Source organism: Dendropsophus ebraccatus, chromosome 3 (genome assembly GCF_027789765.1).
Source record: "Dendropsophus ebraccatus isolate aDenEbr1 chromosome 3, aDenEbr1.pat, whole genome shotgun sequence".
NCBI classification, from domain to species: domain Eukaryota; kingdom Metazoa; phylum Chordata; class Amphibia; order Anura; family Hylidae; genus Dendropsophus; species Dendropsophus ebraccatus.
The window spans coordinates 84,132,853-84,421,210 of record NC_091456.1 but is presented as its reverse complement, the minus strand read 5'-3'; the positions used below and the strand labels follow the sequence as shown (position 1 = coordinate 84,421,210).

Genomic DNA, 288,358 nt, shown 5'->3' with positions numbered 1-288,358 from the left:
GGCACTGTCAGGCTGTTACATGCCCTATATACTGTATGTCTGGGAGCCAATACCTGCAGTAACGCTGACCCACAGAAGTGACAATCAGTCTGCAGTTATATTGATCAGCTCTGTTGGTCAGCATTGTATATGTATGAAAATAGTCTAGCAGCAAGACTGTATCCAGCCGGGGCTCGGGAAAAATAAAAGCTGAAATCTGATTGATTAATATAGGCAACAAAAACTTACTGCTAGACTGTTTTCATACATAAAAATTGGAATAAAAAGTGATCAAAAAGACACATGTATTCCAATATGTACCATGAAAAAAAGAACACTTCAGAAGTAAAACACAGTGGCTCGTATTTTACTTCTTATTGAGCAAATATAACACACAGGGCCCATGTACAGAATGTTTTAGGACCCTAGCAAAGCCCCTGAAAGACCCATAGTATTAAACCCTTTCCTCCTCAGCCACTTTTTGTTTTTGCACTTTTTAGCTTATGCTTGCATTTTTTTCACCTACAGACCCATGGGAACTCTTATTTTTTGCGACACCAATTGTACTTTGCAATCACACATTTAATTTTTCTATAAAATATGCTGTGAAACAAAAAAAAAAAAGAAAAAAAGATTTGCACAGTGAAATTAAAACAACACATTTGACAACTTTTTATTCACATTTTTCTGAATAAGATGTGACCAAAAATCAGCAATTTTGCACTATAGTATTTATTTTTTTTCCCGCGAGATCAGGAATGTGATAATTTAGTAGTCCGCATGGACTACATAGGAGATTCCTATGTCAACAGTAAATATGTCTTTATTTTTAAAATGGGGGTGATCTAAACTTTTATTATGCGATGGGATGTTTTTTTTTTATTATTTATTAATTTTTTTTTCACACACTAATTTGTAGTCCCCCCAGGAGACTACTATGATTAATGCAGTATATACAGTTGGGTCCATATATATATGGACACTGACCCAAATTATTTTTTTACCTGTTTACTAGAACATATTCAAATTATAGTTATATAATGGACATGGACATAAAAACAGAAGGTGCAACAGCAACCCACAGATGCAAGGGCTTACCGTATATACTCCTCCCAGTGTACACACAATAAACACCTGCTCTGTACATATTAAAAAGTGTGGATCTTAGCAAACTTTTTGATCAACGTTTTGGTATCCTCAGAGACAGGGCCGCTTTAACCAGAGGGCACATGGTGCACGTGCACCGGGCCCACTGGTTAAAGGGGCCCCCCCGAGCAGGCCGGCCGTTGCTATGTGCGACCAGTGCGGTCACACAGGGCTCCGGCCACCAGCCTGTCAGGGGGGAGCGCCATGGATGGGTAATCTACTTACCCCTCCATGGCGCCCCCTGCAGGGCCCCCCGTCCGCCGCTGCCCCCGCCCGCCTGCTGCCGCTGCGGCGCTTCAGCGGCAGCGATACTGACAGAGAGAGAGACATTGGCTCCCTCCCTGTCAGTCCCTCTTGTGGCCGCACTTCCTGCGGTCACAAGAGGCCGCACTCTCCCGCGCGAGGGTAAGTGGAGTGCAGCCTCTTGTGACTGCAGGAAGGGCAGCCACAAAAGGGGAAGAGAAGAGTAACGCGTGGACCTAGGTGAGTAAAAGTGTTTGTTTTTTTCAATGTTATATGGGAGGGGGAGCACATATACTATTGGGGAGCACAGGGGGCTATATACTATGGGGGGGCGGCTATATACTATGGGGGAGCACAGGGGAGCTACATACTATTGGGGAGCACAGGGGAGCTATATACTATTGGGGAGCACAGGGGAGCTATATACTATGGGGGAGCACAGGGGGCTATATACTATTTGGGAGCACAGGGGGCTATATACTATGGGGGAGCACAGGGGAGCTATATACTATGGGGGAGCACAGGGGAGCTATATACTATGGGGGAGCACAGGGGAGCTATATACTATGGGGGAGCACAGGGGAGCTATATACTATTGGGGAGCACAGGGGAGCTATATACTATTGGGGAGCACAGGGGAGCTATATACTATGGGGGAGCACAGGGGGCTGTATACTATTTGGGAGCACAGGGGGCTATATACTATGGGGGAGCACAGGGGAGCTATATACTATGGGGGAGCACAGGGGAGCTATATACTATGGGGGAGCACAGGGGAGCTACATACTATGGGGGAGCACAGGGGGCTATATACTATGGGGGAGCACAGGGGGCTATATACTATGGGGGAGCACAGGGGAGCTATACACTATGGGGGAGCACAGGGGGGTATATACTATGGGGGAGCACAGGGGGCTATATACTATGGGGGAGCACAGGGGAGCTATATACTATGGGGGAGCACAGGGGGCTATATACTATGGGGGAGCACAGGGGAGCTATATACTATGGGGGAGCACAGGGGGCTATATACTATGGGGGAGCACAGGGGAGCTATATACTATGGGGGAGCTATATACTATGGGGGAGCACAGGGGGCTATATACTATTGGGGAGCACAGGGGAGCTATATACTATGGGAAAGCTATATACTATGGGGGAGCACAGGGGGCTATATACTATGGGGGAGCACAGGGGGCTATATACTATTGGGGAGCACAGGGGAGCTATATACTATTGGGGAGCACAGGGGAACTATATACTATGGGGGAGCACAGGGGGCTATATACTATGGGGGAGCACAGGGGAGCTATATACTATTTGGGAGCACAGGGGGCTATATACTATGGGGGAGCAAAGGGGGCTATATACTATGGGGGAGCACAGGGGAGCTATATACTATGGGGGAGCACAGGGGGCTATATACTATTAGGAGCACAGGGGGCTATATACTATTGGGGAGCACAGGGGAGCTATATACTATTGGGGAGCATAGGGGAGCTATATACTATTGGGGAGCACAGGGGAGCTATATACTATTGGGGAGCATAGGGGAGCTATATACTATTGGGGAGCACAGGGGAGCTATATGCTATTGGGGAGCACAGGGGAGCTATATACTATGGGGGAGCACAGGGGAGCTATATACTATGGGGGAGCACAGGAGAGCTATATACTATTGGGGAGCACAGGGGTCTATATACTATTGGGGAGCACATAAGAACTATATATTATTGGGGAGCACAGGGGTCTATATACTATTGGGGAGCACAGGGGGCTATATACTATGGGGGAGAGCACAGGGGGTCTATATATTGGGGAGAGCACAGGGGGGCTATATACTATTGGGGAAAGCACAGGGGGGCTATATACTATTGGGGGGAGAGCACAGGGGGGCTATATAATATTGGGGGGAGAGCACAAGGGGGCTATATACTATTGGGGGGAGAGCACAGGGGGGCTATATACTATTGTGGGAGAGCACAGGGGGCTATATACTATTGGAGAGCACAGGAGGGCTATATACTAATGGGAGAGCGCACAGGGGGGCTATATACTATTGGGGAGCACAGGGGTCTATATACTATGGGGGAGAGCACAGGGGGGCTATATATTGGGGAGAGCACAGGGGGGCTATATACTATTGGGGAGAGCACAGGGGGGCTATATACTATTGGGGGAGAGCACAGGGGGGCTATAAACTATTGTGGGAGAGCACAGGGGGGCTATATACTATTGGGGGAGAGCACAGGGGGGCTATATACTATTGTGGGAGAGCACAGGGGGTCTATATACTAATGGGGTAGCGCACAGGAGGTCTGTATATAACTGGAGGAGCACATGAGGGTCTATATACTACAGGGACACCTTAAAACTATGGAGGCACAGAGGGGTGTAACTATGTAGGGGTACAGAGGGGTGTAACTACTGTATAGGGGTACAAGGGACCTAACTACTGTATGTGTTGGAGCCTAAAATATTTGTCTGGCAGATTCTGGAGAGAAGATTCACAGCCAGGAGAAGACTTCAAGGTGGCCCAGGCTGGATGGAGAGAAAAAGAAAAGGTGACAGACTCTGATCGGAGAAGACGCCCCTGGTGAGTCACTGGATGTAACTGCACTCTGTTATAGGGTTGTAGTGTTAGGGCGGTATTATGTAATGGTATCATTGATGATAGCTTTCTGTTTTGTTTAGTGCAGTTTTTATGTAATATGTAATCACTGTATGGTGGAAATAGTGTTATAAGGTAACTACTGTATGTATTGGGGCTCTTGATACAGTGTGGGGGCAAATTCAGTACATTATACAATGTGCCAAAAGGGAAGGGGGGGGCCACTCTTGAGGGCTGTGCACTGGGCCCACCAATGTATTAAAACGGCCCTGCTCAGAGACATGGCATTTTCACACTAGCAATGGCCTCTCCTGGGCTGAATAAGCTTACAACTGGGCAGATAGGAGCCAAATGATCACCCTTGGGACATGGATGGAGTGCAAGCCAACAGGAGGTAGTCACACCCCGACATTCAACAGAAAAAAAAGGAAAAATTGGCAGCACATTTATGACTCTGTTCACACTGCAGGTTGCACGCTGCTTGTGGCTTAGGTATAGCCAAAAAAACAGAAGCAACAGCAACACATAGGTGCAAGGGCTTACCCTATATACTCCTCCCAGTGTACACACGATAAACACCTGCTTTGTAGATTTAAAAAAGTGAGGATCTTAGCAAACTATTTGATCAGAGTGTACCATGTCACAAACGTTAAGGTATCCTCAGAGACATGGTCCCTACTCTAGCATTTACTCTAGCAAATGCTAGAGTAGGGACCATGTCTCTGAGGACACCTTACCATTGGTGACATTAAGGTGCACTGCTGCATTTGGAAGATTTTGCTTTGAATAAAACATATGGTCAAAGGAGCCCTCCATGCAGGAGAAACAAGCCATCCATAAGCTGCGGAAACACAGAAAACTCATCCAAGAAATTGCTACAATATTAGGAGTGACAAAAACGAAAATTTTGTACATTTTGAAAAAGATAGAAATGACTGGGGAACTCTTCAATGCAAAAAGACCTGGATGCCCATGGAAGACAGCAGTGATGGATGATCACAGTATAATTCCATGGTGAAGAGAAACCCCTTCACAATATCCAACCAAGTGACCAGCACTCCTCAGGATGTAGGTGTATCAATATCCAAATCTAGAGAAAAAGGGGGTAACGGGTCCTCAAGAAAGACTGATATGCAAAGTTTGTGGTAAAGGAGTACAGATATTTAATAAAAAATAAGAATAAAGTATAGATAAAATCAAGCACAAGAAATATAGATGTTTAAATTTTCATATACTGAATAATAGACCTCAATTACGATACATGATTAAATAGAGGATAACAAACATAAATGAAACACATTAATAAAACACGTGCATGATTGTAGATGGTGCAGATAATGTAAATAAATAATAATGAAAAAATCTATAAAGAGATAAAGAAAAAAATAATACTAATAAAAAATAATAAAAAGAGAAAAAATGAAAAATAAAAATATAATAGTCCAAGAAAATAGTCCAAGAAAGTTAAATGCAAATGCAAATGCAAAGGTATTCATATATATGCAGTAATTGGATGGTAATTAAACATATGTGGGGTGATCAATCCCAACGTTGATTAAGATTCATATAGATATGAAGTGAATGAAAAGTTCTGTATCCATATAAACGGCGTCTTGGCCGTGAGTCAGGGCTAGATGATACAGCTAGCATACTGGCTGATGAGGCAGACCGCTGGGTTTACTAGATGCAAAGCAATACCGTGTGTTAATCAGACTGTTGGTTAATGTTCATTTAAGTTATTACTTATTAGGTAATGTTCATAGATAGAGACATTAGTGCTGAAAGCACCGCTCACCACTCTGGCCACTTTAGACACTGCACCGATTGTCGGGCCAATGTATGAAGTGGGATGTCCCGGTCTGTTCAGTTAGTGGTCCACGGCGTTTCCCTTTCGCGGGGCCAGTCTAAGTCTGATGTGGGTTTACGTTGGCGGGCTTGCGCTTGCGTTAGGTGCTGTTTCTTTTTAAGATAACCCGGTCTTGCACATGCGTATTAGCCTCTGTTGCCCGCCGAACCTTGTGGGATATTTGGCGGCAATTTTAGTTTGTATGCAATTTATAGAAATAGATAGAAATAAGTATAAAAATATATGGATACTTAAAAAGAAAGTCTTATATCAATGCTGGACGCGTTTCAAAGCCTTCTTGGCTTTTTCCTCAGCAGCAAAAATGTAATGGAGAATATCCAAATCTGCCATAAAGAGAAGACTGCAGGAAAGTAAATACACAGGGTTCACTGCATGGTGCAAGCCACTCATGAGCCTCAAGAATAAGGAGGCTAGAAAGGACATGGCTAAAAAAAAAAAAAAAAAGCCAGCAGAAGAACATTCTGGAAAGATGAAACCAAGATCAAAATCTACCAGAATGATGGAAAGAAAAAAGTATGACGAGGGTGTGGTACAGCTCATAATCCAAAGTTTACCACATCATCTGTAATCAGGCGGAGGCAGTGTGATGGCTTGGGCAAGCATGGCTGTCAGTGGCACTGGGTCACTAGTGTTTATTGATGATGTAACACAGGACAGAAGCAGATGAATTAATTCTGAGCTATTCAGAGACATACTGTGTGCTCTAATCCCCTCAGGGGTGAGGAAGTCCGGTTGGCTGGACTGAGTGCGTGGGGCTCTCTCCCTTGTCACCCCATCATCACCCTGTTACCTTATTACTTATGGTGACATTCTGTTGTATGGTTTGATTTCCTCCTTATTGCTTCACAGTCGTAATTATTATATTTTTTGTCATTTCTCATTTTATATTATTGGTCACAGTGCTTGTACTCTACAATGTTGTGGACTATTTGTATGATTTAGGCATAATATACTTTTTGGCTGGTTGTACATTGCACTTTACTTATACAGGGTGTATGATATACCTATACTGGGGTGTCATTGTTGGAGGTAACACACTGGATACCTCCTTGTTTGTAACTTTTTAATTGTTTTTAAGCCTTGGGATCACTCATTTCTAATATTGTACCTGTTATAATAAAGTACTTTTATTTATTCTATATTTTTGGTGTGCTATGGTATTTCTCTTTGGCGTAGCTTTTCTGGTGCAATAGTAGTAAAGCTTTGTTTTTATATATTTACCAATAAAAGCTATGTTTTATCATACTTAGTGTTGTACTACAGTTTTTTGCCTTAATTATAAACATCAACTATTAGTTTAAAGTTCAGCCAGAATTTGGAGCAAATTCTGACTGAAACACGGTATTCCACTTTATATTGTTACTGATTGAGAACCAATCTCTAAGCTGGGTATCTCACACTCATCCCTCCTCTATTCCTTAGTTCCTTAGGGGTATTTAAAGTGTCACTGTCATTTTTTTTTTTTTGCAGAAATCAACAGGGCTATTTTAAGAAACTGTGTAATTGGGTTTATTAGGCAAATATGCCATTCAAAAAGACTTTTCCCAGGTCCCCCCTCCCCTCCTCTTTTCCATTCACTGCTCATTATTAGAAAATCTCCACTCTTTTACATCAGTCAGGCCCTGTCTGTTCTTTGAAGAGGGGAGGGGGGAGGAGGGAGACTAGTCGCCAGCAGAGAGCAGAGACAAAGAATTACACAGCGGGAAGCTGTGTGAAGCTGGTATTCAGAGGTCAGAGAGGTCAGTGCTGACATCAGAGGAGATAGCCCGGTGATGTAGCTGTAAATTAACTCTTAGTTGTCCTGTTTTGGTGCCTCATCTTCCTCAACCCCTCCCCTCTCTATAGACAATCATGAAGACAGGGGGGAGAGTTTCAAACTGCTTTTTAATTATAAAAATGCATTTTTTTGCTAATAAACCCAAATACAAAGTTTCTTAAAATTGCCTGTACTATTGATTTCTGCAAAAAAATAAAAAATAAATAAATATTAAACGACAGTGACACTTTAAGCTGCAGTAGTACCACTCAGGGCAGATTAGTCTATAGAGAGAGTTCCGGCTGATAATTGTCTTTCAGTGCCTGGCCTTGAGGCCAGGACTCATTTGTGGGTATTTTGTGGCAAAGACTATTTCCTATTTCCTTCGAGCACCTTCACCCTATCCATATTGGGCTAGAAAGGTATGCAGTGAGGCTGCGATAGGACGGGAAATGGGAAAACCCTATGCATGCTGGGTGTCTATTCTTCTTCTAAACCTTGATAACTGATATAGGATTAAAAGTAAGTAGCTAGGTAAGTGAAACTACAGCCAAACTGCTAGGTTTCCTCAGGGGCTTCCCTAATGGCTAGCTCTACCCACTAGGTGGGGTCTACGTTACTTGATCGCTTGTCACTCTATGCCCACCAGCAGCAATAGGTGGATGTTCATACCCATGGGTGTAGGGACTTCTTCACTAAAGCCCCCACAGCTGAGTACCTAAGGGTCTGGATAGGGCTTCACCACTGCTAACTAACCAAGTCCAGTCTCAAGTCAAGTAACTTAAAGTTTTCAGGGTCTTTACGATATATTGCCAGCAACAAGCTGTGCTATCTAAAAGTATATACAAAAGTACCTCCAGCATATTTCAAGTACCCAGCTCACAAAGGGATCTCAGTGAGCAAAACCTTATCTGGATTGCACCTTTAAACAAAAGACTTATATTCTGTACTGTGCCTGTACTGTAATTCTCTACAGTAAATGTTGCACCTGGTTAAGCTTAACTGCTGGATTCTGTGGTTCCTCAGCACAAACTACAATTCAATTTATTGTAGGTGTTTACTATTAAAATATCTGTTTTGATCCTAATATGATTTCACTGCCAACTCATTTCCATGCTTCATTAAACCAATTTTGACAATATCGGCACAAACCACACTGACTGCATTTTATGCACAGCAAGTCTTACTTTTCTGCAGCGCGGCTTATATTGCTTTTCTGTTTAAATCTCTTATTCTTAGTTTTGCATAACAAATAAGCAACAGGAAACACCATACAGCCACTTGGTAATAATTACATAGACATACATTTGAATAAGTTATTGTTGCACAGAAAATAGCACAGGGTTTTGCAATCAAAGGTCTATGTGATTCCAGACATAAAGAAACGGTGAAATAAATGAGAAAAATAAACATAAAATATCAACAATTGCAGCTCACAAAATTCTTTCACAGTGATCATATTATTCAAGTTGGGTTTTGATACTTGCTAAAGCAATTAAAAGGAATCTGTCAGCTCTATATCATGTTCAGAGATGCAGACATGAGCAGATAGCTGACAGAGAGATGAAACCAGTCTCTTAGCTGAAGGCTGTTTGCATAGTCATAAAATCATGTTTTCCTTCTAAGTTTAAGTAGAGACCATGCTGAGCTGCTGCATTCATGTATCCTCGCTCCACCATCCCTCCCCGTCCTGCATGATTGATACACAAGTTCTAGAAACCATCCCCTGTTCATCGATCATGCAGGGCAAGAAGGGGTGGGGAAAGAAGAGATACGCATGCTGCAGCTCAGCATAGCCTCTACAATTTTTGACCAGGGAAAAACGGCATGATTTTATAGGTTTTGAAACAGCCATCAGCTAAGAGACAGAGATCATTTGTTAGTGATTTTTATGAGACAGAAATTATTTGTTTGTGATTTTTATGAGACAGAGATCATTTGTTTAGGGTCAACTATCTGCCCTTATCTGCAGCCCTTAGTATGATATTGTGCTGGTAGATTTCCTATAAGGAATTCATTCTTAATAGTGTTGAGCGATTTTGCCGCTGAGCTCACTTGCCACTCATTCGTAGAGAATGAGAAGCTCACTGTTAATGATGGGCTATAGCTATTAACTGTCATTTACCCCTAAATGCTGCAATCGAGGCGTATAAGTGTCAGTGATCGGAGCTGCACTCTTGTCACTGTCCAAACATGACCCCTGCTATGTGACTGCGGGGTCCCAATAGTTTTCCCTGACTGATGGAGGTCTAATACTTACCACCATGCCAATATAATGATACTAATAAAAAAAAATACTTGTCCCCTATCCGCACTCCGTGGCCCCGGGGATTGCAAACTGGCTCCTTTGTTATGAATCAAGCCGCAGGTCAGCATGTGGGCAGCTGCTTTATTTATTGTGTGTGTTTTTTGTGTGTTTGTTGGTCTGTGTATGTGGGGTTCTTTTTAACATAGATACATTAAAAGTTATATTTTAGATGTCCTACACCCCTTTCTGTGATTTTGCTATTGATAATTGAGGTGTACTAGAAACACAGCCATAATATTGGATTTGTGTACTGTGCTTAGTTATTCTCTGTGGAGCCTTCAGAGAGAGACAAATACAGCACTTGGCTCTTTATGGCGGCTCCATAGAGAATGAATGAAACCATGGGTCATGTGCCAACTAGAGATGAGCGAACCGGGTTCGAGTCGATTTGAACCCGAACAATCGGCATTTGATTAGCGGGGGCTGCTGACCTTGGATAAAGCTCTAAGGTTGTCTGGAAAACATGGATACAGCCAATGACTATATCCATGTTTTCCACAAAGCCTTCGGGCTTTATCCAACTTCAGCAGCCACCGCTAATCAAATGCTGAAAGTTCGGGTTCGGATCGACTCGAGCATGCTCGAGGTTCGCTCATCTCTAGTGCCAACCCATGGCTTGATTCATAACGAAAGAGCCATAGGGAGGTCCCCAGGGCACGGAAGTCAGGCACCAACCCATAGTAAAGGAAATACATAGTACTTTTCATATATCCATCTGTGCTTCCAGAACATAGAAAAAATGCTTTTATTCTCCAATGAAAAGCGTCAGAGAGGCTTTCCCAAGCTCTCGGGCTGTAATACCTTCCCCTCTCCCATCTCTTACCCTGCTTTGAGCTCAGCTTGCAGCTGACTCAATCAAGCAAGGTCAGGTATGGAAGAAGTAGTTAGGAAGTATTCCAACTTGCAGCAGATCAAGAGCTTGGAAAAACCTCTCTAGCACTGGGGCAACCTATCTTTTTACTGGATAATAAAAGCATTTTTCTACATTCTGGAAGCACAGATGTGTTTATGAAAGATACCACGTGTCTCCTTGACCTAACAGCTTTCTAAGTGTCAGCAGTTTGGAACTTGAATTGTATCTGACATATTCCCTTTAACATTAAAAGGGTTACCCAGTATTAGAAAAAAACATAGCCATTTTCATCCAGAAACAGCGCCACTTTTGTAGTCAATTTGTGCATAGTATTGCTTCTGAGTTCCATTAAAGTGGAGGAAGCCAAGTTGTAATACCAGATACAACATAAGGACATGTGCGTAAATATTTTTGATAGGATGCAGCTATGTGATCCCACCCTGCAATGTGATCACAGAGAGGGGATTCCTTTCTCTTACCGGACCGGGCCTCAGCATCGGAATGACACTGATCCCAGCTTGGTAATCTATAGATCAGGGCTGCAGCAGCCCAAAATAATACAGATTATAATACAGATGGCAGTTGGTGGGGCTGCTTTTAACTATTTTAATGTCTGTGGTGGGTCTGTATCTTGCTGTGAGCTGTTGCATTTTTCTGTGTTTTTGTGTGTTTGCAATTTCAGCCATGGCAACGTGCTCCTGCCTAGTGTGAATGGTGTTCTAGGAGAGCTGACCAATTTTTTCTTTTTTTCTGTGTTCCAGTTGGGGGATTGGCTGCCTCTATTTGGTCGTGCACGCCACCTGTCTCATCCAGGTGGTGCAATTATTTTTGCAGGTATTAGATGGATCTTGCATGCCCAGAGCATAGGCGTATTACACGCCATGGAGAGGCCATTACAGACTAGGGTCTGCCTCGATATAAGTCCACCTTATTGTGGTGAGGCAGTATATGCTGTTTGCAAATAGTAACCAAGAGACTCATTATTTTTGTGGGAATTTTTTTGGGCAGTTGGGGGGGTGCTGCTTTTAACTATTTTCATGTCTGTGGTGGGTCTGTATCTTGCTGTTGCGGTGAGCTGTTGCATTTTTCTGTGTTCTTGTGTGTTTGCAATTTCAGCCATGGCAACGTGCTCCTGCCTAGTGTGAACGGTGTTCTAGGAGAGCTGACCAATTTTTTATTTTTTTCTGTGATCCAGTTGGGGGAGTGGCTGCCTCTATTTGGTCGTGCACTCCACCTGTCTCACCCAGGTGGTGCAATTATTTTTGCAGGTATTAGACAGATCTTGCATGCCCAGAGCATTGGAGTATTACACGCCATGGAGAGGCCATTACAGTGTAGGGTCTGCCTCAATATGAGTCCACCATATCGTGGTGAGGCAGTTTATGCTGTTTGCAAATAGTAACCAAGAGACTCATTATTTTTGCGGGAATTTTTTTTGGCAGTTGGCTGCTTTTATTTATTTTCATGTCTGTGGTGGGTCTGTATCTTGCTGTTGCGGTGAGCTGTTGCATTTTTCAGTGTTTTTGTGTGTTCAAAATAATACAGCACTGATCTCATAGATCAATGCTGTATAATGTATACTACACTGATCTCTATCAGAGATCAGTGTAGTTGTTTTAGTAGTCCCCCAAATTGACTTCAAATTAATGTATAAATTTAAAAACAAAAATCCCCTCACCAATAAAAGTTTTATTCACCCCCCCTTTGCCCATTTTATAAATAAAAAAACATATTTGGTATTGCCGCATGCGAGATTGCCTAAACCAGGGATGTCAAACTAAGGCCCTACAGCTGTTGCAAAACTACAAGTCCCATCATGCCTGGACAGCCAAAGCTTTAGTTTTAAAACAGCTGGAAGGCCTAAACTATTAAATTATCCCATTTCTGATCTTGCACGGTAAGTGCAAAATTATACATTTTTGGTTGCATCAAATGCAGACAAATTAATAAAAAGTGATCAAAAAGTCGCATATTCGCAATCAAGGTGCTGATAGAAAATGACACCTGATAAAGCCCCATAGACCAAAGGATAAAAGTGTTATAAGGATGGTAATAGATGGTAATTTTAAGGAACATTTAGTTTTTTAAAAGCTGTCAAATGAAATAAAAGTTATGCAAGTTGCATATCATTGTAATTGTACCGACTTGAGGAACATAAATAAGTCAGTTTTACGATAGGAGGAATGGACCCTCTTCCCCCCCTAATAAAAAAAAAATTGGAGGTCAAGGTTAGCCGTCACTGCCCTAGATGCAGTTTCAGCTTCTAGGACCCATACCTGTCTTCAGGTCAAGGGCTCCCCGACCCCTTCAGCCTGTTTGCAATAACCGGTGGTGGTCCAGAAGCCAAAAGTCTTACATCTGATGACTTAAGTATTGTGCATAACCCCCATTGACTTTAACAAGAGTTGAGTAATTTAGTGGTTTAGGCAATTTTCGGCTTCACTGTTCTACTGCAGTCACTATCTCCCCCAGCACTAGCAAATAGGTCGGTGGGAGCAAGGAAGCCCTCGATCTGAAGCTAGGTGCGATCAGTCATCTGTTTGTGCAAAAAAGCCTCACTAAAACAAGAAATTCAATCATTCAAAATATTTTTTTTAAATTGTCTGAAACTATAACTGCATTATTTGGTGGAAACTCTCTTAGTTCCTATGCATTTTTTTCAGCTAAAGATTTCACACATTTTTGTAACCTTGAAAAACAGTATATAGCAAACAAGATGTTTTAGCTTTCCAGGAAAAAAGTGGTGCCCAGAAATTTCACTTTGATCGATGAACCTTTCGCTAAGAACATCAGACTGTGCGAGATTATTTCATTCTCCTTACTTCAGTTCACAGAGAGCCTGAATATACATATTAAGCGAGCAGTTTCCTAGTTGTCTCGGTGTTGCAACAGTCTTTCATGTTTCTGTTTGCTGACTTGATATTTCTGGGCCAGTATTTATAATTCTGAGCTGTCAAAACGGGAAATAAATTACGATCTGTAAAGAAATCACCAGGAAGTTAAAGTATAACAGAAGGATAACAGATGGCCACAAAGATAAATAATCAGATTTCACAATGTGTAGAACGTAGCAGACTTATCACGTTTCAGAATCTTCTTTTTATGTACTTAACATCCAATACATCTCAGCTTCAGGAAAATCTTTTCCAATCATAGTCTATGGGAAATGTCACAATTGATTTTCAGGAGTCTTTGGTCAAGAAAAACAGATGTTTTCTTCCACATTACACTGTCTACATAGACACAAGTCTTTTTAAAGTATGGTGGAGGCATCTGTTGTGTAGGAAATATTTGGGCTGCAATGTCATATGGCACAAGTTTTTCTTAAGATCTATGTATCTACCACCGATACCAGTATGAGTTGCTATCATATAATATCCTCTATAGGGCTGATTTATTAATGTGTTCCTGGCAGCAAATATTCCTCTTTTTTTCAATTTTCACTGTCGGTTTAAGCCCCTATTCCACGGGTCGTTTAAAAGAGCAATATCGTTCGTATTCGGCCGATATCGGCCGCTACGAACGATATTCGTCCCGTGGAATAGAGTGCAACGATCAGCCAACATCGTTCATGTCGGCTGATCGTTGCAGTCGCTTGTTTTTCAACATGTTGAAAAACAAGCGACTGATATAGCAGCGATCTGCTGCCGTCGCTCCGTTGAATAGGAGCATCAGCAGCAGACGCTGCTATATCCTATGGGCTGCCCGGACGATCAGCGATCCCCCGGGCAGCCCCCCCCCGCAGCTCCCCGCCGCCCCCTCCCGCTCGCTGCAGCCGCGTTGAATAGCGGCGGCAGCGAGCGGGGAACGAGGAGCAAACGAGCGCTAATAGCGCTCGTTTGCTCCTCCAAACGACTCGTGGAATAGGGGCATTAGTGTTCCGACACTTTTACTACAGGTGTGCACCACAATTTTTCCAAAAACATGACAAACCCATCATATTTGTCCAACAACCCGCCAAGTGGGTGTGTCATGGGTGTGTCATAGATGTGTCCCTTAAAGCCCGCCACAACCGACAGACTATGCAAGCTGTTATTTTGTGACAGGTTTTCTATAGTAAAAAACAGCCACTTCTAGCGTGGTGGGATGGAGGGGTTTTCGTTCTGTCCTGTAATAAACCATGCATATTTACTAAGGGCATGTGCCATGAAAAAAAAAAAAAAAAACAGGCACAACACACAGCATAATGGCTTAAAATTGACTCGTTATAACTATAACTAATAAGATGATCATAGACGATCAGCTCTATCTAAAGGTTAACCCTTTAAAGACAGACCCAATTTTCATTTTTGCGTTTTCGTTCTTTTCTCCTCATGTTTAAAAGGCCATAGTGCTTGCATTTTCTCACCTACAGATTCACACGAGCTCTTATTTTTTGCGCCACTAATTGTACTTTGCAATGACAGACATCATTTTTGCAAGCCGAATACTTCAAAACCAGAAAAAAATTATATGCGTGGTGAAATTGAAAATAAATTTTTTTTTTATTTGGGGCGGGGGTTGTGTTTACACCGTTCACCCTATGGTAAAATTTAAATGTTATATATGTTCCCTAAGTTGATACAATTACAATGAAATGCATTTTTCACAACTTTTTTTTTATTTGACAGCTTTTTAAAAAATGTATTCTTTTGAAAAAAAATAAATGTGCCTTAAAATTGACATCCTTTGGTCTATGGTCTATGTGAGGTGTCCTTTTTTGATCTGTACTTTCTATCAGTACCTTGTTTGTGTATATGCAATTTTTTGATCGCTTTTTTGATCAGTCCTAATTAGCTTTTTTGATCAGTCCTAACTAGCAGGTACGGCGATCGGTGGCGTCCGCTAATAGCCATGGTCCCCGTCTGCAAATAGCAGCCGGGATCATGGTGGTTCAGAGTGGGGTCGCGGTGCGGCCCCTCTCAGAACCCCCCTGCGCCATCACGTAAATATAAACATGGGTTGTTACGGGGTTAAAGGCAGTCTCTAGCATTATATCTATTACCAATAGAATGTTTTATTCAGATTAAGGGTGTGTTCAAACTACAGAATTCTCGTGTATAACATCCCACAGATTCAGCCGCTTGCTCCCACTTGACTCTCCGCCCCTCCCATAGACTCTATTATGAATAGAATCTATGGGAGAGGCGGAGAGTCAAGCAAGGGCACAGGGCCGAGCGGTGGAATCTGCGGGATGTTATCCCCAAGAATTCCGTAGTGTGAAAGCACACTAAAAAAAATACTTTTGTTGGATTTCAGACTAGTGGTGGAATGAAGAGATATATATCTTGTAATCTGTTTGCTGAAAAACTAAGAACTTTACTCTTCCAGGTATATTTACAGATTTGATCAAATCATTTACAGAGGAGAAATACTATCATGTATCATCACATCTGGTACACATCTCGACAGTTACAGTACAAATATCCAAACTATAGATTTATCACACCCTGTGTAAAAAAAACAGTGATGAAGTTGTCTATAGAAACCAATCAGATTGCTTCTTTTATTCTTAAAGAAGACCTCTAAAATGAAAGCTGGGATTGGTTTCTATGGGCAACTGCATCACATCTCCTTTGTAGAAGGTTTGCTAAATCTGCCCTGTGTCATGTAACAAGTCTTAATACACACTTTTCAGCAATATACGAATAGCCTGGCACAGATGTCTTTTGCCAGGTGTAGCTGCTGTTTGGTCTTGTAATTTACCCCCCCCCCCCCCCCCCCCATAGACTCTGCAGTCAACAGCGATTGTGGCATCTAACTGGGTTTTGAGGCAAGAAGCTTCCTCTGTCACCACATTCGCTTCCCCAAGACACTGGGTGCTAATGGGTTAACATGGAAGCCTGGTGCCTAATGAAGGCTCCTGGTCTGCAATGTCTCTACCTCTAATGCTACGTTTACACGGAACGATTATCGGGCGAATTTTCGCGATAACGATCGAATTCGAACGATAATCGTACGTGTAAACGCGGCGAACGATCGATAAATCGTTCATTTTGATCTTTAAACATGCTCTTAAATCGTTCACAAAAAATTCGCCGATAGTTCCGTGTAAACAGTCGTTCACTGATTTTACCTAGGTGTGAGATCGGCTTATATGATCGCAAAACGAATTTTCTGTACGATATATCGTTCCATCTAAACGCTGATCGTTATAAAAAAAAAATTGTTGCTTCAAAATCGTTAATCATACGATTGGGCGAATTATCGCTTCGTGTAAACGTAGTATAAGGGTCCATTTACACAGAAAGATTATCTGACAGATTATCTGCCAAAGATGAAGCCAAAGCCAGGAATGAATTTGAAAAGAGAAGAAATCTCAGGCTTTCCTCTATGACCTGATCTCTGTTTATAGTCTGTTTCTGGCTTTGGCTTCAAATCTTTGGCAGATAATCTGTCAGATAATCTTTCTGTGTAAATGGACCCTATAGGGCTTCTAATTCATTTTAAGCTATGTTCACACTCTGTAAAATAAGAGTAAAATACAGCTGTAATTTTTACATTAACCGCTTAACAACGCATGATGGATATACTCGTCATGGCGCCGTTAAGGGTGATCAGAGAGGGCTCCCGGCGTGAGCCCTCTCTGCAGCCAGCGGGCCCCGGTTGCTATGTGCAGCCAGGGACCGCATGTATTAGCCGCCGCGGGCGGCTTATTAACTATTCAAATGCAGCTGTCAAAGCTGACAGCTGCATTTGAATAGTATCTGTGCCCCCTGTCCCTGGTGTCTAGTGGGGGATCTCCTGTACCTCACTTGTACTGAGCCGGCCGGCGCTCAGCATCGGAATGACGCTGATCCCAGCTCGGCAATCCATGTAGCTGGTCTGCTGCAGACCATTATAATAGAGCCGTGATCTGATGGACCATTGCTCTATTATATACACAGCATTGATCTCAATGGGAGATCAGTGCTGTGTATATAGAAGTGCCCCAGGGGGCTTCTAATTACTGTATGTGAAAAAAAAAAGAAGTGTTTTTATTAATAAATAACCCCCTCCACTAATGAAAGTTTAAATCACCCCCCTTTTCCCATTTTATAAATAAATAAAAAAAAAAATAAATAAACATATTTGGTATCTTCGCGTGTGTAATCGCCCGAACTATTAAATTATCACATTCCTGATCTCGCACGGTAAACGGCGTAAGTGCAAAAACCTGCCAAACTGCAAAATTGCGCATTTTTGTTTACATCAAATCCAGGAAAAATGTAATAAAAAGTGATCAAAAAGTCTCATATATGCAAGTAAGGTACCAATAGAAAGAACAGATCGTGGCACAAAAAATTTCACCTCACACAGCCCCATAGACCAAACAATAAAAGCGTATAATTGGTGTTGCAAAAAGTAAGGGCTCATTTGGGTCTGTAGGGGAACATATGCAGGCGCAGTGGCCTTTTAAACATGAGGAGGAAAAAAACGAAAGCGCCAAAATGAAAACTGGCTCCATCCTTAAAGGACAACTCCCGCGGGACCCCCCCCCCCAAAAAAAAAACACAGACACACACAGACACCATACTCACCATCCCTCCGGTGACGATCGCCACTCCATTCGTCCGCCATCCGCCTCACCGTCACCGCCGTCCGCCGTCCAGCGATGTCTCTGATTTCCGGGTCCTGGGGATGGAAAAGGCTGCCAGTGCGCTTGTGCACCGGCAGCCTTTTCATTGGCTGGAGCGCATCACATGGCTTCCAGCAACCTCAGCCAATCAGGGCTGACGAAGCTGGAAGCCATGTGATGCGCTCCAGCCAATGAAAAGGCTGCTGGTGCGCATGTGCACCAGCAGCCTTTTTCGTCCCATTCACTCTCTATGAAGACGCCGAGGAGGAAGAAGACCCGGACCGCCCCCCCGGCTCTGACGTCGTCGTCACCAGATGCCGCCCGGGAGAAGAGGACCGTGACGATCGTAATAGGTAATGTATATATTCTTTAACTTCCGGGCGGGGGGTCGGGGGTCCGAAAGTGGGGGAAGGGGGCCAGACCGGGTATTTAACCACATTACAAAGTTATATAACTTTGTAATGTGTGTTAACCCCTTAACGACATCGGGCGTAAATTTACGCCCTGATGCCGGTAAGGGAGTTCAGAGCGGGGCCGCGCGGCGGCCCCGCTCTGAACCGCGCCGGTCCCGGGTGCTGCGTGTAGCCCGGGACCGTAGGTATTAGCGGGCACGGTCCGATCGCCGTGCCCGCTAATACAGTAATCAGATGCAGCTGTCAAACATGACAGCTGCATCCGATTACCGGACGCAGCGTCATCCCTGGTGTCTAGTGGGGAGATCACTCCTCCGGGATGTTATCCCGGAGGAGCGATTTTCGTAAATGAAGCCGGCCGGGGACCGCTCCAAGATGGCGCCGTCCCCGGCTCGGCACTCGTTTACTTCCGGCTGCAGCAGCCGGAAGTAAATGAGTGCCTATCTCATGGATCTCTGCAGCATATCTATGCTGCAGAGATCTCAATGAGAGATCAAAGCACTTATACTAGAAGTCCCCCAGGGAGGCTTCTAGTATAAGTGTAAAAGTTAAAAAAAAAATGTCATTATTAGTAAAAATCCCCCTCCCCTAATAAAAGTCTGAATCACCCCCCTTTTCCCAGGTTATAAATAAAAGTAAATAAATAAATAAATAAACATGTTTGCTATCGCCGCGTGCGTAATCGCCCGAACTATTAATGAATCACATTCCTGATCTCGCACGGTAAATGGTGTCAGCGCCAAAAAATCACAAAGTGCAAAATTGCGCATTTTTGGTCGCATCAAATCCAGAAAAATTGTAATAAAAAGCGATCAAAAAGTCGTATATACGCAATCAAGGTACCGATAGAAAGAACATATCATGGCGCAAAAAATGACACCTGACACAGCCCCATAGACCAAAGGATAAAAGCGCTATAAGCCTGGGAATGGAGCGGTTTTAAGTGTTGTATATTTGTTGACAATGGTTTGAATTTTTTACAGGCCATCAGGTACAATATAAGTTATACATGTTACATATCGTTTTAATCGTAACGACTTGAGGAACATATATAACAAGTCAGTTTTACCCCAGGGCGAATGGCGTAAAAACACATTTGCCCCAAATAAACAAAATGCGTTTTTTTTTTTTCAATTTCACCACACTTTGAATTTTTTTCTGGTTTTGCAGTGTACTTTATGCAAAAATTCAGCCTGTCATTGCAAAGTACAATTAGTGACGCAAAAAATAAGGGCTCATGTTGGTCTCTAGGTGGAAAAATGCAAGTGCTATGGCCTTTTATGCACAAGGAGGAAAAACCGAAAACGCAAAAATCGAAATTTGCTCTGTCCTTAAAGGGTTAAATAAGCTAAAAAATTTTTCGAGGGAGTTGTCCTTTAAAGGGTTAAAATTAAACTTAATTGAAGTAAATGGGAAATTGGCCGGCAGTCCACACAGTGTATAGAATAATGGAAGAACACAATTACAGCTGTCCAAATAATGAACATGTTTTTGCAAAATAGGGCTGTTTCTTTTTCATCTGTTCACACATTGTTTAGCTTTTATTTAGCTAGACCTATGCTTGAAATGAAAGATATAAAACATTATACTATTTAAAAAAAAGAAATAAAAATTTTTATTTTACGTTAATCTGCTTTCTAATAAAACAATAGAAAGTGATCAAAAAGTAATTTGTACCCCAAAATAATAGCAATAAAAACCACGACCCATAAAAACAAAGCCCGCAAACAGAAAAAAATATCTAAAATGCTTTAATAACATTGTGTACAGAGAATTATTTCAACATTTTAACATGTAAAAAACACGGCCGTATTTCATAACAATGGCTGTTATTTCTGAAACAACACCCTTTATTTGCACAATGGCTGTTGTTATAAGAGACGGCTGTTGTTTCTACATAGTGTGAACGTAGACCTATAATTTACCAGCTTTGTTAAGCTAGGTTCAAGCTGCATTTTTGCTGTCCGTTTAAAGAGAAAAAAATGGCCATATAGCAGAATCCATTTTCCATTGACTTACATTAAGGGTGCGTTCACACGTACAGGATCTGCAGCAGATTTGATGGTGCCAATTTGAAGCTGCAGATTCAAAGCAAATCAAATCTGCAGCAAATCCTGAACATGTGAATCCACCCTCAACTAAAAAAATGGATCAAAACCTGTTTTGTTTTTTTTAACTTACACAAAACATAGTTTGACCATGTGGATGGAGACAAGTAGGTTTTAATCAGAAAATCCCTTTAAGAAACTAACAAGTTTTAATTGGTGGCAGTCCCAGTGCTGAGACCCTCACCATCCCTAAAATGAATGGACAGCAGCCTGCAGCTGACCACTGTGCCTGTTTATCTTTAGAACTGCACTAACAGTAACACACATGGTATACAGATTTGCAGGGAAGGTCAACAGAAAGTCTATTGACTTGCCAGTGAATGCATACACTGCATGTGCCACTGTAATGCTAAAGATAAATTAACAGGCTCCATGCTCAGCTGGGCGGGGGTCTCAGAATTGGGTCCCCCATCGATCAAAACTTCTGACATATCACTAAGACATAGTGTCAAGAGAGTCCAACAGCATCCAGTAGTATTAATCCAAATATTTATTGGTGTCCAAGGCTACATAGATATGACTTTTCGACACCTCCTGGGGTCTTTGTCAAGAATACAAGGGGCAAGAGGATGACGAAGGGGGTAGTAGCAGTAGCATGATGATGGACGGTCAGGAGGATGACGAAGGTGGTTGTAGTAGTATGATGATGGAGGGTCAGGAGGATGATGAAGGGGTATTAGTATGATGATTGAGGGTAAGGATCAAAAAGGGGTAGTAGTTTGATTACGGAGGGGCAGGAGGATGATGAAGGAGTAGTAGTTTGATGATGAAGGGGCGGGAAGCTGATGAAGGGGGTATTAGTATAATAATGGAGGGGCAAGGTGATGAAGGGGTTCTAGTATGATGATGGAGGGGCAGTAGGAAGATGAAGGGGGTAGTAGTATGATGATGAAGAGGCAGGAAAGGTTCAGTGTCATCCACAGCAGCCATGTTATCAGCTACAACTGTATCACTTCCTGCTGAGTTGTGTATCTAAGCTAATCAACTGTGATACCATCTGCTGAGGCACTTAATCTGATCCTATCATGTGATACTGTTTGCTCAACTGTGTATATAATCCTACCCAGTATGATATTGTCTACTGAACTGCTGTATCTGATCCTGTCATGTTATACTGGGTGCTAAGCTGTGTATCTAATGCTATCCAGTATCTTGTCTGCTTACCTGCTGTATCTATTCCTATAATGTAATGCTTTCTGCTGAGCTGTGTATCTAATCCTATCCAGTATAATATTGTCTACTGTATTGCTGTATCTAATCCTTTCATGGTATACTGTGTGCTAGTGACCTGCTAGTGAGGTGTATAATATACTTGGGACCTGATACTTTGGTGTATAATATACTAGGGACCCAATAGTGGGGTGTAAAATATACTGGGGATCTGATAGTGGGGTGCGTAATATACTGGGGACCTGATAGTGGGGTGTATAATATACTGGAGGCCTGATAGTGGGGTTTAAAATATACTGGAGACTTGATAGTGGGGTGTAAAATATACTGGGGACCTAATCATGGGGTGTGTAATGCTCCTTTTGTGTTGTTCTGACTCGAAAATTTTAACTGGAAAATTCTGGGGAAAAAAAACACAAGTGACAAGCCACACCCCTCAAACCTCACCCATGATAGGCCACACCCCATATCGACCACGCCCACAATAAGCCATACCTCTTGTCAATGCTAAAGTGTCCCTGTAAAGAAATTCAAATGTTGGCAACTATGCTCGTTGTATCTCTTATATTGTATAATACAGTATAAAGGCACCCTATTATATGTGACCCATGTTGTTGCCCCTCTGTAGCTATGTATGAACCATGTTGTTGCCCCTGGTTAAGGGGGGGGGGGCAGTTCACTGTTTGATTAATGGGGGTGCATAATGCTATTAAGTGAGCCCTTGCCTTAGCCAGTGATTGGCTGAGCAGTCTGTCACTTCAAAAATGGCTTCAGCAGTGCCAGCAGCAGCTGTGGTGAGAAGCTAGAAGGAAGTGTGAAGAGGTAATCGCTAATGATCATCGAGCTGTATAATAGGCACGGTAAGCGATGTAGCAGATTGGTGCTCGCTTATATTAAGCATTGGGCCGCCAACAGCACAGGGGATGCTGAGGAGGAAGGTATGTGTCTTACCTTCCTCCTCGGTGCGGGTCCTGCGCTGTTGGTCAGGGTAAACTCCACTCCAGAGTACCATTAGGAGAACTGCTGCGTCATCCGGCCCGCCCCTTCTAATGGTAATCAATAAAGGGGATGGGCCGGATGACACGGCAGTGCTCCTAATGGTGCTCCGGAGCAGAGTTTACCCTGACTAACAGCGCGGGATCAGCACCAAGGAGAAAGGTGAGACACATACCTTCCTCCTCAGCGCCCCCGGCGCTATAGGGGGCTATCAGCAGATAAGATTCATCTAAACTGCTGATAGTTCCTCTTTAAACCTTTTAACCTTCCACATGCTAATTAATAGAGGCCGATAATAGAACACGCTATTACATAAATGCTGCTGATAAAAGGCATATTACATTTACCCTGTATCTTGCATTTAACACAATGATGACCTTTGCAAAATGTCAGCAGATAAAATTGCTAAGAGTATATTCTTTCCCCTGTGCAACCTAACAGCCAAATCTCTATATCTCTATATAAGATTTTTTTCAGCTCTGTAGTAGATCAATATCACACAAAGTATGAGGACGTTGTTCAGTTCTGGAATCATGACCAGTTGACAGTGGAGGGAATAAAGCAGAGATTTACTGCTGCATCAGACTATGTAACAAGTATGTCTCCCAGTCATTGTTCTTGTCTGCTCTGCCAGCCTCAACCAGTTTACATGGAGTTGTGTCTACTCCCTGCGGATGTCAGCCATTGGACAAAGGCCTCGTTTGTGCAGATCAACCTAATTACATGGAGCAGAAGGAGGATTGTATTGGTAATGCATCATCAGAAGCTTATACGTGACATAGCCATGCTGTGAAAGTGATTTCTTCTAGCAGAAGTGTTAATTACATTGGTAGCTACCCCGCCAACAATCAATGCTGATTAATAAGCCCAACGCATTTTGTCCTTGCAACCGCTGCCTTAACAATAAGATTGATTTTCACAGCGGTGTGGATTATGTTTGTGCCTCTCATTAGGCACGATATAGTTGTCCAGGCTAGGCTGTAATTTATCATCATAAGAGGCTGTTGATACCAGGTACATTGTAGCACACGTGTGCATGTTTTCTCTCTACAGTGAAATACCTAGCTGTTGAATGATTCCTCCAGCAGATGCTTATACATGTCTCTTGGGTAAGGTACGGAACATCCAAAGTGTTTATTTATCACATAAAGTAGTGCATTATAAAGTGCAAGCTGTACACATGTCAGGGGGCTGACATGTATCATTATACACACGCTGCTTCTGCTATGCATCATACAATATACGCTATCATCATACATCATACAACATTTTCCTTATAGGATGTATTGTCCATGTACATGGAGTAAAAAATGATTTCAAATTTCAAAATTAAAATTTCTAATTTTTTTCCAGTGTGTCACATTGTACATTTGAGGTATATAACCGGGGATTTCTGCATGTAGACCTACAATGGATGCCACCGAGATAATGTTAAATAAAAATCCATATAGCATGTGATATATTTTGCCTAATGTATACTGCTCTGTGAAATAGCATGGCAGACTGCACTATTTCATACAGCAAACATGATATATACCGCCCAAAATGACACTCTTTTGGCATCCTTTGGGTGATGGTGTTTACACATACGTTCAACATATATGCAGATAGTCATATGCATGTAGAAAAATCAGGAGCACACTCACCCCGTAAAATATCTTCGTCTTTATTGGTTCATATCAGGTTAAAAGCCATCCATGTCGCTCACATATGCAGAGAGTCATGTAAAAATACAGAAGTTACACTTTACTAGGTTCTAAGTTGTACACAGGCACTGGAACATAATCTGAACATGGGATGGGTCTATAGAGATAGATCTATGTACATGTCCTGTCTGTGGAGTAGACTGAATAGATGAGTAAATGCATAATACTGTAGCTCTCCTTCATTTGGAAAGCTGCCTGTCTAGTCTAGGTAAATCCATAATACTGTAGCTCTCCTTCATTTGGAAAGCTGCCTGTCTAGTCTAGGTAAATCCATAATACTGTAGCTCTCCTTCAGTTGGAAAGCTGACTGTCTAGTCTAGGAAAAAGCATAATACTGTAGCTCTTCTTCAGTTGGAAAGATGCCTGTCTAGTCTATGTAAATGCATAATACTGTAGCTCTCCTTCAGTTGGAAAGCTGCCTGTCTAGTCTAGGTAAATGCATAATACTGTAGCTCTCCTTCAGTTGGAAAACTGCCTGTCTAGTCTAGGTAAATGCATAATACTGTAGCTCTCCTTCAGTTGGAAAGCTGCCTGTCTAGTCTAGGTAAATGCATAATACTGTAGCTCTTCTTCAGTTAGAAAGCTGCCTGTCTAGTCTAGGTAAATGCATAATACTGTAGCTCTTCTTCAGTTGGAAAGATGCCTGTCTAGTCTATGTAAATGCATAATACTGTAGCTCTCCTTCAGTTGGAAAGCTGCCTGTCTGGTGCCATCTATAGGTGGCTACACCCTAAATTGCTGTGCTAACAATCGTCTTACTAACAATTGCTGTATCATTAGTAGTGGCAATGCAAAGAACTGCAGCTTTGTGCTGTTGAAGTGAATGGATGTCAGCTTCATGCCAATCTAATGTTGATGGACTATCTTGAGAATAGGCGTTCAATTTTTTTAAGGACTAGATAACCCCTTTCATGTGGTAACACATAAGCCTACATGATATTGACCTACTGTATCAGGGTGCTGGAGAGATAGTTTTCCTCATTCGGTAGGACAGCTATTCTGGGTATTTTTCCAGGGAATATTTACATCTCTTCCTTTTGCTTAGATGAGTGTAGCAAATTATTCAAACTGCAGTCCGAGTTCCAAAGATCTCTATTAGAAATGTTTAATCTATGAATCTTTTGGATCTATTCACTCTGAATGTACTGTGTTCATTTGCTGTGTGCTGTGGTAAGTTTCCCTGGCACATACGAAAAATAAGAATATAGGTCGATATATACTTTCTCTTTATTGGAGCTAATGTAGTCAACTAGTAACTATGCTCAGACTATTCCAGAATGTATAGTGTTCTTTTGACTCAAAAGCACAACAGACCATGACACATGAGTCCTGCACAATAGCAGTATACATTCTTTTCCTTATGTTCGGTCCATTTCTCCAGTATACAGTATATACTGTGGGATTAAAAGTTTGGCCAAGTGAGGTTTTGATTCCCTCAAAATATCTGTAAACTTTCAGTAATTCAAGTATAGTCTGTAGTGGACAACTTTTAGTCCATAAAACTGAAGAGGCTAGCTGCCAATATTATAGTGTATCATCATTTTTTGACAGGTTTCCAACATAAGCGTTCACACAATGTGAACCGACCAAAGGTCTAAGCCTGGAGACCAGATTTGTGCAGCTAAGAGGATTGCCTAGACTGATACACTGTAATACATCTCATGTAAACATGGCTCTAGCTCTATTGATCACTTATCACTTTGCCATTATTAATATCATACCAATGCATCCTGTTGTGCACAGATGCATTTACACCAACAGGAATAATTTCATACATTCAATATACGAGAGCCAATTTCCATGGCCAAGATAACCAACAATATGTCTGACATACTTGATTTTCTCAAAACAAAAAACTGGTGTAAGCCCATGTACGCCATCTTTAATCTTACTATCATATTATATCACTTCCCTCCCTGCTCTTTACTCATGTATTAAAGAAGTTATCCAGCAAAAATTGTTTTCTTTCAAATTAACTAATTACAGAAAGTTTTACCATACTTATCAGCTGCTGTATGCAGGAAATGGTGTTTTATTTTCAGCCAGACACAGTGCTCTCTGCTGCCACCTCTGTCCCACACAGGAACTGTCCAGAACAGTACAGGTTTTCTATGAGGATTTGCGGCTGCTCTGGAAGTTCCTGTCACAGACAGAGATGTCAGCAGAGAGCAGACTGAAAAGAAAACACCACTTCCTGTAGGACATACAGATACAGCAGCTGATAAGTACTGGAAGACTTTAGATTTTTAAATAGAACTAAATAACGAATTTCGTGTCAGCCATGGGTGCGATGTGCAGCCATTTCTGTCTTTTTGGCTTGTGCATATTTTATGGATTCTGTCCCTTTTTTCATTGTGGCTAGCACTCGTGCTTTGTAAGACCCATGTGATCCAAATTAGCAGGAAGCACCTGTGTACTTAAGGGGAGGATCTAGTATTCTCCCATTCTACCTGCAGAGGAATGGAGAGAAAGGCAAGATCTTGTTTACACTTGTGTTGCTTGGCGTCCACTTTTTCCACTGGTGGCGCCTGTGGGGTCTGGGGGGGCCCTTTAGGGTCTGGTCCTGTGACAAAGGGGTGGCAGGGCCATTCCGTGGCCCCCCTTCTCTGCTTGTGCACGTTTTGCTGGGATTGTGGTCACTGACCGGCACAGTGATGTTTTTTGGTTAGGGACTCACGTGTATCAGAAGATCTGCACGTGGTACATGAGGCAATATGGTTTGGCCAAATTATATATTAACTTCTGATGTTGGTTTTAAATGGAGCTGAATATGCTTTCGTGTCAGCCATGGGTGCGATGTGCAGCCATTTCTGTCTTTTAGGCTTGTAAATAATGAATCTATATAACTTTCTAAAATCAGTTGATTTGAAAAAAAAAAAGCTTGATAACCCATTTAAGCTTCTTGTTATAAAACATTGACTCAGATTAAGATCTTAAGAAGACTAAAAGCTAATGGTCAAGCAAAAACTGAGAATGGAAGTCAGATTTATGGGGGTGCTGAAGCCATATGATACATAATGCAGGTGATATTTCCCCATGGAAACTGTAGAATGTAAATATTTAAAAATAAATAAATAAATAGAACAACATGTAATACAACCAAATCCAATTTACAGAAGTTGTAACGCTGGCTAAAATTATAATTGACTGTTCTATACCTCCACATTAGTACATATTTTCTCAATGTTTTGTAGGGCTCAGTAGTACTCTCTTTATATTTAAAGGGAATGTGCCCCATAAAAATGCAGTCTAATATACCATCATGTTACCAACCACCATCCTGCTTTAAAAACAGTGGTCTGAGGGGTGTATATATATATATATATATATATATATATATATATATATATATATATATATATATACTACCGTTCAAAAGTTTGGAGTCACCCAAACAATTTTGTGTTTTCCATGAAAAGTCACACTTATTCACCACCATATGTTGTGAAATGAATAGAAAATAGAGTCAAGACATTTGACAAGGTTAGAAATAATGATTTGTATTTGAAATAACATTGTTTTTACATCAAACTTTGCTTTCGTCAAAGAATCCACCTTTTGCAGCAATTCCAGCATTGCACACCTTTGGCATTCTAGCTATTAATCTGTTGAGGTAAGTTGGAGAAATTGCACCCCACGCTTCTAGAAGCAGCTCCCACAAGTTGAATTGGTTGGATGGGCACTTCTGGCGCCGCGTACCATATGGTCCAGCTGCTCCCACAACAGCTCAATGGGGTTCAGATGTGGTGACTGCGCTGGCCACTCCATTACTGATAGAATACCAGCTGCCTGCTTCTGCTGTAAATAGTTCTTGCACAATTTGGAGGTGTGTTTAGGGTCATTGTCCTGTTGTAGGATGAAATTGGCTCCAATCAAGCGCTGTCCACTGGGTATGGCATGGCGTTGCAAAATTGAGTGATAGCCTTCCCTATTCAGAATCCCTTTTACCCTGTACAAATCTCCCACCTTACCAGCACCAAAGCAACCCCAGACCATCACATGACCTCCACCATGCTTAACAGATGGCGTCAGGCATTCTTCCAGCATCTTTTCATTTGTTCTGCGTCTCACAAATGTTTTTCTTTTTGATCCAAACACCTCAAACTTGGATTCATCCGTCCACAACACTTTTTTCCAGTCTTCCTCTGTCCAATGTCTGTGTTCTTTTGCCCATCTTAATCTTTTTCTTTTATTGGCCAGTCTCAGATATGGCTTTTTCTTTGCCACTCTGCCCTGAAGCCCAAAATCCCACAGCCGCCTCTTCACTGTAGATGTTGACACTGGTGTTTTGCGGGTACTATTTAATGAAGATGCCAGTTGGGGACTTGTGAGGCGTCTGTTTCTCAAACTAGAGACTCTAATGTGCTTATCTTCTTGCTTAGTTTTGCAACGCGGCCTCCCACTTCTTTTTCTAATCTGGTTAGAGCCTGTTTGTGCTGTCCTCTGAAGGGAGTAGTACACACCGTTGTAGGAAATTTCTTGCATGGAATAGCCTTCATTTCTAAGATTAAGAATAGACTGTCGAGTTTCAGATGAAAGTTCTCTTTTTCTGGCCATTTTGAGCGTTTAATTGACCCTACAAATGTGATGCTCCAGAAACTCAATCTGCTCAAAGGAAGGTCAGTTTTGTAGCTTCTGTAACGAGCTAGACTTTTTTCAGATGTGTGAACATGATTGCACAAGGGTTTTCTAATCATCAATTAGCCTTCTGAGCCAATGAGCAACACATTGTACCATTAGAACACTGGAGTGATAGTTGCTGGAAATGGGCCTCTATACACCTATGTAGATATTGCACCAAAAAACAGACATTTGCAGCTAGAATAGTCATTTACCATATTAGCAATGTATAGAGTGTATTTGTTTAAAGTGAGGACTAGTTTAAAGTTATCTTCATTGAAAAGTGCAGTGCTTTTCCCTCAAAAATAAGGACATTTCAATGTGACCCCAAACTTTCGAACGGTAGTATATATATATATATATATATATATATATATATATATATGTGTGTGTGTATATATATATATATATATATATATATATTTATATATGTATATATTATAGTATATTTACACTATGTCACTATGCATCTACGTTATAGCTATAGATACATCATCAGCTAGGCCACTCTTTTTAGAGCCGAATGGTGGTCTGTAACCTAGAAAAATCATGGTGGTGTATTTAGCATTATAAACTCTATGAGAATAGTTCATAGCACTAAATACTCCGGTAGGATTTTATGGCATATTTTTTTCAGTTCTCTATATTGAGGCATGGGGCCTATGTATTTAGCAGCTTTGATATATATATCTGCTGTACAGTGCTGTGGTTTCAGACATCTATAGGAGTCTGATTACTGTGTAAGCTAGACAACAAACATTGAGATTAAAAATGTATTAGCAAAAATATTTAACTTGACAAGCTCTCAAAGTATAACTATATTAATTAATATGTGAATACCCCTTTAAAGAGACTGTCAGTAGAGTAAACTAGTGACAGAGAAGCTGAACAGAAACATGTATCACTTACATTGTTCTGTGCAGCCATTCTGTAGACATCCTCCTGAAACACAAGGAGCACTGCACACTAGTCCTCTCCATTATGTGCATATAGCATAGCACTGACCAGTATAATCTAAAGATTCCTTATAATAGTCCCCTGGGGGACTCAAAAAGTGTAAAACAAATAATTAATAAATATTTTAGTAACTGTACTTACTGTATATACTGACAGCAGCTTCCTGTGTACCTCATAGAGCTAAAATCAGCCTCCCCTTCACCAGGCTGGGCTGTCCTGCTCTATGTTGTTTCTGTCCATGAGATGGCTGACTCCCACCCCCAGTGACCACCACTGAGCCTGTATATATCTATGGGAGATACAGAGGGAGGGGCATCTTATGGCCAGACTCACCATAGAGCAGGACAGCCCAGCCTGGAGGAGGGGAGTCTGATATTAGCTCTATGAGGTACACAGGGAGCTGCTGTCAGTATATACAGTGAGTACACTTACTAATACTGAAGTGTACACTGAATTATTTTACTAAAAAGTGGCTAACCCCTTTAAAGGGGTTATCCAGTGCTACAAAAACATGGCTACTTTTCCCCCGACTGTTATCTTCACTTCAGGTGCAGTTTGCAATTAAGCTTCATTTACTTCAATGGAACTGAGTAGGGATGGTCCGAACAGAGTTCGGTTCGGGTTCGTACGAACCCGAACCCTCGGTAATGATTCCCGCTGTCTGCCAGATCCGAGCAGCGGGCGGATCCAGCGGGAGGACCGCCTGGAAAACTGGGATACAGCCATAGCCATAGGCTGTATACCAGTTTTCCAGGCATTCCTCCCGCTGTATCCGACCACTGCACGGAGCGGGCAGACAGCGGGAATCTGATGCCGAGCGTTCGGGTTCATACGAACCCGAACCTCGGCAGGTTCGGACCATCCCTAGAACTGAGTTTCAAAACCCCACCCAAACTGGAGACAACAGTAGGGGGAAATGTGGCCATGTTTTTGTAGCGCTGGATAACCCCTTTAAGGTTCAACCCACCCTCTGTTTCCACTGCCTGCAGAACTGTCTATACTATTAAAATAATTATCCTGCATGGTAAATGGTATAAATAAATAAAAATTCAAATGCTAAAATTGATGATTTTGGTCACATCGTCTATCAAGATTATACTGATAAAAACTTAATATTACAGCACAAAAAATAGTTTTTACACAGACCCAAAATACAGCAATCTTAGGCATAATCACGTGTGTGTGTGTGTGGTCATTTTACTGTTATACTGTTTACTGTACACTATATAACTACAGGGCATTCCTCCACAATATTGCAGTTTGTGTTAGTCTATTCTTTTTTTTTTTAATATTCAAAGCAAGGTTTATTTCAAAGTCATGCATACAATGAAATCAAACAACAAAAGGATGGGATAGTGGGATACTGCTATGGTTTAGATTGCAAATACATAACGTGTCTGGGCGGCCGCGGAACAAACGGGTCCACTATGTTCAGAGATAAAATCACATCGCGTACTGGGATGTGTCGACTCGGAGCTCGTGAACAGAGTAGACAGATATGCACCACGGCCTGAAAATGCAATAGAATAGTCAATCATAAACTCATAGATATCAAAACATAACGTAAAAGAAAACCATGGAAACGATCCGGGCATAGGCCCGGCGGAAGAAACAGGCAGAGCGGGTCCCCGTCCCCAGACCAAGAGTCAGGTGACCGTGGCCTACTGAACAGGGGGGGGAGGGGGAGGGTAGGGCAAGATGGGGGGGGTTTCAGGGCTTACACTGCGGACCGAAACTCAGGTGTGTCGGTGAATTCTAGCCATTGTCTCCACACCTTGTAGTGCCGGGCCGCGCATTCTTTCGTGTCTAGCACCAGCTCCTCCATACGGCATAGGTATAGGATCTCCTTGAACCATTCTGTAATGGTAGGCGCTCTGTCTGATTTCCACAAGCGCGGGATAACAGACCTCGCTGCTTGTAAAAGGAATCTCATAAGGCCAGTGGCCAGAGTCCTCAGTTTGCCAGAGTCCTCAGATCATAGATAAGAGGAGAGGGGCTGGGTCATTTTCAAGGAGGATCCCTGTGATAGAGTGGATATACTTTATTACTGCCAGCCAGAAGGGTTGCAATTTCGCGCAACCCCACCATATGTGTACCATCGTGCCTCGCGCCTCCCCACATCTCCAGCATAGATCAGGGACAGCGGGGTATAGTTTCTGCAAGAGAGTGGGAACCCGGTACCACCGTGATAAAATTTTGAAGTTCGTTTCCTGCGCCCTGCTGGAGAATTTGTGGCACAGTAGAAAGGCTCTGTTCCAGTCTGCTGTCCCGAATGTGCGACCAAGTTCCCTCTCCCAGCCTCTGGTGTAAGAAGGGGGGTCCACGGCCCCGGCGCTGAGTAGGTGAGTATATATCAATGAGACTGTGCGAGGTGGGTGCGGATGCGGCACAAAGTTCCTCAAAAGGGGTAAGAGTGCGTGTCAGTTGGAGGCGCTGGGCGTGGGATGTGAGAAAATGCTGGAGCTGCCTGTACTGGAGCATGAGGTGGGGTGTGCGTATGTGGTCAGGCACTAAGTCCTCGTAGGGAGTGAGTATCCCGCCACGGGTGACTTGACTCAATCTCAGGGCTGGAAGCCTGTTGCGGCCCAGGAAGGAGGAACAGAGTTAATCCCGGTGGGAAATCTGGGTTTCCCAGGAGGGGTGTGAGAGGGCCTCCCTGGTGTACTAGGCCCGCGGATTGGGCCTGGTGTCCGAAGACTCTTGCCAATGAGCGAGAAACAATAGGCCAGTGTCGAGTGCGGTTAGCGTGTAGTGCCGAACTGGGAAGCCAAGGTATTGTGGCGGGGTCCACCCTGAAGAGAGATCGCTCGAGCTGCACCCATTGTTTAGTTGAGCCGTGGTGAATACAGTCAAGAACCCTTGTCGCGGTCGCCGCCATATAATACAGGAAGCAATCCGGCAAGGCCAAGCCTCCGCTCTGCTTACGTCTCACCAAGATGGACCTCGCCACTCTCGGGGAGCCCCCCGACCAGACAAAGGAGCGGAAGAGTGTATGTAGTTGGAGGAAGAATTGTTTCGGGACGGGTATCGGGATAGTTTGAAAATAGTATAAGAGACGGGGTAGGGTCGTCATCTTAAGGGAATTAATCCTTCCCAGCCATGAAATATTGCTCTTATCCCATTTCTCTAAGTCTTTTTTGACGGCCTGGAGGAGCGGTGGGTAGTTGGAGGCATAGATGGAATCTAGATTCGATGGGATTTGAATACCTAAATATCTAAAGGAGTTAGGTTGCCATTTGAAAGGGTAAGCTCTTTTGAGAGACTGGACTAGGGGCTGTGGGAGGGAAACGTTTAGGGCCGTGCTTTTGGAGAAATTTATTTTGTGGTTGCTGAATTTAGAAAATTCTGCTAGTTCAGTCATAACTGCCGGGAGGGAGGAACGGGGATTGGTGATGTAAAGGAGCAGATCGTCCGCGAAGGCCGCGCACTTATGCTGGACTTTCGCGGGTGTGTGAAAGCCGGTGAATCGGGTGTTATTGCGGAGGGCTACCAGGAGGTGCTCCATGCAGAGGACATATAGCAGGGGGGAGAGAGGGCACCCCTGGCGGGTCCCATTTCTTATCGGGAATGGCTGGGACAAGACGCCGTTTATTTTAAGTTGGGCTTGGGGTTCGCTGTAGAGGGCGCCAATTTTCCCCAAAATATTTGATCCCACTCCTATCTGTGACAGGGTTCCCATCAGAAACCCCCAGTCCACCCGATCAAAGGCCTTCTCCGCATCTAACGATAGCATCATGAGTGGGGAGCGGAGACGTTGGGAGTGTGAGAGGATGGAGAATGTGCGAAGTGTATTGTCACGGGCCTCGCGTGACTGCACGAACCCTACTTGATCCGGGTGGACCAGAGAACCCAGCACAGCTGCCAACCGCTGCGCGATTAATTTAGCGAAGAGCTTCGTATCCAAATTAATTAGAGAGATGGGGCGATAGCTGGAACAGGAGAGCGGGTCTTTACCGTCTTTGGGCAGGACAATGACATGGGCAAGGAGGGATGCGGAGGGAAAGGGTGAGGTGGGAGAGATAGTATTAAAGGCCGACAGTAGGAGAGGGGATAATTCCGATTGGAGCTGTTTATAGAAGCGTGCTGTGTAGCCATCGGGGCCTGGGCTTTTGCCAGAGGGCATAGAGGACATAGTGGCCTGAAGCTCCTCCAGGGTGAAGGGGCTGTCCAGGGAGGCTACCTCGTCAGAGGAGAGTACGGGTAAGGCAGTGTCTGCGAGGTATTGTTGCAGTGTTCGGGGTGCGGGGGTTGTGGACTCGGCGGGAGGAGGCAGGTTATAAAACGTCTGGTAATAAGAGCGGAATGCCGCCAGTATGTCGCGTGTTAAGTGGCTAACAGTGGAGGGGGAGCTTTTAATGGAGGCTATGTATGTGGAGGATCGCCTGTCACGCAGGATTTTGGCTAGCATGCGGCCCGATTTGTTTCCCCACTCGTAGGCAGATCTGCTACACAATTGTTGGAATCTCTTATATTTCTGATCCAGGAGCGTTTTTATCTCGTGACGCACCTGGATGAGATCCCTGAGAGTGGCCTCCAAGAGGGAGCGCTTGTGAAGCGTCTCCAGATCCCCAAGTTTTTTAAGTAGCAGCATCAGCTTAGCCGCCGCTGCTCGCTTCAAGCGTGCTCCGTGTTTGATCAACACTCCGCGTAGTACACACTTTAGAGTTTCCCACTTAACCTGAGGCTGAGTGGTGTCAGAGGCGTGATCTGCTTGAAAATTAGTGATGGTGGCCTTCAGGTCCGCCACACATACGCTGTCATGGAGGAGAGATTCATTTAGGCGCCATGTAAAGGCCTGCCTACGAGGCGAGGAAAGGGATAAGGTACAGTTAATTGGGGCATGGTCTGAGTGAATGATGTGCCCTATGTCAGTGGATATGAGGGAAGATAGGTGATGGTGGGACAAAAAGATGTAGTCTAGTCTGCTATATACCTGATGGGGGTGGGAGTAGAAGGTGAAGTCCCGGCCCTGAGGGTGCTGGATTCGCCATACATCACACAGTTGGTGCAGGTGTAGGTGGCGACGTAGCTTGTTGAGCTTGCTGTGGGGAAGAGTGGAGTGGCCAGTAGAGGTGTCTTGGAGAGGCTGGAGAGGGAGGTTGAAGTCACCCACCAGGAGAAGCACACCTTCTGTAAAGGCGGCAAGATCATCAAGGGCCTTCAAGAGAAAAGTAAGCTGGTTAGTGTTAGGAGCATAAACATTGGCAATTGTAACCACCTGGCCTTCTATGCTACATTTAACAAAGAGATATCTCGCTAGAGTGTCCGAGAGGGTGTCTAGTACCGTGCAGGGTAGAGATTTATGGATATAGATAGACACCCCCTTGGAACGACCCTCGGGGTTAGCATTGTGAAAGCCCACCGGGATGTATCTATTTCTCAGCGTGGGAACATGATCCACCTTAAAATGGGTCTCCTGTAGGCACAAAATGTGAGTTTTCTGTTTGTGAAAAGAGTACAAAATTTGCGCTCTCTTCTCGGGTATATTAAACCCATTAACATTATAGGAGGACACCTTGAGCGTGGACATGTGTGTAAGACTTATGGTCTGGGTTCAGGGAGGAAGGGGAAGACAGGGTTGGGGGGGGATCCGCTCTGTGAAAAAGATAAAACACTAGTCAGAGACTAGGACCAGTCTCTCTGCTCTGCTAAGAGGGAAAGGGGAAGAAACAGAGAAAGAAACAAACAAAGCAACAATGTATATGAAGTTGCAAGGGTACTAAGTTGTTCAGCGCAAATAGCTGATGCAATATCGCGAGCAATGTCGCGTTGGTACCTATGTGGGGGTGCGGGGACCACGTGGGTCGGGAACTGTGATCTGAGGAATAAACTAGAGGGGGGCAGGTACCTGTTCTGCTAGCCTATAGGTTGTTATAACTGGGGGAAACAAAACAAGAAAAGGCCAAGGGGCCTACATGTATATATATGGGGAAGACATATAGTGAGGCCTGGGCGGACAGGCCCCGGCTCCCAGGACGTTCCGGCTAAAGTAGAGAGAGCGTCCCTTGCACAGCCACGACTCAGGGCTCCGACATCTGGGAAGGCTCTCTTCTGATTCTTCTTGGCTGGCGTTGTGGTAGGGGTGAGGACCTCCTGGGTCTGGGTGGACCCCCCGTCGAAGCAGAGGGCACATTTGGGCGCCACTGCGGAGCACAAGGGTCTGCGAGGAACATGGACCACCCCGACAGGTCTGGAGCGGGCAGATGTAGACCCCTGAGGAATTCTGGGAGGTCTGCGGGGTTTCTCAGAGTCAGTGTCCTGGTACCCTCTCGGACGAGAAGGGCAAATGGGAATCCCCACCTGTAGGGTATGTTTCTGGTTTGTAGCAGCGAGAGTAGAGGTTTCAGGGTGGCCCTCTGGCGCAGGGTTCGGAGCGACAAGTCCGGGTACAACTGGAGCTGTGCGCCATCAAAGTCAATTGTGCCCTGTTGTCTCGCCCTCTTCATTATGTCTTCTTTGATCGCAAAGTGGTGAACCCGACATATGACGTCTCTCGGGAATCTGGGGTCAGCGCTTGGGGCACGCAGGGCCCTGTGAGCTCTGTCAATTTGCAGTGGGGCATCTGCTGGTTTGTTCAGTAAGGTGTTGAAGATGCCAGTGAGGGTCGGCAACAGGTCTTGTGGGTGAGTGGCCTCCGGGAGGCCTCGCAATCTAATGTTATTGCGGCGATTCCTGTTTTCTAAATCATCCAGGTGTTCCGCTAGTTGGTGATGAGTGGATGTATGAGCCGCTGTAGTAGTTTGAAGATCCTGGACCGTCGACAGGACAGTGGTCTTGAAGGATTCTAAGGCGTCCACTCTGTTCTGCAGTGCTTGGATGTCTGTGCGGACTACAGTGAGATCTTTGCGCCATGCGCGTTTCAGGTTAAACGCCAGGGAGTCCATGTCAGCTTTAGTGGGTAGCAAGGCAAGTAGGGCCTTTAATTCCGGGTGTCCTTGAAGCATGGAAATGGCCTCTGCAGGCGGTGGCAGCTCTGAAGCAAGCGCCCCCGTCATTAGGGTAGCTGGTGGCACATGGAGTTGGTCATTCCCCAGGGAAAGCGAGCGCCTTGCTCCCCTGTCTGGCCGCCATGGATCAGTGTTCGCCTCTTCCCCAGGTGTGAGAGGGAGCCTGCGCGTGGGCAGGGCGGAGGGGCGCTTGGAAGGGGGGCTACTGTCCCAAGCGTGGGACCGGGCCTGCTGTTGACTGGGGCCTGAGCTGTCTTGGGAGTCCACACTGAGGCTGCTCTGGGTAGCAAAGATGGATGGTAGGCCCGGGGAAGATGGTTGCACCCCAGCAGGCCCTGTTTCTAAGTCCATAGGGAGCTGTTGTGGGGATGGAGCCTCCCTACTGTCCGTAGGTCTGCCATCCGCCCCCCGTCTCCGTACCTGTACCCCAGGCCGCAGTTCCTCCGCGGGCTGATACTCGGTGCCGGCTGGAGTCTCCCTCTGAGGCTGTGAGGAGGTGGCAACCGCTGCTTCTGGGCGCTCGGGCGCCATCTTGGATTCAGTGCGCACCGGACCGGGTGGTAGTTGCAGCTGCTGCGGTCCCTTCGTCTGTGCGCCCTGTTGTAAGGAGTCATCGGGTGTCAGGGCAGGTCGGGAGTCATCTCGCTGCCGGGCTGCGGAGAATGCTGCAGGCTGAGCCGCTCGCGCCACAGGGTCGGGCGCCATGACAGTGTCCCGCATGGCCGGCTCCTCTGCTGTGACCGGGTCCGGGCGCTGACTAAAATATGCCGAAATCGGCTGAAAGTCCGCCGGGTGGTCGACTGGTGCCTGGGTGGTCCTCCTGGACCGTGTCTTCCCCATGTGTGCAGGTCTTTATCCCCGTTTACAGCAGGTACGTGCCGGAGCTCTCCGTTCTAGCTGCTGCCCGCCAGCGCGCTTAGCCACGCCCCAGTCTATTCTTTTTTTAATAGTTTTAATGAAACATTTATAAAACATGAGATACATAAGATATAAAACAACAAAAGGTTTGATAACAAACACAAGTGATCAACGTGGTCAATAAACAGCAAGCTGCTCATTTTCAAAGCACAATATGATATATACCAATAATGCAAAAATATTTTTTTGTACAGTAAATAGCTATGAAAAATTGTCAGCAAATAATATTCTTGTAGAATTAGAGAATGCAACATACATGATCCTGCATTGAGCTGATTCCTCTCATGACTTTCTAACTAAATGAATATTGGTTTAGTTCATGTATCGATGCACTGGCTTATTTTATAATAGTTAATATAGTTAATGAATTAAGTCAAGGTTAACTCAATAGGAAAGTCAATAGAAAATACAGTGAATAATGAATTTTTCAAGGATGAAGGAGAAGAGGTTGACATTTCTAACAAGACCAAAATGACATGCGTAAGATAAACCACAATTTGTGCAATTAGTATATGTCTATACATTCTCGGCATGGCATGAATACTGTACAAAGCTATACATGCAACTTTAAATATTTAAAGTATATAAAACCATGTCTCTCCATGTACCATTTTCTCATTTTTGTCTTTCTCTTGTAGTAATACAGGTATGTACAGTTCTGCCCTGTACAGTTCCATGCTTCCCTTCTTCTTCCTGCCTCCTCCTCCATTATACCCAGCATGTCTAGAGGCTAGGCTCAGAGATCTGCCCAGCACTACCCTGGCCATAACCTCCTCCCAGTCAACCCCATCACCTACACATACAGACCTCTGCCTGGCTACTCACATATGTACTCCTACCTAGTAGTAGTAGTAGTAGTAGCACTGTTGCCTTTTACCATTGAGGTTCTGAGTTCAAATCCTACCGATGGCAACATCTGCATAGAATTTGTATGTTCCCCCTGTGTAAGGATATATGTATATTTTTATTTATATATAGATTTTTTTTTTAATTAAGTAAAAATGGGTAACGTGGGGAATCATGTGCATATAGGCAGTGCAGATGTATGGTTGGTGGAGACCCTAGGACAAAATAAATCTGGCAGTATTGTAGTATTACAACCGCCGCCATGTGCATTCTAGTTGTAATTCTGGAATACATACACATTGTGGATGGTAAGTACCGTTTTTTTTTTTTTGAAGCACAGGGCTGAAACCATTGTCCAGCCTCCAAGGATGCATTACTGACATGATCCACAGTTCCCAATAGTTCTAGAAAGGGGTGGGACCACCTCATGGATGGGCAGGTTTTTAGTGGTTCCAGGGTGAATCAGAATTCTGTCACAAGTTTATCTCTGAATTGAATTTCCCAAGAAAATGGAATCATAGCAGTAAAGCCTCTGTAGATTGATTGCTAAATAAACACATTGAACCATAATCTCCTCTGATGTCCTGCAGCCATTTCACTGCTTACTGCAGCTGCCGCTTCTGGCCCCAGCTCTTCAGTCACAGGCTGCTCCGCCAATCAGTTGCCTCGTCACTGTCCCATCTTGGTCAGTTATTGGCTGAGTGCCCTTGTAACTGAAGAGACGGGGCCAGAGGTATAATGGACGGCTGTGGTGAGCAGAGAATAGTGGGAAAAAGCTGCAGGACACCAGGGGAGAAAGTATAAACTGTATTATCTTCTATTTAAAAAGTTAGCCATGTCCATGTGGCCCTCATGCATGATTATCGAGCCGTATATAGGCTCTGACAGTGATCACCACTCTAGCATATCAGTGCAGTGTAATGTAAGGCTGTGTAATATATAGTATTGGAACGAGACAGAACTCTGTAGGGTGGAGGGGCTCGTGGTAGGAATGGCTCCCAATAGACTGTTAAGAAGTGTCTAAGCAGGGCCATATAACACGGTCTGTAAAGAAGTATCCCGGCACTCACCAAATTTTTAAATGCTCATTTATTAAGTGTCACATTAAGCAGGTACAGAAGAAGGGCGCATTTTGGCCTATGGCCATAGGCCGTAATGCATCCTTCTGTACCTGATGTGACACTTAATAAACACTCATTTAAGAATTTGGTGAGTGCCGGGATACTTCTTTACAGACCATGTAATATGGCCCTAACACAGTACCTACCACACTACATTTGATGTACATCCCTGTGCTGTTTATTAATAACTAATCCCAAGCATTACAGTTCTCTGCCCTTTTGTTGCCTTCGACTACTGTCACTTGACCCGTCTACTGAATTTATTAACTCTGCCTCCTACACATTAGAAACGTTTGTTTTGTTAGAAAGTAAAACCGATAGCCAGTGTTTATAATAGTCCTTCCTGTTTTCCATCCTATAATATGGACGCGAGTGCATTATGGGAAGTGACAGGCTGATTCTGGAATTTCAAAAGCTGGAGTCTTTTACACATGACAATGCTGTTAGACGTTTGTTCTGTTTGCCAAAGGTCATCATATCAGGAGCGTGGATGACTAGTTATGAAATCTTTATAGAAAACACTGTTGATATATTCACTTATTACAGTATCAGTGAAAGGAAAGGCACCATAAATAGCAGTTCCTCACAACTTGAAAATGTAGGATATTTTTTGCTACGTAAGTGAAGAGGACGGTGTGAATATCAGTTTCCTAACAGCTTTTATTTTAGTTAAATTTAAAAAGGTCAGCACTTACAGCACGGCCATGTAAACACCACATCCAGTAACTGGAGCAGGGGTGTCAAACACACGGCCCTACAGCTGTGCCAAATCTACAATTCCCATCATGCCAGGACAACCAAAGCTGGGCAGGCATGATGGGAATTGTAGTTTTGTAACAGCTAGAGTGCTGCACTTTGACAACTATGAACTCGAAGTAGGTGCCTTCAGCATGCTAAAATATTTAGAAAACAAGTATAAATTTAATCTGAACCACATACTGTAATGAAGCAACCAAAGCTCGGTGAATCTTTTGAAAGGGTTTGTCTACCCCCTGCTTACCTAGTGAACGTTCCTATTATTGTCAGGTCACATTCGCCCATTACTTATTAATAGTGGTGACACACTAACAATGAATATGTGTATACAGTGCTTTACAAAAGTAATCAACCTTCTGCATAGTCTACATACAGATCAAATAATCCCTTCTCGCTACAATAAAGGGTCTTCTGTTTGTTGGATTCAGTTTCTACCGACTGTGTGTGTTATTTGGCCGGATTTTCTTCTGTCTTCTTAGTATATTTGCTACAGTTTTCTCATGTTGGTTGGCAGATACTTGTTACTACAATTTTCAAAAGGAGTCTTTATTGGACTCATCACTTTTGTGCTGATAACTGATTTGTTAATTTGTGTCCATGGTTTAGAATTTTTCAGCACCGTACATGTCTGCAATTGCCTTCCGCAATCCTAAATACATTTCTTCATAGTGCATCTGCAGTTTGTATTTTTGCAGCTCCTCAAAAATGGGAAGGTGATAGTTTAAATTAAGGTGATCTGTATTATATGCGGATGTTACGGATGTAACACCCATGATTTTTCAAAAAAATTCAGATCCGATGCAATCTGTTTTTCTTTCATTAGTTTTTTTGCAAAAAAACTGATGCATTTGTGTGCATCCATTTTGATCCGTTCATCCATTGACTTCCATTATAAAAAATAAAAAAAACAGATCAAAACGGATGCACACAAATGCATCCGTTTAAAAAAAAAAAAAACGGATGAAAAATACGGATTTCAAAGACACAGTGTGAACTTAGCCTTCATGGCTAGAAATGGCTTATTTTATTTTTTTTCTGAACCAAACAACTTCTGAAAATTTGTTGGCCAGTGTTATTTTTTTTCTTCTTCTTCTATTAAGAACTATTACTAGCCGGGCTATTCCAAAGCTTGACAACACACTCGGTGACACTACAACTTGAATGTTTCTTTTAAGACAAACAGCACTCTCATGTTACGGTTACTTCACAAAGGAGAATTGTCAGAATTGTGACTTGCGCCTGCCCTCCAGCAACAATTACAAACCACCCTCTCCTTCCATCCTTTTTTTCCCCCAGATTCGGGAGGTTTAACCCCACAAGGGTCATACGTTTAACAGGCAGATAGTACAGTCAGCCTCCACTTTGTTGACAGTTCACATCAAGCTATGCAAGCAACCCCCCACTACTGCTAAGACACATAAAAGTGGCACACAACTAGTTAACTCAACATCTCCTACATGACACCTAACAGGCCTCACTTGAAAACCCTTCCAAGTATTTCTTATGACATTGGGTCTCCAATAGTAATGTGGATAACCCACAAAACATTGTTTATGCAGACCCAGAAACTTTGTTGCCCACTGATATATGCCAAGAACACTATATAAGAGACTATTTGGAGGGCTGGCTACTACAGTATATAAGACACTATTGGGGGCTGGCTACTATAGGGGACACAATCGGGGGGAGGTTGGCTACTATATTGGGCACTATTAGGTGTGCTGGCTACTATATGGGTCACTATTGGGAGGGCTGGCTACTATGTGGGTCTCTAATAGCAGGCCTGGCTAGTATTCGGGGCACTATTGGGAGGGGGGCTACTACATGAAGCACAATTATGGGATTACCTACTGCTTGAGGGATATAATGGGTAACTACCATGTGAGGACAATTGCTTTAGGATAGACAGTGCCAGAAATGCCACATGCACTTTTCATTAAATATCAAGGTTGGCCCGCAACTTTGTCCAATATTTTAATGTTGGCCCAATGTGTATTTGAGTTTGACACCCCTGCCTTAGAAGAAACAGGTACCCATCAGACCTATTACTAGTAACCTCCTCCAAGCAGATAGCAGCTGATGAACCATCCCCTCTGAAAGGTAATAGGATAGCGTCTAGCAGCAGTGCTGGGTACAGTGGCCCATCAACCCTAAAGCAAAAAGTTATATACAGGACAGTACAACAGTAGTAGTAAAGTATCTGTGCAAGGAAACATACAGCTTCTTTTACCTATGAAGAAATGTGACATGTTCCCTCCTTAAAAGGAGATTTTCTGAAGTCTAGGCCAACAGTGGGCAAATCCATTGAGTTGATCATCATCTAGTGAACTACAGAAATCCAGTGGACATTTTGATGTATTTAGGGTTATACATTGAACTCCTAAGGCTTTGCAACAAAATCAGAGAAAGTCTAGATAACAGCAACCTAGCAATTTGCCCCCTCTGTCTCTGGATCCTGATGTTAGTTGGAACGCGTAATGCAGTAATGCATACATCCTAATAATCTAAGCTGCTCACAAATACATGGTTTCAATTCATGTTAAAACCAAATGAAGCAAAACATCCAACTGTAATGACTAAATAATGCATTGGAAAAGAAAACCCTTCACCTTTAAGATTAGAAAAGGCCACTTATCAATTGCCATTTTCAGGATCAAAGACTATTGACTTCAATAAAGTGCCCTTCAGAAGTGTTATCTCACAGCAGTGAACCGATTGGTAAGTATAACCTGCAGAATATTCCAGGACTGGGAGACATAACATTCTAGGAATTCATCTTCAATATGCAAACCTTGTAAAATATCTAATAAAAATGATAATGCACGACTTTTTAATCCACATATTATATTATACAGTATGTCTAAGTAAGGATTTTTCTTTTATTCAAGAAACAGATGATTAAATTATTCTGGGGAAAATGGCAATCTCTAGAGGTCCTGGCAGATTCTAGCCACAGGCGTGGCACTGTTTACTAGAGACAATGATAGAAAAATATATACCTTAGCATTCTTTATTGTAATCGTCCCTCCATGGTTCAATGGTTCAACTGCAAAATTAACCCCTTCTGTCATCAAGCTGGTAATAGCTAGTATTTATAGGGCCCTTATTCCAAATGCTCCAAATTTGTATATACTGTACACTAGAAATCAGCAATACTACTAGCTTGAGAAGATATTCGATCCAGTAGTACACAATTCGAAATACTCACTTTCCCTGCTGTTTTTTTTTTTTTAACCAATAAAAGAACAGGGAGTGAAAAAAATCACCTACATTCATTGGCTAGCTAAACCATGTGACCTTTACAGTTATAGAATAGTGGATTTGAGATTTGTTTTCAGTTAAGACTTGGAGCAAGACAGGGAGAAAGTGTATAGCAAGGACAGCCAGGTATTAGGTGATTTTAGGCAGGAGAGACCCCCAAAAGCCGTTGTTACGGCTAAAGCTATAGAAATAAAACATTTATCTAAAGATATACAGCTATTAAAAGGCTAGAAGCACATTGGTCACATAGGTGTGTTCAGACAGGCGGCTGCAGGGGCGTAACTAGGATTCATGGGGCCCCATAGCAAAAAACTGTATGGGGCCCCCCAACATGCTCACCTGTCCCAGTGATATGGTGCTGCCCCCCCTTTGGCTGCTCTCAGAGGCCGTGTCCTGGGGTTGGAGGTGAGGAGTAGCAGGCTGCTCTGAGTTTATGGGCTGCTCTGAGTCCAGGGGTGGGGTGTTTGACACTGGGGGCTGAGTCAGGGTGACCTCCATTATACTGACTACTATACAAGTTGCTAGGAAAGCTGGGTGACCTCCATATACCAACTACTAAACAAGATGCTGGGAAAGCTGGGTGACTGACATTATACTGACTACTATACAAGATGCTGGAAAGCTGGGTGACCGCCATTATACTAACTACTATACAAGATGCTAGGAAAGCTGGGTGACCGCCATTATACTGACTACTATACAAGATGCTAGGAAAGCTGGGTGACCGCCATTATACTGACTACAAGATGCTGAGAAAGCTGGGTGACCGCCATTGAACTGCCTACTATACAAGATGCTGGGAAAGCTGGGTGACCGCCATTATACTGAATACTATACAAGATGCTAGGAAAGCTGGGTGACCGCCATTATACTGACTACAAGATGCTGAGAAGGCTGGGTGACCGCCATTGAACTGACTACTATACAAGATGCTGGGAAAGCTGGGTGACCGCCATTATACTGACTACTATACAAGATGCAAGGAAAGCTGAGTGACCCCATTATACAGGATGCCAGGGAAGCTAAGTGACCCCATTATACAGGATGCTAGGGAAGCTGAGTGACCCAATTTTACAGGATTCAAAGGAAGCTGAGTGACCCCATTATACAGGATGCAAGGAAAGCTGAGTGACCCCATTATACAGGATTCAAGGGAAGCTGAGTGACCCCATTATACAGGATGCTAGGGAAGCTGAGTGAACCCATTATACAGGATGCATGGAAAGCTGAGTGACCCCATTATACAGGATGCTAGGGAGGCGGAGTGACCCCGTTATACAGGATGCAAGGAAAGCTGAGTGACCCCATTATACAAAATGCTAGGGAAGCTGAGTGACCCCATTATACAGGATGCCAGTAAAGCTGAGTGACCCCATTATACAGGATGCTAGGGAAGCTGAGTGACCCCATTATACAGGATGCTACGGAAGCTGAGTGACCCCATTATACAGGATGCCAGGGAAGCTGAGTGACCCCATTATACAGGATGCCAGGGAAGCTGAATGACCCCATTATACAGGATGCTAGGGAAGCTGAGTGACCTCATTATACAGGATGCCAGGGAAGCTGAGTGACCCCATTATACAGGATGCTAGGAAAGCTGAGTGACCCCATTATACAGGATGCTAGGAAAGCTGAGTGACCAAATTATACAGGATGCCTGGGAAGCTGGTGACCCCATTATACAGGATGCCTGGGAAGCTGGGTGACGCCATTATACAGAATGCTAGGGAAGCTGAGTGACCCCATTATACAGGATGCCAGGGAAGCTGAGTGACCCCATTATACAGGATGCCTGGGAAGCTGGGTGACCCCACTATACAGGATGCAAGGGTAGCTGTGGGACCTCTAGCTGGCACAGATAGTTACCATCCTTTCTGTTGTCCATGGCTCTCTCCTCAGGCCCTTTGCACTCTGCCCAGTGAGTTAATAAATCACCCCCGATGCGCTCAGGGGGCGGGGCTTGTCACGATGGGGGCGGGGCTTACCGGACATACCGGCAACTAAGGAGAGGGGACATCCCTGCCAGCGGCTGTCGAACAATGTGTCTGAGGGAGGTGCGGGGTCTTGAGGGGGGATTGCCGCTGCTCCCTTTAGGCCGCTGGCAGACAGTTTGTGTGTTGGTTAGCAGCATTATGGGCCCCTGGGCAGAGGTGCGAATTGGGCCCCACCCCCCGCGGCCGCCACCATCAAAACCCCCCCATCTTTGCAACCCCGCCCCTAGCCAGTACAATTACGTACAATAAAAAATACAAATTATTGTTAACATAAACTTTAATTCACAACACAGTCTTTCAGCAGCACAAAAACAAAAAATAACTGTGCGTGCATGCCTCACCAAACCAGACCAGGTTGACTTCAAAGTATCCAAAAAACGCAATGGAGACAGCACTTCCAACAGCAATCTGCAGGGTTTATTGTCACACCAGTGCAACATGTCTCATATATACAGAGGGGCAACAACATGACTATTATATATGAGAACCATGTTGTCTCCCTGTATGTATACTGTATAATACAATATACAGGGAAACAACATGGCTTATATATAGAGAAGGGCAAAAGAACATGTCTCATATAGACAGAGGGGCAACAACTCAGTGGAAGCTCAGTGTGCGCCTGGGCCGGGACTTCCGGTACAGGAAGCCCCAGCGACGCGCACTGAGGTTCCTGATGCGTGCGCTCCCTGAGAATCCACCGGGGAGCGACGCATCAGCCGGAGCCGGATTTCCTCTTGCGACCGCAAGCAAGAAAGTGCTTGCGGTCGCAAGAGAAGGGGAAGGGGGGGGGGGGGGGCGCAGGGCCGTCTTACCCATTGGGCATGGGAGGTGGCTGCCCGGGGACCCTTGGCAGCGGGCAGGGGCCCCCTAGGACGCAAGGGCCCCCGGGCAGCCGCCTACCATGCCCAATGGGTAAGAAGGCCCTGGGGCTCGGACAGTACTGACGGTGCTGTAGCACCATGGAGACAGGCCACGCTTTGCCAGGGGGGGCCCGGGCCCCATAGCAACTGCCTTCCCTGCCTCCAATGATAGCTACGCCACTGGGCAACTGGAGTGTATTAACTGTGAGGAACAGGCTGCAGTGTATCTGTCTATATAGGGTATACGGCTGTATACTCCTTGTGTGCCAAGGCTAAAAATAATATATACATCAACATAAAAAAAGTTGAACGCCTGTTGCCTGCTGTAAGGCATTTAGCTACGTCATAGAGAAGGTATACAGCTGTATACTCCTTGTCTGCTATGAGACCCACACTCCCTTATATGTAATAAGGGCATATGAAAGTGGCAGATGACGTTGAAAATTTTATGAGGATGTGTCTGACCGCATCACACACACAATGAGAGTTAGCGGTGGATGCTGTTTGACTTCTCCCTTGTCTATGCCATCTGTGGTTGTCATAGGCAACATGATTTAAAGGAGTACATGAAAATGTTTCTTTGACTTAAAATTTGTCTTTCTGTCCATACTACTGAAAAGGAAAGAAGGTTTCCATGTTATTTTCCCACGTTACATAGAGGTTATATTGTACACGGAGTGTATAAATGAGAGGCTGTGATAGTGGTGTAATGCTGCGACTTTGACGTGTTAGATGCACCCAGATATGCTTCCCCTGCTGTCCCAGTTGCATTCCAGTGGTGTTGGCATCATTTCCTTAGATGTCATTGTGGACTTGGTGACTTCCAAGTGGTCGAATTTTGATTTCCAAGTGTCAAGCATTTTTCTGCCATAGACTTTAATGGGATTCGATACTCGATAGAATATTTGAGTATCGGGGTCTACTCGACTCAATATTCGAATATTTCACTATTCCCTCATCTCTACTGTGCACTCATCAGCCATAACAGTAAAACCACTTGCCTAATATTGTGTAAGTCCTTCTTGTACAACCTAAACAGCTCTCATGAGGCATGAACTGCATAAGACCTGTCCTGTGGTATCTGCAACCAAGATGTTTGTTAACAAAATGTCTTTAGCATGACAATTGCAAGATTTTTTTCAGCAAATTCAATAGATGTTCCATCAGGTTGAAATCAAATTTGTCATGTTCATTGAACAATTTTCCCACAAATGGTGAATACCACTTCTGCAGAAACAATCATAGGCACTTTGCTGTGTAGGAGCCTACATAGCTGCAAAACTAGTTAAAAAAACTTTTCAGCTGTTTGTGCTACAGTAGTTTTTCTGTGGGACTGAACTGAAAGGACAATGAGCTATGACTCGGCATCTTTCCTGGACCTCTTTTGCTAGATACTAAGCACTGTATACTGCAAACACCCCACAAGACCTGCTATTTTGGAGATGCTGCCATCACAACTTGTCCCTTGTTAAGGCGGCTTAGATTGTCATACTTATCCATTTTTCTTGCTTTCAACAAACGACTTAAAGAACAGTTACGTAACTTTCTGACTAACACATCCCGCCTCATGAGAAGTGCGACAAGGCAAGCAATTTTCGATAGTTTACCTGTCAGTGGCTTTAACCCCTAGATGACTAAACGCTACGTCCTTACCTATAAAGCCCCGGAGCTTGCTTCATAGGAGGTGGGGGCCGGCTGCAGCGAGCAGTCGGCATCTCACCGTTAATGACAGGCTGCATCGATCGCACTGCAGAGTATCATTAACTCCTTAAACGCTGTGATCGCGGCATGGCCACAGCATTTAAATGTGACAAAGGGAGTCCCCTGTCACCGATCGGGACCCCCGCAGTCCCGATTGTTTCAACGGACCGCCGGAGGTCTCTCACCTGCCTCCATGCGGTCCGATCGGCGCTCTGAGGATTAAGTCTGCCACAGGCAGGCTTAATAAGCAGAATGCCTATCACACTGATAAATGCTATGCTTATGCCATAGCAATGATCAGTGTGAATAATCAAAGTATTGAATGTAAAAGTCCCCCAAGGGGACTTAAAATGTGTTAAAAAAAAAAAAAGTAAAAATGTCTTTATAAATATATCAAAGCCCCTCCCCTGATAAACATTTAAATCACCCCCCTTTCCCATTATATAAATAAAACATATAAACATAAATAAATAAACATAAATAAACAATAAAGCATCATCATTAATAGCGAACCGCATAGATGAAAAGAGGGAAAAAAGTGCCAGGATCACCGATTTTTTGTTACATTATATATAATAAAAATTTAATAAAAAGTGATCAAAACATCCCATCTTCAGAAATATGGTATTAAAAACTAGAGATCATGGTGGAAAAGACCCTAACCCTTAGCCCATACAGCCCTGTAGGTGAAAAAATAAAACAGTTATAAGCATCACAATAGGCCCATTTTAATAATAATTGCAAAAAAGAAAGGATTTCATTAAAAAAAAAATATATAATATATATATATATATATATATATATATATATATATATATATATATATTATATAAATATATAACATTAGAAAGTATGTGTAAACCTACATATGGTTGTGTTCGGACTGACCTATAGAATAATAGTATCATGTCGCTGTTACCATATAGTGCATTACGTAGACACAGGAACCCCCCAAACGTTACCATATTGCATTCTTTTTTACGATTTCACCAATTTATATCTTCATAAATAATATATTTGGGGTTCCATCATACATGTTATGGTAGAATGAAAGGTGCCATTACATAGGACAACTATTCCTGTAAAAAAACAAGCACTCACATCGCCCTGTAGATAGAAAACTGAAAGTGCTAGAGCTCTTAGAAGGGGAGGAGGATAAAACGAAAACACAAAAATGAAAATTTGCACGGTCCACTGGGTCATTTTGGCCTGGTCCTTAAAGGGTTAATTATATGAAGTTAAACCTGAATTCCAGATGAAGTTCTCTTTTCCCTCTCTCAGCTTAGTAATTATTATTCTAATTTCAGATTTTGTTACTATTGTATTGTATTTTAAGCAGTTGACAAGTGTGTAAATAGACCCATCCCCGACTTCCTACAATGCAGAGGAATCGTTTTTCATATAGCAGATGGTGAGAGATTTCAGCTGTGACTTCGGCAGACTTGTGAATGCAGCACTCGGCATTAATGCAGGCTGTGAGTAAAGTAAAGTATTTACAAACTACAAAATAGTCAGTCTTCACTCCATTGTTGGTCATTGTTACTTGCACTATAACTAACAACATTAAAAGGAAACCTGCCAGGTTTGTTTAGATGTCCTTTATGACATTGGGATGACATATGACAGACATGCTGTTTTTAGCAATCTGTTGCTCATGGCAAGAGTACAGTAGTCTTAACGCCCTCACACTGAGGACGACGTTGAGAGGTGTAGCTGATATCATTAGATGTTACTTCTCCTGCCCACCCACGGATGATTGACAGGTTTCTCCCTATCACTTTGCATATGGTTGGGGGCAGGGTCATCTCATTAATATCAGTGACTCTTCTGTGCATAACAAAGCTAACAAATTCCCTTTAAGATCACATGACTGCAGGTCTCTGAAAACATATGCTCCTTTTTAGAATGTCTGGTCTTGTCTTTCAATGTTTGGAAAGCAGAAAAAAAAGTCCTTTTATAATCCATGATTTGAGCTCCTGTCTCTATGATGAATATGGTCAGCAGCTGGGAATAGCAGAGTCACACCTGCACAGTGCACACAGGGGTTGCCATTGCCAAATATCTCTAAAGATAAATACTTTTAAGGTCCCCATACACTTTATACTTCCATCAGTATACAGTATATGGGGCTCTCTTGATGGTTTACTGATAGATGATGTTGGTGAATATGAGGGGTCTCTCCCATCCTCCTTATATACAAGAGTAGTCAGCATAGTGAACATTCCTATGTCATTCCTATGAGTCTTCTAACTTGCTGTTAGTTTTTCTTTAAAGTGTACCTGTCATGAGGGCTGCGGCCAGATAGCCCATAGATAGGGCAGAAGTTTAAGTCTCCATGGCTACGAACATGCATGAGACTGTAATGCACACAACCTCCATTATGATTCATCGGAGGTCATGTGCATTACGGTCCCATGTGTGTGCGAAACCATGGAGACCCGAACCTCTGCCTGGACCATAGATTTTACTGCTGATCTGGCAGCAACCATGATGACAGCCAGGGGCAGATTAACTTTACCATGTGCCCCGGGCTGTTCACCAAGCTTGGGCCCCAGCACTAGCTTTAGTCTTTTTCCTCCATAATGCAGCCTGTAAAGGACCTGTGGTGACATCATTGTCACATGATAAGGTCCTTCAGTATGTTCTCTAATGTTACTGCATTGTCTCCTGGCTGCAGCTTTGCCCTGATTTGTGCAAAGTTGCGGTAAAAAGCAAATGCAAATCATGGCAAAACTGTAGCTTGGAGATAATACACCACTGAAAGTATAAGTCTTTTTGGTTGGCCAAGGGCCCCCCTGGAGATCAGGGCCCCCAGGCTACCGCCTGGAATGGACCTGTTCTAATCCGTTACTGATGACAGGTACACTCTAAGGCTAGAGCATACTATGAGAAGTGTGTGCTTCCATCCATGCGGCAACAGTATGAGAAAAAATATTTTCTGTCCCTGCATGACTGTGCCTGCATCAGAGACTGTTCCACAGCCCTATTTCTTAGCTCTCTGACAGCAATACAATATATACTAGAGAAAAATCTCATCTGTATGAAACAGACTGATATTGTTAATTAGTCTACACTGATCTGAAATATTTTAGATTCTGAGTAGTTTCCATTGCAATGTCCCTTTAACAAGCATCTATACATGTAGCCATTATAGCACAGGGCCTAAACAGCAGTGTCTATAAGAGCACCATCTGTAAGAGTCACCTCTGGTAGGAAATGTGCTTGATGTGAATGTCTGATACACTGGAAGACATCCAAACAAAGAGAAGCTAAAAGGCGTATGATTGCTGATATATTTCTGGGCTACTTTACTGCACTTTGATACCATCAGAGCAGGTTCAGACGCAGCCTGTCATCTCTGTGCACATGCTTGCTGAAAAAGACAATTTCACAAGCGGCAGGGGGGTATGGAAGTAATCTCTCAATACAGTGTATCGAGAGCGGCAATCATCCACATCTCTGACCTAGTCAGAAGTTTTCACTAAACACCATCACGATTCGTGACTCTAATATTGATTTCACTGGATGGGTTTCTTCCCACATCTGGAGATGTTGCTTTTGCTATACAGTGGTACCTCGGTTCTCGAACTTATTGGTTCTGGAAGGCAGTTTGAGAACCGAGCAGTGTCTTTCCATAGGAAATAATGTAAATGTGTTTAATTGGTTCCACCCCCCACCAATAATTACCTACAGTACCCATATATTAAAAAGTATATTGAAAAGTGCCCAGTTTAATCTCTACAGTACAGGACAGAGCAGCACTGTACAGGACAATATACACAAGAAACCTTTAACAAAAACAGCAATTATAGTACAGTAGTCACTAACTCCTCATTCATCCTTTACTGTATAGTGAACCCCCCATCCCAGCATTGTAACAGATGGGAGATGGTAGTGCACTGACTGTACTACTACTGTACTGTATATGCACTCCAGCAGTCTAATACAGTACAGGATTGGAGATGGTAGTGCACTGACTGTACTACTACTGTACTGAATGTGCACTCCAGCAGTCTTATACAATACAGCAGTGCTTCTCAAACTGTGAGGCGCCCCCTAGCTGTTGGTGAGGCCCAGCTGGGGAGAAAGTTTTCACAAAAGTGACTATAAGCTGCACAGGCCTTTTGCTGTTAGCAAAAATCACCATTTTAGCAACATTATTAATTTATTTTGTAATTGCTCTATTAGCATATCGAGCTTGGTATATGGGTGAAAGGTAGCTCTAGCATTATTTTCAGTTTTTAAATGGACTTTCATCACAGATGGTGAGGCCAGCAATGTATGTGAAGCCCTCACCAGTGTTAAAGCCACCACGTACAACCTACGCTCACAAAAATGTTCAGATGCCGAGAACTTCAAGACTGGGTGCCCGAAAAGTGTTTGAGAACCAAGCAAGAGTTTGAAAACCAAAGCAAACTTTCCTTGAAAATACAGTTTGAGTTCCAAGCAGTTTGAGAACCGAGGTACCACTGTATATGGATTCGACTGCTTTTATTACTGATCATCAAATGACCCATATGGTGATACTGATGACTATATAGTGTAGTAATGCCTATAAGCTGTAACACTAACAAAGTAGGAACAGGTGAGTGTTATTGATCTGGTATCCACTACTAAACATATAAAATGTAACTTCCACTGTATAGATTTATCAAAATATTGCAAAAGTACAATAAAAAATTCAGTATATCTGCTAGAATTAATATTAAAGAGAATCTATCAGCAGGTTCCTCATCTGTGGCTTCAACCCCTTATGGACCAGGCCTGAAATGGCCTTAAAGTGACACTGTCACCCCCTTTGTGCATTCTGACATCTCTACACAGGTGTAAATTTAGTGTTTTTCATACCTTATTTTATATCATACGTCATGGTGTTTGTTCAAGTAAAAAGTGTCCTTTTATCAACTGCAGATTGTATTAAGTGGGCGTGGCCTCGCAGCATTAGCGCCACTTAACCCCTTAGGGACCAAGCCTGTTTGGGCCTTAATGACCAGGCTCATTTTTCAAAATCTGACCTGTCTCACTTTATGCGCTTATAGCTCAGTGATGCTTTAACGTATGCTAGCGATTCTGAGATAGTTTTTTCGTAACATATGGTACTTTATGTTAGTGGCAAAATTTGGTCACTGTCTTGTGTTTTTTTTGTGAAAAACATCAAAATATAATGAAAAATTTGAAAATTTTGCACTTTACGAACTTTGAAATTATTTGCTTCTAAAAAAAAAAAGGCACATGACAAAAATTAGTTAGTAAGTCACATTATCAATATGTCCTCTTTATTCTCGCTTCATTTCGTAAACATATTTCACTTTTTTAGGGTGTTAAGGGGCTTAGAAATGTATCAGCAAATTATAAAATTTTCATGAAATTACCAAAACTGATTTTTTTTAGGGACCAGATCTTTTATTAAGTTTATTTAGGAGGCTTGTATACAGGAAACCCCCATAAGTGACCCCATTTTGGAAACTAGACACCTTAAAGAATTAATCTAGGGGTATAATGAGCATTTTAACCCTACAGGGGCTGGAGGAAAGTATTCACAATTAGGCCGGAAAAAAATGGAAAAGAGAAATTTTCCAATAATATATTTGTTAGGATTAAAGTATCTCATTTTCATAATAAACATGAGAGAAAAAACACCCCAAATTTTGTAACGCAGGTTCTCCTGAGTACAATGGTACCCCATAGGTGGGTGTAAACCACTGTATGGGCACACAGCGGGGCTCAGAAGGGAAGGAGCGCCAATTAGCATTTCCAGTTCAGATTTTGCTGAAGAAGTTTCTGAGCGCCAGGTGCGTTTGCAGAGCCCCTGTAGTGTCAGCAGAAAAAAAAAACCCTCCAAAAAACACCCCATTTAGGAAAGTGCACCCCTCTTGGGGTGTGGTGACCATTTTGACCCCACAGGTATTAGAGGAAAGTATTCAAAAGAAGACAGTAAAAATGGAAAAATAGAATTTTTCCAATAACATGTTTGTTTAGTTTGAAATTTCTCAATTTCACAAGGAACAGGGGAGAAAACTCACCCCAATAAATGTAACGCAGGTTCTCCTGAGTATAACAGTACCCCATACATGGGTATAAACCACTGTGTGGGCACACAGCGGGCCTCGGAAGGGAGCGCCAATTAGCATTTTTAGTGCATGATTTTTCTGAAAAAGTTTCTGAGCGCCAGGTGCGTTTGCAGAGCCCCTGTAGTGTCAGCAGTATAGAACCCCCCCCCCCCCCCCCAAAAGTCACCCAATTTTGGAAAGTGCACCACTTAAAGAATTCATCTTGGGGTGTGGTGACCATTTTGACCCCACAGGTATTAGAGGAAAGTATTCAAAAGAAGACAGTAAAAATGAAAAAATAGAATTTTTCCAATAACATGTTTGTTTAGTTTGAAATTTCTCAATTTCACGAGGAACAGGGGAGAAAACTCCCCCCAATATATGTAACGCAGGTTCTCCTGAGTAGAACGGTACCCCATATGTGGGCATAAACCCCTGTGTGGGCACACAGCGGGCCTCAGAAGTAAGGGAGCGCCAATTAGCTTTTTCAGTGCATGATTTTTCTGAAGAAGTTTCTGAGCGCCAGGTGCGTTTGCAGTGCCCCTGTAATGTTTACAGAATAGAACCCCCCCCCCCCCCCCAAAAAAAATCACCCCATTTTGGAAAGTACACCCCTCAAGGAATTCATCTTGGGGTGTGGTGAGCATTTTGACCCCACAGGTATTGGAGAAAGGTATTCAAAACTAGACCCGAAAATTTGTAACGGAGGTTCTCCTGAGTACAATGGTACCCCATATGTGGGCATAAACCACTGTATGGGCACACAGCAGGGCTCAGAAGAGAAGGAGTGTCATTTTAGTTACAGGCAATATGTGGGTGTTTACTGGTTATCTGGGGTGGTAATGGACAATCTCGGGGTGTTTACTGGCTATCTGAGGTGGCAACAGGCAATCTGGTGGGGTTGTGGGCAATCTGGGGTGGTTAGGAGCAGTCTGTGCCAATCTGGGGTGGTTACGGTCAATCTGAGGTGGTCACGGGCAATCTGGGGGTGTTTACTGGCTGTATGGGGTGGTTATGGGCAATCTTGGGGTGTTTACTGGCTATATGGGGTGGTTATGGGCAATCTTGGGGTGTTTACTGGCTATCTAGGGGTGGTGATGAGCAATCTGGGGGTGTTCACTGACTATCTGGGGTGGTGACGGGCAATCTGGTGGTGTTCACTGACAATCTGGGGTTGCAACGGGCAATTTGGGGTGGTGACGGGCAATCTGGGGTGGTTGCAGGCAATCTGGGGTGGTTGCGAGCAATCTGGGGTAGTTACAGGCAGTCTGTGGCAATCTGGGGTGGTAAAGGGCAATCTGGGGTGGTTATGGGCTGTCTGGGATGGATACGGGCAGTCTGGGGAGATTACAGGCAATCTAGGGTGGTTACAGGCAATATGGGCTAGTGACGGGCAATCTGGGGTGGTTACAGGTAATCTGGGGTGGTTACAGGTAATCTGGGGTGGTTACAAGAAATCCAGGGTGGTTACGGGTAATCCAGGGCACTTGACTTTGGTAAAAGGCGTAAAAAAGTGCCGGCACCATTTGGAACAAGCGATCAGTGGTATATAGTATATACCGCTGATCACTTGTACTGGTCCCACACCGGGTGGTCACCGATCATTGCCCCATGCTCTCCGCCACCTCCGGTGGTGGAGAGAATGAAGCTTTGATCATTTTTAGGAATCCATCACTGTGAACAGAGTCTGTTCACAGAGATGGCGGCAGCCATCTTGGATCAGATGGCCGTCCTGGGAGGGGAGGTTCAGTGACCAGGTCACTAGGGTTAATTCTGGGGACAGTGGGGGGGGGGGGGGGACATGTTCTCATCTCCTCTCACTGTGGATTCACGGTGAGAAGAGATGAAAGCGTTCAGCTGCGCTGGCAATGTCTGTTACCGGTGGCCGCCGTTATCAGTATAATGGCGGCCACCGGTAACAGACATTGCCAGCGCAGCATCGCCGGTGAGGGGACTTGCTGGGACTGACCCCACAGTCTGCCCCAACCCCTCAGCTACCTCCGGTAGCTGAGAGGAGGGGGCTGCGGGCATTACCGGCGCCGCTGCACTATTCTGCACCATCGCCATAAAGAGCTGATGGCAGCAGAATAGAGCCCATTAGTGATCGCCGTAAAAATCCGTATCGGCGGTCACTAATAACATAATTCATGTATTCTCTGGGTCACTACGGTTACGGCGATACCACATTTGTATAGTTTTTTTTTTTTTTTTTAACTATTATCACTTTGGCGCAATAGAAACTATCTTCCTAGCAAAAACCCACAAAAAGAGCTGGTTTTGGGCTTATTTTTTGCGGGAAGATCTGTAGTTTCTATTGATACCAAGTTTTATATGTATATGACTTTTTGATCTCTTTTATGACGTATTTTCTAAAGTGGATTGATAAAATACAGCTATTCTGGTACTGTTTTTTTTATTTTATTTTTTTTACAGCATGTGTCGTGCGATATAATTATTAATATAGTTTTATAGATTGGGTCGTTACGGATGTGGCAATACCGAATATGTATGTATAGGATTTGTGTTTTTGATCACTTTTATGTTATGTTTTATTGGGTATAGGGAATGTAATGCATCTTTATTATTGGGGGGGCTGTCTTGTGTTTGGTGCACATTTTTGTTTCACTTTTACTTTAAAGGGGTTGTCCGGCGAAAAAAATTATTCACAGAATAACACACATTAAAAAGTTATACAACTTTGTAATGTATGTTATGTCTGTGAATGGCCCCCTTCCCCGTGTTTCCCCCCACCCACGCTAGACCCGGAAGTGTGGTGCATTATACTCACCGCATGTCGTGTCGTCCACGGTCTCCGATCGTCAGCAGTGACGTCTTCTTCGTAAGTTCGGCGGATCTTCCCGAGTGCCGGCCGCCCTCTGCAGCGTCATCCGAAGCTCAGCCGCGATTGGCTGAGCATAACTGTGCTCAGCCAATCGCGGCTGAGCAGCTGATGACGTGGCCGCGTCATCAGCCGCTCAGCCGCGATTGGCTGAGCACAGTTATGCTCAGCCAATCGCGGCTGAGCGGCTGATGACGCGGCCACGTCATCAGCTGCTCAGCCGCGATTGGCTGAGCACAGTTATGCTCAGCCAATCGCGGCTGAGCTTCGGATGACGCTGCAGAGGGCGGCCAGCACTCGGGAAGATCCGCTGGCCTCCCGAAGAAGACGTCACTGCTGAGGATCGGAGACCGTGGTCGGCACGTGACAGGTAATGTATAGCGCACCACACTTCCGGGTACACGGGTGGGGGTGGTGGGACACGGGGAAGGGGGCCATTCACAGACATAACATACATTACAAAGTTGTATAACTTTGTAATGTGTGTTATTCTGTGAATAATTTTTTTCGCCGGACAACCCCTTTAACACTAGTGTACATTACTGTACACTAGTGTAAAATACTTAGATCACTGATGCAATACACTGCAGTACCTGATGTACTGCAGTGTATTGTATCATGCCTCATGCTGACAGGCAATAGCCACGGCCACCCCTGTCAGCATGAGGCATCTCCATGGTGACCCCGGGGACCTTCATTAGGACCCCGGGATCACCATGGAGACATCGAAGGACCGGACGCGCCGCGGGACATCGCGATCACATAAGTGACCCACGGCGCCGTCCGGGATCCACCGGGACCCGTTAGATGCCGCTGTCATGGTTTGACAGCGGCATTTAACGGGTTAAACTACCCGGAGCGGAGACTCCTCTGCTCCGGGCAGTTACAGGAGGGTGTCAGCGGTCACACTGACCGCTGATCACCCGTCCTGCAGCCGCCGCCGGGCGGTAATTTATTCTGATGCACCCGCTGTTAAAAGGCGTACGCATCGGAATAAAGCCCATTAGTGGCCGCCGTGAAAAGGCAGCATGGCGGTCACTAAGGGGTTAAAATATTGAGAGAAATATATAGAGATGAGCAAACCTCAAGCCACACCCAGGTTAGTCTGAGCCCAAACTCTCAACATTTGATTATAGGTGGCTGAAGAAACTGGATGTTGCTGTACCTATGTTTTTCAGGCAGCCTTATGGCTGCATCCAACTTCTTCAGCCCCCAGTAACCGGGCCTGGACAAACCTAAGGGCACTCAAGGTCCGCTCATTTCTAGTTATACACTAAAGAAAAAAATAGGACCAGCTTTATCAATCACCTTGGAATCAAAACTCTGGCACCAGTTAATTTAATTTTTTTTTATTTATTTTTTTGCAGAACTATCCCCATTATGATCAGGGCCCATTTTTCAAATATGACCAGTGTCATTTTATGTTCTCCAATAGCTCTATATCCAAGCAATTTTGAGACTTTTTTGTGACATATTGTACTTCAGGTTGGTGGTAAATTTTGGCGAATATCCGTACAATGTTGAATGAAATTTTTTTTTCTGTGTTCATCGTCATGTGATAATTTTATCGATTGTGTCATTACGCATGCTGCAATACCAAATATGTGTACTTTTTATATTTTACATTATTTCCATTGGGGGATATGGGGATTATCTGTTTATTTTACTTTTTTTTAGGGTTTTATTTGACATTTACATTTTATTTTACTGCCCCACTAGGGAACTTCACTATTTGAATGTCTGATGACAGAAAACGTGTGTGAACATAGCCTATTTAACCCTAAACTCTTACACTAAACACAGTCAAACCCAAACCTGACAGCTTGGCTGCTGATAACGTTAGACTGCATAAATTAGTGCTGCTTTCAAAGTGCTCCGGGTGCACACCACATAGTTATAAAGATGTACATTTTACACATTCATTTTCTTGAGGTTATAAAGAATACATATGGACAGTGAACATTTCATGGTATTTTGCAGAATCCTGGACAATTGTAAGGATCCTGCACAATCCATTGGGAACTTTGTAGCTGAGGATATATTAACTTAAGCTGTGCCCTGTACCACTGCACTTTTGTTAGACTACTCACATAGTTAATAGAACTGTAGCAATCTAAATCATTTGGCAAGCAAGTGCTTGTGCTATCTCAGAGAGCAAGAAGTCTCCAATTGTTAACTGTGCAAGGAAACCCCAGCATTTCTGACAAGAAGGAAACATCCACAATCAGAGGAAGAACAGGGTGAGGCTTAGAATAATAATTTTCGGGGAAAAAAATCGTTTTAACTGATTAAAACTTCCTTTTCTGATAAGCAATGTTATATATTACAGTGCAATTTGGTGGGGTAAGTAGAAGAGTAGTTCAATGAGAAACTACTATATAAGACTACAGATGCTAAAAGAAGTGTATAGCACTCAAAGGAGAAGTTTAGCCATGTAAATTTTATTTTTAAATGCAGGGGCAATGGAGAACATAAAAGCTATTACAACTTATCTCTTTAGCACTGGATCCCCACTACAAGGACCCAACCGGGCTCTCCACCAGAGCTGATGTCACAACCTAATTGACTGACTGGCCGCTCAGCCAGTCACTGACTAAGTTGGGACGCTGCTCCAGCCACTGTTTGGCTTAGCGGCCAGTCCATTGGACGGGACGTGCATTTCCCAAGTCGTGAAGTCATCACAATTTGGGGGAAAATACCTTCCAGCAGGGGTCCCAGAGCCAGTCACATGGCCAATTGCAGGCAAGGGGAGCGATAAGTAAGGAATAGTTATTTTGTTGGCCCCTGTCACCTGTCAGATTTTAACCAGGACTGGACTTCTCTTTTAATGATGTGGTTCCATTATTAATATGCTGGTAGACAGTGGATGTTAAAGGGATTTGTTCTTTTCTATGCACGTCATAATAATTAGCCAAGCTACCTTGATGGTGACAACATCTGCGTACAAGCAAAATTGTGCTTAATGCAAATATGCAGGCAGGTGTTTTCTGCCTACCCTAAAGTCCAATAAAAGTTGCGATTTAGGAGTTATTCATGCTAGAATTATTTTTCATCAGGATTTCATGCAACCAGCTTTATGCCAACTTCATAAAATAGGAAGAACAGATGAGCAGTCAGTCAACATAATGACGCAGGTGTCACCTGAGCACCAGGAGACTTTGGTTTCATACGCTTTTTTCCAGCATGTGGATGCATTTTACTTCTTCCCCTAATTGGATCTGCAGTCTGCTTGAAGATTAAAAGGTTTGTGTGAAAAAGAAGCCACCTCAGTTGTGGAGAATCCAAAGTGTGTAAATGCAGAGTGCCTCTATGGACAGAACATATACTCTGAAAAAAACAAATGCTAGCTGCAGCTTATAGGGACATCCTGGATGTTTCCAAAGAAGATCAGGCTGAGATCACTGCTGCTAGAGGGTTGTGGCTTGGGCTTATTTCTCTTTCCAGACTGAAAAACTGCACATAACACTGAGTGTACATATGCATAAGTGCCCGCAAGATGTGCAACCAGGTATAAAGATATATTAAAGGACAACTCCTGCGCTGATAAGAAAAAAGCTCCAGTTGGTGTCTTCATTTTTTTTTCACTTCCTGGTTTGGGCTTTCCCATGATGCACTTTGTTTCCGGTGACGTCTAACGGGCTCTGTTGAACTGTTAGAAGGCTTACAGCTTGCTCAGCCAATCTGAGTCATCTGACAAAGGGAGGATGGTCTAACACAGTGATGGCTTACCTTGACACTCCAGCTGTTGCAAAACTCAATTCCCATCATGCCTGAACAACCAAAGATATGTCTTTGGCTGCCCATGTATCATGGGAATTGTAGTTTCACAACAGCTGGAGTGTAAAGGTTAGCCATCATTGGTCTAACAGGACCAGTTTTCCTCTTGATGATGTCATTGTCACAAAATGGCTGCCACAGAAAAGCCTGGGGTCAACAGTCATTAGGTAAGAATGAGTTTACTTCACTTCCTGGTGGGGGGCTGAGGGGGAAAAAGATAGGGAAGAGGAGCAGATAGGTAATTGAAGCATATTATAAAGTTATATAACTTCGGAATGTGTTTCAATTACTGGGAAAAAGCTTTCACCAGAGTTGTCCTTTAACCCTTTAAGGACCAAGGCAAATTTTATGAATATGACCTGTGTCACTTTATTCATCAATAACTTGGGAATGCCTTTACCAATCCTTCTGATTCCAAGATTGTTTTTTGTGACATATTCTACTTTATGTCAGTGGTAAATTTATGTTGATAGCTTTAGAATTTTTTTGTGAATAACTCCAAAAGGTTGTTAAAAGTGCATTTCTCTATATTTGAAAGTCTCTGCCAATAAGGAAAATAGTAATACTACATTCATTATTTATTAATTCATATCTATAACATGTCTACTTTATTTTAAAAGCATTTGGTGAACATGCTTTTACTTATTTAGGATGTTAGAGGCCGTAAATATTTAGTAGCAATTTTCAAAATGTTTTCTTCAATGAAAACTAAAGGTGAAGACTTCCCAAAATGTAGTTCGCATATCTGTAGGTCATAATTTGTACGGATATAAAACCTAGAAGGCTTGGTTTGGAATTGTTTGTAAGCCAGTTATTTCCCACACTTCCCTTTTACAACATTTGATTACACTGCTTTCTACGTTTCAGGGACCCATTTCAGTGCTTATCAACTGGTAGGACTTCACATATGCTTTTTATAGGCTTTTCTGTATATAGCAATTGTTGTAAAAGGGCGGAGATACCGCAATAAATCAAGTGATACTTTAAACCGTAACATTCAAAAACAAACAAAAACATTTGCAGCTTTTCTTTATAAACTTAATTTGCTATTAAAGTCTGCTTCAGCAAACAGACAAGGGAATCATGTAAATTGAGTGTGGCAAGATTTTATAATGCCTAGCTGGTAATTTCTCACATCCTATGCTATCAAAAGATTTATAGGAAGGCGTAAGGTTTATGGTAAGGAAAGAAAATAGTGTGCCAACTCGTTTTTAGTATTTAGGGAGTTAAAGTAAAACCAAATTAAAATATTGTATTTAATTAAAAATATTCATTCTTACACCCTCACTAAAAAAAAAAACACACCAAAAACCTCCATAAATTAGGATTTGGAGTGTCATCGTTCTGAGATAACAAATCAAGGATTCTACATAGGCTTTATAAATAAATGTAGCTTTTGTTCAGGGTTTGAGATTGCCTTTCTTGATGGCTTAAGTCTGCAACGCTGTATGGTCCCTGTCAGTTATGTCTATAGAAATCACTGAAGTGGTATAATTTGGGTGTCTTGCTGGAGAGGCTAGTAATTAAATGTCAGATGTCAGGCAGACCCGTTTCCCTGCGAAGGGATTTCTCATTTTCTCTCATTCACATTGGGACACTTGTATATTTTTTCAGGCCTGACCTCTTAAACAAAGCTCCTTGCAAATCGGAACCCAATTTGCATTCGAATTCAGGGGTAATGAGGTGCAAATCCAGAAACATAAGTGAATAGCTTTTGCATTAAAACATGAATAAACCATTGCGCTTCAGATATCAATTAAGAGCCATCTCCCAGTGATGATCTCAGAAGCTTTACCATTCTTCACCATCACCAGTAAGAGTCAGGGACACAAGAACACAGCTTAGAAAGCAGAACTGTATTGCACAAAGAAATTCAACAAACTGGTGACAACAGTTGAGCAGACACAATAATTTTCACTTCCACATGCTGAAGATCAGTTTTATTAAAGAAAAGGTTGGAACCCTAATACTGTAGTTTTTTTTTTTTTTTTAACTATTCAGATAGGAGGAAAACAGGCTTCACAAGCTAACAGTCAAAAAGAAACAATACCCTGATTTTGTGTTTAAACCTAAAACATTCGAGTAACGCTTCCTCGCTAAAGGACAGTCACACTGTACAAACACTAAACATGGTCAATGCTGCCTTTTAAGGCCTCTGACTGTAAAAAGGTGCACAACAACGCTCTCTTTGTACCAAAAAATGGGGTCAAAAATATAATTATATATTAAACCACTATTTTCCTTATTTACATACCCTATTCATAAATAATTAACCAAATCTTAGCTCAATAATGGGTGGTAATAACGGATGTAGCAAGTGAGAAACGGATTATTGCTCCAACAGACAAAGTATTACTAAATATATTGTCAGAGCAGGCCAGGGCCTCTCATGCAGACTATCAGTACCACAGATAATGTTATGTTAATGTTCTGAAGGTATTGGATTCTTTAATGTGTCTAATACCTGGACACCTTCACAGGACTTCCTCTCACATGAAAATCTGCATTGCCTATTTGAGGAAGAGTCCTTTAACGTTTAAGAACCCTCAGATGAGGTTTTTAGGCCTGACATAGGGACGTGGGGTCCCTAAGCTCTTTGTACCATCTACTTTTCTTTTAAGAGCGATGCATTGGTGACTATATGCCTCCATTTCACAACAATTGTTAACTTTGCTGAGAAACGGCTGATATAGCTGGTAATAGAATGCGTGATTTTAGATTGTCTTTTGTAGCTTCAAATAATTATCTGACAATTGTTGACTTATGCTTGAACAACCCCTAGCATCACTGCCATGAGGTATAAAAATTAAAAGCCAAAACAAATTAAGGACAATTCTCCCAATTTTGAATCCCATCTCAGGCACAATAGCCCAGATGAACCAAATGCTTCAAAGGTGGTAAGCAACAGACTGTTCGGATCTTACTGAGCACATAGTCTAGTCTATATTGCAGCATATGCTTTTACACTTCTACTCCCAGATAAGCATTGCATCAAACATTTAGCATCAAAATATGCTCTTTTTCACCCTCGAACACCTACAAGCATCTTGCAGTTCCCCATGGCCCTTTTCAAAACAGAAGCAGTGTCCTTTATGAAAGCCGTAGTGCAACATTGTACATTTTGTGAGTGCCTGTAATTGGCGGTTCACAATGTCAGTGCTTCAATTGTCCCCCTGCAGTACCCTGCTGATTTGTAGTGCAGATGTGCTGTACTTGCAACAATGCTTCTTCACAGTCCCCTGTCCACAGGAAGGGGATGGTTCAGTCTGTCAGCACCCTAAAGGGTCCGCACTGCCACAGGGTAAAGGAGTGATAAATGTTCGGCTCCCTTTATTGGAAGTTTCCTGGTGGTGTAGAAATGGATGACTTCAGGGACGCTGTCAAAAGGAGGACTGTTCTGACCCAATATGTATTTTTCTTTGGCTTTTGACAGTTTCATGTGCATAAATCCTTGGCTGCTCCTGTAAATACAAAAGAAGGAACATTTACTGCACAACCACAACAATATTATGCATTCAGCTCTACTCTGCAATAAAAGGGGCTTTATGAAAAAATAAATTTATTGCAAGTCCACTGTGCTCAGTACCTGGTCACACAGTCTGATCCCAGCCCTTCTGAGAGATCTGCAATAACTGCCTGATATGTAGTGCAGATGTGCTAGAATCCAGCTTAGCTTGTATAGATTTTCATACCCAAAGATTTAGATGAAGAACATCTTTACAATACAATGATGGAAGAATAGTGCATTACAGGTACAGGCACAAGTGTGATGGGATGCACACATCTATAAGCCAGCGAGAATAGTGCATATCGTATCAAGAGGATATGTGATAAATCTGATGCAAGTTCTGCTGCTATCTTCCTATTAGGCATCAGTCACTCAAAGTCTAAGGCTGCATTCACACATTCCGGGAAGTTATCCGTTTTACAACCCATTGCTTTCTATTGGGCTATTCAGATGTTCCGTGATTTCACGGATCCGTTCCGTTTAAAAATAGGACATGTCATAACTCTGAATGGAAGCACAGAACTGATTCCCCATAGAAATGAATGAGATCCACGTTTTTCACAGGTGTACACGGATGTGATGTAATCAATGTAATTTAAAATGCTATAAAACACATCCGTGAAAAGAATGGACACGGATGCAAAATGAATGAAAAATGTTTTGCACGGATCACAGAGGTAGCTAGCAGACCACAATCACGGACCAGGAAAATAACTGAACGTGTGAATGCAGTCTAAAGGCCCTATTCCACCAAAAGATCTGACGACAGATTATCTGCCAAAGATTTGAAGCCAAACCCAGGAACAGACTATAGACAGAGATCAGGTCATAAAGGAAAGCCTGAGATTTCTCCTCTTTTCAAATCCACTCCTGGGTTTGGCTTCAAATCTTTGGCAGATAATCTGTCGTCAGATCTGTTGGTGGAATAGGGCCTTAAGTATGTTACTGTTACAGGTATCTATTTAATGGATACCTCGGCAATCTCTAGCGATATCAATGTCGATTATTGAACACTACTACTGGAGCTATTTGTTGCAGAATACAGGGATATCTTTCCTCTCCTTTTCCTACAGATTTTATTACATGGGACAATTATATGTCAAATCAGGCAGATACTGCCCCATGTAATAGGGCCAACGATCGGCTGACAAACTAGCGAACGCATTATCAACTGATTTTTTTTTTTTAACCATAGTCTGCTGTCGCCCGATCATTCGGCTGACAGTTACTGTACCTTTCCCGCCCTCCCCATACACAGAAATGTTTGCCACGCTCAAGCATTCCAGTGTTCCCTACAGAGAGGGGTAAACCGCAGCCAGACTGCTCTGGTGGCAGCTTATCTCTCAGAGAACAGAGACTGGCAGTGATTTTTTTCCCCCTTACACCCAACCCCTATATACAGGAGAGCCCCATACACTGTATAGTACATATGCAAATGGATTAGCGATAATTTTAAAGAAACAGCTGTTTCTTTAGATAGAGGGATCTATACTAGTAGTAACAGCAATTCCTCTGTAACCCATGCCCACACTGCGTTTATGGATAAGCGGAATTAACACTAAAGCATAACAGGCAAATAAAATAGTGGTTACTATTGCCCATAAATGTATTGGTACTGGCAGAAAAAAACAGGGCAATTTATAGGGCACTAAAGAGGATGACTGCTGAAATGGCTGCACTCCGAAATCATGACAAAGTGGACGGTAATTCATGGGATGCAGTTACAAGCAGTGTGTCACTCCTGTCTGTGAGATTTGTTGTGTGGTTATTCAAGTTCCTATTATCCTCAGAAATATGCATGGCTATTGTATGACAGCAGTATCAGAATCAGAAAACAATGACTGGAATTAGAGCTTATGATGACACAGAACCTGGAATAGAAGTCTCCTGTGCATAGAGACTGTTATCTTCAATACACAGACATGAGATGTAGAATGCATTTGACAATGATTGAAATTTTAACACCTTAATTAACCAACATTGACCAATGCTGCGGTCTATGAGCATGTATTAGAAAATGCAGTACAGAATAGAGTCTATGAAAAATAGTCACAGACCAACATATAAACAGCCAGATTTATATAATGGGGACTGGAATTTGTCCTTAAATTCTCCAGAATATTTAATAGACTTTAAATGCAGATATTAGCATTATATCTAGGTCTATTAGCAAAGAGATGTCATCTTATAGTGTTCTCAACCACAGATAATGTAAGTACAATGGAAAAAAAAAAAAATCGCTTGAGACGTGTTGTGATGCATCATATGTCATGGCTCGACAGAAATATTAGTCACTGCGTCCAATTGGCGGAATAGAACTAATTTGCAAAAAATGTTCTGCTGGCAGCTACAATTGTTTGATCAACAACTAGTTATTATGGAAATGTGTGCGCACTCACTACTGGAGTCCAAACAAGATAAAATGCCTGCAGAATAATGGAGCTTGTATTCTCACACAAACTACACTACTATATGTACTAGGATAATATACATATGGTGCCGAGTAGCCGGCAAACCCTTATCTTCCAATCCCAACTGGGTTGATCATCTATAAAAGTTATCTTATTTTGGCTAGTCCAGACGTCTTTATTCACTTAATCACTAATGGTAACAACCTGTACTCCAATGTGTATAATTATGGGACCATTTAGGGAGCCATCAAATCTCATTTTAATCATGGTGTCTCTATTTACAGGTGAAACCAGTTTATTTAATGGCACCAGTGATAGAATCTTAATGGTGCAACTTAAGTATTAAAAAGATTCACCATCTGCTGCCTCCACCCGCACAACAAATGTAACAGACCAGGGTGTTCCATTATAAGACTATACATGGACAGCAGAACATATATAACACAGAAAGTGTCGTAGTACAACCTTGAGGTTTACTCTCATCTGTGCTAGCAGAAATAAGAAAGCTAAAAACAACCCTCTTAGGGCATGTTTATATTGCTAAAAAACATGGGGGGACTCCATTACAGACATTCCATGTCCACGTTCCGTGCAGAACATGGAATGTGTGAATGCGGCCTAAGAGCCCCAACCCCTTCTGAAAGAAAGCTATTGCCCAGTTGGCTATTGGGTAAAATGTGCTGTCTTGAGAAGGCTTTTCTGGCCCCCACACAACCCCTTTATTTATACCAGTCTGAGATGGGGACTGCAATAGATAAATTGCTACTCCACAGTCTTCCTCCCTCTTTACAGTCAGCACAGGGATAATCCAGCTATGAGATAAACAAATGAGAAATTTGAGACAGTATAATCTGCCTTGCACATGATTGGGGATTTAACAGCTACCCTCCTGATTCAAGCAACTGCCTGACAACTCTTTAGGTCAGCAGGTTAAAATCCACCTCATCCTGAGAAATCTCAGAGGACCCTATTACACCGAGCTCCGTGTAATAGAGACAACGATCAGGCAATGACAACGGTTGTCGGCTGATCGTGTCTTTTGGTCCTCACCTTAAATTACCCCCGCGCATTGCATGGCTGACGATTGTGTAAATAAAATAAATAACTGTTAACATTATCTACATCCCCTGGTGTCCGTCTGCCTTCTGCTCGCTTCCCAGAACAGCCATTGTAGCTTCAAAGTGGGTCTCTGAACTAACCACTACAGCGGTGGAAACAAGCAGAAGGCAGAAAGTCGTTCCGGATTTGAGCAATAATCTTCTGGTGTAAACGCAGCAACTAGAGGTAAATGAATCGCAGACTTAAACGAAGCGAAGAGCTTTGTTTGATCTGCGCTTTGCTCATCAAGCCTCTGGGCTGTCATCGCTGCTCCGCTCCCTGCCACTCCTCCCAGGTTGCCGGGAAAAGCTGGATCCAATCCTGGGAAACTTCTCCCAGTTTCTCAGGATTGGACCCAGCTTTTTTCTAACACCTGTGGTGGAGCAGCAGGGAGTGGAGCAGTGCTGACAGCCCCTTGGATTGATGAGCAGAGCGCAGATCAAATGAAACGATTCACTTTGTTTAAATCTGCGATTCGCTCATCTCTAGCAGCATCTATCAAACTACAAACGAAAATTTGCTTGTATGTCAATTCCATCTTTTGAGCTATCCTCAAAATCATTGCTGATCATTCTTAAGTCTTTCTGTGTAAACACTCATTGTTCACAGTATATAGATATGAACACAACAAATATTCACAAAAGCAATTACGATCATATTAACGGCTTTTCATAGCGATTTATCATCTCGTCTAAATGTCTATAGTTTAAAACAAAAAATCTTTACCTGTAGTTTGCTAAGCGAGTGATTAAGCGATATATCTGTAAGTGTCTAAGGACCCTAAAGGCTCTATTACATGGGCCGATGTTAAAGAAGCAAGCAAGCGCTGACCTCTCACATAAGCGCTTGCTTGCTCCTTGTTCCTCATAGGAGATAGCAGCAGTCTACTGTCACCGGTCCTATTACATGGAGTGACGGCCAGCAGCCGTTCCATTGTACATATCTGCTGATCGTTGTCTTTTAATAATACCTATGACACCAAGCGATTATCGGCCGATAATTGGCCAAATACGTTTTTTGATATTGGATGGACAATATTTACATTCATGTTTGAGAGGTGATTTACTGTACAATGTGGGGAGCAGTTTGATATTTCAGTGGTCAGACAATGGGAAAAAAAATTCTAAATTTCTGATTTCTAGATATTCCAGCTAATATAAATCATTTGACATTTGATAAAAATGACAGATTTATCTGCCAGGATTTCTCTCTTGATTGGACTGTACAACTAGCAACCATAATTACAGATCTCCAGGATAAAGTACATTTCACTTCTTCAGAAGAATGATTCCATTCTGCCAGGCATGACTGCACAGTCAGTGCGGGTGACATCTTCACATGCATAATTATGATGAAATAAATACTGCTAGAATGACTGTTCATTAAGAAGTGCCGGCGCTCACTGACACCCGAAACTGACACCAATAGATTGTTCTTAGCGGGATATGACAAATAATTAAGACAAATATGATTTTTTTGAGCTTTAAGGCAATAAACTGCATTTACTTCTAGTTTTCAATGCACTGAACCTAGGAGTTTATGAATATCCTTTACCAGTTCGGTATGGAATTTGTAAATTAATTCATTTCTTTAAAAATTCTTATATTTTAAGTATTTTTAAAAATATATTTTAAATATATTTTTGCTGCTACAATTTTGGATTATCACTAAATCTATTGTCCCCAAAAACAGCCATTTTATTTTAAAACATATTTTAGATCAATTATGGGCAAAAATATGGTCACTAAAACTGCTTTATTCCAAGCTGTAAAACAACCCAAAAAAACTTAGTGGACCCACCTCTTAAACCTAATTTGTATTGAAATAAAAGGGCTGTTTATCTATTCAGACAAGAAAACTTAAAGAGCCAATAAAAACTATAGTGCTAGGCTAGGTTCTCACACATTAAAATAAAAGCTAAATTCGACTATCCTTTTGAACAAAAATAAAAATGCGTGTACAGATGAAAAAACAAAACTATTTTTTTGTCTAAAGCAGGTCATCAATGTCATGAGGGCGATTGTATAACCTAATAATGGAATAGCCTTTCCATGCTAGATATTGTTTCTTTTATATATACAACAAAGCATCTGCAGAGACGCAGAATCAATAGTGGCAGGATGAAGGCAATTAATACTGAGCACATGCCTTGCATTCTAAATGCACCTACAGTACGGCTTCAATGGTAAAAGATTACACTGAATATTAAATGCTTTCAAATGAAGCTCTACCAAGCCTTAACCTGCCCCCAGTGAAATGAATGAGAACCTTTTTTCCCGGCAAAATGACTCAAGTCTTTAAAGCAGGAGCACAACTCTGGCTGTCATCACCCCATGGTCTTCTGGTTACAATGAAAGTTACAATTCTAATTTATTTCTCTGCAGAGGTGATATCACACACATAAAGATGCCTGAAAGCATGGAGGACTCGCACTCATTTTCGCTCACAGAAAGGATGTTGATTGAATTACCATGGAAACAAGATCCCCCCACCACCGAGGACTGTTCCAATGATAGACCTAACAGATACAGGGATCGTTGAAGGCTACAGCACTCTATTCTTCAACAAAAACAATGTGGGCACAGAGACCATGCCTTTGTTGTATTATTAGTTATTTTGAAGGTAACCAAAGTGATTATAGGAAAATATATATCATATATATAGCTGACTAGGGCATATTCTTGCTAGTCTATATACTAGACAGCAGGGTTGGTAGCGTAAAGGGGTGATCCAGTGCTACAAAAACATGGCTACTTTCTTACAGAGACAGCACCGCTCGTCTCCAGTTTGGGTGCGGTTTTGCTACTTATGGTGGTTTTACACGAAACGATTTAACGTTCGAATTTGCACGATAACGGTCGAATTCGAACGATAATCGTACGTGTAAACGCAGCGAACGATCAAGCGACAAGCGAGAAATCATTCATTTTGATCTTTCAACAACTTTTCAAATCGTCGTTGATCGTTCGCAAAAAATTCGTAGATCGTTCCATGTAAAGATTCTTTCAACGATTTCACCTATGTATGAGATAGGCTTAAGCGATCGCAAAACGATTTTTCCGTACGATGTATCGTTCCGTGTAAACGCTGATCTTTATGAAAAAAACATCGTTCATTCAAAATCGTTAATCGTGCGATCAGGCGAATTATCGCTCCATGTAAAACCACCATTAAGCCCCTATTGCCTTCTATTACAAGGAACAATTATCGACCTTAACGGACGATAATAGGGCCTTTAGTTCCATTGAAGTGAATAGAGCTTAATTGCAAACGACACCTGAACTGGAGACAAGAGGAAGAAAGTGGCCATGTTTTGTAGCCCCGGATAACTCCTTCAAGCCTATAAACCTTTTTTTAGTGTAATGAATAAGAACAATAAGAAAAAGTCTAACTCAAAAGTACATATTTGTATGTACTGTGTGCAGCACTGCTTGCATCGCTGTATATGCTGAACAATGGCACAACTACTCGGCTATAAGAGAGAATGTCATATCATACTTTACCAGGCATTGTGCCTCTTTTTTGGTTAAATATTAAAGGTAAGCCTTCCCTTAAGCTGAACTTACAGCAATCTAGTTCTTCACACGGGGAGGGCTAAGCAGCGCCTACTGCATACAGACTAGTGCTTTCTGAAACCAGTAGTGCATCAGGAATAGCTCGTTATGTTAACAAAGAAGGTCAATTCTTATTGAGGATATCCAACTGTGTTACTGTGATAGAGACTGATGCCGAGACGTTGCACTTAGCTAATCATTGGAGTAATAATACATCACAGATTTCTGCAGATGTTTGGGCGTACAGCCTAAAGCTGCATGTATTCTGCTACCTCTGACTTTTTCCTGTAATTGCACAGTGAATAATTCATGAGCCAGACATGGGAACGTTTATGTCAAATTAGCTGCCACTATGAAACAGCAATCTAACATACCAGGCGCGGACATTGGCACCTGTAAAATATACTTACAATCAAACAGTGATTCAGTGCAGCAACACGTTACACCAGGACATGGATAAAGCGGCAGATAATAGAGAAAGCTTTCACTGTGGTTTCAACTGACATGGTAATAAATGACAGAACCAAATGAAAGCAGAAAACTGTACAATAAGCTTTGCATTGGTCAGCAGACATATTACACCTAAATAGGATAGACAGTATAAAGATCTGTACTGCAAGTCATCTGATTATTACTTAGGAAAACATTTCCCATTTAAGACGTTCTTTTTTTCCTCTGCTGGGCTGTGCAAGAAATTTCTGGATGCAACACAGCCCACCACCCCGCCATGTAAATATGAGCATATAATCCCTCGTTATTCAGGACACTACTTACAGTCATTTTGTCTGTGCACTGAATTGCCTAGCATCATCTTCATGAATCATATTTGTTGAGTTTTACCCTTGACAACACTTGGTCAAGGTTAAAATTAGTTGGCCTTAGCTTTGGACAAGCGATTTTAATTTCACAGGCCAGGGCTTTATTAATATATTGTGGCTCTCTGCACAAATCATTTAGTACATTGGCCCTCAAGTAAATTTTTTTTTTTTTAACCATAAAATAGTTTTTTTTTAGGTTGGCCATCAATAGCAGATCAGTTTTTTTTTCTTTTTTTTTTGGGGGGGGGGGGGGGGGAGGTTCTTTTTTCTTTTTTTTTTCTCTCTCTCTCTTCTCCCTTTCAGAGTATGCAGCGATCTGGAATGGTCAGTCCTTTGCCCGGAGCATTGTTAGTATTGATACATGGTTTTATGGTGCACAACACTAACTATTTTGAATCACAGCTTGTCATTCCAATATATATTCTCGAAAAAACCCCTAGAGGCATAGTTAATATCTGGTTGCATGATAGATAGGTCGGGATTATTGAAGAGAAGGGTAATATGCAATCTGTAGTAAGATGAGTTATAAGATCGTTTCATGGAATATTAGAGGAATGGCAAATGCTGTGAAGAGATATGCAGTGTTTAAAAATTTGCAAAAGTTGTCACCAGCAATAATATGCTTACAGGAAACCCACGTTACTCCAGACACAATTCACTTCCTGCGTAAAAGATGGATTCAAGAGGGTTTTCATTCCACTTGGTCAAATTACTCAAGGGGAGTTAGTGTCCTGATCTCTAGGGGTTTAAGGATTAAGATATTACAGAAATTTATAGATGTAAGTGGGAGATACGTAATATTACATATGATTTGGGATGAGGTCGAATTAGTATTAGGGCGGGTTCACACTATGGAATTCTCGCGGACAATGTCCGCGGAATTCCATCAGCTGTCCGCCCGCACGGGCACGCGCTTTTCCGCCGGCTCCATAGACACCATTCTATGGGCTGGCGTATTCCGCGATCCGCTAAAAGAAGTGACATGACACTTCTTTCAGCGTATAGCGGAATACGCCGGCCCATAGAATGGTGTCTATGGAGCCGGCGGAAAGGTGCCCAGATGTGCGGGCGGACAGCTGACGGAATTCCGCGGACATTGTCCGCGAGAATTCCGTAGTGTGAACCCGCTCTTAGTGGCAGTATACTTTCCGCCTCCCTTTGTGAGTAATCTTTTTGTAGAAATAGATAATATTTTGTCTAATATAAGGGATTGTCCAAAAATTTGGGTGGGCGATTTTAATGAGGTTTTGGATGAAGTTAGAGACAGAAAAAGGATGAGTAGTGAAATTAAGCCAAAAGCAATATCTTGGTTAGGTAAAGCTATAAAAGAGTTGGGATGGAAGGATATATGGAGTATTAGTAGAACTTGAGAAACAGGTCTATACGGATTAATCCTATGTGGTTGAAGCTTGTAGAGGTAGATCTAAAAAAGGAGATAGAAGAGTTTTTTAGCGTTAACACTAACTCCGCTAGCCCAATTATAGTATGGGAGGCATGGAAAGCGACGCTCAGGGGGACCCTTTTCAGTAAAATAGTGGCCTTTAACCCCTTAAGGACAGAGCCTGAAATGGCCTTAATGACAGAGACAAATTTTATGAATATGACCAGTGTCACTTTATTCATTAATAACTTCGGGATGCTTTTACCTATCCGGCTGATTCTGAGATTGTTTTCTCGTGACATATTGTACTTTACATTTCTGGTAAATTGGAGTCGATAATCATAACAAATCTTTATGAAAAAAACCCAAATAATGTGAAAAAATGTGAAAAACTGCATTTTTCCAACTTTGAAACTTTTTTGCGTATACAGAAAGTGGTTATACCACATAAATTATATATTAAATAGCATTAGCAACATGTCTACTTTATGCTGGCGGCATTTATTAAACGATCTTTAATTTTTTTTAGACAATAGGAAGCTTAAAACATTAGCAGCAAATTTCCAAATTTTCAGTAAAATTTCAAAATCAGATATTTTTAGGGACCTGTTCAGGTTTAAAGTGTATTTGAGGGGCCTGTATGTTAGAAAGCCCCACAAAGCACCCCATTTCAGAAACTGCACCCCCCACACTCTGCAAAAGCATATCCATAAAGTGTTTTAACCCTTTAGGGGAGTCACAGAAATAAAAGCTAAGTGTGTAAGAAATTTGAAAATTTTAATTTTCTGTGCAGAGATTTTATTGTAATCCAATATTTTTCATAATTATAAACCTATTACCAGAGAAATGCACCCAAATAATTATTGCCCCGTTTCTGCAGTTTATAGAAATACCCCATATGTGGCCCTATTGCGCTATTTGACGCAACCACAAGCCTCAGATACAAAGGAGCGCCTAGTGAATTTCAACGCCTCCGTTATATTTGGTCATTTCTGACTGTACCACTTCAGGTTGGCAGAGGCTCTGGGGTGCCAAAACCTAAAAAACACCCCTAAAGGGACACCATTTAGAAAACTACACCCCTCAAGGAATGTAACAAGGGGTGCGGTGAGCATTTGGACCCCACAGGTGCTTCACAGATTTTCCGAACAATATGGCGTGAAAAAAGAAAAATTTATTTTTTACACTAAAACGTTGTTCTAGCCTTCAATTTTTCATTTTCTTAAAAGGATAAGAGGAAAAAAAAGACACAAAATGTGTAGCGCAGTTTCTCCCGAGTACGGAAATACCCCACATGTGGCGATAAAGTGCCAAGGGGGCGCAGGACGAGCCTCCAAAGGGAAGGAGCGCCAATTGGCTTTTGGAAGCTGAATTTCACTGGAAAGGATTTCAAGGGCCATGTCGCATTTACAGAGCCCTCGTGCTGCCAAGACCCTGGAAACCCCCCACAAGTGACCCCATTCTGGAAACTACACCCCTCAAGGAATCTAACAAGGGGCACAGTGAGCATATGGACCCCACTGGTAACGGGCACAAATGTGGAACAATGTGACGTAAAAGTAAAAAATTTCATTTTTTCACTTTCATGGCACAAATGTGCCCGTCATCAAGGGGTCCATATCCTCACTGCACCCCTTGTTAGATTCCTTGAGGGGTGCAGTTTCCAGAATGGGGTCACTTGTGGGGGGTTTCCAGTGTTTTGGCAGCACGAGGGCTCTGTAAATGCGACATGGCGTTCATCATCCATTCTAGCCAAATCCAACCTCCAAAATCCAAATGGCGCTCCTTCCCTTTGGAGGCTTGCCCTGCGCCCACATGGCGCTTTATGTCCACATGTGGGGCATTTACGGACTCGGGGGAAATTGCTCTACACATATTGTGTGTTTTTTTCTCTTTTAACCCCTTGTGAAAATGATAAATTCAAGGCTAAACCAACATTATAGTGTAAAAAATGTAATATTTCATTTTCACGCCACATTGTTCCACATTTGTGCCCGTCACCAGTGGGGTCCATATGCTCACTACACCCCTTGTTACATTCCTTGAGGGGTGTAGTTTCCATAATGGGGTCACTTGTGGGGGGGTTCAACTGTCTTGGCAACACAGAGGCCTTTTGAATGCAACATGGCCCCTTAAAATCCATTCCATCCAAATCCAGCCTTCAAAAACGAAATGGCGCTCCTTCCCTTCGGAGGCTTACCCTGCACCCGAATGGCGCTTTATGTACACAAGTGGGGTATTTCCGTACTCAGGGGAAATTGCTCTACACATTTAGTGTTTTTTTTTTATCTTTTAGCCCCTTGTGAAAATGAAAAAATCATGACAAGATTAATGATTTAGAGTAAAAATTTTACAAAAATTACACTAAATGTTGGTCTAGCCTTGATTTTTTCCATTTCCACAAGGGGTTAAAAAAGAAAATTAACACAAAACGTGTAGGGTAGTTTCCCCTGATTACGAAAATACCCCATATGTGGGCATAATGTGCCATATGGGCACAGGGCAAGCCACCAAAGCGACAGAGCGCCATTTAGAGGCTGGAATGGAGGATGGAGGCCATGTCGCAATTACAAAGCTCCTGTGCTGCCAGGTCAGTAGATACCCCCGACAAGTGACCCCATTCTGGAAACTACACCCCATAAGGAATCTAACAAGGGGTGCAGTGAGCATATGGACCCCACTGGTGACAGGCACTTACGTAGAACATGTGCCGAGAAAATAAAAAATACCATTTTTTTCATTTTCACGTCCCAAATGTGGCCGTCACTTGGGGGCCATATCCCCGCTGCCCCCCTTGTTAGATTCCTTATCGGGTGTAGTTTCCAGAATGGGGTCACTTGTGGGGGGTTTCTACTGTCCTGGCCGCACAGAGGCTTTGTAATTGCATCATGGCATCCTCTAATGGGAATGGCGGCCATACCTATTTAGCTGGGAAAAAGGGACAATTCTAATTTATTTGGGGGTATTAGGCCAATTATTAGTTTATAAGGTTGGAAATGACAGGTGTCCATCAAATTCAACCTGTGTTGATCCAGAGGAAGGCAAAAAACCCTCGTGAGGCAGACGACAGTAGCCTCATCAATGGGAAAAATTCCTTCCCGACTCCATAATGGCGATCAGAATAATCCCCGGACCAACGTGACCCCTGAAATAGGAATAAGGGACAGAATATAGATAATGTAGAACCCCAGTGACGTGTGGTGCGCCTTGAAGCGATCCAATATGCAGAGGCCGGGGTGATCAGGACAGGCGTCACACTGGAAATGGTGTCCTTCCTGATCCCCCTGTTACGCCACACTCTGCACTTCTTCTGGGGTCTCCTGTTCTCCAGTGTGGGGGACGTCACCTGGAAAATGTTGTCCTGGTGCGATACGGGGTCCCTCATATCCAGAAGCGCTGGGTCCGCTCCATGGCTGCTAAATATTAGGGCGCTATTACTACTTCTGATATGTTCGGATCGTGCCGCAAGCTACAGTAGCTCGGGCAGTGAGGGACCGGAAGAGGGGGTGCTGGTATAAAAGTTATCCCCGTACAGGTGGTGGTAACCTTTATCCAGCAGTGGGAAGATCAGTTCCCGGACGATCTTCCCACTTGTTCCGAGGATGGGAGGGGAGGGGGCATCTGGGGCTGGATTCGGGTGTTCCTTCCTACATACACTCTAAGGGTAAATGCACACTGCGGAATCGTGACAGATAACCCTTCGTGCATTCCGCAGTTGGCACCCGCCGGCGGACTGATGCAGGCGCACGTCTCCGTCCGTGTCATAGACTCCATTCTATGCACGGGCGGATTCCGCTCTCCGTCCAACGTGTTCATTCTTTGGATGGACGACGGAATCCGCCCGTGCATAACATGGAGTCTATGACACGGATGGAGACGCGCGCCTCCATCAGTCCGCCGGCGGGTGCCAGCTGCGGAATGCACAAAGGGTTATCCTTCGCCATTCCGCAGTGTGCATGTACCCTAAATCTGTAAGTGTACCCAGAGGTACTCTCACAGAGTTTGTAGAATTTCACACCATACCGTCATCTCTTATTGGGACGGTACTGGCGGAAAAGACGTGTCTGGGGGGCAGCGTACGCTACGCTACCCCCAGACACGTCACTGGATGATGAGGATGAATGGAGGAAAGAAGGATCCCCCCCATTCATCCTCACTGGCTGTTTCGGTGTCGGAGGCAATAATAACGTATCCCTCTGACACTGAAAACACCCTGGGGGCCATCTTTATATGGGGACTAGTATATGGGGTATGTAGTGGTGTAGTGTCAAACTTTATTCAATGTAGTGTGGTGTAATGTAGTGTTTTTTACGTGTTTTTTTTACAGTAAGTATAAAAAAAATCTACGCCAACAAAGGAGTTGCTGATAAATGCCGCACTTATGTGCGGCACTTATAAGCAGACCGTGGCAGTAGAATATAGAAAAAAAACACCCTACGCCAAAAAGGAGGAGTTGCTGATTAGCAGCGCACTTTCGTGCGATGCTAATCAACACTCAGCGGCGATAGGGTGCGGAAAATAGAAAAAAAAAAAAATTCGGGAAAAAAAAAAAACACTTTTTCTATATTCTGAATATCCCTGTAGCTGCTGATAAGTGTATTACACATATCAGCCGCTAGGGGGCAGCAGAGCGCAAAATCCGGAAAATGACGAGGCTGGAGCCGAAAATAGCCGAAAGAAGACGACGAGGACCGCCGGAAAGACCCGAAGACCGAACGGAATGACGGAGGACGCCGCGAACCCGGAAGCCGCCGATCAGGAGCCCGGGACAGGTGAGTAATGTACAAATACCTGCTCTGGACCCCTCGGCTACCTAGCTGAGGGGTCCAGGGCAGGTATTTACTATTTTGTGGGACTCTGATCGCCGTGCCACCGGCCCGATCGCCGTGAACGGCCGGCCGGCCGTTCACGGCGATCGGGCCGGTGGCACGGCGATCAACATTACTTTTTACAGTAATGGCGGTCGGTGCCGTCCTCGGACAGCACCGACCGCCATTTTTTTTCCGGGTCATTGGGTCACCGATGACCCGGAAAGGTTCCGATCGCCGCTATTGGCTGATCTGAATTGATCAGCCTATAGCAGCGATCGTAAGCACGGGGGGTGTTAACCACCCCCCGTGCCGAGAAGCTATGATGGCCTGCTATGATTTATAGCAGGCCATCTTCCCCGACCGCTGTGTGTGAACACGCAGCGATCGGGGAAACATCGGGCGTAAATTTACGCCCTGATGCGTTAAGTACCAGGACGCCAGGGCGTAAGTTTACGCCCGATGTCGTTAAGGGGTTAAAAGGCGGCATCGGGATAAAGAAAATCAGATACATAGAGAATTAGTTAGTAAACAGTTAGAATATATAAATAATCCAAACTTGAAGAACTGGGATGAATGGATTAGAAAGAGAGACAGAGTGGAGATAATCTCTTTGAGTTAAACGGAGGCTAAGATATTCTTTGATTCTGCTAAGGGAGTAGAAGGAGATAGTTCAGGGCGATATTTGGCAAGGTTAATCCAGGCCAATCAGAGTAAGAACAATATTGAGGCCCTAAAAGACAATAAGGGAATAATAACATCTACCAAAAAGATTAAAGAAGAGTTTGTAAAATATTATAAAGACTTGTATAGATCAAAAGCCGCTTATTCAGAAGGAGAGTTGGAGGCATATTTAGAAGAGATCCCATAAGCCCAGATATCAGAAGAACCAAAAAATTTCTTGGATGATCCCTTAACAGTGGATGAATTGAGGAGAGCAGTTGAGGGGATGGCGAGTGGTAGGGCCCCGGGCTCAAATGGACTCCCCATTGAGATCTATAAGAATAGGCAAGTTAATATCTTAGAGGAATTGTTAAGAGTGTGGAACTTCTCTTGCGGAATAGGGAGTATTCCAGAGTCAATGACTGAGGCAACTTTAATAGTGATCCCGAAGCCAGGAAAGGATCCGACGAGCCCGGAGTCCTACCGCCCCATCTCTTTGATTAATAATGACATCAAAATAATAGCCAAAGTGCTGGCAAACCGGTTGTCTTTAGTAACTAATGGAATAATACATAAGGACCAGTCTGGATTTATGCAGGGACAAGGGGTGTATCATAACATTCGGAGAGCCCAGTGTAACATCTTGGAGGGTGTGAGAGACCCCGCAGGTAGGGCCATCCTGGCATTAGACGCCATTAAAGCGTTTGATAGCGTGGAATGGCCATACCTGTGGGCGGTCCTTAGAAGGATGGGGTTTGGAGAGATATTTATAGGGTGGCTGCGGTTGTTATACAAGCAGCCTAGAGCAAGAGTCCTGATTAACGGCCAATTATCTGACCCGTTTGAGCTGTTGAGAGGGACCAGACAGGGCTGCCCACTTTCTCCTCACCTATTTGCAATAGCAGTCGAACCTCTAGCAGAAATCATTAGAAGAGATATGACCATCCAGGGGTTCGAATATAAGAGTAAAACTGAAAAGATATCGTTATTTGCAGATGACATTTTGCTATTTCTATCTAATGTACACAGTTCGGTATTAAGAGTAAGAACAGTACTTGAGCTTTTTGGGAGGTTAAGCGGATTTGGAGTAAATTGGTCAAAGTCTGCAATTATGTTTTTTGATGAGGTAGATAGAAGAAGACATGCAATTAATCCTATGTTTACTGTATGTAGTGAGTTTAAGTATCTGGGAATTGTGATGTCGGCACAAGTGGATCAGTATTCTAAACTTAATTTGTTACCACTGTTGGAAAAACTCCGAGGTACACTGAAAGTATGGAGGGGTCTCCCCCTGAGTATTGCTGCTAGACTAGGGATTATAAAGATGATCATCTTACCCCAGGTGTTATATATCTTAGCCAATAGTCCAGTATGGTTAAGTAGAGATTGTTGGTCCCAGTTAAAAGAAATATGTAATAAAATAATATGGAGAGAAAAATCAATACGAATCCCATATGATATATGGTGCTTACCTAGTGATAAGGGGGGATGAATCTACCTGATTTTGAGCTCTACTTTCTGGCCTCCCAGATGGTTTATATAATCCAAGGGGATAGTTTTGATTTTACAGACTATTGGGAATCTAAAAAAACAAAATGGCTTCAAGATCTTCCTACCATCTTGGAGGCAGGAATATTAAGAGACAAAAAAAATCCTTTAAAATTTCTCGGCACATAAAACATGGAAAGCCACTAAAACCAAAATGGCAATCACGACTAGCAATGAGTATGCCCCCCTTTGGGAAAATATGCATTTCCCACAGTTTCAAAAAAATACAAGAGTTTAAGTTTTGGGTACAAAAGGGGATTATTAAAGTAGAACATTTATTTAATGTACAAGGTAATATTAAATCACTAGAGACATTGAGAATGGAATTTGGGGTTAGAGAGACAGACTATTATAGATATTTACAAATTAATCATGCAATAGGGAGGACACAAAATAAGAGGCTATTTAAAACACAGGAATATAAAAGGTATGTTGGATAAAGTAAGAAGGACGAAAAGAGGGTTGATAGGGAAATTATATAAAATAATTAGAGGGCACTCACAGAAAGAGGTGAAGAATAATTTTAGGGAAAAATGGAGGAGAGATTTAGAGGATGAAAATATAGATTGGGATAAAATATTTTCTGATATAAAGGGTGTAGTAGGCTTAATCACAAGGTGACACAGTTTTTCATTATATATAGGGTTCACTATACCCCTCGTAAGTTGTATTTAATGAAACTAAGAGAGACCGATAGGTGTGTAAAGTGTAATCACAAAGGGGGGGACTTGATTCACTTATTATGGAGATGCCCCAAACTATATAGATATTGGGGGGAGATGATATTGAGATTGGAAAATCGTTTAGATATCAAGATAGAGAAAGACCCAAAGGTATGTGTCTTGGGAGAGGGAAAGAGTTTACACATAAGAGGGGAGGAAAAAAAGATTGCTCTTAAAGGAATGTTAGTGGCTAAGAATTGTATCTTAAAGAAATGGATCTCAGTAACTCCACCGGATATTGAAGATTGTGAGAGAGAAATGAAGAGAATAATGATGATTGAGTATTTTAGGGCACAAAAAAACGATAAAATCGAAGTTTCGCAAAGCATGGGCAAAATGGCCACAAAGTCAAGATCTGATGATATAACAGAACTGAGTATAGAGAAGTGGGGGAGGGAGAGGGAGAATCTTTATATTTATTGTGTTTTTTTTTTTGTGTGTGTTTCTTTTTTTTTCTTTTTTATTTGAGGGTTGGACAGGAAAGAGAGGGGGTAAGGAGAAAGGTAGTAGAGTGGAGATTAGAGATTACCTGAGATGAGTGCAGGGCTGGGACAAGGAGTTTCGGTGCCCTAGGCAGAGAGGGCAGAGGGCAAATGGCGCCCCCCCCCCCCCCCCACACACACACAAAAATGATATATCTGTATAAAAAGACATATATACACATTTTTAAATACAATAAGTTCAGGATCACACAAACCTAAAAGCTTGCTATTTGAATGCTGATGGTTGAAGAAGATGGATGCATAGGCTGCATCCATCTTCTCCAGCCACTAGGATTGTACTGTAGTATTAATTCTGCAACTCTGTACCCCATATAGTAGTTAGGCCAACTCCTGTGCTCCCCTATATAGTCCCCACATAGTGTATAATGTCCACACCATATAGCCCCCACATACTGTATAGTGCTCACATAGTATAGTACCCACAGAGTATAGCCCACACATAGTTTATAATCCCCACAAAGTATAGCCACATAGTGTATAGTCCCAATATAGTATAGCCCCCCATATTGTATAATCTCCACAAATTATAGCCCCCACAGTGTATAGTTCCAACATAGTATAGCCCCCACGTAGTGTATAGTGACCACACAGTATAGCCCCCACATAGTGTATAGTGACCACACAATATAGCCCCCACATAGTGTATAGTGACCACAGAGTATAGCCCCCACATACTGTATAGTGACCACAGAGTATAGCCCCCACATAGTGTATAGTGACCACAGAGTATAGCCCCCACATACTGTATAGTGACCACAGAGTATAGCCCCCACATAGTGTATAGTGACCACAGAGTATAGCCCCTACATAGTGTATAGTGACTACACAGTATAGCCCCCACATAGTATATAATCCCAACATAGTATAGCCCCCACATAGTGTATAGTGACCACAGAGTATAGCTCCTACATAGTGTATAGTGACTACACAGTATAGCCCCCACATAGTATATAATACCAACATAGTATAGCCCCCACATAGTGTATAGTGACCACAGAGTATAGCCCCCTTCTGGTGTACCCGCACTCCAATTAGCCATAGCACACAATGTAAAGTATGACCGGAAGCTGCACTTTAAATTGTGTGCGCAGTCTATTTTGTGCAGCCGCTGTTCACTGAATAGCAGCCGCACAAAATACACGTCACTTTTCTGTGCGTCCGCATAGAATCCCAGCCGGAGTGTATACACTCCAGCCAGGATTAATTTGATCAGCCACTGTGATTAAGCAACGGCCGTTGTTGCAGACTTGCAATAACAGCTGTTGTTTAATCAAAAAATACATTGTGTGAATGTGGCCTATTACTGTATTATATGACTAGGCCGATATAAGATAGACAGACAGACAGACAGATAGGAGATAGATAGATAGGAGATAGATAGGAGATAGATAGATAGGAGATAGATAGATAGGAGATAGATAGATAGGAGATAGATAGATAGGAGATAGATAGATAGGAGATAGATAGATAGGAGATAGATAGATAGGAGATAGATAGATAGGAGATAGATAGATAGGAGATAGATAGGAGATAGATAGATAGATAGGAGATAGATAGATAGATAGATAGGAGATAGATAGATAGGAGATAGATAGGAGATAGATAGATAGATAGGAGATAGATAGATAGATAGATAGATAGATAGGAGATAGATAGATAGGAGATAGATAGATAGATATAGATGCACAGATATCAGCACTAGATGATGGAGCTGGGCAAGATGCTGCAGACTGGGGACTGAGGGAAAGGGGGCAGCTGCACTAAAGTACAGTATAGGACCCCCACATGCTCTTTGAGGTATCTGGGCAGTCAATCTTTCACCAAATAACTTACTGTGCCTGGAGGACTGGAGAAGGAGAGCATGCTGGGAGAAAACAGTATGGAGGAGGGGGCGGAGCCTCATACTGCCGGGATGGGGCTGGTTTCTGCCAGGGACAGAGAGACCATAGACAATGTGCAGGTTATCTGTTAGTAGCTGTGAGGGCCGCTCCTGAGCTGCAGTCTGTGGGTTTCCTGTACAGGCAGCAGCTCCAGGACCAGGCTCTTCTGTGTTCTCTGTGTCCTGGCTGCTCTGCCTCTGCGGTCTGCAGACTCACTTCCTGCTCACAGATTGAGAGGAGGGGCGGAGCCTGACACTGTCCCCTAATATCCTGCTTGCGGCCTTCTCTCTGCACACACAGCATCAGATGAGACATGAGGAGGATCATATTCCTCATCTGTCTCGTGGAGGGGCGGGTGTTGTTGGCAGGGAGAGGCTGTGGGAGGCGGGGGATGGTGCCATGCTGCAGGGACATGCCTGGGGGAAAGGAGCTTTCTCCTTGCTGTGTCTTAGCTGGATTAATGAACTGCGCCCCCTGTAATTGACCACCAGATGGCGCCCTAGGCCATCGCCTACCCTTTGTCCCGGCCCTGGATGAGTGCAAAAGATACTATGTAGCACTCAAAAAGGAGATAGAAGATTGATATAAATAATAAAATGTATGTGATTGTAAACGTGGGATGCACTCCCCGAGAACCGAGGATATTACGTAATAACAAAGAAAAGGGGATGATAGTATGGAGGGGGCGGGGGTGACTCTGGGAACTGGGGCAGGCTCCCGGTGTCTATTCTTCCTACTGTGGGGCGCTTGCCAACCAAGGGGACTGATCTCATCTGGAAGGGGTAAATTCTGGAGATGGAAGGAATTAAATATTGAGTAAAAACAATAACAAATGGAATATAACACATGACTGTACCTTGGGAGAAGTGGTTGGATGGTTACTGGGATAGGCGGTGAAGACATGGTGTACAAATACTGTTGACTCATAGCCACCCCAGGAAGATGCCCCTAGGCTACATTATAAATGTGGTCTGGAGTATCGGAGTGAATGAAGAGGAGTCGGGAATAGGGAGAGAGGCCTCTATAAGGTCTGGATCGCTCGAAGACTCCTGTATACATGGAAGTTGTAAAATATGGAGCAGTCTATTAAGATTGAATAATTTATTTTCTTTTTTTTGTACAAATATATAACAAAGTATATGTAATAAGGTTATTAAAATTAAATAGGTGTTTTCCCTCCGGGTGGGTATTGGGCTACTGGTTGTTGGAAGTGCCCCATAGGGGGATGTGGAGAGAGATCGGGGGGGCCTTCACCAGGTTCTTAGTCAGAGCCCTCCAAACCATTCCTTAGTAAGGAGAGATATGGGAATAGAACATAGATATAATTATAAAATAAATATCTAGAGGTAAATGGGTCGGAACTCGGGGAGGTGCATCCCATGGTAAAGAATTAATGTATTCTTCAGGAACAATAGATAAGCAAGAGAAACAAAGACATTTTCTTTCACAAATGATGGGAAACTCTAATCTCTATATTTTAAGAATTTTGGAGTTTTGATTTATATAAGATTATGTTAAATAAAGAGAAAAAAAAAATAGCAGATCAGTTGGTTTTGACTCCTAATACCTCTACTAACCAGCTGACAGACTGACTCATTGTAATTCAGTGCTGCAGCCTCTTTGTTGTTTACCTGCACAATGTACATTTTGTAGTGTCTGCACCTGGTACTGTAGCTCAGTCCCATTCACTTGAATTCACTGAGCTACAGGGTTCAGTTCTAAACATAGCCACTACGAACTTTAGAGAGCTGTGCCTGATAAACAGTAAAAGAGCTGGTGAGCCCCCACCAATCTGCGCTTACTTACCCACTCTTCTGACTGTAATACAAGCCTTAGACATCAATATTAAATTCCTAGAAACCCCCCTTGGACCAAGCCGATTTTAGTTTTTGCACTGTTTTTCCTCCTCGTGTTTAAAGCGACTCTGTACCCACAATCTGCCCCCCCCCCCCAAACCGCTTGCACCTTCAGATAGCTGCTTTTAATCCAAGCCCTGTCCTGGGGTTCGTTCCGCAGGTGATGCAGTTATTCTCCTAAAAACAACTTTTAATCCGGCAGCGCTGTGTCTAATGGCCAGGGCTTACATTTGTATATGCATTAGGCTGGAACCACCTCTCCGTCCTTCCTCCCTGCCCTCCTCATCATAAGGAATGATCCAGGAACATTTACTGCTGTTTGAGCTTTGCACAGGTGTATTAACAATCCAGCCCATGTTCTTTATGCACACAGGTGGGGAATAGGACGCAATCTGCCTGGATCATTCCTAATGATGAGGAGGGTGGGGAGGAAGGACAGAGGGTGTGCCAGCCTAATGCATATACAAATGTAAGCCCCGGCCGTTAGACACAGCGCTGTAGGAGTAAAAGTAAATTTTTAGCACAATAACTGCATCACCTGCCGAACGGGCCGCAGGACAGATCTTGGATTAAAAGCAGCTATCTGAGGGTACAAGTGGTTTGGGGGGGGGGGGGGGGGGGTCAGACTGTGGGTACAGAGTAGCTTTAAAAGGGCCATAGCTCTTGCATTTTTTTTCCACCTATAGACCCACATGAGCCCCTATTTTCTGTAACATGCTAAAAGACAGCAATCAGTCAATAAACAAGCATTTGTTGGTTCAATTACATAGAGAGCTCTGCCTGATTTGGCAGATAATCTCTGTCATAGGGCAATAATAATAATAATAATAATAATAATAATAATAATAAAAATAATAATAATAAGAGAACATAGCTATTTGAAGCCTTGTTTTTGTGTGAGAAGTCATATGGTTGTTAAGTATATTTTTGGGGCAAATATATGGTAGCATTAAAAAGGCTCTATACTCTGCAAATGTACAGTGGTTTTTATTTCAAATGTAAAGCAAAGGTCTATGAGACAACTGCTCTTCTGCCTGACAAAGGGTTAAGTTACTAGTGAACACGGGGGAAGTCCCCAGCTGCTAGACATTAGGGTAGACTCAAGAAATGGAAGATTCCCATGGGAAAGGAACATAGCAACTACATCAAGTATACAGTGAGGCTGGAAAATCTGAACATTCCTGAGCTCGCAACCATTCTCGATGATAATTCTCTCTTATTCTACATCTGGATAGAAAGAAGAAAAAATACTGCGGGAGCGGCTAGGTCCTTAACAATGAAAACTCCAAAAAGGAAAAAAAAAAAAAAGGAAAAAAGAAACACACTTACACTTGGTGAGTGGTGCAAACACCACTCACAAAGATACAACGGCCATATACATGGATCTGATGATTTCCGCCGGGATCGCTGCACCCTCCGGACGCTGATAAGAGCTCCGGCTCGTATAAGCAGAAGGAAGCGGCAACACGCACAAGAAAGAACAAAAATGGGGAGCGATCAACTTCAGAACCAGCTCTACTATGTAATCAAAGGAAAGGTAAAGATAAACCAATATTCACTCACTTCTCGGAGGGGAGATCAACGGAGGGGAGTAGGTCGATCTCCCCTCCGAGAAGTGAGTGAATATTGGTTTATCTTTACCTTTCCTTTTATTACATAGTAGAGCTGGTTCTGAAGTTGATCGCTCCCCATTTTTGTTCTTTCTTGTGCGTGTTGCCGCTTCCTTCTGCTTATTCTACATCTGTAAGACCCATGTGGAGCCCCCACACACATACACAGACTTATGTTGTCTCTATTTATGATTGTAAGGTGTGTATAGTAACAAAACATGCAATAAAAATTTAAAGGGGATACTTTGGGGGATTTTTATTTTCAAACCAATTGGTGTCAAAAAGTTGTACAAAGTTGCAAATTATTTTTTATTTACAAAAACTGAAACCTGCCAGTACTTAGCTGCTGTAGATCTTTCATTATCAACTGTAAGTAGTAGTATTGATAGTCAAAGCATTTGTGAATGACAGCAAAGCATCCATGAAGTGCAGACCATGAAAGGTTATGAAGCGGATTCACCAGGTGAGAAGCGGGGGGGGGGGGGGGGTGATTCCATATTAATGCCTAGGGATTTAAGGTCAAATTACATTGACGGATGTTCAAGGGGAAGCTAGTGCCGACCTGTCAAGCTCAGCGCAAAGCTTTCCCCTCGTCCACTGCTTGCTATTACATGCAAAGGGGCTGTTCACACTACAGAATAGAATAAGTGCAGAATGGCCTGAGCCATGGACTCCGCTTTAAGTTCTGTCTGTCCCATTGATTAAACAAGATGTCTCACGCGCACCCTGCCATAGAATTGACAATTTCAATTTGCCCAAAGAATTGACACAATAGCAAAACGTGTGCGGCAAGACATCCAAACGAATCAATGGGACAGACAAAACTTCAAAGGGAGTCTGAGGCATAGACTCAACTTAAAACTCTACGCTAATTCAGTAGTGTAAGGGTGCCTTTATACAGACAGATTTTTCTGACAGATTTATGAAGCCAAAGCCAGGAAGAGACTATAAACAGAGAACAGGTCATAAAAGGAAAGACTTAGATTCCTCCTCTTCTCAAATCCATTCCTGACTTTGGCTTCCAAAATCTGTCAGATAAATCAGCCAGTAGGAAGCAGCAAGAGGGGCCATTCAAATGATCGCTCTGCTGCAGCCACGCCTATTGCATACATGGTGACATGCAGACAGTCACTGCACAAATCGTGATCTTTCAACACAGCAAAAGACCACGATCAGCCATAATCATACATAATATGGTGTTGTGTAGGGAGCTCAACACGGCAAAAAAAAAAAAAGGAATCTTTTAATTTTATTTGGACTTTAGGTCACCCAGTGACAAAATGATACCTTCTATCTAATCAATAAATATTTGTTTAGTTTTAAGTGTAACATAATATTTTTAGGAATGAATTTTGCCAGCATCCTGATGTATGCCAGCCATGTAGCCCCCTCCCCCAATTAATATAGCAAGACATTAAATACAATAATATGAAACTTATATCTCTGATTTCTAACAGTTTTCAAAGCGCCCTTTATTCTAAGCTTCATGTTGGGTTTCTGGCTAAGGTGATGTTTGTAGCTTATCTGGAGATCTGCAGCCTGAGCAGTAGCGCTGTCAGTTCTCTAAAGTACTTTAACCTCTGTTTCATAATCTATGGCATCAGCAAAAAATGTTCCACTCAGGACTGGAGTCGCTAAGCTAGGCAATGAACAGCACATAAAGGCAATCTGGACGAAGGATCATAGACATCTGATTCTCTCTGATATCACAACTACTGTCAGCAGCAGCAGCAGAAAATACAGTCATTCAGGAAATTCCAATGTAAGACAAGTGCAGCAGATGTGTCATATGTACAGAGAAAAGTGCCAGTATAAGATGCAGAGGTCAGCCGCCTGTCCATGTAATTAGGTCTTCAGAGAGAAGATACATGCTGGTCAGACTGCGATCCTTGTCTTGACAGCCTATCCTCAGTTATCTGGATCATGTTATTCAAATGCAAACTTATGTCCACACTGATGCCATGGAGAGTGGACTTGGAAGGAATGGAATGATAAATGGCATTAAATATATGGCAGATTATTATAGCAGAGATTCATCTTTTTTTTCACAGAAAAAAAGTGTTATTTGCTGCCCATAGTAACCAATTACAGCTCAGCTTTTATTTTACAAGAACTCATGAATAATTGAAAGCTTACATGCCTAGAATCGGAATCACAAACTCCTGTTCACATTATTCATAATGATGCTGCAAGCTCTAAAACTGTTTAAATGTTTGCGCTACTGCACTGTGCTAACATCTAAACGGTTTCCGAGCTCCCAGCAACATAAAGGATGATGCCGGGAGCTCCATGACTCTGGTCCACAGCACATCTAATCACGGAATGTGTAAATGCTTCCTTAGGGTTATTTCACACATGGTACTTTTTACACACACACACAAAACACTGGAAAAGACGTACATGGTTTTTTTTTTTCAAAGATTTTTTGTTTATGGAGGTTTTTTTTTTTTTTTTTTTTTTAAAGTACAGCATGTTCTAGTTGTGGCTTTTTTTTACCTACTTTGTTTTTTTGTGGTAGCAGGAAAGCCACAAAGGTTTAAAAAAAAAAAAAAAAAAAAAAGCCAAAAAAATAAACCCCAAACAAACCCAAATCACCACAACACAATGTACGATTATGTTGCGGATGAACAGTGAGGATGATTGTAGCCACAGCACAGTAATAAATCCCATTTCTTATAATGAATCGGTTAAAATCAATGGTAATATAAAGTGTATGCTTACTAATGCCAGAAGCCTAGCCAGCAAGATGGGGGAGCTAGAGGCCTTGGTTCTGGAGGAGTCCATTGATGTGGTTGGTGTGACTGAGACATGGCTGGACTCCTCACATGACTGGGCTGTCAATATTCAGGGATTTACGTTGTTCAGAAGGGACCGGGTGGGCAGAAGGGGAGGAGGAGTATGTCTGTATGTCAGAAATTATATTAAAGTGAGTGTAAAAGATGCAATAGTGGGAGATGACTGTGATGATGTGGAAGCATTATGGGTAGAACTACAGAAGGAGGTAAAGAGTGAAAAAATTATTCTTGGTGTAATCTATAGACCCCCCAACATTACTGAGGAGGTAGATGGCCAGTTAAATAGACAAATAGAGCGGGCTGCCCGGGAGGGGACAGTAGTGGTAATGGGGGACCTCAACTACCCAGATATAGATTGGGGTCACGGTTCAGCTAAAACCACAAAGGGGAGGGAATTTCTTAACCTCCTGCAGGACAATTTTCTGGGCCAGTTTGTGGAGGAGCCAACTAGAAGTGATGCCTTGTTGGATCTGGTTATTTCTAACAACGCTGAGCTGGTTGGGGATGTCACTGTCCATGAACACCTGGGGAATAGTGACCACAATATAGTGACTTTTAGCTTAAAGTGTAGAAAAGAAAAACATGTTGGGAGGGCAAAAACTCTTAATTTTAAAAGGGCCAATTTTCCTGGGTTAAGGGCTGAACTTCAGGGCATAGACTGGGGGCGGCTGCTGTCACATACTGATACAGCTAATAAATGGGAAATCTTCAAATCCACATTAAATAACTGTACTGCCAAATATATTCCTATGGGTAACAAATATAAACGGTTAAAATCCAATCCCACATGGCTTACAACCGAGGTTAGAAGGGCTATAAATGAGAAAAAAGGGGCATTCAAAAAATATAAATCAGAGGGGTCAGCTGTAGCATTTAAACATTACAAAGAAGTCAACAAAACCTGTAAAAATGTAATAAAAGCAGCAAAAATTCACAATGAAAGGCAGGTAGCTATAGAAAGCAAAAGAAACCCCAAAAAATTCTTCAAATATATTAATGCAAAAAAACCAAGGTCAGAGCATGTAGGACCCCTAAATAATGGTGAAGGGGAATTAATAACTGGGGATCAGGAGAAAGCTGAGTTACTTAATAAGTTCTTCAGTTCTGTATATACAAAAGAGGATGGAGCTGTGGTGGGTGGGGCTAGTACTACGGTGGGTGGGGCCAGTACTGGGGCCAGTAATGTACTGAACTGGTTTACTATAGATATGGTCCAAGATAAATTAAACAAACTCAATGTAACCAAAGCTCCAGGGCCTGATGGATTGCACCCCAGAGTTCTTAGGGAACTCAGTTCTGTAATTTCACTACCCTTGTATGAAATATTCTGTGATTCTTTGCTTACTGGTATTGTGCCGAGGGACTGGCGTAAGGCAAATGTAGTGCCGATCTTCAAAAAGGGCTCTCGAACTTCCCCAGGTAACTATAGACCCGTAAGCTTAACGTCCATTGTGGGGAAACTATTTGAGGGGCTTATAAGGGACTACATCCAGGAATATGTAGTGGCTAATAGTATTATAAGTGATAACCAGCATGGCTTTACTAAGGACAGAAGCTGTCAAACCAACCTGATATGTTTCTATGAAGAGGTAAGTAGAAGCCTGGATGGCGGCGCGGCTGTGGATATCGTGTACCTGGATTTTGCAAAAGCGTTTGACACAGTTCCTCATGGACGTCTGATGGGTAAGTTAAATTCTATCGGTTTGGAAAATTTAATGTGTAACTGGATTGAAAACTGGCTTAATAATCGTACCCAGAGAGTGGTGGTCAATGATTCCTACTCCGAATGGTCCCCGGTAATAAGTGGTGTACCCCAAGGGTCAGTACTGGGCCCTCTTCTGTTTAACTTGTTTATTAATGATATTGAGAATGGAATTAACAGCAATGTTTCTATCTTTGCAGATGACACCAAGCTTTGTAGTACAGTACAGTCTATGGAGGATGTGCAGATGTTACAGGATGACTTAGACACACTGAGTGTTTGGGCGTCCACTTGGCAAATGAGGTTTAATGTGGATAAATGTAAAGTTATGCACCTGGGTACTAATAACCCACATGCATCATATGTCCTTGGGGGAGTTACTCTGGGAGAGTCGCTGATGGAGAAGGATCTGGGTATACTTGTAGATAATAGACTACAGAACAGCACACAATGTCAGTCAGCTGCTTCTAAGGCCAGCAGGATATTGTCATGCATTAAAACAGGCATGGACTCACGGGACAGGGATATAATATTACCGCTTTATAAAGCTTTGGTGCGGCCTCATCTGGAGTATGCCGTCCAGTTTTGGAATCCGATTCATAAAAAAGATGTTCTAGAGCTGGAGAGGGTACAAAGACGGGCAACTAAACTAATAAGGGGAATGGAGCATCTTAGTTATGAGGAGAGATTAAAAGAATTACATTTGTTTAGTCTGGAGAAGAGACGTTTAAGGGGAGATATGATTAATTTATTTAAATATATAAATGGCCCCTACAAGACATATGGGGAAAAGATCTTCCAGGTAAAACCCCCTCAAAGGACAAGGGGGCACTGCCTCCGCCTGGAGAAAAAAAGGTTCAATCTCCAGAGGCGACAAGCCTTCTTTACCATGAGAACTGTGAATCTGTGGAACAGTCTACCACAGGATCTGGTCACAGCAAAAACAGTAGAGGGCTTCAAAACAGGGCTAGACAAGTTCTTAGACCAAAATAATATAAATGCATATGTATAGAACCTATCACCCCTCCCCCTTCCCTGTATCCATCCCCTCCTTGGTTGAACTTGATGGACATGTGTCTTTTTTCAACCGTATTAACTATGTAACTATGATTAGGTTACGCTCACACTGAAAAAAAAAAAAAAAAAAAAGTGGAAATTCCAAGGGCAATCGCCGCCGCGGACTCCGCTTGGAATCCTGCTGGCCTCACTGTCTAAAGGTTATGTATAGGGCACCTCCGCGGCAGGGATTCCACTTGTAATTTCCACCTGTTTTCCTCAGTGTGAACATGCATTCACACGGTCATCGTCCGGGCAGCCCATAGAGGATAGCAGCGGTCTGCTGCCACCACTCCTATTCCACAGAGCAACGGCAGCAGATCGCTGCTATATCAGTCGCTTGTTTTTCAACAAGTTTGAAAAACAAGCGACTTAACGATCAGCCGACATGAACGATGCCCTCTATTCCACCGGAGGACAGACAACACACTTTACATACTTCTTTAAAATAAAAAATAAAAAAAACACGTTCATGGTTGAAATGTTTTGTAGGGAAGTGTAACATTTTCACACATCCCTTAATTTTTGGCGCAGCTCTGTAATGGACTTCAGAATATGATTTATTTCCTATGACATTGCCCAGACCTTCGCTTTCAAATATCAAATTTCATGCAATGACCAGGATTTCGCTTTGAATAAACTGACGCCTGGACTTACTGTTCTAGTGAGATCTTCCTGACAATGGATTTGCAGAAATAAATAAATAAAACAGAGAGAAGCATTGCTTGTACTGGCAATTGCCCAACTAAAGCTTATTGGAGATCAAAGTACTTGCATCAAAGCTCTGGCTCCATTCATTCGGTCAGGCTTATAGCCCCCCTGTGCGCTCTCCCCCAGTAGTATATAGCCCCCTGTTGCTCCCCCAGTAGTATATAGCCCCCCTGTGCGCTGTCCCCCAGTAGTATATAGCCAACCGTGAGCTCCCTACAGTAGTATATAGCCCCCCTGTGTGCTCTCCCCCAGTAGTATATAGCCCCCCTGTGTGCTCCCCCCAGTAGTATATAGCCCCCCTGTGCTCTCCCCCTGTAATATATACCACCCCTGTGCTCTCCGCCTATAGTATATAGCCCCCTGTGAGCTCCCCCCAGTAGTATATAGCCCCCCCCTGTAAGCTCCCCATGTAGTATATAGCCCCCTGTGAGCTCCCCCCAGTCGTATATAGCCCCCCTGTGATCTCCCCCCAGTAATATATAGCCCCCGTCAGGTCCCCCTGTAGTATATAGCCCCCCTGTGCGCTCTCCCCTTATAGATGGCCCCCAGACAAAAAACAAACAAACAAACAAACAAACCACAACTCACCTAGCACCTCGTTCCCCGCTACGCAGTCTTCTTCTCTTCTCCTGTCAGTCTGGCCCCCGGCTGATACGCGCTCTCTGGGGACGTCCAAGGGATTCCCCAGCAGAGCGCGCACCAGCGAACTCAGTGTGTGCCGCTGGCCTGTACTTCCGGGAAGTTCAGGCCGGCGGCGTACTCTGAGGTCTTTGGTACGGGCTCTGCTGGGGAATCCCCGGCACGTCCCCAGAGAGCGCGTATCAGCCGGGGGCCGGACCGACACTGCCCCCAGCCCCACAGGCGTACTGCAACCTAAGGACAGTACGCCTATGGGGCGGGAGGCAGTGCGGCGGGGACCTCCTAACCGCCCCGGGACGGACTGGATCCGGGGAGATTAGGAGGTCTGACTAGGGGTCCGGACAGCTGGCCTCCGCGGTCCGCCAGTTGAGGACCCCTGCTCTAAACCATCTCATATGTAAGCTCTACCTATCTAGTAAAGAAACCTGTTTATCTAAACAGAGTGTGGGAAAGGAGTACATTGGGCCTAGCCCTCAATCTATACAGACCCTAACAAGGTCCACAGTTCATGAATGTTCATAAAAGTAGCCAATAGTATATTCAGTAGCACTTGTACCCATAAAACTGTATTAGCTACAATGTGGCAGCAGGAATTCAACCTGATCGTAAATCCCAATGGTCAAACTACAGGCAAAATAGTGGGTGACAGCATCCAATGAACAGGGTGAAAAAAAACTTTTATTCCTCCATCAATAAAAACAGCTGTAACATTTTAACTCAAAGGAGTCTCTGTCAAACTGTCAGCTGTCTGTCTCACAAAGACTCCTTAAGACTTCTCGAAACACAGCGGTTTTAATTGATGGACCAATAAAAGTTTTTTTACCCCATTCATTGGACACTGTCACCCACTTCATTTTTGCCTATGTATGTATTAAAAGGGGAACTATCAGCAGTTTAGACAAATTTAACCTGCTGATAGTTCCTTATTGCACAGGAGGCGCGGAGATGAAAGGAATGTCTCTTACCTTCCTCCTCAGCGCTGTTCCGATGCAGTTAGTCATGTGCTTCATGGTCCGGTGAGACTGTTAGGAGCACTGCGGCATCTATTAGGAGCACTGCCCATCCCCATAGCCCCAACCTCTATTATCATTAGACAAGGGCGGATCAGCGCTACAGGGCTGGGCATTGCTCCTAATGGTCTCAACGGACCGTCGAGCACACGACTAAATACAGCAAAATGGCATTGAGGAGGAAGGTAAGAGACATACCTTACTCATCTGTGTCTCCGATGCAATAAGGACATAGAAGCAGGTTAGATTTGTCTAACCGGCTGATAGTTCCTCTTTAACGCTTTATTTCAAACACATGACCCAAGAAATCCACTGGAAATAGACCTAAATGGTAAATGACTGGCTTTTAAGTCAGCTCCAGTGGGGTTGTTTATTGTGGGAAGTTGGGTGCCCATTACAGTGATATATTGTGGTGGTCCACCACTGGTGTTCTTTTCTCTTATGCACCTGTCGTAAAAGCTTCTTTCTCCAGGTTAAATGGTGATGAATTTTTATACTGTCACCACTAGATGTCAGTATCTTTTTTATGTTTTGCTATGTATTGCACAGCTGAGGAGGTTTATGGGTATTTTTTTTTTATTATATGCCATGTGTTATTGCCCAAAAGGAGGTGCTTTCTGTTTTTAACCACTTTTCTTCTACCTTTTGTACACACTCCTTCCCACCACTCACAGGGTAGATTACTTAGCCCCTGTAGGAAGTTAGTTGCTTGGTGGAGGAAGTACAGTCTCAGTCTTGTCCAGATTCTTGTGGGAGAACACCACACAGAACAAACGTGCCTGCTTTAGCCAAGTCAGGGCCTGACTCTTGGCCGGGACCAAAGCCAAAACATAGAACACAGTCTAAACACAGGTACAGGTACAAGTAAACTTCTCACTCTACAAGTATTTCTCCAAAGTTCCGGCAGAGTACATTGCTACATTGTGTTGGGATTCCCTCAACAAACTCTTCTCCTCCCCTCTACTCAACTTTCCAAGCACCGCTACCACTACCTCTTATAATTCATCAAGCATCTTGTCAAGCACAACAGAGTTACGTACTAAAGTATGTGTAAAGATTTTTTCTACCAAAGTGTGTTGTACTACTGAAAGACTGTCCAGTAAAGCTGTTCTATTTTTTATACCACTGGGACTCCGTCATCCTTTATACGCACCAGCACCCATACGCACACCTTGGGTTATTTTTTCACCCTTTCTGTGGGTGGCGGTACCGATAGTCCGGGTGGCCAATTGCCACTCAGGATTACCGTGAGAAGAGCCCAAGGGACCCATCACAACCCGGCAGGTAACTGACCATTGGGGAGTACAGCTAGCCACAACACAAAGCAGGTACCAACATCACACCTGTTGGTACTAACATCTAACTAACTACTGGTACTAACTACTAAAGCACTAACATCTTTGGCTGAGCTGACAGAACCACCTGTCATATCACCTGGTAGATCACCACAATAGCCTGGGTCCATCTAAGTATCTTCATGGTAGACCTCATGTGCAGTTGAATACTGTAAATAGATATAGAACATTGTGTTTCTAAAGACAAAAAAGAAAACAACTAAAATTTGGTTTGTTTGAATTAAAACTAAACAGTTTATTCTTTTTATCATCCTGCAGACAGGACATCAAGATCACAATTTTAATATCAGACAGACATAGTAATGTAATAGAAAAGCGCAAGGTAATAAATCAAACTGGATAAAACCACAAGAGGTACATTATGTTATAAGCACAAAAACAAAACAAAAAAAATGAAAAACTTAAGTGCAAGCATTCTCTCTTTTTTTCCATGTCGAATGTAAAAGATAAAGCAGCAGAAAGCCTTCTCTCCACAAGAATGACCTCTGTGATGCCACTGGTTCTCACTGTACTTAAAAGGCAGAATTTTTACATGACTATTTCATTAAATTAATTCAATAATATACATTAGGATTACTCTACAAAACTGAGCGCAGTACTCTCTCCCGGCCTATAGATGTTGCTATAGCAACTGGACCTTCATACATCTAAACGCGTTACTAATGTTTGAATCAATCACGTGATGATGGCGGAAGACAGATTCTCATCCCCTGGAACAGGGGAAATCACTCTTTTGCTCTCCAGGGATACTAACAGAGATGTGTTTATACAGCAAATTACTAGGCATATCCAGCTATCTATCCATGTATGACACACTTGTTTCAAGCTCATTTATATTTGTAGGCAATATGTCTGGCACCGTATAGTATAGCATGTGTTTTCATTTTTAAAGAGGTGGTTAAAAGAGGGGAAAGGGGTATAGAGTGGTTTTTCTCTTTAGTAATGTAACCTTCTAAAACACCATCTGCCTGTGAAATCCAAAGGGTTACTACTAGAGAATGGAGAGAAGCTGAAATACAGGTAGACAGACAAGAGTGGAGTTGTTTCCAAATGTGTGAGCCTGAATGACTATCACTGGGTGAAATGTGTGGGGCCTGACAAAGGCTATAATCTAGGAACGTAGGGAGGATCGGGGTGTGTTATGTTTTGGCTTGTTTTTCCTTCAGGTAAAGGTGGAATGCCTGTATTTATAAGTATAATGATCCTTATCTTACTATCCGCTCACTCAGTAAAACAAATTCTGTTTTATTAGCACGTAAATCTGACAATTAGTCCTAGTCATTAAGCTGACAATTTATAAAACTGCAATAAGGCCAGATCTTGGTATTAAAGGGGTACTCCAATGTCAGATAAGAAATAAATACATAAACAAACATACGTGCTACAGAAGTATATAGCACTGCTTTCCTCTGAAATTATTTATTTTTCTGGGGGGGGGGGGCGGAGGGGTGTTCTGTATTTCCTTGGTTGAGCTGAGTACTACAATTCCCAGAATGCCTTGCTCTCTCTCAGATCACAGCCCTCCCACATCACTACACTGCCAGTTCCCTAACCAAAGCAGTTGTGGAGTGGCTGTGTAGTCAACTCTGACTCCAGCTCCTTTATAAAAGGCCAATAAGACAATGGGGGAGTTATTTATCAAACTGGTGTGAAGTAGAACTGGCTAAGCAGCACTTCTGTGTAATATCCTACATGATCCTGGGGCCACTGAATAATGCAAAGATATAAAGCAGGTTCTCCTGCGTGTGCAATGGATGCAGCTAGTCTCCAGCCTCCATGTCCTGAACAACTCAGAACTAGACTAGATGGAGCAGGAGGTCTTTTCCTGCTGACAATCTTCTATGTTTCTAACTAAATACACTGCTCATAAAAATAAAGGGAACACTTAAACAACCGGTTGCCAGAGGTAGCCTTACTGCCGTTAGGTACTGAGAAGATCCTCAGACCCCTTGTGAGACCATATGCTGGTGTGGTTGGCCCTGGGGTCCTCCTAATGCAGGTAGGGCCGTATGAACAGTTGCTGCTGCCCTAGGCACTAAACCTGAAGACGCCCCCATCTTCACTCACCAATTGGCATCATGATTTTCTAGTTTCTTAACATTATATTGATATCTGATCAGTCTTAGGTTGCATTCCCACATTTACTGTAAATGACCACATGTAGCTGAAACCAGAAGTATGGCCAATAATCCTGGTAACAGCACATGACTACTGGGGAAGAAATGCGAGCGTGGTTTCTGCAACATGCATTTCTCTACATGTAGAAACATTGTCTAAATCACGTTTTTCAACTGCTTTAGGGTAGCTTCACACGGGCGGGCTCGCAGCGAGATTCTCGCTGCGAGCCCGGCAGGTCCTGTCAGTTTCCATAAACTACATACTTGCTGCGGACCGCAGCGAGTATGTAATTGTACCGCGCTTAACCCCTTCTACTCCCGCCGGCTCCCCCGCTGTAAGCACCATACATTACCTGTCCTTGCTGCACGGGTCCGGCGTCCTGCTCTCCCGCCCGGCCAATCAGTGGCTGCGGCTGGGCAACACACTAATTGGCCGGACGGGAGAGCAGGACGCCGGACCCGAGCAGCAAGGACAGGTAATGTATGCTGCTTACAGCGGGGGAGCCGGGCGGGAGTAGAAGGGGTTAAGCGCGGTACAATTACATACTCGCTGCGGTCCGCAGCAAGTATGTAGTTTATGGGAACTGCCAGGACCTGCCGGGCTCGCAGCGAGAATCTCGCTGCGAGCCCGCCCGTGTGAAGCTACCCTAAAACACAAATTACCACATTGAATCAATGATTAGAGCAGTCTGCATATTGTCTTAAGAAATTTTTACTACAGGATTGGCAGATAAGTAGGTAATACCTCCGCCACACCAGACCTGAACATTACCGCCACACTGTGACTGGATAACGCCGCCATACCAGACCTGACCAACAACACCCCGAAAAGACACCAGATTTACTGGCATGTCTAAACAGGAGGTGGTAGACTAAAAGAATAAAAACAAAAAAAGTTATTTTCTTCCCCCTGCTCCCTGGAGCTGCCCCTCTGCAAGGTACTGTGCTAGGCACCGGACCACAGGTAAATATGGCCCTGGATGCAGGACAGTGCTAGACCTCATGTGGCTGGAGTGTCAGCAGTTCCTGCAAGATGAAGGCATTGAAGCAATGGACTGACCTGCCCGTTTTCCAGACCCGAATCCGATTGAGCACATCTGGGACATCATGTTGCACCACAGACTGTCCAGGAGTTGCTAGATGCTTTAGTCCAGGCCTGGGAGGAGATCCCTCAGGAGACCAACCGCCACCTCATCAGGAGCATGGCCAGGCATTGTAGTGAGGTCATACAGGCATGTGGAGGCCACACACAATACTGAGCCTCATTTTGACTTGTTTTGAGGACATTACATCAAAGCTGGATCAGCCTGAAGTGTGTTTTTCCACTTTAATTTTGTGTGTGACTCAAAATTCAGGCCCCCATTAATTAATAAATTTGATTTCCGTTGATGATTTTGTGTGATTGTATTGTCAGCACATTCAACTTTGTAAAGAACAAAGTATTTAATGAGAATATTTCATTCATGCAGATCTAGGATGTGTTGAGTGTTCCCTTTATTTTCTTGAGCAGTGTTTACACCATACACAAAGAAAAACTGCTAACAATGCCATATACCTGTGATATAGGAGGTCAGACATAGGCCTGGATTTAATCAGCTCTCTGTTAGTGTCTGTGCTCCTGAAAAATTGCAGCCCCAAAGACTGCAACTGTGCCCCACCTCAATCACTAATTGGCTCAGTGGGCATTTCTGAGTGGGGCTGTGACATCGTAGGATCAGGAGCCTGGCGGGGGACCATGAGCGGTCACATTTCACATGGCTATCTTGGAAAGTCAAGGAGGCTGCTACGCCTAGTTGTATAGGCCTGGGGCTAGTACTACCCAACCTGGCACTCTCTGACCTTGTTGGGCAGAAGGCGGTCATACATAGATGTATATACGCGAGTACGCGTATTCTTTCACTTGAAGTGCTACTCGTCACACTAATCCCGGCAGAATACACTACTACCTTGGACAAGGCTCCCAAGATGATCCCTGTACCTTCTCTAAGACAAATTTCACCTCTACTTCTATTCTTTATTCCTCTGGTTAATGCCTCACGCACTGCTGTCAAGTTCTGAATTTTTTTTCACTGTATTGCACTAAAGTTTTTCAGTAAAAGTCACCTTTGTTTAAGTTTTAAAGACTCTGTACTATTTTTGTTACTGCACCTGCACCCTTACAACTGTTCTACCTTTACAAGTGCCAGCGCCCGTGTATCTGAGGGTGGGTTATAACCACTCCTGGCCACCGTGACAAGTGAACCAGCTAAAAAAAAAACCATAAAAACCCCAACAAATGCCCACCTGCCGCATAACATTCTCACCAACCGGGCCACGGCACTTGCATTGCCTATGGAAAGGAGAAGGCATTGGGGAGCTGGACACAATACACATTTTGCAAAAGTCAGGGGGAAATCATACAAAAGATGCCGAAGACAATATTAGTAGTGATAACTCTTCATTAGTACCATATTGTCTGGCGTATAAGATGACTTTTTAACCCTGGAAAACCTGCTCTAAGGTCAGGGTCGTCTTATACGCCGGAGGTGCAGGCTGTGCGGCGCCGAAGACCTAATGAGAACTCCGGTGTGAGGGAGGACAAGCGGGGGCTTATTATTACAGCACATGTAAATCCCTGTAGCAGAACAGGACGGAGGAACCCTCCGCACCCTGCACCTCCACGCTGCCAGCCATGCACACTGCCACTGCTTCTCAATGCCACCAGAAGGATGGCTGCAACCAGAACTCTACACACTCCGCTCCTCTCTGCACACTCGTCTTCACTACACCTGACTACAGCCCCGCTAGCGGCCACCCTACCGGTGGCATTGAGAAGCAGTAGAGCAGTGGCTGTGTGCGTGGCTGGCAGCGCAGCAGTGAGGGGCGCCAGGAAGATTACTCTGTCCTGTACTGCTGAATGGATTAACATGTGCTGTCATATTACCCCCTGGCTCGTCCCCCCTCACCATATGAAAGCACCCATTTTTATTTGGGTTGCTTTGGAAGAGGGGTAGTTTTATAGACTAGTATATCAAAAACTCTTTACTTTAACTGAAAAAGTTGGAGGTCATCTTATACGCCGAAAAAAAACAGTAAGTTATACATCTGGGGGGTGATTCTTTTAGTTGAAATTTTCTTTCTAATACAAGAATACCCCTTTAAACCAACACAATCTGTCATTTATTGGACAGCTGCTTCGGTAAGAAATGCTAACTGCTTGCAGAAACTTCTCCATCCATTCACTGCATATGGCTACATCTCTACTTTACAAAACGCCACAAAGGCAAACTAAACAATTTGGAAGAAATTACACACCCTCATTTTAGCATCAGCTGGAAATGAAAAATCAGTGAATTCCACTGAGTTTACAGAAATGTTTTAAAACACTGAATTCCTGTGTCTCACATCAAGCCGAGGAGTTAATTCCTGTATATACAGCTTTTGTTAATCTATGGAAGCCAACCACAACAGGTTTCCAGTAGAAAACATTGCTCGCATTCACTAAAAAAATTTCTGAAGAAATATGATGCTTTCATTTTATATCAACTCTAAGTGCATGTAAGGTAAGCCTAGGTAAACACACCAGATAGAGTGGGGCACAACACTTTTAGCTCTGGTGGTGGTAGTAGTAGCATTGAAACCACCAAAACTACTTTGGGCCCCAAGACTGAGCACAGCGAAGTAACAATCTGTGGTGGCAACTAAAAGTGAACAAGGTCTCTCACAGCTACAGGTGAAGGTCCCAGCTTGGCACTGCCATCTTTTTACAGATAATACTTCATAATATGAAATGTTATTTGCAAGTAATTTGTCTGCATAGTTTTGGATGGAAATTTATACAAGAAAGGAGGAAACACACGAACTTCATGTAGCAGATTTACACGTACCGTTTAGATTCAGGACCAAAAGAATGGTCAAGTATTCTACATGGCGTAGAAGGGAAAGGACTAGTGTTGAGCTGATCTGTCAAAAGTGCTTGCTCACTGTGCTTGCTGACAAGTGGTTGAAAATAAGTGGAGTTTAAAAAAGGAGTTGTTGGTGATTCTGTGGGTTTGGAGTGACTGATATATTGTTGTTTTTGTGCAATTGTGTGGTGTGCATTGCTGCAGTGCATAGATAGCTAGTGCCATAGTTGCTTAGTTAAACAGGTCCAAACTGTTTTTTTTTTCTCTGGTCTGCTCTGCACCTGGGGGTGGGGTTAATTGATCTCAGGTGCTTAAATCAAGGCTCAGCACTCACTGTGTGTGCTTGCTCACTGTGCTTGCTGACAAGTGGTTGAAAATAAGTGGAGTTGAAAGAAGGAGTTACAAGTTCTGGTAAGTACTAAATCTCTTTCTTTTTCACTGTTTTTGTTGCACTGAGGATGATGGCTAGCGAGATGGAAGGTTTCATTCAGTGCGCAGTCTGCCGCATGTACGCACAACTGGAGCAGGTGTTCCAGGGTGAGTACCGCTGTGACAGATGTGAGCATGTTGCCCATCTAGAAGCTCGAGTTAGAGATCTGGAGAAGCATATTGCAACACTGAGGGAACTTGGCCACCTTGAGAGGGAACTTCGGCTCACTGAGCAGGAAGTTAGTGGGTTAGAGATGGAGGGTGGTGATGTAGATCAGGAGGCCCAAGTAAGTAGCTGGGTTAATGTAGTTAGAGGGACCAGTAAGGGATCCAAGAAAAGGAAGGCCACTTCTCCTACTATATGCCCAAGCAAAATTGCCAAGTTAGGTGATGATGCAAGGGCATCCGTGTCAGAAATGGCAGCTCTAGTGGAACCTGTTCTCCCTAACAGCCGGGGAACAGTCCAACTAGTAGTGGGCGGGATGGTATTGTAGGTAGGCCTAGACAGCTAGTGGTTGTAGGGGATTCTATAATCAGGAAGACGGATAGACTAATTTGTCGCCAAGACCGCCTCAACCGAATGGTTTGCCGTCTCCCTGGTGCCAGGGTTCGGCATGTGGTGGAAAGGGTGGATAAATTACTTGGGGGGGGCTGGGGATGACCCAGCTGTCGTGGTCCATGTGGGAACCAATGACAGGATACAAGGTAGGTGGAGGTCTATTAAAAATAATTTTAGAGAACTAGGTGCTAAGTTGAAGGGAAGGACCTCCAAGGTGGTATTCTCTGGAATACTGCCTGTGCCATGCGCATCGCAGGAAAGACAGCGGGAGCTTAGGGAGTTAAATGCATGGCTCAAGTCATGGTGTAGAGGAGAAGGGTTTGGGTTTTTAGAGCACTGGGCTGACTTTTCATTGGGGTACAATCTGTTTTCCGCAGATAATTTGCACCTTAATGGAAGGGGGTCCGCTGTGCTGGGGGCGAGAATCCTAGAAGGGGTGGAGGGGTTTTTAAACTAGGGATGTGGAGGGAGGACAATGTAGTATGTAATGTAGTGGCAGATAGGTTAGAGAGGGGACAGAACAATGAGGAGGGAGGAGAAGGGTCCTGTGGGGGGAGGATAAGAGCAGTGCATAGGGAGATCCATATGTTGCGGATGAACAGTGAGAATGATTGTAGCCACAGCACAGTAATAAATCCCATTTCTTATAATGAAGCGGTTAAACTCGATGGTAATATAAAGTGTATGGTTACTAATTCCAGAAGTCTAGCCAGCAAGATGGGGGAGCTAGAGGCCTTGGTTCTGGAGGAGTCCATTGATGTGGTTGGTGTGACTGAGACATGGCTGGACTCCTCACATGACTGGGCTGTCAATATTCAGGGATTTACGTTGTTCAGAAGGGACCGGGTGGGCAGAAGGGGAGGAGGAGTATGTCTGTATGTTATTAATGATATTAAAGTGAGTGTAAAAGATGCAATAGTGGGCGATGACTGTGATGATGTGGAAGCATTGTGGGTAGAACTACAGAAGGAGGTAAAGAGTGAAAAAATTATTCTTGGTGTAATCAATAGACCGCCAACATTACTGAGGAGGTAGATGGCCAGTTGAATAGACAAATAGAGCGGGCTGCCCGGGAGGGGACAGTAGTGGTAATGGGGGACCTCAACTACCCAGATATAGATTGGGGTCACGGTTCAGCTAAAACCACAAAGGGGAGGGAATTTCTTAACCTCCTGCAGGATAATTTTCTGGGCCAGTTTGTGGAGGAGCCAACTAGAAGTGATGCCTTGTTGGATCTGGTTATTTCTAACAACGCTGAGCTGGTTGGGGATGTCACTGTCCATGAACACCTGGGTAATAGTGGCCACAATATAGTGACTTTTAGCTTAAAGTGTAGAAAAGAAAAACATGTTGGGAGGGCAAAAACTCTTAATTTTAAAAGGGCCAATTTTCCTGGGTTAAGGGCAGAACTTCAGGGCATAGACTGGGAGCGGCTGCTGTCACATACGGATACAGCTAATAAATGGGAAATCTTCAAATCCACATTAAATAACTGTACTGCCAAATATACTCCTATGGGTAACAAATATAAACGGTTAAAATCCAATCCCACATGGCTTACAACCGAGGTTAGAAGGGCTATAAATGAGAAAAAAGGGGCATTCAAAAAATATAAATTAGAGGGGTCAGCTGTAGCATTTAAACATTACAAAGAAGTCAACAAAACCTGTAAAAATGTAATAAAAGCAGCAAAAATTCACAATGAAAGGCAGGTAGCTATAGAAAGCAAAAGAAACCCCAAAAAATTCTTCAAATATATTAATGCAAAAAAACCAAGGTCAGAGCATGTAGGACCCCTAAATAATGGCGACGGGAATTAATAACTGGGGATCAGGAGAAAGCTGAGTTACTTAATGGGTTCTTCAGTTCTGTATATACAAAAGAGGATGGAGCTGTGGTGGGTGGGGCCAGTACTGAGGTGGGTGGGGCCAGTGCTGCTAACACATGTAATGTACTGAACTGGTTTACTATAGATATGGTCCAAGATAAATTAAACAAACTCAATGTAACCAAAGCTCCAGGGCCTGATGGATTGCACCCCAGAGTTCTTAGGGAACTCAGTTCTGTAATTTCACTACCCTTGTATGAAATATTCCGTGATTCTTTGCTTACTGGTATTGTGCCGAGGGACTGGCGTAAGGCAAATGTAATGCCGATCTTCAAAAAGGGCTCTCGAACTTCCCCAGGTAACTATAGACCCGTAAGCTTAACGTCCATTGTGGGGAAACTATTTGAGGGGCTTATAAGGGACTACATCCAGGAATATGTAGTGGCTAATAGTATTATAAGTGATAACCAGCATGGTTTTACTAAGGACAGAAGCTGTCAAACCAACCTAATATGTTTCTATGAAGAGGTAAGTAGAAGCCTGGATGGCGGCGCGGCTGTGGATATAGTGTACCTGGATTTTGCAAAAGCGTTTGACACAGTTCCTCATGGACGTCTGATGGGTAAGTTAAAGTCTATTGGTTTGGAAAATTTAATGTGTAACTGGATTGAAAACTGGCTTAATAATCGTACCCAGAGAGTGGTGGTCAATGATTCCTACTCCGAATGGTCCCCGGTAATAAGTGGTGTACCCCAAGGGTCAGTACTGGGCCCTCTTCTGTTTAACTTGTTTATTAATGATATTGAGAATGGAATTAACAGCAATGTTTCTATCTTTGCAGATGACACCAAGCTTTGTAGTACAGTACAGTCTATGGAGGATGTGCAGATGTTACAGGATGACTTAGACACACTGAGTGTTTGGGCATCCACTTGGCAAATGAGGTTCAATGTGGATAAATGTAAAAAGTTATGCACCTTGGTACTAATAACCCACATGCATCATATGTCCTGGGGGGAGTTATTCTGGGAGAGTCACTGATGGAGAAGGATCTGGGTGTACTTGTAGATAATAGACTACAGAACAGCACACAATGTCAGTCAGCTGCTTCTAAGGCCAGCAGGATATTGTCATGCATTAAAACAGGCATGGACTCTCGGGACAGGGATATAATATTACCGCTTTATAAAGCTTTGGTGCGGCCTCATCTAGAGTATGCCGTCCAGTTTTGGAACCCGATTCATAAAAAGGATGTTCTAGAGCTGGAGAGGGTACAAAGACGGGCAACTAAACTAATAAGGGGAATGGAGCATCTTAGTTATGAGGAGAGATTAAAAGAATTACATTTGTTTAGTCTGGAGAAGAGACGTTTAAGGGGAGATATGATTAACTTATTTAAATATATAAATGGCCCCTACAAGAGATATGGGGAAAAGATGTTCCAGGTAAAACCCCCTCAAAGGACAAGAGGGCACTGCCTCCGCCTGGAGAAAAAAAGGTTCAATCTCCGGAGGCGACAAGCCTTCTTTACCATGAGAACTGTGAATCTGGGAACAGTCTACCACAGGATCTGGTCACAGCAAAAACAGTAGAGGGCTTCAAAACAGGGCTAGACAGGTTCTTAGACCAAAATAATATAAATGCATATGTATAGAACCTATCACCCCTCCCCCTTCCCTGTATCCATCCCCTCCTTGGTTGAACTTGATGGACATGTGTCTTTTTTCAACCGTATTAACTATGTAACTATGTAAAAGTGTTTGAGTTGGCAACTGAAAGACTCGCCATTTGATTACCGGTGGCTGCAGAGATTGCATGCCGCCCTAAGGCTCCCAGGAAAAAATGCATACAACCTACCAGGGCTGTGGAGTAGGAATCGTAGTCAGAGTCGAAGCTAGTTTTGTCTGGAGTCGGGAAAAATGTAACGACTCCAGCTTTAAAAAAATCTTAAAACAATTTAGAATTGAGTTTTGATATGAATTTTATAAGATTTGCTCAACAATATATATTATGAGCACATTCTAATAGGACACTGGCCCTACTACATAAGGGTGGTAGGGGAAAAGCTGTCAGTCACTATTTGGCAGTTTGTTTCTGAGCTGGAAGAGTCCATTGGGTGGGGAGAGATCTGAGCTGGTCTCTTCCTGGATGAGGAGGAGAAGACATAAGTAGTGTAGGAGTAACCTCTGTCCTCAATGTGGTGTTTTTCTTCAGTGTTCTATGGCTGCAGCAGGCTATGTGTGAATGCTATGGCTGCAGCAGGCTGTGTGTGTGTGCTATGGCTGCAGCAGGCTGTGTATGTGTGTGTATGTACTATGGCTGCAGCAGGCTGTGTGTATGTGTGCTATGGCTGCAGCAGACTACGTGTGTGTATGTACTATGGCTGCAGCAGGCTGTGTGTTTATGCTATGGCTACAGCAGGCTGTGTGTATGTGTGTGCTATGGCGTGCCCTCACACCCACAGTGACCCCTCCATATCACTATGGCTGACCCCTCTATATCACTATGTGTGACCCCCTCTATATTACAGGTATTTGGCATTGTTAGAAGTGTTTGTGTGTATGGTGAACATTTTGTTAGAAATTTAAAGACCCCCTGCTCCATCTAGTCTAGTTGTGAGGAGTTTAGGACATGGAGGCTGGAAACTGGCTGCATCCACTGCACACACAGGGGAAGCTGCTTTATATATTTCCTTATTCCCTCAGAAATTGCCCCAAGATCATGTAGGACATTAGAGAGAAGCTGCTGAGCCAGTGCGATAACTCCCCTGGTATATGACTGGCCATTTAAGAAGGAGCAGGAGTCGGAGTCTGTTCTGATAAAATTCAGGAGTCTGAGTCGGATCTGCGGCTTACCGACTCCACAGCCCTGCAACCTACGGTCATATCCATGTTTTCCTGGCAGCCCAAGGGCAGCATGCAATCTCTGCAACCACCGGTAATCAAAGGCAGAGTCTTTCAGTTGCCGACTCGAACACTTTTGACAGATCAGCTCAACACTAGTGTTGAGCGGATATGTCAAAATGCTATCTGAACCCGAATGTTCAGTGTTCAGTTCCCAGTGGCTAAAAAAGTTAGATGCAGCCATAAGGAGTGCTGAAAAACATGTTTTCCTGGCAGCCTTAGGGCAGCATCAAACTTCGGCAGCCACTGAGAATCAAATATCAGGTTTGGAGAACATTGCTGATCCACAACATTTTGACAGGTTTGTTCAACACTAGAAGGGACCTTTGTCATAAACTGTGCGGTTAGAGAGATTTACTTTTTTGTAGTGCTACTCCAGTTTTCTACTCATTGCTAAACTCCAGGTACAGATGTAGACAACAGGTAGAGGCCATATGTAATAAAAGATATGTATGAAATCTATGCAAGCACCAGCAATGGAGAGCTTATCTACCATGGTCAAGATCCCTGGCTTCCATTTCCACTAGTGTTTACAAAGGTTCCCAATGTCTACTAATCTGACTGTCATGGTGCATTTGTTTACTCGAAAATTTGCAACTTTTGGTTCCCAGTTCACCTTCGAAGTAAAAAATGTGTGTGGAAGTATGAGATCCTATATTTATGGCTTTTCTTATAGGCAAGTTTCACTTACTATATGCAATTTTTTATACAAATCTTTCTGCAAATCAACACAAGCTCTGAGAAGACTCACAGGTTTTCAGTGACAGTGTGGTCTTGCGCAAATCTATCATGTTGCATGCAACCATTTGTAAATTATGTGCATGCAACCATACGGCTTGCAGTACATACACTGCAAGTAACAAAATTTACCTCTTATGGTGCGTTTACACAGAGAGATTTATCTGACAGATCTTTGAAGTCAGGAACAGACTATAAACAGAGAACAGGTCATAAAGACTGAAATTTCTCCTCTTTTTTTAAATCAATTCCTAGCTTTGGCTTCCAAAATCTGTCAGATTAATCTGTCTGTGTAAACGCTCCATTAGACAGACATACCCCAAATGTTAAGGATATGGTTCACCTGAAGACTGTTTAAAGTGTAGAGCAACTATTTTATTTGACTTAAAATGTGCCCAAGAATTTGGACCAGAATTTAGCAAAATTTGTGACGCACCCAAAACCATACCTGCATTTTGTATGCAACATAGTAAATGTGAGGGAAGTCATAGAAGATCTGGGCTACTGTGTGCAGGGAGTGAACCAAGGTTTTGACAGTGGGTGGAAAGCAGTCTATTGCTGTTAATGATCTACAGACCCTGGTAATTGAAACCAGTTTTAAGAGGCCATGCATCTCCCTAAAATCTATAAACTTCTAGGAGTATGCCTGACATATTAATGTTACTCCCCAAATGGCTTATAAAATTAAAATGATTAAAGCAATAAACTGCTGTAGGCAATGGTTTGCTGTAAAATACCGACCTCATTTGACAGCATAAATCGTTCAATAATGTTTGGAGAAAAACAAATGACCTACAGGTCCCTTGGTATGTTTTATTTCTGTGCACTGATGTAATCTCCAATGGAAAATCATAGTATGGCAGAAGAGGTAGGCAAAACATTAAGCAATAAAAAGGTACTTAGCTGCTTTTATGAAGCTCACAAATATTAGTGAAAGTATGCAAGCGGTATACAATAAAAATAAAGAGCATTTTCTACCATAAAGTGGTTTATGGTTTATTAAGGGGTTTTCCCAATCAAAAAGCATAGAAAACCTATCACAGACCATAGAAACCCTATCAAAGAACAAAGGTATCCTATCATTTTCTGAACAGTAAGGGTATGTTCAAACTATAGAATAGGTAAGGAATTTTGAGCCGAGTCCGCACTGCACATTCCGCTTGAAATTCTGCCTGTCCCATTGATTCTAGAGAGCGAATCATCATCATCATTCTAGAGAGCGAGTTCATCTAAACAAAACAAAGCACTTCATTTGATCAGCGCTCTGCCCATCATGCCACCGGCCTTTCAGCGCTGCCCCGCCCCCCGCCGCTCCACCCCGGGTGCTGGGGAACAGCTTGATCCAATCCTGGGAAACTGGAAGAAGTTTCCCAAGATTGGATCCAGTTTTTCCAGGCAACCTAAGAGGAGCGGCAAGAAGCAAGGCAGCTCTGAAAGGCCGGCAGCTTGATGAGCGAAACACTGATCAAACAAAGCGCTTTGTTTTGTTGAGCGATTCACTCATTTCTAATTGATTCAATGGGATTTCTTAAGCGCAATCCATCCAATCAATGGGTTAGGCAGACTTTTAATCTACAGTGCAGATTCTGCTTGAACTTCCTTGTCTAATACATAATGTGAACATACTCTAAGCGTCCTCCAGCAGTGGTCATGGTCATGAACACTACTACTACTACTACTACTAGGTTATGAACAGTACTAATGCATGCCTCTTAATAAATCCAGTGAATCTGACGTGTAAATTTTCAACATGACTTACACCTGTTTGTAAATAAAGTGCAAAAAGAGACCTGTCCACTCCACACCGTGCTGCATCCCACTGCCCACCTATTAGGCAAGTATTGAATACACTGGCAATCCAGTTGTTGGACAGCTATAACTTTTTCAACTCTAGTATCCATTCTGTCTAAAATGAAACAAAACCCAAAACTTCCTCGAAATCTCAACACCACGTCTAAAAGAACTTTCTGGAACATGGAATAAAATGGTATAACTTAAAAGGTCAACAGGTAAAATAATGTTGAAAATAAAATGGATAAGCAAATACCTGGAAGCCACAGATGGTAAATAATGTGTGCCTGGGGTCTAAAAAGCTCTTTAAATCCACCAAGATCTTTGAGGTCAGGGCAATTTCCATCATGAATCTCTTGTAAGGAACATTACTTGTAATAATATAGCATTCCTTAAATAATTCAACTAAAGTAATGTGCTGACTGGAAGTTTATTCAGAGAAGGAGTCTGTTCTCTTAAAAGTCATTATACTTGCATAGGCAAGAACAAATTAGGTTTCATGGAAATGGTATACATTTCTCTATCTGATTATTTTTCCCTGCAGTATAAATCAACACATCTCTGAAAACGTACCCTTCTATATAATGTGATAATAATGGAATTATTGTTAACATAGGTAACATTTTAAGTGCAAAAACCAAACTCCAGTAAGTTAGTCCTCTAGAACTTCCAAATTATGTATATTATTCTAAAAGCCGTGCTCCGGATTTTAAAGTGCACTACTACCAGCATTAATTTCTCTTTTAAAACATAGGTGCTCTTGGTTAAATATTTCTTTGGGTGACAGCTAATGTATTTCTATAGCCAGATCTATGTGCAGTCCGTAAAAACGTACAGACATCAACTCTGGCTTCAAAATTATTGTATACAGTACTATTACATAATTAATGTATTATTCAAAGCACATCACATACTGTATGCTCCACACAAACATAGTGAAGTTTCCTCCTGGTACTCCGTGTCTCTCTTATACACCAAATACCTACTGATCATTTGGAATTTAGACTGTAAACTCCAATTTAGAAAAGGACTGATTTGAGTGAAAGCTCTATACAGCGCTGTGGAATATGTTGCCACTATACAAATAAATGCCTTTTAAAACTATTATATTTACTTTCATAGAGTTTAAGAATGTAAAATTCTTATCATATAAATACGTTCTGTACAATACTTCATCCATCATTCAGTGTAAATGGACTTTTAGGGGAGACACTGATCCATAAAGTGATACCAAAATCACACCGTATCATGCTAGAACAATGGAATACATAAAGTGGAAAAAAAAACTACAAGTGCTTTTTTTTTATTTATTTTTTTGTTTCAGTTATTTAAGTCTTTGAGGTCATGTAAAGATCTGGACTTACAAAACATGAATTCTTTTTTTTTGTAAGAAATCTGTTAGGTGCAACTAGAATAAATGGCTTTCTGCAGAAATCTACACAGCTCCTCTTGCAGCAGAGGGGTTAAACCATCTTCTCGGATAATTTCCTAGCCTATCACTATACATCGAGATGTCCCCATTACAACCTGAATTGGCTTGTTTTATTGCACTCTGCTAGTCACATTTTCAGTCCAATCCGCACTAATTATGAGCAGGATGATTTACTCTCATGACTTCTGGAAATAGCAAACTCAATATGTGGCTGGAGATACCTCCAACAACCACGCTTATTTGTACTAAGGGTAATTCAGTAAACAGAAGAAACAGTATAGGAATAATGCTTTCCTATATACCCAACAATGAATACATTTACACTTTCTTTGGGAATCTGCGGCATTACCTAAGGAATTACTTTGTCCATTATTTCAGTCTTGTATTTTATTTTTTTTAGCTAAAGGATTGTGTAATTTTTTACTTTGAACAATAGTGCAAAGCAAACATGCTAACAAACTTTTTGATTTTAGACTACGAAGATAGCCCACAATGCCTTTAGATAATGTCGACCACAAAAGTTCAAGTAAGTTCAAACACCTATTGAAACTCTATTTTAGAAGCAGAAACAGGGGTGATTTTGTGCATTACTGATCATAAGTAGTGCAATGTCAGTTTTCAGTGTAGATCAGTTTCAAAAGAAGGGGGCCGCCTTCGGCTCGTTGAGAGCCACGCAGCACATTTTGTGTCCTTAAGAACATGCCCTAAGTAAAGTTTACTCCAAGTAACCTTTATATGTCAGGTAAGCACATCTCTATACAGGCCTGGTAAAAGGACAAGACTGAAATATAAGACACTACAGTCTAGCAATAATGTTTATTCCTCTTGTGTCTGGGATTACAAACACAGTGCCCAGAGATAGATGCTGCCAACCACCTCAAACTAATTGTTAGATACAACCTGAAATAGCAAATGGCATAGCATTGAGGGAATTTGTTTTCTTTTGTGACATTGTTGCCTGGATTTCCGGTAAAGCTCTGAGGTTTAAAAAAACAAGACTCAAAGAGGGAGATTTATAAAGCCTGCATCTTGGGCGAATACCAGGGAGAAGGCGCAGATTTGTCCTTTCTCCCTGATGTACCCTCCCTGCTTTATCCCCCACTTGCCTGATGGGCGGACAGGGGGGCTTGGCTAGGCGGGGAGGAGGCGTGGCCTTCTCCTGGGCCAAATTTACTATGATTTACCCCCTGCTCGCAGGCGTAAAACATTGCCAAAATCTACACCTGCTAGTAGCAGATGTAGATTTCTATGCCCACGGTATGTCAGGCGCAGGTCAGGCATACGCCAGTCTTTATAAAATTTCACTTAATGTGCTACTGCAGATACATAAACTGTTTAAGTTAGTGTGGTAAAGATTGTTCTAAGCAAAGAAAAAGAAATAACTTTAAATTAGCACTAAGGGTGCCTTCAAACGAACACTGGAACCGCAACAGATTTCGATGCAAAGTCGCAGCGTGAAATCCGCTGTGAATCCGGTGTGTGGGAAGGCACCCTAAAGGGGTATTTCCATGATCAAGATTTATCCCCTCTTCTGTTATTTATTGGATCAGCGAGGTGCTGACCATTGGGATTCCCAACATACTTAAGAATGGAGTGCTGCTGTGCATTCACAAGGACTCCACAAATAAAACTTCAGGCATGTCACTATGACATATCACTTTTAAAACTTTAGGTATCCATTAACATTAAAACTTTATTTAAATAGGTCATCTTGTGACAACACATTCCCTTTAACACAGTGTTCACGGTGTCCAAGTTTATACAAGATTATTTGCTTGACAGATTGATGCAGATTTTTTTTTTTTACAGATTATATAAAAAGAAAAACACCTAATATATATTTTGCATATGCACACTTGTAAATGACAATATAATTTATTCTGACTACTCTCTGGCAAACCTAGGTACTTGCTAATGGGAATGACATTTGTAAACTCACTTTAAACATCCAATATAGAGGTTACATTACTCTGGAATACTTTACAAGTCTAAAAATCTGAACTTAAGGCTCTAAAGCTGTCCATAGGGATATTTTACAGAAAAGTGTTTTTTTTTTTTTGTTAAGGGCAATTCAAGGGATTTTTCCATATAAATTAAGAGGTGGCACAGCAGAGTTGAACTACAACACATAAGGGAGCAATGCAATTAACCTGGGCCTCAGCTGTACTCCAGGTCTCAGCTTTACTTCCAATGAGTTACTAGAAGTGCTGTAGGATCTTAGGACTTTCCTAATTAAAATATTTTAGAAGGTGACCTATAAAGGCTGGCACACATTATCCAGACAGCCAGTGATGTCACCACTGCTAGGAATACACCTGCAAATCACCATGGCCTGGAGAACCTATGTTCATTCTCACATAGGACACTTGCTGGGCCACAGAAAACCAAATGTCCTCCCTACTGTGCAACGGCAAAATACAAGCAGAGTTGACATTATTTCACCTACTGGTGCATGCCAGTAAGCATACACGGACGCAGCTGATAGCGTGCCAAAGCCATGCAGACACAGCAGGGTGCAACTAAACAATTCAGTGGTGCAAGTCGGCACGAGTAATAATGTGCTTCTTTGCTCTAACCTGCTGTATTGATTTTCTTAAAAGAGATTTCAAACTAGTCTAAAAAAAACGTGCAGAAATTTATCTTATTCCTCCAAGTAAACCAGAATAAATGGAGTGAAAATCCACTTACCTATTTATTTGGTCATGTAAGGTCAAAATACAGACTTGAAATTTGAGCAGAATTCATGTGTGAAATCTGTGCAGATTTTGATGTGGATTTAGGCTAGTGCGTTTTTGCAGTCTATTTAACATGTCAGTTTTATGAAAAGGAAAAAAAACAACATACAAAAATAGATGCAATTGTGTGCCATCCATTTGGATGCATTTTCCACTGACTTACAATATAAAGAAAAAAAAAAAAGGACCTAAGCAGATCCATTTTTTTTTAACAAGCACAAAAACATGGTTGACACCTGTACACACACACTCTGATGTACTTACACTCTGATGTAACCTGTGTTATTATTTCGAATTGATTGACTTGAACAAGAGTCCTAATAAAGTCCTTCTCAATTTTAGGAAATATGTAAGAGCTGCATGTTTATTTGTTTGTTTATTTGTTTATCTGTTTATGTGTTTATATGGTTACCCATATATGTTTCTATTGTGTTTGTATCTCGGTCCACTGTGACCATGCTGTTCATTTTGAGTACTTTGTGTTGTACTCTCTTCATAAAAATCTTTAATAACTATAAGTAAAAAAAAAAACCCAAAAAACATGGTTGACAACAGTTTTCTCTACGTTACAAGTAGCCATTTAAAAACAGATTTTTTAATCGCACTGCAAAAACGCAGAGTGAGCCCAGCCAAACATATACATTTAAAGCTCCTATTATTTTGATGAGACAAATGTGGATTTTTCATCATAAATGTGGAAATCAGTGCAGATTTAGCATCCATGCCACAAAAAGGGCAAAGAAAGGCGGAAGGCGTCACAATGGTTCCATATTATGGAGCAGTTTGCTGCTGTATCTGATGTGAGGTAACACACCTGAATTTGTTTTTCATCTCAAATGTGCAGTAAAAATTCATAGATATGCACCATAAAACAGAGCAGTACAACAACTGATCCATAATAAGATCATAAGCAGACGCGCTGGGGCCTCCCGCTGAGGGTAGTAGTAGGTGGAAGTACTGGGTAGGACCCGGGTAGCCAGTTGCCAGATGATGGGTCAACGTATTGGCACGAGGGGAGCTGACTTACCCATGGGAACCTGACCATGCGGGGCCCGGGCAATTCCTTGTAGTCCCTAGTCAAGACAACAATAACTAGACCAATGCCAGGGTTCAGAAACAACGGTAGTTGTGCATTTATTGTAATGGTGGTAACCAATAGCAACAGTCTCTCTGGATGCAACCAGGATTAAGGCAGACTTGGATATAACTGAGGAATGGGTGATGCTGCAATACACTGTGATGGTAGCGTTACTTTGAGCAAGGAGAAACTGAATGATGGGAGTAGTAGTGCAGGAGATATGATACTGGGCGGAATAAGCTGACTGAAATACTTGCTGTTGATGAGAATAGTGACTGAAGAACGACACACAGATCTTGCTGAATATGAGAATCTTGAGAATGAGGACACCAGGTCCCAACTGGACTGGAACACTTCTGGACAGCACTGGGACTGATACCGTGGAGTTGCGGCCTTGTACCACAGTAGCAGTAGAGAAACACACCCTTCCCCCTTGAAGGTAGAGGGAAGAACCCTGAGGAGCAGCAGAACACACGTCCTTCTCCCCTGAAGGTGGAGAGAGGACTGAGGTGGACAGGAAGTGACATAGCATCCCCAGCCAAAGCTCGACGGCTATTGGGGTTACCATGGAAGCCGGGGAAGTCACGTGACACCAAGCCTATTGCATAATCACACCATTGAACCATAGGTATATGAATATACATGAGAAGTACCATACTTGAACACTGGGGGCGACATAATACCAACAGTTTGCAGTGGCCATTATAGTTTTCAGAACAGGAATAACTAGTAAACATACAAATAAGAACAAATCCTGACACCAATATACACTTTTGAGAGAACTTAGAGAAAACCTCTGTTCTGGGCCACTGCACAGAGACCCTTAATGCAGATGCCTTCTGTAAATAACCTCTGAATAAAAGGAGTCTAAGGGCTCTGCAGCTATGCTTTAGATAAAACTCCCAACAATATTCGCTTTTCTCTCATATTTGTAAATTTTTGGAATTTGAGTGGGTGTGTTTTTATATTTGCAGGTAAGATATCATTTAAGAGATGCAATAGAAATGACTTACTTCAGTGACAGTGAATAGTCATGCTTGCTTGTCTGACTGTTCCTTACAAGGTAACTGCATTCTTTGCACAACCTCAGTAGGTTCTCAGCATCTGTCCGGCTGATGGCTCCATGGTACCAACTAAAAACACATAACCCGTGTTAAACTTCCCATAATAGAATTCACACACAAAAAAAAAAAAAAAGTGTGACTGTAGGGGTCCTGATCAATTTCCATTACTGCTGGAGGTATACTGCTAACCTCTGTGCAGTTGGATCCCCAATCTTCTCAGAGTCTTACTAGCATAGCATTGACCAGAGTGTGCAATCTAATGATTGCTGGTAATAGTCCCCGAGAGGGACTTAAGTCTCAAAAAAAAATTTTTTAAATGTTGATATTAAAAAGTGAAAAAAAAAAAAATGTCCCATCCACAGAGATTTGATACTAATAAAAACTATCATGGCGCAAAAAATGACATCCCATAAAGCCCTATAGGTGAAAATAAAGAACTTGAGTCACAAAAGAGTGATTTATGTCATATTTTGCAAAAAAAAAAAAAAAAAAAAGTTTTATGGTTTAAAAAAAAAAAAAAAAAAAGATGTAGAAGGAAAATATAGTGCTGTAGATTTTAGAAGGTGGGGAGAGAAACAAATGTATAAATGAAAACTGGTGTGACTATTCCATTTTGGGCTGGGTCCTTAAGGGGTTAAAAGTAATAATAAAATAAAAACTCACATTTGTTTTTCTAGTGCAACATTTGGGTCCACTCTCTCTCCCAGGATACCGCAGAGTTCGGGGCTGCCATGTTTTATAGGCTTGAAGCCACCACCAGGGGCTCGGAGCTGTCTGCGCCTGTCACTTGAAGGAGAAGGTGATGACTGTCTTTTTTCTCCGCCATTAAACTGGGCTGCAAAAGATTCAAAGAATTACTTTAACCATTACATCTAAAAAGGTACTGGTAAAAGGTAAAAGCTTTGGATGTCCAAGCAAGATGGGAATTGCAGTTTTACAACAGCTGGAGGGCAGTACGTTTGATACATAGTTTGCCTACAACTACACATGTATCACATGTATGGTAAAAATTATTGGGCAAACCTTGTTTCCTGCCATAGAGATTATAACTGAAATGCTTTGGTACAAGAGGGAAACAGTATTTCCCATTTACTAACAATGAACATCATATCAGTGCTTAACATCTTCACAATGTCTAAAGCCTGAAAATGGCTTCATGCCATAGCTCAAAAGTTCAGGGTAAACAAAGCTCTTGGGTAATCATGCGTCTCTGAACTTTTACTGCATGCAAGACATTTATTTTGCTACAAAGTCTAACAAACAAACAAATCACTTACAGTTTTGACAAGTATTTTAAGTGTGTACAGAGCACAAGGTCTACAATGTATCTAACTATGCAATCCTGTTTCTGTAAAATATTGGTGATTAATAAACATTGCAAACACAACAATGGGAACATCTGTAGAATGTAACACTGATGACTATACATGAAAATTACAATACATTCTAATTTTACCACTCCAAGAAATCATTTACTGTACAAACGACCAGATACAAAAATGTGCAGAAAAGTGACTTCTGCCTTTTATCTCTTATAATACCATCTGCAGTTTGGCTGGCATCACATAGTCACAGGGTTTGCCATGCTCATATGAACAAGATTTGTCACACGCAGGCTTGTTAGGCCACCCGCAGTCATACAGTGGCAGGGGGACATAATTTACATCTGTCTGCCTTACATTGTCCACATAGGAACAGCCACCCACGAAACCTCCTTTTTTCTTCATAGAATAGTGAAAAGAAACCAAAGGAGCAGAAAATACAGGATTTTAGGCTACTTAATATTGGCACCAGTACAGCTCATACTCTAAAATGTGTCTTCTTTAAATATTACATAATTTAGATGGTTAAAATAAGGCATGGGAGAAACATCTGGAGCATGAGAATTTAAACAGTTGCCATACTAAAAAAGGACAGTAAATTGTTAATTGGTTATTACTAGTACACATGTGAAAGACATGATTCCATTTGACATCTGTTCAAAGGGAAACTGTCAGCACCTGGGCCCTACCTGAGGTGCTGACAGTGTACTGTAGCTGACAGTCTCCTAGTCAGCATGGTACTTTTAGGTAATTGCACAATGTGCATAACCCACTCCACGGACAATCTCAGGTCTCCGCGTTTTTGCAAACCTCACCACTGCTGCTTCCTCCTCCCTCTTCTTTATGAATAATGCTGCCCGGCCTCCTGCTCACTCAGCTGTCAGTCAGTGTCTGACCTGGGTGTTCCATTCCTTTTTGCTACTAGATAGCTAATACCTGTGCAGGACTGCTGCTCTCTACTGAAACTGCAATAGTGGCAAACAATGGTCTAAGGGTCTTTTATTATCCTATGTCGTTTCATGGCTTATATTATAAGATAATAAAATGCAAGATGATCTCCTAAACTGGGTTTAAAATGTATTGGTTCCTTCCATTAGGTGCGCTGTATTTTATAATTCACTTCACGTATTTGTGTTTACTTTACTCCAGATTTGCTATATCTGGCAGAAAGCTTCTTTCTGTAAAAATGTGTATATAATTACATATGTAGACTAAGTAATGAGCGATGGCCTCCTGGGAGAGGTATGGGTATATTACTCACTGCTAGCTTTGTACAGTGATTATACAACTATTAAGAAAACTGGGATATTAAGAACGAATACATTTACTCGTAATGCTCTTTATGTTCAAGAGTAAGTATCTAAAACACTGAAACCTGTTGGGAGAATATATACTTTACGCAGCATTTCTTTAGGAAGCTAATCGTAGTTGTCATAAAAAGGAAGCAAAAAAAAATTTTTTTTGTAAGAAGCCCCGTTAATTATTTTATTTCTAAGAGCTACAACTGCTAGAGAGCACTCATAATCTGTCAACATTTCCACCTTCTGCTTTTATAATTAGAACATGGCCCCAAGCCCCAAAACCTGGACATACGTGAACTACGTAAGCATTCTTAGAATGTGGTACATATGGTTTAATATTTTTTCCCAAGGCAGTTTACTATAAAATTGATCATTTTTATATCTAAGTATTTTCACAGTTTTGCATCAGCATTGTTATATAGTTACTGAATTCTGTTTGTTTGTCACCCACATTTTGTAGACAAATCCACTGAAATTAGTCTACAAAAAATTTCACAATCTTGCTATTTGACCAATTTATACTTACATATTAGAATATTAACAAAAACATTTTTTCAGTAATTCAATCCAAAAAGTGACCTCATATTTTCTATAGAGTCATTACATACAGAGTGAACTTTTCCTCGAGTTTATTTCTGTTAAAGTTGATGATTATGGATTACAGCCAAGAAAACCCCAAAAGTCAATATTTCAGAAAATTTTAATAATTAACCCAAAACACCTGCAGTGGCTTCCTAAGTGTTATAAAAGGTCCCTTAGGGTGGTATTACACAGGCCGAGCAGGGCCCGATAATACCTGAAAACGAGCAGCGATCTGCTAGATCGTTGCTCGTTTACTGAGCCTATTACACGGCCCGATAATCGTTTGACAAGAGCTGCAAGGACATAGTTACCGATGTCCTTGCAGTCCTTGCTAAACTGGCATACATTACCCATCCACGTTCCAGGGCTGCTCCTGCTGTCTGCTTCTCCCGGGTTCCCGCGCGCTCTCTAGCTTCACAGCGGCCTGTCATTTGGTAGGCCGCTCAGCCAATCACAGGCCGGGACCGCCGCGGCCTGTGATTGGCTGAGCGGCCTATCAGCTGACAGGCCGCTGTGAAGCTAGAGCGCGCGGGACCCCGGGAGAAGTGGACGGCAGGAGCAGCCCTGGAACGTGGATGGGTAATGTATATCGTTAGTCGCTGGCCACGCACCGCTATTACACGCAGCGGTGCGCGGTCGGCGCCCGACAAAAATAGGGTCTAACCTATATCAACGATCAGCCGATGATCGTTGTCATCGGCTGATCGTTGCATTTATTACACGGAGCGATAATCGGCAGATTTGGCCTAATTCGGCCGATTATCGTTCCGTGTAATAGTACCCTTAGGGCCCTATTACACCAACAGATCTGACGACAGATTATCTGCCAGAGATTTGAAGCCAAACCCAGGAATAGACTATAAACCGAGAACAGGTCATAAAAGGAAAGACTGGATTTCTCCTCTTTTAAAATCCACTCCTGGGTTTGGCTTCAAATCTTTGGCAGATAATCTGTCGTCAGATCTGTTGGTGTAATAAGGCCTTTAGTCTGGTTCAGTATGCAATATAATCATGGGGAAGACTGCTGACTTGACAGATGTCCAGAAGTCATTCACACACTCCACAAGGAGGGTAAGCCACAAAAGTTCATTGCTAAAGAAGCTGGCTGTTCTCAGAGTGCTGTATCAAAGCATATTAATGGAAAGTTGAGTGGAAGGAAAAAGTGTGGTAGAAAAAAGGTGCACAAGCAACCAGGAGAACCGCAGTCTTAACACAAAGAGTGGACTGCTGCTGGAGTCAGTGCTTCAAAAGCCACCACATACAGACATCTGCAGGACATGTGTTGCATTCCATGTGTCAAGCCACTCCTGACTAATAAACAACGCCAGAAGCGTCTTATCTGGGCCAAGGAAAAGAAGAACTGGACTGTGAATCAGTGGTCCAAGGTGCTGTTTTCAGATTAAAGTAAATTTTGCATTTTATTTGGAAATCAAGGTTCCAGAGTCTGGAGGAAGAGGGGAGAGGCACACTATCCAAGCTGCTTGAGGTCTAGTGTGAAGTTTCCACAATCAGTGATGGTTTGGGGAGCCATATCATCTGCTGGTTTAGGTTCACTGTGTTTCATCAACACCAAGTCAACGCTGTCGTCTACCAGGAGATTTTAGAGCACTTCATGCTTCCCTGTGCTAAAAAGATTTTATGAGATGGATTTTTTTTTTTTATCTTACAGCAGGATCTGGCACCTGTCAACACTGCCAAAAGTGCCAATACCTGGTTTACTAACCACAACATCACTGTGCTTGATTGGCCAGCAAACTCGCCAGACCTTAACTCCATAGATTAATCACAAACAAGGTTCTCGGCACTACTCACAACCGCTAGCGGATTCCATCCTCCAGTGTGTATTGTAGCCAATGTCTCGGAGCGTGCTACAGGTGGTGCACAGACTAAAGATACACAGTCCTTGCAATAATCTTTCCAACAAAGAAGAAAAAGTCTGGCTCTCACCCAGGTAGCAAAAATATATAAAGGTATCTTTATTGACCAAACGGGTTTACATGGCGTGGATCCACGCCATATAAACCCGTTTGGTGAATAAAGATACCTTTATATATTTTTGCTACCTGGGTGAGAGCCAGACTTTTTCTTCTTTTTTGGAAAGCTTAACTCCATAGAGAATTTATGGGGTATTGTCAAGAGGAAGATAAAAAGACACCAGACCCAACAATGCAGATGAGCTAAATGCATCTATCAAAGCAACCTGGGCTTCAATAACACCTCTGCAGTGCCATCAGCTGATCGCCTCCATGCCGCATTGATGCAGTCATTCATGCAAAAGGTGCCCCGACCAAGTAGTGAGGGCATTTACTGTACAGACTTTTCATTTGGTCTACATTTCTGTGTTAAAAACATTTTTTTCAGTTGGTTTAATATAATATTCAAATTTTCTGAAATACTGACTTTTGGGTTTTTCTTGGCTGTAATCCATATTCATTAACTCTAACAGAAATAAACGCTTGCAAAAGTTTACTCTGTATTAAATGGCTCCATAGAATATAGGAGGTCACTTTTTGAATTGAATTACTGAAAAAAATTGTTTATATTCTAATTTATTGCAAACCACTGTATGTAAAGTGTATTTTTTTTATTAAGTAGATACATTGATCTAGAAATGTTGCACTGGATATCCAGTGTACTCTGTTCCTAGTTTCAGACATTCAGATGCCTTATGTGGGTGAATCCTCACAGAAATACATGCTGGTTGTAAAGTCTGTGTGTTTAGGTCATGGGTGTTCTATTTTCTCTTTACACTTGTACTAGTCTATGTGATTCTCCTCTGCAAAATGCCTAGTATCTGCTTTCCTTCCCATCTAGAGCCTGTGCAAGTTGCACTTCTAAGCCCCTCACTGCTGTAAGTGTAGGAGAAGACAAGGGGGAGAGCACCAGCGTCATACACAGCTCTCGGACTGTTTTCTCATACACTCAAAAGGTATATAGCCAGGTGAAAGACACACACACACTCTGCGGCGGTAAAAGGGTTACAATTTCTTGGTTAATTTTGCATTTAGCAAACACATCAATAAAGGTAAATTGTCAATGCAAGTGTGTTTGTACCCTTTAAGTAGTTTGCGCGGTTTACTCTGTGGTAATCATTGCAGCAGTACAAACAACTCTCACTGCAAAATAAGTGATTATTTCTGCTGTAACAGTGCACAAAGCTTTATTGTGACTTGATCATATTAAGCGTAATCTGTTCTTCTGCCTCTGCACCAGTCCCTGAGTAGCTAACCCCACATGTCAAAACAAAATGCACATATTCAGCGGAGCGGCTGGGAAATTATGTGTAATTAAACAGAACTTTTCACTTGTGTGAACTGGAGATAAAAAGAAAATACTACAATTAAAACGAGAAGTGTTTATTCTAGAGGGATGAAAAGCTCAAATTAACTTCATGACCCTAAGTAAGGAACGCAAAAGGGAAAGGGTTCTTAGTGAGACAAAGCAAAAACTGAGCATTTAGCCACAAGAACTTGATCTTAATCAGTTTGCTAACAAATAATGTTGAGTTGGTCATGTCCCTCACATATGAGCAGTTGTTTGCAAGACAGTAAACTGAATGTGTCATGATTGTCGCTTAGCAACAGCTGCTGCAGTAGGTGGGTGACACCACTGGGTCTTCATGCCCTTGTGGAGACTGGCAGTGCCACCTTATATGATATGGTTTTTTTGTAGGGTCCCTTACCCCCTCCCTTCAAACACACACACCTGAAGGGGAAAACTTTTTACCCATGCTGTTCTTATGATGCTGTACATGAGGGCATTGGCTTCTGTAATGACAGTCTTGCATTGTAGCTTTCTGATGCTTTTGTATAATACACTATATATACAGTAGAGGAAGATGCAACTTTTCCTATATGTTTATAAAGTCAGGGATTGCTTATCCTTCACGTTATCCAGTGTTTTTACAGGTGTTCTATGTAACCCATCATCACTGTATGCTGCGTAAACTACAAGTCATTGGGTATTCCCATGTAGATTGTTCATCCCTAGCCTTCACCAATAGACGAATCCCTGCACCAAACAGGGAAAGATCTATCAATCAAGGCTGGTAAGTGGGGAGAACTGCTGGGGACTGCTCCATTGACTCAGGCAGCATAAAAGTGATTACAGGTTCCCTTTAAAAGATTGTGCTGATTTGGTTCCCTGCAGCACAATACAGAGCTACTATGCAACTCGCAGAGCATACCAGCCGCAGCTGTAGTAGTTTTTATAAAGGTGAAAAAGAAGTTTTATTTATTATTTGAGGTCAGGAGAAGGGCGGCAACTAGTCATCTGGGCAGGGAGCCGCCCGTGACTATTCATGGTACTCTGCCTGTCAGTGCGGGGATGATTGACAGGCAGAGCGGCCACTAATGGGTCGGTCTGCCTGTCAATCTTCCCCGCAGAGAGCTGTGACTAGTTATGTCAATTCTTTGAGCGGACGGAAGATTGCGCTTGAGAAATCCCATTAAATCAAAAGCAGAGGCAGGCAGATAGCGGAGTCCATGGCTCAAACTACGCTTGAAATTCCTCACCAATTCCGTAGTGTGAACATACCCTTAGGGCCCTATTACACGGCACGCTAATCGACAACCGTCCCTATCTGGCTGATTCGCTTCGTGTAATAAACAACAATCATCGGCTGACAGTTAAAATAGGTTTGGACTAGGGCTGGGCGATATAGCCAAAAAAATAAAGTCTTGAATTTTTAAAAATTTATGAAGATTCACGATTTAAATCTCGATTTTTATTTTTTGCTAAAATCTACCTCTACCTACGTGTGATAGCAGTGCGCGGCCGGCGGGTGACAACTTCCAAACTCTATGCATTACCTGTCCATGCTGCAGGGCTTCTCTTGCAGTCTCCTCACTGGGTCCCGCGTGCTGCAGCTCCAGCTCACTGGCCGGGACCGCCGCAGCCAGTGATTGGCTGAGCGGCCTGTCAGCTGAGACAGGCTGCCCTGGAGCTGCAGCGAGCGAAACCCGGTGAGAAGACCGCAAGAGGAGCCCTGCAGCATGGATAGGTAATGTATAGAGTTTAAGCAAGGGCTGCAAGGACATCGGTAATGATGTCCATGCAGCCCTTGTTAAAAGATTATTCGGCCGTGTAATAGGCCCAGTAAACGAGTTTACAGTTATCGGGCCCCCATCGGCCCATGTATTAGTATCCTTAGAGTCAAGAGGGGCCAGGAAAGCACTCTCATCTGAGCATTCACCATAAAGGATCTGCTTCCTGGGCACGTGAAATACAGGACACTAAAAGTAAGTTTTCTCTGTCATGCAACCAAAACCCCATGTACCATCTCACAGTTCTACCCATCCTCTATTCAGGCCTCTCAGCGGGTTTGAGGGCTCAAAACTGCTGACATAGATTACATAGGTACAAATGTAAATTGCAAATGTTTTGGAAAGCTCAGGAAAAGCATTTTTATTTGCCTACATTCAAAGTGCATAGCTTGTGTATAGCCAAGAACATGGGAACATGGGAACACTCATTTGTACAAAACCAGGCCACAACAGATCATTGTTCTACTAGTCTTTCCTTACTCATCACTCCCTAATAGAACTGTGCTGTCCTATGACATGAGGAAAGCAGGATCCCTAGAAAAGTAGCATTCTGGCATGACAAAGATAACCACCATGTGCAGAAATGATCAATGCTTACATCAGAAAACTGGGTAACGTAAAAAAAAAATTTAGGCAACCATTAAAAAGACGCAAAACACAGGAAAAGCTGGACATTTTTGAGCATTTTTCTACATAACTGGAGAGGCTGATTTCCCCCCCCCTTGGCATTTGGAGCACATAGTATTTTTTTTAGCATAAAGCATTAACATACAAATAAGTGGAGCAAAGTGGCACATTGTGAAACAACTGCTAATGACATCTAAACACTTGGATTTAATGTGTTCATAACAGACTGAAAGCTTTCACAAGCAATAGAATGCAATGGAGATATTTAGCATAGAAACACGGGCGCTCCTCAGGAGAATGATTGTGGAGTCTGTGGACGGCTTGTACGAGAGGATTAGATTTAATTATATCTGTTTCCAACTGCAAGGAAAGGTTATTAAAAGCCAATTACCTCCATGGAATGCAGTGGAGCGAGCACAGGCCATCCCAACGTCCTCCTTGCACTACTTAATACTGAAATTAACTGCATTTTAATTCTTCATGATAACTTCCCCTCATGAGGGAAAATCAGGAGGCGGGGAAATACTGAGCAATTTTCCGAGTAACTCAGTAGGAAAAGATAATCCAGCATGCTCATCTGATTCTCTCCATTACATGTATGTGCAGCCTGTAAAAGCATGCATCATTTACTGTCAGCCTCACAATGATCTAAGACACCAAATGATTTCCTCATTTATAAAAGGTAATTTCAGTACAAATGAAGAATCAAATTGTTGATACCACTATTAATTTCCTTACACACAATAGTCTGTTCCTAAGATAGATAGCCAACAGTATCTGCCTGTGTCTATATACATTAGACAGAAACTGATACAGACTATGGGAGTTGTCCACCCACTGGTTGCCCATTTTCAGAAACAAAATGATCAGCCATTTCTTTTGTACTGTACTAGAGTATACTCCCTTCCTCCACAGACATGACCTGTCTCTGTATGTAGTGCTGTGACAAGTTCTGGCTGAATCCCTATAAGCTGACAGGTATTTAATGTGTACAGATTGTTAATGTATATGGCCTCCTGCCATTGTTTATTGGCATAAGAGTACCGATTGTGTGCTGATTTTCTTCCCTAGATACTTGTATAAGCAAGTCGTAAGCCAAGAGACATTTATCAGAGCATACAGAGTATAAGAATGGTTACCTAACAAAAACTGAAGGGGTTCTCTTACCTGCCACACAGCTCACATACAGTGTGTATGCAATCAGGGGGCATAGACCATGTACCCTGATCACAACTGCACCTGGGCACTGGTTTCTGATTTTTTTTTTAATCAATTAGTGTCAGAAAGTTATGTAGATTTGTAATCTCAAGTACTTATTAGCTGCTGTATGTCCTGCAGGAAGTGATGTATTCTTTCCAGTCTAACACATTGCTCTCTGCTGCCACCTCTGCCTATGTCAGGAACTGGCAAGAGCAGGAGAGGTTTTCTATGATTCATTACTGCTCTTGAGAGGTAGCAGCAGAGAGCACTGTGTCAGACTTGAAAGAATACACCATGTCCTGCAGGACACACAGCAGCTGATAAGTACTTGAAGACTAGAGAATTTTAATAAAAGTAAATTACAAATCTCTGGCATCAGTTTATTTGAAATTTTTAAGGGGGTCGTGTTACATTCTCAACACATTGTTAGCATATGGGTCGAAAGCTCTGTTAGGTGGCTCCAGTGAAGCCTCCAGCAAAGATCCCAAACAAAATAGCACCGCATGCAGGGAGGTTCTGCCTGGTCAAATGACAGACACCATGATTGAAATGGAAGAGATTATTGTAGTAATAGGGTTCATGTGCTTCTATCATTTATTGAATAGCACATAAAATAGATATTTCAACGGAAAAAGAATGCTGGTATCTATTATAAACAAGGTGCTACAACATGGAAATGTAAGAATGGGTAGTGAGGAAAAGCTGGAAACACCATGTTGTCTCTTGATCTCCCAGGTGGTGCTAAATAAGATTTCCTGTAGGCTGTATAGGAGCAGTAGGACATTAGTTTGGTAACTTTCATAACTATAGAGCCCTTGAAATCCGCATAAAATGTAAACCAGCGTGGTTGTATACAGCTTGCCATCATGAAGCAAAAGTTTTTACCACAAAGTGACAAAGCAGCTGTAGTAAAGCTGCGTGGATCAGCCCTTCCCTTCTCAAATCTGGAGATGGCAGGTGTTTTACATACAAATAGAGCAAGTTGAAAAATCTGCCCCAGGCTTTTTATTATATAATCATATAAAAGCTTTTGCATGTCACTTCGCTTCCTGCAGCCGCGGGCAAGGAAGTGGCCCGTAACTGCAGCTCAGCAGCAGACACCATGAAACAAATACAAACACACAGGGATTAAACTGAATGCCAACCTATGGGCCAATAAATACCTTATATTTTGTATGTTATTACTGGGCAGTAAATGAGTTCCAACAGCTAATATATTTACTAAGGAGATAATTATAAATGCTGCCTGGATAACAATACTGTCCAAATGATTGCAAGCTATCTGATATGCCAGCATTACACTAATATGACACCTGAGCCCAGCGAGCTGTCAATCATCCACTCCACTCAAGGTAGATTTTATATTAAGTTTATTTTTACACCTACTGATAATAAAAGTAATGACCAGAGCTGCAAAAATGATTAGAACTCCAGCCGTAAACTAGAATCACTTAACAGAATATATTAGCAGGACACAATGGCTGCAGGCTCTATATCACAGTTCCCTGGACACTCTACACTACATTTTGGAATAGATTTATGGAATGATACAGCATTTAGATGCATTAGGTCTCTGTCCAAAACTAATTGGATAGAATATTAAAAAAAACTAACTCTAGCATTAGAGGTTATGATCCCCTGTAGGCATCCATAATTCACTGGACCTTTAGCTCAGGAGTTGTAGTCACAGAAGCATGTACTGCATCACAACCAGTGTTGAGCGGACTTACCAAACTGTTCAGGTTCAGCAAAGTTCTCTGAACCTAAACACTCGGCATTCAACGCCCAGTAGCTAGAGAAGTTTGATGCCGCCTATGGCTGTAGCCAGATATTCCAGGACTCCCTAGAGTGCATCCCAATGTTCTTGCCGGGGAGAGTCAAATGCACAGCATTCGGGTTGGGAGAACGCTGCTAAACCTGAACAGTTTGGCAGGTCTACTCAACACTAGCTGTGACACGTGCTTCTATGGCTACAGCACCTGAGCGGCAGATAGCCATTATTGTGACTCTATAAAGCAGTTATTCAGACTCCCCTGGTATATGGTCTTAAAGCGGACCTGTCAGCATGGATTTCATACCAAAGTAAGCCCACAGCCATATAGGTCACGTGAACAGGATTCTGGGTATACCTTTAGTATAGTCACTGAGCCTTCTCCAGCTCCGCTATATATATATAAGCTGTAAGTGGCTAGGAAGGACGATTTGCTGTTTACATGATCTGTCTTTATGCAGGGTTTCCCTTGGTATGCAAATCCAGACTGAAAGGTCCACTTTATTTAAGTGGCAAGTTTTTGTAACGTATTGTAATGTTATATCTACAAAGGATATAGTATACTTGGATGTTTGCATAAACCAGATGCAGTTACTATTATCGCATGTATACATATTTCCTAACATTAGGACAAATAATATTTTGCACAAGATTATTATTACAGAGATGTTTGGACATATTGCAGTTTCAAGAAACCATAGCGGACACTAAAATCTTAGGCATTCTGAACCTTTTTATATGGTATATGAGCTGCATTTTCTTTTCTGGCAAAAAAACAAAAAACAAATAAACCTCAAACCTGCATGGGTGAACGTGAGATATTTATCTCCTGTAAAAAGGGCTCTGCCAGAGGGCTACTACTTTCTTCAAAATCAGAGTTTGCTAATCCAAAAATATGAGATTAATATACATTTCTTTATGTCAAACTTAACTTGTTCTAGTGTAAGAATCAGAGTATGAAAATATATTTCTGCTAGACTTGAGCTAATAAAGCCAGCAATTGATTCTGTATACGGTATCAGAATAGGGAGGCAGAAATTTCTTCATAGGGCACATGATGAGTACATGTTCATTGCTTTACCAGACGCAGACATGGCATGCTAGCTGAAGGATCCTGGGTGGTCTGGTAGACTTAAAAGTACCATAATATTCTCGAATGCTGAGGGAATGGCCAATGTGTGACAATCACAACCAGGCTGGGGAAAATCAGATGTTGAGAGGACTTCTGGCCTCCATCAAACAACCAGTCTATTTAAACAGTTCCTTAGAACTTCCCTCAATAACACAATATAGGATTACACATATTATAAGAAACACGCACAAGAACATATAAGACAAGTGCACTGACAATCTCCAGAGTGTGTGTCAGATACCTGCTAAAGCTGGCAATGCTTTGTTCCACTCCCATGGCTGGTCATACTCATCAGCGGGCCGGTCATCATCCTGAGGCAACTTGCTTTCTCGCATTCGTAGGCCAACAAGGCTTTCGGAATCGGACTCCACTCCATTACACTCTGGCTCATACGGCGTGTCATACAACTGAATGTTTTTCTGTGGCTGCTTTTGATTCTCCTGTTTCTGAATATCTACGGAAAAAGAAGTAAGTTTCCTGTTAGGTATACAGTGAAATAATATAACAGAATACCTTGTTCTAGGTGTCTTAAAGGTTGGTAGCAGTTGAAATGTGCCTGCTTTCAATGCAAGTAAAACCACCTAGTTGCACAAGGCGCATTTTCTTATTCTTTTTGGCGCACTGGGTATAACGAATGTGTTGAACTGTTGTGCACCACAATTCTAATGCATTTGGAGCCAAAATGATGGATGATCATCAGTATGGGCTATTGAGTCCTCTTCTGTCACATGGAGAAAGAACTTTAAATACTAATACTAAAAATGTACCTGTTAGCAGGAAACTCTGTGTAGATAAGGACGGCTAGATGGGGCTAGTCATTAAAACATTTTTATCTCCACAGTCCTTTCTAATGCTGAGATATTTGTCATTATGCCATTTAGGCTCATAAGTCCAAGGGGCATTGCTTCTGCAGCATGGCAAGAGCCCAGGCAAGTCAAACCCATGTCCTCCTTATCTAGTGGCTGCCATTTTACCTAAGCAGGACAGAGGGCAGTAATAAAGAGGACATGGCTGGACTTATCTAGGCTCTAGCTAGGGAACGCCCCCCTGGGCTTTTGGGTCTCATTGGTATAATAAAAAATGGGCTTATATCTCGAGTTAGAAAGAACTATGGAAGCAAAAAGGCATGCCTGCAATCCTGATGACCAGCACCGTATAGTGCTGGTCATAGTGCGGTTTTTACACCCCTGTTTTTGTGCTGCCAGGTCCACGTTAAATCTAAAAGTTCTTAAGTGGAAGACAATGCACATTACAGATGTATCTGTACCGATTTTTGTTGGCACAAAAACAGGGAAAAAACTAGTCATATAAAAATTCTATTAAGTTAAACAGTAACGGGGTATATATGAATTCAGCTCACAACACAGAGAGGCAGCCCCCTGACCCACAAAATGAAGAATCATTTTACTGGAGGAACTAATGGAGGCCGACCCAGCAATTTGCACTTATAGATTTCTGCAAGTTTATTAATGGCTCAGCCTCAGCAGACAGACGATGGGAAACTGCAGTGTAAACCAAGCGGACAAAATAAATCCTTTATAATTCATTTATTGTACCATATTTATCTATGCCCGTTTTAATATATATGTTTACTAGATGGAAAATTGTGCCTTATAGTAGCTCTGGCGCAAATAAGTATTCACACAGACCATTAGCATATACGTGTATAGTATAGAAACTAATAGCCGTCCTGTGCTAGAAAAGCTGGGAAGGCGGGAGACCTTTGTAGTGGAGCACTCTCCCTGCATCTTAAATTGCTCCTGTGCTTTAAAAACAGCTTTTTGGACAAGACAAGAAGGCTTTAAAGAGCTTAAATCACTTGATGCTGAAGGCTGTCTATAAGGATTAAAAGTCCCTGCTCCTTTCATGGCAAGTATATAAAAAAAAAAAAAAAAATGAAAAGATTCATCAACATTATGCCCCACAAAAGACAATTGAAGGTTTTCTTTGGGCATTTAAAGGGTCAATGAAAGATTGCTGAGCGCCTGCAGCTTACAGAGTCAAGATGGGCCTAAAAAGTATCCCTGCTGGGTTCTTTAATGGATCTCGGCAGCCATTAGCTGCAAAGTCTTAAATTAACACCTTGCCCGCTCAGAATGGATGTTAAGATCAGCTATGGAGCGCGCATAGGTTTTAATCTGCCGAGACCCTTGCATTTATCTCATGTAATAGGCAGAGCACAGCATTCAAATCAGCCAGGCCATGTGCTTTAGCTTCCCTTATTTGTAAAGGCCCCATTTTCTACACGATCTCTCTGCCCCCTGCACCGGCTTTATTTTCTTTAAGGATTGTCTTTACTGACAGACTGGGAGCTCAATAAAGCTAATACAAATTCCTGTCTCGGAGCCAAGGCTATCCAGATAAGAACAATTAAATAAGCATCCGCTCTAATTCTGGCTTTACTTTCACTGATTCCATATCACAGGCACAGTCACTAGGCCACCACATTAACACGCCTGTCTGCATATCGGAATTAAGACATAAAAGTGACATTGGCAATGCATAGCAAAATAACCTTAAAAGCAGTACTATAACTACATATAGTACAGGAACACAAACAGATTAAAAGAACTCTCACATAGATCAATGGTGGCCCAATCTGGCACCACCACTAAAGGATGCGTTCACACGTACAGGATCTGCAGCAGATTTGATGGTGCAGATTTGATGCAGTGTTCAGTTATTTAGGTGAAATCTGCTGCAGATCCGCACCATCAAATCCGCTGCGATATAGTATGTGTGAGGCTACCCTAATAGTGGGAATGGAGGGGATGTAGCATTGGGCCAGCTGTAGTTCCCTGTAGAGCTGGTTGGCTGAGAGTGCCACTGTGCAGGGAGAAACCCAAAGGGGGATTCCTAAAACAGAGTTAAACTTGCTATAGAGTAAAGGCCCTATTACATGAAGTGGTTATTGGCCGTATTTAGCGGATCGCTTCATGTAATACAAGTCAACGATCAGCCAGCATGCATGATGTTGTTTTTTAATGTCTTTCAACATGTTGAAAGACAAACGAGGAGCGCTGCAGCGATCAGCTCCCATGTAATAGGTGTGGTGGCAGCAGACCGACGCTATCCCCCTATCTACATAACTGAGTACCCAGGTACTGTAAGTTATAGACTAACAAAAACGTCATTTCTGGACATTAGTAATACCAGTCTAGATGAGTACGACTTGGACACCACTTGGAATTCTGCCTGTTTCAATGGGATGTCTCTTACGCCTCCGCTCTCTGCCCAAAAAATTAACATGCCAACTTTTTGGATGGAGAGCAGAGGTGTGCAAGAAATTCAATTGAAACAGAATTTTAAGCAGTGTCCTCTGTGCAGGCTCTACTTGAGAATCGGTCACTTTTGCTCAGTGTGAACAGGCCTGAACAAAGCAAAAAGTTTGCTTCTAGTATTAGAGAACTAGCTGATAAAGAATGGGGGGAAAACTGGTTCACAATTTAAAAAACACAAAAAAATGCAACAGCCATAGTACAGTGTAGGACTGCCCCGTTTATGAGGCCACCGTAACGTGGTGGGGTAGTTTACACCATTTTCAAATGGTAATTAAGAGCCTCATTTTTGTGGAAGTTTTTTTTAGCAGTTGGGGGGGGGGGGGGGGCTGCTTTTAACTATTTTCATGTCTGTAGTGGGTCTGTATCTTGCCATTGCGGTGAGCTGTTGTGTGTTTGCAACTTCAGCCATAGCAACGTGCTTCTGCCTAGTGTGAATGGTGTTCTAGGAGAGCTGACCAAATTTGTCTTGTTTTGGTTCACAATTTAGTTGCAGTCATTAAAAAAAATGTTTTAGGCAAAGATATGTTTCTAAAGTCAATAAGTTAAAAGAGAATGGCAGCACAGAGCTTTGACTTTCAATTTCCTGTCACTGATGCACAGTTTAACAAATGCTGTATCGAATAAACTGAAATTTGTTTCTTCAGCTCACTTATCTACTATAACTTCTTGTCAGCTCTCATCATGAATTTGCTTTGCAATTTTTAGAAGGCAAATTAATTTTGGATAAAAAAAAAAGCAACAGAAAAGGCTAATTCTGGTACAGGACACTAAATCTAGAAGTCAATGGGATCTTTCAAATGGCCATTAAAAACATACATACTTTCACATGTGAACAAATGGGAACCTGGGAATTTTTTCAGCAATTGCTCACAAAAAATGTAAATTGCTGTGTCTACACCCAACAAAGTTGTAAAATAGTTTATAATCTCTGTTAATGCCCTGCTTTTGGTCAAATCTAGATATGCCTAATCCACACTGTTTTCTATGGTTGCAAACAACATTGATCAGAGCACATATATTATCGGAAAATCCCAAATCAGCCATTTTGTTGTATGCAGGTTTTGCATCTTAGCACAGAATAGGCTCTATAAAATATACAATAAATAGTAATAAGGATTATGTTAAGATACTATGTTGGTAGACAAAAAAAAATGTGCTACAAACAGGAACACAATTGCTTCTATACAATGGTATAACTACAGTAGAGAGGGCTATAGAGTGTTCTGAATTGTACTGAAAGCCAAGACTGTTGGTTTAGAGCTCCCTGTGAGACACCTCTAGGGAGAATGTAAAAAAAAATAAAGCTCTAGTATTAAAAGGAAAGAAAAAAAAACCTTTATAAATTGGCATCACTTGCTGTTTTTGACACATAAAAGAATGAATCTAGCAGATGGCATCAAAGGGTAAACGTTGAAGTCTTTACTCTGAATCCACAAGGAGAAGGGATCCAGACTTCCTGGAGCCCTGAGCTTAGCCTGAATTGCTTTAGGTAAAATGAAGAGAGGGGGGCCAAGTGAACACTTGGGGCTCTTGATGAAGCTTTGGAGGTTTGAATCTCATTATGTGTGTTAGCATATCCCATGTTAAGTCGGGATTAGGCCATCTAGGATATTTTGACAAGTGGCTTGCGGGGCAGCAGTTTCACCCCACCATTGTCTATGGTTTTCCCCTTAATGCAAATTTGGAGATGGTACATCTCTCTGCAACATGGTGTAGCTCATGAACTACCCCTACACTATATCACTAATATGCATTTTCCCATCATTGCTATGCCAACATTAGACATAGATGCATGTGTTCCGGATTTTCACAGTAATCCTCTCCCCCTACTTGACAAAATGCACAAATGCATGGAAACATGGGCCAGACAAGCATTAGGTTACATGAGGTATGAGAATGTGGGTATTTCATTCATGATGACTGGAGAGAGAGACTAAGAACTTAAAGTGACACTGTCACCCCCTTTTTGCATTCTGACATCTCTACACAGGTGTAAAAGGTAAATTTAGCAGTTTTCATACGTTATTTTATATCATACGTCATGGTGCTTTTTCAAGTACAAAGTGATCTTTTATCAAATGCAGATTGTGCTAAGTGGGTGGGGCTTCACACCAACAGCGTCACTCAGCCCCGCCCACATTGGCACCGTTGGTCCTGCCCCTCCATGACGTCATAGGCACATAGGCCCCGCCACCTCGCCGACCATTGAAACAGGCTAGCCTAAAGGTCTAGGCCCCACCCCATCTAGGTCGGTAGGAGCCTGTGTGCCAATGACGTCACTGAGGGGCGGGGCCATAGGTGGCGCTGTGGGCGGGGCTAAGTGGCACTGTTGCCGTGAAGCCACCCCACTTAGCACAATCTGCAGATGATAAAAGATCACTTTTTACTTGAACAAGCACCATGACGTATGATGTAAAATAAGGTATAAAAACTGCTAAATTTACCCATTACACCTGTGTAGAGAAGTCAGCATGCAAAAAGGGAGTGACAGTGTCACTTTAATAAACATTAGACAAGTCAGTTTAATCCAACGAGATTTCAGCAGTATCGCTGGAACAATTATTATGTATGTGGAAGTCAGAGCAGAGGAGGATCGGGCAAGCTGCTCAGGGAGAAAAACTGCTGCTAGTCTCCTCTCTCCATTATGAATACATGAACGGAACGTTTAGAAAATCCCACTCTAAAGACTGCAACCCACTTTGTGTTGTGTTCTGACCATCCAGAAAGACCCCACAAAGAAATGCATTGATTTCAGAATAATGTGAAAGCCGCAAAATTTGTGATAACATTTTTATCTTCCACTAAATATTATATACGCTGCTATATCTAAAAAAAAATTTTTTAGATTAAATGAATCTTTCTGCACTTTGCCTACAACATAGTGTATACAATAAGAGGACCTTAATGTCATTGTTCTCATGGTCTGTAGCCTGTTGTCAGCTAGGGAGAGAACCAAGAGCAAATTTCAATTTCCTTTCTAGTTTGCAGTTAGTTCACATGGTCCCTGCATCTAAAAGGGAGTAATGCTAATAATAAAATAAGAGCTGCTGTTTCTAAAGTGAAGCGGGTGTGGAGCTCTACATGGCAGCTTCTTGCATCGCTGGTTTTTATATTGCAGATAAATAGCTTCTATACACATACAACCTGTCACTAGAGCTTTTGTCAGTGCCATAGCTGTAAATATAAGATCCGAAAACAAGATTAGTGAGAGTGGTATTAAAAGCCGGGAATATGAATGATACCATACCACATTTAGTGCATATATCAGTTGTCATCAGCTCGGTTTCTTGTTCCCTGCTGGCATTTAGGATTCTAAGCTGATACATACCTGTGGGCAGAATTCTAACTTAGTTGGACTGGCATATTCTGACATCTGGATTCAATAAAACTCGAGGTTTTGTTTTAATGCTGTAGTACTTGAACACTGATACCAGGCAGATGAGTCCCAAGCTAAAGTGTTTGCTGCAGCGCTGGCCAAAATGCTGTGTTTTGCTGTGAGCACTTACAGTCTGAAGCAGGCAGCTCATTAGACTTTTATTGGTTCCTGGTGCTTCTGCCCAAGGACAAAAACTGCAGTTCACACGGGATGCTATCCACACAGATGGAGGCAACAGTAGCCAAAAAGCAGACTGTACGTGTAAATCAGGCTGCGGGTGCATGAGGCAGGGATCCCAATTATGATGAGCCAACCATCTGCCTCCGCTTTTGTAAAATCCAATGAAGAAAAATAGCAGCTAAAGTATAACTCTGAAACGGAACAGACAGAAAGTGACTGCACCATGCCTGAAGCATATGGGTGCAGGGAGATAAGGGGAACTTATCCATCACTGCTGCCTGGCTGCAACAATGGCACAAGGATGGGATTACACTCACTGCACATGTATTGTCCTGGAAGGATCCATCGGGCATTTCTGAGAGAAAATGAAACACTGCTATTTGTGTAAGGTGAACTGAGCAGCCCTGGTACAGATATGCCATAGGTGATGTAGTTCACCAAGCTTGGCTGGTAAAAATCTGCTTTTCTAAAATGAACCAAACAATTTAGAGTATGTGCACACTACGGAATCGTGACTGAAAACCTGTTGTGGATTCTACAGCTCACACCCGCTTGCTTCTCCAGCTATGCCATAGACTCCATTCTATGCACGGGTGGATTCCGCCGTCCGTCCAAAGAAAGAACCTGTTCATCCTTTGGACAGACGGCGGAATCCGCTGGTGCATAGAATGGAGTCTATGGCACGGGTGGAGATGCGCGCGGCCGCAAGCTGCGGAATCCACAATGGGTTTTCCATTGCAATTCCGTAGTGTGCACAAACCCTTACTTGGATATGCAAGTGATGTAGATAGAAATTAATGTGTGGCTGTGTTTCCTCCAACATACATTTATACACTACTATACAGCACATAGTTATCAGAGACTTTGGTGATGTAATAACCAACTGGGCCATTGAGACTTTACACTTCACAACTGCTGACAGGGGACATGGCAAGTCCCTCATACCAAAGACAGCGGACATGACAACCACATACACATAAGACCAGTGCTGTCCATACTGTGACAGAAGGCTGCTGTCAGGGTGTGACCCCCTGCCCAATACAATCCATACGGTAGAGCCTGGTGGGGGCAGTAGCATGCTGGGGAATGCTCATCAGCAGCTAGAACAGGGGGACTTGTCAGTGTTAGGAAAAAGCTGAATGAAGAAAAGTACAGAGACATTCATGATTAAAACCTCATTCAGCCAAGACAACACAGGGTGGCGTAGGGATGCCTCTGTGAAGATCCCTGAGTGGCCCTGTCAGAAATCAGACTTTAAAGAGGACACGCACAGCTCCATTCATTTTCTATGGACGCCGGAGCTCTCTCCAGAGCGCGCGCGCCGGCTTATGACCGGGATATCTCCGTCCCAGGACCGGCTCCAGCAGCGGGACTCGGCGGGATGAGGTACGTATAAGGGGATCTAAATGGGGGTTGGGAGCTTGTCACCCCGCACGGGGGTTGACAGGTCTCCTTTAAATTAAACAGCTGTCCAAATGGCTGTCCATCAATGGTCTTCATTCAACCTGACAGAGTTTGAGAGGATCCACAGAGAAGAATGGCAGAACATCCCCAAATCCAGGTTTACAAAGCTTGTGGTATCATACCCGTAAGGATATGAAAACTTATGTCAATGCAAAAATTGAGTTTTTCCTTAGTGTGGCCACTGCTGGTCTTTACATGGGACTTATTGCAGGTGGAGGAACTTGTGAGAACTTTTTCTGCCCTTAACTGCTGACACTTTAAGAATGACCTTGTGTGATCAGCAGACGATAAATAAAAGTCTTCACAAAATGCCATAGTATAAAACTTTCAGGGTGCGTTTACATGTACAGGATCTGCAGCAGATCCACAGCAGATATGATGGCACAGATTTGAAGCTGCAGTTTTGCTTTAAATCTGCAACTTAAAATCTGTGTCATCAAATCTGCTGCAGATCCTGTACGTGTGAATGCACATTTATTCTACTCAATCATAATTCATTCTATACTTTACATCATCTGTCTCAGAAGGGAGGGGAAGGAGGGGGAGACAGGGAGAAAGGCTTATACACAGATTTGTGTGTTTTCAACAGAAAGCAGCAGCTAAGGACTGGGGGAAGGAGACTGAATAGATAACAAGTATGGAATTAATTGTTAGTCTCACCATGGGCAGCAACATATCAAAAGTTATGTTTGAGTGGAATACCACTATATGAGCCATACTACTTCTACTGGGCCCTTCTGTAATTCGGTATTACTCAATTTATACATGAAGGCATAGTTTATCTTTTGCTGTATTCCATATGAGCCCAACAGAAGAAACTGTAGCATGTTCTTCTGGATAAAGAGATATTTACCACTAGAAGCAATATGGTGCACCTTATGGCAGCATAAATACTGGGACTGAGTGTTTCTGTATGTATGCGGTTCTGTTTAGTACAAGAGGTCTAAAATGTAGATTCTCAGGAATTATACACATAAATTACTTTAAATAAAGTGTTGAATAAGCACTGTACTTTATTTAAATAGATCTAACTTTTCCTAGACCTGAGTACAGTAGACATTGCTAGGAATAGCCATATTATGTTCTAAAATCAATAGAAAGTTCTATTGCAGGTTGTATGGAAGGAAAGGGAGCTCAGATTTTTGGTGAACACATAGATGTTGAGCAATAATCATGTATGCATGAGTAGCCGACCAGAGTTGGACACAAGCAATTGGAATACCTCCAGCAGAGCGCACATCAATTTCACACAGGGCGTGAATAGCCAAGAAGGAGCCGTCATTTTCCTTCATATTTTATAAGTACAACATGGATCACAATAGTTTTATTAGAATGATTTGATGTTAGATGACAGTAGCAACAATATCTTTAGGACAACTCGCTGGTAAATGAGGGAGCAGCAGCAGCTGTCAGATCAGGGAGGACGTCAAAAAGACAAAACCATGCTGTTTGCACTTCACTCATTCTTCACTGCTAGAGGGTGGACAGCTTCATAAAAGAGAACCACAGGCTAAAACAGGCACCTTCCACCTTCTATGCTGCAGATTTTAAGCATAACAACACTTCCGCAACAGGCTTTAGGCTTGGATTCATTTAGTCAGGTAAGCTTGACTATGCAGCCCCATGGGCAGTGTTTGAAGTGTGCCCAGCAGTATTCACAGGCTCAAAGGTCCTTGTTCTAACTCCAGATTATAAATTACGTTGGGTTTGCCCAAACTTCAGCTGGTTTAAGGTATAAGCTGATTCTTTAAGCAGACAACTACAAGGATCTTGGCTCACAAAGTTTTCACAAGGTGAGGTGGAGGTCATAGGAATAAAACTAGTCTATAGAGAAAACCAGACTAGACACATTGAAGTGTAGTGTATTTTCTGCATGTATTCTTTCTACAGAAGGAGATATAACCCTTCCAGACCCTTACTGACTATAACAGAGAATTGGCAGGTGGAAGTCTTAGTTTCGCTGGGTTCAAAACATGTCTTTGCAATGGCATCCCATTAGCATTGTGTGTAATACTGTGTCAGGTAGAGAGTCTCCTATAATGTACATCTATATGCTCTTTTATTTATGGAACTGTTCCTTACATTAGCAACAGGATATGATATATTTAGCCCGCAGAGCACTGATCTGTATGCTGTGCAGTGACATCTCTTTAATCTGCCAGTCACTGCACAGTGCCAGCTAAATATTCATTAGTAAGCTTTTTGCAGACGGCAGTGGGCCGGGTATATCGGTATATGGACTTAAAGTGTCACTGTCGTGAATTTTGTTTTTTTTGCAGAAATCAATAGTCAAGGCGATTTTAAGAAACTATGTAATTGGGTTTATTAGGCAAATATGGGGGGGGGGAGCTATTTAGAGTGCAATTCTGAGGTCAGATAACTCAGTTGTGACTGTCAGAGGAGAGAGCCTGTGTTGTAGCTTTTAATGAACTCTTTGTTGTCCTGTTTTAGTTTCTTAATTTTCTCTCTCCATATGAGAACGATGAACACAAAGGGAGAGCTTCAAAGTGCTTTTTCATGATATAAATTCATTTTTCGGCTAATAAACCAAAATACAAAGTTTCTTAAAATTGCCTGTACTATTGATTTCTGCCCCAAAAAAAATTCACGACAGTGACACTTTAAGCTTGGTCAAGTACAGTTTTGTACTAATGTAGCCCTTATGTACTATGTACTGGGGAGGGTAGGATACTAGGGGAGATGACTATTTTTGGGGGACACTATGGGATATGTCCACCATGGGGGGGGGGGGGGGGGGAGGAAGAGATACCATGGGAGATGCCTAACATATGCTATCTACTGGGTAAAGGGCTAACAAACGAGGATTATTTACAGTGGGATGAGGGGGCCCCAATCAAAAAGTTTGCTATGGGGCCCAGCCCATTCTAGTTACGCCACTGTGCTACAGCCAATGGTATACGCATGCTGCCATGGGTAGAGGAGCAAGGCTTATGAGAGCTACGATTCTGTCAGTTCCAGATTATAAAATCAGGTTGGGCTGGGACCAGTGATGTGGGCAAAAATTCACAGCTAAAATATGCTCATATGAAACTGGTAATAAGGTGGTATCCACTGTTACACTATTTTTAATATACTGCTACTGTGATATAGAAGAAAAAAAAAAAAAAAAAAAAGGAAGAGACTTTGCTTATCTCTTCATGCTCCACCAGTGTCATCCTATGGGTCTCTAATATCCCCCCGCTGATGGCAGCCGCTTCTGTTACATAGATGAATTCATCTCTGAAGCGACAGCCCACTTTGCCAATCACAGAGCAGGGGACATCAGAGACCTGTAGGAGGACACTAGGGGAACGCAGAGAGGTAGGCATTTTTATTTTCTTAGCCACAGGAGCAGTATATTAAACATTGTCTAATGCCAGAAAACCACTTTAAAAAAAAGTTGTAGCTGATCGTAGAAGTCTCATGTTTCGACCTGAAAAGAAAGGGGCACATGGAGAGCAACCAGTGCTCTGTTCATTCTCTATGGGGCTGCTGAACACCGACGTATGCAAAGTTAGGTGGCCCCAAAGTGTAAGAACAGAGCACACCATATACGCTCTCAGGATTTTTTGGGGGGGTTCCAGAGGTCAGACCCCCACGATAAGCAAGTTATGTCCTATCCCCTGGATAGGTTTACCGTATTTCGATGGGAATACTCATTTAAAGAACTCCTTGATATGAAGTGTAACCAGTTGGGGTTCTCTCATAATTAAAGCGTGGCATTTTTTTGTGAGCTTGTATTCGTCATAGATAGAGCGATGAATGGGTTAACCCAGCAAGGAAAGCCTCTACTGTAAATGGAGCACGGGGTTTCACATGGGTGAATGGGTAATGAGCCTGTCACATCAATCTGCATTCACCACATCGCTTCTGATATTTAATGCAACACTTTGTGGTTTACCAAGTAATAACCAAATAGAATCTGAGCAAATATTAACCAGTGTGACATAAACGCCAGCACAATGACTCTGCTATAACTCTGCTGCATGACAGCCACAAGACGACATGTAATGAGTGCACTACGTCAATGTTAGTGGCACAGGACAGGGACCATCTTTCCCTATTCTAAATGAATGCTCTACACTCACCAAATGCTTCTGAATAAGAACCAAACTGGCTTGTGGACTTTTTCACCAGGCTCCACAGTAATGTGTCTGCCCACATCATAAGACATCTGTTTAATGCACTGACAAGGTAATTTGACAGATTAACATATTCCTTATGTGACGTTAAACAAGGCTAAATTTACGATCACATCAATATTTAAAGACAGTCGTAACATACATCATGCTCTTTCAGGCAGCTCATTGATGAGTAAGAATATAGTCTACCACGAGAGACCTTTTTAGTGGTCTATGACTATGAGACAGACATATGTACTCATCTACAGTTGTCTGCTCTGTACAGGTGGTCCATTGTAATCACACCCCAGAGCGGAGAAGAAAAGCCCCCCCTGTCAACCCCAGCAAGAGAACATCAGAATGAAGGTCACATGTAAACAGCACGGCCTATAGGAGTTCTTCATTACAGAATATAAAGTAGTGCAATAAAGAACCTACTGAATCATAAAAAGGTCATATACTGCAGTCATCATTTTCAACTTGTTGTAATTTCAAGCAACACAATCCACCATGCTTTACAGCCTAAAAATAAAGCAACGCTACAGAAAAGTATATATTAGGTGACCACAAGTTACAAAAGCATAAGCCATGCACAGCCTGACAGGCCTGTATTTTCTGCCCATCACAGTCCTGAGGACTATAGAAGCCTCTTTGGGGTTTAACTATGTGACACTGATTATTACACACATGATACATTGTTATTATTTAACAAGTGTTCCCCTACATACTATGGGAGTAAATAGGGCATACTGTGCTTTATCTGAGCCAGTAGGTACATAATGGTCTGTTTGAAGTGATTAAGAGGTCGTCTTCTGTATTTTCAATAAAGATAGTGCCTATGTTTTTATACTTGGTTGTGCAGTCCATATATAATGCTGTCTTTTCTTGTGATGTTGTAGTATAGACTAGCACCCTGAGATACATCGTGTGGTGCCTGTTGTCACTTCACAACAGTCAGTAGCAGTGAGCGGTTACAATGGGCGCCAGCAGTTGTGAGACTGTGCGAATTGCTGATGTCAAATACCGCGGCACAGCATTTTTACAACATACTATATTAGCTATATTACTATATTAGCTCTATTTTTCTACAAAGTTCTGAATTCTGATGACAAAAAAATCTGCTGAATTTCTCTGTTAATAGAGTTTTATTAGAGCACAGATGACCGTTATATGTGGCCACATGCATTAGATGGTCAGCTGAACATTTGTCGGCCACTTGCTATCCCGCCAGGTTTGTCCATAAACATGCCATCTTGGTTGAGCAAAGTGTGCATGCTTGTTTCAATGAAAGACGACAACTGTCAGGCACCACCAGCAGAGGTGTATCTCCAATAAGGACAATTGTTTGGACTGTTTGGCTCCATAAGTTATGATCCAAGGGGAACTTTAATAAAGGGATCAAGGTCACTTTAGATTTTTCCTAGCACATAAGTGTCACTTCTACACAAACACACCAGAAAACTGCAATACAGCCACATTCAATTAAAACTCTTTATTCTTAAAACACGTGGAGCAGTACATATCCCAAACAGAGCTAATGAAATGCATATAGATTCCAAGAAGGAAGTTTTCATTTTCACTTTGCATGTGAATAGCCAAGGAAACAATATATAGATAAACATCAGTACACATAAGCAGAAAGAAGAATTTACAGGCAGAATATTTTTTTATTTAGATTTTAACTAGGAAGTTAAAAGAAACTTTCCATTAAATGACATTTCAGAGCAGGTGCCTTTAGGAAGAAGGTCTAAAAATGACAACCACCGCCAAAGGCACTACAAGTAGATTCTTCTGCCCCATCCCCCACTTCTCAAGCTAATAGGTTAATAACCAACTTAGTTCATCATCATTTTTCAGACTTTTTGCTTGTTCTAATTTACCATTTTTTTTGTGTTTGCTGCGACCCTCACTAATCATGAGAATAGGGGTCCCTTGCCCCAGTGGTCTTTTTAACAAAAAACGTTGAAAATGCTGCCAGATCCTTATTTTATGCAGGAGCAAAGGACTACCAATCTCTATTTCCCCAGGTTGTCAGAGGGGAATTGGCTGATTAGTTGAGGCCTTATGCACATGTTCCCTAGATTCTTCCTGCTACCCACCTGTACAATCTGCTAAAAATTAGTGCATCCGTACTTCTGTATATCTTTTTTTTTTTCTTCAACATGTCAATTATAATTTTTTTTTTTACAGAAATATGGATTCCAAACAGGTTACAATCTGTAAAAAATAGTGGACCCCCTTGATTTCTGAGAGAGGATCCGTAAGAAAATCTAGGTCCGCACTAGGACAGGTCCTTTTTTTTTTCAGCATTGGTTTGCGTCCTTGTAATCTACTGATCATGTAAATAGCCCCATAGACAACAATGTGCACTAACTCGAATACGGATCCGTAGATTACGGGACGTGTAAATAAGGCCTAAGGGTTAAATCCAGGACATTGCTGCAAAGCACAATGGCCCTGACTTACTGTATCATAAAAATGAGAGATTTCTGAAATTACTTTTGGTGCCGCCTTAAAAAAAAGGAATGCTATTTGCACCCATGTATAAATATAGTGTGCATTATCTATTAACTAGCCTTTCTCCTGATGATTACAACATGTGGAATGGAGTTGACATATATTGTTCCTAACACACGTGGTTTGCAGTGAGTCACAATGTTGTCTTCCCACATGGTAAACTGACAAGCAAGGCCTGAAAATAGCCAGGTAAGCAGAAGGATTAATAGGCCTGTGGCCTATAATACACTTTAATGAATACACTCTTCATTCTGCTGCTCATCCTCCACACCCTGGTCACATAATACAAGTTATTCCACATACCATTTGTCTCAATCCGATCATTTCCTACTTGGATTCAATTGTTTTAATAACTTCCTGTTTTGCTATTGAATGCCATAAATGCCTTCCCTTTGGTAAATTACATTGGAGTCAACAGTAACACAATAAGTAAAATTCTCAAAGGAAGAGAATTTGCATGAATTATTAAAGGTATGCTCAGAGTACTACGGCTCTTGTGGCTCAGGCATGTTACAAATCATACAATACTCAGTCACATCATGGATACGGGAATGGGAGCATACATGAACCAAAATTGTACCTGCCCTTCAGACTTGCATGAAATAGCAAATAACCATAATTTCTAGTTCTGTATCCCAATTACATAAAGAGTTACTATCCTTTAAAACAAACTTCTCTCATGTCATGCAAACACGTCAAAAATTTTGATTGATAAAGGCAGTTTTATCTGCCGAAATGTCACAACTTTGTATAAATGTGGACCTCAATAAAAAGTATTTTGGGACTACATCAGTGACCCTCTTGCTGCACTGTGACCTGGTTGTCTTTGTGGGCTGGCTTGTACCCACTAGTGGTTGTGTACAGATCAGTGAGACCTGTGAAAACAGGTGACTGGCTGCTGGGTATGTAGATATACTGGTCATAAGACATATGTATGTGTGTTACAGGCATACAACTTATTACAATGGTATTTGCTAATCATAATAATGACTACGCTCAGAAATGTACATTTGTTAATGTCTTAGTTGGCTGTGCTGAGTCACACAGATATTTACACTGTCTCTCAGGCTTACTTGCAGATTCAGCGTGGTCATATGGCATGAGCTGCATCAGGCTGTTAGCGCTTACCTTGTGGAGTCATGCCTCATACTTGAACAGGGCGGGCCACCTGACTGTGCCAGCAGTGGTGCAATACACAGGAAATTCCTGACCTTTCTTTATAATGTTTTATTGCTACTTCACAGCAAGTTCCCATCCAGAAGATCCAAAACAAATACCGTTCATCTGAATAAGAGGAAGCTGTTTATCACAAACATCTCAGGCATGGAACAAAACCGTGCTGTGTTCCCTGAGGGAGAATTCAGTGACAAGTAGTGCTGGTCGGAGGAGTATGAGATAAGCGCTTTTCAATGTCACCACTTTTATGGGGTATTAAATACTCGCTCAAATATCATTATTAAAGCTTATTAGGTTTCAAAATGAGAACCTTTTAATGTGTGTTATGAATACTGTAGACAAATTTAATCTAAGAAATATGTAAAAGTATTCTCTTGCCATTTTTTTTCACTTCTCCTCACAAACTTTACTGCAAAGATAGCCAAACAGCCCCCTTAAGAACCAAAAGCATCCAGAAGAAATTACCACTTGTGATCATTGCAAAAAGACCTACTATCCCGTGGTGTCTACAATTACACCTGGACAGTTACAGAGTAGCACAGAGCGCACCACCTCCTAATTGCTGAAGGGGGCACTATTAAGCATGAAACATGAAGAAGTGCTTATGTTATATGTACACTCCAACAGGGAGATTTATCAAACATGGTGCAAAGTGAAACTGGCTCAGTTGCGCCTAGCAACCAATCAGATTCCACCTTTCATTTTCCAAAGAGTCTGTGAGGAATGAAGAGCATCAATAGACAGTGCTACATAGGGCACTATACAATCATGCAACCAATCAGTCACCAAGAAAAAGGTTGTGTAATGCCCTACCAAGGAAATGTCCTTTTGGTTAGATGTATGGTGTTTCCTTCAGCTATGATTGACAGCCATAGTATTCAAATCAGGAGGCTTTTAATAACTGTCAATCATAGCTGGGAAAAGGGGTTGTGAGCTGAGAGTTCAGGGCACCTAACAAGAACAAGCCATCTAGGCATTAGAAGTGGCATCAGCAGTGCAATGTTTCCTCTCAAGTGCAAGTTTTAGGACTGAAAAAGCAGATCTTGTTGCCACCGGGTACATCCACCGGGCAGATCTTGTTACCACCCGGTACATCCTCTTTAACCTGAACCCACGGATCGATCGGCGCCAGCACGGGAAAGCCGGTGCCACGGTCCGTTTTTCGGACCGCCGCCCGGTTCCCATGCACGGCGCCGTTCGATCCAGCGGTACCGGCCGGTGCTGAAGCACAGGAGGCGAGCCGGCCCGCCCCCAGTGGGAAGGAATTCCCTCCCATGTATGACGCGGCTCCATTCATTCTAAGCGAGCCGCGTCATACAGGGGAGGGAACTCCCTCCCACTGGGGGCGGCCTGGCCGACCTCCAGTGCTTCAGCCCCGGCCGGTACCACTGGATCGAACGGCGCCGTGCATGGGAACCGGGCGGCGGTCCGAAAAACTGACCGTGGCACCGGCTTTCCCGTGCTGGCGCCGATCGATCCGTGGGTTCAGGTTAAAGAGGATGTACCGGGTGGTACATCCTCTTTAACATCTGACATTCCTGCACAGACTCCCTTTAAAAGGGGTTAGCCAAGGATTAGAAAAACATGGCCTCTTTCTACCAGAAACAGCACCTCTCGCTTCCTCAGTTTAAGTGTTTTACAGGTCAGTTCCGCTGAAATGAATGGAGCTCAATTCTACACACAAGCTGAACACATGGGTGGTGCAGTTGTTGCTGTGTTTTTCTCATTCTAAATACTGCCCTTTTCCCAGCATTTTTAAAGTGGTTCATGTGCACTAACTGAGGTGCAGTCTAAAAGCCATGGCAGATAACCATGTTTTCTCACATATCCAGTGGTCCAGGACTCTAATGAATTCCACTAGAAAGCAATGCATAATGTAAACACTTCATGGTTCCTAAAGATTTCCTCCAATTTTCCATATACTCTGCTCTATGACTAATAGCAAAAAAGCACATTTACATTGCACCGCAAAGTCCAGATGTTTAACAGATTAGAATCATGTTTTCCATCGTAATATTAGTCCACTGCATTGCAATGGAATAAATCACTGGTATAGATTGTTCTTCCTGGAGGACCAATGCCCAGGCTTTTCCAACAGGTTCTTACTGAAGGCATCTATTAGGACAACACACATAAAAGAAGCTCTCTCATATCTCAATCTCGTCCTGGGCAATCCCTTTAAAATGATTGTTGTGGCTCCAAAAAACACCACCCACCTGCCCTCCCAAATGTATAGCTGACAAAAGTGTATGCTGTGTATTATGCTGCATGTGTGTTTTGTTAGATTTACTTTATGGAATTATTTCTATAACTCTCAGTTATGAATGAAGCTGGTTGTAAATGTGGCCCTCCTTGTGAGTGCTATCCATATAGGTAAAGAGAGAGGTAGAAAAGATTGTGAAACATAACCCTGAACAGGCAAAATACATGTGGCTACAAAGAGTTAATAATGCCAAGCTGTGTAGTGGTGTATTCTCAACACTCTTATATGTATACATACTTGTATTTCCAGGAAGAAACAAGCTGCCAAGTTGGTCTTTACGCAGCACATAACAGCCAAAGGATCTGTCTGTCAGTTTGTTCGGGCCAAGGACAAAACACAATCTGGAAGGTCTGAATTAGACTGGAACGGTAATTTATGGCAATCCACAGTGACAGAACCTGCTGCTTACCCTGAAATGGATGGCCTTGTCATAAGCTTAAATCCACAATACGGCCTTGGAAATTGACATCTCATTTTCTTCTACAACTGTTCCAGATTTAATTATGCAATGATTTTTTTTTTTTTTTTTTTTACCGCTTAAAGTAAAATTAGTGTAGGAAATAGAGAGGACAAGATAAACACTATGGGGGAAATTTATCATGCAAAAAAATTGTATTTTTTGGCGAAAAATGGCCTCATGCGAATATATTTATTTGCAAAGACCTGTTTTGCCAATAAATATTTGCATCGGGCCATTTTACACCCGTTGAGCCAGGGGGTGGAATGGGGGGCGCGGACTCCGGGTCTGCGCCCCCGCGCCTGAGTTCCAGCAGAAAAATGAGGAAACCTACCACACTGGTGCACACAGGACTTATGTAGAGGCAGTGTGCCTCTGCATAAACCTGCAAACATTGGTGATGCAGGCACATTTTTAAGCCCGGCACAAACAACACCGGACTTAATAAATGTCCCCCTATGAATTCGCTACTTGATTTTAGAACTGATCTGTGGTTTCCTAGAAGATTAATTTATTTTTCATGACACTTTTTTAAAGATTTTTTTTTTTGTTTTGTTTATTAAAATATTTTTATTTTATTTTTATGTTAGTTCAAAATATACATTGCAGCTGAGTTATAAGTCAATGGAGCTGAATGGCCATACCCCACACAACCTGGAGACAGGTGTGGCTCTGTTTTTGCAAAAATGTAGTACTTTTTCTAATCCTGGTAAAAGATTTCTGAAGTTGGTGATATTTTTTTCTATTTTACTGTCCAGATTATAAAATAATTCTTGTATCTTTCATCAGTTTTCATTCTGACCACTAAGCCTAAAACTAATCTGTGACCAATTTAGGTGGGACTGTCTTTATATAGGAGCCGATAAGACTAACACAAATGCCCGGTGGTCTCGTCTTTAACCCTATCTGTCTCACTTACATGCTACAGCACAGAAAGCATTCAAGACACTATGGGGGACAAGCAGATAAGTGCTGAAACCCCCCTACCCTGTGCTGCATCTAACAATAACATAAGGGCCAGTTCACACAGAGTAAAACTGACGGAATTCTGCGGCGGAGAATTCCGCCAGTTTTACTACAAGCAAACTGGCCCTTACAGTTAAATACAGTGTACTGAGAAATCACTCACAAGGCTTGGAGGATAAGGGAAGGCTGAGGAACTGTGCTGCAGCCAGGTGAGGGTGTTTTTATTTCAATTTTTTTTTTTTTTTTTTTTTTAATACCAAGGAGATGGGGTTCCCAAAAGGGGATAGCCTACATGGGTAGTTGCTTAGTACAGTGGTGATTATCTACAGAGAAAATTCAGCGACGGCGCGGAATTCAAATAGCCGGCACATAGCGATCGCTAGTGTCGGCTATTTGTACATGCCGCTGTCACAACTGACGGCGGCATTTAATCCCTCCCAAGCCGCTCCATATGCAGCAGAGGTCTGCTGCATATGGAGTGGCCCCCACTGCTAATGACTGCGGCCCACGATCCCGCGGGCGGTAGTCATTTAACCATTATCAGTCTCCCCACCCCGGGACCGGCTGGTGCAGCGGCGTCCCCCGCACCCTCCAGTTCTCTACCTTCCAGGAGCCGCCGGTGCAGCGGGGGGCCCCGCACACTCCAGGACCCACTAATACAGCGGGGTTCCCTGCACCCTTTAGCTCTCCCACCAGGACCTGCCGCTGCAGTCGGGTCCCTCCACAATCCTGTCGCCGTCCCCCCAGGGCCCGCCGGCACAGTGGAACAACTCCCAGCATATCTTTTTGTGGGGAGTTGTGCACAAGGAGGTACGCTGGGAGTTGTGTCAGGAGGTTGCTGCTGCACTACAACTCCCAGCAGCATACCTCGTTGTGCACTAGTACAACCCACAGCATACCTCTTTGTGCACAAGGAAGTATGCTGGGAGTTGTAGTGCACAAGGTGGTATGCTGCTGGGAGTTGTTGTGCCAGGAGGTTGCTGCGGCACAACTGAAACTCCCACCATATCTCCTTGTGCACAACAACTCCCCACAAGAAGGTATGCTGGGTGTCCTTGTGCACTACAAGTTCCAGCATACCTCAGTGTCCACTACAACTCCCAGCATAACTTCTTGTGGGGAGTTGCAGTACACGAGGAGGTATGTGGGGGTTTTAGTGCATACGAAGGTATGCTGGGGGTTGTTGTGTCAGGAGGTTGCTAATGCACAACTGCAACCCCCAGCATACCTTCTTGTGGGGAGTTTTAGTGCACAAGGAGGTAGGTTGGGAGTTGTAGTGCACAAAGAGGTATGCTGGGAGTTGCAGTTGTGCAGCAGCCTCCTGACACAACATGCCAGCATACCTCCTTGTGCACTACAACTCCCAGCATACCTCCCTATGCACTACAACACCCAGCATACCTCCTTGTGCACTACAACTCCCAGCTTACCTTCTTATGTACTACAACTCCCAGCATACCTCCTTGTGCACAACTCCCCACAAGAAGGTATGCTGGTACATGTAGTGCATAAGAAGGTATGTTGGGAATTGTAGTGCATAGCGAGGTATGCTGCGAGGTAGAGGGGAAATAAAAAGTGTTTTTTTTTTTAAAAAAATCATAAATCATTCCCTTTTTTATTTCAAAATAAGTAAAAAAAAAAAAAAGGAACATACATGTATTTTGCAACCATTGCATGCATAATTGTCAGAACTATAAAATGTATCAAAGTGATCAAAAAGTCAGATAAAAATGTTGTACATAGGGGCATCATATTCGCAGTCTGGGCGGGGGGAAATTACAGTATATTTGTATTTTTACATGTTTTTTTTTCCAAACTTTATTTTGTATCGAATTATTATTGAGTATCGAAATAAGAAAGCTGGTATCGGTATCGAACTTAAAATTCTGGTATCGTGACATCCCTACTGGGAATAACTGCTTATCTGGGAGCACTGGTTCTGTGTAAAGTAATACAGTTTTTGCCTAAAAAAAAAAAAAAAAAAAATAGCCTCAAAGGCTTTCTAAATCTTTCTTAAAGGCTTTCTAAATTTATTTAGAAAAAAAAAAAAATGCGAGATCTTATTTTTTGGCCATACCACCCAGCCCCATTTAAAATGTATTAAAAAAAGAGAAGCTAAAATTTTACACGGTTTTACACAACGATTTATCGTTTGAATTTGATCGTTATCGTGCAAATTCAAACGATAATCGTACGTGTAAGCGCAGCGAAAAATCAGGCGACGAGCGAGAAATCATTCATTTTTCAACATGTTCTCAAATAGTCGTTAATCGTTCGCAAAAAATTTGCAGATCGTTCTGTGTAAACATTCTTTCAACGATGTGCGAGATAGGCTTAAGCGATCGTAAAACGATTTTTCTGTACGATGTATCGCTCTCTCTAAACGCTGATCAATTGGGCGAATTATCGCTCTGTGTAAAACCACTATAAGGGCTCGTTCCCACTAAGGAAAGGTAGCGGAATTCCGTGACGGAATTGTCCGCCGCGGAATGCCGTTAGCCTCCCGCTCATAATGGGAGTCTATGGGAGGGGCGCGCTCCTGCCCTGTCCGCGCTGAAGAATGAACATGTTCACTCAGTGGGAACGAGCCCTTAGACTGTAAAAAAGAGGGATGATTGGTCTGATAAAACCAAGATTTGGCCTCATTTTAAACATCATGTCTAGAGGAAACCAGGCGCTGCTTATCACCAGTTCTATACCATCTCTTCTCTGAAGCATGGTGGTCAGAAAGTGAAATCTGACTGGGTCAGATTTTCATTAAGAATATCACATTATGAATATCTTCAGACTGCTCTGGCCCTCCCAATAGGTTCAAAAGAAATTATAACGCCTTAAAGGGAAGCAATCATCATGAAAATGCTATTGAAGTTATCGGCATTATTTTATAGAGAAGAAAGAGCTGAGCAGAGTGTTATATATCTTTATGGGAAAATATTCAGTATAAGGCTATGTTCACACTACGCAAGCACTGAAGTAATCACGGCCATTGTAACAACATAGTGCTGCACCTGAGGGAGTCCCAGCCGGAGTGTATGCACATAGTATACACTCTGTCCGGGATCCCTATTCACTGAATAGCAGACGCAGAAAACCCTGTCAGTTCAAACAATGGAGTGGGGAATTTGGATGCGGGTGCGCACCGATGCACCCGCATCCGAACTCTGCGGCAGTGAAGATCATCTGGCCAGTACTGCAGTACCGGCCGGGATGATCTTCTCTGACACCGGCTGTTCCGTGACCCAGCTGGGTCACAGAATGGCCGGTGTCTTACGCAGTGAGAACATGGCCTAACTTAGTAATTTGTTGATTGAAACTTAGAAGATTGTCAGCAGAAAAAGACCACTGGGTCCATCTAGTCTGCCATTTTCTCTCTTATTATCTTAGGATAGATATATGTCTATCCCAGGCGTGTTTAAATTCTGTTATTGTAGATTTACCAACCACCTGTGCTGGAAGTTTGTTCCAGGTATCTACTATTCTTTCAGTAAAATAATATTTTCTCACATTGCTTCTGATCTTTCCCCCAACTAACCTCTCACTGTGTCCTCTTGTTCTTAAGCTCAGTTTTCTACTAAAAACACTTCTCTCCTGAACCTTATTTAGTCCTTTAACATACTTAAAGGTTTCAATCATGTCCCCCTTTCCCTTCTTTCCTCCAGACTATACAGATTCAAATCTTTAAGTCTTTCCTGATATGCTTTATGCCTCACACCCTCCACCGCCTTTGTAACCTGTCTTTGGACCCGTTCTATTTTATCAATGTCCTTTTTTAGGTGAGGTCTCCAGAACTGGACACAGTATTCCAGATGTGGTCTCACTAGAGCTCTATACAGCGGGATCACAATCTCCTTCTTCCTACTGGTTACACCTTTAGCTATACACCCCAGCATACGATTCGCTTTCCCCACCGCCTGGTTGCACTGGTGACTCATTTTAAGGCTGTCCGATATAATTACCCCTAAATCCTTCTCTTCTGAAGTCTTTTCCAACACAGTACTGCAGATGTGATACTCTGATAGAGGATTTCTCCTCCCCAAGTGCATTATTTTACATTTGGAAGCGTTGAACAATTTCCACTGTTTGGACCACTTATCTAGCAAAGCTAAATCATTTTCCATATTACTGACACCTCCCGGAATATCAACCCTATTGCACACTTTTGTGTCGTCAGCAAACAGACAAACTTTACCTACCAACCCTTCTCCTATGTCACTCACAAACATATAAAAAAAGAATAGGACCCAGAACAAACCCTTGTGGCACACCACTTGTAACCAGTCTCTGCTCGGAATATACACCATTAACAGCAACCCTCTGATATCTATCCTTCATTCAACCACAAATCCACTGAACTATCCAGGGATTAAGTCCAATTTTCTCCAACTTCTCTATCAGCTCTTTATGGGGAACTGTATCAAAAGCTTTGCTGAAGTCCAGATAGGCAATATCCGCTGATGTTTCCATGCTAAAGAGTCTGTCCACTGAATGACACTGTCCACTGGACTCTTTAATAAAGGATGAGCAACGATTTCAATGATAACGTTATAGGTTATACTAAATCTTTTCCCACAGAGATATATATCAATCTTCTCTGTTCTTCCTGCTCTATAACATGATGGTGATAGATTAGATAGCACTGTCTTAATGACAGGTTCCCTTTGCATCCATACAGTGCTTTGAATTCCACTGGGTGGATCCACAAATGTTATCAATTTGCAGTAGGTATAAACAATTGGATATAAACAGGCTTGTCTACCTTGCAGCAGGTGAATGAGTAATAGAATGTAGAATAGAATGTAGCCATCTGTTACTTTTCACCATTGTGATCATCGATTAACATTGGTTCAGTAAGTCCTGTGGAAAACCAGGTGCTAAGCCTGCTAGTCCCAACACTGGTTGTGAATGAGAACTAGATTCACACCATTCTTAAGCATACATGTGCTTTTAACTTTATTTTCTTTTCTAATCAAAATCCAGACTGAATTCCTTTACAAGAAACGAGTCAAAAAAAACTGCAGAAATGGGACGTTTATCCTTTATTCCCAAAGGAATTAAAAATATGAAAGATCTAACAAGATTAGGGAGACTAACAACGCTACAATCTATATCTAAGAAAGATATATCACTGCAACAGTCAGTGACCACATAGGTTCTCTAGAGTTCTTCTTACCAGTCATCAGTCTTTGGGCCTCATAAGGTTCCATGTAGCCATTGTTCTCAGTTATAACCCCTTTGTTCTTCTGTTCATTCTTGGCATCGAAAGGATCAGAGTAGTCATCGGCGATTGCAACCTGAAAGAAAAGGTGAAAAAAATTACACTTATTAAATGCTGTCTCCAATCTCTCTAAAGCTCATGCACACAAGGGAAAGGAGTGATTAGGGGAGAAAGTGTAGAGACACAATGTTACCTTCATAAAGTGTGTGGATAAATGGGCTTTAGCCAAAATATGAAGTGATACATTACACATTGGATGCAATCTTACTTTACTAATGGCAGAGCGCAAAAAAGATTTAAAGGTCTTTATTTAAATATGACACCATGTATTTCTCAAATACATGACACAGCCATGGCAGATTCTATATCCAATGCAATGCATTACAAAAAACCATAAACAACATAGCAGCCATAAGAGATCCTATACAGGACTGAGACAATCATGTCAAATTTAGAAACGAGAGTTGTCACTACAAACCAGAGATGAACGGACTTCGAGCACGCTCGTGATTGTTCAAACCGGAGCGTGTGACATTTGGCAGCCCGTGGCTAAATTGGGATGCAGCCCTAGGGGGTCCTGGAAAACAGAGCAGCTTATGGCTGTATCAATGTTTTTCAGGCAGCATCCAACTTCTTCAGTGAACGGCAATCAAATGTCGCACACTCCGGTTTGGACAAAGTCGAGCGTGCTCGAAGTTCGCTCATCTCTACTGACAACCCATCCTGTGACCAGGTCTTTACATCACTATCAATCACTTTATTCATACAATGTAGCCAAAGTGCTGTTGGAGATACAACCAGAACAACTTGTTTGACATGCTCCATTAACTGGCACTGGTATTCAAAAGAAACATCTTAATACCCAAAAGATGTTATATACACACACACACACAAAATGGTGAAAAATGTGCCATGTAAACTAAACTATGAGAATGGGAACATCTAAAACGCGACCAAAATTGCCCTGAGCAGCTTCCCAATGCAAAGTAGTTACATTTTGGAGCATTGGAGGAGAAAACGGACACAAAATATTTTGATATGTCTATACACTGTCCACTATATAACAGTAATCTCTTCCAACATGATCAGACAAATATTAGTCATGTTCAGCACACAATAGTCATCACACACAAGAGAGGAAAGACTTCAGGGAAGTCATTTTACCCAGCAATTCAATGTATTAATCACACAAAAACCAGATGGGACTAGAATTTCTCATTTGCTCACTTCTACCAATGTTTCCTAAAGGTGCAGGACCACCACTAACACTGGAGCACCTTGTATGACATTCACTTTCTCAAAACTTGTCTCACACGTTGACTACATTTCCCTCCTCGTTGTCTCAGGAATCATTCATTCAAGCAAGAATGAAACTAATGCTACGTTTACACGGAATGATAATGCGCCCGATCGTATGATTAACGATTTCGAAGTGACGATTTTTTTTCATAACGATCAGCGTTTAGACGGTACAATATATCGTACGGAAAATTCGTTTTGCGATCGCTTAAGTCTATCTCACACGGAACGATCTGCGAATTTTTCGTTCGCTGCGTTAACACGTACGATTATTGCTTGAATTCAATCGTTATCGCGCAAATTCGTGTGATAATAGTTACGTGTAAAAGCAGCATAACCCAAATCTATCGGATAAACCAATGATGCATTTACATAGAGATTTATCTGACAGATTTGTGAAGCCGAAGCCAGGAACAGACTATACACGGAGAACAGGTCATAAAGGAAAGACTGAGATTTCTCCTCTTCTCAATCCATTCCTGGCTTTGGCTACAAAAATCTGTCAGATAAATCTCTCTCTGTAAACGCACCAGGCAGCATTGCAAATTAAGACCATATTACACAAAACAATTATAGGCTGTATTCGAATGCTTAGCCAAAGAGGAATGGAGAGACACCTATGGCTGTAGCTTTTTTTCCACAGTGCTGGAATCTGTGTATGTCACTATGTGCTGACAGTTTCTCTTAAAGCGACTCTGTACCCACAATCTGTCCCTCCCAAATCACGTGTACCTTCGGATAGCTGCTTTTAATCCAAGATCTGTACTGGGGTCCGCTCGGCAGGTGATGCAGTTATTGTCCTAAAAAACAACTTTTAAACTTGCAGCCCTGTTCCCCATGGCCAGGGCTTAGAGAATCTGTGCCCTAACTTTGCACCACCCCTCCATCCCTCCTCCCCACCCTCTTCATCACTAGGAATGCCACTGTCTGAACATTGCACAGGTGCCTTAATGATCCAGCCCATGTTCACTATTCACACAGCTGATGAATAGGAGACAATCTGCCCGGAGCATTCCTAATGATGATTAGGGCGGGGAGAAGGGACAGAGAGGTTGTGCCAGCCTTATATACATACACAACCTAAGCCCCGGCCGTTGGGCACGGGGCTGCCAGTTTAAACGTTTTTTTGAAGGACAATAACTGCATGAGCTGCCGAACGGACCCCAGGACAGATCTTGAATTAAAAGCAGCTATCCGAAGGTACAAGTGGTTTGGGGAAGGGGGGGGGTCAGATTGTGGGTACAGAGTCACTTTACATTACCTGTGGACCAAGATCAAGCTAATACTGGAAGACACATTTACTAAGAAACCTGTCAGAACTTTAGACTTATAATATTGTTTTATACAATACAAAATATACTATTTCAGAGCAAAAATCCTTATTTTCCCCCCATTTACACCACAAGCACAGGGTATTTCATTAGACAGCCCTTCAGCACGAGTGTGTTTTTTTAACCTGAATATTTTTTATATATATATTATATATATATTAAAATTAAACGGAAATAGTGGATTAGATTTTATTAACTTGAGACATATATAAGGCTCAAAACAAAACTCAGCAAAATAATATATATAATTTGCCGCTGTATTTTACTGCCACCAGCATCTGTTAATGCACAGAGACCCTTAAAGCTAATAACACAGTTATTAAAACTGGTAACCGCTAAGTGTGTTAGCGCGTTGAGAACCACATAGCCGCTGGCTTCTTTTAGAGGAGTGTCGGCAGAAATTGCTCAATAATCCTAATACTGCGTTATGTCTTTACCCCACAAAGAATTATATCGCTAAGGACGCCTTCATATAGATTAAACCTAACATACAGGGCCATCCACAACTTGTCCCCTCATACATCTCTGGCCGGATTTCCCACTTCTCACCAAGATTTCTACAGAACATACCTCGTACTCTGGACCTCACTACCCCAATACATCTGGCTTTTACCGACTGCCTACAAAAGCAACTTGAAACCCCATCTCTTCAGAATACAATACACCTACATAACTCTGCAGCCACCTCACCACACCATGACCAGCTTGTTCTTGTCACCTTGTACATTGCATACCCTCACAAGCAGGGTCCTCTATCCCTATGTACAAGGTTAAGCTTCCCCAGCCACAGGGTCACACAAATTAAACCTCTTCTCTATACATAAAGATTACACATTGCATATAGAAAGTTCACTTCGAATAGAGCATCAAGATATCATTCATTGTATAGGTTCATTTTTTTAGTTATTATTTGCACATTAATAGTACTGCTGTTTTTTGGTATGTTACAAAGGGACCCTTAGGGTACAAACACACACACACAGTATACGCAGCAGATACACAGCAAATACGCTGCAGATTTGATGCTGTGTTCAGTTATTTAGATCTAATCTGCTGCGTATCGCAGCAGTAAATATGCTGCGTATACGGTGTGTGTGTTTGTACCCTTAGGCTTCCTCTGCTACCATGAATTATACAAGACTGTGAAAGGGGTTTAATACTTGGGAAAACACTGACATGGTCCTCTTTGGGTGGCTCAGAAACAGTTCACCCTTTTTAAAAGCACACATTAGCCAGATGTCCCTGTAAAGGCATAAACCCACATCCACATCTGAAAGTGTTAGTGAACATGGCTACTGTAAACATCAAAGTGTGGCAGACCGGAGGCTTATTTGCACATTGTAGTTACTCTACTGCACTTCGCACCATTACTTTAGCTCAGAAAGGCAACAAAACGTCACCTTTTGTGCTCCTTAGTAAACCAGCTAGAACACTATCCTCCAGCCTTGTTTGCTTGGTTTTAGTGTCTTTGCTCAGCTAATAAAAAACCACACAAAGACATGTATTAAAAAAAAAAAAAAAACACCTTCAGAGATATGAGATCGCAGTCAAACAGATGAGAGTAAACAGAAGTCCACAAGGCTCTGAGCGTACAGAAATTGCAGAATAAGCAAAGGCTTTTGTCAGGACTAGAGAGCATGGCATCACATGTAAGTGTCTATGTCCAGCAGACAGATACGCACCGTTTACTCACTGCACTGTCCTACCGCAGACAATGATTGGCTGAGCGGGCTGTCACTGAGTGGGGAACCCGAGAATCAAGGGGGTTGGGGGTTTTATGCAGGGTCTATTTACCATCACGGCAGCTACATATTTTATAAGGCTATGGCACTACATTCACGCATCCAGCACAAAGGCGGTACATGTGAATGTACCCTTAGGCTATGTTCACACAACGTATCAGACCGGCCGTTCCGCGACCCCGGCCGGGTCACGGAACGGCCGGGCTGATACCGGTTCATTGCGGCTGGTACTTAAGTACCGGCCAGATGATCCGTCCGGCCGCAGAGCTCTGATGCGAGCGCATTAGTGCATGCCCGCATCAGAGCTTCCCATAGCGCACAGTGAAGCGAGTGGCCGGAGTCGCTCGCTTCACTGTGTGAACTGACAGGTCTTTCTGCGGGCGGAATTCACTTATTTGCGGCCCCGTATGGGATCCCGTCCGAAGCGTATACGAAGTGTATACGCTCTGGCCGGGATCCCATACCAGATAAGGTTATGTTGCACTCTGCAAAAAGTACGACCGTTGTTGCCACGTAGTGTAAACATAGCCTTAAACTGTAGCTCCGTAAGAAAGTTGTTGAAAATATATCAACAGAGATCAAAGTGAATACCACTGACCTCTGATCTTACAAAAATGGAATTAGCAATGACCCTTTGGGGGGGGGGGATTCCCCCTATGAAAAGGTGTTGAAAACACTTTTTTTTGGCTCATAATAACCACTAGAGTCTCTTTCACCTTCAGCTTTTGTCAGACCCCTAATAAACACAGTCCTAGTTTCAGACTCTTCTCATGTGGCCATGTCCCTGCCAGTAAGATATACAGGATGTGATGCTGGACACCCAGCTCCATTCCTAGATTTCGCCCACTGCATCACTTTATGAGATGGGAATCCCCCTTTACCTATACTCCAAGTCTGCAAATGTGGACTGCTTAGGTTTATGTACCACCTTACAACATGGATAAAGAGGACCCTGGGGGAGAGAGAATATTTCAGAGAAGACAGAAGTCCCTGTACTGTGTTAGATTAAAAAAAAACATAATGGCCCAGATTTATCAAATGGTGTAAAATAGAAACTGGTGTAAACTGCCCACAGCAACCAATCTCAGCTCAGCTTTCATTTTACCACGGGTGACAGCTGTACTGTGCACACTTTACACCACTATCTAGTTTACACACTTTGATAAACTTCAGCCCTTATTACTTGGAGACTAAAGATACACTCTGCCTTTAAAAGGGACCAATCACTATTATAATGTATACAATGCTGTTAGCAGCTCCTAATAGAGCTGCTAAAGCGTTCTCTTACCATACTTGTTGTGCCGTCCTCAGTGTGCCGACCGGGAGTTGTGACTAGTTATAGCCTAGGTGACTAGTTCCCACCTCTCCATGCAGCCCGCGCCGGAATAAAAGAAGGTGTTCTCCTATATACCCCCTAGGAGAACGGCACACCGAGCATGGTAAGAGAATGCTTAAGCATTATGAAGAGCTTCTGTGTACAGTATGTCCCCATGGCAATAATTTCTGCCCTTGGCAAAATACTCAACAGGGACATTGGACATGTTACTCATAAGGCTTAGTCGCCACAGGAAGAGTTATCAAGGGGATATATCAAAAGTTCTCAGGAGGTAATGGGATTACAATATCTAATAACCTGTGACAATACAAGTCATTAAAGAGGACCTGTCACCGGCGTGGTTTGCAATTAAGCTCCATTTAATTCAATGAAACTGAGTTTTAAACCCCACCCAATCTGAAGACAAGAGAGGGGGAAAAGTGGCCATTTTTTTGTAGCGCTGGATAACCCCTTTAAGTCTGTGTCCACAGGGGTACTGTCATGATTTTGCTGCAATTTTGATAGTGGAGGCAAAAATGCTGTCACTACTTTATATAACTGCGGCAAATCAGTAACAGTTTTGCAGTGATTCTAGAAGACTGCAACAAAACTGACAGTTTTCATGAACTAATTTAACTAAATAAAAAGGCATTGTCTGGTGTCTGTTCACAATAAAGCATCCTCTTAAAAAGAACTATCAGTAGGTTAGACAAATCAAACCTGCTGAATGCTCCCCCCCCCCCCCCCCCCCCCGTGTCGGGGTGACGCCCTCATCTCTGGTGAGCGCACACAGCTTCCGACGGCGATAACTCGGCGGACCGGGACTTCAAGGAAGGGGTAAGTATATGTAACCCCATAGACCAGGACCCGCAGCGGCAAGGGGGCAATTCACTTAAATAACACACATTACAAAGTTGTATAACTTTGTAATTGTGTTATTTAGTGAATAAAAGTTAAACGCTGCACAACCCCTTTAAGAATCTAAGGGTGCCTTTACACAGAGATTTATCTGGCAGATTTTTGAAGCCAAAGCCAGAAATAGATTTGAAAAGAGGAGAAATCTTAGTCTTTTCTTTATGACCTGTTCTCTGTTTATAGTCAGGTCCTGGCTTTGGCTTCAAAAATCTGCCAGATAAATCTCTGTGTAAAGGCTCTTACAAACAGATTTGACACTCAGCTTTAAAAGTGACAGTCACCCCCTTTGTGCATTATGACTTCTCTACTGAGGTGTAAAAGATAAATTTAGCAGTTTTCATACTTTATTTTATATCATACGTCATGGTGCCTGTTCCAGTAAAAAGTGATCTTTTATCATCTGTGTATTGTGCTACCTGGCCGGGGCTTCTCAACCAAGGCGTCACTTAATTCCGCTCACAACGGCACCATAGACCCCTCCCCTCTGTGACGTCATAGCTGTCTGGGCCTTGCCCCCTTCACGGCCATTGTAATAGGCTGGCCTAAAGGTCTAGGCCTGTGCACAATGTCATCACGGAGGGGAGGAGCCTATGGTAGCAGAGTGGGCAGGTCTAAGTGGTGCTACGGCCATGTAGCACAATCTGCAGATGATAAAAGATCACTTTTTACTGGAACAAGCAGCATGATGTATGATATAAAATGAGGTATGAAAACTGCAAAATTTACCCATTACACCGGTGTAGAGAAGTCAGAATGCAAAAAGGGGGTGAAAGTGTTACTAAGTCAAAATGATCAGAAACTTCCTTTAGACACACAGTCCATTCTGTGTCACTTTACCATACCAGTTATTTAGCCCAACAATGCAAATCCACCAAATGTTCACCTCTGCCTGCATGTTTCTACTTTAAGTCCCCATTAGTCCCGATGACAAAACAAGCTAATAAATCAGTAGTATGTGTCTCCATATCTTTTTCTGCTAAGTCAAAACAAATGCCAAAATACTTCTTGATGGGATGAGATCATGGAGTTAATATTACTTGCTCTTCGCACAAGACGTCCTGTCAGCAGCCTGCCTGACGCTAAGCAGTGAGCCGCTTTCAGCTACACAATCTTATCCTTCCCATGGAATACCAGTTGCTATATGAATCAGGTTCTTGTCTTTTAACTCGCAGATACGTATAAGTTGAGCGAAAAGGGTAAAAGCCTCAGATGGTGTTTTTATTTTTCATGGTGTCTACAACAAAATAAATGTGTTGCAAACCCTGTCATAAGAAATTGGAAGAGCTACAAGTGAAGAGCTAGAATTGATCCGTCCCAGATGAACAGATCGTAGTGCGGGAATAGAGCCCTTACAAAGCAGTCTATGGCACTTTGTGAATGGAGTTCAGTATTCTGTGACAGTAAGCAGTGGGATTGATTGGCCGCTGCTTAGTATTCACTGATGTATACACAAGCTGTAATCTGAAGAGCTGTCACAGGCCCCGCACACTGTACAGAGACAACAATGTGCACAAGCCAGCAGTAATTTCTCGTCAGAGGAAAGGCTAGGTTTATCTGTGAAAGCCCTGGAGCTGAACTACCAGCCCTTCCCTTTGTCATGCTGGCTTGACACAAGCAGATGGATGGTGTCTCAGACTCCCTGCTGATTCCACAAACTCCACATGCTTACACTGTAATAGTCACCGTATTTCCAATTAACTGCTCTTCGAGAGAGCTCCTCATTGCGAGAAGCGAGAGACCCCAACCAAAGAAAGCAATGCATTATCTGTGTTTAACCGAGAGGTCAAAGTTTAAGGGCCATTCATGGCCGGTCACACATACAAACCATGAACTTATCCTAAATCCATCATTTCTGTACCCTCGCCACATGCCAAAATGACTTATGTTCTAAGGACAATGAAGGATGATGGAGTCCAAGGTAAGACCAAGGTTTCAGACACAGGCAGACTTCAATAACAGAAAAACAGCTCAAAGTTTATAAAATATTTTTTAGTTATTTAGCTGGAATAGCAGAGCTTAAAAACCCATGGACATGCAACAGTGACCATGAAGGAGGAAAAAAAAAAAAAAAAAAAGGATCTAATTTTGAGACTGCATAAAATGCATAATGCACAGACTGCATGCCCCTTTATGCAAAGCTGTACCTGCATCATTTTGAGCTGCACCCCTCATTGAGGTTTGCAAAGGCCTTGTCACTTTTTTTATTTTTTTACTCTTCAGGTATTGTGTTGCTTCTCTTAAGCCCCTACACGTTTGTATATATGTTTTAGTGCAAACCTGTACTTCAACTGGTAGCTAAGATGTCAATAGTCTCTAATAAACAGGCCATACATCAATAGAAACTACCAGGTCATTTGCGTAAGTTGTCGCCATGCTATCCAAAAACCCAGGCTGGAGCTAACAGTAGCAGCCACTAAGGGCTTCACAGAGCTCTACACACTGTCAATATAGGATTAGAGCTAATAAACAGTGACAGCAAACATACAGTCCACCTACTGCTTTACTCCTGCACAAAGAAGACACTGGTGCCAAGCAAATAAAAAAAAAATCATTAAGACAGACACAACAGATCCAGATTACAGACACCCGATGTACCCCATGCTTCCTGCAATGGCACTGCACTTTCGGTCTTTGCAGTTTCTTTGGGAGTTAAAGGGACAGCCAACTCTAAATCACAGAGATCCAATGCTGTCTGTACAAGTGCCAAAGCGAGACCCTGTTGTGACCGGACTGACCACTGGACAATCAGGCGTCTACGGTCAGTACCACTCTGGTGGCAAACGTACGTATATCTTTACCAGCTATATAAAGGGAATTCATAGAATTATATTGTACTGGAGAGTGATTTTGCCCTAAATGAAGTCCTGTGTCAGCGTGTAGCTCAGCACTAATCATCATGGGGGAGGGGGCAGCTGAGAGGTCATCGCCGTCCAATCATGGATCCTGCAGCTGCCGTAAGAATACACCAGACTGCTGTCACCGTCAGCACACCACCAAATTGGTTTCTGCTAACAAGCTGGCCACAGGTGGTTCCCTCAACCCCAGCTTATGGGCAGGGGGCAGCAAATGTTCAACACACATTCATTGACTGAAGTCTTACTTCATTATCCATCTTGACAACAGCTGGAAATCACCCATCATAAGCACCATCTACTGCTACTGACTTTGCCCATTACCAGTATTGTTTATAGGATGAGGGTCTGCTTCAGATCTTTGGCTACTGATCTGCAGCATATCCCCATTATGTGATCACACATGAAACGCTGGAGTGCATACAAATCTGTCATTGGTGTTGAAAACCACAGAGCCGACCACTTGTTGCACCTCTAGCAGATTGCTAGATGTAAGCAGTAAACAATCAAAGAAAAGAAAGCAATGTGTCTGGATCAACTGGCACATTATGTGGAACACTTGTGGGTCCATATTATATCATTAGGAGCCGGCTATATAATAGTAGTACTTTTATAACAAAATAAGAACCTGAATAGGTCTGGGTATTTGCAGCACAATTTTAGATAAATATTTTTGGTTTTGTATTAAATAGCAAAGGGGAAAAACACAGATATCTAGATGGAAATCTAGATCAGACAGCCGACAGATGTCTTGAGGCGGTGATGGGCACAGCTGGGGAGATGTGCACAGGTCGGGATTTTCCTCAGGTGAGTTATAAAGGGCCCATGTTGTCAGCAGGTCCACTCCTCCTAAATAAAGTCTAGACGTAACTTTTTCAGCTCTATCCTCACGGGCATTCTAGTCAGATTTAGGGAATAACTAGTTTACAGTGCACTGTATGTGCTCACTTAGACCACCTGCACACAAACGGAGTTTTGCTGACTGCAAAACCACTGAGCCATTAGTATGGACAGGCCACAGCCACAGACCATGCAACATAATAAGAAGCGTCCAAACATCAGGACTGTACAGTCACTTCCACCGTCATGTGCACTGACCCATAGAATACAATAGATCCTATACTATCTGCAATTGTGGAATGTTTATTAGTCATGTGCATACAGCCTGAGGGAGCTTTTTAGGTTACATAAGGCTCAGTACTGATTCAAGAAAAAATGTTTAACCAGATCCCTCTCAGTTTTCAGGCCCGATTTAAAGGAAACAAGACAAAGGATGGAGGCCTAAATCACCTGTGTGTAGGTTTATATTATTATGCATATAATATAGCAATCTAAAAGCAAAAGTACAGGTAAGATATGGCCTTGATCCATAAAGTCTTGGTAACGTGGCCCTGGGCAACCAGTCATCTTTCAGGATTCCGGTTGAGGCTTTTTGCGTCCAACTTTTTTGTTGTTGGAACAAGGTGGGGCTTGTTCATGCATCAATGAGACAAATACATTAGTAAATACATGCTTTCCCTGCAAAAGTGGGATGCAGTTTCTAGTATGCACACTGTAGGTAAAAATACATATGATATTTATTGCTTAGATTAGCGATTATTTTCATATAGTGCCTTCTATTGTGACATTTGCCTCACACTTTTTGTGAAACCCTAGATAAGTCTACAGCGTGGCAATATGGCAAGAACTTATGCTGCGTTTACACGAAGCGATAATTTGCCCAAATCGATAGCGATTTTTAAAGCAACAGTTTGGTTTTTATAACGATCAGCATTTTGACAAATGAAAAAGTTAAAAAAAAATAAATCATTTTTGCGATCGTTTTAAGATCGCTTAACCCCAAACAACATGGGGTGAATCTGTGAAAGACTCCTTACATGAAGCGATCTGCAAATTTTTAGCGAACGACCAACGACCATTTGAGAACATGTTAAAAGATCACAATGAACGATTTCTCGCTCGTCGCTAGATCGTTCACTGTGTTTACACAAGCATATTATCGCTTAAATGTGATCGTTATCATGAAAATTCCAACAATAATTTTTCTGTGTAAACGCACCATTAGTTGACTCCATTATTTAGTGGCAGCACCAATTTACTGAAGCAGCTCTCATTCACTTGAACAGGGGCTGGGATGCAGTAACCTGGGATGCAGTAACCAGGTGCGGCCACTATGCAGTGAATGGCCTGCCCCATGCACTCTGCAATGCCAGCCTTGCAGGTGTGCCGAACAACTGACCAGTAGGGGTGCCAGATGGCAGCATGCCACAGATCAGTGATTAATGGCCTATCCTGTAGCATCTATATAAAAAAAAAAAAAAAAAAAAAAAAAAAAACACACAAAAAAAACATCCTATTGTGCCCCCTTTAACGAGTCTACTCCACATACAGCATTTACCAAACACTCTGGGCCATTTATAAATACAGAACTCTCATACCAAGTTAATGCAGCTAGGTTCAAAACACAATTTTTAAAGTTATCCTGTGTTTCCTTTCAGGACTAGATTAGATTGTAAGTCCATATAGGGACAGGGATGTCTAATGGGTAATTCCCGCAATATCATGGTACCACTTTCACACCAGACAGACATTTATGCCACAGGTCACATGAAATGCAAACTTCTTTGTATTTGGCATTGATGTTCCATCTGAATCACTGACAATATCATCTATTTTTTGCACTTCAACACATTGTCTATTATCACAGTAAAATGAACACGTTGTACTTGCTGTACTTGTGTTTCGATGAACGTTGCTGACAAAACCAACATATAATCCATTTTCATCATGGGGGTAAATGGAGTGCTGAAAAACTGATCTGAGATGGTAATATCAGCAAATCCTGATGTCAAAATGATCTACCCACCCAGCAGCTAGAGCCTGCACCCTATGCACAATGCCTTAGTCATTGCAGGCACTCCTGAGTGACATAATACGCAACACACAAACAGCTCTCTAGAGCTTGGTATTCCATTAGAAAACAAATCTAATTACAAGCCAAAAAATATGAAGCCTAGTTTTAATACCTCTTTATTAAAAAAAATAAATAAAAAGCAGTAGAAACATATAGCATTGCTTATCTGCTTATCTAAGTTCTGTACTTCCCGGCTGAGCAGTTGCCCCGTAATGCAATTCCTAGAATGCATTGCTTTCCCTCAGCAGTTCATCAATTCTTCCAGCCTCCCTTCACTCCTCCTACAGCACTCCTGCCAATTCCCCGCCCAGAGCTCTCACACAGACAGTAGTGTTGCAGCACCTGCTGCACTTACTCCCAGTCTGCTCGTTTCTGTGGCTTTATTCATCACAGGGCAGCATGCTGTAAATTCACCTCACTCTACCTAAATGCCCCAAATAAAGATGTGTCAGTAGGTGGGGCTAAGGCTCAGAGAGGCTAAGCATCCAGTGACTTCTGAAGATGATTTGCTGTCCCCAGGAAGGAGTCGGGAAACTGTAGACAATATTACAAGAAAATGAAAGACTACACAGCTTCATGACAGGAGTGAGTCACATAAAAGCATGCTTAATGGTGTGTTTACACAAACATTTATCTGACAGATCTTTGAAGCCAAAGCCAGTAACAGACTATAAAACAGAACAGGACGAAAAAGAAAGACTGGGATCTATCCTCTTCAAATCCACTCCTGGCTTTGGCTTCAAAAATCTGTCAGATAAATATCTGTGTAAACGCACCCTAAGGCTGGGTTCACACTACGTATATTTCAGTCAGTATTGTGGTCCTCATATTGCAACCAAAACCAGGAGTGGATTAAAAACACAGAAAGGATCTGTTCACACAATGGTAAAATTGAGTGGATGGCCGCCATATAATGGCAAATATCTGCTGTTATTTTAAAACAAAGGCTGTTGTATTGAAATAATGGCCGTTATTTACTGTTATATGGCAGCCATCCATGTTTTTAATCCACTCCTGGTTTTGGTTGCAATATGAGGACCACAATACTGACTGAAATATACGTAGTGTGAACCCAGCCTAAGGCTGTACAATTAGTGGTAACACTATATCAGCCAGTTATATATCTTGAGGTGAGTTATATATTTATATACAATTTTCTCATACCACAATACCCCTTTATAATCATGTTTATATGGCCATGTATGAGTTAATGCTGTGCATATTATATGGGCCAATAGTGTACAGTTATGCTTCGCAGTGATGCACTATGTTTACCCTCCACAAAGTTTCTCCATATAAAATGCTGATCTAGGAAAACAATTGCCAAAATGTCTAGCCAGCTCCATTTTTGCAGTGTCTCTGGGATGCGGCCTCCACAAGTAAAGATGAATGCTTTCTCCCTTTAGAACTAATGATTATTTGGAGGTAAGCTGATATGCTACAGTCGTCAGGCGCTAGGGAAACACTGGATGACAGTGGAGGATTAGGCAAGACATTGTTTTCCTAAGATGGGCTGAAGGTTTTCTGAGGTTATCAGCAGCCCCTATGTAAGAAGTTGCTGTATGTGCTGGAGCAGCATAGGGGACTGCCGGCTTAGTGATGGCTGCTTGTACATAGGAAGGCTTTCTGCCTGGTTATTTTCTCCCCACCAGCTGCTCACAGCGTCCGTCTGTGGGTCTGTCACTGGTGTCTGCTGCGTCTAGCTGTCAGCTGCCCGCCAACGTATAAATAAACTGTGCATTCAGTATGGAGTCTCTAGGAAGGGATTTTCTATGTGGGAAGTTTTGGAATATATGTTCTTTTTAGATAAAGGTTGTGGTCTCCCACTTATTCTTAGTTAAGCCTTTTACATTTCAGCAGCATCAGGTCATCTTAAATAACCACCCCTTTAACTATTGGAGCTAAAAATCATCTTCCCTTTAGTCTGTAGTACAGGTCCCTTTAGTACTGTACATCTTTAGCTTTATAACTTTATAAGTTAATACCTTATTCCTCCTCCCATCTTACCTCCATTTCTATATTATATGTCATGTTCACACTGGATGCATTTTCTATGCGTTTTTTTCTAGAAAATAATTTTATTACAGTTTTGGATACAGCTGGGATAACAGTTGTTTTTTCACTTTTTTTTATATATCCCCTTTCATCTGTGGTTTATAGAGATGAGCGAGCATGCTCGTCCGAGCTTGGTACTCGATGGCACTCGTTATTTAGACGACTATTTCGCAATACTCGAGACAATGGCATCTTCCTCTTCCTGCATGTTTGGCGGCTTTTTCTCAGCCAATCATCATGCAGGAGAGTCTTTGGGACCTCCTAGCATCACGTGGGAACCATACATGTCCATAGCAGTGATTGGCTGGCCAGATCAGATGACCTGGGCATATAAGAATCTGGGCCGGCGGTGCTCGCCTTGCATGCATGCTGGTAGGGATTAGACAGAGAGCTGCTGTCTGTCAGGGAGAGCGTTAGGGAGGGAAAAATAGTGTCTGTTAAGCAGGAATCATCCAAAAAGAACTCAACAGTTCTTAGGTCTATAACTTTCATTTCAGTGTTGTTCCCATCATTTTCTGAGGTTTCCAGTAGGGATGGTCCGAACCCGAACCATCAGCAATGATTACCGCTGTCTGCCCACTCCGTGCAGTGGGCGGATCCAGCGGGAAGACCGCCTGGAAAACTGGGATACAGCCTATGGCTATGGCTGTATCCCAGTTTTCCAGGCGGTCCTCCCGCTGTATCCGCCCGCTGCACGGAGCGGGCAGACAGCGGTAATCCGATGCAGGGCTTTCGGGTTCAGCCCATCCCTAGTTTTCAGGAAACCTTCCCTGTGCAGGGCTTTGGTCCCCTGCAAAAATGCTCAAGTTTCCCATTGACTTCAATGGGGTTCGTTACTCGAAACGAGCACCCGAGAATCGGGAAATATTCGTCTTGAGTATCGAGCACCCGAGCATTTTAGTACTTGCTCATCTCTAGTGGTTTATAAGACCAATTTTACTCCATGGTTATAATTCCCTCTGTTTACCTTTTTACTAATGGTCATTTATTTAGCTAAACAGCTATTTATTACACTTCTTTATATATTCATTATGTACTTTATGATAATTTTATTACTTTTGAGTACAGTATATACTATCTATCAATCATTATGACAAGTACCTGTCTCTCTCGTCACTTCCAGTGAAACACCACGGTACTCCTCCGTTCCTCCTACCTCATTGTATTTATTGAAACTATCACATTGCACATTACCTGTATTCTTGCCTGATGAAGTTAAAAGTTCTTTAACGAACTACAAATAAAAGTTTTATCTACTTTACCATACTCTTCATTTCATTGGCTAGATTGGCGCACAAAAAAATCAAATCCAGAAGCTTGTATTGTATCCCGTGTGAAGTGGCGGTGAGATGCGACAGCCAGACCCCGGACCACCTCCAGTCTCTGTGCCTATTCCAACGTTGTGCCTGTTCATAGCACAATCCTGTATGGTAAGCGGAACATTGTTGGGGACTAAGTATTTTTGCACCTCTGAAGCACCACCTGAGGTCACTGCGCTAGGGTAGCGATTCTTTTTTTGCTTTTTTTCTGTATCTATGTCAACAGGGGAGAGAGCTGGCCACACAGTCCCTTTACATTACAGGACAGGAATACTGATAAGACAGAAACCAAGGACACATTTATGGACCCTGCAGCACCCCCCAGCTGTTGCAAAACTACAGTTCCCACAATGTGTGGATAGTAGGTTTCAAACAGCTGGAGGGCTGCAGCTTCCTCTTCTCTGACACGTATGATGGTACAAAATATTTATAATATATAATGTATTACAGGCTGGACGTGATGGCCCTTTGTCTCTCTATTAAATGTGATCTTATTGGACCTAAATGAGACGCTTACAATACTCTGGGTGAAATCATTTCAGATTTTGTAAACATTTATGACTATTCAGAGATAAATTATGTAGTGAGCTGGCAGCAGAGGCAGCTGCCGTGTCTCTGTAGGGCCTGGTTCAATTACACTAGGTTTCCTATAGAGACCAATTATTTAGAATAGAAAGAAAATTTATGCTAAAGCGGCAAAATTCGGCAACAAACAACTTTTATCAAACATTTTCAACAATGCAAATTGTCAAAGAACATTTATAAAAAGATAAATGAAAAAACGGAGGACAAGGTCTGTGTGCATGGAGGCTGTATGCTGGCCCTATTTACTAAAACGGTCTCCTGCTCCATAACATGTCATATTGCAGAACTGTTCTCCCCAAAAGAACCATCCTAGGAAGGACAGCTCTGTAATATGACAAAGAAAACAGCTTCATTTTGTTTCTGTCAGATTTATATGGAATCCAACAGAAAAACCTCCTACAGAGGTATGTGTGCTATTACTGGATTACAGTAATAAAACATTATATCTGCATGCATTAAGCCTAAAATGGTGTATGCAAATGTCTCCTAAGTGGATGGAGCAGCAGCGTGCACTCTCTCACCAGTCCATGGGTCTTCTGAACTGCCTGTCAATGTTCAGAGGTCCCAGGGCTTAGCAGTGGCTAAGCACGACATTTTAAATCTGCTGTTGTGATTGGTGGGGTCCCAGCAGTCGTACCCCCAATGATCAGCTATTTAACCCCTATGTCTGTGCAAAGGGGATATTTTGAATCCCACAAAAGTGAAAAAAATAATGAAAGTAATTTAGGGCCTTATTACATCAACAGATGTCTGACAGATTTTTTTTTTTAAGCCAAAGCCAGGAAAAGACTATAAATAGGGAACAGGTGATAAAGGAAAGATGGGGATAGCCCGCTCAGCCAGTCAGAGATTGGGGTGGTGTCCGGCCCCAGTCACCGATTGGCTAAGCGGGAAATTACTTAGCCAGGTACGTGACTCTGCAGCTAGAAGAGCTACAGGACCCCTGTGACTGTCAATGGGACCCGGGAGCAAAGCTACAAGGCATGAGGATGCATAAGTTCACTTTATTATTTTCCAGCTAACCCCGACCCTTATGCCTGCCTTTTTTTTTTATTTTTTAGGACTTCTCCTTTAAATCTTTGAAGGGGTCCTCTACGGTTATAAAATTGATGGCCGATCCTCCAGAGAACTTCTTCAATGTTTACCAGTGTTTGCCCTTGCAAACACTGTCTTATTAGTAGCACTGATGCAAGGAACTGCATTATTACCCTATTCAAGTTAACGATACAGAACTCAAATTCCTGCCACTAACGCTATTACGGTAACATGTTAGCAGAAATAAAGAGCAATAGGCACCTCAGCCTCTGTAGCTAATCAGCAGGGGTGCTGATCAAATATTAATGGCCATTAATTTCAAAGGTTTCGATATCATGTTCTCCAGTGCTCACCAAATATATTAATCCTATAACACTAATAAATTGCCATAAAGTATGCAAGCTACAAAAAGCATAAATCAAGCTTAGGAGCTCAAAATGCTTCACACATTCAGGCTATGTCCTCACAACGGGGCGGCCATCTTTTAATAAATAACGGCTACAAATAATGTTCATGAACGTTACTTATGGCCATCATCATCAAATAAGGGGCGTTGTTATTATAAAAACGTCATGGAAACATTGCTATAAAATGCATTTGAAAAATGGAAGGAGAAAATGCATACAATAGAGGTCCCCACTCTAGATACACTTCTTCCTAATAACCAGGATGTAATAAATTACCACCGAGAACAAATGAGTACAATTATACTCAGACATGAAATTGCCAGCATAGTCATACCTACATTTTGTCTGCTAAATGATGCTGCAGAATTCCGGCATCATTTTGATAAGTAACACATTTTACCAAGGGTGAATTCATTTTAATTTCTGAGTGATTCCTTCACACTGCCAATGTTTAGAGAATTGTAGACGTAAATGGAGGCAGACACATGGCAATGCAATCTTACCAAGTGCCTGTTTATTTTTCTTCATAACTACTCCCCCCGACAACACCATGGCTGGCTGGAAAATTTCCAATGTAATGACTTGCCAACTGATCAATAGGTTCTCATAAGGGATCTCACACCTAAAGGACCAGCAAATTTGGAGGAGTCTAGAATAGAGGTAAACTATGCCTAAAACACAGGAAAAATTTATCTTAAGGGTGCGTTCACACCTACAGGATCCGCAGCAGAAAATACGCTGTGGATCCGGTAAGTGTGAACGTACCCTTAGGGTACAAACACACACAATGTATACGCAGCAGATTTCATGGTGCAGATTTGATGCTGCGTTCAGTTTTTTAGATCTAATCTGCTGCGTATCTGCGGCGAATCGCAGCAGAAAATACACTGCGTATACGGTGTTTGTACCCTTATGGACAATTATTTATTATAAAAAGTAATTTTCCAAAAATGTTAAAATTAAAAAGACAAGTCCTGTGTTGTCCTCAGACATTTCTGGGTTATCTGAACGGCATATATAATCTACTAGGTCACATTTCGACATACCAGACTCCTCAACACTGCCTAATTCTTGTAGGTGTCCATTAGCTCCCATTGACTTGAGGGGGAGACTGTAATCCCCTTGGAAGAAACAGCAGCAGGTCACTTTTCTGTATAGTTATGCTCTGAAGCTCCCATTGGAGTCAGAACCTTCTGATACCAATTCCTCTCCAGAGTGACAGCCTGTTCAGCCAAATCACTGGACAGGACGCTGTCCCATCTCAGTCAGTGATTGGCTGAGCAGGCTGTCACTCCAGACACAAATTCATCTCAGAACTAGAGACATTGCACTCAGAGGGGGACACAGGACGCATCACAACAGGACACCGGGGGAGTGTGGAGAGTTAAAGGGGTATTCCCCCCAAAATTATTTTTGCATTAATACGTTGCTCACCCGTAGCTTTCCATCTTTCCAATATAAAGTTATTATGAATTCTGCACAGTTTTGCTGTTATCTAGATGCATTCACCCCCACCAAACCTCAGTCTAACCCGACACGCTCCCTGCTCCTGGCCCCAACCCTCCGAGACGGCATCACGTGTCCTCCATCTCTTCAATGGGCCGGGTTAGCGCTTCTAACCCAGCACACTGGAGGAGGGAGGGCAGTGAAACAGTGAGACAGTGACAGCTGCTGCTGATCACTGTCTCCCTTTTTGAAAGCAGCCCCCCCAGTGTGTAACCCAACCCATCCCCCGCAAACCCCAAGCCCCCGCCCAGACACCGAGACAGCCAGCAGCGGCACAACGACACCCGGACCGGACACTGACATGGCCGGCAGCGGCACCAACCCCACCACCACCACGGAACTCACTCAGCCCAGACACTGACACGGTCGGCAGCAGGGAGGTGAAGACAATACACATTTTGTAGTTTTATTAATTTTCCATATCCTGTTGTTGGTGAAGCAAGGAAAAGTCAGTACTATTAGTGATAACATTATAATAGTATGTTACATGGGTTGGGGTGATTGTTTTTGAATAAAATGACTTTCTGATGGCAGAGTACCTCTTTAAATTATGTACACAGGCATCCTAGTTAACATACAAGCTAAATGGACATTACAAGAGAGATGTGAACCCCCTCAGAAAGCGTTAACCGAGTCTCTATGGGGACTGTGTGACAGGCAATGGGAGTAGTATGACTGCTGTCATATCCTTCATTTCTGATCTGCTCTGAGGCTCTATCAGACATTAGTCTGATGGTGGATCAGGTTACCATCATCAGGATTTGAAGAAAAACATCTACATTGATTCATGACAAATGTCAGTTCTGTACAACTCTACCATAACTATGTAGCTTTAGGGTGCCTTAACAAGTAGCGTGAAATCCGCTACGATACTGGGTACCATTAAAGCGTATGGTATGCCATTCTCGCAGCAGATTTTCATTCCACTGCGGCAAAGTGGTGACACAGCCTTGTAAAACAAAATGCTGTGCTACTGCTATAGTGAAACAACAAAGCAGCCATACCTACTTGTCTGCGCTCCCCCCCAGTTCCCTCTGGCACTGGCTCCAGGTCCCCTGCTCAGCAACACTCACTGCAGCGGGACAGTGTGGTGATTGGCTGAGCAGGCTGTCATTGAGTGGGGGACCTGGAGCTGGTGCGAGAGGAAAATAGGCAACTATGGCTGCTTTATTGTTTTTTTCATTAAAGCATCAGCAAAGCATCTTAGGTTTTACAAGCTATGTCACTATATTCTTGTGTGTATACTTTTTGTTGAAAATGATATTCATCCAAAACAAATATAGTATTCTAACCTGGGATAGTTATGGCATAACCACAAGATACATAAAACTGGTCCCATGTCAATACCACCCTATATATCTATATTATCGCCTTTAAGATTAAGTAAATAACCTCTAAGGCATCCTGTCATGGTGACCCTCCTTATGGCTTTGGCCAGGAGACCCCCCTTTACACCATCTTGTCACTCTTTTCCTCCTTTTCCACTGACAATACCTGGAAAGCCAAAAGTCAACAAGTATGGGGAACCTGGGAAGAACTATGCCATGTCATTCTCTCTCTAAAATAGATGATCTGGGAATGTTTTCCCCTCTCAGACTTGTATGTATTTCAGAATCACTTTATCAAGTAACCCAAGGAAGAAGTAAAATAATGAGATATATAAATGTAAATGCCTGCAGAAGCCAACACTGAAACTAAGTGGCTATGACAGCTAAAACCAAAGGGCACGTGTGTTGGACCTCTGGTAAAGACACCGAAGGACATGGACAAAGCAAGAGAAAAGAACTTGATTACTCATGGAACATGTGACCTTAAAAGACACTTTCTGGGATGATGCAATTTGTGCGTTTCTTACAATTTAAAGGAAAAAAAGTTAAAAACTAGTTGTTCAGCTAATTGAACTGCGGGGGTGGATTTTGGAAGGAAATCTGATGTATGGTGACTGTAAATGGTATGTAAATCGATGGCCATGTAAATTCAGTTGAAGAAGCCTGTGTGGATTTTAGGGTATGTTTGAAGATTTTCCAATCTAACTTGTTGTAGATGCCTTCTGGATTAACACTGCAATGGGTAAAAGTTGTTGCAAAATCCTCTTATAAAACACAAATGGATATTTTGACACATTCAGACTTCAATTTCCTAAAAAGAGGATAAAATCCGCTGCACATACCAAATAAAGGGGTGTTCTGGCATTAAAAAAAAAAAACAACTCATTTCTGGGACCATAGAAAAAAAAGCAATACTTACCAACCCCTGGTCTCTATTTCCACTGGCCTCCTGGTTCTCCACTGCACCTGCCTGTTTCCAAGATGAGAGCACAAAGCAGGAACTGCTTGGCCAATCACTGGCTGAGATGGGGCACCACTGCCCAATCAATAACTTAATTGTTCTCAAAGTCTTCAGTATTCTGCCAGCCTGAGTAGTCACAGCATAATTATATTAGTGGCCCGTAAGAGATGGATAAAACATTTTTTTATAAATCCTTCAATAACCATGGATGGTGATGGAGTGTATAGGTCACATTTTTGTAAAGCATGGAGAAACTAATGTTTGTATCCAAGAGCAGCCAGCAGCAAAGTCCATAATCTGAGAAATGTTATGAATAACAAAACTATGGTACAAATAATTTATTGTAGTAGTAGTAATAGTAAAGAACACCATGAGAAAACATCTCTATTTGTACTCCCATTGAAGCATTTTTAACTTGCAGGGTTAATCTTTATCCAGTACACTAGTCTTGGAAACTACTCTCACAGCATTCAGTAAGAAATGTTTGGAACTGTCAATTTATAATCAGTAACAAAAAACATAGGTGAACTTCCTGACATTTGGGGTCACAACAAAGAAGCATTTAGTGAGCCATAGTCCAACATATGCTTCCCTGTCAGCAGGTACCTTGTGACTACATACCCCATCATTTAACCAGGAAACTACTGTATGGCTTTTGTTCTCCGCTATCTAATCACCAACTAGCACGTCAGAATAAAGCCATGTTTCATTTGTAAAGTCATTTCTGACACTGGGAGCACTGTATGTGAAGCTAATTCACCGCTAAGCCTTCTAACCCCCCAAGCTAGGTTTCCTTTAATCAGACGCCAAATGTTTTGTAACAGCGCCATAAGAGACGCATTTGTCTGTTCTGGGGGAAGCAAAAATCAGGGGGATTAGAATTAGAATCTAACTACGGGCTGTCTCATGAATGGAATAAACAACAGATCAGACTTTCATTAGCTGTGGCCAATCTCATGAATGCCATACACTGTGGATCAGACTTTCACAGTGGGAATCTTGCTATTAAAAGTGACTTGTCATTTCACATTCTAGTGTTGACACATTTTTCTCTTTATATGATAGCAGACAGTCACACCTAAATGTATGACCAGATGTTTTCACAGTATACTTTTCAATGTTGTTGAAAATGCAAAAAAAAATAAATAGATATATATATATATATAAATATATATATATATATATATATCTAATGGTATTCTACTGGTGACATATATGAACTTAATTTTACGTATTCAGTAAAACAAACAGTACCAGGGTTCTTATATGCTGTACACACAACTTCAAATCCGAATACACAATTAGATGGACACTAGCACATACTATAAAGAATTGCCCACCTTTGTAACACCAGCAAGATTTAAGAGATCTTACCAGTTAAACATTTAGGGGTTATCCAGGTTTTTGCGTAATTTTTGTTTTGCTGGGAGATTGGTCAAATTAAAAAAAAAATTAAAAATACGATAGCTTCCAGACCATGCGGCTCCTGTTTCAGTGTCTTCTACTGGCCACCGCCTGTTGCTACTTCCAAGTATCAGTCCAGCTTCAGTCGTTGAATGGATGAAGAAGCAGGTCGTGCTGAGAAACCTCAGCTCAGAAATAACAATAGACCATGATCAGGAGGTACTGGAACAGGTGACTGGGGGAGAGGAATAGCAGATTGTACTTTTACTGAACCCCCAGCAAAATATTTTTAAAAAATGGAATGCCAGAATTCTCCTTTAAACACCATTAGCTGAAAAATAAAGACATATCTATTTCCAACCTGTTTATAGGGTTAGGTAGATGTTTTGGGGAAGAATTTCCTGTGGTGTCAGAAGTACTGTACAGTCTCTTACCTACTCCTGCTGTACTCAAATACCATTCAGCCAATATTCATCTTATAGAAAATCAATACACAGTTTAACAAAGGCACATCATATGGGCTTTAGGAGACCCCTCTGTAGAACACCCATTCACACCAGAATAGTAACTGAAGAATTAAGGCCCTATTCCACCAACAGATCTGATGACAGATTATCTGGCAAAGATTTGAAGCCAAACCCAAGAACAGACTATAATAAGAGATCAGGTCATAAAGGAAAGACTGGATTTCTCCTCTTTTCAAATCCACTCCTGGCTTTGGCTTCGAATCTTTGGCAGATAATCTGTCGTCCGTCAGATCTGTTGGTGGAATAGGGCCTTTATTGTGTAGAAGTAAAAAACCCTGCACTGAGCCAACATCCCAGATCATCACAGATAGCAGATGAGACAAGAATCTCCTCAAGAAGAATCTCCTTAAACAAAAGCATGATCGCTGATACAACTAAAAGGGACCTGTGTAGCGACACATGTCATTGAGACCTGCTTATAAATAAGAGGTACTGGCCTGAAACCTTCTTAGAGAATGTTACAAGTACAGTAGCAGCACTTTGCCCTGCACTCCAACATGTGGTCACAAAGAAAGCTGTTCTTTACAATGGACCTGTCGAAACTGTGGAATTTATGGAATCTTTTAAAAAGAGGTTTCTGGGAACGTAAGAAACCTGCGTGAACTGGAATCTGCGTAAAATAAAAATGTTAAAACAAAGCAAAAGAAAAACACTGTACTCATCCATAAATCCCCTGCTGCTCCAGGCCAAGACCCCAAAGGTCACTACTTGCATGTACTGTACTTTGGTCATGTACTAAAGCCAATGATTTGCACCTCCCTCACGTGAATGAGGAGGGTTTATTCTGTCTTCTTGGCCTGATGAAGCATGGCCAACTCATTGACTTAATGGATGGTTTAACATTTGGAAATACATAAACCCAAGGTATTACAATTCAGATAAAGAAACATTAGCTTATTACAATTTCAATACAATTCATTTGGTGAGTGACATAGCGGCCATTAATCTTTCTTTTACAAGACACAGGCAATAAAGCCAAAATCATCTGAACCATGAACTAGAGATTCTCTTCTTAGCAAATAATAAAATATTTTTTTAGGCTTGTCATTCTTAAAGGTTTCCAATATTACAAATAAATTAAATAAGAAAAATCTGGGCATGTATGGTCTTCAACATAATAATACCCGTGACCAAGAAAAGTCATCCATAACAGAAGTCAGCTACATAACCAAGCAATATAGAGTATGTATAGAAATCTCTCTGCATACACATACTTATAGGGATATGCTGGTAAACCACATTGCAGTGTGAAGGAGGCCTAAGAAGTCCACATGTCCTTTCCTGAGAAGGTCTTTCTCTGTAATTTATCTGACAGATTTTTGAAGCAAAAGCAAGGAGTGGATTTGAAAAGAGGATAGAGCCCAGTCTTTCCTTTATCGGTCAGTGTAAACACACCATAAGCTAGCTCATTTGGGGGTCCACAGATTCCAATGGTTTCCCCATGGATAAATTAAACACCACGTGCAGCCTCTCTAAGAATTTGGGGGGCAATAAAATAAAAATCTATGGTTTTCTAACAACTATAACATTTGTAACCACTATACATTTGCGACGTGGCACTACTTTCGGCACAGATGGTCTGAAAATGAAAATGATCTCTGTGCCATTAAAAGTAAAACTGTAATGAAGCAAATCCAATATCCAAGAGACATAAATAAAAACAAATGGCATGATATTAATACAGCGGCTGGCAATCTGGGAGGCCGAGGCTAGGCCTGACATTTTATCATGTTAGGCTGATGAATTCCTGCTGTGTGGTCACACTAAACCCTTGAAAAGCAGCTGCTTAGGAGAGAGGATTTAAGTGGCGTGTTTTATAGGGTTAAAAGGGTCACTTTCCACTAGAATGAAACTTGCCTATTAAATGGCACTCCTGATCTCTTAGGATGACCTCTTTTCCAGAGCGGGCCTATTTATCTCCATTGCCATGTTCAGTATTCCCCTTACAAATCCTACCCTGCTGCTTAACAATAGAAACAGAAGTTTTCTCTGAATATAGAAACTAAACAAAGTACGGTATTCAAATCCAGCCTGATAGACTCAAACACAGGACCATGCAGATTAGTGTTTAACATCATGCTAATACTGGGGGGGGGATGTCTTTGCTCATGCTGGTAGACACTGTTGGTTAAGCATCAGTCATCAAAAGGCCACAGGTACAGATCTGTGCCAGGTGAGTGAGGCACAGCAATACGTCAGAGGAGATTTATTACCACTGGTATGAATCAGAGTGTTCCATGTCTGTATTACACATCCATGTACCTGTCAGCATTAATAAACCATCTCTCCAGTCTCTCAAAACTTAAAATATGCACCAGCACAACCAGAATTACACAACTGAGTAACACATCAACTAAAGTTCACCACCACTGGTGGAAGGTGAGACGTTTGGGCCAGTAAATCAGTCATCAGCTCATCAAAATGCCCAACACAGCCCAATAGAATGATGTCCAAATGTCGCCTGCTAGATTGTGGCCCTCGCAGACTTATCTTTACCACTCCAAGTTAAACATCACTCTGAACTTTCTGGAAAGAGACACTGACATGACATTATTCCACACTATGATACTATGTGAAGTGAAAGTAAAGACAAGCACAGCATATTGTTAGAGATCCCCAGAAAAGAATGAGCTCAGAACTCCATTCACAAGCATGGGGTAGAAGCTGACATGCAATTACAGGCAACGAGGTCCTGGCACTGCAGGAAATGTGGAAGGTTGCAGGGAGGTGCCGATTTTATGCAGCTTGGAGATTTTAAGAAAAGTTCTTTCTATCAGAAGTCATAGTGTTACAAACATGTCTGACACACTGGAACGGGAAAGCAGTAATTGGGAAACCTGCAGCATTTCTCAGCGGCTTCGCTAGGGCGACTAGCTACCGAACCTGAGTGTCAGATGGCTGCTGTCAACACCTGCAAATTTTCAAGCAAATCTGACAGCGGCTCCTTCATTACTTATTCTAGACAATAGGAATCAACTCCATTACCAAGAGTGCCAATGCACCCCAAAAGCGTTGTGAAGGTGCAGAAAAGCGCCTAAGCAGATGTCTTGCTGCATTGCTTTTATCAAAAGAAAACATAGCTATATTGCTTAAGGGTACAAACACACACACCGTATACGCAGCGTATTTACTGCTGCGATAAGCAGCAGATTAGATCTAAATAACTGAACACAGCATCAAATTTGCTGCAGATCTGCTGCGTATCTGCTGCGTATCTGCTGCATATAAGGTGTGTGTTTGTACCCTAAGAGTACTCAAATACTCTAGCTTATAACCAGACATATGTAAATAATGAGTGGCAGGGATGATAAAAATCTGGGGACGGAGTGTCTAACAAAAAAATCCAAAAATGAGAAGGAGACAGCACTTCCAAAGTGGATGGTTTAATATCACACCAGTGCGCGACGTTTCGGCATATGACAGCCTTTTTCAAGCCTTGGGCTAGGTTTGGTGAGACGGGCACCCACCCTCTGATTATGTCACTTATTACTTGTGCTCTTGTATGCATACATTGTTAAAGGGGTAGTGTGGCGTTTAACATTTATTCACTAAATAACACACATTACAAAGTTATACAACTTTGTAAATTGTGTTATTTAAGTGAATGGCCCCCTTCCCTGTGTTCCCCCCACCCCGAAAGTGTGGTGCAGTATACTTACGCAATTGCTCAGTTATGCCCAGCCAATCACGGCTGAGCAGCTGATGACGCGGCAGAGGGGGGCCAGCATGAGGGACGGCTGGAGCGGTCCAGCCGGCCTCCCGAAGAGGCCGTTGTCGACCCAAGATGGCGGCCAGGGTCGACAGCAATTGTGTAAGTTTACTGCACCACACTTTCGGAGTGGGGGGAACACGGGGAGTGGGGCAATTAACCTTAATAACACACATTACAAAGTTGTATACCTTTGTGATGTGTGTTATTTAGTGAATAAATGTTAAACGCTGCACTACCCCTTTAAAATCCAGGCACAACACTGGAATTGGAGAAAACTTTTCAAGGTTTTAATCAACCTGTGGCAATTGCCTTTTCTGTATTTCGGAAGTCACCAATTTTAGAAGATAACTCCCTAATCCACATCAAATTTCATGCAACCAAGTTTCGGTTCCACTGTATACCAGGCATATTGGCTATGTTCTTCAAAAAGACCACCATTCCAAAAGACCAACTTTTAATTGCCATTGTGGGGGGGCATCTTAAAGAGGTTTCACTGTATATGAATAGCCTGTGTTTATACTTGCCAGTTTCCCTGATTTACAGCATGTGTCTTAAAGGGGAGAACCCTCATCACTATACTAGTCACTACAATATGACCTGTGACGAGTTCTGACATCTGGAAGTAAAAATGCTATTGGATATAACTAGACTACTCACATACAAGCCCATGCTTGTGTTTCCTTCTCTCTGGTACATGCCTGCATTTCTTTCTTCAGCTTCACTTTATACTTTCCTTGACCTCTCTGGCGGTACATGTCGGAAGTTCCCTTGAGATGTACTTCCGAATACAACTAAGCCAGAAACATGCACATAGATTGTGTGCTCTGTGAACGAGGGTCCTGCTAAGTTTAGACTCAGTAACCTAAAGTATGATGGAAGTCACGTTGCAAAGTTGTAGCCTACATTTGCATAATATGTTCCCTTTCTTTCTATGTAAATGTCTCTCTTTAGGAAACTCAGAGTGCATTTACACAGAGATTTATCTGATAGATTATTGAAGCCAAAGCCAGGAATGAATTTGAAAAGGAGAAATCTCAGTCTTTCCTTTATGACCTGATCTCTGTATATAGTCTGTTCCTGGCTTTGGCTTCAAAGATCTGTCAGATAAATCTCTCTTTGTAAAGGCACCCTAAGTTTTTCCATGAAACATTTGTTTAACTTATGGTTTTAATTACACAGCCAAATTAAAGGGGTTGTCTGGTTTTTATTTCTAGCTCCTCTTGCGTTCTCAGGCTTCGTCACATGACCACTCTGCTTGTGATTACTTCCTGTGATGTCACGTTCAGTATCAGTTCCCTGTTGCTTCCACTGAACGCGATGACAGTTCCCTGTTGCTTCCACTGAACGCGATGACAGGTGGAGTCATCAGGTGGGAATTCCACATTGATGTTAGCACTGTTTCTGTACGTGGAGCTATTGGCTCTTGCTCTTCTCTATTCCATGGTGCCCTTTCTGCTACAGCCTCTACTGAGCTCTAATATTAGCTCAGCCTACAGGTTTAGATCTTTTTTTATCTATGCATTTTTCTGTGTCCATTCTGACCATTACTTGTTACCATTAGTGGTAGGAGCCTCGGCCAGCCACCATAATGTGTTTAATAGGCATTAGTGACAGTACTGGTTCTAGGAATTGTATATTAGAAAATGTTCCTCATATAGCTCAAGTTAAACATGGAAGAGGGAATACTAGAAGTCAGAGCCCAACACCCAATGGCTCCATGTAAATGCTTTGGGGTATGTGAGGATGCTTTTTTAGGCACTTAAATTAGAGAGATCCATAAACAGCAAATTTTAGGACAACAGAAGATAGAAAAAAAATAAACCCAAAGCAGAGCAGTAAGGCATAGTACGCTGCAAATCACAAGGTCAGAATGATACATTTCCTGTGTTACCATATAATTATACTCTAAATCAGCAATATACGACTATGAGAAATTGGATAATGAAATGTTTGGGGCTGCTGTGTGGCTCCGCATCTCACAAACATGGATTTACCACACTACAGTATGGCTATAATGATCCACTGTATCTCTTTTATCCATCTACCAAACACTAGGGAAAAGGCTGCAAAGATAAAGGCATCATAACACTTACTTTTCTAGTTGTGTAGCATCTCCTACTACTGCAGACCAACAAACAGAACAGCATTGTACTAGTGTATATTGGGAGTTTTTATGTCAGGATTAGCGTCCATGGCGGTAAACCTGCTGTACCACAAACCTATTCCATTAGGCTGTGCAGGTAATGCCCAAACACAATATGTAGTGTTTTCCAGAGTTTAAAGAGTCGTATTTTTACTTTTTTTGCAGAAATCAATAGTCCAGGCGATTTTAAGAAACTTTGTAATTGGGTTTATTAGCCATATATGCCATTATCTGCATTTAAAAAGCCTTTTCCCAGGTCCCCCCTCTTTTCCATCCACTGCAAAAAAAAACAAAAAAAAAAACGGGAAATTGTGACTTGTTGCATCAGACATACCCTGTCTGTTCTAGGGAGAGGGGAGGGGGAGGAGGGAGTTAGCCGGCAGCAGAAAGCAGATAACAGAGGATTACATGCACAGAGCTGGGTGACAGCTGTAATCACAGCTCAGAGAGGTCAGTGCTGACTGTCAGAGGAGATAAAGGGTGAGGGATTTGTAGATTAACTCTTTGTTGTCCTGTTTTGGTCTTTTATTTAGCTCTCTCTATAGGAGAACAATGAAACCAGGGGGGAGAGCTTCAAACTGCTTTTTCATGATAAAAATGCATTTTTTGGCTAATAAACCTAATTACAAAGTTTCTTAAAATCACCTGTACTATTGATTTCTGCAAAAAAAAATTTCACGACAGTGACACTTTAAGCTCTGATCCCACCTCGTATCTTGGTCAGTACCTTTTACCCAAGACCAGGAGTGGAAAACAAAAATCTAAACACAATCTGTGTTGAAAACTGGCTTACAAGACTTGCATATACATTTTCTTAGTGGGAAAAAGAGGAGCAACTTAGTGTGCAAATTTTGGTGCACACTATGGGCACAGATGTCAACCAAAGAAACATAGCCATGACAGTCTACGGACATTAAGATTTTCACAAACCCAATATGTGAAAGTCTCAAAAAATCCCTCTGATGTGTCAATACCTAATTCTTGCATATGGGTATCAAAGCTGCAGAGGGTATTAAATGGTATTGGTGAGCTACAGCCCAATCACAAGATACTGCACTAAAGACATATACATTCAGGAACAGCAGAGACACCCACGAGGCCCTTTAACAATTTAATGCTAAAAAATAGCACATGAATGTAAAATCTCCACTTATCTTTTCCCAAACTTAGATTTAAAAACACACACACACACACAATAACAAAAACCACAGCCATGTACAGATCACATCTGACATCAGTGCAGACAGTACATAGTACAAGGAAAACATGAGCTTTATATGGTCTTGAAGATCTTTGATGATTCCTTTCCCATTAGAGCAGTCAGTACATTTTCCCAGAAACACTAGTCTACCAGTACTCAGATAGTAAAAACCTCAGCCTTCCAGAAACGCTCAATTGGAGGAAGAATTATGACTCACAGCATCGACACTGAACTGTTAAACTCATGCCAAGAGCATTTGTCTCCTTCATAACTCACACACCCATTTCTGACCAGCTGACAGCCAAGTTTATCAACAGAAATCCCTTCCCGTACCAACCGCCTGTGTAATATGCTTTTTATACCACAACTAAATGCAGGAGCTGCCCCATAAAACCAGAAGACCGCTTCCCCCAGGCGTGCAAGAAATAGCAGCATTCCATGGCACATTGCTGAAACTCTATGGATTAAGGACGTGTCTCAAGCGTGTCAAGATTCAACACGTCAAATCAGAAAGCATGACGTCCTATTCATGAAGCTGTTCACTGAAAAATGCAAGTGCTTACCGCTATCAATAATTGTGCAATACTTCCTGACAGGTCAAGGGCGAAAGATCAAACCGAAATCTCTTACACAAGCTTTGTATAAGAGCAAACCCAGGTGGAAATATACACTATCTACTACAGGGATCCCCAACTCTCTAAGCTGCTGCAAAACTACAACTCCCAGCATGCTATGACAGCTACATGCTGGCAGGTTAGGAGGAGTAGTCTTGCCAAAGCTGGAGAGCTAAACGTTGGAGGGGCACTGATCTCATGTGATGCAACCAGCTGCTGAATAGTAATACAAAGGTAAGTGTAAGTGTAAGAGTGTAAGAACAGTATATAGCCCTTTACTTTCTCGTAGCTTGTGTCTCTCTTATCCTGGGTTTACACAGATATTTATCAGACAGATTTTTTGAAGCCAAAGCCAGGAATAGATTTGAAAAGAGGAGAAATCTCAGTCTTTCCTTTATGACCTGTTCTCTGTTTATAGTCTGGTCCTGGCTTTGGCTTCAAAAATCTGTCAGATAAATCTCTGTGTAAACACACCATTATAGTCTTCAGTAATGTCATAGCTCAGTCTATCACCTGCACTCTAAATGACAATAGAGAGATGTCTTTAAGGGTACAAACACACACAGCAGATATGCAGCAGATTTGATACGGTGTTCAGTTATTTAGATCTAATCTGCTGCGTATCGCAGCAGTAAATACGCAGCGTATAAGCAGTGTGTGTTTGTACCCTAAGGTAGCACATGTCCGCCCATAAATCATATTTATATAGTGTTTTACAACTGGGGAGATAACACACAAGTTACCATATTGCCAATGAATATGCTGTGTATTTGTTAGGCATCAATGAGGACTATCAATACCATCTAGTACATATACTAGGAGCAAAGATTATTTGCTGTGAACTTCCCAATAACTATCTGCACCTCGTGGGATAAGAACAGTTCTCCAAGTAGAGGGACTAAGCATTATGTGGAAGAGGCCGTGTCCAGATGGTGTGACAGAGACAGACAGCACATGTAGGAGTACAGGACAGTAGACAAGCACATGCATATAAGAGGGCCGTGCAGAGAATGAATAGGCCACTTACTATAGACATTCCAATGACAAATGCATGGAAGGGAGAAACCTTGGAACAGACATTGACCTCTGCAAAGGAAAGGGCTGTGGATAAGATGTGAGCGACACGGCAGAGCTGCATTCCTTGCACAAGTGACAGGACTGCGGAGACACACCAATCTAAACAAGGAGTACAGCTCTCCTGAACCCTGCGCTCAGCAGCCACTTCACATGCACCTTCTTCACAACATAGTGTTTTCATTGGTGTTTTTTTTAACAGTGTTTATACAGGCTATTTTGTAATATCTAACACTTTAAGGGTAGCTTCACACACACCGTATCGCAGATTTTATGCTGCGGATCCACAGCAGATTTGATCTAAACTGAGCACAGCATCAAATCTGCTGCGGATCCTGTACGTGTGAATGCGTAGTCTATGGGTAAAACCCAAACAGCAAAGGCAAACACCCTAAAATAACAACAAGAAAGCACAAAGGGAGGAATTTATCAATAAATCATGTGCCAGGACATCATGAAGTCACAAACTTTTCACCTTTTTACTTAAATATACGCAACTCTACTACTGCCATACTAATATATATTATATATATACACACACACACACACACACGCAAAATAGTTGCGTCAGTTCCCCTCTTGTATTTGCCTTAAAAATACTGACAAACCCTAAGGGCCCTATTACACACAGATATCTGACAGATTTTTACAGATAAACCCAGAAATGGATTTGAAAAGAGGAGAAATCTCAGTCAGTTTATGATCTGTTCCCTGTTTATAGTACGTTCCTGGATTTGGCTCCAAAGTCTGTCAGATAATCTGTTGGTGTAGTAGAGCCCTTAGTGTGAACCCAGTAAATGCATGGGCCCCATCTGATTTTAGATATGTGACAATGTTACGCAATACTAGGCGCATAAAGTCAGCTGTTGCTAAAGGCTAGTCCATGACTCCTAGTATTTTTTTTTTTTTATTTCAAAGGCTTCTCCTTTAAAGGAAACCAATCAGCTCAACCGTGCCGATATGGTTCCCTGAATCACTGTATACAGCTCCTGCAGCAGCCGCGGCACGTACCAGCCACAGCAGGAGCTGTATACCCGAAAAAAAAGCACTTTAATCCCCGGGCGCGTGACAGGCAGAGACGGGGAGGTAGTCATCTGGGCGTCTCCCCACCCATGTCTAGTCACCGCACTCCGAGGGGATGAATGACAGGCGGAGAGGGGACCATTACTGGCCCCTCTGGCTGTCACTCATCCCTCCGAGCACGCTGACAGGCAGAGGGTCGTGACTAGACATGGGCGGGGAGCCGCCCAGATGACTACCTCTCCGTTTCCACCTGTCACGCGCCCGGGGGATTAAAGTGCTTTTTTTCCTGTTATACAACTCCTGCTGCAGTCTCTGCCGGTACGTGCTGCGGCTGCTGCAAGAGCTGTATACAGCGGTTCAGGGAACCATATCACTTTGCCATTTTTCATTTTAATCTATTCTTAGTATTTGCGCTAAAAGTAAAAACATACACAAACAGCAATGACATGCAAAGGGAGATCAGAGCCAAAGGCTGCTTGTGTCTGTATAAAGTTTTAACAATTGTGTTTTGTTCTTCCGTTCTGGTTTAGCCTTTTTTGAACATATTTAACAAATGAAAAAAAAGTTACTCCTTGACCCCCCAAAAAAAATAAAAAAAAAAAAAGGCAGAGGGGGTACAGGGAACGATTATTGTCCGTATTCGGGCGATATTTGTCCCATGTGATAGAGACATGTTGAAAGAAAAACGACTTAGATACCAGCGACCTGCTGCCGTCGCTCCATGTAATTGGGGCTTTACCTATCCTTATGTACTGTAGCGCTGCTTCCGTGTCCAGCTGACAGCTGCTGACCTCCTGCAGCTCTTTCTGCTGTAATGTCACATACGCGGCTGAGTGATTATCTGCTCAGCCAGTCAGCAGGCAATTGATCAACTGGGACATGACGTGCTGGGTATGTGATGTACCAGGATTCCAGCCAAAATAGAGCCCTTTGTCTCGTGTCTGCCTCCTTCCCCCCTCCATTTGGAGACGTGCATCATGTGTCTTCTGTCTCTATAATGGGGCGGGTTAGCGATTACAACCCTGCCCATAGAAGAGACGGAGGACACATGTTCCACTAACATCATCTTGGCGGTCAATGGGCTATGCCTCTAGCAATAACATGTATAGCATGCATGCGCTCTCTGCCTGTTTCAGCATACAATCGCAGAGAAAAGTGGCAACAGTTCATTTATTTTACATTCTATGAAAGTGATTGTGTGTGTGTGTGTGTGGGCAGGGAATGTGAATACAGTGGCGGATCGATAGTGATATGGGGGAGGGGTGGAAGCGCAGCAAAAGTGGAGAGGGGAGGAAACATGACGGTAGGGGGTGGGGCGACTAATGTGATGGAAGAGGTGTGCTGCATGTCAGAAACTGTAGTTTCCCGGACAGCGCCACATTGAAGAAAATGCCAGGATTAAAAAAACATCTATCTTATGAATGGAAAAACACAGGAAAGCAGGAATGGTCAGATAACACTCAGGCCGGTCCAGTGGGTACAACAGGGCTGCTTTGGAAGTTTTTTTTTTTTTTTTTTCTTCCAACTGGCCTGGGTGAAATACCCCTTTAACATCACTAGATACTCATGATGCATAGCATATATACCAGTACGGTGGGACATTCTACTATGTTAACCTCTCCTGTAAACCTGTCACTTTTCCTTCTCTGCTCACCCTAAACGACACCACCCACGTCAAGGCAAATGATTTGCAAAGCAGCAATTGAGAGCAACAGCATTTAATTGGTTGCCTTTTATTAAGCGCAGACATCTATCTCGGCTTACATTACAGGCATGCAGTCAGGGGGAGAAGAAAAGCAACGTCATGCAATTGTTTGACATAAGTGATAAATCTCAACACATTCCATCACCTAAGTAGGTTAGTATTGAAATTGTTTAGTTTTGCCAGAGGCGGAGAGAGAGGAGAAGGTACATTAATCCCTAGCCAGTGAAAAGAAATAAATAGGCCCCAATAAACATCCCTATTGATTTGTCTGTTTAAAAAAAAAAAAAAAATACAGTTTTTTGGATGTTGGAGCATGCAGGGCTTTTGCTGTAGAATAGCTGCCAATCTAATGCCAGTCTCAAGGTAAAGATAGGTTAAACCAGCATACTTTTAACGTCCACAAAAAAAAGGTCAACCACATTTTTGTGTATGCTACAAAATAAAAAAAGATCCATTTTGATTATGTTTTATAATGGAAGTCAATGGAAAAATGGATCCACGATTTTAACCACCCAAGCCACGGATACACCTAAAAAAATCTCAAAATGTGTATGTTTTTACCTTAATATGTTTTATCTCCCTATTGAAGTAAATGATGAATGAGACTCTGTGATAAACAGCAGATTTCTAGAGAATCTCATAGTTTATAATCCAGACCACAGTCAGATCTGCATTATTGGTCCCTGAATGACGAGCCTGGTCTCCTCTGATACAAGGGGCACAGCTTTTTCAATCTTGCTTCTATATCTAGGTCATAAATAGAAAGTAAGGCAGATGTACAGTAAATTAGCAATGTTGTCCATCGCTACCAGATGCCCCTTTTCATTTTTTAATACTTTGGCTGGCTGCTGGGCCAGATGCCATGTAATCCAACTATATTAATGCTATAAGGTTCCAATCTTCCTAGAAATCCCAAAGCTTTGCACTGGCTCAACACTGTAAGTAAACAGCGGTTCCTGCACAGTGTTCTTTCTGTAATGTGATGGTAGATAAGCAAGTTCTGCCTTTTAATAATTAATCTAGCAGAATAAAAAGCTCCATGTGCACTGGTAAACAGATAGGAAGAGCAGCAGCAATTCACAGGAAGCCCACCTTATGATATATTAGCTTCCCGCCACCAGACAAACAGGTGAGGAACAAATAAATATTCTCACAGCAGTGGTGCTGTCACTTTGTGCACACAAACAAAAGCTGTATGCAAAGTCCCAAGAGCTCTGCTAGTACATGTATCCAGCAGAAGAGAAAATAAAGAGCTTCACAAAGCAGCGAGACATTCCTGCCCTGGAACATTCAACTCTACAATACACCACCAAGCTGCTCAACCATGCTGACCATGCCCTCCCTCGCACAAGCCAGTCTTACACCATGCTACCACTAGCAGCCTTGTCTGTTAAAAAAAACTAATAGTGGTCTTGCTTGATATATATTTTTTTCCGTCCGTTCTTATAAAGGTCCCATTTACTGTGAATTTCAGATCATCCCTGATCACTTATCCAGTATATTCACAAATAGAAAGGACAACCACAGCACACCTTATTCAATAAAACAATGCTTCTTTATTTCAACACATATACGGCTTGAGGACACGGACCTGAGCGGTGCACATTTCGCGCTGTAAGGCTTTGTTCACACAACGTATATTTTCGCAAAACCACGGCCGTTGTACAACAGCCGTGATTATTACAAAAATATACGTTACCTTGGTGTCTACGAGATCCCGGCAGGAGCGTATACACATAGTATACGCTCCGGCCAGGATCCTTAGCGGCGCCGCAAACGACATGTCAGTTTTCTGCGGCGGCTATTCATTGAATAGCAGCCGCAGAAAACCATGTCAGTTCACACTCCATAGTGTGCTGTGGGCAGTTCTGATGCGGGTGCGCACGGATGCGCCCGCATCAGAACTCTGCGGCTGCAAAGATCATCCAGCCAATACTGCAGTACCGGCCAGGATGATCTTTTAAGAGACCGGCCGTTCCGTCACCTGGCCGTGTCACAGAACGGCCAGTCTATTACTACGTGTGAACATAGCTCAACTGTGCTTTTGTTTGATTGAAGCTAAAGTGCCATGGTTGTCCTTTCTACTTGTGAATATCCTGGATATGCTGTTGCTGCTATTTAACCATTGAGCACCCTTGAAGGAGCATCAGAAAGGATTAAGGAAAGATTCTTTGCATGGACTACTTTACAAGTATTGCAAATTACTGAACCTGACAAGGGCTTCAAAAAATCCAACATGTCAGATCTTCAGGTGTCTGAAACGGACTTTCCAGTATAATTGGTGAAAAAATGTTTTGGGTGACAAAAATCATGGTTGTATGGTCGGATTAAAGTGGTAGTCCCGTCCACCATGAGCCAAATCCCCCAATTTATATATTTCTAAAACTTAAAGTTTAACTAAAATGGCGTGGAGGATAAAGGTAAGAAAATTACCTTCAATTTCCGATGCCCTGGCCCTATGAGATCATAACAGGTTAGAGACATGACCTGGACTTTGTTTCACCACTCTTTAGCAGCAGACTGGCATCACCATCTCTGGAACAGTCAAGAATTGTAACAGTATAGTGCTAAAGAGAACTAACTTGGCACCATAGACTTGTGCTGTACCTCCTTGTGTCTACTATGTACACAGAAAACTCTCTATGTCTTCATACTGATACAGAAAACAGATTGTGGCATGCTCCATCAGATGCCATAATTCAGAGCCACCATAGCAGCCCACAAACTGTACTGCTGTGTCACTGCATATGACTTATGGTTTAGAAAGGTTTGGTGTCAGAAGAAAACCCCTTTAAGTAGTTTAATACAATGCAACATTTAAAGTTATTCGGTAGATGTATTAATAGCAGAGATAATACTACAAGCAGCAATGTAACTTTGAAGAACTGCACCAGTAAAATGGTGGGAGAAAGGAATTTATAGTGTGTAAACCCTGCCCTCAGGTATACTGTAGTAAAAGGAAACTGAAAGGGCAGTATAGACAATCCAGGATGTGTGTGTACATGTCACACAAAAGAGGCTGTGTCTCCGCCAGCATTAGGAAACCTCTTATCTCCAGCAGAATGGAAGCGTCCTCCAGCATGGATGTTGTAGCAACCATTCAATGCAGCATTTGACAGCTGAGCACATGGAGAATGTCCTATTACAAAGAGAGAGCCATAGCGTAGCCTTATCCTTTAGTCTACTGGTCTAGAATTACAAACTGGTGCTTAAAGTGACTGTACCACCAGGCCCAGGCTGAAGCACTGGAGGCGGGCCGACCCACCCTTAGTGGGAGGAAACCCCCACCTCCCTATGATACGGTTCCATTGATTCTAATGGAGTCACGTCATAGAGGGGCTGGGGTTTCTTCCCACTGGGGGTGGGTCGGCCTGCCTCCAGTGCTTCAGCCTGGGCCTGGTGGTACAGTCACTTTAAGTGTAGAGTGGATGCAAAAAAAAACATAAGGCTGGGTTCACACTGCATTTTTGCAATCCGTTTTATGCAAAAACTGATGAAAAATGGATGAAAAAAACAGATGCATTTATGTGTGCATCTGTTTTTCCACTGACCGTTCAGCATCCAAATTTATGGGCTCAGAAGAACACCAGATACATGTTAACATTATTCTCAGTCACCAGTACTTATTGCTTTTGTTCCACAACTAAAGAAGAGTCATCCCATCACAGTGCATTTAGGCCAATGTGAAAGTCAATTTTTTCTTATCGGTTACGATAAGGAAACCATATGGTCAAAAAGTATATCTGCATGTAAAAGATTCAGCGACATTGAAACATTTATCAATCTTTTTTTTTTGCACGTGTCTAATTTTACATTTTGCCGGTTTCCCACCACAGACTCCTCTTGATAATTCTAGCGTAGTGGAGGCTGCTGTACAACAGGCTAAAAAAATGTATGCCTGCTCAGAGCTGGTGTAACTTTTTAGCTAATCAGGGTGCAAATACTGATACATTATGGGCACAGCCTCCCCTCTACACATATGGAGCAAATTTGATAACAAATACAGTTTTGTCTCCTGGGAGTCCTTGCACAAACAATTAGGATTTTTTTGCAGTGTGCCCTAGGTGCAGACCTTGCAGATAAATGTGCCCCTTGACAAACGTTCACCGTAAGGAGCACGGGTAAAGATTATTTAAAGATGTATAAGATAAAATAGGGTTAACATGGAAATGGTGTTTATAACCAGAGATAGGCCAGCATGACTCATCCTAAATATCTTGGCTCTTCTAATACAAGTTACTTAAATTGTAAAACCATTGGTAGAGTTTCAAGCCAAGCTATTACTAAGTAAGTGGTACCAATGTGATGTGACCTGAGCAGCCTGCATATGTATTACCAGCAGAGCTCACCCTTCTTCACACGGACAGTGTATAGCAGGGATGGGGGAACCTTTGGTCCTCCAGCCGTTGCAAAACTACAATTCCCATAATGTTTGGGCAGCCAAAGATTTAGCTATGGCTGTCCAGGCATGATGGGAATTGTAGTTTTGCAACAGCTGGAGGACCAAAGGTTCCCCCATCCCTGGTGTACAGCCTGACATACACCTCTGCCTATACATCAAGAACTTCTCATATTCTCCAACCAAAGTAGAAGACGACTCTGTGGCTTGTTTATGACTAAAGGACATATCAGTTTTGGAACCCATTTATACTTCTGTATTGGATTAGCATTTCACATTGGTATTTATAGCAAAAAACAGGAATGTAATCTGTACAGAAAAAACTATAATGAAGAGATCTGCAACACGTCATGGTTTGGCTTAGAAATACTGATGCAAAAACTCCCAGGAATCAGGTCTGTTTTCTATTGAGGTCAATAAAGTTCTCATTTCTGGGCAACCATAAGTCAGACCGGCCACTGCAGGGGTCTGACTCACAGGCGGCAGGATTCTGTCACAGCAACATAGACAAGAATAAAGTGCAATGAATAAAGGCCCTATTACACCAACAGATCTGACGACAGATTATCTGTCAAAGATTTGAAGCCAAACCGAGGAGTGGATTTGAAAAGAGGAGAAATCCAGTCTTTTCTTTATGACCTGTTCTCTGATTATAGTCTGTTCCTGGGTTTGGCTTCAAATCTTTGGCAGATAATCTGTCGTCAGATCTGTTGGTGGAATAGGGCCTTAAGTGTAAAGAACATCCTTCAGCCTGATCCATTTGTAACACAATGATCACATGAATTCCACACAACGAGCCCTGGGACAACACCAGTGTCACTAAATAAATGCTGATACCCTGTGTGAAATACCATCTGCCATTCTTCATGGCACAGACTTCACCAGAACTTTCACTCATTCCGCAGCGTGTAAGAATGACAAGACATGTACAGCCATAGGGCATAAAAAGCTGCTATTCTACAGCAAATGGGCAAAGCCGCACCTAACATGCCACAAGTCAGCGGACATATTCACCCCTCAGGTTTGTAGGAGAGAAGGCACAAGCACACAATGAATTCCACCCATATTTTACTCTCATGCAACAAATTAAAAGAATCTGGATTTTCAGGTTACAGAGGTCAATGTGACATGTCATCTTTCTCCTAAATGCTATAGGAAGTGGAGTTTTCAGGAGGCCGCCCTCTAAACCAGAGCTCAGAAACGGCTATGTAGTTCAGTAGAACTCTTCCATTGCTGCCCTCAGTACTGCAGAGATACCAGTGTATGCCAGCCCAATATGCTGTCCTGCACATTTCAGCTCCCTATGCTAGATATGGCAAGTGTATATACACTGGGATATCACCTAATGGCCAAACATATCCAGAGGACACTTACTATATGTACAGTACACACAGTGATATATATGGTGTATATACTGCATACATGTCATACACATGTGGAGGACACTTACTATATATACAGTACACAGTAATATATATGGTGTATATACTGCATACATGTCATACACATGTGGAGGACACTTACTATATATACAGTACACACAGTGATATATATGGTGTATATACTGCATACGTGTCATACACATGTGGAGGACACTTACTATATGTACAGTACACACAGTGATGTGTATGACATATATACTGCATACGTGTCATACACATGTGGAGGACACTTACTATATGTACAGTACACACAGTGATATATATGGTGTATATACTGCATACATGTCATACACATGTGGAGGACACTTACTATATGTACAGTACACACAGTGATATATATGGTGTATATACTGCATACATGTCATACACACATGTGGATGACATTTACTATATGTACAGTACACACAGTGATATATATGGTGTATATACTGCATACATGTCATACACATGTGGAGGACACTTACTATATATACAGTACACAGTGATATATATGGTGTATATACTGCATACATGTCATACACATGTGGAGGACACTTACTATATATACAGTACACAGTGATATATATGGTGTATATACTGCATACATGTCATACACATGTGGAGGACACTTACTATATATACAGTACACAGTGATATATATGGTGTATATACTGCATACATGTCATACACATCTGGAGGACACTTACTATATATACAGTACACACAGTGATATATATGGTGTATATACTGCATACGTGTCATACACATGTGGAGGACACTTACTATATGTACAGTACACACAGTGATGTGTATGACATATATACTGCATACGTGTCATACACATGTGGAGGACACTTACTATATGTACAGTACACACAGTGATATATATGGTGTATATACTGCATACATGTCATACACATGTGGAGGACACTTACTATATGTACAGTACACACAGTGATATATATGGTGTATATACTGCATACATGTCATACACACATGTGGATGACATTTACTATATGTACAGTACACACAGTGATATATATGGTGTATATACTGCATACATGTCATACACATGTGGAGGACACTTACTATATATACAGTACACAGTGATATATATGGTGTATATACTGCATACATGTCATACACATGTGGAGGACACTTACTATATATACAGTACACAGTGATATATATGGTGTATATACTGCATACATGTCATACACATGTGGAGGACACTTACTATATATACAGTACACAGTGATATATATGGTGTATATACTGCATACATGTCATACACATCTGGAGGACACCCCTATGTACAATACACACAGTGATATATATGGTGTATATACTGCATACGTGTCATACACATCTGGAGGACACTTACTATATGTACAGTACACAGTAAAATATATGGTGTATATACTGCATACATGTCATACACATGTGGAGGACACTTACTATATGTACAGTACACACAGTGATATATATGGTGTATATACTGCATACATGTCATACATATCTGGAGGACACCCCTATGTACAATACACACAGTGGGATGTATATGGAGTATATACTGGAGACATGTCATACACTTGCTGCATGGACAACACATGTAGAGATGTTCACTGTATATGCCTCATAGATGACATTAGTATACACAGTACATACCCAGGTGTAGCTGGCAGACATTGTATAGTGACATGTAAGCCTGCAGGTATTCTCCATCTCACACCTGCAGTTGGCACTTATAGTATATACAATGGCAGACACTGTATAGTGGTAAATCTGTGGGTATCCTCCATACATATCACACCTGTAGTGGGCACTGTTAGTGTATATATACACATAGCTGGCACTGAGTATATACATACATGCAGTTGGCACTGTTAGTATATACACACACATTTGGCTGGCAGTGTATATGTGCGGGTATTCCCGGTAGCGGCGGCTCCGGTGTGGCTGGCAGTGTATATGTGCGGGTATTCCCGGTACCGGTGTGGCTGGCAGTGTATATGTGCGGGTATTCCCGGTACCGGTGTGGCTGGCAGTGTATATGTGCGGGTATTCCCGGTACCGGTGTGGCTGGCAGTGTGTATGTGCGGGTATTCCCGGTACCGGTGTGGCTGGCAGTGTGTATGTGCGGGTATTCCCGGTAGCGGCGGCTCCGGGGTGGCTGGCAGTGTATATGTGCGGGTATTCCCGGTAGCGGCGGCTCCGGGGTGGCTGGCAGTGTATATGTGCGGGTATTCCCGGTAGCGGCGGCTCCGGGGTGGCTGGCAGTGTATATGTGCGGGTATTCCCGGTAGCGGCGGCTCCGGGGTGGCTGGCAGTGTATATGTGCGGGTATTCCCGGTAGCGGCGGCTCCGGGGTGGCTGGCAGTGTATATGTGCGGGTATTCCCGGTAGCGGCGGCTCCGGGGTGGCTGGCAGTGTATATGTGCGGGTATTCCCGGTACCGGTGTGGCTGGCAGTGTATATGTGCGGGTATTCCCGGTACCGGTGTGGCTGGCAGTGTATATGTGCGGGTATTCCCGGTACCGGTGTGGCTGGCAGTGTATATGTGCGGGTATTCCCGGTACCGGTGTGGCTGGCAGTGTATATGTGCGGGTATTCCCGGTACCGGTGTGGCTGGCAGTGTATATGTGCGGGTATTCCCGGTAGCGGCGGCTCCGGTGTGGCTGGCAGTGTATATGTGCGGGTATTCCCGGTAGCGGCGGCTCCGGTGTGGCTGGCAGTGTATATGTGCGGGTATTCCCGGTAGCGGCGGCTCCGGGGTGGCTGGCAGGTGCCCGCAGGCCCGGTGCCCTCTTACCTTCTCCTTCTTGGCGGACTCGTCCTTGCTCATGCCTCCTCCCCCGGTGACGGCCGGGCTCCAGGAGATGCCGGTGCTGGCCGGGCTCTCTCCCCAGCCGCAGCTGTCTATCTTGATGAGCCGGTGCTTGGGGGACACGATGTACTTGAGCTCGGTTCCCCCCGCCGGTGGTGGCTGCTGTGGCTGCTGTCGGGCTGCGGGCGGCCTCCGCTCGCTGTTGCTCCGGTACAGGTGCGGGGACGAGGAGGATGAGGAGGACGAGGAGGTGGTGTTGGTGCTGGAGCCGGGGTAGGGCTCCTGGAAGAGGCTGCTGTTGCTGCTGCAGCCCGGCGCCCTGCCCCTCCTGGCGTCCGCCTGCTCCTCCCCGCACATAGCCCGCAGCTTGCGGAGGGACGAGCCGGGGCCGTTGTACGGGTCCTCGAAGTCCCGCTCCTTCTGCGCCCGGTAGGCTCTGAGCAGGTCGCTCTCCTCCCGGGCGGGCAGCGGCGACGTGTGGTGGTGGTAGGGCTGCGGCGGCTGCTGCTGCTGCAGGTGGAAGGGGCGCTCGGTGCCCCCGTTGCGCTTGTAGTCCGGCCGGGGGGGCTGCGGGGGGCTCCTGGTCTTGTTGTTATTGTTGTTCCCCAGGCTGAAGTACTTGTTCAGCCATTTGGCCATGGTGCTGGGCTCCGGTGTGCTGACACTCCCCCACACCCGGCTCACATGGAACTGCTGCAAGTTGTGCGGTAACTCGGCGGACTTCCCGGGGCACTGGCAGGGGCTTCAGGCCAGCGGCTGGGGCTCGTCCATGGACGGGACGGGGTCCCCGGGGTCACCTGTGGCCGCTTCCCCCTCAGCAGCACCTGTCAGCCGGCAGGGACATGGGGCTGGGCGGCCGCTCCCCCCACTTGTTGAATGGTGACAGCTCGGAGCGGCCACACTGCACCGGCACCGCTCCCGGGGGATCCGCTGGACAGCGATCCGTGATGTGGGGACCCGGCTCCGTGCTGACAGCTCCTCTGGCTGCGGACTGTGCAGGCACTGGAGCACCGCTCACCTCTCGCTTGGGTGTGGGGCGGAGCAAGCGCGACAATTCCCGCCCCTCTCGTGTCAGGCCACTCCCCTCGGTGCACGGGCCGGCTGCTGCCAACCCCTGGTCACCCGGGGACTGTCACCTCAGCACGGGGCAGTGACCAGTGTCAGTGAGGAGCCCGGAGTACTGAGTATCACCCGGACAGGTCCGCAGCATGAAGCCCGGCTGCCTCCATGTATCACACACATAGTGATAGGTGCTTTACACGGCGCCTCTGCTGGAGAGCTGCGGACATTACAGCCTGCTGTACCTGACGGCGTGTGCCGCTCCAGCTGGGGCCAGGTACACGGCGTGACATGCCGCCTGTTCACACCTAGAGGGTCTAAGCCGCTTTTCCATCTCCGTTTAGCCCTGGGAAATGCAAATAGCTACATTCTATGTCATAGTTTCATCATTGCGGGCTTCATCCGCAGTTGCAATTTTTAAAGACCACAACAGAGCCATGGGTATACATGGTAATGTGCTAACACTGTGTGACTGTGAGGTAACTGTGTGTAGGGGGCTTCATACAGGGCCATGTAATGTGCTAACATAGTGTATCTGTGAGGTAACTGTGTGTAGGGGGCTTCATACAGGGCCATGTAATGTGCTAACATAGTGTATCTGTGAGGTAACTGTGTGTGTAGGGGGCTTCATACAGGGCCATGTAATGTGCTAACACTGTGTGACTGTGAGGTAACTGTGTGTGTAGGGGGCTTCATACAGGGCTATGTAATGTGCTAACACTGTGACTGTGAGGTAACTGTGTGTGTAGGGGGCTTCATACAGGGCCATGTAATGTGCTAACATAGTGTATCTGTGAGGTAACTGTGTGTGTAGGGGGCTTCATACAGGGCCATGTAATGTGCTAACACTGTGTGACTGTGAGGTAACTGTGTGTGTAGGGGGCTTCATACAGGGCTATGTAATGTGCTAACACTGTGACTGTGAGGTAACTGTGTGTGTAGGGGGCTTCATACAGGGCCATGTAATGTGCTAACACTCTGTGACTGTGAGGTAACTGTGTGTGTAGGGGGCTTCATACAGGGCCATGTAATGTGCTAACACTGTGTGACTGTGAGGTAACTGTGTGTGTAGGGCAGGGGTGGGGAACCTTTTCCATGTCGAGGGCCGGTCGGGCCTTAATAAAATCATTCGAGGGCCACACTCAATGTTATACCGTGCGCAGCAGTTAGTAGCGGGGGTTTGCAGCACCCGAACAAGGCAAAGTATTGTTCCCCTAATGCCCCTGCTATTGTAGTTAACCCTCTGTGATGCCCCTTGTACCTGATTTGAATCCTTAGTGATGCCCCTGGTAGCCTAGTTAACCCCCCAGCCATGTCCCTGGTGGCCTAGTTAACCCCCCCAGTCATGTCCCTGGTAGCCTAGTTAACTCCTCAGTCATGTCCCTGGTAGCCTAGTTAACTCCTCAGTCATGTCCCTGGTGGCCTAGTTAACTCCTCAGTCATGTCCCTGGTGGCCTAGTTAACTCCTCAGTCATGTCCCTGGTAGCCTAGTTAACCCCTCAGTCATGTCCCTGGTAGCCTAGTTAACCCCCCAGTCATGTCCCTGGTAGCCTAGTTAACCCCCCAGTCATGTCCCTGGTGGCCTAGTTAACCCCCCAGTCATGTCCCTTGTGGCCTAGTTAACCCCCCAGTCATGTCCCTGGTGGCCTAGTTAACTCCTCAGTCATGTCCCTGGTGGCCTAGTTAACTCCTCAGTCATGTCCCTGGTGGCCTAGTTAACCCCCCAGTCATGTCCCTGGTGGCCTAGTTAACTCCTCAGTCATGTCCCTGGTGGCCTAGTTAACCCCCCCAGTCATGTCCCTGGTGGCCTAGTTAACTCCTCAGTCATGTCCCTAGTGGCCTAGTTAACTCCTCAGTCATGTCCCTGGTAGCCTAGTTAACCCCCCAGTCATGTCCCTGGTAGCCTAGTTAACCCCCCAGTCATGTCCCTGGTGGCCTAGTTAACCCCCAGTCATGTCCCTTGTGGCCTAGTTAACCCCCCAGTCATGTCCCTGTAGCCTAGTTAACCCCCCAGTCATGTCCCTGGTGGCCTAGTTAACCCCCATTAGTCATGTCCCTGGTGGCCTAGTTAACCCCCCAGTCATGTCCCTGGTGGCCTAGTTAACCCCCCAGTCATGTCCCTGGTAGCATAGTTAACCCCCAGTGTCTGCCCCAAATGAAAAAAAATAAACATCCCACTCACCTTTCCTCCGCTCCCACGCTGTCCAGGTCCTCTTCTCCCTCCTCTCTTCTGTGCCGGTCTTCTCCTGCAGGCGGCGCGCGATGAAATGACGTCATCGCGCGCGGCCCGCAGGAGTCAGAAGACTCCTGTGTCTGTGCCAGCTCCTGCCTTACCAGCGCGGCGCACGTCACAGGAGGGCAGGAGTCAGAAGATGTGCACCGCTCTGAGGGGAAGGAGCCGGCACTCACAGCATCCTCCTGGCAGCTGTCACAGACACAGGAGGATGCCGTGTGTGTCGGCTCCTTCTCCTCCAGAGCGGCGCATGTCACAGGGGAGCCGCGGGCCACATCCGGAGGTGTCAGGGGCCGGATGCGGCCCGCGGGCCGGAGGTTCCCCACCCCTGGTGTAGGGGGTTTCATACTGGGCCATGTAATGTGCTAACACTGTGTGACTGTGAGGTAACTGTGTGTGTAGGGGGCTTCATACAGGGCCATGTAATGTGCTAACATAGTGTATCTGTGAGGTAACTGTGTGTGTAGGGGGCTTCATACAGGGCCATGTAATGTGCTAACACTCTGTGACTGTGAGGTAACTGTGTGTGTAGGGGGCTTCATACAGTGCCATGTAATGTGCTAACACTGTGTATCTGTGAGGTAACTGTGTGTGTAGGGGGCTTCATACAGGGCCATGTAATGTGCTAACATAGTGTATCTGTGAGGTAACTGTGTGTGTAGGGGGCTTCATACAGGGCCATGTAATGTGCTAACACTCTGTGACTGTGAGGTAACTGTGTGTGTAGGGGGCTTCATACAGGGCCATGTAATGTGCTAACACTGTGTATCTGTGAGGTAACTGTGTGTGTAGGGGGCTTCATACAGGGCCATGTAATGTGCTAACATAGTGTATCTGTGAGGTAACTGTGTGTGTAGGGGGCTTCATACAGGGCCATGTAATGTGCTAACACTGTGTGACTGTGAGGTAACTGTGTGTAGGGGGCTTCATACAGGGCCATGTAATGTGCTAACATAGTGAGTGTAGGGGGCTTCATACAGGGCCATGTAATGTGCTAACACTGTGTGACTGTGAGGTAACTGTGTGTAGGGGGCTTCATACAGGGCCATGTAATGTGCTAACATAGTGAGTGTAGGGGGCTTCATACAGGGCCCCCTCACACACTCTATGAGTCAGTGATGGCCATCATTTCACTACATTGTATGTCAGCCTGGGGTCACACTGCCATTGAACGCATTACTTTTTAAAATGTTACTGTTAACATACACAAAATGTGGAGGGCTTCAAAACAGGCTTAGACAAGTTCTTAGACCAAAACATTAATGCAGATGTATAGAACCTACCATCATCTGCCCCCCCCTTCCATGTATCCATCGCCTCCTTGTATATCCCCCTTCCCTGTATCCATATCCATCTTGTATATCCCCCCCACTGTAACCATCCCCTCCTTGTATATCCCCCTTCCCTGTATCCATCCCCTCCTTGTATATCCCCCTTCCCTGTATCCATCCCCTCCTTGTATATCCCCCTTCTCTGTATCCATCCCCTTCTTGTATATCCCCCTTCCCTGTATCCATCCCCTCCTTGTATATCCCCCTTCCCTGCATCCATCCCCTCCTTGGTTGAACTTGATGGACATGTGTCTTTTTTCAACCGTATTAACTATGTAACCATGTTTTTGTGCATGGAAAAAAAAAACATCCTCTGCCATGGCTTAGAGGATCTGTGCCGTAACTTTGCACCACCCCTCCGTCCCTTCTCCCCACCCTCCTCATCACTAGGAATGCCGCTGGCAGAATTTTTCCTATTCCTCTGCAGTGAACACTACACAGGTGCTTTAACAATCCAGCCCATGTGCCGTGCTAACACAGCTGATGAAAAGGAAAATACCTGCCTGGAGCATTCCTTATGATGAGGAGGGCGGGGAGGAGGGACAGAGAGGGTGTGCCAGCCTAATGAATACACAATCTAAGCCCCGGCTGTTTGGCACAGGGCTGCAAGTTTAAAAGTTATTTTTTAGGACAATAACTGCATCACCTGCCGAACGGACCCCAGGACAGATCTTGGATTAAAAGCAGCTATCCGACGGCACAAGTGGTTTTGGGGGGTCAGATTGTGGGTACAGAGTCACTTTAAATTTCATGCTGCTCCACTGCTGACTACATACAGTCCTGGGAGAAGTCAGGCTGGAGAGAATACAAGACTCCCTGCAGGATATACAGCAGCTGATAAGTACTAGAAGACTTCAGATCTTTAACCCTTTGAGGACCAGGCCCAAAATGACCCAGTGGACCACGCAAATTTTAATTTTCCTTCTCCTCCTCTAAGAGCTCTAGCACTTTCAGTTTTCTATCTAAAGGGCCATGTAAGGGCTTGTTTTTTTACAGGAGTAGTTGTACTTTGTAATGGCATCTTTAATTCTACCATAACATGTATAATGGAACCCTAAAATAATTATTTATGAAGATATAAATTGGTGAAATCGTAAAAAAGAATGCAGTATGGTCATAGGCAGATTATAATGAGGGCAATTTGGGCAACCGCCCAAGTGAGACTGCCCCCATTATAACACCGCTTCTGCTCACACGTCCCCGGGCCTGCCCCCCCCCCCCCCCGCACTGCCGATGGGCCGCAGACGCTGCTCCGTTTGCGGCGCTCTGCCCCTTTAAACAGAAGAGCCAATGGCAGCAGACGTGCCTGCACACGGCACGTCTGCTGCCATTGGCTAGCGACCGGTGACGTCACTCCTAGACGTGCGCCGGCGCATAGGCCTGCAGAGGAGAGGACCAACATTGCCATGCTGCAACAGCAGGTTGCAGCTCCAGGAGGAGAGAGGCTGCTGGGGAGTACTGGGATAGGTGAGTAGTATTTTATGCACAGAGGGGGGCCATGGAGGGGATGCTACAGAGGGGGCTACATGGAGGGCATACTACAGAGGGGGCTAGGAGGGGATGCTACTGGGGGGGGGGGGGTATATATATTTATATATATATGGAGGGCATGTTACAGAGGGGGCTATATATGGAGGACATGTTACAGAGGGGGCTATATATGGGGGGGATGCTACAGAGGGGTCTATATATGGAGGGTATGCTACAGAGGGGGCTATATACATGGGGGATGCTACAGAGGGGACTATATATGAAGGGCATGTTACAGAGGGGGCTATGGAGGGGATGCTACACAGGGGGCTATATATATATATGTAGGGGGTGCTACAAAGGGGGCTTCATATATGAAGGGGATGGTAATGAGGGGACTATATATGGAGGGGATGCTACACAGGGGGCTATATATATATATATATATATATATATAGAGGGGATGCTACTGAGGGGGCTATATACTGTATATATAAAGAAGGGATGCTACAGAGGGGGCTATATATATGGAGGGTATGCTTCTGAGGGGGGTATATATATAGATGGGATGCTTCTGAGGGGGGGTATATATATGGAGGGGCTGCTACTAAGGGGGGTATATATGGAGGGGATGGGCTCATATGAGGCACAAAGGTAGCATGGTTACTGTGTGAAGCAGATGTGGACTTTGTATAGAGATGAGGATGATGCTGGAGTGAGGAGTCTAAAATGTCTGTCTTCATGATGGCCGAAGCCAGGTGGAGAGGTAAAGGAAAAACTAACAACTTTGATTTAGCAAAACATCCCTCATGGAGAGAAGACGCCTCCTGTAAGTCCTTGTCATTATCAGCTGAAGTGTCACATAGACAGCAGCAGCCTTCTGTATGGTGGAGCTTAGTGGGGTGGAGACACAGCTAGAGGGAAGCGTGGTTAGCAAGGGGCCCACAATTTCTGAACTGCCTGGGGCCCATGGTATCCTTAATCCGCTCCTGAGTATGGTAACGTTTGGGGGGTTCCTGTGTCTACCTAATGCACTATATGGTAAAAGCGACATGATACCATTATTCTATAGGTCAGTCTGAACACAACCACATGCAGGTTTACACATATTTTCTAATGTTATTTATTTTTTTTTTTAATGAAATCCTTTTTTTCCCCCCAATTAATTATTTATAAAATGGGCCTATTGTGATGCTTATAATGGTTTAGTTTTTCACCGCGCACTTTTTTCCTTCTTTTCGTCTACACCGTTAGTAATGACACTTGTTATATTTTAAAATATCGGACAATTACGCACGCTACGGTATATTGTATGTTTATTTATTTTTATATGTTTTATTTATATAATGGAAAAGGGGGGTGATTTAAGCTTTTATTGGGGGAGGGGCTTTGGGTAGTGTAATAATGATTTTTACTTTTTTTATTTACACATTTTAAGTCCCTTTGGGGGACTTTTACATTCATTTATTACATTATTCACACTGATCACTGCTATGGCATAGGCATAGCATTGATAAGTATAATAGGTGTTCTGCTCATTGAGCCTGCCTGTGCAGGCTCAGTGAGCCGATCGCCGATCGGACCGCACAGAGGCAGGTGAGAGACCTCCGGTGGTCCGTTACAACGATCAGGACCCCCGCAGTCACACTGCGGAGGTCCAGATCATTAAAGGAGAAGTCCGGCCAAAATTATTCTTTTATATGTTATTACTTATGGAAAGTTATACAATTTTCTAATGTACATTAATTATGGGAAATGCTCATATACTGCTATTTCCCTTAATTTAATGTATCAGGAAGTGTTAGAATTCTCTCAGATCCAGTGACGTCACGACGAATGGTGTAATTGCTATGGAGTGTCCAGCAGGGGGTGCTCTCTATATAAAAGTCAATGAGTACCATTGACTTCTATATATAGTGCGCCCCTGCTGGACACTCCATAGGAATTACAGTGTATGTGAATGTAATGTTATGTACTGTACTTTTGTGACTTCATGAATACATTTATGGAATACTTTGGGGAGCAAGTGTCCTTGCTCCCCAAAGTATCCCATAAATGTATTCAATAAATACATTTGCAGGGCACCGAGCAGGGAGGGAGAGAAGTGCCATCTACCTCCCCCCTCCCTCCCTGCTCGGTGCTGGGAACATATACAAAGTACTACTCCCCCACTATCTACAGATAATGGGGGAGTAGTACCTATGCTATCCCTATCACATAGCCGCCGCCGCTCACACAGGGGCTGCTTTTGACTTCCACCCGCCTGCGCCGCTTCTCAGCCCCTGCATGACTGCCGCGTCAGCCCGCCCCCACCCCGGCCGGGAGCATGGCAATTCCTGGTGTCCAAGGGTGGGGGCGGGCTGACGCGGCAGTCATGCAGGAGCAGAGAGCGGCGGCCGGCCAGATAGTGTGAGGAACGGGGCGTGCGGGAGCCAGCGGATAGTGAGGAGCGGCGCGGGCGGGTGGGAGTGAGCGGCCGGCCGCATAGTGAGGAACGGGCGGGTGGGAGTCAGAGGCAGCCCCTGTGTGAGCGGCGGCAGCGGCGATGTGATAGGGATAGCACAGGTACTACTCCCCCATTAACTGCAGATAATGGGGGAGTAGTACTTTGTATATGTTCCCAGCACCGAGCAGGGAGGGAGAGGGGAGGTAGATGGCACCTCTCTCCCTCCCTGCTCGGTGCCCTGCAAATGTATTCATTGAATACATTTATGGGATACTTTGGGGGGCAAGGACACTTGCTCCCCAAAGTATTCCATGAATGTATTCATGAAGTCATAAAAGTACAGTACATAACATTACATTCACATACACTGTAATTCCTATGGAGTGTCCAGCAGGGGCGCACTATATATAGAAGTCAATGGTACTCATTGACATATAGAGAGCGCCCCCTGCTGGACACTCCATAGGAATTACACCCTTCATCGTGACGTCACTGGATCTGAGAGAATTCTAACACTTCCTGATACACTAAATTAAGGGAAATAGCAGTATATGTGCATTTCCCATAATTAATGTACATTAGAAAATTGTATAACTTTCCATAAGTAATAACATATAAAAAAATAATTTTGGCCGGACTTCTCCTTTAAGTGACAGTCCCCCTGTCACTTACACTTAAATGCTGGGTTTAAGGGGTTAATGACACGCTGCAGCGCAATTGCTGCAGCCTGTCATTAACGGTGAGGTGCCAGCTGCTCACTGCAGATGGCCCTTACCTCGTATGAAGCGTGCTTCGCTCCAGAGCGTGCTTCATAGGTCAGGACGTACCGGTATGCCCAGGGTCGTCTGGGCACAGACTTCCAGGGTGTACCGGTACGTCCTTAGTCGTCTAGGGCAGTGCTTCTCAAACTGTGAGGCGGGCCTCACCAGTGAGGCGCCCCCTAGTTGGTGAGGCCCAGCTGGGGAGACAGTTTTCACAAAGTAACTATGATCTGCACAGTCCTTTTGCAGTTTGCAAAAATCTCCATTTTAGCAACATGATTAATTTATTTTGTACTTGCTTATTAGCATATAGAGCCTGGGAGACAGGTGAAAGGTAGCCATAGCATTATTTTCAGCTTTTAAATGGACTTTCACCAGAGATGGTGAGGCCCGACACCCTCTTGGTCAGTCTGGTGAGGCCCAGGCATTGCCTTGGTCTGTTAGGTGAGGCTCCAGTAGAAAAAGTTTGAGAAGCACTGGTCTAGGGGATAGACACAATCTGACACCAGTTGATTTGAAAGAAAACATTTGTTGCTGGAGTACCCCTTTAAGATTTATGTCAGTTAACTGGTATAAATCCTAACTGAAATCTCTGCCATCCTGAAAGTTGGTGTAGAGCTCACTGTGTGGCCTCGGGTCAGCCACTGCATCCTGCACTTTTAGGCTAGGTTCACACTCTGTATCTGTGCGGCTGTATTGCGGGCGGTAAATCATCGGCCGGATTTTTCTGGTTCATGCGTACGCTGGAAAGTATACGAAAAACGGCTGCACAGTGCACACTATGTATGAATCTACGGCCCTATCGTAAACGGACCCGTAAAAAATGAACAAGACCATTGTTTGCGGCTGGAAATGCGGCCGTGGATTGACAGGCGGTCCGTACGGAGTACTTCAAAAATAGCCGGCAATGATGCCGAATGCCGATGCCTCTAATAGTTAATATATTAAATTACTAAAACACATTTTCTTTGTAATAAAGTCCCTTTCGTTGTTCAATAATTTAATTCTAACGAATCCATCATTGTGCAATTAAATATACTGTTAAAATAAATATATATATAAATAAATGTATATTTATATATATATTTATTTTTTGACAGTATATTTAATTGCACATTGATGGATTCGTTTAAATTAAATTATTGAACAACGAAACTGATTTTATTTCAATGAAAATGTGTTTTATTAATTAAATATTAATTAGTACAGGAAGCTCCATAAGCCGTTAATTCATATTGCCGGCAAAAGAGCTTTCTGTACTAATCATCACTTTACTTTAATTAAAACATCAAATGTTTCTTCTAATTATGTTATCACAATAGCATTATTAGAAGAAACATTTAGAATTATATGTGCGCTCAGCTGATTGGCTGTTCGGCTGAGTGCACATATAATAAGCCGGTCCGCAGCACAGTGACTTCATTGTGGTGCGGACCAGCGAAGAGGACACATCAGGGTGAGTATAGAGCTCTCCTCACCCCCTCCCCAGCACTGCACCCCTCCCAGCAAGGAAGGGGGGTCACTTAACCCCTTCCTTGCTGGGATGGGTGCAGTCTGACATCAGTCTGGCCCCCAAGGGGTTAAGGGGGATACAATACATCCTCCCTTAACCCCTTGGGGGCCAGACTGTAAGCAGCGATCTGTAAAGATGCTGCATACTGTAAGGTGCACAACACCGCTCACAATGATGGGTGTTGTGCTCCTGTTTGTGTGTTTTTTGCGTGTTTCTCCCTTTTTGTTTTTCAGATATTGGTATCCTGGGGATTACGTCGGATTCCGTGGACTACGTCGATGACCAGCGGTTGTTTGTTGTTTTTTTTAATAAAATGGTCAATGAGGGGTGTGGGGGTGTTTTTATTTGAATAAAAACAATTTTTAACTTGTGTCTTGTCTTTATTTCTTTACTTTATAGACTTAGTAGTGGAATCCGTCTAATAGACTAAGTCTGTTTCAGGCTGTAACAGCCCTTCCTCATGGCATACAGGATAGGTACACTCCAGTATCTATAGGGCAGACATACAGAGTAGCCACTTCTCTTACATACTGCCGCAGGTGATCCTCCATACCCCAGCAGATGGGTGGACCTACAATTTGAGTCATAAATTCATAAGTTTCTGTGTTAGGGGCTGTCCTCTTTTAAAGCGAGCGGTTAATGAAACTGCCAGAACCAAGCCTGCCCCCCCCCTCCCCACTGTAACTATGGTAGCACTAGCGCGGTGTTCATAAAACGGGATAGATAATGTTATGTTGCTCAAAATTGTGCAAAATTGCAGTAAAAAAGAAGAACATTTTTACAAATCATGGCAGGGCAGTAGCCAAATGACAATACACCACTGAAATTTTAAGTTTTTTGGGTAGCCATGGGCCCCCCAGTAGCTCTGGGCCCGGGCTACCGCCCAAACGGACCTGCTATAATCCGCTACTGATTGCATTCATCATGTTTGCAGTGGCTGAGAAGTTTATATACACATTGCTAGAGTAATGCCATAGGCCTGTGTTTGCCAGTGTACGACTCATTCTGGGCTGGCAGCTGCCAGCCCATGTGCTGCGGTGTGCGCTCCTACCCACTCTTGTTTGCAGCACGCTGTTCCTGGTTCTGCCTGTAGGGTGCGCATAGCACATGCCTAAACCTTTCCCCAGCCAATCACCTTCAGTCCCCATGTAAGACGCAGCTACACTTTGCCTGCTTAAAGAGAACCAATCATGGGCGGAAATTAAAAATTTTTTTTTCGATAATTAGATTAAAATTGTTATTTTAATAATATTTGTAATATGAAATAATTACTTTTGGGGCCGCGTTTTCACAATATACCGATTTTCTTTTCCTGTCTCGCGCCGGCTCTTTTGAAAAGAGCCGGCGCGCGACAGGAAGCTCCCGGCATGCCGAGCGGCAGGAAGGGCTCCCATGAGCCTTTGCCACCGCTCTGTAAGTACACAGTGATCCCGCGCTATACAGCGCGAGATCGCTGTGTATGAATATCCTAACTGGGCCTATAAGTGTATTCCTGAAGATACAGACTGCCTGTGCAGTCTGTATCTTATTCTTTTACCTATAGCTGCGGAGGGGAGCGGAGTGGAGCAGTAAGGCCGGGGGCGGCCATCTTGATGACGTCAGTGGTGCGTTCCAGCGCTGGAACGCAAGGGACGTAATCAAGATGGCGCCCGGCTTTACTGCACCGCTACAGAGGAGTGGGTAAAGTATAAGATACAGACTGCAAAGGCAGTCTGTATCTTCAGAAATAAACTTCATGAAGATACAGACTGCCTTTGCAGTCTGTATCTTATACTTTACCTACTCCTCTGTAGCGGTGCAGTAAAGCCGGGCGCCATCTTGATTACGTCCCTTGCGTTCCAGCGTTGGAACGCACCACTGTGACGTCATCAAGATGGCCGCCCCCGGCCTTACTTCTCCGCTATACTGGATTAGGTAAAAGCATAAGATACAGACTGCACAGGCAGTCTGTATCTTCAGGAATAGACTTAGGGACAGAGAATCTTTTATTATAGGGATAGTGATTTTTAGGTGATTGGTCCTCTTTAAGGTTTCTAAGTGTCTAGTGTTTTAGCAAAGGTGTCCCGTACATGTGTTCTGTTACAGTGTACTCCTAACAAGGCCTCTGGTGGTGTGGCGATATGCATGGATTTTCTCACACTCCAGTAGGCATTTGCAATGCTACATTTCTGTGGGTTCCCATGAATTGTTATCATTACTTACCAGGTTTACTCTTTCCACACCTTGGTGATATTTCTGACATTTACTTGGAAATCTCAGTTTAGTTCCTGGACCAGTGAGTGAGGTTGAAATCCTGGGCTTAGAATCCAGCCACTCAGGATGTTTGGCTTTTAAAGTGCTTTTGTCCCTATATGGTATATGTTTTGTTCTTGACACTGACAGCCCTTTTTGTTGCCTTTTATATGGATTGTCAATATATGTATGTTTTATTTATTCACATTGTGAATGTGCGATCATTTGTTAGCATGCAGCTGTTTCTCTTTTTCTTAAATGACTATTAGGCTATGTTCACACTGCGTATATGTCCGGCCGCATATTTTCACGGCCGGACATATACGCGGTAAACTCCGGCGATTATACGCTACTTGCGGACGGCTACGTACGGACCTCGAACCTACGCCCGAAGTCTACTTACGCTTCCCGAGCGCCCTACGTAGCGATCTGACAGTGGTCTTTTACTTGGAAATCTTCGCCTAGTCCCGGACACCCCACAGAACCTTTTGGATCGGCACAAAAAGCTCCAAAAATGAAGAAATCACCACTACGTACGGGACCGCATGTAACGCTATGGGCGTAAGTTACGGCATTTTCGTCCGCAAACAATGGTCTGGTTCATTTCTTACGGCGCCGCGTGCGATCCGGGCATCAGTTCATACGTAGTGTGAACTGTGCAGCCGTACTTCGCATACTTTCCATTATACGCAAACTACGTAAGTCTCCGGCCGCTTATTCACGTAACGCGCTACGGCTGGAAACTTAGTGTAGTGTAGTGAAACATAGTGTGAACATAGCCTTACAGTGTATGACAAGGCTTGGTGCCCTGCAGTGAAGTCCACATCCTCATTTTAGAGGGAGTTAAAGTGAACCAATGACCAGAGCCGGCCCTAGGGTTGATGGCGCCCTGTGTGGAATTTGCTTTAGGCTCCTTGCTCCAGTGCATATAGTAGTTAGGTCCCTTGTGCCCTAAATAGTACATAGACCCCTCTGTGCAGACCCTATATAGTAATAGGTCACTCTGTTCCCCCTTATAGTTGTACGGCCCCTGTGCCCCCACATAGTAGTTAAGTATGCCCTGCATCTCTATATAGTAGTAAATTTCCTACATAATACAGGCAAACTGCTGTGAATTACTCATATAGTATAGCCCCCCCCCCCATTCAGCAATCTCCATATAGTATAATCGCTTTGTGTGGCAGCCCCAAAATAGTGCTGGCCCCCCTGTGCAGCATCCACTTATAGTATAGCTCCCCTGTGCAGCAGTCCCCATATAGTATAGCACTCCTGTGCAGCAGACCCCCTGTGCAGTAGTCAGTAAAGGCCTTTCCTCATACAGTAGCCCCTTTATAAAATATGTCCCCTCTGTGTAGCAGCCCCTATATAGTATAAGCCCCAATGTGCAGCATCCCCATATAGTAAAGGCTCCGCTGCTATTTAAAACCCCCCATATAGTATGCACCCCCTGCTATGCAGTATTTCTATATAGTATAGGCCCCCCAAGAATATGCCCTCTGTGTAGCATCCACCATGTAGAATAGGCCCCTTTGTGTAGAATTCCCCATCTAGAATAAGCCCCTCTGTGTAGCATCCCTCATAAAGAATAGACCACTCTTTGTAGCATTCCATATACATATAGACCCCTCTGTGTAGCATCCCCCATGTAGAATAGGCCCCTCTGTGTAGCTTCCCCCATATATATAGGCCTCTCTGTGTAGCATCCCCCATATATATAGGCCTCTCTGTGTAGCATACCCCTATATAGGAGGCCCCTCTGTGTAGCATCCGGAATGTACATTATGCCCCTTTGTGTAGCATCCACCATGTAGAATAGGCATCTCTATGTAGAAATCCCCCATCTAGAATAGCCCCCCCTCACCTCTCATGGCTCCCTAGCACCGTCTCTGTCCTACTGGAGCTCTGGTCTTCAGCAGCTAGTCAGTGAGCTTCCGGGGCAGGCAGCCTGATCAGTGCTGCCTACAACAGAAGTTTGTTGGTCCAGCCTGGTGGCACTTCTCTCCTGCATGGCTCTTTGACAGGAAAAGGTGACGTCAGCTTCTTAAGACCGCAGACAAAACTCTGCAGTTACAAGTATGGCTGACAGCGCAAGTAGCCATTGGCTGTAAATGAGGAAGCCCTCTTTAACTATAAGCATGCCATCTCCTTTAGATTAATAGGGTAAAGCGCAGTTGCACAGGTCGAATGCCCCTAAGGTCGGCCCTGCCATTAGTGGTCACTCTGCCTGTCAATAATCCCTGCAGAGGGTGCTGACAGGCACAGAGCCTTGACTAGTCACAGACGGCTTTCCGCTCAGATGAATAGTTCTACCTCTGTCCTTGCCTTGCACGCTGGAATAAAACATGTTTTTCCTTTATATACATATACTGCTGAAGTCAACGTTTGTACGGTAGTGAAGCTGAGTAGTCGATCTATTTGGTTCAGCTGGGAGCTATATCAGGACTATCGTGTTGATTGGTTACCTTTTAAAAGAGCAGTCATTTTAGTGTATGACCTATTGGAATCATTAATTAATAACCCATAGCTGCATCAAGACATTACTGAACGTCCTGGTGCTGCTAGGGGAGTTCAGAGGGGGGTTGCACTGCGAAATTATAGAACCTGTCCTAAAAAAAAAAAAAGTGTCTTTTTATTAATGCAAAATCTCCCCCCCTAATAAAAGTCAGAATCCCCCCCTTTCCCCATTTTATAAATAAAAATAAATAAATAAATAAACAGGTTTGGTACCGCTATGTGCGTAATTGCCTGAACTATTAAATTATCACATTCCTGATCTTGCACGGTAAACGGCGTAAGCGTAAAAAAATTCCAAAGTGCAAAATTGCGCATTTTTGGTTGCATTAAATCTCAAAAAAATGTAATAAAAAGCGATCAAAAAGTTGCATATGTTCAGTCAAGGTACCGATAGAAAGAACACATCACGGCGCAAAAAATGACACCTCACACAGCCCCATAGAGCAAAGGATAAAAGCGCTATAAGCATGGTAATAGAGCGATTTTAAGGAACAATTTTTTTTTTTTTTAAAGGTTTTAATTTTTTAAAAGCCATCAAATAAAATAAAAGTGTTACAAGTTACATATCGTTGTAATCGTAACAACTTACAGAACATGTGTAACAAATCAGTTTTACCCTAGGGTGAACAGCGTAAAAACAAAACCCCAGCAAATAAAAAATAGCTTTTTTTTTTTTTTTTTTTTCTGGTTTCACGGCAAAAAATAAGGAGTCATCTGGGTCTCTAGGTGGAAAAATGCACGCCTTATATACACAAGGAGGGAAAAACAAAAGCGCAAAAATGAAACAAGTTGCAAAACCTATATATAGTGTGTTGACATGGTATCTGTGGAGGGAGTAAACCTTGTTTTAGGCCCAATTCACACGTCAGTGTCAGTTTTTCCTGTCAGGAAATCCTGATCAGGAGGCCTTAAAAGGCTTCAAGAAACCATCAAGAAACCTTCTGTAGTGTTTTCGGGATTTCCTGATGCGCATCAGGATTTCTCAATGCACATCAGGAAAGTATCAGGGAAGCATCAGGGTTTCCTGAGCTCCTATAGACTTCTATGGGGGCACCCATTCATGAAATCCTGATGAAAATAGGACAGGTTCTATAATTTCTTGACCTGTTTTCCTGAATAGACACCCTTCAGGAAAAATCCTGAAGGCTGTCTGTGTTCAATGCAACCCTATGGGTCAGGAAATCCTGACAGGAATTCCTGATAAGAAAAATGGACAGATTTTCCTGAAGTGTGAAGGGGATCTTATTGATTTCAACTTATATATGTAAACTTATGACTTCAAATATATTTTGGTAAATGACATTACTACTTGTGCCTGGCGGCGCTATCCACACAGACTGTGGTTGTGTCTGTTAGGGTATGTTAACACTAAGCAAATGTGGCGGAAATCCGCCACGGAATCCCACCTGCCTCAGTGTGACACTGTTTTTCTATTAAACAATTTCACACTGAGGCAGATGGGATTCCGCAGCGGAATTCCACCACATTTGCTCAGTGTGAACATACCCTTACAATCATTATCAGTCCATTATCCCCCTGTTAGTTATCCACCACCCAGTAAAGCATTTCTACCATGTAGGTATCCCCTTTGTAGGTAGTTCCTGTAATAATTGTGGTACCTTAGCAAGTAGGCATCACCCTGTAGTTAATCCTTAAAGGAGAAGTCCGGTGAAAATTTTTATTAAAGTATTGTATTGCCCCCCAAAAGTTATACAAATTACCAACATAAACTTATTACGGGAAATGCACATAAAGTGCTTTTTTCCCTGCACCTACTACTGCATCAAGGGTTCACTTCCTGGATAAAATGGTGATGTCACGACCGACTCCCAGAGCTTTGTGGGCTGTGGCTGCTGGAGAGGATGATGGCAGAGGGATGCTCAGTGTCCCTCCAGTGCCCTGTGTCCCTCAGTGTCCCCCTGCCATCATCCTCTCCAGCAGCCACAGCACGCACAGCTCTGGAATTTGGGTCGTGACATCACCATTTTATCCAGGAAGTAAAGCCTTGATGCAGTAGTAAGTGCAGGGAACAAAGCACTTTATGTGCATTTCCCGAAATAAGTGTATATTGGTGATTTGTATAGCTTTTGTGGGGCATACAATACTTTAATTAAAAATTTTGCCGGACTTCTCCTTTAAGTAGGCATCCCCCTTGTAGGCAATTCCCCAGTAGGCAGCAGCCACTCCATGTAGGCATAAGCATCGGCTTTGCAGGTAATCACCTGGCTGGCATCCCCCCTCCCAGGTGGGCATCCCCCCCCATCAGGGCCGGTTTTAGACTAAATGTGGCCCTGGGCAAAGTTGAAGGTGGGGCCCCATATGCTGAAATATTGTAGCAGCAATTTAAGGTCCCCATACATTTTACACTTTTGTTGGTGGTACCTGCTGCTCGTGGTGGGTTCGGCCATCAGTGTAAGGTGTATGGGGCTCTCTGGATAGTCTGACAGATGACATCAGTGGACATAGGGGGTCGGACTTGATGGAAAATCAACACCCAACCTCTTTGTTGTCAGAGAGATAAGCCACCATCAGATCTGTCTGGCTATAGCTTATCCCTCTTATAGAGGACACAGGAACACTCATCTGTGCCGAATATTCCTGTGTATGGGGAGGACATGGCCGGATGGGAGAGAGAATTGTCAGCTGAAAGATTGTTCAGCCAGCAGCTACTGAAAGTGTGCGGAGAGTATAAGGGCCGTACTACACGGCCTGATATTCCGGAGAAGTGAGCGCCAATCTAGTAGAATGGAGCTCGCTTACACAACTGTGTGTGTCTACCACATGGCTCAATTATTGTGCAGCAAAGGCTGTATATATATATATATATATATATATTCTATCATTAGTGATGTCTGTGCAGCCCTTGCTGTATATAGTAAATAATAAAGATATATATATACTACCTGATCACGTTCCCCGGTGTCCTCAGGCCTTGTCTGTGGGATCCCCCAGTCGCAGCTCTCACTTCTAGTCCCCTCTCTGAGGTGACAGGCCGCTCAGGCAATCACTGGCCATAACAAACAGACAAAGCCTGAGGACACCAGGAACATGGTCCGGTAAGTAACAGCTTTATTATTTTATATGCACATCAGCCAATGATTTTTAAACGTACCAAAAGAAAACGATCAGTTGATGATTGTTGTCTTTATTACACAAAGCGATATCGTCTGGATTCGAACAATCACATCCTGCTCAGGACACTGGGGGAGGCTCTTGTGGCCGGAGGCAGAATGATGCTTCCAGCCACAAAAGTTATTATCTCACTCTGTCAATGACAGCGCTGCATCCATACGAGCACTGACAGTTAAAGAGCCAGGAGCAGCACCCAGTGGTCGAGTGGGTGACACTGAGTTCGCTTTTGCCGGTCCTAACAGTGACTCACCCCTACAACAGCAGGGAATGCCGCCAATTATCGTTTTGTGTGTATACAACCAATCCTTTGTGTGTCGTTGATTGCAACATTTAAGCTGATCTTAAAATCATTGTTAATTGCTCACTAATCAGTCGCTAAATATTAGCTACATGTACACATCGTTCGTTGTTTTGCTGAGATCAGAAGGAGTAAATTATTGTAGTAATAATCATTATGATTATTGTTCCTTGTGTTATGGTGAATGATTTCCGGTCGTTCCAAATTGTTTACAATCATTTATCGGTAATTGTTAAAAATTGCTTTGTCTAATAGGACCCTAAGACAATGACTTTACAGAGTATGCTTCACTGCTTAGTGTACAGCAGCAATGACTCATGTCTAAGGAGAGCAATCCCTGCTCCTGTTCCAATCCAAATCAGATGTCTGGATGGCAGATTTAGGCGAATCCTCCGGGAACAGATTTTGGGAGGTTGGCTCATCTGTAATATTCAGTGACTGTCAAAAATTATCTCAATGTTCATTGTATATTCCTTTGTAAATGGAACTGTAATAGGTACAAATATTTGTAACCTTCAGCATTTATATGGACGTTTTCAAATTTTTTTTTTTATTAATGCTCTTTAATTACTCTTCTTTTTCTTTAAAAAGAGTAACTTTAGAGAGTTTAGCTTTAGGGGCTATATAGACAGTGGTAAATCACCTACCTTACCTCAGGTGTTACCACCAGCAGTGATCTAGCAGGGCTACATTTTTTCATATTGAATGTTCTACTGGCACTTTTTACAATTACCTCTTTACTACCACTATACTTTTATACTTGGCGGTCGCACGGCGGTCGCACAGGGCTCCGGCCACCAGCCTGTCAGGGGGGAGCGCCATGGATAGGTTATCTACTTACCCATCCATGGCGCCTCCTGCAGGCCCCCCTCCGCCCGCTGCTGGGCTGTACATTGTAGCTATGAGCGTTCGTAACGAGTGCTCATAGCTACCTTCAGCAGCAGCACTTACAGAGAGAGAGCCATTGGCTCCCTCCCTGTCAGTCACTCTTGTGGCCGCACTTCCTGCGGTCACAAGAGGCTGCACTCTCTCTCTCTGGTCTCGACGCCCGACGTCACTGGAGCGCCGGCGCTAGGGTAAGGGGAGTGCGGCCTCTTGTGACCGCTATATACTATTGAGGGAGCGCCCAGGGGACTATATACTATTAATGGAGTGCACAGGGGGGCTATATACTATTGAGCAAGCGCACAGGGGGGCTATATACTATTGAGGGAGCACACAGGGGGGCTATATACTATTGAAGGAGCGCACAGGGCGGCTATATACTATTGAGGGAGCGCACAGGGGGGCTATATACTATTAAGGGTGTGCACGGGGGGCTAATTACTATTGAGGGAGCGCACAGGGGGGCTATATACTGTTGAGGGAGCGCACAGGGGGCTATATACTATTGAGGGAGCGCACAGGGGGCTATATACTGTTGAGGGAGCGCACAGGGGGCTATATACTATTGAGGGAGGGCACAGGGGGGCTATTTACTATTGAGGGAGTGCACCGGGGGGCTATATACTGTTGAGGGAGCGCACCGGGGGGCTATATAATATTGAGGGAGCGCACAGGGGGGCTATATACTGTTGAGGGAGCGCACAGGGGGCTATATACTATTGAGGGAGCGCACAGGGGGGCTATATACTATTGAGGGAGCGCACAGGGGCGCTATATACTATTGGGCGAGCGCATCAGGGGGCTATATACTATTCGGGGAGAGCACAGCGGGGCTATATACTATTGGGGGAGAGCACAGCTGGGCTTTATACTATTGGGGGAGCACAAGGTGGCTATATGTTATTGGGGGAGCACACAGGGGGGCTATATACTACTGGGAGAGCGCACAGATGGGCTATATACTACTGGGACGTGCACAGGGGGGGCTATATACTACTGGGGAGAGTGCACAGGGGTTCTATATACTACTGGGGGAGCGCACAGGAGGGCTGTATATAACTGGGGAAGCACACAGGGGTCTATATACCACAGGGACACCTCAAAACTATGGGGGCACAGAGGGGTATAACTACTATATAGGGGTACAGAGGGGTGTAACTACTATTTAGAGGTACAAGGGACCCAACTACTGTATGTGTTGGAGCCTAAAATATTTGTCTGGCAGATTCTGGAGAGAAGATCCACAGGCGGGGGAGACATTATGGTGGCCCACGCTGGGTGGAGCGAAAAAGAAAAGATGACAGATTCTGATTCTGAGAAGACGCCCCCTGGGAGTCACTGGATGTAACTGCACTCTGTTATAGGCTTGTAGTGATAGGGGTCATGGTATGACGGTATTATGTAATGGTATCATTGGTGATATCTTTGTTTTGTTCAGTGCAGTTTTCATGTAACATGTAATCACTGTATGGTGGAAATAGTGTTATAAGGTAACTACTGTATGTATTGGGGCTCTTAATGCAGTGTGGGGGCACTTTCAGTACATTATGCTGTGTGTGGAGCTCCTATTCTGATAACAGGGGGGGGGGGGGGGGGACCCACTATTGAGGGCTGTGCACCGGGCCCACCAATGTATTAAATTGGCCCTGAACTCGTGATGTGTATGGCCAGCCTAAAGGATGGGCAATTAAAACATTTACCCTTTGCAGAAAGGTTACAGTACTAAAGAGCGTATTATAAAAGCAAACAACATGGTGCAGCTCTGCATCGGTCTGGTAAGAGATGTACAGATATTAACTTGGCATGCCTGCTGATTGCACATATCCTTTGTTTACAGCCACTAACAATACCTTTTGGTTGTCTGCCATTAAAAGCTTATAAACTGTAATCGGTTAGTAATGAGTTCTTCTCATTCCCAGACTATATAAAATACTCTTATTTTTCTTTTCTTTGCCAAATGTGTCTCTATTAGAATCTGTGGTGCACCTTTGGCTCCAAATCCTACTGAATAAAGTAATTATTGTGAAATAGAAAGATGAAAATCAACGGAAAGGTAACTGTCACTTTACATGAAGCACATTTATTTAATGAAAAAAGTTCAGCTGCTCAGTGAGCATAGTGTATTGGTGGTGAACTCATAAGATGTAACTGCAGGAAGCCAGTGTATGTTAATTGCATAGCTCCGGGGTAGACCTGCTATGAATACGAGCACTGGCTCTTCTAGAATGTACTTATTTAGTATGCAAAGCATACACTCCAACCGCTCATTTTCTAGGACTCGTTTTTGCACTAGGATGTGTTCTATTATGCAAATGCTGTCTTGCTGTAGGAAATATGTCTTTCAAATATCTTCATTGCCTTAGGCTGCCGTCTCTATAGGATTTTCCCTTTTTTCATGATTCCCTGTCACAGTGTGTCATATTTTGACGCTAGGTTTGCCTTTAAATAATATTTCTTTCTGCTTGTATTTAAGCTGTATAAATATTTCAAAGGAAATACCTGCTTACATTGTTCATTAAACATAGTTAGAAAAATACTGTTAAGGTCGGCAACCTGCTGAGTAAGCTAGGTGTTTTCAAAAGGACTCATGATCATTTCACTTTTACACAGAACAAATCAAATATTTTGGCAGAACCAACAAATGACTCTTTTAAAACATAAAAAACATGTAAAATGCAACTATTTAAAACATTGATTATGATACCTAAATTGTACTAGTTATAGTTAAATAAATTATATTTAATTATTGCTTCTCCTTCCCTTACAAATTGCCCACAGAGCCAGCCAAAGTACCCCTGTAATAACAGTCCCCATAACTATACCTATTGTACCACAATGCTGACAGCAATAGTACCCCCTAATTAGTACCCTCAATACCCACATCATTACAGTGGTCCCTCAAAATATAATAGCCTCAGGATACATTATTTTAAACATGCAATCATCTTTCCTGGACCATTGTAACTTGAAACCATACTCAACATACAATGCTACAGTATGTCTGGAAGTTCAGACCAATCAGATTTGGCATTTCACTGGCAAACCTCTGGTATTACTGTAGTGTACTAATTGGCGGTCTAGTAGCACCTCTCTACAGTGAGGTTCAGTACTTTTCATTGCCAGAATGAGCTACTACTTTGGACACCAGATGAGGGTGGTTTGATTTTTTTCCCTGTACAATGTCTGTGCTCTACAGGATCCTGCTTATGTTTCCTTATTTTTCATTTTTTCTTCTTTTGGGATGATATTTTGCAGGTTTCAGAAACCTATTATTATTAGGTTTCAGAAAGATTATCAGTTTTACATAATGTTTTGGTCTTGATACACTATTTTAAACATACAGTGGTTGACCTGGAACCAATTAATACTGTAACTTGAGAGACTGCTGTAAGCATATAATAATATGTACCTCTCATATTGACAGTCACATGTCCATATTACCATAGCCACGGTGCCCTCATAACAATAGCTATTTTGCCACAATAGTTACAATTCCCATATATAATTTACATTTGATCAGACAATGAGTGGATATTCACACAAAAAGTCCCATAGTAATTTCTACAGTAAGTGCTATACTTATTCATGCTATGTCACTGTAGCTAATTTTGCCCACAGTTAAAGTATATATGACATTTCATAACAGCTTTATATACTTATAAGTTAAACAGTGCTACCCAATATAAAACACCATTATTTATTACATCAGTACTAGAAATGAGAAGTTTCCCAGGAGTGGATCCAGCTTTTCTAGGCACCCAGAGCAGCATGGAGTCCAAAGGCAGACAGCTGATAAGCCAACTGCCGAGCAGAAAATATACATATGGCCCTATGCACTAAAAATCCTTAAAATAATATTGCATGCTTGCCCTATTCACTGATTGTAATAGATTGTATATAACAGCATAGTGGATCCCAATTACATACCATGCCAAATTCCCATATATAAAGTAACACCAATTATAATAAAACAACACACCTACATTCATGTGTATTAAGACACTATTAGGCTACGTGCACACTTAGTATGAGTCATAGAACGGACGGTCTTAGAAAAGATCATCCTGATGATCTTTAGCGCCGCAGAGTTCTGATGCACACTATGGAGCGTGCGGACGGAGCTGCCCGCTCCATAGTAAGCACTGACAGGGTTTTCTACGGGCCACTAGGGATCCCAACCGGAGTGTATACCCTGTGTATACACTTCGTCCGGGATTCCCTCGGCCTCCAGCACACCGTAAGTTCCGTACCAATCACAGCCGTTGCAACAACGGCCATGATTAATACGGAACGTACGTTGTGTACATTGCCTTATGGTAGGTTCATATGTACCATATCCACAGCGGATTTCACGCTGCGATTTTGCAGCGAAATCTGCTGTGGATACCTTCGTCTCCCGATGCTCAGCCAATCAGTGCCAATCAATTACTTAAGTTACAGTAACAATAGTCAGTGCCAGTAAAAATAAATAAAAAAACAGTAGGTAACCAGTTTGTGTCACCCTTGTATTTTACACAGTTTCACTAATGTTTGTGGACTAGTGCCCCTCCCCCTCCCCCCCCCAAAAAAAAGTTATTAAGTGCTCCTATGTCAAAATGGTAAAACAAAAGGGCAAGGAAAAATGAAATGTATATAGGCATGCATAAAAATGCATTTAATCAGTAGCAGACTGAGAAAACCTATAATTGTGAGAAAATGGGTTTCATATTCATTATGCTCCAAGTAATTGTAGGTGTTCATGTTATAAAGAGTGGTATTTTATATGTGGTATATATATATATATATATATATATAAGTGGATATTAATATGTCCCATCTTCTCATTTTGCTGCAACTGTAGCACAGATATAAGTAGTTAAAGGGGTTATCCAGCGTGCTACAAAAACATGGTCACTTTTCCCCCTCTCTTGTCTCCTGTTTGGGTGGGGTTTCAAACTCAGTTCCACTGAAGTAAATTAAGCTTAATTGCAAACCACACCTAAACTGGAGACAAAAGAGGGGGGAAAGTGGCCATGTTTTTGTAGCGCTGGATAACCCCTTTAAGGATAAGTCAGACCTTATTCCTTGTACAGTCAGTGTGGTGCCAATTGTAAGAAATGCGGGTATCTTGGCCTACTAAGGTACCTCTGTAATGCCCCTGCCCCTCCCTCCAGTTTCTGTTTAGTACTTCATGTCTTTGTGAGCTGTAGTCACAAACCTGAATTTCTATTTCTACACATAACTACACCCCCCTATTTTACTGCAAATTTTTTTCCTTGTGGATTCACAGTCTATAAGCAGAAAATCAGTAGGATACAGAGATACTGTACAATAGGACACAAATACCTCCATGGGTGCTGTACTACACCTCTATACAACTCATAGCTTGCACAGTGCTGTAATACTGTTTAGCCATGAGGCCTTATTCACATTATTATAATGTATTTCACAGAGCTGCAGAATGTCCCTGCTTGGTGACAAATTTCTGCATATTTTGGCAGAAACGTTGTTAAGAAAAGTGATTATGCAAATGGTTAAAAGTATTTTCTCATGACTGTTTTTACCACGTACTAATGTGCTTAAAGCCCACATTTCTGAATTAGGTTGAAGTAATTTAACATTTCCTGGCAACAATGAAATATTACAAATAAATATATTTGTCATATAACATAAATGTGATAAAAAAAAAAAAAGATACATAAAACACGTATTAATCTCCATAGACTTCAGTTTGTAAAGCTAATGCATGTAATTTCCCTTCAAAGCAACAGTATTCCTATTAAGGATACGGGAGCAAGAGCAATACAATAAATTGAGATTCATCAATTCTGCATCTACTTTATTGGGTGCAAAAATGTATATACAGCGGGTGAAATAAGTATTGAGCAAGTCTCCAATTTTCTAAGTAAATATATTTCTAAAGGTGCTATTGACTTGACATTAGCCAGATGTTGGCAACAACCCATCCAGTCCACACAGGCAAAGAAATCAAATCATAGATGTCTATAAATCATAGTGTTGAGTGGACTTGCCAAACTTTGAGTTCGGCACCATTCTCTGAACCGAACACTCAGTATTTGACTCCTGGCTTCTGAAGAAGCTGAATGCTTTAGGCTATATCCATGCAACTTCTCTAGATGCATGCAACTTCTCCAGATACCAAAAGTCAAATGCTGTGTGTTCAGGTTCGGAGTATGGTGCCGAGCCCGAGCAGTTGGGCAAGTTTGCTCAACACTAGTAATAGAAATGTAACACCTGGAGTAGTGGATCCACTGGATCGTCACCAGCGATGGCACTAACCTCACCAGGGAGCGGAGTCTAAGGGGCCGCTGGTTTTCACCAGAGCCCGCCGCAAGGCGGGATGGGCTTGCTGCGGCAGGCGACCCCCAGGTCGCTACCCCTGGCTTGGTTGCTAGTGACGGCAGGCGAGGCGTGGCAGGAACAGTAGGCAGGAGATAGTGCAGGCTGAGGATAGTATACGTGCTTGCAGGTGGCGGACAGGACTCAGGAACAATGGGAAGGCAGCGGGCAAGGACTAGGGACCAGGACTGAAGACAGGAACAAGGGACAAGGACTAAGGTCAAGGACAACAGGGAGCTGGGCCAAACGCTATGGGAAGCATATAGAGGCTCCAACACCTGTAGTGGGGCAGGGCTGGAACTTATAGGGAGTGATTGGTGCAACTAACCAATTAAGGGCGGACTGGCCCTTTAAATCTGAGACAGCCGGCGCGCGCGCGCCCTAGGAGGCGGGGACGCGCGCGCCGGCCGGCACAGACGGAGACTGGAGCGGGACGAGGTGAGACGCCCCCCGGGGATAAACAGACCGCAGCGCCGGGTCCCTGCACAAGGACCCCGGCAGCTGCGTGGGACAGAGGAAGGTCGCGGCGGCGGCCCGGAGCACGGGCCGCCGCCGCGGCCATGACAAGAAATGACGCAGGGAAAAATGTATTGACCATGCTTAATGAAAACAATCTTACACAATCTGCTTCTGCCTCAGACAGACTCTTGTATCAGGCTCCCTACTCGCTCTCCTGATTGGTAATGGACTGAACACTCACACCACAACAGCTTTTTATCATGTGTATCACAGAGGGAGTATACAGTATATGGTAAGTCTTTATACTTGCAGGTTACTATGGCATTTTTCTGTGTTTGTCCATATATTAGCCACAACAGCAAGCAACCTGCACATTGTAAACAGCGGTATTGGCATGCCGGCCATTATTTTGCATCTTGTGTTATATGTGGGGGGGTATGGCTACCTCCTTTTGGCTTCTACTCTACCCATATCCTTTGGATGTTTTAAACAGAGTTTAGTTGGATCCTTTATGTCCAGTTTTGTAGGCAAATAGCCTGTGAGTGGCCAGTGTTAGGTACCATCCCTCTGAGGGTTACCTTAACCTAGTGAGATGGCACACTCTATTTGATCAAATGGTTTGCATAGAACATTATTTTAAAAAAATCTTTAGAACTGGTTTTTATGGTGTAGATGGAGGAAGTCCTGACATATGCAGGTTGCTGCAGTATTTTTCTGTGTGTGTCAACGTTTTCTCTAATGACAGATACAAGTTAGCAGTAAAAGAAGGTTGGGCAAGAGTTAGGAGAGATATACCCTTAGGGTGTGTTCACATGTAACGGATCCGCAGCGGATTTCTCACAATGTGGATCCCTGCCCTATACAGTCTATGGGCAGACTAACTCGCAGCGGGATAGACATCCCGCTGTGAGTATGTCAGCAGCCCGCCCCATAACCCCCCCGCCGCTGGAGTGTATACTTCACCTGCTCCCTGGTCTAGCTTGCTTTGGGGCTCCCGGCGTCTTTACGCCCCGCTCAGCCAATGAGTGTGCTGCGGCGGGGCAGCGCACTGATTGGCCGAGCGGGACGTGCAGGGAACCCCCGAAACAAGCCAGAGCGTGGAGAAGGTGATGTATACGCTCCGGCGGCCGGGGGCTAATGGGGCGGGCTGCTGACAAACTCACAGCTGGATGTCTATCCCGCTGTGAGTTTGTCTACCCATAGAATGTACAGGGCAGGGATCCGCTGCGGATCCGTTACATGAGAACGCACCGGGTACAAACACACACACCGTATACGCAGCATATTTTCTGCTGCGACAGCAGATACGCTGCAGATTAGATCTAAATAACTGAACACAGCATCAAATCTGCACCATCAAATCTGCACCATCAAATCTGCTGCAGATCTGCTGCGTATACGGTGTGTGTGTTTGTATCCTCAAGATAAAAACAGAACTATAGAGAGACACCAAATCCTGCAGGGAATTATCAAAGCCACTTTGTCCTGCAAGATGGAATCAGATTCTTTAGCGTTGTTTAAGAAAGTGAATAGTGCATGTGAACTGTACATGAGTGAAGGAAGGAGAAAGGGATTGAGATAAATAGAATGAGTGGGTGGTAGGTTGAAATTTAAACAACTAAAATGTAGGCAGAGCAAATAAAAGACAGCATAAAAGAGTTGCATAAAAATGGATTATGAAATGCATGAGGCTACAGGGATACATTAATGGGCCTCTCATTTATAGATTACTTCATGAGATGTGCAGTACTACGATGAGACTTAATTTGGTCAAGGATTATAATGTCCAATAATTGTGCTTTGCATGGCTTGTTTGGGGAGGATAAATCTCCATTATTTTTCTATGTGGTGTGTGAGTGGGATAATGAGTGCACCGTGCTCCATTACATTACATTCAAGGTGATAGTAGCTAGAGAAACACCATCTCTCATCATAAGCAGCCTGACAATAATGATGAGTGTGCAAGTCACTTGCATATGTAGAGTTAATTGGGAGAACTTATATAGGACGGAGGCCTGCAGCTGTTCACATTCACAGGAACGTTCTTAATTAGTATGAAAGAAACACCTCATATCATCTAGTGGGTGGCAATATTTGTCAATATATTTCATTAAAAGGCTCGTTAAATATAGATTTCTGCATATTTTCTTGCTTACAATGGGCACTGGTTTACTTATGTCTTAAAATCCTTCTGCACTTGCTTTCTCTAGAATAAGAAAAACATGACACACCAAACTAATGTTGACTGATCTTTATTCACATTTTCCACATTTTGGCACGTTCTTAAAAGGGAAACCTCTGTTCACATACCCTATTGCTTTTCTTGAAGTGATACTCCCACCCCCATGGGCAAGCCCCACATTCGGCAGGATTGAGTTGGCAGTAATAGAATATATTTCATACATTTCAAGTGGCCTTTATGTAAAACCCATGAGTTTATTCTTGGGGAGAAAGTCACGAATGGGGGGCTTTTCTGTCTTTTTTCCTCCCATCCCGCCTTGGTCCATGGTTTGTACATCATTATGAAGGAAACCTGCATTTTGTATCACTGAAACAGCTCATTAAAGAGGAGAGTGTGCAGTAGACTGGGGACTATGCAAGCTTTGCAATATAATTCCTATATATAACTATTGTATGTTGTGCCTAATTTTTCTACTGACATCTAGTGGTTGTTTTGTAAAGTGGCAGAGCAAATAACTAATTCCCTGCATCACACACTAATATATGGTTTGAAGGTTGTAGTAAGTGAAATGTCTCTGCTGAGAGAGATAAAGATTTCCTATGAAGAGAGGAGGGGTCTACTTCACAATGAGTAGAGTTCAGTGTAGAATTAGTGAGTAACGTGAAAAATATAGTCTGCCGAAAGTCTAAACCTCATGGGCATACACCCTAGTCATGATAATCTGTACCCAGGAATTACCAATCCTGCTCAAGAGATTTCTGTCCAAGGGCTGTGTACATCAGTCAAGATGGAACTGCAAGGTGTTGGTAAGCATGGAGACGTGCCAGTCTGTGGTGCTAGAGTAGCTCAGCTCCACCACCTTGACACTTGGATAAGAAATAAAAACATAATTTAATACTTTTTACTTTTATACACTAAAGCCAATTCTCACATTTTGATAGAAAACATAACAGATTATTGACCATAGCTAATTTTGCATGCTCAGCTGTGATAATGCCTACAATTTCAGCATGAGATAGAGCCAGGGATTAGATACCTATTGGTTGAAAATAACTGGACTTAGAAGTACTGTAGCTTCTAGCACTCAAATTTTTCTTGAGGCAGGTAGTGGCGAGGCACCACATCAAATCATTCTCTTGGCAGGCATTAGTCATGTGTCAAATAGTAATTCTTAGGAAAAGGTTAAACAACAAGATTATGCCGAAGAGTCGCCTTACTGGTTGTACAATTGGAGCTGTTATTTATGTTCTGAAAGGAGACAGTAGGGCTGGGCGGTATACCGCAAAAATACCGATACCGTCACTGGCGTCGGTTAACCGACCTCAACACGGCCAGGACGGTATCTGCGGTATTTTTCCTCCCCTCACCCGGCGGCCGCATTCTCTGCTCCCCTCTGTTAAACTCCCTCGCGTCCCTGCTCCTACGCTGCCCGGCCAACTATTCTGCTGTCTGGGGGAGGGGGGGCATGTGTGACACTCACATTTCTACCTGTTGCAAGCACGCGGGGCACCGAGCATTCTGGTGCAGGGAGAGAGAGGGGTGCCGGGTGGAGAGGTGGGGGCTGGACAGCTGGATCCTCCGATTAACCTCCCGATCCCAGCCAGGTCGCACATTTACTGGTGCAGGGCAATGGATGAAAGATGCTGCTGCGGGGGCTGAAGATGTGACAGGCTGCATCCAGGCCGCAGCTCTCTCTCTGGTGTGTTCTCAACGCTGCTGCTGCCGGGCTGCACGGTATTCCCTGCCCCCCCTCTCCCGCACATACTGTGGCTACAGGGGGTCAGGTATAGGTCTGCACATCCTCGCTCCACGGGGCACCGCTCTCTCTCTCCCGCACAGGAATCCGTCAGTGCTGGAAGCAGCCATGTGTGACGCTCAGTCCGGGACGCTGCCGGCAGATATATGTGCTACAGGATTCCTGTGCGAGAGAGAGCGGTGCCCGGGGGAGCATGGAGGTGCCGACCCCATACCTGACCCCTGCAGACTCTGTATGTGTGGGACAGGGGGGGGGGGCAGGGCAGCATGTGACAGTGTGACCGGGGGTAGATATTAGATAGAAAGATATAGGTAAATAGATAGGAGATAGATAGATAGATAGATAGATAGATAGATAGATAGATAGATAGATAGATAGATAGGAGATAGAAAGATAGATAGATAGGATAGATAGAGAGATAGATAGAGTCCTATCTATCTATCTATCTATCTATCTATCTATCTATCTCCTATCTATCTATTTATCTCCTATCTATCTATCTATCTATCTATCTATCTATCTATCTATCTATCCATCTATCTATCTCCTATCTATCTATCTCCTATCTATCTATCTATCTATCTATCTATCTATCTCCTATCTATCTATCTATCTATCTATCTATCTATCTATCTATCTATCTCCTATCTATCTATCTATCTATCTATCTATCTATCTGTCTGTCTATCTATCTATCCATCTATCTCCTATCTATCTATCCATCTATCTGTCTATCTATCTATCTATCTATCTATCTATCTATCTATCTATCTATCTATCTCCTATCTATCTATCTATCTATCTATCTATCTATCTATCTATCTATCTCCTATCTATCTATCTATCTGTCTGTCTGTCTGTCTGTCTGTCTCTCTGTCTGTCTGTCTGTCTATCTATCCATCTATCTATCTCCTATCTATCTATCTCCTATCTATCTATGTATCGCAAACAGTAAAGGCAGCACACAAATCCCAGACCTTGGATCAAGTAAAAAATACTCTGCAGCACTATGATGGTAATACAAACGTGGATTTATTCCATATAACAATGTGCAGCAAACTTCACAAGTAATATGCGACGTTCCGGCATCTCCTATGCCATTTTCAAGTGCCACTTGAAAATGGTGTAGTAGACGCCAAAACATTGTGTATTACTTGTGAAGTTTGCTGGACATTGTTATATGGAATAAATCCACGTTTGTATTACCATCAGAAAATGGGGTTTTCAAAAGGGGTGTGGCTTTTAAAAAGGGCGTGTCATAATTATCGTTTAATTTATCGTTACCGCGGCTGCATGTGCGATAAACCGCGATATTGATTTAGGCCATTATCGCCCAGCCCTAGGAGACAGTATCAGCTGCTAGATTTGTGAAAGAAAACAATTTGCTTCATGGACTAAGTGCACAATGCATTACCTATTTACTATTACCTATCGGTGGAGATTATATTGTCCACATTGTACAGACTTTACAGTTAGGCCAAACTGAGGAAGCATTACAGACCCCAGAATGCCACCAGCATATTACAGACCCCAGTAAAACACCCCTAGCATATTACAAACCCCAGTATCAGGTCTCCAGCAAGTTACAGACCCCAGAATCAGGCCCACAGCATAACACAGACCCCACTGCTCCCATAGACTCCATTTTCTGATTTGCCAGATTCCGCCGTCCGCCCGAAGAATGAACCCGCTCATTCTTTGGGTGGACGGCGGAATCTGCCAACCCATAGAATGAAGCCTATGAGAGCAGCAGAGATGCGGGTGGCCACCAGCATTTGTGAGTGCGGAATTTGCTGCGGGGGTTCCGCCGGGGTTATGTGGTGTGAACAAACCCTCAGTCCAGAAGTTGCAGCCTGGCCTCCCACAACTCTTACTGTGGAGACTACTCCCACAGACTCAGTAGGTAAAATTGGTGTATTGTCCCACTGCACCTTTTTCTTTAGGTTCTTCTAGATAAGGAGCAGAGGAGCTGAGTCGAGCTGAACAGAAAGAAGTTTTGGTGTTGGATCTTTACAGGGGTGTAGATGGAGCTCACAATGCCTGTGCCTGGAGTCTTTCACTGGATGCTGCAATGCCACTGCTTGGTCCCGCCCCTTCCCCCATCTGTCTCCTCTTGCTCTGTCCGCCATTGTCCTCCTCTGTAGACTGACAGCACATAAACTGACAGCACATAGACTGACAGCACATAGACTGACAGCACATAGACTGACAGCACATAGACTGACAGCACATAGACTGAGAACATGGGGGTAAATTTATCAAACATGGTGTAAAGTGAAACTGGCTCAGTTGCCCCTAGCAACCAATCAGGTTCCACCTTTCATTCCTCACAGAAAGGTGGGATCTGATTGGTTGCTAGGGGCAACTGAGCCAGTTTCACTTTACACCATGTTTGATAAATCTCCCCCACAGTGTGTATTGGTTGATTGCCTGTGCACCACACAGAAAGCATGCAAGCAGCACAGGTGGCTATAAAGTGCCATGAGCACTCCTGATCAGCTCTTATAGTCAGTGGTGTAGCTACAGTGAAGGCAGGGAAGGCGACTGCTATGGGGCCCCTGCATGAAGGGGGCCGAGGAAGCCTGCCCTGCCTTTATGGTAGGTACCCCGCTCCCCCAGGGGTCCAGAGAGGAAGAGGGACCCCCACTGCACTGTTCAGCCCCCTCACTGTAGTGCCGGGTGAGCGGGCTGAACAGAGGGCAGGACCTGCCAGACGGCACAGGAGAGGGATGAAGGACCTTTGGGTCACATGACCCAAAGGTCCTCAATACCTATGTGAAGATCAGCCCGGACTACAGGAGGAGGAGGGGGAAGCCTGGGAGCTGTAAGTGCTGTGTATGCGTGTCAGTGAGTGTATATATGTATCTGTGGGTATATGTATATGTCAGTGTGTGTATATATGTATTTGTGGGTATATGTATATGTCAGTGTGTGTATATATGTATCTGTGTATATATTTATATGTCAGTATGTGTATGTATCTGTGGCTATACATATATATGTGTGTTTGTGTATGTCAGCAATGTCTGTAGAATTGGTGTATATATGTGTGTGTGTGTGTGTGTGTGTGTGTGTGTGTGTATGTCAGCAATGTCTGTAGCACTGGTGTATATGTGTATATGTGTGTATGTCAGCAATGTCTGTAGCACTGGTGTATATGTGTGTGTGTATGTCAGCAATGTCTGTAGCACTGGTGTATATGTGTGTTTGCTCCCAAAGATGTTCTGCAGCAGCTTCTATTAATGCTGGGCTCTAATAAAAGAACCCACCATTAATATCTGCTGCATTTTCTTTTATTTCTGGTTGAGTATTTCTTATTACACTGAGATGATTTCCCTGTGTACAGTCTACTCATGGCGTATACATCTGTACTAGTGTAATCACAGCGTATATATGTGTGTATGTCAGTGGTGTATCTGTATATATGTTAATGGTGCCTCTGTGTGTGTATATGTGCGTCACTGTCTGTGTTTGGCGGGGGTTGGGGGGGGGGATGTACAGGATTTATGGGGCCCCATACAGTTTTTTGCTATGGGCCCCATGAATCCTAGCTACGCCCCTGCTTATAGTAAAAAATGTTACTATAAGTGATCATTAGAATTGCTTTTAGTTAGAAGTTTAGGGTGCCACCTGGGAGGGCAGGGTTTCCCGGGACATTAATTTGCAACTTAGGGGTGCAAACACACATGACCAATGCGCAGCAGATCAGCAGCAGATTTGATGGTGCAGATTTGATGCTGTGTTCAGTTATTTACATCAAATCTGCTGCGTATCCGCAGCAGAAAATTCACTGCGATATGGTGTGTGTGAAGCTACCCTGAATGTATGTATCTTTGTGTGCATCAGTAGTGTATTTGTGTGTATGTCAGTGGTGTCTCAAGTGATTGACCCAAAGATGTTCTGCAGCAGCTTCCCAGCATTTATTGTCTCTTGTCAAATTGTCTCTCATTCTAACAATCTTGTGATTGACATATCTGCTTATAAAGATGTTCTGCAGCAGATGATATTGTTTCTGGTTCAATAATTCTTATAACACTTGGGAGATGATTTCTCTGTGTATGGTCTATTCAGGGTGTAGACGCCTACTCTTACTGTGTGATACCGGTGTAAATAAGCAGTGTTACAAAGTCGGAAAGTTTTGTTCAATACTCTCAATTGTTTGCCCAAAACATTGCAAAAGTGGAAATTTTTTGAGCACATATACTGTAGATGTGCATCGTTTTTTATTACTATAGGGGACATTTAAGAAGTCTGCCATTTTTTATGCCGAGCTTACAAATGTCCCCGCAGCTTTGGAGCTCCCTGATCGCACGGAGCCCGTCCGTGCGAAGATTTTGAAACCTTCGCCAACTCAGAGCTGGCATAGGTTTCAGTGTAATTTTTCCACCGAAAAAATTATAAATGCGGCGCACGCAGAGGCCGCGATCCCTTTGCGTGCTGCCGCACCCCCCCCTCTCCGCCCTCTCTCGCCACACTGGCGAAGGTGGCGCAAGGTGGGGCAGATGCAAACAAAATATTTGCAAAAATACCTTTATTTTGATGCCGATCTTCCCCATCTGCGCCCAAAAAAGGCATATTCGCCTTTTCATACATGTCCCCCTATGTGTATACACTCCGGCCGGGATTTCCTCAGAAGGCAGCACTACGTAAGTTCCGTGGGAATCACGCCCATTGTAACAACAGCCGTACTTTCCGTGGAACTTAAGTTGTGTGAACATAGCCTAATACTGTATTACCCCTGATGATGGTGAAAAGAACAATATATAGTGGATGGATATGCTGCACTAAAGAGGATATGTATCATTGACTTTGCTTAATGGATAGCTGCAAATTTTTTAATGCCATGCACTATATGTCCCAAGCATAGCTTGTTTTTCCTTGTTTTCACCGCATTTGCCTCTTTACTGATTTTTTTTTTTGCTATTTATTGTGTGCACTTTTTACATTTTTGTGCAAAATATTGCACAACGGTATTTCATTGCTACCCTAGCATATTTTGTTAGGCAAACAAAACTGCACAAAAATGATCAGTGCACATGTGCCTAATGATACATTCTGCACAAGAAAAGCAATATTATGCCTGGCGTGTAATAACTGACACCTGCACAGAAAAACAGCCCATGTGATAAATTCCCCTCTAAATGTTCTAGGGTCAGTTCACATGTGATATTTTGATCAGTATTTGGGTCTGAAATACAAATTTGATAGATTTTTGGTCACAGGTAGCATGTGACTTTGCCAGCCCAACACTGACTTCAATGTAAGTTGCACTTGGCTGTGACCTGCTTATAACTTCTTTGACTTTTGATTATTTTTTACAGCCATCTTTTGACCATTTTTTACAGCCAAAGTTGCAACTGTATCAAAATTAATGACAAATCACACAAATACAACATGATGGGATGAATAGGATTGCAATGTTGCATTGCAACATCGGATGTAATTGTTGTCAATGTGGCTGTGTTGTGACTTGCATAAAATAACATCTGCAACATGACGGTTTGTCAAATCCAAGTTTGATGGATGTTTAGTCACAGGCTGTCTAATGTGAAAGAGATTAATGGTGGCTAACATGAGCTTAGTAACACACTTAACACTAATCATAAGATTTCTTCCCTGCTAGACCTTGTTTAGGCTTTTTCTTATATTCACCTTTTGAACTTATAGGCTATGTTTTTTTTTTCAAATCGATATTTTTATTAAACTTTTCCTTATAAACAAATTAAACATACATTCTACGTCTCAACAGGCAATATAGCAAACTGAAATATAGTATCAACTGTTGGAGCATACTTAAACTTATAGGCTATGTTCACACACTGTACAAACAACGGCAATTGTTTAACACTACCCACTCACGCCACAAGGGCTGTTGTTAGTACATCGTGTCAACATAGCCCTATACCTAAGTAATTAGGTAATAGCTACTATGCATAATATAACCATACAACTTATCTTTATCATTTAGTTTATCAGCCTGTCTTATTCTGTTACAGCTGATTGGGTGTCTTTTTTTTTTACAACTGTTATTTTTCTCACAGGGTGAGCGCTGTGAGAAAAAAACAGTTTTTGGTTACTTTGCCTCCTAAAAAGTTCAATCAAAATAATCAAATAGCATGTTACCACAAGAATGGTACCAATAAAAACTATGTCTCATTTCGCAAAGAATAAGGGCCAACACAACTCTGTCAGCTAGAGAATAAAAAAAGTTATATATTCTTTTTTTTTTAATATATACATTTTATTGTGCAAAGGTAGTAAAACAATGAAACCCTATATAAATTAGTTATCACTGTAACTGTACCAACCCACAGAATGTGCTGTATGCTAAAAAAAGACAAAAAAAACAACTGAATTTGTCTTTATCTTGCCTCACCGAAAAATGTAATCAAAATTGAAAAAAATGCTACGTGTAGCCAGGGCTGTATTAAAGGGGTTATCCAGCGCTACAAAAACATGGCCACTTCCCCCCCCCCCACTCTTATCTCCAGTTCAGGTGCGGTTTGAAATTAAGCTCAATTTACTTCAATGGAACTGCGTTTCAAACCCCACCCAAACTGGAGACAAGAGAGGGGGAAAAGTGGCCATGTTTTTGTAGCACTGGATAACCCCTGGATAACCGACTCTTATCTCCAGTTAAGCTGTGGTTTGCATTCAGGCTTCATTCACTTCAATGGAACGAAGCAGCAACCCCCCCCCCCTTCCAAGTTGGAGACAAGAGTGGGGCTGACTCTGGAAGAAAATGTCCATGTTTTTGTAGCGCTGGATAACCCCTTTAACCCCTTGCCGCAAAATGAAGTTTGGGGAACGTTATGTAAAGCAGGTAGTTCCTGCAACATGACGTTCCCCAAACGTCATGCTTTCCCTGCCTCCCCCCTCTGTCTCTATGTGAGATCGGGCAGCAGGAGGAGGCTGTGTCACACAGCTTCCTCCTGCTGCCTCTGCCCGGAGGGGAGCCGTGCTCCCCCCGGGCAGTTAACCCCATAGACGCCGTGGCCTCTATGGGGAGATTAGTAGTGTATGGGGATATCGGGCGGCGGGAGGAGGCTGTGGCATGTTGCCTCCTCTCACTGCCACTGCCTGTATGTCCCCCTGGCCCGTTCCAGCCCCCCCGCTACCGGCGATCGACGCTATTACCGTTATAGCGGCGATCCGCCGGTACCGGCCATTACTGCTGCCGCGTTACCACCCCAAGTTGCCCGTTACCACCCCACGTTGCCCGTTACCACCCCACGTTGCCCGTAACCACCCCCGATTGTCTTTAAGCACTGCAGGTTGCCATAGCCACCTCCAGATTACCTGTAATCTCATTTTTTAATTGTATTTTAGTAACTGTGCTATTCTAATAACTATTACTAGCTGCGGTTTTGCTCCAGCAAATTGGCGCTCCTTCCCTCCTGAGCCCTGCTGTGTGCCAATACAGTGGTTTATGCCCACATATGGGGTACCGTTTTACTCAGAAGAACCTGTGTTACAGATTTTGGGGTGCGTTTTCTCTCCTATTCCTCGTGAAATTGAGAAATTTTAAACTAAACCAACATATTATTGAAAAATTCGAGTTTTTCATTTTTATTGGCCAATTTTGAATACTTTCCTCCTCTATCCGTGGGGTCAAACCGCTCACCGCACCCCAAGATTAATTATTTGAGGGGTTTATTTTCCAAAATGGGGTGACTTTTGGGGGGGTTCTATTTTGCTGACACTACAGGGGCACTGCAAATGCACCTGGCGCTCAGAAACTTCTTGGGAAAAATCTGCACTGAAAATGCTAATTGGCGCTCCTTCCCTTCTGAGCCCGGCTGTGTGCCCATACAGTGGTTTATGCCCACGTATGGGGTACCGTTGTACTCAGGAGAACCTGCGTTACATATTTTGGGGTGCATCTTCTCCCCCGTTTCTCGTGAAATTGAGAAATTTTTAAAACTAAACAAACATATTATTGGAAAAATTCTATTTTTTCATTTTTACTATCTTCTTTTGAATACTTTCCTCCAATACCTGTGGGGTCAAAATGGTCACCATTCTTTGAGGGGTTCACTTTTTAAAATGGGGTGACTTATGGGGGGGGGTTTACTCCGTTGGCACTATAGGGGCTCTGCAAACATACCTGGTGCTCAGAAACTTCTTCAGAAAAATCTACACTGAAAATGCTAATTGGCGCTCCCTTACTTCTGAGCCCCGCTGTGTGCCCATACAGTGGTTTATGCCCACATATGGGGTACCGTTGTATTCAGGAGAACCTGCGTTACAAATTTTGGGGTAAATTTACATTTTCCATTTTTTACGGCCTAATGGTGAATACTTTCCTCCAGCCCCTGTAGGGTTAAATTGCTCATTATATCCCTAGATTAATTCTTAAAAAAGTAAAATATGTTTACCAATTGAAGCCAGAATAAAGAAGACATATTGGTAATGTGATTTAGTAACTAATTTATGTGATACGACTCCCTTTTTTTAGAAGCAGAGAATTTCAAAGTTAATAAAATGCAAATTTTTCATGATATTTTGATGTTTTTCACAAAAAACACACAAAGTAGTGACCAAATTGTGCCACTAACATAAAGTGCCATATGTGACGAAAAAACAATCTCAGAATCACTAGCATACGTTAAAGCATCATTGAGCTATAAGCGCATAAAGAGAGAGAGCAGATTTTGAAAAATTAGCCTGGTCATTAAGGCCAAAACAGGCTTTAGAGGCAAGGGGTTAACAGCTGCTGTTGCCCTAGGCACTAAACCTGAAGGCCTTCCATCCGCACTCACCAATTAGCATCAGGATTGGTAGATTGTTAGGTAATGGCTCCAGGCGTCGCCATACTGTGACTGGATAACACCACCACACCAGACCTGAACAATACTGCCACACTGTGACTGGATAACACCGACATACCAGACCTGACCAATACCACCATTACCCCTCCTTCCCCCTCAAAAAGACAACAGATTTACTGGCAAGTCTAGACAGGAGATGGGAGACTAGGGGAAAAAAAAATAGTTTCCCTACCCCTGCTCCCTGGTGCTGCCCCCCTGCATGGTGCTGCCCCCCTGCATGGTGCTGCCGTAGGCCCCGGACCACGGGTGCCTAGTGGTAAATACAGCCCTTCGAATAGCCCAAAATGGTACTTACCCTGAAAAAAGCAGGCATGGGGTTAAAATGCTCACTATACCTCTGAATAAATTCCTGAAAATAACGCCCTAAAACTAGTCCAGCAAAATCTGCACTATAAATAGTGTTCTTCTCTTTCTGCGCCCTGCTGTGTGCCCAAACAGCAGGATATGGTAACAAGTAGGGTACTGCTGTACTCAGGAGAAACTTTTTGAGGCACATATACTGCTATGTTCTTTTAACCCCTTCAAGACAGAGCCCTTTGATGCACAAAAGTCCGGGTCAGATTACTGCAATGTTCCTCCTCGCCTTCTAAGAGCCATAGCGCTTTTATTTTTCCACCTGGGGTTGGGGTGTCATTTTTTTCACCATGATTTCTAGTTTTTAGTAATATCATATTGGTGTAACAGAAAAATTTTGATTGCTTTTTATTAATTTTTTTGTGATATATAATTTTATAAAATCAGCAATCCTTGTGCGTTTTTCTGTTTACGCCGTTCACCGTGCAAGAACAATAATGTTATATTTGAATAGATCGGACAAAATGTAATATGTTTTAATTATTTATTTTTATAATGGGCAAGGGGGTCTTTTAAACTTTTATTGTGGGGGGGATTATAAGGGTTTTTTAAATACTTTTGCAAAAGCTACGCGTTTCGAGGGGGCAACCTCTTTCATCAGGCCTGATGAAGAGGAGGGTGGCCTCCTCAAAACGCGTAGCTGAATGCAAATAAAGAACTTCTTTTCACCAGAATGTGGAGTCAGTGTCCGGTAACATTGAGGAAACCCAGTGATCCAGACATCAGACTCCTGGTCCGGACGGACTGCGCCAGGAAAGCCACTGCTTTTATCATTTTTTCTTTGTGCTATATGAATTGCAGTCATTGTAATTTTCCAGTCATCAACTATTCGAGTATAATTGAAAGGTCTTTGAACAAACTGCCTATGATAACAGTATATTTATAAAAAAAAAAACACTCAAAATGCATGTTATAAATTATTATACAAAGAAGAGTTTTCAACCTTTTAATTTTTATTAAGAACAAAAAAATGATCATTTGTGGCAATATAAGCATTAGCAGATTAAACAGTCAAAAATTTATTCTAGGTGATGTTCAGTGGCGGATCAAATGTACCCTGGGCCCCAGGCTGTCCACCCAACCTGGCCCCCCTTCCCCCCCTCCGGTCAATCCGCCCAAATTATAATCCGCTACTGACCCCCCCCCCCCACGCTGTCCCCAATAAACACTGCCTGCCTCCCCTCCCTGCCGGCCCCAATAAACATAATGTTTGGTCCCTTTCTGCTACCCCCAATAAGCATTGTCCACCCCACCTCCACTGCCCCCAATAAACATATTGCCTCTTGTTCACCCGCTGTTGCTCCCAATAAACATATTGCCACCTGGTTTCCTGCTGTTGCCCCCCCTCCCCCCCAAGGTCACAGCTGTACAGAGGTTGTCAGGAGAGGAGGGGGCTGATCTTATAGGGGAGGCCACAGGGTCACAGCAGCACAGAGGATGTCAGGAGAGGAGGGTGCTAATCCTATAGGAGAGGTCCCAGCAGCACAGAGGATGTCAGGAGAGGAGGGTGCTGATCTTATAGGAGAGGTCCCAGCAGCACAGAGGATGTCAGGAGAGGAGGGTGCTAATCCTATAAGAGAGGTCCCAGCAGCACAGAGGATGTCAGGAGAGGAGGGTGCTGATCTTATAGGGGAGGCCACAGGGTCAAAGCAGCACAGAGGATGTCAGGAGAGGAGGGTGCTAATCCTATGGGAGCGGTCCCAGCAGCACAGAGGATATCAGGAGAGGAGGGTGATGATCTTATAGGAGAGGTCCCAACAGCACAGAGGATGTCAGGAGAGGAGGGTGCTGATCTTATAGGAGAGGTCCCAACAGCACAGAGGATGTCAGGAGAGGAGGGTGCTGATCTTATAGGAGAGGTCCCAACAGCACAGAGGATGTCAGGAGAGGAGGGTGCTAATCCTATAGGAGAGGTCCCAGCAGCACAGAGGATGTCAGGAGAGGAGGGTGCTGATCTATAGGGGAGGTCACAGCAGCACAGAGGATGTCAGGAGAGGAGGGGGCTGATCTTATAGGAGAGGTCACAGGGTCCCAGCAGCACAGAGGATGTCAGGAGAGGAGGGTGCTGATCTATAGGGGAGGTCACTGCAGCACAGAGGATGTCAGGAGAGGAGGGTGCTGATCTATAGGGGAGGTCACTGCAGCACATAAGATGTCAGGAGAGGAGGGTGCTGATCTTATAGGGGAGGTCACAGGGTCACAGCAGCACAGAGGATGTCAGGAGAGGAGGGTGCTGATCTATAGGGGAGGTCACAGGGTCACAGCAGCACAGAGGATGTCAGCTGTCCCCCTCTTCCCCCCTTATAGATGCCCCCCTCTTCTCCCCTTATAGATGGCCCCCTCTTCTCCCCTTATAGATGGTCCCCCTCTTATCTATTTCCCCCTCATAGATGGCCCCTCTCTTCCCTCTCCCCCCTTATAGATGGTCCCCCTCTTCCCCCTTATAGATGGTCCCCCTCTTCCCTCTCCCCCCCTTATAGATGGTCCCCCTCTTCCACCTCTTATAGATGGCCCCCCTATCCCCTCTTATAGATGGTCCCCCTCTTCCCTCTCCCCCCTTATAGATGGTCCCCCTCTTCCCTCTCCCCCCTTATAGATGGTCCCCCTCTTCCCTCTCCCCCCTTATAGATGGTCCCCCTCTTCCCTCTCCCCCCCTTACAGATGGTCCCCCTCTCCCCCCCCTTATAGATGGTCCCCCTTTTCCCTCTCCCCCCCTTATAGATGGTCCCCCTCTTCCCTCTCCCCCCCCTTATAGATGGTCCCCCTCCCCCCCCCTTATAGATGGTCCCCCTCTCCCCCCCCCCTATAGATGGTCCCCCTTTTCCCTCTTCCCCCTCATTGCTGGCCCCCTCTTCCCCCCCTGTGCAGATAGCACACAACAATAAAAAAAAAAAAAAAAACAGTACTCACCTGCCATCCGTTCCCCCGTCGGGCCTCTCGCCTCCTGGTCTGTCCCCGTCTGGTGCACGGCTGCCGGGGTTGTCCCGTCCTATCCCCAGCAGTGCGCGCATCAGAGAAGTCCCCGTGCGCCGGAAGTCACAGCCACAGGTGCACGGGGAGCACTCTGATGCGTGCGCTGCCGGGGATAGGACGGGACACCCCCGGAAGCCGCGCATCAGCCAGGGGAAAGCCGGACTCTTGTGACCACAAGCAAAATAATGCTTGCCGTCACAAGAGAGTCACCCGCAGTGGCGGATTATAATGTGGGCGGCTTGACATGGCCCCCCCCCGGAGCCTCGGGCCCCGGGCGGCTGCCCAAACCGCCCATATTATAATCCGCCACTGGTGATGTTCCATTTGCACATAGGACCCCTTGGTCAAAAGGAGCTTCTAAACTCTCTCGTCCATTGAATTTGTCAGTTTTGGGATGGTTTCTGCTTCAATTGTTTTGCATGAGGACAGAATACCCTCCCAGAGCTGTTGCTTAGATGTGAACTGCTTCCCTCCATCATAGACACTCCTTTTGATGATGCTCCAGCGGTTCTCAATGGGGTTGAAGTCAGGGGAGCATGGGGGCCACACCATAAGTTTGTCCCCTTTTATGCCCATAGCAGCCAGAGATGCAGATATGTTAATTACAGCATGAGACAGTGCATTATCATGCATAAAAATGATCTTGCTGCGGAATGCACGGTTCTTCTTTTTGAACCATGGCAGGAAGTGCTGTTTAACCTCTTAAGGACCCATGACGTACCGGTACGTCATGGATCCCTGTCACTTAAGGACCCATGACGTACCGGCCGTTTAACGGGGCGCCACGGCCGGCCGGGTCCTGATCAGGGGAGATAGCCTGCTATAATACATAGCAGGCCATCTCTCCCTGTCGGCACGGGGGTTGGTTAACCCCCCCCCCCCCCCCCGTGCCGACGATCACTGCTATTGGCTGATCAGTTCGGATCAGCCAATAACAGTAATCTACAGCTTTCCGGGTCATTGGTAACCCAATGACCCGGTAAGCAATGGCGTCGGTGCTGTCCGAGACAGCACCGACCGCCATTACTTTTAAAAGTAATGGTGGCCACGGTGCCACGTCCCGATCGCCGTGATCGGCGATCACGGCGATATTAGTCTAAAAAGTGTAAAAATACCTGCTCTGATCTCCTCAGCTATGTAGCTGAGGTGTTCAGAGCAGGTATTAGCCCATACTCACCTAATCCCGACGTCCGGATCAGTGTCTTCCGGGTCCCACGGCGTCTTCCGGGCGGCTGTGTTCGGCTTTTTCCGTCGCTTCATTTTCGGGTTTTTCCGGCGCTTCAACTTCGGCTTTTTCCGGCTCCCGTCCTTTTTCTTCGTTTTTGTTTTGTCTTCTACTGCCCCCTAGTGGCTGATAAGTGTATATAATACACTTATCAGTAACTATAGGGTTGAAGACAGTTTTTTTTCCCATTTTTTTTTTTTTTCACGAAAGTTCGTCGCTGATCAGCAACTCCTCCTTTTTGGCGTAGGTGCTTTTTCCCCCCCCTTTATCCTACCGCCACTTTCTGCTGATAAGTGCGGCATTTTTCAGCAACTCCTTTGTTTTTTTCTTACACTAGTTTCTTACACAAGTTTTACACTATACCAGTACACATTTACATACCCCATATACTAGTCCCCATATAAAGATGGCCCCCATGGTGTTTTCGGTGGCGGACGCATACGCTATTATTGCCTCCGACACCGAAACAGCCAGTGAGGATAAATGGGGGGATCCTTTTTCCCTCCATTCATCCTCATCCTCATCATCCAGTGACGTGTCTGGGGGTATCGTAGCGTACGCTGCCCCCCAGACACGTCTTTTCTGCCAGTATTGTCCCAATAAGAGATGACGGTATGGCGAGAAATTCTACAAACTCTGTGAGAGTACCTCAGGGTACACTTACAGATTTAGGGTACGTGCACACTGCGGAATGGAGAAGGATAACCCTTTGTGCATTCCGCAGCTGGCACCCGCCGGCGGACTGATGCAGGCGCGCGTCTCCGCCCATGTCATAGACTCCATTCTATGCACGTGCGGATTCCATCGTCCGTCCAAAGAATGAACACGTTCATTCTTTGGACAGAGGGCGGAATCCGTCCGTGCATAGAATGGAGTCTATGACACGGGCGGAGACGCGCGCCCAGTCAGTCTGCCGGTGGGTGTCAGCTGCGGAATGCACAAAGGGTTATCCTTCGCCATTCCGCAGTGTGCACGTACCCTTAGAGAGTATGAAGGAAGGGACACCCAAATCAGCCCCCACTATGCCCCCCCATCCTCGGAGTTAGTGGGGAGATCGTTGGGGAACTGATCTTCCCACTGCTGGATAAAGGTCACCACCTGTATGGGGATAACTTTTATACCAGCATCCCCTCTTCCGGTCCCTCGCTGCTCGAGCTACTATAGCTTGTAGCACGATCCGAAAATATCAGAAGCAGTAATAAAGCCCTAATATTTAGCAGCCAAGGAGCGGACCCAGCGCTTCTGGATATGAGGGACCCAGTATCGCACCAGGGCAACATTTTCCAGGCGACGTCCCCCACACTGGAAAACAGGAGACCCCAGAAGAAATGCAGAGTGTGGCGTAACAGGGGGATCAGGAAGGATGCCATTTTCCAGTGTAACGCCTGTCCTGATCACCCTGGCCTCTGCATACTGGATCGCTTCAAGGCGCACCACACGTCATTGGAGTTCTACATTATCTAAATTCCTTCCCTTATTCCTATTTCAGGGGTCACGTTGATCCAGGGATTATTCTGATCGCCATTATGGAGTCAGGAAGGAATTTTTTCCCTGTGATGAGGCTACTGTCGTCTGCCTCACGAGGGTTTTTTGCCTTCCTCTGGATCAACACAGGTTGAATTTGATGGACACCTGGCGTTTACAACCTTATAAACTAATAATTGGCCTAATACGCTCAAATAAATTAAAATGGTCCCTTTTCCCCAGCTAAATAGGTATGGCCGCCATTCCCATTAGAGGCTTGCCATGATGCAATTACAAAGCCTCTGTGCGGCCAGGACAGTAGAAAACCCCCTCAAGTGATCCCATTCTGGAAACTACACCTCATAAGGAATCTAACAAGGGGGGCAGCGGGGATGGTCCCCTGGTGACTGCCACATTTGGGACGTGAAAATGAAAAAAATGGTATTTTTTATTTTCACACCACATATTCTACATATGTGCCTGTTACCAGTGGGGTCCATATGCTCACTGCACCCCTTGTTAGATTTCTTATGGAGTGTAATTTCCAGAATGGGGTCACTTGTGGGGGGTTTCTACTGTCCTGGCAGCACAGGAGCTTTGTAATTGCGACATGGCCTCCATCCTCCATTCCAGCCTCTAAATGGCGCTCTGTCCCTTTGGTGGCTTGCCCTGTGCCCATATGGCACATTATGTGCACATGTGGGGTATTTTCGTACTCAGGGGAAATTACCCTACACGTTTTGCGTTTATTTTCTTTTTTAACCCCTTGTGGAAATGGAAAAAAATCAAGGCTAGACCAACATTTAGCGTAATTTTTTTAAAATTTTTACTCTAAATCATTGTCTTGATTTTTTCATTCTCACAAGGGGGTTAAAAGATAAAAAAACACAAAATGTGTAGAGCAATTTCCCCTGAGTACGGAAATACCCCACATGTGGACATAAAGCACCATGCGGGTGCAGGGTAAGCCTCCAAAGGGAAGGACCCCCCACAAGTGACCCCATTATGGAAACTACACCCCTCAGGGAATGTAACAAGGGGTGTAGTGAGCATATGGACCCCACTGGTGATGGGCACAAATGTGGAACAATGTGGCGTGAAAATGAAATATTACATTTTTTACACTATAATGTTGGTCTAGCCTTGAATTTATCATTTTCACAAGGGGTTAAAAGAGAAAAAAAAACACAAAATGTGGAGAGCAATTTCCCCCGAGTCCGTAAATACCCCACATGTGGACATAAAGCGCCATGTGTGTGCAGGGAAAGCCTCCGAAGGCAAGGAGCGCCATTTGGAATTTGGAGGTTGGATTTTGCTAGAATGGATGATGAACGCCATGTCACATTTACAGAGCCGTCGTGCTGCCAAGACAGTGGAAACCCACCACAAGTGACCCCATTCTGGAAACTACCTCCCTCAAGGAATCTAACAAGGGGTGCAATGAGGATATGGACCCCTTGATGACGGGCACATTTGTGCTGTGAAAGTGAAAAAATTTAAATTTTCACTTTCACGTCACATTTTTCCACATTTGTGCCTGTCACCAGTGGGGTCCATATGCTCACTGCACCCCTTGTTAGATTCCTTGAGGGGTGTAGTTTCCAGAATGGGGTCACTTGTGGGGGGTTTCCAGTGTTTTGGCAGCACGGGGGCTCTGTAAATGCGACGTGGCCCTTGAAATCCATTCCAGTGAAATCCAGCTTCCAAAAGCCAATTGGCGCTCCTTCCCTTTGGACGCTCGTGCTGCGCCCGCTTGGCACTTTATGTCCACATGTGGGGTATTTCTGTACTCGGGAGAAACTGCGCTACATGTTTTGTGTTTTTTTTTCCTTTTATCCCTTTGTGAAAATAAAAGAAATTGAAGGCTAGAACAACGTTTTAGTGTAAAAAATACTTTTGTCTTTTTTCACGCCATATTGTTCGGAAAATCTTTGAAGCACCTGTGGGGTATAGATGCTCAACGCACCCCTTGTTACATTCCATGAGGGGCGTAGTTTTCTAAATCGTGTCCATTTAGGGGTGTTTTTTAGGTTTTGGCACCCCAGAGCCTCTGCCAACCTGAAGTGGTACAGTCAGAAATGACCAAATATAATGGAGCCATTGAAATTCCCTGGGCGCTCCTTTATATCTGAGGCTTGTGGTTGCGTCAAATAGCGCAATAGGGCCACATATGGGGTATTTCTATAAACTGCAGAAACGGGGCAATAAATATTGGGGTGCATTTCTCTGGTAATAGGTTTATAATTATGAAAAATATGGGATTACAATAAAATCTCTGCACAGAAAATTAAAATTTTCAAATTTCTTACACACTTAGCTTTTATTTCTGTGACTCCCCTAAAGGGTTAAAAAACTTTCTGGATGTGCTTTTGCAGAGTTTTGGGGGTTCAGTTTCTGAAATGGGGTGCTTTGTGGGGCTTTCTAACATACAGTCCCCTCAAATACAATTTAAACCTGAACAGGTCCCTAAAAATACCTGATTTTGAAATTTTACAGAAAATTTGGAAATTTGCTGCTAATGTTTTACGCTTTCTATTGTCTAAAAAAATGAAAAATAGTTTAATAAATGCCGCCAACATAAAGTAGACATGTTGCTAATGCTATTTAATATATAATTTATGTGGTATAACCATTTTCTGTATAAGCAGAAAAGTTTTAAAGTTGGAAAAATGCATTTTTTCAAAAATTTTCACGTTATTTGGGTTTTTTTCATAAAGATTCGTTATAAGTATCGACTCCAATTTACAAGAAATGTGAAGTACAATATGTCACGAGAAAACAGTCTCAGAATCAGCCGGATAGGTAAAAGCATGCCGAAGTTATTAATGAATAAAGTGACACAGGTCATATTCATAAAATTTGCGCCAGTCCTTAAAGCCATTTCAGGCCCGGTCCTTAAGGGGTTAAGAAACTCCACATACATTATGGAGTTCATCTTTACCCCTTCAGGGATCCTAAAGGGGCCGACAATCTCTCTCCCCATAATTCTTGCCCAAAACATTACTCCACCTTCTCCTTGTAGGCGCTGTAGAGTTATTTGCATGGGGTGTCCATCAAGCAGCCATCCTCCACTCCATCCATCTGGACCATCGAGCCTTGCACGGCACTCATCAGTGAACAAAACAGTTTTGAATTCAGTCTTCTTGTATTGTTTGGCCCACTGCAGTCGTTTCTGCTTGTGTGCAAACCTCTGAAGGACCCTGCATCTTGTTGTTCGGGGGACGTTGGAGGCACCAGCAGCTTCAAAAACTTGTCTGCTGCTTTGACAAGGCATTTTTGCAGATGCTCTTTTAACCTGACGTAATTGCCTGTTGGAAAGAGTCCGCCATTTTCCTTTATCAGCACGCATACGTGTGTGCTGTGAATCAGCTACGTACTTCTTGATTGTGCGTTGATCACCATGAAGTGTCTTGGCAATGTTGATTGTAGTCATGCCTTGACCTAAACACTACACAATTTGTTGCTTCTCAGCAGCCGACAGATCCTTTTTCTTTCCCATTTTGGCTCATAATATAGGCTGGTTGCTTAATAATGTGGGACAGTCTTCTTAAGGGCCCTTTTACACAGAAAGATTATCTGACAGATTATCTGCCAAAGATTTGAAGCCAAAGCCAGGAGTGGATTTGAAAAGAGGAGAAATCTCAGGCTTTCCTGTATGACCTGATCTCTGTTTATAGTCTGTTCCTGGTTTTGGCTTCAAATCTTTGGCAGATAATCTGTCAGATAATCTTTCTGTGTAAAAGGACCTTAAGTAGTCTTGCCTTTAATTGGACACACCTGACAAACGAATTAGCACAGGTGTCTGCAATTGCTTTCAGTGATATAAAGAGACAGACACACATCACCATCAATGAGTTTAACTGACAAACAAAAGAATTCTTACCTTATCACTACCAAAAAAACACTGCATAATAAATTGGAACAGTGTATGTATGTGTATATATATATATATATATATATATATATATGTATATATATATAATATTATTTATATATTTATTTAATTTTTTTCTTTTTTAATAGTAAAAGGACACTTTTAAAAGGCACAAGTCTTCCCATCCCATTTGAATCCACTTCTGACTTTGCACAAAAACTGCAGTGGCAGTTAATAAAAAAATTAAAAGCCAATGTAAAAAACATCATTTAGTTGCAGTAATTCATCATTTCATTGCAATACTGCATTATTTCATTGTGGCAATTAATCATTTAAAGGGGTAGTGCGGCGGTAAACAATTATTCACAGAATAACACACATTACAAAGTTATACACTCAGGACGGACGGAGGGATTCGTCCGAAGACGACATCGCAGACTAAAGATCAGAGACGAGTCGGCACGTGACAGGTATGTATAGCGCACCATACTTCCGGGTACACGGGTGGGGGTGGTGGGACACGGGGAAGGGGGCCATTCACAGACATAACATACATTACAAAGTTGTATAACTTTGTAATGTGTGTTATTCTGTGAATAATTGTTTACCGCCGCACTACCCCTTTAATTGCTGTCCAGTCGTCCTTCATTGCGCAATGAAACTCCATCATGTGTGGGGCTATGTTCACATATGGCGTTTAATTAGCGTTAATTATGCATTTTTGCAGTGATTTTGGCACAATTAGATTTTATAAGGGCCCTATAACACAGATATACTGTAACAAGATTATTGTACAAAAAATTGTTATATTGTTCAAATTTAAACAATAATCTTTCCATGTGTGGATGCAGGCAATGATTTGAATGTCGTTGATCGTCGTTGAAGCGATGCGTTTCGTTTGCTCCGCTGTCTCCGCCCCGGGTGATCCAGCTTTTCCAGGCACCCGGGGTGGAGTGGCAGGGAGCGATACAGAGATCAAAGGCAGTTGGTGTATAAGCTGACTGCCGAGCAAATAAAGCGCTTAGCTTCGTTTGTAGTGTAAATTCGCCCATTTTTTACTACCATCATTCCGTGTATTATGGTGAATGATTTCAGGTCGTTCACAAAAGCACTTATTTGCAATCATTAATTGTTAATCGGAGAAAATGAAAAATCGATTTGTCTTATAGGACCCTTAGGGTCGTATTACACGGCCCGATCGCTAAGGTAGGCAAGCGCTGATTTGCTAGATCAGCACTGGTTTACTGAGTTTATAACACAGCTTGATATTCATGCAGCTAGGGTTGCACGGACATTATTAGAGATATCCGTGCAGCCATTGCTTTAAAAGTGTAAAATAAAGTTCATACATAACTCTCCAAGATCCCTGTGTTCTTCTAGCTTCTGCCCACTGTACGCAGCTGCCACTGGAACTTTAGAGCCGGTTTGTGAAGTGACAGGATGCTCAGGATCACTGGCCTTAGTGGTCTGGTCTTAGTCAGTGATTGGCTGAGTGGTTTGTCACTTCAGCGACCGGCTCTAAAGGGCTGCAAGGACTAGACAGAAGCAAAAAGGACAACAAGAGGTGGAGAGGTATGTGTGAACAGTTTTTTTTTTTTCATGCAGTCATCAGCCATGAGCCATGCATGGCTATTACACTTAGAGTGATAATTAGCTCCATCAGCGTTTGGCGAAATTGGTATTTAATTAGCCTTTAATTATCATTAATTAGCAGTAATTAACACTATTTAACATGCTTTCATTGATAGATAGATGGATAGATAGATACATAAATATCCGTTAGAGCCAGACCTTCCTCCTGTCCTGATCTTCAGAGTTAAGCCATAGATAGTCTGACTCTTTAGCTCCTCCACAAAAATTGTGCAGTTAGTCACTTTGATGTCCTATCAATGCTCTAAAAATTGAAGTGACTGTAAAAGGAATAATAACCATGAAACGCTTATCTTTTACTTTTACGCTTAATTTCTTACTAGAAGGGAGACAGTAAAGTCCCTCCAGGCTATCAACTCTTTCTCTTTAATATTGGAGCCATAATTAAGTTGATAAATACCATGTTCCTGAATACAGAAACCTATCCTTTACCACATTAATTCCTATATGTCTAATGTATGTACCATCTACCAGACCCAAGAAAAATTTCACATTTCATTTTGTTCACATTTAAGTCCTGAAAAATATCCGAGCTGGAAAACCTTCATGGCATGCCTCAATGAATATTCTGTATCATCCAAGTAAAGTAATCTCACTATGCAGATACATGCTTGATTTAATCTGTGCCTGCTAAGAACAAAGATTCAGGAATGGGGTCACCTGTTCAGCTGCAAAGGGGCAAACCTGTGTTATCACAATGTCTCATTTTTGCCGCAATTTTCCAAAATAGCTGTAAAACGTCAGCATTTTGCCTAGATTTGGGAAACTGCAGTACAAACTGTCACAACATGTGAACTCAACTTGAGACTTCATAAGAGAGCTGATAGAAACAGCATAGCTCACTGTGCTACTCAGTTTACGAAGCCTATTAATATGTTTGGGAGTTACATAAACTGTGTACCAACAGCTTTGGCTTTTTTTGGCTGACCCATATCCATCAAACATTTATGGCATATCCTGTAGATATACCATTAAGATTTCATACGGAAATACCTTATGCGCTGGCAGAATGATAGGTGCCATAATGACTCATGGTGCTGTCATACAGGCAACGCAGGCAAATGCAGAGGCATAGCTAGGGGTTCAGCCTAGGGGGGAAGAGCCTGAGTGGGCCCCCAACCAATTATGTTATCCCTAGCAGACGAGAATGTCTTCCAAATAGTAAAGGGTATATTCTGTATATATTGAGTGTAAAAAGCTTTCTACATTTCACTTATATAATCATGTGAAAAATTAAAGGGGCTATCCAAGATTAGAAAAACATAGCTGCCTTCTTCCAGAAACAAAAAAAGTAAATGGAGCCAGGTTTTAATACCACACACACCCTAAGGGCAGATATGTCACTGTTTTTTTTTTTTTGGGGGGGGGAAAATAACTTTTTTTTTTAAATCTTAGTTGTCATGTTGGGATTGTACATGTATGTGCAATCGAAGATACGTGATGAGCTGCTATATATCTATTTCATACTGGATCTATCTACCTCATATTTCTATCTCTCATTTATCTCTTTTAACATCCATAAAGTGAAAAACTCATGGGGGGAGATTTATCAAACAAGGTGTAAACTGGCTCAGTTGCCCCTAGCAACCAATCAGATTCCACCTTTCATTCCTCACAGACTCTGGAAAATGAAAGGTGGAATTTTATTGGTTGCTAGGGGCAACTGAGCCAGTTACACTTTACACTATGTTTGATAAATCTCCCCCATGGTGCTGGCACTCCAACTGTGAGTGCACTCCATTGTGAAGTCTATCTATCTATCTATCTATCTATCTATCTCTTATCTGTCTAAGGGTCCTATTACACAAGACAGATTTGGGCAGATATGGCCGGTGTAATAAAGATAATGATCAGCCAAGGAGCTGATCATCTGCTGATCATTGTCTTTCAGCAAGGATGTGCATCGTTCTGTGTAATAGAAGTTGTGCTGTCAGCGGCTGGTAAAAGAATATAGAAAATAATAAAGTTATACTTACCTCCCCAGGCTCCCCCAGTGTCCTCTTGCCTCTCCCCAGTGTCCTCTTGCCTGTTCCATACTCACCACAGACCACCAATTCTGCTGGAATCCAGAGCACCACTTGATAACCTTCCAAGTTTTTCATGGATATGGAAATTGGGCAATAATTTCACTCACAGGTTCTGGAGAAACAGCAGAGCTTTTTCTCATGGTGTTCGTGATCATGTAAATGAAAATTGTGCAAATTACACCTTAAAATGGCACAAATTCAAAGATGTGCCATTTTAACAGGTGAAATGGCACTTTAACTGTGGCCATTTAACCGTGTCCCCCCCCCCCCAATCCTTATGCCCAGGGCAGCTGACACCCCCCCCCCCCACACACACACACACACACACATACACTCCTAGTGATCAAAAATAATAAAAAGATTAAATAAGCTGTGTAGACATGGGTATCATTGTAATCACACTAACCTATGGAATAAAGATATTATATTTTTACTGTAAAATGCGCTGTGTACAAACAGAAATGCATTTTTTTTATTTCATCCCACAAATAATAATTTTGAGTTTCATTATACATTTTATGGTAGATTGAAAGGAATCATTACAAAGTACAATTTCCTTTAAAAACAAGCCCTGGTATGGCTTTGTAGATGGAAAAAAATAAAAGTCGAGGAAGAAAAAAACAAAAAAATGCAAAAATAAAAATTGTCTGTGTCTACAAGGCTTAATTTTACAGAGTTCTTAAAGAGGTATTCCACTCAAGCAGAACTTTTGATATGTTGCTGCTAGAGATGAACGAACCTGGAGCATGCTCGAGTCCATCCAAACCCGATCGTTCGGCATTTGATTAGCGGTGGCTGCTGAAGTTGGATAAAGCCCTAAGGTTGTCTGGAAAACATAGATACAGCCAATGACTATATCCATGTTTTCCACATAGCCTTAGGGCTTTATCCAACTTCAGCAGCCACCGCTAATCAAATGCCGAACATTCGGGTTCGGATGGACTCGAGCATGCTCCAGGTTCGCTCATCTCTAGTTGCTGCCCATGGTGAGACTAGCAATTTCTTCCATATTTTTTATTATCTAATATAATACTTATCATGTTATTATCATACTTGTTTACGTTTATATGTTTATTTTTGTATTTTTAAATTATTTTTTTAACCCTTTATACACTGCTCAAAAAATAGAGGGAACAAACAACACAATATAACTCTAAATAAATCAAACTTCTATTAAATCAAATTGTCCACTTATGGTGCGTTTACACAGAGAGATTTATCTGACAGATTTTAGAAGCTAAAGCCAGGAATGGATTTGAAAAGAGGATAAATCTCAATCTTTCCTTTATGACCTGTTTCCTGTTTATAGTCTGTTCCTGGCTTTGGCTTCCAAAATCTGTCAGATAAATCTATCTGTGTAAATGCACCATTAGAAAGCAACAGTGATTGACAATCAATTTCACATGCTGTTGTGCAAATGGAATACACAACAGGTGGAAATTATTGTCAATTAGCAAGACACAATCAATAAAGGAGTGGTTCTGCAGGTGGGGACTTCAGACCACTTCTCAGTACCTATGCTTTCTGGCGGATGTTCTGGTCACTTTTGATTGTTGGTTTCATGAGACATGAGACTCTACAACCCTCACAAGTGTCTCAGGTAGTGCAGCTAATCCAGGATGGCACATCAATGTGAGTTGTGGCAAGAAGGTTTGCTGTGTCTGTCAGCATAGTGTCCAGAGGCTGGAGGCGCTACAAGGAGACAGGCCAATACACCAGGAGACGTGGAGGAGGCTGAAGAACGGCAACAACCCAGCAGCAGGACCACTACCTCTGCCTTTGTGAAAGAAGGAACAGGAGGAGCTGTCCGAGCCCTGCAAAACCTCTAGTAGTCCTCCAGCAGGCCACAAATTTCCACATGTCTGCACAAACACTTAGAAACCGACTCCATGAGGATGGTATGAGGACCCAAAGTCCACAGATGTGGGTTGTGCTTACAGCCCAACACCGTGCAGGACGCTTGGCATTTGCCAGAGATCACCAGAATTGGAACATTCACCTCTGGTGCCCTGTGCTCTTCACAGATAAAAGCAGGGTTACACTTGTGACAGAGTGACAGAGTCTAGAGACGCCGTGGAGAGCTATCTGCTGCCTGCAACATTCTTTAGCATGACCGGTTTGACAGTGGGTCAGGAATAGTGTGGGATGGCCTTTTTTTTGGAGGGCCACATAGCCTTTCATGTGTTCGCCAGAGGTAGCTTGACTACCATTAGGTACCGAGATGAGATCCTCAGACCCCTTCTGAGACCATATGCTGGTGTGGTTGGCCCTGGGTTCCTCCTAATGCAGGACAATGCTAGACCTCATGTGGTTGGAGTGTTTCAGCAAGATGAAGGCACTGAAGCTATGGACTGGCCCGCCCGTTCCCCAGACCTGAATCCGATTGAGGACATCTGTGACATCATGTCTCGCTCCATCCACTAACTTTATGTTGCACCACAGACTGCCCAGGAGTTGGCAGATGCTTTAGTCCAGGTCTGGGGGGGAGATCCCTCAGGAGATTATCCACAACCTCATCAGGAGCATGCCCAGGCATTGTAGGAAGGCAATACAGGCACGTGGAGCCCACACACAATACTGAACCTCAGTATAAACTTGTTTTAAGGGCATTACATCAAAGTTGGATCAGCCTGTAGTGTGTTTTTACACTTTATGGCTGGGTTCACACTATGAATATTTCAGTCAGTATTGTGGTCCTCATATTGCAACCAAAATCAGGAGTGGATTAAAAACACAGAAAGGATCTGTTCACACAATGGTGAAATTGAGTGGATGGCCGCCATATAACAGTAAATAACTGCCATTATTTCAATACAACAGCCGTTGTTTTAAAATAGCAGCAAATATTTGCCATTAAATGGCGGCCATCCACTCAATTTCAACATTGTGTGAACAGAGCCTTTCTGTGTTTTTAATCTACTCCTGGTTTTGGTTGCAATATGAGGACCACAATACTGACTGAAATATACGTAGTGTGAACCCAGCCTAAGGCTATGTTCACACTACGTATCTTTCCGGCCGTAGTTCGTACGCAGCCGTACATGTGTGGCTGAAAGTACGGCCGTGGGAAAAATAGACATGCGGCTGGATTGCGAACATGTGGGCGAACCGCGAACATACGCCCGTAGTAGAGTTATGCTTCCCTAGCTTGTTTTGAAGCGATCTGAAACAGGTCATTTACTTGGAAATCTTCGCCCAGCCCAATAAAACACACAGAACCTTTTGGATCTAAAAATCACGTTCAATTTGGCTGAAATAAGTACTCCGTACATGGAAGTCCACGGCCGTGAGTTGGAACATTTCCGTCCTTAAACAATGGTCTTGTTCATTTTTCACGGCGCCGTATACGATCCGGCCGTAAGCTCATACGTAGTGTGCATTGTGCGGCCATATATCATATACTTTCAAGCGAACGCATCAACCTCAAAACTACGTGTGTATATTCGCGGTTTGCACTACGGCTGGAAAGATACGTAGTGTGAAGATAGCCTAATTTTGTAAATTTCCATTGATGATTTTTGTGTTATTTTGTTGTCAACACATTCAACTTTGTACAGAACAAGGTATTCAATGAGAATATTTCATTCATTCAGATCTAGGATGTGTTATTTGAGTGTTCCCTTTATTTTTTGAGCAGTGTATATGCAATCATTAGTATGTGATTGCATATACTAATCAATGCTATGCCATTGCATAGCATTGATCAGTATTATTGGTGATCTGCACATAGAATGTGCCTGAAAGCAGAGTCAATGAAAATACAAATGATCTGACAGGATGGAGGTAAATATTATACCCCCGCCTATCAGGGAAAGGGATTTATGCGATTATTGGATTGCATATACTGATCAATGCTGTGTTATTGCATAGCATTGATCGGTATTATCAGTGCTCTTGTCTGCCTGAGGCAGACCCTATGAAAAGATCAACGATCCTGCAGCATCGAGTGTTACTCCTCCATTTGTCAGGGAAAGTGAGCAGGATGCTTACAGTCACGCTGCAGGGATCCCAATCAGTCAGTGACAGGTACTTCTCCTGTCACTGACTTCCTTAAACACTGTGATTGCTAAACTACAGATAGTTTAATAGGTTAATTAGGATAAAGGAAAAAAAGCGAAAGGCGGGAGGCGGCGCCTCGTGTGATACCGTAGGTACCAATGGGTAAATGGAAAGGTAGATGGAGGCTCACCTTAAAGCCCCTTGGGCTTGTTGCATATCACCCCTTTATGGGGTACTGTGTCCTGTTTCAACTTGGCGCCTGTGTTCAGGGCTGCAGCTAGCTGGGAGAGACAGACCGGGATGCTCCCAAAGGGGCCCGTAGAAGTGCAGGCAAATAGCGGAAAAAAAGCGTCAAACTCCTAGATGCCAGCGCTGCCTCAGAGGAATCACAGAAACGATGATGGTAATATTTAAAAAGTTTATTTAGAATACGCACAGAGTATTACGCGTTTCAAAAGCATAAGCTTTCTTCCTCAGATAGTTGTGCATGCTATTTGCCTTAATAGGTTAATGGCAGGCTGCATTAAGCACGCATCAGAAAATAATCGACTCAAGCAATGAGAATTTTAGTACTCGTTTATCCCTAATTGTTATGCCTTTCAGTCTATGAAGTGTTCCAGCTGTTTCTCAAGACTTAGTAAGCTACATCTTTGATCTGCTATATACACTACCGTTCAAAAGTTTGGGGTCACATTGAAATGTCCTTATTTTTGAAGGAAAAGCACTGTACTTTTTAATGAAGATAACTTTAAACTAGTCCTAACTTTAAAGAAATACACTCTATACATTGCTAGACTATTTTCACACTACGTAAATCTACGGCCATAGTTCTCGCCACAGAACTACAGCCGTAGATTTGCGGGGTGGAACATTATTTGCTATGGGATCCCGGCCGGAGCGTACACACCGGTTCCCATATGGCGCAAACAACTGACAGGTCCATTATTTGCGGACGGAATTCAATGAATTCCGCCCGCAGAAGGACCTGTCAGTTCACACAGTGAAGCGAGCGGCTCCGGCTGCTTGCTTTACTCTGTGCTATGGGAAGCTCTGATGCGGGCACATCAGAGCTCCACGGAGGAAAGCTCATGAAAGTGATGATCCGGGCTGAGACCGGCCGTTCCGTGACCCGGGCCAGAGTCACGCAATGGCCGGTCAAATACATAGTGTGAACATAGCCCTAATGTGGTAAATGACTATTCTAGCTGCAAATGTCTGGTTTTTGGTGCAATATCTACATAGGTGTATAGAGGCCCATTTCCAGCAACTATCACTCCAGTGTTCTAATGGTACAATGTGTTTGCTCATTGGCTCAGAAGGCTAATTGATGATTAGAAAACCCTTGTGCAATCATGTTCACACATCTGAAACAGTCTAGCTCGTTACAGAAGCTACAAAACTGACCTTCCTTTGAGCAGATTGAGTTTCTGTAGCATCACATTTGTAGGGTCAATTAAATGCTCAAAATGGCCAGAAAAAGAGAACTTTCATCTGAAACTCGACAGTCTCTTCTTGTTCTTAGAAATTAAGGCTATTCCATGCGAGAAATTGCTAAGAAATTGAAGATTTGCCACAACGGTGTGTACTACTCCCTTCAGAGGACAGCACAAACAGGCTCTAACCAGAGTAGAAAAAGAAGTGGGAGGCCGCGTTGCACAACTAAGCAAGACGATAAGCACATTAGAGTCTCTAGTTTGAGAAACAGATGCCTCACAGGTCCCCAACTGGCATCTTCATGAAATAGTACCCGCAAAACACCAGTGTCAACATCTACAGTGAAGAGGCGGCTGCGGGATTTTGGGCTTCAGGGCAGAGTGGCAAAGAAAAAGCCATATCTGAGACTGGCCAATAAAAGAAAAAGATTAAGATGGGCAAAAGAACACAGACATTGGGCAAAGGAAGACTGGAAAAAAAGTTGTGGACGGATGAATCCAAGTTTGAGGTGTTTGGATCACAAAGAAGAATGTTTGTGAGACGCAGAACAAATGAAAAGATGCTGGAAGAATGCCTGACGCCATCTGTTAAGCATGGTGGAGGTAATGTGATGGTCTGTGGTTGCTTTGGTGCTGGTAAGGTGGGAGATTTGTACAGAGTAAAAGGGATTCTGAATAAGGAAGGCTATCACTCAATTTTGCAACGCCATGCCATACCCAGTGGACAGCGCTTGATTGGAGCCAATTTCATCCTACAACAGGACAATGACCCTAAACACACCTCCAAATTGTGCAAGAACTATTTACAGCAGAAGCAGGAAGCTGGTATTCTATCGGTAATGGAGTGGCCAGCGCAGTCACCAGATCTGAACCCCATTGAGCTGTTGTGGGAACAGCTTGACCGTATGGTACTCCAGAAGTGCCCATCCAACCAATTCAACTTGTGGGAGCTGCTTCTAGAAGCGTGGGGTGCAATTTCTCCAGCTAACCTCAACAGATTAATAGCTAGAATGCCAAAGGTGTGCAATGCTGTAATTGCTGCAAAAGGAGGATTCTTTGACAAAAGGAAAGTTTGATGTAAAAACAATGTTATTTCAAATACAAATCATTATTTCTAACCTTGTCATTGTCTTGACTCTATTTTCTATTCATTTCACAACGTATGGTGGTTAATAAGTGTGACTTTTCATGGAAAACACAAAATTGTTTGGGTGACCCCAAACTTTTGAACGGTAGTGTATTTCTTTTAACAAATGTCAAGTCTTCCACTACTTATCAGATACTATTTGCCCTAAAGGAAGTGGTGTTTTTATCCAGTCTGACACAGTGCTCTCTGCTGGCATCTCTGTTCTTGATAGGAACTGCCCAAAGCAGGAAAGGTTTTCTATAGGTATTTCCTACTCCTACTGCTTTGGATAGTTGCTGTCATGGACAGAGGTAGCAACAGAGAGCACTATGTCAGAGTGTTAAGAAAATACCACTTACTGCAGGACATACAGCAGCAGATAATAATGGAAGACTTGAGATTTTTAAATAGAGGTAAATTACAAATCTATATAAGTTTCTGAATCCAGATGATTTAAAATAATATATTTTTTGCCGGAGTATCCCTTTAAAACGAGATATGAAAACGGTCATTCTTTTGTGGATCCCTAGCTGGATGGACTGGCTGGTATTCTGCTTCCCCAGGAAAACTGACCTCAAATGTCTCGTAACATATTAAGTTTTGTTTTTCTTCCTTTTAGTTTATAAACTGTTATTTCATTGTATATGTCTATATAGTTTTATTGTATTTTTCTTTGATAACTTTTTCTTTGTTTGCACTTCCTTTTTTATTATATTAAAACTTCACTTTAATAAGAGCCTTATTTTGTTCTAATGTAGCTAGGACCTCAGAATCTTTACTATTAGAAAATAATGAAGATATGAATGCTAAACTGCATAGTGAGTTCTAGTAGTATTTGGGTGTACTCTAATGTTATGTCAGGCTAATGTAATGCGTGGTGGCAGCCTACTGTGATTAGATTTGGGTGGCAGAGAGTTGATAGAGGTCCAGTGTGACCCTGCAAGTTCCAATCCAAAATCTAATTCCGGGGATCCTGACATGGGACTATAGGGTCTCTTTTGCCATTAAAACTGCATCAAAAACATGTATTTTTTGTTTTGTTTTTGTGGCAAAAACTAAATGAAGTTTTAATGTCCGATTTACACAAAAGCTACTTACACATTAAACCCCTTTATGGCAGGAACATATATATACATTCCTACAGCACAGGGCATCGGCAGCAGAAACATATGGCTGATGTGGAGGAGTTAAAGTTGGAGAAAAATCTACACAAAAAATAGCAAGCAGCCACATGTGGACGCAATAAAAACACGGTAAGGTAACATGCCTTTTCAGCAACAGATTGTTGCTGCTATGAATTTCTTATATCACTTTTAGAAGACAGCAGCCTCCATGATATATACTTCCTCAAAAACCTTTCAGCAGGGTTTGCAAACTTCGTTTACCCTTTAGGGGGTTAAAAAATGTCATTTTTCTTTAAAAATTTCAGTTGTAGGCCAGTTTCACACATACAGGATAGCAGCGGATTTCACGATCCTGTGTCCTGCTTACGATCCTTGCTGCTCAGGCTCCTGGCTCCCTGATGTCCTGCTCACCAAATTAGTGCGCTGCCCCACCACACCCACTGATGTGCGAGTATGTAACCCTAGAGAAAATGACAGGACAAAGGATCGAAGGGATTTCGCTGCGGAATGCACAGCGTAAAATCTGCTGCGATCTTATAAGTGTGAAACTGGCTGTAATCTGTATTTATTTTAACATAACAAAGCAAGTTTTACATTAAATGAAATAATTATTACATTAAATCTAGTTTGCTACTTTCCTTGCAGACACGCTTCAGAAATAAAGTACCACCTTGTGGACCTTGGGGTCTTCTCTTATTTAGGTTGTCTTTTCAGTTACTGACACTGACAGTCAGTGTCAGTTTATTGCGTAAGTTGTCAGTCAATGTCAGTTCACCTCCAGTTGTCAGTCAGCATCAATCCATAGCATCGGTTAGTCGCCTCAGTTTTCATTTACATATATGCATGTGTTTAATTGGTGTCACAATAGATTACTGACATACAATGATGGTTATTGTGCTGACAGACACAGTTTTAATAGAGGACTACAGTAAACTGACAGGTGATTAACAGGCTTAATTTCACCCAGGAGATCTGTGGGCTGTGCGTACTGGCACACACTACTACTTCCCTCACAATTTCCTCTATCTGTCCCTGATACCTATTCAACCTTCTGACTTCCTCTCCCTGCCTCTCGTTGCCTCTCCTTATCTCTCTACCTAATGTTTGTGTGTGTTCAACGCGCTTTACGGTAGCTGACTGGCAGGCTAGCAACGCACTCCTGTATACATAGTGGAAGAAGTGTGACATTACGATTTCCTTTTTGCATGTAAAACCCAGTGACTTTTTGAGGAATTAATACTATCTGTCACATATATTTAGAGCAAATGTACCATCAGGTACATTCGCTTAAAGTGTTGCACATAAATAGAAGGGCGCCGGTGCAGGGAAGCCCATGCCACGGTCCTTTTTTTGAACTGTGTCCCGTTTTCCACACACAGTGCCAGTCTGTTACAACCACTGGCACAGGCTAAAGCACTAGAGATGGGCAGGCCCGCCCCCAGTGGGAGGAAACCTCCGTCCCTCCATGACGGGGCTCTAGTAAAATCAATGGAGCCGTGTCATAGAGGGACGAGGGTTTCCTCCCGCTGGGGGCAGGCCGACCAGCCTTCAGCGCTTCTGCCCGGACCAGTGCTCGGTAAGAGACTGGCGTTGTGCACGGAAATCGGGCCCGCGGTTAAAAAAAAAAGGACCATGGCACTGGCTTGCCTGCGCCGCTGCTATTTTATTCATGTGCAACACTTAAAGCGAATGTACCTACATTAAAGTGTCAGTCTTGAATAAAAAGTAAAAAACTGCAGATTAAACTGTAAGATCAGGATGACATATATGTCAAGATGTCCAGTCCAGCAATCCCATCAATGCATGCTACAATCACTTCTCCTTAGCTGCTATACACATTATGATTGCACTTTTATTGAAAACATTCGTATACGGGTGGTTGTAATAAACAGGAGCAGCTTTGCTACAAGTTAAAAAGCAAGTTTATTTTTTTACAGGCCTACTTAATGTGACCTCCTTCACCTAACAACAATTATAATAATTTTTATTTATATAGCACCAACATATTCAGCAGCACTGTACAATTCTGGGGTTGGACATGCACAAAAACAGACATACACATGTAGCCATCAAGTCAAACATGAGGAGTGAGGGCCCTGCTCACAAGAGCTTACAGTCTATAAGGTTGAACACAAAAGGCAGAGGGGCAAAAGTGCTTCAAGTGCTGCAGATAATTGAGGACGTTAGTGTTATTAGCGAAGCGTAAAGCACGGGTAGGGTGAGGGAAGAGATGTAGGGAGGTGCAGCACTGTGGAGAGCTCTGTGCAGTCTATGCTGAATGGGCAGCCAGTGTATTGACTGGCAAAGGGACTAGGCTTTAGTGTAGGGAATGGACAAGGAGGTGAGCCTGGCTGCTGCATTACAGGTGTATTCCAGGTATTCCACACGATAGGGTAAAAGTTGGAGATCACAGGGGGTCTGAACTCTCTCCGTATCCCATCCTGGCTTCTGTATTGTGAATAGAGCCATGGGTACAGCGCATGACCTGTGGCTCTCTTCATTTCTATGGAGTGACAGAAAGAGCCGAGTTAAGAATGGACTTTTAGCATTGAAAGCCACCCTACAGTTATGTCAAATAATTACTGTATCAGCTTACATATACAGGGATTATTTCTGTGTTATGGTCAGTATAAACAATTGTATGATATCTTTTAATATAGCAAAATACCTAAAAAATTTTACGGTCTGATGAATTTTTGGCAGATAGCATTTTCATGTACAAGGCAAACAAAACACATTTGTGCAAGATGAGAGTCAAATTACATGACTGTTAATTTTAAGAGTCACTTACACTGGCCACTTATCTCAGTCATTGAGATGTGCCGTGAGCTATGACAAGAAACTGTTGCTTTCAAAGAGTACTAAGAAAATGCCTAAGTCACTTTACAGATCAAAGACTTACAAACCCTGGAGGAATGTTGGTGTCACTGGCTGGCTTGGCCCACCTTAGAAGAATGCAGGGGAGCAACATTCCAGGAAAGCAACAGTCCAAAGAGCTGCAAATTGCTGTATTGTTAACAGATGTATTAAGTGAGGTCATGCCATGTGCATCTCTCTGGATGGCGGTATAATTTTCTCAGGTAATAGCTTAGTGCAGCTTATTATACAATAACAGATGAAAGTCTTTTCAAGTAGGGAAGAGGGAAGCCTTACTATAGCTTTTATTGTAGTGTACTGTAGCTCATAAGGCCCCCATACACTTTATATTTTTATGTTAACCGTATCTGCTGTTCCTGGGTGTATATGAGGCTCTACTGACTGTCCACTGACAGATGATTTCGGGGGAGATAGGGGTTAGGCATGATGAAAAATTACTGTCTGAGCCCTTTGTTTTCAGAAAGATAAGCCACAGTCAAAGCAATCTGGCTGTGTCTTAGGGTGGTATTACATTGGCCGAGCAGGGCCCGATAATACCTGTAAACGAGCGCTGATCAGCTGACAGGCCGCTGTGAAGCTACAGCGTGTGCGGGACCCCGGGAGAAGACCGCAGGAGCAGCCCTGGAATGTGGATGGGTAATGTATATCGTTAGTCGCCGCCCGTGCACCGCTATTACGAGCAGCGGTGCGCGGTCGGCGCCCAACAAAAATAGGTTCTAACCTATATCAACGATCAGACGATGATCGTTGTCATCGGCTGATCGTTGCATTTATTACACAGAGCGATAGTCGGCCGAATCGGCCCAATTCGACCGATTATCGTTCCGTGTAATAGTACCCTTAACCAGCAGTTCCCGATAGAGAATATAAGAATGTTGTGATAAATTTTCCTGTATGGGGGGGGATGTGATCACTAACAGCCGAACGAGCGCCAATTATTAAATGTGTGTGGCCACCTATAGAGAACCATGCTTAGAACATACTTTGGTACATATGAGCTATCTGATCAGTTGTAGTGGCTATTTTTATATTATGTGTCACTTTTGTACTACAGTTAAAGATGAGCGAACTTTTCAAAAGCTCAGTTCAACAGGTTCACAGAATTTTGGCGAAGAATTTGGGTTAGTCCAAACCATAAATAAACCACACTAAAACAACTAAACTATGGCAGCTACACTAGCTGGTCTATTACGGTCTTTTTACAGCGAAAACAATGTTAATGTCACATTGCTTTCTATGGGTGAAGTGTCTGTTTATAGCATTTCTGTGTGCAATTTTCAGCATAACATTCCTATTGTTTGTGTTATGTATGCCCAGTTGGGATAAGTGTTTAAATTGTGCCATGTTGGCTACATGTTGTGTTTAAGAAAAGTGCCTGGTAATTACACCATGTGGCAAAAAAACTGCCTATTCTTATGTCTTTTTTTGTTGTTGTTGTTGAGGTTTAGAGTGTTAAAAACACACTACAACTGTGATTACTACTGCTGTCTTTTATTAATTATGATATTTAGTGACCATTTTATGCAGAGACTCAATACTACACACTACTTGTTATGAGCTAGAGAACCTCTGTCTACAAAAAGGGACTACTAATTTAAAGGAAACCGTACAGATTTACAGTGCCAGAAGTCTTATGCTATTTTGTCACCACCCGGCAGTCCCCAGACTCCTTTGTTTACAGGTGTTTATAGAAAAACTTTAATATGGACACTGTTTCAAGTGACTCTTGAAAGTCAAAGGACTACTCTGTACCATAATGAACCACTTGATTACTAGTGCTGTTTACAAGTGCCTTATCAAAGACTTGGAGTGTTTCCCATTGAGCAGAAGCCATCTCACTTAAGTGTGGCGCTAAACAATGATTCACAAAATAACACACATTACAAAGTTATACAACTTTGTAATGTATGTTATGTATGTTAATGGCCCCCTTCCCCGTGTTTCCCCCCACCCACGCTAGACCCGGAAGTGTGGTGCATTATACTCACCGCATCTCGTGTCGACCCCTGTCCGCAATCTTGGGACAGTGACGTCGTCTTCAGGAGGCCGGCCGAACCGCTCCATCCGTCCCTCATGCCGGCCCCCCTCTGCAGCGTCATCAGCAGCTCAGCCGTGATTGGCTGAGCATAACTGTGCTCAGCCAATTGCGGCTTAGCACAGTTATGACGCGGCAGAGAGGGGCCGGCATGAGGGACGGATGGAGCGGTTCAGCCGGCCTCCTGAAGACTATGTCGTTATCCCAAGATGGCGGACGGGGGTAAACACGAGATGCGGTGAGTGTAATTCACCACACTTCCGGGTCTAGCGTGGGTGGGGGAAAACACGGGGAAGGGGGACATTCACATACATAACATACATTACAAAGTTGTATAACTTTGTAATGTGTGTTATTTTGTGAATAATTGTTTAGCGCCACACTACCCCTTTAAAGAAGAAGTCCAGAATTATTTTTTTTTATTAAAGTATTGTATTGCCCCCAAAAGTTATACAAATGACCAATATACACTTATTACAGGAAATGCTTATTAAGTGCTTTTTTCCCTGCACTTACTACTGCATCATGGCTTCACTTCCTGGATAAAATGGTGATGTCATAAACCACTGGAACTCGCAGAGCTGGCTGTGCAGTGGCTGCTGGAGAGGGGCGCCGGGACACTGAGGGACTTGGGCGCCGAGGGGACACTGAGCATCCCCCTGCCATCATCCTCTCCAGCAGCCACAGCACGCAAAGCTTTGGGAGTCGAGTCATTACATCACCATTTTATTTAGGAAGTGAAGCACGTAAAGTGAAGACTTTATGTGCATTTCCCATAATAAGTGTATATTGGTATTTTGTATATCCTTTGGGGGGGCAATACACTACTTAAATAAAAATATTCGCTGGACTTCTCCTTTAACTTATGTTTCTATTTATTGTGATATTTATGCCTTTTGCACTTTATCTGTGAATATTCACCTATGCTGCTGTTATATTGCATATGAGGCCCGGCTACATCTGTATATGTGTTGTATTTGAGAGAGAAATTTGCACCTATTGACCTATCTGTGGCCTGCAACTATTTTAAAGGTACTCAACAGATAAAAGACTTTTACCTGTTGAACTTAACGTTTGAGAAAAGTCACTGTTACACAAAGATAATACCTTGTCTCCCTTTTGCCTGATTTCTACTGCACCTCACCAACACCAAGAGTATCCCTTTGATCACCTGACAGGTGACTCACTGGTTTAACTTCACACAGGAGAGCTGCGGACAGTAGTGACTCATTGTATGTTAGTGATCCACCGCTGTCCACAGATCTCCTGGGTGACATTAAATCTGTCATTAACCTCTCAGATTACATCAGATGGCCTGTTAAAAAACTGTGTCTGGCAGCAGAATTAGTGCAATTGTCAATACCAGTTATTCTGCTGCCAGACACGGTTCTACAACAGGCCTAAGGTAACCTCACGGGTGATTCACTAGGTTATCTTCACACAGGAGAGTTGTGGACAGGGTGTACTGGAAGACAACTTGACCGAACAAAAGCCATTTCACAGCTGCTCATCTTACACCACTACCCTCCCACTATTTCTCCATCTGTCTCTGATACACAATCAACCTACTATGACCCTCTTTAACCCTGCTTATACCTATCTCTCTCTAGCTAGTGTAAATGTATGTGTTCAGTTTGCTGCACACGAGCTGACTTGCTTTAATATATATATATATATATATATATATATATATATATATATATATAGTGAAGAAGAAAATGGGACGTGGGGGGGATGCCTTGCAGCTCATTGCCCAACTGCAAGGCATTATGTATAACCCCTTGCACCTGTGCTTTTGCTGTAATGTAATAAATTATGTGCAGCCCCAATTTTGTATGAACTTTTGACATATTCGGTTTGTTCCCGAATCAAAGTTTAGAATGAATCTTGGTTCAGGAAGTTCAATTTGGTCATCTCTAATTACAATCTCAGAAACTGATGACCAACAATTGCTTCCAGGGTAGAATAAATCTGTAGGGCCGTTTTAATACATTGGTGGGCCCAGTGCACAGCCCTCAAGAGTGTCCCCCCCCCCAACCCAGCGTTATCAGAATTGAAGCTCCACCCACAGTATAATGCCCTGAAAATGCCCCCACACTGTATTAAGAGCCCCGATACATACGATAGTTACCTTGTAACCTTATAAAGATATCACCAATGATACCATTACATAATACCGCCACACCATGGCCCCTATCACTACAAGCCTATAACAGTTACATCCATTTACTCACAGGGGGCGTCTTCTCTGATCAGAGTTTTTCACCTTTTCCTTCACTCCATCCGGCTGTGAATCTTCTCTCCAGAATCTGCCAAAGAAACATTTAAGGCTCCAACACATACAGTAGTAAGGTCCCCTGTACTCCTATATAGTAGTTACCCCCCTATGTACCTTTATATAGTAGTTACCCCCCTCTGTGCCCCTATTTAGTAGTTACACCCCTCTGTGCTCTCACTTTTTTTTTTCAAATGTTTGTTTTTACAATTTTATAAAAAAATTACAAAAATATTTTACAAAAGGGATGCGAATGTGTACATTCCAAGTCCGCATTGCATAAGAGCATAACAGTGACCAAAAAGGCCAAGAATTAATTCAGTCTATCTATTACTAAAACATTCACCACAGATAAATTTATATACCAGAAGACAGAGACCCTACTTAGTACCTTCAAGGGCCATTTTCACAAAGGAAAAGAAGTACACATGTATAACATCCCTTAACCCCAGAAACCTTCAACCCCCTTCCCCCCACCAATCTTATCCCCAACTCCGTCCTCCCCACCCCTACCCCCCAACCCCGGGCGTGGCTGCGAGAGAGAGAAAAAAAAAATATCCTTCCCATCATTTTATTTTTCTTCAAAATAATTAAATAAACAATGTTTATATATCAAGTGTCACTTTCCAATTTTTCCAAAGACGTTGGAACCTCCCCCTCCCTCTAGCTCCCTTTCGAGTACCAAATCCTTTCATATTGATAAACTTGGTTTATCAGGTTTTCCCATTCAGTAGATGTTGGGGCCTTAGGGGCTATCCAGTTCCTTAAAATAACTAGTCTAGCGTAAAACAAACATTTAATAATCAGACCTTTTATAATATCATCAGTCACATTAGGTGAATCTCCTAATACTGCTATCTCTGGGGAACGAAAGATAGTACAGTTAAACTTCGTCTCCAAGAGATGAAAAATCCCCTCCCAGTATTTGCCTAGAGCGCGGCACCCCCAAAACATATGACCCAGGCCCGCATATTCCTCCTGACATCTCGGACAAGAGAAATCATTTCTTCCTCCCATACGAGAAAGCAGTAATGGGGAATAGCACGATGCATATAAAATCCTAAATTGAACCAACCTGTGACCCTCTGAAAGTAACACCTTTTGTACATTACTCATTATATTGCTCCAAGTGTCCTCGCTCAAACGGCCTAGCTCCTTTTCCCATCTAGATCGGTAAACAAACCTGTGTCCATGTTCATATTGTGAATTTAGTGTTATATACCTATAAATAAAAGATAAACTTTTCTTGGTATTAGATCCCATACCTTGCAGCATTAATAGTACCTTACTCTTAGTGGGCCTAAAAAATTCCTTAGTTAACATGCAGCTAGCCGCGTGAGAGAGCTGAACATAAAAAAAACTTGTGCTTCCCATCCAGTGCGAAATCCTTACTAAGATCATCAAAATGACGAATTTCCCCATTCAAAAATAGCTGCGACAAATACAAAAGTTTTCTATTAATCCAAAATTGATTGTTGTGAATTTTCCCAAATTCTGGGAGGTTTACATTCCCCCAGATTGGGGTGCAACTCAAATACCCCTTATCTAGTGCTAATCTTCTAGTCTCCTCCCATTCCCTATTTGCCAAGTGACATAATGTCAGGTCAGTTCGAACTGAGCCCAGATTACCTGACTCCAATAATCCAAATAGATCCTCAAATTTAAAGTGTCTAACCCAATATTGAAAAAAGGTGTCCTCTCCACCCCGTGTGATGCGTGCTAAGTGACAAGACAAAAAGTACCTCTACAAAGTTCCTCTTTGTCAGTGCTAAATACCGAATATTTGAGGCGAACCCGTTTCCTTCCCCAAATGAGACCACCAAGCAATATTTATATTTTTTTAATCCACCTATCGCCAATCCAGATGCGAGAAGAGCCAAACTAAAATAAGAGCTGAGGGAGGATAACCATTCTTATTATAGCAATCCGGTCAGCCATGGTCAATGGAAGCTTTTTCCAAATGGCAATTTGATTATTCAATCCGTTCATGAAAAGAATCAGATTGGCGGTCATATAGGAGCCTCCTTTAGAGGTAAGCTTGATACCCAAGTACTCAAGGGGGTCTGACATTTTTAAAATACGCAACTCTTCTATAGGGGCGCCAATCTCCTCATCTATAGGTAAAAGACATGATTTACTCCAATTCACCTCAAATCCTGATAAGGCTCCAAATCCTTCCAGTGAAGTAATTATACCGGGAATAGTGTTAACAGGATCCACTACAAACAATAACAGATCATCTGCATATAAAAGGATTTTACTTTCCACTCCTTCCATCCCAAAGCCTCTAAATTCAGAGCGCTGCCGGACCCATGCTGCCAGAGGTTCAATATAAATAGCAAATAATAAAGGAGAGAGGGGACACCCCTGACGGGTACCTCTGCTTAAAGGAAAAGATTCTGACACGTGACCATTAATAGACAATCTCGCAATCATATAGGGTATGAATCCAACCCACCAACTGAGGGCCTAGCCCCATCTTATCTGAAGTCGCCCAGAGAAAATCTGTGCTCCCACTTAATAATTAGGTATGCTCTGTGTCCCAACATAGTAGTAAGGTCCCTATATAATATATGCAAAAGAACACTGCAGAGACACCATCACATGTCTCGACGTCAGTGAACTAGCCAGACCTTCCCTCCGGGAAGGAACAACCAAGCCAAAGCGTTCTCCAGTCAAGGAAACCACCTCAGCAAGGTATCCATCCACAGACAGCTGTTTTGGGGGTTTTGCCCCTCATCAGTGTGGAGTAGGTTTCTGGCTAGTGGGAGCAATGACTAGTAAGTGCATGCAAAAGGACGCTGGTTGACCTCAGGGAGATCAACCAAAACACCGCAGAGACACCATCACGTGTCTCAACGTCAGTGTATTCTAGAACATTGCTCCCTGGGAAATCGAATATGCAAAAGAACACTACAGAGACACCATCACATGTCTCTACGTCAGTGAACTAGCCAGACCTTCCCTCCGGGAAGGAACAACCAAGCCAAAGCGTTCTCCAGTCAAGGAAACCACCTCAGCAAGGTATCCATCCACAGACAGCTGTTTCGGGGTTTTTGCCCCTCATCAGTGTGGAGTAGGTTTCTGGCTAGTGGGAGCAATGACTAGTAAGTGCATGCAAAAGGATGCTGGTTGACTTCAGGGAGATCAACCAAAACACCACAGAGACACCATCACGTGTCTCAACGTCAGTGTATTCTAGAACATTGCTCCCTGGGAAATCGAATATGCAAAAGAACACTGCAGAGACACCATCACATGTCTCGACGTCAGTGAACTAGCCAGACCTTCCCTCCGGGAAGGAACAACCAAGCCAAAGTGTTCTCCAGTCAAGGAAACCACCTCAGCAAGGTATCCATCCACAGACAGCTGTTTCGGGGTTTTTGCCCCTCATCAGTGTGGAGTGGGTTTCTGGCTAGTGGGAGCAATGACTAGTAAGTGCATGCAAAAGGACGCTGGTTGACCTCAGGGAGATCAACCAAAACACCGCAGAGACACCATCACGTGTCTCAACGTCAGTGTATTCTAGAACATTGCCCCCTGGGAAATCGAATATGCAAAAGAACACTGCAGAGACACCATCACATGTGTCACGTGACGTTGAGACACGTGATGGTGTCTCTGCAGTGTTTTGGTTGATCTCCCTGAGGTCAACCAGCGTCCTTTTCCTATATAATATAGGCACCTCTGTGCAGCCCCAATGTTAGTATAGACCCGTGTGCTGCCCCCAGTAGTATAGACCCCCTGTGTGCTGCCCCCAGTAGTATAGATCTCCTGTGTGCTGCCCTTAGTAGTATAGACCCCCTATGTGCTGCCCCCAGTAGTATAGAAAGCTGTGTGCTGCCCCCAGTAGTATAGAAAGCTGTGTGCTGCCCCCAGTAGTATAGAAAGCTGTGTGCTGCCCTCAGTAATATAGAAAGCTGTGTGCTGCCCCCAGTAGTATAGACAGCTGTATGCTGCCCCCAGTAGTATAGACAACTGTGTGCTGCCCCCAGAAGTATATAGACACCTGTGTGCTGCCCCCAGTACTATAGACCACTAGGTGCTGCCCCCCCTAATATATAGAGCCCCTGTGTGCTGCCCCCAGTAGTATATAGACTCCATTGTGCTGCTTCCAGTAGTATATAGACCCCCTGTGCACTGCCCCAGTAGTATATAGACCCCTTGTGTGCTGCCCCTAGTACTATAGACCACTAGGTGCTGCCCCCAGGAGTGTATAGCCCCCTCTGTGCTCCCCCAGTTATATATACCCCGTGCATCCCCCAGTAGTATATACCCCCTGTGCACCCCCAGTAGTATATATATCCCCTGTGCTCCCCCCAGTAGTATAGAGTCCCCCTGTGCACCCCCAGTAGTATACATATCCCCTGTGTGCCCCCCAGTACGCTTTCCCAGTTATATATACCCCCTGATAACCCCCCAGTTGTATATATATATCCTCTGTGCACCCCCAGTTATATATATATCCCCTGTGCGCCCCCAAGTAGTATATAGCCCCCATGTGCGCTCCCCATTATATATACCAGTTATATATATCCCGCCTGAGCGCCACCCAGTTATATATAACCCCTGTGCACCCCCCAGTTGTATATATATCCCCTGTGCTCCCCAGTAGTATATAGCCCCCCTCTGCGCTCCTCCAGTTATATATACCCCCTGTGCACCCCCCAGTTATATATACCCCCTGTGCGCTCCCCCAGTTATATTTATACCCCCTGTGCGCCCCCCCAGTTATATATACCCCCTGTGCACCCCCCAGTAGTATACAGTCCCCCTGTGCGCTCCCCAAGTTATATATACCCCCCAGTGCACCCCCCCTTTTATATAATCCCCCTGTGCGCTCCCCTAGTTATATATATAGCCCCTGTGCACCCCCCCAGTTAAATATACCCCCCTGTGCGCTCCATACCCCCCAGAAGTATAAAGGCCCCCCTGTGGCACCCCTAGTAGTATAGACCCCCGCTGTGTGCTGCCCTCGTTATATAGCCCTCCTTTGTGCTCCCCCCTCCCATATAGCCAATAACAAAAAAAACCCTTTATACTCACCTGGGTCTGCGCTTTCCTCTTTACCTTCACCTCACCTCATCCTTGTGGCCGCAGGCAATGGTTTACCTGCGGTCACAAGAGGCCGCTTTCCCCTCTCGCGATGTCGGCACTGAGTGACGTCACTCAGCGCCAATACCACAAGGGGTGAGCGGCCTCTTGTGACCGCCAATGGCTCCCGACCTGTCAGTGCCGCTGCTACGAGCACTCATAGCTACAGTGCAGAGCGCAGCAGCAGGCGGGGGGGCCCTGCAGGGGGTGCCATCGATGGGTAACTTACCCATTCCGATGGCGCCCCTCTGGCAGGCTGGTGGCCAGAGCCCTGTGCAACCGCACTGGTCGCACAGAGCAAAGGCTGGCCCTGCTCAGGGTGGGCCCCTTTAACCAGCGGGCCCGGTGCTTGTGCACCATGTGCCCTCTGATTAGAGCGGCCCTGCCTACGGCACCTGATGGACCAGTCTGTTTTGCTGTTCAGATGCTCTGCTGTATTAAGCCTCATAATTTAATAAACAATAAGTTTGGTTGCTTCTATAGCATTACAAATATTATATTAGCATGCATTGTATTTTACATGCATTTATTTCATATGGGTAATGATAGACCTGACTTCTAGTTGGCACACTTACAAGCTGAACTTTTCAGTCAGTTCCTTTTAATATATTTGTAGGTAAGTTTATAGTATTTTCAGTTTCTCATTGCTCCAGGGTAGAACTCAGCAAGTACAGGAGATGTCATTACTCACATCCAAAATCACATGTGGAGTGCCCAAAAGCTGTATTGGGTTTTTGTAGCAGCTTAAGGTCATGCCACTAAATAATACCTAGCAGGCACTGAGAAACACAACAAACCCAATACCAGTCTGTGGGATTAGAATGACCTCTAAAGAGATCCTTAATAAAGAACCTCAGGCATGCCATGTATAATTACCAGGAACAGTATACACCAGAGAACGAGGCTGTTTTCATTTTATTCTTCTTCATGGTTTATAAATATATGAATACTTTAATAAGACTTGGTTCACACTACGTTTTTGCAACCCATTTCTTTCATCAGTTTTTGCAAAAAAAGGATGCAAAATGGATGCAGCTGTGTGCATCCGTTTTGATACGTTTTCTATTGACTTCCATTATAAGAAAAAACTGATCAAAACTAATTGTTTTTTATCCCTTTTTTATAATGGAAGTCAATGGAAAAAACGAATGCACACAATTGCATCAGTTTTTCCATCTGTTTTTTTTGTTTGTTGCAAAAATGTAATGTGAACCCAGCCAAATCTGTCATTCGAATTTGGAATGCTAAAGCAACTTTTAGAAATGATGGACTTGTGCTTTGTATAGCCATTAGCCATAAAGACTCATTACTCTCAAATTACAGTTAATGCATGCATTGTACATGTCACAGAGGATGTCCATAGCACTCTCCCATCCCAGCTGTTTTGATTTAAGGTTGTTTTCCCAACTACATGCTATAAAGCAAATCTTGAGAAATGCTGTTTACAGTTCATGCAAGATGGATGCCTCTCAGCTTTCTTAAACAGTCCTAATAAATATCATCAATAGTGTCTCCAAGTAATGTGCAACATTTTAATGGTTATATTGTGTGCTATTTTCTCATTGCTTTCCAGATTTGGAAATAAGATGGACCTACATTAGACAGATTAATTAACTAGAATATGTGCAAATGACAAGTGTTCATTTTTCTGACTAAACTAAACTAAATCCCAGTTTTCTGTCATCTTTTCACTTTCTGTCATGATGCTGTTATAGAGAATTATTTCACTACTTAAGCGTTAAACAGGTGTCATTATATTCTATAGAAATGGATGCCACTGTTTTTAATGGATTTGTGACTCATGGGCTATAATGGTATCTATTTACACATACTGGTCGTGATTACAGAACATTACAGAAAAGCTCATTATGTTTATTTTAATAGATGCCATATATTAACCATGGGCTACTCTACCTGTTCAATGGAATAGTCTTGCCCACTATACTATTCTATATGGTGTCACAATTTTAGGAAATTTCCTATAAAGAATTGATAAAAAAAAAGAAATTTCCTGAAGATGATGCCTATTTTAAACTGTCTAATAAATACCATATTTTTTAACTTTTCTTTGTTATTTTACGTTTTCCTGCTTCTGAGGCAAAAGCTCAGCTCGGTTGTCTTTATTCTTGTGTATTGTACATCTTGTTAATTTTGTGTTTCTGCTGGACATTCTAGCTGGGAATTTAGCCAACTGTATTTCCCTCCCACTCTGTGGGAGACTCCTATGCAAATTCACATACAGGGCATACAGAGCAGACAGTTTGCATTAGAATCAGAAGGAAAGCATGAAAGCAAAAAAGGTAGTAAAATAACTTTATAAACCAATAGATGTTAATTTATTGCACACTTAAAAATAGGTTTCATCACTGGAAAAACCCCTTTAGGCTGGGTTCACACTATGTATATTTGAGGCTGTATTTGTGAGGCTGTATAGCAACCAAAACCAGGAGTGGATTGAAAACACAGAAAGGCTCTGTTCACATAATGTTGTAATTGAGTGGATGGCCGTCATTTAATGGCAAATTTTTGCTGTTATTTTAAAACAACGGCTGTTATATTGAAATGATGGCAGTTATTTACCGTTATATGACGGCCATCCACTCAATTTCAACATTGTGTGAACAGAGCCTTTCTGTGTTTTCAATCCACTCCTGGTTTTGGTTGCTATGAGGACCTGACTTGAGGACCAAATACTGCCTGAAGTATACAGTGTGTGAACCCAGCCTTATAAGGCTGTATACACATGGGACATGTTCTTAGAGGAAATGTGTCACGTAAATTTCCTTTTACTATTTAGAGTCACTTCTTTTATTCACATCTGTTTTTATTTTCTCCCTGTATTTTTTTCTGATTTCACTTTTTGTACATTGTTATGGGGGCTACCACCTTGCCTGTTCTAGTTTAACAGCATTTAGTGAGTGACATGCTTTCCTGCAAGACTCATGGATATAGATGACAATAGACACACTTTATCCCCTTGAAATGAATGTAAAACATTACTGAGCGTGCTCTGTGACATTTGAAGAGGTTATTCCACAGGGATCTGCTATTGTCTCCTATATCTACTGGTGTTACAGGTCACTGCAATGCAGTACAGATCGCTTTACAGCAGCCTCCTCTTATCACCACAGACCCAACAGAAAGCCTCAATTTAGTTTTAGCTCAAGTGGTGAGAATTGAAACTGCAAGATATCAGGATTGTTAGATTCCTTAAAAATAAACACGAGTTATTTTCTGATGACAGTTTCCCTTTAGGTGAACATTACAAAGGGGATGTGAACACACTCCTAGTTAAATAAAAAAAAAAGCACCAATTAAATGGAATCTGTTACCACACGGGCCCTATCTGAGGTGCTAATAGAGGTTGTAGCTGACAGTCGCCTAGTGAGCATGGTAGCTTTTGGTAATTATCCATGCAGTGGATTATATACAATCTCAGGTCTCCTACTATAATGAAGAGTCAACGAATAGTTGTGGCTCAGTGTTTCTGCCACTCTCTGGAACACCTCACCACTCCTTTCTCCTCCCTCTTCTTCGTGAATAATCAATGCTGCCCGGCCTCCTGCTCACTTACACTGTCAGCCAGTATCTGCCAACAGAAGACTGATCTGCAATCAGATATAACCCATGTTGAAGCTGTGGTCTAAGGGTAAATCACCTGTCTAGAGACAACCAGCAGGTCTTTTTTTAAGAGAAAGAAAATAGGGTGGTGTGCTCAAAAAGTCTTAAAGTCTATGGACAGTTTAGTATATGTCAAAATCTTGAGTGCACTACCTAGTTCTGCACCTGTTAGAACTATAGTGAAATTAAGGTATTGAGAAAAGAAGGTGGTAGGCTCTCAAAAGACAATTGGCATAGGTATATCGGAATAATGTGTTCTGATTTGGTCAACACACAATGAATGTCATAAATTTTAGGTTATAAACTTAAAATCCAGTTTTATATATAAAAGGAAAAAAGGAAAAATAAGAATGTAAAATAATATTACAGCATGTAAAAAACGACACATAAAAAACTATATATATATATACAGTCAAATGACAACATATATCCCTATTGTTGGTCTATCTGCATATTTGATTAACTATACGTATTGATTCTCGTATTAATATTTCATCATCGTATCACTATTTCACCACGCAGTATTAAACCATATATATCAAAAGCTTGTATATTGCAACATGTTGCAACATTCCTCACTGAAGAAAGGATATGCTATACATCCTGAAACGCGTCTGAAGGGTTGCAGTTTAATACTTAGCCACCAAGACATATATACCCGTCACCTATCCCGAATATACACATGCACGCAAGACATGCACTGCATGCAAAGCACCTTATCCAAGAACCACAGGGGGGACGCCTCCTGTGCACCTGGACCTGCATGAATGAACGCTGAATACTGAACCAGCTTCCCATATGGGAAAACAAATCTGATACAAAAAAAAACAGCTCAGCAGCGGAGAGAGCGGAGGACGCCAGTTACCGTGTCACAGATATCGCGCCTATAGGAGCTCCTATATCTGCAGAGACTGGTGAGGGGTGGATATCCACCATACAGATTTACCTAACTCCTCATACATTTGCTCTATTAACAGTGACAGGTGAACGGGAACCTAACAACACAGTATGCGGTAAAGCAAGGGCCCTGCACCGCTTTTTCAATTTCAAGAGTGGCAATACTTATCTTTTAATATACATATTTTAATATACAAGCTTTTGATATATATGGTTTAATACTGCGTGGTGAAATAGTGATACGATGATGAAATATTAATACGAGAATCAATACGTATAGTTAATCAAATATGCAGATAGACCAACAATAGGAATATATGTTGTCATTTGACTGTATATATATATATTGTTTTTTATGTGTTGTTTTTTACATGCTGTAATATTATTTTACATTGTTATTTTTCCTTTTTTCCTTTTATATATAAAACTGGATTTTAAGTTTATAACCTAAAATTTATGACATTCATTGTGTGTTCAGATATTAGGAAGAGCCCGGCACTCACCAAGTAGATTATGCTTCTTTATTGTAGTGTAGCAAACATATGGTACACGGAAGTGCCTTTTGAGAGCCTACCACCTTCTTTTCTCAAGGTCTTTTTTAAGTTTGAATCCCCTGATGCAAATGAAATATAATTACTTAATTTTTTTCATTATTTTATTATTTATTATTTTATTATCTATTATTTTATTATTATTATCCCAATCAGGTCCAAATTAGTTGAGCTATTTTAATACAATGATGTGAAGAAAAAAATAAAAATAAAACATTTTTTTATTTTTTGCACCAACGTATTTTAAAACTAATTTGGACTTGATTAGGAATTCTTTGCACTTTTAGAAATGATACAATAATGAGAAAAAAAAATAAAATAAAGATTGGAAGATTCGAACCAAAGGAAGACCTGCTGCAGGTCTATAGACAGGTGACTTACCCCTAGACCACAGTTCTAACGCATTTGCGCTCAGAGATTTAAATACTGTATATCTGAGTGTTTTTTTCCACTACCTACAGAGGACTGATCTGCAGACTACCTACAGAGGACTGATCTGCAATCAGAGACAACGGTTGACAGCTGAGTGAACAGGAGGGCAGATGGACAGTGCCAAAGAGGAAGGTGTGTGACACTGTCTATATATATATATGCATATCCCTGCTGTCAGTTTCCCTTTAAACATTTGCCAATTTTAAAATCAGTTTATACAGATAATTATAACACAACATAATCACAGTTCCAATCCCAAACATCCCAGTCCCAAGTCCTATACATTTTGTTGATGTCTCGCAAGGATTAAGAAAGAATTATTATTGTATTTCAGCAGCATACTCTTTAGGAGAATGTCAGTCTATCCATCCATAAGTTAAGGCATAACATAATGTTGCTCATGTACCATGAAAGTAATTCTAGACAATGAAGTAAATCTATAACAGAATTGCTGAGGCAGAAGATATTTCACATTTTGAAATTGCCAAGTTCAAGTTTAAACTTAACCTGGCAGATAATTTTGTGACCTTAAATGAAAGCCCCATAGAAGGTATTTGACAGGAACTTTGATTAGAAGTAGTTCTATTAAAAATATGGGGCAATAAAAATACACCCAGAAGCTTAATACAGCCTTCCATTAACTGAATCAGGATTAGTCAATATAGCTAAATGAAGTGCTACAAGTTACAGAATTTAAAGTATCATTTTTATTTCATTTTATAGCTCTGACCGTTGGATCAATGATCATGTACAAAATTACAACCTTTATGTATCTTATTGGTACTTTATTTATTATTTTGACTTTATAGGTTCAGGTAAAGTAGGTTACAACTAGGCTACTACACCTTAACCGGAATCACCATCATCCTGGGCATGCTGGGGGTAGTGAGTAATCCCTGTGGGGATGAGTGCACCATATCTGCACTGTGACTTTTTATCATGATGGCTGTCTTGGCAAACACTGTCAGTATATATGCTTCATGCACTTGCCAGTTTCTGTGATTTTAACTGCTGTATGAGACCTTTTTCATCTTCCAGGATTGGATGTTCCTCTAGTACTTGGCAGACATAGCTAGTGTATGCATGGTTGCCATAGATTATCATAGAGGTTATGCATGTTATCATATCTGCATGTGCCTTGTGACATCATAGGATACTGGTATCTAACCTGAACCCCAAAGGACTGTCTCTGCGGGTCATTGCTATCCCTATTGGTCATACATACAGTTTCTGACATGTAAGACTGCAGCCATAAAAGTGTACTCCTGATTGTGTGTGGTTTGTCTGTGTCTTGGGGTTATCCTGACCTGTCGCAGCAAGAGCTTATCGGAGGCCGGGCCAGGGTGAACACCCAACGCACACACAGAGTATACAAACTATATATATCCCCACTTGTCTCCTACCCTTTTCTATATTCATCTGATTTTTCTATTTGTTTTAACACAACAATTCTATATAATCTCTAAACAGTAACCACTGTGTTTTGTGAAGGTCTCCTGATGATCCCAGGGATATATCTGGGTGAAACGCGTAAACAGTAACCACTGTGTTTTGTGAAGGTCTCCTGATGATCCCAGGGATATATCTGGGTGAAACGCGTAGAGACTTGAATTAAGACAGGGATACTTGTTTATCGCAATTTTTTCTGAAGTCTGGTTTCATCTTTATACATCTGGGCTAATCTATCCCTAAGTATACCAGTCTATCAGAGGGTCAACACCCTAGATCTGTTGTGAAGTGTCTATTTCATATGTGTAGAACACTTGTTTTAATACATTTTTTACTTTTAATGCATATCTAATAAAAGTTAGATTTTATACGTGATTCTATGAAATTAAATATAATTTACAAGTATTTGGACCGTGGTTATTGCACGCCCATACGAGGTGGTGCATCTGTGATTTCTACTACACCTTATCCCTTAGTGCTGCAGCTAGTTTGGGCCTTAATGACCAGGCACATTTTTCAAAATCTGACCTATCTCACTTTATGCGCTTATTTTTTTAGCGATGCTTTAACATATGCTAGCGATTCTGAGACTGTTTTTTCGTCACATATGGCACTTTATGTTAGTGGCAAAATTTGGTCACAACTTTGTGTGTTTTTTGTGAAAACATCAAAATATGAAAAAAATGACAAAAAAAGCATTTTCATAAAATGCTTTTTTTGTCATTTTTTTCATATTTTGATGTTTGAACTTTGAAATTCTCTGCTTCTAAAAAAAGAAAGTTGTAGTGCATAAATTAGTTACTAAGTCACATTACCAATATGTCTTCTTTATTCTGGCATAATTTGGTAAACATATTTTACTTTTTTAGGGTGTTATGGGGCTTAGAAATTTATCAGCAAATTATCACATTTTCGTGAAAGTTTCCAAAACTGATTTTATTAGGGATCAGTTATTTTTTTAAATGGATTTAGAAGGCTTGTATACTGAAAACCCCCATAAGTGACCCCATTTTGGAAACAACACACCTTAAAGAATAAATCTAGGGGTATAATGAACATTTTAACACTACAGGGGCTTGAGGAAAGTATTCAACATTAAGCCGTAAAAAATGGCAAATTTAAATTTTCCAATAATATATACGTTTAGATTAAAGTTTCTCATTTTAAAAAGGAACATGAGAGAAAAAGCACCCCAAAATTTATAACACAGGTTCTCTTGAGTACGTTACCCCACATGTGGGCGTAAACCACTGTATGGGCACACAGTGGGGCTCAGAAGGGAAGAAGCACCAATTAGCTTTTTCAATGCAGATTTTGCTGAAGAAGTTTTTGAGCGCCAGGTGCATTTGCAGTGCCCCTGTAGGGCCAGCGGAGTAAAATCTCCCCATAAATCACTCCATTTTGGAAAATGCACCCCTCAAAGAATTCATTTTGGTGTGTGGTGAGCATTTTGACCCCACAGGTATTAGAGGAAAGTATTCAAAATTAGTAAAAATGAAAAACTCGAATTTTTCCAATAATATGTTCGTTTAGTTAGAAATTTCTCAATTTCTTGAGGAACAAGAGAAAAAAAGTACCCCAAAATTTGTAAGAGTAAAAAAGTACCTCATATGTGGGCATAAACCACTGCATGGGCACACAGGAGGGCTCAGAAGGGAAGAAGCAACAATTAGCATTTTCAGTGCAGATTTTGCTGAAGAAGTTTCTAAACCCCAGGTGCGTTTGCAGCGCCCCTATAGCGCAAGCAGAGTAAAAAAAAAACATAAGTCACCCCATTTTAGAAAGTAAACCCTTCAAAGAATTCATCTTGGGGTGTGTTGAGCATTTTGAACCCACAGGTATTAGAGGAAAGTATTCAAAATTGGCCAGTAAAAATTAAAAACTTGAATTTTTCCAACAATATGTTCGTTTAGTTTCAGACATGCAAGAGACATGTCAGTTTTCTGCAGCCGCTAGTCAATGAATAGTGGCCGCAGAAAACCCTGGCAGTTCACACAATGGAGCATGCGGCTCCATTGCACGCTCCGTTGTGAGCAGCGAGGAATTCGGATGCGGTCGTGCACGGATGCGCCCGCATGCGAAATTCAGCGGCAGTAAAGATCATCTGGCCGGTACTGCAGTACCACTCGGGATGATCTTTTCTGACACCGGCCGTTCCGTTACCCGGCTGGGTCACGAAACGGCCGGTGTCCTACTACGTGGGAACATGGCCCAACTGATAGTGGTTTGCAGAAATGACCTCAGCCCTATTTTGCAATCTGCACATGTTCTCTGAACCATGTTATTATGAATTGCACACACTCTGTCACTTCATAAGATATTTTAATAACTACAAATGGTGATAAACTGTTTTATATGTACTGTATTTGTGACTATGCACTTTATTAAAATACAGTGGTGCCTTGGATTACGAGCATAATTTGTTCCGGGACCGTGCTTGTAATCCAAATCCACTCTTAAACCAAAGCAAATTTTCCCATAAAAAATCACTGATAGGCTATGTCCACACAAAGTTTTTTAAGCTCCGTTTAAAATTATGTCTGTCATTTTGAGTCTAAAATAACGGACATCATTTAGCTGTCTGGCCTCCCCTTAGTGCAATGACTGGTGTTTGTACATTATTTTAGTTTGGTTGCTAATTGGCCATTGGATGCGGCTTAATTGAAAAGTTCATTGAATTTAATAGAGAACGGTGACAAAAGAAAAACTATGTGTGAACAACTAATAAAAAACGGATGCTGTTTGCAAAAGACGTCCGAAAATAATGATCATGTTCATTATTTTGACATCCACGGTAAAAACGTCTGTTATTGAATACTTTGTGCGCTTTAGACACCCGTCTTTCCACTGACTTCAAGGCATTGCCATTGCAGTCAGTTAAATCGCGGCAATAACGGATGTTTTTTTAAATATCAAAATCGGCCGCCTTTTCTCAGCTTTTGACGTTGTGAGAGCCATATGCAGACAATTGGTTCCTCACCCCCAAAATAATTATATTTTATTCTGAATAACATGTAAAACAAATGAAACAAACATTTAAAAACTGCTGAATGTGTGATATTATAAGTTACTGTACAGTATAGCAATCAGTATGTAGAGTATAATGTATAGTAAGTGCATAATCCTGAAAACACAGCAGTAGTTTGTAGATACAGGATGGAGCCGCAGATCCCCATAATACATTAACGTAGTACAACAGGCTAGAATGGAGAAGCAGGACTGCTATCAGAGGTCTGACATCACGCCTGTAATTAATTGAATGAATACCATGGAGGGGGGGGGGGGGTTATCAAGACCGTACTCATACGCCGGTCTTAAATTAGGCCCCGTCCCCTTTTTCCCCGGCCAAATTTACTAAAAGGCGCAGGCCTCTTAGTGAATCCGTCTGGCCAGGCGCCCGAACCTGTGCCCAGCGTACAAAACCTACAGGCGTAAATCATGATAAATGAGGCACAGGAGGAGGCCACGTCTCCTCTCTGCCTTGACGCAACCCCCTTCCCCCCATACCCACCCATCAAACGAGCGGGAGATGTGGCAGGCGTACACCCAGGCCTTCTCTCTGGCATACCCCCTGCTGGAATGTTCATAAATGTCCCCCTATGTGTTCACAATGCCTACTCTGTATTGCTTGAGAATGGCTGTGTGATGGAATAAAATTCATCTTCTTTTTTCACCTTATGGTGTGCTGCGGTGACTTATGGTGGTTATCTGATGGACCTCTGGCCAGGATCATATGCCTACCTGCACCCACTGCACATCATCCAGTCTTGGATGTGCTTCTCTCCTGGATTTATATGTACATTAAAGCTATACATAATTTACTATGTTTTATATGTACAATGCTTATATTCCTTTGCTTGTAGCAACTATACTAAAGCCATGGTAGCATGCACCTGAGCATTTTTTTTGCACTGCATATAAGGGGAGTAACTGCCCCCTGTGCTCGTGCACTCCTCCTCATCTACCTTATGTTGGATTTAACCAAAGTAGGATTTAATTGGATCCTACGTGCACCCAGTTTATAGGCTGTTAGCCCAGGAGAGGTAAAAAAATTTCATGTTATGGCCCCGGAAATTAGGCCACCCCCACAGGGAGCATGAGGGACAACACTTGATCAATAGTGTGCTAAGAGCCTTAAAGCTGTTATGTTGTTTAGTATGTTTTATGTCTACAGTGCTTATATACCTTAGTAAAGTGCTGAGGCAATTCCTTTGTAAAAAATTGAAAATTCCATCCTCACATACTTCTATTTGTAAAACTTTGACCACTGCACTTCTTTGTCTTTCAGGATGCTTCTCTCTTAGATTCATGTATCTTATTTACTAGATCTGCTTGCTTATAATTGGTTTTCTATTGTCTCCTGGGTAATTGTCAGAAAGGTCGCCTGTTAATCTGAGAAGATACAGTATATAGACATTTTCATTAAAATGTATTCAGATTAATTCCTACACTTAATGAGATCATATTTCCCAACCTGCATGATGAATAGTTTGTAAATCTATGTAGACAAAAAAGATGAACAGTGGGTTGAAATTTGATTCACAATTTGTGTGAAATGAGGCATTTTATTATCTGTATTCTGGGACAGTTCTAGAATCAGTTGGAAAGGGTGAGAGAGGAGGCCAAACAAGGGAATTGTTTCAAAGATTGTTTTTTTTTCTACTTTATTTACGCCATATATCTTTTCTTACACAAGCTATCAATTTAACAATGCTGGCACAACAGAACTACATAGTGGGACTGATGCTGGCTTAACAATGCCTTAAAATCTGAGAAAAATGGCAAGAAAAATGCCAACGGCCAGGTGTTAGCTGGAAGTCAACGGAAGTTTATGATCTTCCTTAAACACATGGCATTTTTTTTTGCCAAAGCTTGTCGTTTTTCTCCCATAGACTTCTATGGAAGTCTTCTGCTCCGCTAAAAAATACCATAGCAGGGGCATGGCTTAGCGCGCAAAGAGAGCAGACGCATGCCAAAGTAGCTCCCGGCCTGAGCCTGTGAATGCCGCGAATCCTGTAAGCTATCTTGACACCCACCGCATAAATCACTGCTGGAAGACATGGGGAAGGTTGGGAGAAAAGATTCCAATAGGAATAAGGACAGCTCGGGCTTAGAACGACTAAGAGACTTTGCCCGGGACACTTCCGAAGATAGCGCCGACAGGCCTGAACGCGGGGAAGACGACACTCCATAGCAGAATACTACCTGCCAAAAGCCGTCCACCAGTGCACATGAGGAACCCGAGCTCACGTTGAAGCAGGTGACAGAGCAGGTACTGCAAAACCACGCTCACGGGCAAGTTGGAGGAGGTAAAGGGGGACATAGGACTGCTCCGACATGATATGAAGAGCCTTAGGGGCAGGGTGACACAGATAGAAGACCGGGTCTCTACATTAGCAGACACCACTGCACCGATGGATAACACCATATCAGCACTTGAATCTCAACTGGAACTTTGTAGGCAAAAGAATGACGACCTGGAAAATCACCTAAGGCGAAACAATGTCCGTATCATTGGCTTACCTGAGCGGGCGGCAGGCCAAGTCCCTGCTAAATTCATCGAGCGGTGGTTCCGAGAATTGTTCCCCGGAGCAGTATTCTCAGTGGCGATCACAGTACAGAGGGCGCACAGAGTCCCGGCACGCCCGCCGCCACCTGGAGCCCAGACACATCCACTATTGGCGAGGATCCTGAACTGTTACGACCGGGATCTGGTCCTGAGGATGGCGACCAGGGGAGACATTATCTTTGACAATACCAAGGTCTCCCTATTCCCGGATTTTTCTGCCGACCTGCAGAAACAAAGAGCCATGTTCACAGTCATAAAAGCTAAGCTGCGGGACCTCCGGATTGCCTATTCCATGGCCTACCCTGCCAGACTGCGTATAGTGGACGGTGACAGAGCAGTCTTCTTTAACACCCCATCTGATGCTGAGAAATGGGTAGGGCAACAACGACGGCGCACTCCACCGCAAGATTAGTGAGGTTTGCATGAGCCTGGGACCTGTCTATACTATGTTCCTTTACAAGTTACCCAATACCTTCATCTCAGTTTTTACGTGTATGGGTACCCTGTTCCCAGACACAGATCAATTTATTAGCCGTATCCTTGGTGGTGTGCAGCTCCAGACCCACGCCATCTGATGGACATTGAGTGGACAGCTATCTTGGAGATTCTGTTAAGATTGTTTATGTCCTCCTTCACATTGACATTCTCTTGTCCCATATATTACATGCACCTGTAAGCTCCCGACATATCCCCCATCAGTCATACTAATTAATGGTGGTGGAACAGTGAAAAGGTGGTACTCACGGTCTCTACCCCAGGTATAGAGCCACTTTAGATACAACTCATCTTATGTTATTACAGTTACTAGGTTAAGATTCCTTACTGTGTTCTTTATTGTTTTGCCGTCATTGCGGCACAGCCTGCTGTAAAGCTATGTACTTTAACTGAGCTTTGTCCAGATTTTTGCACCATAACTCACGCACCATATAGTGCAGTACATGCTCTAATCAGACATGAGAGAAAAGCTTCTGCTTTATGTACTTATACTCACTTATCATCACCATGGCGAACCCTATAATTGTGCCATGGAACGTCAGACAGATGGGCTCCCCTAAAAAGAGAACTCTGATATTTTCCCATCTCAGGCAATATAACCCTATGATTGTCTTTCTCCAGGAGACCCATCTGATACCTGTGAGATATAAATTGCTTAACAAAGCCTGGGTTCAATGGCAAGCACACGCTTCACATACTTCAGAGGAGTATCTCTTCTGGTACATCGCTCATTAGCTTGGGACCCAGTTACTACTAAGATAGATTCGGAGGGCAGATTCATATTTGTATACGCCTTTATACATAACGTCCCTTACGTTTTATTAGCTATATACAATCCCCCCCCTTCCCCCGGCAACTCTAGATGTTCTCCATCAGACAGTAACATTTGCGGCAGAATATCCAGGGGCTAGGTGTCTGTGTTTTGGGGACTTTAATATTACCCCAAATCTTACATTGGATAGACTTGCCTGTACTCCCCTAGGCCCCATGAATCCTTCCCAGGTACTAGCAGACACACCCCTGACACAACTTATGTTGGAAGTAGGCTGGAGGGACGTGTTTAGGGAACATAATCCTATGAGACGTGTTTTCTCTGGTTACTCGGTGGGAAGAGGGACTCTCTCCCGTATTGATCTGGCATACTGTAATAATGCTGCCTACCCCTTCATACAAGATGTATCTTACCAGGTACGTGCGATATCTGATCATTCCCCTGTAATGATCACCCTCGCCCATGCAGTCCAATTACAACCCTGTAATCTATTCTGGCTACAACTGATAGGCCAGGAGGATCACATCCCAGATCAGTTGGGGGAATTGCTGACGACCCACCGAGAGTATGATAATGTAATTCTAATGTGGGACACCTTGAAGTCGTACCTCTGGGGCCTCAAGTCATCCATCTCTTTCATTAAAAGAGACACAACTTACAGTAGGGAAAAAGAGCTGGCCCATGACTGTAAACATTTGGAGGAACTATACATTGGTGACCCCTCTGATGATAATAGACAAAATTGGCTATGCAAGGGTAGGGAATATATGTATCATCTAAATGAAAAAATGCATAGAAAGATGTTCTTCTCTGAACAATTTTACTTCGAGCATGGCAACCAGTCTAGCCAATTTTTGGCACACACAGTGTATCAGAATAATGCGGCCCCACTTATCCTTAAAATACAGTCCGCTGAGGGTACTATCTTAACGGATCCATCCCAGATAGCTGAGTGTTTCTCCATAAATTTAGAAATATTATGTCATATCTACCACTATGGGGAAACCCTGGATTGCCGCACACGTCTTCAGCATTAGACCCCGATTTTTGGAGAGCCCATGGGATTCTGACAATAGGGCAACTATTTAGCCATGATGTCTTTAAATCATTCTCTCAACTAAAATCGGAGTATCACTTACCTAGGGACTCCTTCTTTAAGTTCCTACAAGTGAGACACGCAGTTGCCAGACAATTTCCCAACCCTAGAGAGCAAATATCTGACTACCCCCTGATTGGTGTCCTTAAGATCCAGGGACCTAAGGGACTGGTATCATGTCTATATACCTACCTACTAGCCTATAAGATATCAGACACACCACTCAGGGCAGAAGCCTATTGGAAATCTTATATCCCTTCCATGATTACAGAGGACTGGCAGGAGATTATGGCCTCACACCGATCGGTTTCACCGGCAGCCAACCACAAAATCATTCAGCTATATATTATTCACCACAGTTATCTCACGCCCACTTTGCTATACCGTATGGGTCGTGTGGCAACTGAAGAATGTCATAGATGCCATGCACCCAGAGCGGACTTGTGGCACCTTATGTGGTCCTGCCCATACTTATCCTCCTATTGGCAAGAAGTGATCTCGCTATTGAAAGAAGTCCTAGATAAACCCATACAGATGCACCCTCTTTTTTGCCTAGATGAAGAGGCCTGGAACCCTCATGAACGTACCTTTCTTAAAGAGGTACTGTTTCTGGCGTTGCCTTGAGGTGGATGGACCCTCGCCCTCCCACGGTCTCTAAATGGAAGAAAATTGTAAACAATATACTCCCCTTTGCTAAAATAGTGTACAAAAATCGTGGTCACCCAAAGAAATACGATAAGGGGTGGGGCCTTTGGTGCGAGCGCCCGTTAACATTGTATTCAGTGCATAACTATAGGAGAGGATGGATTCCATGTTAGCAGCCTTTTCTGGTTAAACTGTTATTGAGCTATTTTGCTCACTCTACTTTATTTGCTTTTTGAAACTGCATGATGCTGATTACCCGCTGCCTTATTCTGAAGAATGTATAGTTTTTAATTTTTGTTGAAAAGCATGTGCAGAGCCCCTGCAATGGCGGAGAGAAAATTACTGAGACTTCTCAAATTGTCTTTTATTGTTCTCTGCACAAAATTCAATAAAACAACAACAACAAAAAATATATATACCATATACATTCTGGTCCATAGGGGGTTAACTTAACCTCCTCTGGGCTAGACTGTGGGGTACAGGGGGGACATTTTGGTCCCCAGAGGGTTAAATTAACCCCCTGTGGACCAGACTGCTTTGTTACTGTGTGTGTGTGTGTGGGGGGGGGGGGCAGGTGAAGTGTTAACTTACCCTCTGAGGTCTTCTCTGCTTCGGGACCCTGCTGCAGCTGCCGATTGGCTAAGCAGACTCATGCAGTGTCAACTCAGCCAATCAGCAGTGGCTGCAGCAATGTCCTGCCTCATCTGCTGATTGGTTG

At 43.0% G+C, this 288,358-nt stretch overlaps 1 protein-coding gene across 1 annotated transcript; it reads right to left on the bottom strand.

Moving 5' to 3' along the window:
- Positions 1 to 63,026: 63,026 nt before the first annotated feature.
- SHB (SH2 domain containing adaptor protein B) lies at positions 63,027 to 200,207 on the bottom strand. The gene is made up of 6 exons (XM_069962113.1): positions 199,128 to 200,207; positions 155,484 to 155,604; positions 130,754 to 130,966; positions 118,196 to 118,367; positions 117,482 to 117,601; positions 63,027 to 64,807 (listed from the first exon to the last, which is right to left on the bottom strand). The coding sequence occupies exons 1-6, from the start codon at positions 199,779 to 199,781 to the stop codon at positions 64,624 to 64,626; spliced, it is 1,464 nt and encodes a 487-aa protein (XP_069818214.1). The 5' UTR covers positions 199,782 to 200,207; the 3' UTR covers positions 63,027 to 64,623.
- Between the last annotated feature and the right edge of the window lie 88,151 nt (positions 200,208 to 288,358).

Bases quoted from the DNA above. Each gene is read 5' to 3' on its own strand.
- SHB (XM_069962113.1), bottom strand. From the start codon at position 199,781: ATGGCCAAATGGCTGAACAAGTACTTCAGCCTGGGGAACAACAATAAC. The intron at 155,605-199,127 runs GTAAGAGGGCAC...CTTTTCTTTCAG, and splicing joins AGTCCGCCAAGAAGGAGAAG to GTTGCAATCGCCGATGACTA. The intron at 117,602-118,195 runs GTGAGTTTTTAT...ATGTGTTTTTAG, and splicing joins GTTGCACTAGAAAAACAAAT to TTGGTACCATGGAGCCATCA.